This window comes from Lepidothrix coronata, unplaced genomic scaffold, assembly GCF_001604755.1.
Source record: "Lepidothrix coronata isolate B3197 unplaced genomic scaffold, Lepidothrix_coronata-1.0 Scaffold97, whole genome shotgun sequence".
Lineage (NCBI taxonomy): Eukaryota > Metazoa > Chordata > Aves > Passeriformes > Pipridae > Lepidothrix > Lepidothrix coronata.
Window position 1 is genome coordinate 3,082,011 of NW_016690277.1, and position 288,358 is coordinate 3,370,368.

Genomic DNA, 288,358 nt, shown 5'->3' on the forward strand with positions numbered 1-288,358 from the left:
GCAATTGCTTCCAATAACAGAGCCTGGACACTAAGCACAGCTCAACATCCTTTCCTAAAAAGGAAAACCACTCTTAAAGCAGAGAAAGTGAGTTGAATTTGCAAAAATGTTACCTTTTATTCCTTGCTGGACCCTCTGAAATTGCTCCCAAATCAATGCTATGCAGAACAATGGAGCCTTTGTCTCTGGGCTGGCAGCAGCATTTGCACAGCTTGCCTTGATGAATATTTTGTCAGAATGTTTTTGCATTGCCAAACTGCGCTCACCCCCACCCCCCAAGCTGGAGCTAAGTAGTAGTGCATAACAGAGGAAGTGGTTTCTTTTCTTGTCCTCTCCCTGAAAGAATAATTTGACCTGCAAACAGATAGCTTTTGGCATTATGGGAAGAACAGGCCACAAAAATATTTTCCTACAGTAAAGATGCAGCAGGAGGAATGGACTGTTTTGTAGAGGTTCTCTTGGGATTGTTTGCATGTCAAATGTCAAATATCCCATAGAAACCGGTTATTTAACTGACTGTTTATGTTTCTCAGAATTTGCCTTTTTCTCCTCTCTGGTTTTTACTGTGTTATGTCAAATTTGGATATACTTATTATAGCTCTACTTTAAAACCAGTGGTTCATAAGACCATGCTTGGTCACACCCACCATTTGTTAGTTTATTATCTTAAGTTCTTATTTGTTTTCCTTTCTTTCCCCACCCACACCCCAGCATCCCTGTGAATTCTTCTGTGGGGGCTGCTGCTGTCTGAGCCCTTCAGATGAGTTCTGAGAAAAGCATTATGAGCAGTGCAGTGGCCTCCTTCAGGCCTCTTCTGAAGATGATAAAATGTAAATTAGCTGTGTTTGTACAATCCCAGATTCATTCCTGTTTTATAGCTAAGAATGGCTCAACTAAAGATCTAATTTATAACATAGTCTGGGGGAAATGCTTAATTATACACTGAGGAGGAGAAAGTGGTTAAGGGGGAAACAACAACAAGCCTAAATAACATCAGAACAAATGTATGCTGTGAAAAGCCACAAGGACTGAAGCAGACAATATAATAATTTATTAAAAACTGTATAGGTTTTCTCTTTCCTTGAAGGAAGACACGCTGCGTTAATGCTGCTCTGAACAAAGCCATTTTGTCTTGGGGATTTTGTATTCAGTGATAGTAATCTTAATCTGAATTAAAATTATTTTATGTCTGTCTTGATATCACCTGAAGATGTGGTTGGCCCTAATTTCTGATAAATTATTCTCCACATCTTTTCATCACTGGCATTGTGTTCTGTTACAAGCTGCATCCTTTTATTCATGGGGACTCTGGCCATCATCTCAGGACAGAATAATTCATTAAGGTTGCTATTGATTTTGTCAGTAACAGTGAGATAAGTCACATTTGCTTCCTTTATTAAAAATTCCAGCTTGTACTGTTAATTACTGAGGATAATGAAATGGATATAGCAGTAAACCTGAGCAGAAACTCCTGCATTTGTTGTAGAACTTCTCATCACTGATCCTTGGCTATCTGTGTTTGTGGGCCTCTGGAATTTGGTTATGTGTGAAATATGGTGTTTGAATAGAGAAATGAATTCTGTGACCCATAGAAGACATCATAAATTGGGTGGAACTTTGATTTATAAGGGTTTTATTGTTGGTCGTGTTCTCTAGTATTTTTAATTAGTGGATTGCTGGACAAGATCTCTGTTACTGTCCAGATTTTAGCATAGTTAAAGTTGTCACAGGCACAGTTCTCATCTTCTCTTTCTGTGACTGCAAGGCTTCTATTAACTTAACTACGTTTTCAATGTAGCATGATTTACTGAGATAAAGTTTTGTAAGACACTTATGAAACAACATTTTACTGAAATAGCTGGTTGAACACAACAAAAGATGATGATGCAGCTACTCTATAAAATACTTTCCTGAAAGCAGTTTTGGGTTTGCTTTTGCAAATAAATCTCTTCTTTCTGCTCAAAGGCAGTGTCAAAATATGCTTGACTATTTCAAGTTTGATCTTGATAGGAGAATTATCAGGAAGAGTTAGAAGGTCAAAATAATCATGGAATTAAGAGAAGGGGTGAACGCTGAGAGTGACTGAGAGCATGACACTTCTATCACTGATAGAAACTAATATGGACATGAGAGATTTCTTCTAAAGAATTATGTAAGATGTATATTGCTTTGATGGCTTTCCTTAAAATCATAACCTTTTCTATGTGAAGCTTGCTGTTTGATATCTAAGAAGGTTGAATGTAAATTAGTGTGTGCTCTGAAGAGCTTGAACACTTCAGGGATCATGTTTAAGGAATTAGAAAGACTTGAAGTCTTAGTCCTGTTATCAGGACCTGAGACAACAGAAACAGGGTCACCTCTGGTCAGTAGATGGTTATCTCTGGTCTGTGGAGTTGTACTGCTGGCTCAGACACTAAGGCACTGTGTAGGATCTTGTAATTATGGTTAAAAGACTGCTGACCATACACCAAATATCTTGTCCAACCTGCAGATGATCTCCCTCCTGTAAAATATAGCAAAGAACTTATTTTCTGTCTGTTACATTTTATTCAAGGGGATCAATGTGTCTTAGGATAGTTCTGTGTGTTAATTCTCTGCTCTGCTAGCAAATGTATGTCGTGAAAGAACAAAGGGAGATAGAAATTGCATGAAGTTGTGTAAGAAAAAATAGATGAGTCAATTCTCCTGTTTTCTTTGTTTTCTTTATTTCAAAGCATGACTTTCAATTATGCTTAATATTCAAGAATTTCTCCCCAGTGAATACCCAGTCATGTGAGGCAGTGCACTTTCAGGTGAGGTTACTCAGCAACTTTATAACTAATACCAACCAATATGGGAGGTTTCTGAGCAGTTCTTCAGCAATGTGCATCATCTTACAAGACAGTACATTTATAAGGAATGTAGAAGTCTTCCAGTATTTTTCAGGCACAGTAATTAAACCACTTCCTGTTTTTTCAGCCCAAGTGTTCAACTGTGGCATTAGCACAGGGGGGGGAAGTTGACATGTCCAGTGTCAACTTCTCTGAGGAAAAGCAAGATGCAGACTTTAAGGGGCTAGTAGGAGCATAACTTATTGCAGTCCAAGGTAGAACTGATCCACGTGAAGACTCAAGGATGACTTGATGTGGCAAGGATGACACGCTGTGGTAAAGCTCCCCCTCTGAAAGCAGCCACTTTTTTGGAGCAGGGTTTTGAGCTATGGAGAACACTTGGCATCCTGGATGGGCTCGTGCAGGCCCTGATGGATAGCAGGGATCTGCAGTCTTACTGATATGGATAACAGAGCTGTCTAGCCCAAGCTAGTTTGAGTGTTTTCTTATGTACTGCAGATACATTTCTTGACTGCATTGCAGATAAACTGTATATATAACTTGATTTATGTATGTACATATTTATTCACCCTGAAACAAACACAAGGACTGTATGCAGCATTATCATTGCTGTGCAAAGTCTTCCAATGGCAATAAGCTGATTTCCAGGGAAAAGCTGTGCCTTATTTGCCTTACACCAATAACATTTTCTAACTGCTTAGGAGGGTATCTTACAATTTTAACATCAGCTTGCATCATCTTGAAGATGGGTCCGTGCTGATGCACTGCAAAAATAGTTGAGGAAGCCATCTGTGACTTGCCTTTCTGTGTCCTGTGATACCAATGTGGTGTGTGTGCCAGTTTCTCAGTGGTTAACATTGGGTGAACTAGTCACCTCAAGTAACAAGTGAAAATTGGAGAGCATAGTCTATGCCCAAAAATCAACGACCCTACAATTTTTTGGAAAGGATTCCTTTATTATGGCCTTCTTCAGCTTTTTCAGGGTGTAACTGCAATTTCTATTTATTTTCAATTAAGTGTTCAAGTATGTGAGACTAGTAATATGTGGAATGCCATAAACAATACAGTAATCTGTAACAAAAAGAACTAAGTGCAGACCCAGCAACCACAGGGGAAAAAATAACAATTTAGCCAAATGTTCAGAGCAAATAATCTTGTGCCATTTCCTGTGTTTTTGAAGTTTCTGTGAGCATATGGAAGAGCCAGACTTAAAGTTCGACATGGCTCCAATTAGTGACCGAGAAAAGAAGGTGTATTTGTGTGTGTCAGCTGGAAAAACGTGCCTTCAAGGACTTGGCTTTGTTGATCTTAGATCTGATTTCAAATTGGCTGACTTGCAAAACAGCCTTTTAAACTTAGATACTGCTTCAGAACGACTGTCAAAACAGTAGAAAAAACAAATAAGAAAGTCTTATATATCTAACCCTGTAGTGTATGCAAAAAGCAGCTCTAGGAGCAGCATGGCTGACTGTTACAAGTGATGTGCCACAGGCATCCAGCTGTGCAGATGTAAGGCTTCTTCCTCTGGAAACGCATGTGCATCCCTTTGTGCTTGCCCAGGCATTATCCAAACTCAAATATACAATATTTTCTTGGGAATGGAACTGCATTTTTAAATGCTCTAGTGGCTTCATCAAACAGTCTGGAAGAAATACAGTTGGCTGCTATGTACATTTGAAAATACAGGAACAATCACACCTCCTTCAAACAGAGTCATATGGAATAGAGATGGGAGAGGTAATGCTTGTCCCCAGGAAGTGGTGAGATATTTGTTGTGCAACCGCCCAAGCTGCCCTCTGTGACTTCATGTAGCTGTTCCAGCAATGAATCCAATGTTTTTTGGGTGCATCTGTACATTGATGAGAATTGAAGCTTGAAGAGTTTTAATCTATTGCCATTTTGAGTTTAGATTTTGCAAAACTGTATTTACCTGCTTAGGAGTTCTATGGCTGTGAAGAGCTTGTAGGGTTCAGAGTAGAATAGTTTATAGACTGATGCTAGAAAGAGCTGCTCAAAAACTGGAATTTGAGCAAAAAAGTCAAATTAAAAGGCAAACTCGAAACTGTTTAGACTAAAACTTTGTGCATGTACTTTTCAACAAAATGGGAAAAAAAGTAGATATTTATTTCAGTGGCAACTGATTCTTATTTGTTGTTTTTTTCTTTTTTAATTTAAATTGCATGAAACAAAATAGGATCTTGGATTATTTCACCACCATACCCTCCCCCTCCCCTAACAGCTTCTTAGAAATATGAGTCTAGTCTAGTTGAACGCTCACTTTGAAAATAATAGCTTGGTATTTTTCAAGAGAATAACTTAATCTGAAAATGTGAAAAATTGTGTATTTAAACCTCTTCAAGAAACCCCATCTACACCTTTTTTTTCAAACATGTTGACTGAATTTGACATGGGTTTGTGAACATTTTTGTTCCCTCAGAACTCCATGCCTGAGTTTGGTAATGGATGGAGAGCAAATCCTCTCTTAGGACTTGCCATTTGACAGTAGGCAAATCGTGCTCTTGTGTCTCCAGTGCTCATGAGGGGACATCACACGGACTTGTGTATTCTGATATTTCATGTTACAAGAGAAGCCCAGCCTTGGACAAAAGCAGACTTTGTGGATGAGCTCTGCAGGGCTTCCTGAAGCTGCACGTAGTGTTGGAAGCAGCAGAGCTGGGGAGGCAGCTCGACTGATGCTGCAAACAGAGCTGGTATTCAGAGCAGCTCTGCATCTGTAAGTTATAAGCTGCAAATTGCTGTTGCCAAGCCTGGTCTTCTCCAAGTACATACATACGTGTCAACAAATTAGAGCAGGAGAACAAGTGGCCTGGCACTCCTGGCTTGGCTTGCTGCCAAAGAAATGATCCACCCTCACAGTCTAAATTTCTCTTGACTGCGAAGAAGCAGGACATGAGTTTAATATTCTGGATAATAAACACAATGCTGAATTAAAATGAGGATGATGCACCAGAGGGAATCGTTTGTGCTGCTCTGTTTGTCTCTTTGGGCTCTTTGCCTGGCTGGCCAGCGCCCAGGGAGCACAAACTGCTGCCGTTCGCTCCAGGAGACCAGCAACTGAGGGAAACTGGTTGGGAATGAAGTCCTGCTTCCCATTCCTGATGATGAAAGGCTCTTACTGAGTGCAGCAGGGGATTTGATGGTTTGTCTAAGGAAAGAAGCTTGCCAGCACTCCAGAGGGAATGACAGCTGCTTGGGGAAGAGGAGCAAAGGATTGGGGTGCAGTGGTGCGTAAGGCCAAGCCTACAGCTGTAACAGAAAATGTTATTTTAAAAATTCTGAGCTAATTCAAATAACAGCCTGGCTGAACAACTTCAGCATGTAAAACTGCCACAGTGAAGGCACTGTGAGAGACCTGCCTGAAGCACCAGGGCAGCTGGAGGTCAGTAACCAAGGGACTGTGGCAGCACTGGGTTCCCACCTGTACCCAGAGAGAGAAACTGGGTGGGCAACAGGCAGAGGAGGTTGCTCTGTGGGAATGTGGGGACAGTGAGGCAGAGTAAGGTTGTCATAGGCACTCCTGAAGTGTGTAATGGGAAATGCATCCACAAGGAAAAGACCATAAAAGCAAAAGCAGGGGGGAAAAGTCAGGAAGGCTGCTGATGTCCACTATGATGTACCTTAAAGTGAAAGGGGAGGAATGGAGCATGGAGGGGCAAATGGAGAACTTTGAATATTGCAACATAGTGGGCAAGAGCAATCGGGAGGCTGAAAATGTCTTGGGACAAAAGAGTACACTTGTGGGAGCTACTTCTACTACAGATGACACTGAAAAAGACTGAAAAATAATTATGTTCCTCTTTGCCTTAAGTTTCTCCCCTTCCTAAAATAGGGACACTAATAATCTTCAATCTAATGTTGGGGTGTGTGCCCATTATCTGTGTGTGGGAAGGCCCAGAGATCCCAGTCAGGGTCTGAATCTTGTTATACCAAGTGTTGTAAACAGCAGAAATGCCCAGACAGCTTTAAAAATAATTGAAGTATAATTATGTATCACTGTAAGGAAGCTGTTAGAAGAATCCCAGCAATATGTTACACCTTAAAAAAGAGGACATAAGTAGGAAGTGAAGAATAACGGTAAAATGGCAGGAATCAAATAAATGAGGCTCACAGAATATTAGTTCTTGGTCATAGATAGAAAGTAAATGCTTATAGACAGAACTGAGAAGAGTCTTCCCTCTTTCCCTGACCTTTCAGTGCCGTTGAAGATTAAAACCAAATAAGACTTGGAATACTTAGGGAAGAGGGGCACAGAATTAGAATGGATTATACTGTTCCTGCTGTGAGAAAAGAGGCGATAACAAGTTCTTAGTCTGTAACTTCTGTGGCTACATAAGGTGCATATTTTTAATTTTATGATTTGGAATAATGGTGTCAAAAGGATTAGTTGGTGTCCTGTGTGTGTTTATCTGGCCCAAATGTGGTGTGTGTTTTTTGTGGTGTGGGATTTTCCCCCCCCAGATGGATGGTGTAGGCAGAGTGCATTCAATCCCAATCTGGTTAGAAGGAAGGTTGTTAAATGGGAAGTGGTTTATTGATTACTATGTTCACAAGCTGTGATAGCCTACCTTTATCATTTTAAGAGATTGTTTTGCTCTTTCACTTAGTGCAAGGTCATGGAACAATTGATTTGGCATTTGGTACAATTTGCAGTTAAAGGGATCAAAACCATGGGTGAGGAACTAAAATGGTTGCAGTGTTTTACTTCTTCCCCTTGCTCTTCTCCCCTCCCCCACATGATTACCTGCTGCATTTGCAAGGAAAATTAATAACCAGATTGTTAATGTTTCTGCAGATTTCTGCTTGATCAGATGCTCAGCTGGATCCAATAGTTCTTTCTCCAGCAGGTGCTGAAGATAAAATGAGATTCTTCTGCTCTTATCCACACTCTCTCTCTCTTCCCCCTTTACTAAGACAGCAGCAAATCCACACTGCGTGCTGTTACCCAAAGGTGTAATTCAGCATTTGGGGTGTGTGCATGGTTATTTTTTATTATCAGTTAATTTTAGTCCTATATAAGGTTCTTGTCTAATGTGACTTTTTTAAGTTGTAAGAAGTGGGATTTGACCGTTTTCTGAAGATACAATTTTGAATTTATCTAAAAAAAACACAGCACACTACAGGCCAACATCCAACAGACTATGCAGTGTTCTCACATGCAAAGATGCTCTATTGTGATGTTAGGTATTGATTTGCAGTTGACATCATCTCCCTTATAATGCAGCATCTCTTTCTCCATGGGGGATAGATAAACAGGTCCTGCTGTAATTTGAGGGTTGCCAAAGCTAGTGGGGATTTTCACACAATGTGGATGGGCAGTGGTTTGGCTTTTGGGTTGGAAGCACAGTGATAGCAACTTGGTGACAGCAGCTGTGTTTGACACTCCTGCCATGCCAAAGTTCCCCAGCAACACTGCTGGCAGGCGGGAGCGGTTCAGGGATGCTGTCCTGCCTCCAACGCTGCCCACGGCTGGGGGAGAGAATGGACTCTGTGCCCGAACAACTGGGAGGCAGCTGTCCTGTAAATGGCAGGCCCACTAAAAAACTGCTGCTGTGTGTGCCTTGGTTCTCAGAGCACTCTAGGATGAAATACATTGTGACAGATATTAGCTAGTGTTTATAATGGGTAATGTCCAGAATATATCATTGGTTAAAGATTGCTACAGGAAACACTGTTCTTGATTCTGGGGACAGGAATGAAATATAGACCGCTCAGATGTCTTTCTTTTTTTTCTTTATGGAGAGGACTTTGTGATGAGAATAATCTGTCATACAGCAGATGCAAAAAGACAACTCAACCTCTGCAGTCTGCTAAGACAATTTTAATTTAAAGAACACTGTAAGGAACAAATTGTACTTAACCCTCTTTTCACAATGAAAATGAATAAATCTAATAAAACCGAGAGAAATCTAATGAAGCCTTTTGTCATTAGTGACGATCAGGCACTTAAGACTGTCTGTTGCAAACAGTAGCCCAAACCTTTCTGTGCAGCCTCACTAGATAAGAGGTTGCTCCTTGTGCTTTCTGAGGGAACATTTTCTGTTAACAAGCCCTATTTACGGTGTGAAAAGACTTAATTATATCCTGTGCTTAATGAGTTCTTAGTTTGTGAGAATTTCTCTGGCTGAGGCTGGGAACTGTTGACATATTTCATAGGCAAACAATTTGCTGTTATCTCTGGGTTGCTGAAAGACTGCAATTGCTTTACCTTTGTAGGTGCTTGTAGTAAAACAGAGGGGTGGATGATAGGAATGGGAATTCCCCGAGAAAATTGTACTATAAAAAACATGCTGTGTAAATTCCATGAAAAGTTTCTTAATTTTTGTAACCTTGCTCTTAAAAGCCACCTAGCTTCAGGAAAAGTAGTTGTCTATAATGAGGGCTACTTGTGCCATGGAGCCATTTACAGAGGAAATGTGGGGAAGGAGGTGGCAATTCCCCTACAGCCAGAAAAAATGAAGATGCATGATGATTCCTCTTCTTTGTAATAGAACTGGGCTTCATGCTTATGATAAAAGATAAGCTTATTAGTATTGCAGTTACCATAGCTGATACAAGTATTACTTCATCTTGCAAACTGCACTTCAAGACATGGGAAAGGCTTAATCTGTTTGTCATGTCTACCTCATTTTATCTCTAATAAGAATTGGTGTTTCAGGACTATTGAGTTTCGTGCCTTAGCGCTGGGGATGCCCAGCATGGGACAGAATGAAACCTTTTGGTTGTCTTTTGCTGATATAAATCAGAAGTAAAAATCCACAGATATGGTGATGTGATTATGGTGAAAGAGAGGAGGTTGGACCCCTATGTTTTTGGTTTTTTAATACAGATGTTGTCTATTGCAGTGGAAGTCTGCATGTGTGAATGATAATGACAAATGAATCAGGAAATGAATGGAGGAGAACATGTCAGGAAATGGCAGTTAATATCAACTGAAAGGAAAATGAGATGTGTACAGCACTTAAGACATCCAGGGATGAAAAGGAGAGGAGCAATATAGTTAATATGGCTTCTTTTCTCATATTTAATTTTTTGATGGGGCTGAAAGCCTGCAAATAAGCTGGAGGCAGCAGACTTTGTCTAATCCCCAAGCACTTTCCCCTTTTCCAGTGTAACTAGGGGAACCTGGCATTAGTCATCACTTCAGGTGATTGGGGAGCAGGAGGGATTTATGGCTGAGAAGTAAAGGGTTTAGAAGTCAGTCACACTCTATCTAATCACAGCCACTGAACTGACTTTAATTAGAGAGCATTTGGTTGTGTTGTTGGCAAGCTTTCCATCTATCATAAACAAAGACACCAAACTAACAAAAATACTTGCCAACCCCCTTACCTCCTACACAAAAACATGAAAAAGGCAAGTGGCAAAGACATGTCTGATAAAGAATTATTACTGGCAGGGGTGGGAGAGCATCTATTGATCTGCTTCATGTAGGCATGTCTGTAACTCAGATGGCTGTGTTAAGATGAAATGGCAGGTAGAGAGAAGAGGTTTGCTATTGGGAGAGAAGGAATCTGCCTGTAATAATTATACACATGGGCAATGTGGCTTTTTAAAGCAAATCAGAGTGAAGTTCGGTCCAAATTCAACTTTGCTACAACTCTACTGAGGGCAGTAGAGTTATGCCAAGGATGGGTTTGTCTTTCAAACCTTCACAAAGGGGATGCTATTGAGGCTGGTGAAATGAATTGACAATATAGTGGGTCTCAGGAGGGGATATTCAGAGCAGTAAAAGCCCTGGCTTTTTTTGCCAGGTAGGTACTGCAGACAGTGCAAAGGGCTCTGTGTTCCCCTCAGTGCTACAGGGAGGGATCTTTCTTTTTGTGAAAGGGAAAGGCAGTGACATGAGAGCGAGATGGCAGCTTACCTGCCTATAGGAGTAGTCATTAACATGAGAGGAAATAATCAGCCCTTTGTCTGGGGAGGTGGAAACAACCAGCAGCCTTGCTGAACAAATGAATATGTTCGGTCAGGTTATGCACATCTCTGCTGGGGCGGGAAAGGGCAACAGTTGCAAAGACAGTGCAAAGCTCCTGTGGTAGTGCTATTCTCTGTTTTATTTACAGTTCACAGCACTTTCAACTCTGGGATCTTTGTCGACAGTTAAAGCTAAGCACTGCTAGACTTTCCCAGACAAACAACCTTCCAAGAAATGACTGAAATGATTCTGTTGATTCGGTAAATGGTAGTGTTCTCCCTGACTCAGTCCTAGAGCACTGTGAGGCCGGGGGGCACACTGCTGTCTGTCATTTAGCTCAATACCGGTCATGAGTTCTTGGTAACTTCTGAGAAAATGCCTGTCCTTCTTTCTGAAAAAATCCAAACTATTTATTCATATGGAGGGTCAGCTGCTTCACCAAGAAAAATTATTGTTCTAAATGAAATTTATATCCATTGCTTTATCCAAGCCTGTAAATGTGTAGGGGCTGAAAGTACCACTTCTCTGCTTAAATTTTCACTTTAAAGAGTGGAAGTAAAGAGAAAGAAATTCTTTGGCTTATGCTTCAGTCTGTTTTCCAGCTGAAGTGAACTTGGCTTGGGCCGTTTAAAAAAAGCAGAAAAAGTAAACTCATTTTCTGTGAGAACGTTCAAGTCTTCAAGTTCTGAAGGGTGTAAATGCCAAGAAGAAAGAGGCTTCATTTCCATAATTATAAGCAACATGCTGGGAGCAACAGACTGAAATTAAGGGAAGAAAAATTTAGGCTTTATATCATGGAACATTGTCTTTCAATGGAGCCTGTGTGCCACTGGCACACTCTGAGGAAGAGACAGACCATGCCAGCAACTGGCTCTTGTAAAGGTGGAAAAGCTGAAACATTGAGCCACTGGGTCTGGCAGTAGCTGGGATATAGCTGGTGATGGCATGAGGGTCTGACATGCACATTCAATGAGATCAAGGCTGTCATTTTGTTTCTATGCCTTGTGCTCAGTGCTGGTGTGGATGGCAGAGATTTGGGTCACTCCCAGCTCCCCAGCTGAGTGATGCTGTGCTTTCCAAGCTACCGGCACGTGTAGGCATCTGTGGCTTCAGACTGAAGAAACAACCTGAAAGACTAGTTGTGAAATAATTTATTTTTAATATGGCATATTCCCCTTTGGCACTGGAAAGCTGAAGTACCTAGAGGAGATCTGGAGTCTTGGACTGGTGATTACCTAAGTATTGGCTTGTGGCAGAATCAAGGCTACAGAGATGGGGAAAATAGTCAAAACCAGAGTTGCAACAGAAGACTCAAACTGTAATTCCCAACCTTAAACTTGGCATAGAGACTATTGAGGTCTTGGTTTCTAAGGTAGGAGCTGTCCCCTCTCAGGACTGGTAGCACAAAGCTTGATCTGTCTGAAGTGTGACTGTCTTGTTGTGTGTGGAATTTTTGCAAAAGGAGTAAGAAGCAGCCTCTGATGCAATCTGCTCCCACCAGATGGGTCAGCTTTTATTTGCAGTGTTCAACCTCAGCTCTCTGCTACTCTGAATGTAAACCCACTGCAATGCCTATTCATCTGAACACACACTGCCCACCCCTTCTGTAGCTTGTCATACAACAGGGGCAAAGCAGCAGATTTTTGTTGGAGTAAATGAGACCCTCAGTTATCTCACGGCTGCTGATTTGCACATAATTGCTTCCAGCAAACACAGTGTGTCACTTGGGTGGAATACAACGAGATGAATTCAATTTGTCAATCTCATAGTTAGTTTTTTGAGTGGGATGGGGAATAGGAGGGAATTAAAACAGCCCCACAAAACCATTGCCCCCCACTCTGGTGGCCAGGAAACAGCAGGAATGCCCTAAATGGCATGTTCTCTGTAATAATGGCTCAGGCGGCAAGAAAACATCAGTGAACAAACCCAGCCTCAGAAATGTTCTCCTTTAGCTGCTCTTACTAATGCCTCAGCTGTGTAACAGCAGTGCCTAAGTCCCTTGTCCTCCTACTCCTTGGGGTACTGACTTTGGGTTCATCTTCTGGTTCAGCAGAAAAGATGTCTCCAAAGGCTCTCTCGCAGCTTCGCTTCCCTGTCCCTCAGTGTGACTGAGTTCAGCTCAGGGCAGGCACAGCCTTCCCCATGGCTGGGTTGCTTGGCAGCACTGGCAAAGGAGGCCAGACACATGCACAGTGATATGTGGCTGGGATGCCTGTCCTGGTAAACTTTCTAAGCTACATTCCCCAAAATAAGGTGAAGAGGAGGCTCTGTTTGTGCATCTGATCCCCAAATGCAAAGGGACCTAGTGCTTTATGGTGAAAGGCAGCCAGGATATTTTTGATGGTTCAAAGATTAGCAAAACTATTTGATATTTGCCTTTTCAGCTTTTAAATTTCTGAAGTCAAAGTGATTCCCTTCCTTCAAAAAAAAACTCCTGTAAAATATAAAAATGCAAATCGAGTTTCTAGTCAGAAGGATATATTCTCTCAGAAAAACCAATAGTCTTGGCAGTGCATTAGAGAAATTTGCTGCACTGTCCAGATTTATGCTCCATTCGGCTCTTGAGATTGCTGTAAAACCTACTTAAGGTATTTGAATTCAAGCCACTGATGCACGACAGGAAAAAGCGGCACCACTGAAAGGCAAACATTTACAGGGCAATTGCCACTGCGCCTGGCAAGCCCCTTTCTTAGCACAAGAATACTGTCTGATAGGGCTAACTTCTTAGTTAGGATTAAGATTTTTTTGCACATAATGATAAACCTGCAGCTGGACTAATGCAGATATTAAGATTTCAGCAGGTAGATCTGAAATGAAGATCACACTGGGTCCCTATAACCTCCCTGAAACTAAGGGCATTTCAAGTTTCAGAACTTCCTAACTGCTCTAATTCATTTAAAAGAAAGAAAAAACCCAACAAACCAAAACCACCAGAAAAATGGGAAATTAATACTACTCAGTTACTTTTTACCTCTCAGCTTCCTTTCAAGCAATAACAAATTAGATCTTGTGGAAAAAAAAGGTGCTTATTGCACTTTTTCTTTTTTTTTTTTTTGAAACAAAATTTTTAGTTTGTCCAAGGGAAAAACTCCAAGGAAAATTAAAATGTTTTCTTCTAAGAATAGGAGTCCTGATTTTATATTAGCAAAAGTGATTTTACTGGGGAAAGGATTTATGTGTTCTTTCTTCAAAAAAGTGTTTTATTTTCCTTTTTGTATAAACTTTCTTCTTAGGTGCATCCTTTGTCCCCTGGAACTTTTCTTAAACAAAACACCAAACAAAAATAGCCCCTAAACTCCTACTTTGCAAACCTTGGGATCATGCCAAGTTTCCCCAAATGTATGATTCCTACTGTATAAGTTTCTTTTTGACTTAAAGGTATGTGATACTTAAAAATGTCTCTGTTTTCCTATAAGTGTATAAAAGGAATGTTTGCCCGATGGGCAGCTTATATGAATGACTTATCACTTTATTTTTAAAAGAAATCTGCCAGCTATGTGCAGCTGGGTGTTTAATTCATACTGAATAATTTATGCAAGAAATTTGTCTTTCATGTATTCATAAACTGGAGTTAAGCCTGAAATTAAGATTATGTTAAAAAAAGAATCTACCAGATGCTGTTGCTCATGGTCGTATTAATAGACAGTTGTCCTTCCTTTAACTAGTGTCAGTTTCCTGCCTTTGTCATCATGTTCCCATTTAAACCTCTGGGGGTTTGGAGGGCTCAGCATGGAAAAAGATTATTGCTGTGGGATGGGGCTTATTTGGGTGAAGACAACGGGGAACCAGCAAAGAGAGCGATTGAGCTGGTTTGAGAGGGCTGGAGTTCATGAGATAAATGACACTCTTTACTACCCTGTCCCTGCTGGAGCAGAGAGATACTTCTTCTTTCTTATCTGGGAAGCCCTGTGCATGTCCTGTGTCCCCAGAGGGGCTCTTGGCCATAGCAGTTGATCTCTGGGCCTGGGAGAAGCCTAAAAAGGCTGTTGGCCAAGGTTCAAGGAGACATGTTCATGTTATGATGGTTAATCCTAGGGGGGACAGAAATTCCTTGTATCTGAAATATTTCCTCCCCTTCTGAATTAGCATAAAATCCTGATATTTTTATGAGGACCTTAACCAGTATTGTTATATAACTGGAATATTTTAAGATTTACTTTCAAATCTGAGTATAGTATACAGCGTCAAATAATATCCTTCTATACTAATATTTAATGCATTAAGTAGATAAATAGGCAAAATTTTAACCAAAACAAAGAAACAATCAAAATGATTAATATCACACTTCTGTTCCATTTAGCTTTTAGTGAAATCAGCACAGTATTGTACGGTCTTTGAGTTTGATGCCAAGGTGCTTTCTTACTGCAAAACATCTGAGTGGTATTTTTGACCACTCTACAATAAGTGCTCTGCAACAAGGAGAGATAATTTAACTATGCCTGAGTCACTCTGAATTCCATAGCTTATGGACAGCACTGCAGTGGAACAGCGAAGGTATGACTGTCCAAGGGGAAATAAAATAGGGTGAAGAAAATGGAACATCAATGAATGTCAAGACCAGGGGACACTGACTTTGTCCTGGGAACTCTTGTACAGGCTTTGCCAGATGTCTGCATTGTTGAGACGGGAAAGAATATTTTATATATAAAGGGGAGGAAAAAAGGACATGACTTGAGGGCAAGAGGGTTTATGGCTCCCTTCAAAGGGGGGGGATGCTTGCTGACCTTTACCTTTGTCATATACTGCATTTTTCACAGGATTTGAGGTAAATCTGCCCCTTCTGAAGACGGCAGGCAGGAGAGCAGGCAGTGCAGGGCAGTTTGCCATCTTCAGGGAAGCATCAGCCTAACACAGACACTGGGGATAAGTGCTGGGAATGAGTGATTGGTTTCTCCAACCTTCAGGGGTGGTGCCTTCTTGTCAAACCAGTTTACCTGGGAGTAAAGTGTGGAAATACGCATCCTTGCAGGAGGAGAGTGGGAAGGGTGTATTTCTTGCCTGTCTGGAATGGCTCTTGTCCATGCGGGTGTAGGCAGGGTCTGGCCAGGCTCCTACTCCCTTGGGAGCTTGTGAAGCAGGTCATCCTTTGGAGGGGCCTTCACAGAAGCCTGCTCAGGGAAGTTCCAATCCCTCATCCCCATGGTACCCATAATGTCTGGGAAACTGGGGCAGAGTTTGCTGAGGCATGATTTGTCAAGTAGGTGGAAATGGGTTGAAAACTCAGGAATAAGGGCTGGGAGTTTCACTTTCTAGAAAGTAGATATTAATGGATTTTTGTCACTGGGCTATAGCTTGAAGCTTTAATTAATGTAGCTGTACCTTAGCTTGCTAATTATTCAGAGATATTAATTTCTAGATAAAGAAAAATCTCTTTGTAAGAACTGTGTGATGGCAGGTGATATATTAATGAAGTTGACCAGTTTAATTAGAAAATCTTTTAAGTTGTCTAAGTTTCAAACAATTCAGGTCTCCATTTAATACTGTGAAGATGCACAGTGGCAAATTCAGAGAGTGGTTTCACTGTGACACAAAATGTGAAAGCGCTAGAGTTTCAGTTTTCAATTTATGCCTGAAGGAGAAACCTCACAGATACAGTGAATGATTTTCCCTGTGTGCAGTATATCCCAGTATAAATTGCCAAGCTCATCTGTGTTTGTAGCTGCTTGTGAAGTGTATTCTCGTGTTTTCAGAATTTGAAAGAACAGATGGTGAAAGCTCTTCTAAATAAACTGAGTCCTAACCAGGCTCTAAACATGAGTAAATCCTGGATGTTAAACCCATGAAGAATCCCAGAGTTTCGGACGCTGGTTAGTGCTAACAACCACATTTCTAGCCTTGCACTGTGGTGTCCTGAAGTGATACCTTTCTGTACAGAAGTTTGAGGAAAAATCCCTGTCAACTAAGACCGTTATGAGCAAATCATACAGAAGGCATGTGCTGAAGCAGCCAAGGGAAATAAGCTGCAACACACTGGGCTTTCACACAAATTGTGGCTCCACTGTGAAGTCCTGCAGGCTGCTCCACGCTGCCTTGGCTGCGAGGCTCAACAAAAGATGAAGTCACCACTTCGTGTGCTTGCCCAGGTCCTCCCCAGGTAGCCTTCAAAAAAAAAAAAGAAAAAGGAACTGAAAAAAACCCAAATCCAACAGCAATGATCTGAAAAGGGTCAGTCCTGTTCAGGTCTCTAAATTATTCCTTGCACAGCAGCTGACTCACCCTGCAGTGAAAATTGGTTTCATTCTTGGTGTAGGGAGCTTATTGTGCCAATCTGAAAAAAGTGTGTTTTATGCTGCACTTTTGCTTTGGGGGCCCTGCTGGGAGCAGGGTGTGTTTTGGCACTTCCTAAGGGCTAATTTCAGTGTGACTTTAAGGCTGTAGCAGGTTTCAGTGTGAGTTGTTGAGTATTCATCTCTTGCAAGAAATAGATTATTTAATAAGGAGCCCATGAATTTTAGGATCTTAAGTTTACATTCACTTGTAAAAATTATTATCAGAGTTTAATATGAAGCAAATATTTGGACAACCTTAGACTTATAAAAAAATGAATTTATGGGTGAAGATGAACTGGGACTTAGTATACACTGCTCCACCCTTTCATTGATCAGGTTCCTGTAGGAAAGGAAGGGGGAAGTGGCAAAGGGGAGGCTGTGCCCTCAGACAGCATCTGTATCTTCCCCACTCCAGTTGTCAAGGCTGTACAGTTTTCCTCAGGCCTCTGATTAAGGTGGGACATAAAACAAGCTTAAAAGTAAATTATTATTATTTCATGCAACTGCACTAGAACTGTGTTTTTGACTGTGTATTAATGGTACACACTGTGTCACTACTTGTTCATTGTGGGTATTGCATGAGCATAAAGGAATCCTACAAATGGCTTTTTAGTTCTATGTACAGAAGGTGAAAATTTCTGTAAAATAGCCCGAAGAGTGTTATTTCTTGGGAAGTTTAGCTGGAATACCTGCCTTTGGTTACAAATGTGTGCCATTAGTGTTCTTTGTGTGTGTGGAGCTTCTTTTTTTTTTTTTTTTTTTTTTTAAAAGTTAGTTGTTGGTAGAGGTGGTTTGCCCTCTCAGAGCACCTGAACTACACTAATAATCAGGGAATCTGCATCCATGTCTACTGAAATCCGCTTCCACTGTTTGAAAACTTCAGGTTAGGGATAGACCATTGCAATTTTCCAGTGAAACCCTGTCAGATGATAGCATATAGGGGGCTTGTGCAGAGGAGGAGGGTGCTTGTTCTGAGCCAAATTTAGGAAGTTTTGAGGGCTAATAACACATCTCTGTTACTGGTGTTCAGGCCTGTAAATATCAGGGGCTTGGTGTTTGTAGACAGATTCTTGCAGTAAACAAAACAGTTAAGAAATAGAACAGTGTTTTCTTTTTTTTTTGCGTAGCCTGACGGTTCATGCAGCAGAAACTAGAGTACTTGTCTCAAGTGTCCACTTCACATTAGCTTTCATCAGAAAAGGTGTTCCAGTCACTTCTCTAATCAGCAGTGGCAGCAGTACTCTTGGAGTACCAGGAGGAAAACGTGCCTGGACCACAAACAGAAAGAGAGCAGCACCACCTTCCCTGCTCTACCAGCTTGGTTTGTTGCAGATAAACGTGAGCTCTTCCATCAGTGAGGGAGCTTTCTCCCCTGGATTTGCCCCAGGCTGTGGAAATATGTGCAAAGGGTAAAAAGAAATGGTTTGGATTTGGGGTGTGTATTGGTGCTCTGCAGCTACTGCCTCTGTGCCAGAGTCTCCCCAGCAGTAGGTGTCAGCCAGAGTGCCCAAGCTTTGCTATGGGAAAAAATGATGCAGATTGCTCATATGGTATTGCTCCCTGGCACTGCAACCATGTCATGTTGACCTTCCTGAGAAAGGCTGCAGAACCATTCTTAGGGTTTTTCCCTCTTGTTGGTTCCTTTGGTTAAAATTACATGAACACTTGCTCTTAACTTCTGTAGTGATCATGGCCAGGCTTTGCGAACAAAGCTCTGGGAAGGGCTCTACCCATGTTTGTTACAAGCATGTTGGTGGCTAAAAAGGCCAATACGAGATAGGCATGTCCGGTTGCAAAAGGCACAGCAGAAAGACTCCTTAGGTGGTAAATTCTGCAAGGCATGATTCTTTCTGCATTGTCTTTTCTCCTCAAGAGTGATCCTGTGGGCGTTCTCAAAGGAAACAGCAGCGTTATAGATGGTGTGTCTCCAGACCGCCTGATTGGAGGCCAAAGTAGACCAGTTATGATGATCAATATGGCCAAGGCTGAGATATTGTTTCAGGGAGTCCTTGCATCTCCTCTTCGGGGCTCCTCTCTTGCAACAACCAGTGGCAAATTCACCATAAAGCAAGATCTTAGGGAGGCGGTGGTCCTTCATCCTGGAGACCTGTCCTGCCCAGTGCAGCTGCGTTCTCAACAACATGGCTTCTATACTTGTGACTGCTGCTTGTTCTAGAACAGACGTATTGGTCACATAATCTGACCAGTGGATGTTTAGGATTGAACGGAGGCAGCGTTGATGGAAGCGTTCTAGGAGACGCAGGTGGTGACGGTAGATGACCACGATTCAGATCCATATAAGAGAGTAGACAGCACAATGGCTCTGTAAACACTGATCTTGGTACTTCAGATGTTTATTTCGCCAAACTCTTTCATGAAACTGTCCAAAAGCACTGTATGCCTTTGCTAACCTGTTGTCTATCTCTCTGTCAATCTTACCATCTGAGGAGATGAGGTTACCTAGGTAATTAAACTGCTGGACTGATTTGAGCTCTGATTTGCCAGTGGTGATGTGGGGATGATGGAAGACTTCCTGAGGTGCAGGTTGATAGAGAACTTCTGTCTTCTTTAAACTGACTTCCAGCCCAAAGAGCTCAGCAGCATCTGCAAAGCAGGACGTTAAACGCTGCAGAGCTGCTTCTGTGTGGGCAACAAGGACGGCATCATCAGCATAAAGCAGCTCCCAGACAAGATGGTTTAAGGTCTTAGTGTGGGCCTTCAGTTGCCTTAGGTTGAAAAGGCTTCCATCAGTACGATATCAAATGTAGATACCGTCCTGATCATCGAGGTCTGCTGTGACCCTTTGAAGCATCATGCTGAAAAAGACTGTGAGTAGGGTTCGTGCAAGAACGCAACCTTGTTTCACACCACTGGTTATTAGAAGGGGCTCAGAGGGTGCATTGCCATAACTGACTTGGCCGTGTTGATCCTCATGGAGTGAGATGATAATTTTAAAAAACTTGGGGGGGGCAACCTAAGCATTCCAAAATCTGCCCTAGACCTTTCCTGCTCACGGTATCGAAAGCCTTGGTGAGGTCAACAAAGGTTACATAGAGACCTCCACCGCAGGTGCGGGGCACCCCCTGCCCTCCTGAACCTCTGTAGTGATAGTGAAGTGCCTAAAGGATATTGCAATGCATTTGACACCCTGGTTTTGGGCATGATCCCCACTTGGGGAAGGAGTTATATAGTTCATGCAGTCTTGCATTGTATTAGTTGCTTTTTGAAGAACTGTTAAAACTGCGTTGGGTGTGGATATCATGCAGAGGGAGAATAGGACTTCATAAAATTTTGCTAGCCCAAGGGGGGGAAAAGTAAAGTTTTCATCTTAAAGTAAAGGTAAACCAGAAATGGTGAAAGAGACAACTTAGTGAAGAAAATGAACAGCTGGTGAACGAGGGAGAGATGAAATAAGGAAGACTGAAGAAGTTATATCTTCAGTTGTTTTTCCACACTTCTGCAAATATCAAACTTGTGTTGCTTTTATTGCTTTGCCAACAGTGCTATTGAAGGATTAGCCTTTCACCTTGGGTTCTTTTTCCTCATTTTCTTTAAATTTGGTCATCCTTCAGCTGGCAGCTACCTTTTAGGCCTGTGGAATGCCTAAGATTTTGCAGTGCAGTTGTAGTGTCAGGACTATCTACAGCTCAGCAAAGTTTTTAGGAGTGTTCTTCAAGCTAACCCTTAGTTTCTCACACTGCTGTCAAACACCTAATTTGGAGTTTAGCCTGCAATTGCAATGAATATCTTTGTCAACTTTTTCAATTTGAATATCTTTGGCACTGATTCTTCCTGCCCTTGCTCCCCCTTTCCTTCCTTCATCATTCATTTATTCATGTCCCTTTCTCTTTTATATTTTCATTTCCAGTCAGGCGTGCGTTCCAAAGGTCCTGTACCTCTGGAATAAGAAATCTCATTATGCTTATGGGATATTACCCTATTTCAACTCACTTATGTCCTAGGCTTATGTAATGCCCAATTCCACGGCATAAGGTTATTTCTTTCAGTGTTTAGATTGTTATGTATATGACTCTCTCTAGTTTCAAGTTCTTAATAAAAAAAGTACCAGTATTTTATTTGTCCATGTGCCTTTGCTGTAGCATACCAGAAACAGGCAGCATGTGGTAAACAATGATATAGAACAGTAGCTGGAAAACACTCCTGGATATTCTCTGCTGCTTCCTGCAGCAGAATTTCAAGCCCTGCTGGTTTCTCAGAAGGATGGTGTTAATTTGACATGCTCAGATTTGGGATCCTCTGAGACCTGAAACAATATTTGTTCTTCCATACCTCAGATATGATTTTTGTAGGGGAATAATGTTGACCAGTAACACTGAATTAGTTGGGGAAAATGTGGCCTCTGCTCTGACACTGGTGAAAATTATTTGTGAGCAGAATAATTCTTATTACACATGTGGTGCAGCACTCGCTGCCTCCTCTGCCCAGAGCCAGGGTGGGCTGGTGTGGGAGGAAGCCAGTGTGGTTGTTTACAGTGGGAAAGCTGAAAGGGTTGGAATTCCAATTTGCTAATTGGAAACATGAAGGCTGTGGGTTTTTGCTGTGGAATTCCATGAAAGTAATGCAGCTGCAGCGGGCCCATGCTGGTGGTACCAAGGAGCTGTTAGGAGTGGAGCCAAAGTTGGAGACCTGGTTACCTTGGGGTAACTGTAGGAAAGTCCCTGTACCTTTCACAGAGGAAAGACAAACCTGGGCCATAGGTGGGCACCACAGAGCTGACTGACATTGTTTTGCTTTTTGAGGAATTTGTCTGCATTTTTAAACACATGCCAGGATGTTCAGTTGGGAGTTTTAAAACTGGAAGTGTGACTTGCACCACAAGGCTGTTGAAGGGGATCTTGGCTTGGCTGATGCCCATGCTTGCACTAGGTTGTCTTATTCTTTTAATTGCTTGAAAGGGATGAATAAAGAGAGAAGTACTGCATTAGCAAAGTTTTCTGTTGTACTGTTTGGAACTGTGCACTTGACTATGTGATTATGGTGTAAAAAATGTGTGTGTTAACAAGAACAAAAACCCCCAAACACCAGCAAACCAGTATTCAAGAAGATATGTTCAGCTGTTTTGTCTAACTCTCCTGAACAGTAATATCTACCACAAAAACTAATTGTTGAGCTGAAGGAAGCAGGGGATTTCATGATCTGAAAATTGACTGATAGTGGGACCAAGACTGTGGGATAAACTAATACTTGCTTAGAAAATTTGGATCAACTGGAGAATTGTCAAGTTCTGAAAGACTTTATTTTATAAAGCTTTGACAAGTCATTTATAGTTCACTGACCAGAATTTGTCTGTTGGGGCTATATTGCTAGAGATGATCTTTCTTGTGTTAAGTTGTTTAAAATGCTCAGAACTGGTTTACTTTAAGATGTAGAAAAGGGTTATTTTCCATTTTGCTAGAAGGAATAGGGGGAAAACAATTTTGTCTTTAGAAGTAGTATTTTCTGACCTGTAAAGTGAATATTCAGGGTATCATTGTTCTCTGAAGTTCATGGTTAATGTTTATATCCTAAGATTTCTCAGTCTCTGAGAAGAAAGAATTTTGAAAGCACACATGTAATGTTTATGTGCATCTAAAATAGACGTCTGTGTATTGCTGCATTCGTGTTGTACCCAAATGTACACAGCACTCGGGCTGCCACCGAGCTCAGCGTTACTTGCTGGCTGATAGCAAAATACAGACCAGCTTTGAAAGGGAAACAAAGACCCACTGAACAGACTGTCCTGGGTCAGCAAGGTACTTCAATGAGTTGTAGGTGGAAAGGGTGTGACCTGCTCTAAGGGCTTCAATACAATGAGTTTAGTGGCTTAAATTATGCACAGCGTTGATTGGTTTGGAGATAACCCTGATGTGGTACTATGGACAAGTTTGAGCTTTTAATACAGCTACATAGATGTTTAGTTTCACTGGCCCCTGCTTTCAGTGGGGTTACCAAATGTTGCACTTCTCTGTGAAAGCTATCATAGTGATCTGATATTTTTAGTACAGTGTCTTTCTGGTCTGGCTGTGTTGTATGTCCAGAATTCATTCCACTGCTTTCAACCTTAGCCAATGCTGTCCACAGTTCAATATAATATTTCAGTTATTGCTTCTGAAACCTGAAAGGTTTAGTAATATTGCAGATATCCACCTTTCCTATAATTTTGGCCTCATACTCAGTATGTAGTCACTACATTTTGACAGTATATATTACATTTCATTTTCCAAGCACTGTTTTATTAGATTAACTCAGATATGAAGAGTAGCTTCACATTTATCACGAGTGACTTGCACATTCAGTCAAACACTATGTGATATTGAGTAGTTTAAATCTCCCGTGTATGAACTGTAAATTAACATTAAAGGCCTCTCTTAACATCCATTTCTGTTTAAAGTCATGCAGAATTACTAGTTGTAATTTCTTCTTGAATGCAAATATATCATCTGTTCTAATGTTGTTTTAACTCTCTTGATCTGCATGTCATGAAAAGAATACCTTAAAATTAGGAAATAGGAAGGCTGAACAGCATAATGGACAATTGAGACTCTTATTGCTATTTAGTAGAAGCTTCAGGTTTGCTTGTAGCTCGTATTAGTAGTTTTCCTAAAAGCCAGTGATACTTCAGTTGTTGAGCATGGTACCCATCCTGTTGGGACCATTGATTCAGCCTCTTGATAGTCTTAGCATAAAAATCTGACCTGTGAAGATGGGAAGTATGACTTCTCTGTCAGAAGGGATGACTTTCTTTACCAAGTAAAGTAGCCCTTTAAGGCATCTGGGTAGAACAGTGTGAAAAGTATTTGCTACAGACTTTTTTTACAAACAGAGAATTTCAGACCCCAGAGCTCTCCACTTATCACATTGCACAAATGTGAGAAATCTGGGCATAGGCACAATAAATAAATCAGTAAAAACCCCATACAATATGCTGGAGGGTGCATTTCAGAGTAGAGTATAAGAGCAGAACTGTTGGTGAAGAGCTTGTCATTTCCAGTTCGTGTAGCAATTGTGAAATACAGCTTTGCATCTTCATAATACTACAGCAGTTTATTGATTTCCACTATAATGTAAAGACTGGGATCCATGCTTCCCAAGAAGCTTAAGAAGCCGCCTGACTTGCACTCAATACTTCTGAAGATTGAAATCAGAAAGTCTGGCTGCTGAAGTCAGGCCTGTGTTAGCGCCCATCTACGAGAATACCTTCTCTCTGTGTTGCCACATATTCACCTCACTGCAGTGTGTCTCTGCCTGCCTATGCTGCCTGTGTTCTCTTTTGTCTCCCAGGGCATGCTCTGCAGTGCACAGTACTTGCCCATAAAACCTTACCTCCTTATCCATTCTCCATCCCTGCTTGCAACCTGCTGTGCATCTTTCCCCACCTCATGCAGCTAAACAAAGCAAAGCATGGAGTTGGAAATTCATTAGTTCTTCTAAGAACTTGTTATCATGCCTGAATATTATTTGTTTTAAACCACGTTGGGATTAAGATCCTTTGAAGCTCCTTGATTAGTGTTTAGGGGAAAATAAAATGCCAGTTTAAGCTTCTGATCTTTCATAACAGCACGTAGAGCTTCAGTGTTCAAATTTATGCTTAAAATGGCTGTTTAATAGTCACTTTTAACCAGAAATTAATTAGCCTGGAAAAGGATAACTAAAACTTGATTATATTTGCATTTGTATTTCAGGTTCTATCTGTGATGAAATCAAGACATATTCAGCTTTAGGACTATTAATGGAGATGGCTTGATTTTTATTCTTTTAGATCTCAAATTTCTTGCTTGCCCATTGTCTTTGTATGCTAAGAAGCATCTTACTTGACAACTCCTGATGCTTTGACTTAGTACGAATATCATCATGCATAGTTAGTTGAAACTTCTGTGGTGGGAAAAGGCACGTGCTCTAACGAAAGCCTGGCTCTATCCCTGGTTTTGCATTGCTTAGCTGATGTGTGCCAAAGCTGATCTGTACTAATGCTTGATAGCAGTATATGGCAGCTTAGCTGTATGTATGGCTGACCAGCTGTTCATCCAGTTACTGTGTTTATGCAGAATTAATACTTTGATACATAAACTCTCCTCTTGGGAATTTTTTTTAATATCTAACCACCACTCTCCTCATTGCTAGTGTGATATTGAGTGCCCAGCTTAACTAGAGAGAGACAAGTTTGTCCTTGGAGCAGACAGTCTTAAGAAATAGCTGTTTTGCAGAAATATATGATTAGAAACAACTACCTTTGAACAATAACAACAGAAACAGTTAAATCAAAACATATGTTTAGAATGATCTTTGAAAACAACAAAACTTTTCCCACCATGTAAGCTTTGTGTGTTGCCAGGCCCTAACTACAAGTGCTTTGAGGAATAACTGCTGTTTAAATAGTGGTCATGCCCATTCAGTGCTGCCCTAAAAGGGTGTTTGTTGCTGATTTTATGGACTTCAATGCCTCCTACTGTCGATATTCAGTTGGAGGCTGCATGGTGAAACCCTGTATGGACTAGGCTATATGTGCATTTAGAAGACATTTGGCTGGTTGTCAGGAAAAGTCTGTATTGTGAGCATGAGGGAGATTTATCTATCAAGGCTGAAGTACTACTGGAGTAGTAGCTAACTGTGGATCTTTTCAGGACCAGCTGTATAGAAGAGCTGTCATCATGTGAGCAGGAAGCTATTTCTCTCCATTCCAACTTGCTGAAGACTCTAAGCAACATTCAAAGGCCTGGGTACATGTGAGGGGAGAGGTACAGTCAACACATGACCGTACTGTATTTACAGCGGGCTGATACTGTCCTACATCTGCTGAAGTCAGAAAACCTGCACATTGTTGTAAATGTAAACTACATTGATGATAGTAAACTACTTTTATGGGAGGAGCAGGCATTTATTTGGTGAAATCTGAGTTGTCTTTGATTTTTGTGCTTAGTACATTTTTCTGGCCTCTTGTTCACATAATAGGATCTTTTGCTTCTTTGTTTTAGTCTTCTTTCTTGTCATTAACGTTTCCCTGTTCATGCCAGGGAATTTATCTGGGGTTGAAGCTGGAGTTTGTACCCTCCTAATCCCAGATCTCCTTCTTGAATATCTTCCTTGCCTGTAGCCTGGGTGGAGCCTGTCCTGTCCCGTGCTGGCACTGGTATGTGAGCAGACGATTCATAGTTTTCGGTCAATTCATCATTATTTATGATATAATCTGTGTCACCATCCTTGAGTGGATCCTGTATTCAAACAAAGAAAAAAATCTGTGGAAGAGAGACTCTTGAGGAGGATTTTTGTTAAAGCTTAAATGAAGAACAAGTCTAGTGCAATTTTGCTTCCATTTTGTTTCATTATTTGCTTTTTTTTTCAGGTGTTCATTTACCATCTTATTGTTGATTAAAGCAAATAGTTGCCTATCATGTTCTGCACTTGAGCAGTGTTGAGAAACATAACCTGCCCTTCAGATATTTTAGATAATTTTAATGCTTGAATATCGTTGATGGGTAGCCAATACTTTCAGCATCTGGCTGAATTATTTAGAATATATCACTCATATTTGAAACTCACAGTATTTAGTGACCAGTAATGGAAATGTAGCACTGTACCTTCCGAGACCCCTTCTTCACAACTCTGAAGAAATTGTATAATTCTTACACTAAAAGTATGAAGTTTTTAGAAAAGGGACTATACCAAAGTGTTTGATCAAAAGTGGCAGGTTTTGGATAACATCCTGAGGACAATTAACCAAGTGGGTACTTACCCCATATGCAGTGGGGCTGGTCAGAATCCTGGCAACAGGGTTGCACCATTCAGGTAATGTTGTTGTGAGGGGTGGACCAGCGTGGGTTAAGATAGGTTTTAGGTATCTGTGAGGTTTGTTAAAGAATATTTCCTGTAGGGTCACTGATATCAACATGCTGCTCTATTACATGAAGAAATTTCATTTTAAAGCACACAGAAATCATCTAACTAAATGGAAATATAGAAAAGACTCTCTCTTTACCTGCCCACTACTGCATACATTCACCTGTCACCAGTTCTTATCTAATATTCCTCAGGAATAGCAAAAAAACCCAAACCAAAAAAGAAACCCCAGAACAAACCCCAAACGATTTGATGCTCAAAACCTGTTTTGAAAGGGTACCAGAATGGCTGAAGGGAATATGTCATGGGATACACAGATGCAGCAGGAGCTGGAAGAGAGGAAGAGTGTACTAGATTGTTTCCTGTTAAAATTGCATAAGAGATCACACTTTAAACAAACAGTAGACTAGAAGAGTAAACAGGACAATTTAAGATGCCACTCTATCAGCCAATTTATGTAAGAACAGTAGGGAACATTTTCTTACATATACTCGATCTTTTGTAAAGTCAGTGCATTTCTTCAATAGACAAAGTGTATTTCATCAAATATTAAGTTTCTTTATTGCTGGGAGTGTTCATAAGCTGTTCTCTGTAATACTTTACTTTCAGCATTCAACACATTTGTTTTACACTTGATACATCAATGCTTCTTTATATAAAATTAAGTAAGAAAGAGGCTTTGTGCTATTGTCTCACACCTGTCTTTCTAGTCTTTTCATCCAGAAGTGCTTTTCTGAGATAAAAGAAAAACCCGTTCATCTCGAGCAATTACATCATCTGTGTATCTGTCAATACCAGCTCTCCCGCGAGTCCCTCAAGCCGACTTATCTTCTCTGCTACTTTTACTCGCAAAGTAATTTTCAGTGTTCTTTGGCAAGCAGATCTGTCAGCTATTTTTGCTGCTAGGAAAAATTTGCTTTATTGATTTGTTGTCCCACTTTCTCTGCCCTGCTCCTTTCTCTTGCTTCCTTGCTTGTGCCATCTTCCCCACTCTTTCTCCCTGCTTCCTTAAAGAAGAGAGGAACAAACGTAACACTGAGTAGCGATTCAAGTTCTGCTGCAATATTGTAGAAATATTGAGGGAGAAACACTGGCTCTTAGACCTAATCACACCAGTGCCTCCTTTGCTTTCAGTGTTGGTCTCACTGCTTTACATACAATGCACAAATTCTTTATCCTGAAGAAACTGTTATGTAAAATATGCTTATGATCTCAGTTACAAATTGAAAGGCCAAATAACTTGTTCTGGTCTCTGTACTGCAGCCATGGAAGTTGTTCTATAGTGTATGGAGTTTGTGTGTGTGCATTTGTATTTTTTTTTTTTTAAAGTTAAGCTGGAGCTGCTGGAAAATTGGTTGATTTCTTTATCCAAGGTCATATATTGAGTTAGTGTGAAACATTAATTGAGTCTGGTTCAAAAAAAATGGTGAGATTTCAATATTCTTATCAGAGCCATGATCAAGGTGGGAATCTCGTGAGATCAAATTGTGTGGGGAAGGTTTAGATTGTCTCATTTCTGGTGGAGTAAAATCAAGCCGAAAATCCTCTTCTGATCAATTCCCAGTCTTATTTGAAACCTCCAAACTGCCAAGCAGTTAAGAGCTATTATTAAAAAGCAAAGTATGAAAGCCATCAATTAGAGTTGTTCTGTTTTCAGCACTTCAGATAAGCCTAATTAAAAGGCCAAAAATGGAAATACAAGCCTAACTTTTGGTTTTTAATCTTTGGAAATATTTGCTTTGTTGTTACAAACAACTTGAACTGTTTGAACTGAGCTGTCAGACTGAGTGTGAAAAATACAGGCTTGTAGTGGAAGTTGCATTTGATTGTACTGAGTTCTGTCTGCTCTCTTCTTTTATTCTCTTCCAGAATAAGTAACTGAAGATGAATATTCCTCTACATTTCTTAATCTGATGGTGTCTGAGCTAGGCCTTATTTGTAAGGAGTCTTATAACTTCATAATGAGCTTTTCTACCACTCCGTAAAAGCAAGTCCTGTTTTTCCCATGCAGCAGTAGGGGCTGCATGCTGAAGCAGGCAATCTACCCAGCCACCACAGTAGCCTGCAGTCCTTTGAGCCACTACTACTTTTAACATAAAATCTCGTGTCTTGTGTATGTAACTGGTTGCTGTGTGTGTGTACAGCAATGTCCTGGATTTGAGTGATTACTTCATTTCACAACAGGTTCTCTAAATCCCCTTACTTTTGCATGTGCTCTGACACATTCATTGTGTATTATCCATGCTTCTGCTTTGAAGCCTCTTGAGATGCAGTTTAAAGTGAATGCAATTTTCTTGTGCTTGTTGTGATGATTCTGTAATAAATTATTTATCTTTGTTCCTTATTTAACTAGTTATTATTCAGCCCACTAAAGGAACTTAAACTGCACTGGCCTATTTTTCATTGTTTTAATAACCTATGCCATAAATGTTTCCTCTTTACTGTTGACACAGTTGCTTTATAGCATTACAGACATAATCACCTCGTTTAGTGCAGCATAGAAGAGGAAGAAAAATCCGTGTGCTGCACTGGCATTTCAAAAGTGTATCAGACGTGGGTCTACAGCATTTTAAGGCTGGCAAGAAGTCTTATCACACTCCAGCTGCTCTGGTTACATCTCCAGGGAGAAGTAATTTAAATAGTGCAAAACCTATCTTTTTCTATTACACCAAGTTTCTTCCAATTTTTAAAGCAGCCTAAGTGTAACCTCTTGGCATAACTCAGAAATTACAGTTGAACCAAATTCATGCTTGCCTAATCAGGGACAGGCAGAAGATAGCAGGAGAGGTTTGCACTTCACCCCTCTGTGGGCAGAGCAGCCCACCTGCATGGCTCAGACAAAACCATACAACACACTGTGTTAAACAACATCATTAATATTGTAAAGGTGGTAACTTCTAAGTTGTGAAACTGAATTCAGGATGCCAGTATTTGCACGTGCATAGAATTTTAATCCTTATACAGCACTGGCATGTTACCATGCATTGCTTTTATAATAAAATACCGATTTTCCTGTTGATCTCCAGGCTTCCACTCTTGGTTCTCATGCCAGAAATGGTTACCCTGGGTCCTCTCTTTGCTATTTGACCTTCCCTTTGCCCAAGCAGTTTGTCTTCCCTCACCACTAGCCAGGCACAGTTCCTCTCCCTTTCTGTCTCACTGATACCTGACATCTGAATCTGTTTCCCCCTTGCTGATTCAGCTTGTGTCTCTTCTGAGTTTGCCTCTGCCCTGTCCTGTGCCGTGCTGCCCAGCAATGAGCACAGAAGGCAAGTGTGTGAACCATGTGGCCCCGAGTTACACCACAGGGAGGGTGTTTGCTGGGGCTGAACAATTCAAATAAGGGCTGGGGGGGGGGGTCCTGTGTGCTCGGTAGCAGCAGGACCTTCAGAATTTAGCTCTTGACACTGAGAAGTGGTTTGGTTATTCACACTCTTGCAAAAAGGCCCAAGTTTCCAATGTGATCTAGTTTAGACTAGAGTTTCAAAGAAATGGCAAAAGCCATCTTCAAGGTGGAATGTGAGGTCTCTGCTCTAAGTGCAGTGCATTTAAAAATAATCTCCTGAGGAACCAAACCATGGAATTGTGTGATGTGCTTTTCTTTAATATTATGTCTGAAACAAACATGTATTATGGAAATCTTCCTCCTGCTTCACAAAAATACAGAAACCTGAAAGACTCTTTTCAAGTGAGAAGTCTCAGGTAAATTTGATGAGAAGCACTGCTGACACTAGCCATGTTGCAGAATGTTTAGGTTTTCATTATGCACAAAATTCTGAGATGTAAAACTAATTTTGACATTATATTAGGAGGAAAAATCAGAACCTAAAAATTTCTGTGACCGCACTTTGTTAAATTGACATGTTCCTCCGAATGTTGAGGGTGTTGGCAAAAATCACTACTTGTCTTTTTGATTAAATAGCATTAGCATGTTCAGATAGGGGAATATACTCTTGTAAAAATGTTGTGCCTGTTTTGACTTGGTTCACTTTTCTTTTGTTGGAGGAACAAAATTCTAGTACAGCTGTGACTCTGCTGTGAAAAACATCATAGTAAGAGAGAAATAACTTGTTCAAGGGGGAACTCGTGACAAAAACCAACCACAGCAACAAAAAAATCCCAAAACAAACACCCCCCCAGCCCCCAGCAAAGCAGCAGATGTAGTCACAGTTGGAAATACATAAGGCAGTTCTGTAAAGCCCTGCATTTGGCCCAAAAGATGGCATGAGTTTTGCCTCATCACATAATGGGGGCTCTGTAACTGAAGGCAGTCCCATCCTCTCTAAGGGCAAACTTGCTCACACTATATTTACTATTAAATAGCCCCAAAGCACATGAATTCTTGTGATACTAGCCAAAATTACATATGGCAAATTTTCCAGAGAATATTCTCCTGTATCAAACTGGTATAAGTACACATTTGTTACATGTATGTTATTTGATAGTCTACTGCTGGGTGCTATATTTCTGCTGTAGGCATGAGTCTCTAGAACTTAATGCCACCACTCCCCAAATCCATCTTTTGTCCAATGTTTTTAAGATTTCTTGAGATTTGCAGCTTTTGTTTTAGTGTCGCTTTTGCAAATATTTTTATTTTGTAGATTACTTTTGAGTTTAATATTACTTTTTGTTGTGCTTATGAAGAAATATACACAAGAAATGTATTGAAGTAAAGATGTCACTTCTATTCTTTAACCTATTTTCTGTGATAATGACAACTGAGGTTTTGCTCTTTGTTCGGTTTGTGTGTGCTGGTTTTTTTAAAGGCTGATTTGGTATTAGCTATGTGTTAGCCTAAAGATCAAACATTTCCATTTTGGTAGTGTTTGAGTGGGAGCAGGCAAACCATGAAACTTTTATCTGGCTGAGTTCTGCACGTGGCTGACTCCTGCTACCAGCTGACTGAGATTATTTGTGTACTTTATAGCACAGCTTGTGTGCGTGACTGAGCTGGGGAGGCTCAGAGACATCGCCGGGTCTTAAGTGCATGCACAGAGGATTAAAATGACCCAAAGGAGAGGTGTTTTACAGGGGGCTCTCCTCCTGGCTCTTGCAAGAGAGGATGCTGTTTTCTTACGTACCAGAGGATGGGGAGTTATTGGAGTTGAAAACTTGGGCAATGGTTGTGTTAGGTTTAATTGTTAGAATAAGAATTATGTTTTTGAAAAGACCATGAGATCTGCAGTGATTTAACAAGATAACCTGATCTGCACTGTGGAGAAAGTGGAGAAGGAATCACTAAATCTGGTCTAAATGATATTTAAACTTATAGTTTCTAGCAAAATCTGCTCTAGTTAGTTGTGACTTTGTAATGTTTTTATAGAGAGGTGTAAAAAAATTTGAAAATTCCTGCTCTAACTTAAAATATTAAACAACTGAAGATAAAAGGAGTCATACAGTTGCTCTGCAAAGTCAAGTAATCAGGTCTTTTTTTGATAAGATTCCTTCTCTCTTTCTCATGTCTGAGAGAAGGGAGGATGATGAAAATCAGTATTAATAAAATCTAGTCCAATGTGTCCTTACAGGAAAGTCTGTCTGACTTAGATCCTAGACCCAGATATAATGTCAGACCCTAAGAATTAACTCTGACTGTCATGCAGAATATGGCTGAAAATTTTCTGCTTTCAACTTTGAAACTGGAAGTATTGCAGAGATGTGGGAAAAATGGAGGAAGTTAATAGAACTGTTCTTAGTCAGATCTTTTTATACATGAGTAGCTGCAGACTGAGAAGTGGCTTGTTCTCTTACATGTGCTGAGTAAAATGTCTGGGATATTTGCAGACCAGTCTTTAGTTGTGAGCTCACTAAAGCAGAGAGGAAAACAGACATCTTACTCTAGATATTTGAAGCCTATTATATTTTGAATAGAACACCTCCACATAAGAAAAAAAAATCTTAAAACATAAGTAGAGACTTGCTTATATAACTGATGAATGGCACTGCAGCTACTTTTGAAAATAGAAGGATAGATTTTGCAGAGGATGGGAGAATACTCATATAAGATTCAAAAGCAATATACAAAGAGGCAATAATGTCAGACAAATTAACATTAGAAAGAGCTTTGTAAGATGCAGACTATGTGAGGCAGATAAAGAGAAGAAGTAAAAACTTCGCTGCCATCAGTTGTATAGTAACAAGGAAATGACCCTTCATCTACCAAAAAAAAACCCCCAAAACCCCAACCTCCTTAATACCCTCCTAAAACCGTCCAAACAAACAAACCAAACAAAACCAACAACAAACCCAAAACCTCAAACAAATGGAAAGCATGAACAAAAATACAACCAACTAACTTGCACCAACAGAGATGCACATGAGTCAGCTCCACACACAGGGAAGTCAGACTGTGTTGCCATCAGCATTGATGACATGCATGTGACTCTTCTGAAGTGTATGTGTGATTTTCAGTTGACATCATTGGTAGGATTTGTCACCCCTGTCCGCAGACACCCTGCAGTTGGATATCTGAAGGACATCTAACCTACCAGTCTTACTGTTTCCTCAATAAAGAGAAATGGCCAAATCCCAATGCAGTTAAATCCAGCACTGCAGGATTGGAATGAACTGAGATTAGAATGAATTTCTTTCCCTCTATCAACTATAAAAGAGTCTAAACGAATTTAGACTTAGGTGGCTAATAATTAAGGATCTAAAACCTGGTGAAATGAATCTTGCCTCAGGACATGAGAATGTAGAATTCATGAGGCAAAATATAAGAAGTCAAGCACAACATCCTCCACACCTAGGAAAAATAAGAGTGTATGAAAGGCATCTATTTTTATAATTAGGAAATATTATATTAAATGCATTTAGAATAAAAAAAAAGATAAAAAGCGTATAAATTTCTGTGTAATAACTATGGTGCCAATCCAGCAGCAGAAATGAAAACTTTAAAATCATTAAGCTTGTGAAAACGTGAGTGAACATGGGATTCATAAAAAGAAATTTCACCTTGGAAAATTTCATTAAAAATATTTCCTGGCATGTGTGAAGGTACAGAAAACTTCTCAGGACACTGCAAAACCAGTCTACCCATAGCTTGGCAATAAGGTTTCTTTTCCTGCAGAAAAGGAACTTCTGCAGATGGTACATTTAGCATGACTACAAAACTGGAGATACCTATGGCATGAGTAAGCTAAATTATTGCATTAGGAAGGATGAACACTGCTGTGACCTGGCTATGCATAGACCCTTAAAGCCTTAGAAAGTCTCAGGTGCCAGCTGCCTCAGATGAGATCACTTTGAAGCTCTTCACATGAAGCACAGTCAGTGTATAAAATGCTTGAACCCCGGTGCTGGCAGAGGGAACGAATTTAGAGGCACAGGCAACTTAGGAGGGATTTTTGCACTCTGTGTGGAAGATTGTGTTCCATGAGATTGTCCTTGGCATCGCCATCTGCCCGAGAGGTATTCCAGAGAACAGATGTGTGAAGAATGAGGACTGGCAGTGGTTACACACCTTGCTAATGACAATTTAATGGCAGTGGCACCACGAGTCGAATCATTTCAACATACAGGGAGAGTAAACCTTAAAGATGAAATGCAGCAAAGTATATGTACAAATTGGTTTTGTTCAAATGAATTACTTCAGTTGCATCACAGAGGAGGAGAGGGAAAGTCTGACTCAAAGGGAAAGTGATAAAGCTTTTAGAAACATCAATAAAATATATCAGGTACAATGAATTTGCACTTACTAAGGCAGGTCCTGAGGGTAGCAATGGTTGTAGTGTCTCTACTCTGTAACAGAAGAACTTTGGGACCAGGATGGTGGTGGAAAGAGTGGGGAACAAGACTTTCCAAACAAATGGACATCATTCTACTAAAACTAAAATACTGCAGTGAAAGCAAGGCAATAAAATGGCTGCTAGAACTTTGTAAGCAGCAGCTGGAGTAATATTTTTTGCTATGGGCCTCTGGTGATGCGGATTGAAAGCTAAAGCCAGCACACCAAAATTGTCTTCAACTAGAAAAATAATTATTTGGCGTTTTTTCAGGAAATCAAATGAGATATTTTATCACTGCGTTAGATATAACAGCGCAATAACAGTTAAAATAGTTCACAGATCTGTGGAGACTGTTTCTGACAAATCTCCAGCTTCAGCATTGCCAAGAGTCAAAGGATGCTCTCACAGTTATAAAGGTACAACTTGAAAGGGAAATATGATCCCTTAGGAGAAAATCCTATAAGGAATTTCTTGCACAATTTTGTAGAAGGATGAGATACAAACATGGAGGAAGTCTTGGAGGAGCAGCATGGCTTTTATTCTGATGCTTGCTTGTTTTTGTAAAATATTAACAAAACCAGAAACAAGAGTGATAATTCAATGTATCTTTTAGAAAAAAAAAATCTGTATAAAGATAACAGAATCTCTCTTCCCTTCTCAGAAGACTATGGCATAAAGAGTAAATAAGGAGACTGGTGTCATGCCAGAAGTGAAAGAAAATAGTAGCCCCAAGGAAAAGGAAAATTCTGAAAAAGCTTTTTGATGACTGTTTGGTATGGTAAGAGTTCAGAGCAGAGTGCTGTCTCTTGGCCCAGCATGAGTGTACAAACAGAACTGTAATCAGGGGTGGGTGTAGAACGTGAAAGCAGGATAGCAAGGTGGCCTGTGCTGGGTGAAGCCCTTGGCCACACTGACAGCAATCGGAGAACATGGAAATACATCATTGCTTATTTGATTGTGTGACTGTGAGAAACCATGCTCATTTCAGGTATGGAAGTAGATTCCAAAGCTATGTGACAAGTTCAGGACATGGTTTAGCCCTTTTGCAGAAGTGTATTTTACTCAGTAGCATGTTGTACTTCTGACTGGTTTGGTAATGAGTGTGAGGTGCTGGGACTGGCTCAAAATAAGCAATCTTTAAGTCTCGCTGTGCTGTGCCACTGAGAGCAGGACAGCCTTTATGGAGTCTTGTTAATAGAAAGCTTGTTCAGTTTAATATAGCCTCTGAAAATCTCTACTCCCGTGAGCAGATTGGTCCAGAGATTGTCTTCAGATCCTCTAGGAGCTTTTACCAATGTGTAATCCATGTTATATGCACAATTAGCTAGCTGGATGAAGTTGGAAGTCTCTAATAGGTTTGTGAAGAAAGCACATTAAGAAGTGGAGGGGGCTCGGTGTTGAAGAAGTGAAAACACATTGCCCAGGAATAGGTTTTGCTGTAATCCAAAGAAAGCAGCCTTTTGGCAAGCCAGATCTTTGCTGTTGTAAGGATATTTTAAATCAGATAAAGACCAGTTAGAAAACCAAATTCCAGTGCAAAGAACAATTGAGGATAATGAATTATGGCACATATCCAATAAATAAAAATTAGTGAACACAGAAAGAAATATGAGATATTTATCCTAATATTCAATACTCAATTCAAATTAGAGCTTAAAATTCTGAATAGGTAAACTGGATACTTTGTTTATGAAAAGTGGCAGATTAAAATAACAGAAGATACATATTAAGAGATCAAACTGCCTTTTGATCAGCAGAGAAGCTTATCAAATATAAGACAGAAATGGCAAAAGCAAATGCTAGATTTCCAGCTGGGGTGGCTCATCTCAGTGCTTGTATCACTGTCCCAGCCTGGAGCAGGATAACTGTCTGAGCACAAGAGGCTTTCCTGTGAGCTGGGAATGCTGGAGAATGGTGTGTGGAGTGAGGACAGGGAGCTGTGGTGGAGCAGGTTTGAGAAACGTGGGGAGGGTGGGAACAAGGCAGTGTGACAAGTGACTTCTATGGTGGCGTGATTCCTTCTATTTATTACTGCAATACACTGTGCACATGTACTGGTGCTGGCACGGGCACAAACACAGGCAGTGACGGAGGTGGGGAATGCACGGTGCACGAACGAGCATCAGGCTTTCTCATTCTGGGTTTTATTGCAGATAGAGAGGTCACTTATTGGGGTTTCAGTCATGAGCTGCTCATAATACAAAAGCCAGCAATACTGTGCATGAGCAGGTGTAGTTATTCTATGAATGTGACTTGGTTAAGAAGCGCATTTATTGAGATCACTGCTTTTCTTTTCCTTTCCCATCTCTGACAATCCCTGCTCTCAACTCCCAATCCAGATCTGATTTCAAAACTGTTTGCTACTCAGATTTCACTGTAATGGCTCACTTCCAAATACCTTCACATTTTAATTGATTTAGACCTACACTTATAGGTTTACACTTCTATTCAAAAGCCTAACTCTGTGTGACCTTATGCTCAGTTTACCTCCTTTTTTTTGCAGCTATTTTTTTCCCCACATAAAACTATAGTCAAATTATTGCTTGGCAGCTGCTGTTGACAGATGAATTGGATGGCAACATTTAAATAATTAATCCCATTGATCTATTTTCCCCCGTGAGAAAACATAAGAAGGAATTTGGTCACTTGGACGCCCTTGACATCTCAGAATTCTTACAGAATTTTGTTGCGTGCAGAGGGGACCCGTTTTTCAGCAGTGCAGTTAACTGCCTCTAGCACACTTACATAGCTCTGCAGTCTGCTGTGGAAGGGAAGCAAAGCATGGCCCTTTCTGCTCTGAGGTTTCAGCTTTCAGGATTTATTTTATTTATAATTTAGCAGCCTTGCTTGCTTTGGTTTCCTGGAGTGCCTTTGACTAAGACGTGTCAGATATCAAAATGACTTCTAAGCCAGTGAGGGGAGCATGGATAGCATGGTCCTGTAAAGAACTGTCTTCTGCAATGGCATGGCTGGAGCTATCTCAGTAACAACCACAGCACTCCAGGGCAGTGAACAGAACATAAAGCAAAGAACTGAAATCTTCTCAGGACCCGTGTTTCCCCAAATGGAAGAGCTTTGAGCAGCACCAGGCATGACATGCCTCCAGCTTTCCATACGAGCTAAGGCAGTGGACAAGAATCACTGTGTGTGAACTGCTAAAGTCGTGGCAGGTGTTTGGAAGTGAAAATCCAAATACAGTACATGTTATTTTGATTTGTCCTTCAAACTGAGGTGATGTCGGTTTTGTGAGGTCTAAGGGCTGAATTGTTCCTGTTGAACTGTAATAAGCTCTTGTGCAGAGCTTCACCATTAAGAGTCCCAAGGCAAGGCCTTCCTTAGCACGTCAGGCAGTGTCTGAGGTCACACAGTCCTCCAAGCCCCTGTCAACATGAGGTGTGCAGTACTGCCAGAGACACCTGACTGAGCAAGGCTTTCCAGTACTCTGGTATGGACCACTACATCTAGATTTGCCTTGTTATTTTATCCAAATAGAAGGTCACTTTTTATGTGTCAGGAGAAGGATAACCTCTAATAATTTTTTAAATCAAAATCCATGATGGCACCTTAAAAAAATAAAAAAAACCCAAACGAAACAAAACCCCCCAACAAAGCAGAAACCTGAGCCTCCCAGAAAACCTGTAGAAAGCATGGAAACTTAAAACATACTGATAAGTTCACTGGGTATCTTAGCAGTAGCAGTCATATTTTTGAGTACTTAATGAATTTTATGTAACACTGCAGTATAGAAATTGCTGGCATCAAGGTCCACCCTTAGAAGCTATAGAGCTTGCACTGCTTTCTCAGGAAATGAGCTGCCTGGAAAGTTCAAGTCAAATTCTTAAAATAAAAAAAGGAAAAGGAAGAGCAAAGGTTCAAATAAATGTCTTGGTTTTGTCAAAATTGGGAATTTTTATTGCCTTTCACTAGACATTATTTAAATTTCCAGGAAATTATTTTAAAGTAGGCTACATTTATCTTCAGCCAATTTACAGTGAAATCTGGGCAGTAAGTATCAAATAGGCTTAATATTGTAAATTGTCAAAAGTTATGCGTTTTTATTAGTGAATAATAACTAGTTTAAAACTACATAATAAAAATTGTAAAGATAGACTTATTTTCTGGTGTTTGGTATTAGTAACCTTCTCCAACCTCTTGGAGATATAGACCATTTTAGGTCTATATCTTGGAACTTTTTTCTTGTGTCTTTCAAAGAAGAAGAGAATTGTAACACAGAGACAATAACATGTATTTAACCTACATATAAGGCTGCTCAGGCTGTTTCTATAGAAAATAGATCTTGTCAGACCAATCTAATTTTATCCTGAGATGAAATTACTAATCTGATAAAAATGACCTGCATTTAATAAGCTTTGTTAAGGCATTTGAAACGGCATTATGATGAAATTATCTCTCTACAGTATCAATAAGACACACATTAAATTAGTTAAGAATTGACTGGTTGATAGACCTAAAAGAATAATTGCCCTTGGAGAACTGCCATGAGTTGATATACCTTGAATGCCTGGTAAGCTGTTCATTCAAATGTTTCCTGTAACTGCATTCCTGAAAACAAACAAGCAGGGAGGGCCAGACTTCCCTGTAGTGCTTGTGGGTCGTAGCTCCAAGACTTTTCATGAGCTCTAAGGAAAGCAACACAAGGCCAGCACTGGCCTCAGTAGTGTCTAACACGAAGGTTGGCACACTACTTTTATTCCCTGCTCACTGTTTCCTTGTGTTGCTTTCCCCCAGTGAGCAGGGAATAAAAGTAGTGTGCCAACCTTCGTGTTAGACACTACTGAGGCCAGTGCTGGAACACTGTGTCTGATGTGGTGGTCTATGTTTTGAAATGCTTATCAAAAATTTGGGAAGTATCTAGGAAAGAGCCCCCTCTTTCTTCTCTCAAAATACTAAAAATAAAGGACAAAGTGAAATAGTGACTTAAGGGACTCTTTAAGAACCTTTTCATGAAAAATACCCCAATGTGATGCTGGAATATTCATTTAAAAATAACTTAATGCAGACAATAAACTAAATCTGTGCTAAAGCACACAAGATGTTTTAACAGTGACTAACCAGTGGAACATATTCCTAAAGGAAGTAATGAACTCTCCATTGTTGGTATTTTCTGATTGGGAAGGGATAACTTTCTCATACCTGGTACCCTTTGGCACACATAAATTTCTGAAATCAATACAAGGTGAGACTTAAGTGTCCTGATGTCCAGGAGTTCAGCCTTGATAATGTAAAGGGCCCTGTGCAGCCTAAAATTTAGGCTTTATAAATTTAATTAGTTAGCACATTTAAAAGGTGTTCAGCACTAGGAAAGTCATAGAAGTACTTGTTCAAGTTAATTCCCTCTGGAAAGTTGGTTGATTTAGTACCTGAGGAAATATTTAATCTTTTGTGCCTGGTTGTCCCAGGTTATGTCTCTGTGACTACACTTGCTAAACCCTGTCTTTCTAGTTACTTAGCTCTGCTTCATTTGTCTTGCTAACATTCTGGGGGAGCACATCATCTAAGCTCCTCTTTGTCCTCCACTAGTGGAATAAGTACTTCATTGTCTTTGTGTGTGAACCTGTAGTTCTTGGATGAGTTTACAATACTGTATTGGCTCTGTACTCAATTATAATAGCTTGAAGTTTGTCAACAAAAAGCATTTAACATTTAGTATATTGAGAAAAATGCTTTGTGCAAAGTATTTAGTTTTAAAGTAATTTTTTTTTTTTAAATCCTGTCTCTAGTACATAAGAATACAATTTATAGTAATGGACTATTATCTCTTATTCTGGAAAAATATCCAAATCACATTGAAATCTCATGGAAATTGGCACCAGAGCAAAGATTTCTGTCTCTGCAGGACTGTTGTTAGGATGCTGTAGCAAGGTGCACAGGGAAAGCTCTATCCCAGCCAGAACGTGATTAGTGATGTACAGCTTTCAGATGCTCAAATGTTTATTTTACTGCAGGTGTTGCTCACAATAGGTGTCCCAGGCAATAGATACCTTCAGTACTGTCAGAGAACCTGACTTAAAGCTGAACTAGACTCAATCTTCATGAGCATCATGATGATGAAAGTTTCACTGGAGAACAGCAGTAAAGTTACCAGGTTGTGGCAGTATTTACAGTAACTAGTTTTGTAGGTGGCCCTAGATTGCCCTGGATAGCTGGGGCCATCTTATCTCTATGATGTCTTTATTCACTTCTGTGCTATCCAGTTCTCACCCTGGTGTTTAGCACAGTCTCTGATTCTCCTGGGCAAGGATTGCTTTTCCCTCCTTTCTGCCCAGCCCAGTGATGCTACTTCCTCTGCTCCCCAGTGAGTTAGAGCAAACCTGTGTGTGTGGTCAGCTGGAGGTGTCTGGACCTAGGAAAGCAGCAGTGAAGGAGAGAGCTGTTTAGGGCAGGGTGTTCCCAATTCCTCTGCCTGGCACTTTCTCTTCCAGGGACAGATGCTCAGTTTCTGGGGAGTTAGTGAGCTGTAACAGATACTAGGTATGGACTCCAGAAACCTGATAACTTTTTGTCCAGAAGGCTTAAGAGTGTGGCAGTAGCTGATATCTAGTGTGTGATGATTTGTGGGTATCAGTGTCATGAAAGACTTAAATGAAGTTTCCTTTCTTTAGTTACACTTCAGCAGTCCACAGAAGTTCCATGGAGGGCCAATTTCCTTTCATCCATTTGGATCATTGGCATTGCCATGATCTAGATGAGAGATTGGCATCTTTACTAAAAATATGTATTTTTTGACTCTATAGCTAATAATTTGCTTCCAGAGCACCACTGGAGCAGCTGTCTCTGCTATTTTTGGCATACACACCTCTAGACTGCAGACAAGAGCTCTCTGTCTGCCCCTTTTTAAATATTATTTTCTGTATATGTGCATGATGGTGGGTGTTATTGTGGATTCTGTCTAGTAGTTCTTGACTATTCCACCCCCAGAAAAGCTCTGCTCAGAGTGAGGGACTTGAACTAAATTTCTGCAAGATGCTAAAATAACATTTGTAATAGAAATATCTTTGATTTCTCAGTTGAAAATGTTTTTGGGTTTAGATGCTTGACATTTCAGTGAAAAGTCAGAATCTTTCCAAGGGCATTTTCATTCAGTTGAAAGCTGATTTTTCTGTTGAAAAACATTTGACCATCATATTTAAGGCCCAGCTATATAAAAAAATATATTGTCTGACCTAAGACAGAAGTCAAGGACAGAGATTTATAAGTAATTGGGTTGAGGATGGCTATGGATGTCTGACCTCAGAACTAAGCAAGTCTTTGAACACCTTTTGAAGGAAAAGGGTAATTCAAGGACATGGAGTTACATGGAAAATCGGATAAAATGCAATGTGTTTTTAACAAAAGCTGATTGTGTCACACTAGACCAGTATCTGTCTTTGATAAGATAACTGTTTTGCTAGACAAGGTTGAAGTAGCAAAACAAATACATATATGTAAGTTTAAGTAACACACATAAGGTCCGTTGCCTCATGGGACGTTATTATTTGAGAGAGACAAAAGGCAATAGTATGCATTAGAAGATAGATAAGAAATTAATTTCCCATTTAGACAGCTTGGGCCATCTCAGAAAGAGCATTTAGGAATGGAGAGAGGCTGTATGGGATGTGCTTCAGGCCCTAGTCTTGGGAAAAGGTAGCTTTGAATCTGGTGGTGTCTGCAGGGCTGTCCTTCTCTGGGTTTGTGAATATCAGGTACTAGAAAAATGTTATGCCCTCTCTGTGTCATTCCCTCCTTGATTTTCTTATTTCTGGTTGTTTCTCTCATAGTATCAGGTTGATTGTGACTTGCAGTAAAACACTGTGACAATGTGAGAAAGGTGCCTGAGAAGTGCCTGTTTCCTGTCCTGTCACTCTGGACGCTGAGGCATTGTCCTGTGAACCTCCCCAGGTCAGCAAACTGAAAGGAGCCTGTGACATATGAAGTAGAAGAAATTTAAGATGCAGAAAGGTTTAATAGCAGAGCAGTCTTTTGACCTCACTGTTTTGACAAAAAAACTCTTACAACATTATATTGAGAGGCAGCAGAAAGCTTTTTATCCTGAAAGAAAAGATGACAGCAGATTATCTTTTATGGCTGCAGTAACATTGTCTGAATGGGTGAATCGGGCTCCTGTGTTTGTTTAAGGATGAGATGGAACTTTGAACAGGCCCAGCATCGTTTTGAGATTGTGTGTCAGGTGGTTCTATTTGCCTGCATCTCAGTTCCATCACTGAGGAAACCAAGAGAACTCATTCAGTCTGTGGCCATTCCCTGCTGAGCTACATAAACTTCTGTCCCTAGAATCAGCAATGAACAGCAAATACTCTGCAGTCTCCTTGAGGAATTGAGGCTGGTAGGTCCCAACTCCCAGGCAGTATTTGTTCCTCTACTCTATGGTTTACTCTATATTGCACGGGCTTTACCTGCACAGTTTGGCTTTCAGTTAAGGCATAGCAGCAGGTCCTTGATGTGTGTGTGTGTGAGAGCAGTATGGGATGGCCTGACAAAGGGCAGAAAATTCAAATACGCAATACCAGTACTAATATTATTTTTTCTTATTGGTAGTGTAGTGCTACCTAAGAGCACCCCCCTCAGACTAGACAGCGTCTTGTAATCTAAATAGGATGTGTTATAAAGCACTTCATGATCAAATGAAGTATTCTCTCAAGAAAATTAAATATCTACAAACCCGTGAAACGTGAGCTCTGTAGTTGTAGTCATTACAAGTGCTGCTAAGTTTTACTTTGTGGTACTCCTGTAACAATGGGAAAGTAGCTAAATTATTTGAACTCATAAAGATTTCTGTTTTGAACATTTTTTTTCAGTAACCATTCTCCAATTCTGGACCTGCCCTAATGGTCTTTGTCTTTTAGTTGCCAAGATAAACTATTGTACATGTGCATTTGTGCTTACACTATAAAAATTAGTGTGAGCTTGGAGGGATTGGGAGGTAGCAATAAGGGATGAGGAACAGCATAATTGGATGAATTCTGCTCCTAAGTGTCTGTCAGGCAAGCTAGACAAAGGGGCTGGGAGAGGGGGCTCATCCACTAAGTTGTCACATTACACTCACTCCTGATGTTTGAATGGAGAGTCAGGAGGCTGAGCAAAGCCTGCAGTGGGAAGGTGGAGAGAAAAAGGACCAGCATGTGCACTGATCACTGAAAAATGAGTAAAATAGCTTTGAGGGGAAAAAAAGAAGGGTTTTGTGAAAAAATATTAGTTTGTATCATAATGCACAGTGCCTGCTGAATGAGAAAAGCAGAGATATTGTCTAACTTTTAAATATGAAACACTACAGCTTTAAAAAAGCAGCAAAGCATTTTGCATGCTGCTGTTATTAAGAGTGAGATCCTGCGAAGGGGTTGTTAACTTATCCCCCAGATTTCAGGCTTGGTGATGATTAGTCATGCTAAATCCCAGGGGTGTTCATGTACATAATATGTTTTCCTTTCTTTTCCCTCCTGTTCTTTTGGACTCTTTCTTGTCTGTTTCCATAGATTTTCTGATTGACATAATTTTCATGGATAAACCCCACCTCATCATTCATCTCTCTCAGGATTACTAATTGTTCCTCTACCTCTGTCAGCATCCTAGCTCATGTTACCTATTTATTAAATTTTCCAGGAAGCATGTTCTTTGTGTTGTCCCTCACACATCCAGTAAGTTTTCTTAGAAAAATACTTCAGAAAAACTTAAACTAGTTAAAGTTCCTTAAAATACTATAATATTATATAAAAAATACAGTTTCTGATAATTTCCTTGTGTACCTTTCTCTATCTGTATCTCTGTCTGATGTCTTGCAGGTTGCTGTCCTGTAGACTGTGGGGGAATTTTCTCTTAGGTTTCTGTGCAGTGCCAAGCACAGCAGAGCCTCCACTTTGTTACTGGGTATTAGGAGAACAAAGAGTATAGAAAGAACAATAAAAATATAAACAGATAATTTTCCATTTGTATTGTGGAAGAGTTTTCTATCATGGTGTTTATACACATGCTCTCCACCCCCAAATGTTAAATATAAAAAGAGATTTAAAATTAAAATTGTGCCTACTCATGATTTTGCATTGTTCAGTTAAAGATCAAAATTAAAACTAGCAAAAGTAAAAAAAACAAACCCTAAGATATAATAAACAACACGTTTTTGTTGGTTTTCATTTTGTTGTCTTTCAGTACCCTTTTACTAATGCAGGAGTGATTTCCTCAAAATGAGTTTCTCTTTGGCTTTTCGGCATTAATGCACCAATTTCCTCTCTGCTACTGAATATTATCTGATCCTGAAACTGGCTACAATTGAATTATAGACTGTTCCTGTCAATCACAGCTGCTTATCTGAGTCTTATTGGGGCTGAAATTGAAAATTCCTTAATAGAGTGATGTTGGAGCTTAGGTATTTTCTCACAGGGGCCAAACCACATTCCCTCCCCCCTCGCCTATCTGCATGTGCCACATCTGTGACCAGTTGCAGTGGTTACAACCCCATGCAAAGTCTTGGGGTGAATCTCTGTGCAATTCACCCTGTGAAATGTGAGGGCTGTAATGGTAGAAGGAGGTGTTGCTGAGAGGAGGGACATGCCAACTTCTTCCCTTCTGCACTGCAGCAGCACTGTCGATGCAGCAGTTCCTGGAAGGTGAAGCTGTCACTGCCCTATTATACATGAAGGAAGATTCTGACCCAGTCACACAGCCTCTTTTCCCAGGTTTTGCAGGATGCTGCTTGGTTTCCCCTCTACCTGCCCAGCTCCCAAGAGATGTTAGAATAACATAATGTCCAGATATCTGTCCTCAAACTAACAGCTCCTGTTAATAATTAATGATTTTATTTGCTAGCAAGGGTTGTGTTTACTGGGCGCTATAACTTTACATCATGAGCAAAATTCAATGAAAACTATACTGGGGAAGAACAAAAGAAAGCATTAAAGGGCTTTTATAAAGTCATAGTAGTGAATAAATTTGTAGAAAAGAAACTAAAACAAAGTGCAGTTTTGAAGTATGGAAGAAGAACTCAACACACTAAACTGACCGCTTTCCTTATAATCCGCATGATGTATAAAGATAGTATTAACTTTAATAACTTTAAATTTAATAATTTTAAAATGTAACCTGTGCTTGTGCATAGCATGATCTTTAATTTCTGTCCAGCTAAAGCATTGATTTCTGCTTCTTCAGAGAACTCATGAAACAAAGATGAAAGAACCTTTTTGCAATTTGTTTCATGCACCTTCTCTTCTATATTTGATATAACTAGGTTGTGTCATATACTTTGTGGAAAATTTGATTTGAATTGATGAAACATAGCGTGAGGTAAAGCAGTCACATGACTTCTAGCACAGCACAGTTTTGGTGTTTAGGAAGTCTCGGGAATGTATCAAAAAGGCAGGATTCAAAAAATGTTTCTCCCTGGTTACCAGTTTGCCTCCGACACATTTTCAGATTCCTTTCCCTTTTGACATTTCTGAGTAAACGTTCTCAGGTTTTGATTTCTAAGGACTTAATGTAACAATCTGGATGAAACAGTTCACAAAATAGGTAAAGTTGTTCTGTTTGTTTCCGAAAGAAACCTTTGGAGTCCCATTCACATCAGTTTTTGACAAAGACAAAGCGTGCATTGGGTGTTTGAGTACACTGAATCCCATTAGCCTACTCGTTTGTGTGTGCAGAGGAATCTGTTCACACCAGGAGCCAGTGCAGAACAGCTGTTACCTTTGAAAAATTGATTTTTTTTTTCCCCATAAAGTTTATTTATTCTGTTCATGCTATTAAGTTTTGGGATCTCTCCAAAGAACTGCACGAATGCTCAGACTTTTTGCTGTGTTTTGCTGCTTAATTTGTTTGCTTTGGGCACATTTATATTCAGGACTGTACCACTGAAACTTAAATCAGGTAACTCAGTCATAAATTGTTGTGTGTCTGGTGCTTAAAGGTGTCCACTCAAGGTTTTGCCCCACTTTAAGTCAGTTGTGAAATACCACCATGGAGCAGCGTGACTTTGAATAAAGTTTGGGTGTAAGTTCTCCAACCTGTTTAATGGGGTAATGCTGAGAACAGGGGAAGAGAGATTTTTCACAAGTAACACAAACAGACCAGCAGTCACATAAACCAAACTGCCAGACGAAAATAGCAAACTCATGCAACACAGAGTCCTGCAAAGATGGATTGCTTCCCTTTTCTCTTATCCTGTCTAGCCAGTGTGATTGGGCAGGACTTTGTTCTGGAACAGAAATACCCTGTGCCACTGCCTGGGCTGGAAACATCTCTTTTGAGAACAGAAGGAAGTAACTCATTTTTGTTATCAGCTGTGAACCAAGTGTGCTGGTAGTTACATAATAATTTAAAAAATGTTAATGAATGCTTACGTGTAGTTATGATAGTGTTTTGTCATAATAGGTCAAGGGATGCAGCTTTATAGTCCTTACTGACAATCCATTTTGTCACCAAGCCCCTGCCCCAGCTCATTTGTGTAGGTGTAATGTGTTGTGCACAGGAGTTACAGAACCACATCTACTGAGGTATTGTACAGTCCTTGTGAAATTTATTGCTGAAAATGATGTTTTAGGGTTATCTGGGTGCTGTAACACTCAGCATTGCACCACCTAACTCCAGGATCCCAAAGTGCCTGCTGGAATCATGAACTTTGGGCTCTATAGTAACAAGACAGGCATAAAAAGGTTTCAGAGTCCAGATGAGTGAAAATCCACTGAAGCTACAAAGAAACGAGATGCTGAAGGTGGGCGGAAAGCATAAGTACCTCTCCCTGTTTAGCTCCCTGCTCTGGCAGGCACTGCCATCAGTGGATCACTACCTTGGGATCTTGAACTGGAATCTCCTCTTAGATATTCTCTCTGGGAAGTAATGCCTCCACCCACAACTCCAGACACGTAATGGCCAGGGGACTGGAGCACATTCAGAAGTCTTTGTTCAGGTTTACTTTGCCCAACCCAGAGTTACAAGTTGAATCAGAGTCAGGACTACATGGCATTCTGTGGTACATCTCTGTGTGTCCCATCTCTAATAGCAGTAGCAGTGTTACTATTTACCCATTTGGACAAGGGCTTGAGCCTCAGTTTTCCTCACATGAGGCACAGACAGGCTTCAGAGTCCATTCTTCTCTCTGCCTAGTGGAGTCTGGGAATAGTTCACAAATGAAGAGTATCATGTCTGCCATTTAGATTGATAACAATCAGCATATGCAAAGCCTTGGTAACTTCTAACTTGTTTTGGACACTTTTTCTGGAAATCATAGAACTCTCCGTACTGCTTCTCACGCCCTTGTAGATTTAGTTGGGTATACTGAAAGTGTGTCCTTGAATCCAACGGTTTCGTTCCCTTGGGTTTATCCTATGAATCATGCTATAGCTTTAGGAAACAAGATTAGAGCCCTAAATATATCAGGAGCATAATATATACGTATTATTTTAGCTCAGCACTGCAGCCATTTGAGAAAATTATTTACATAGAGAAACAGTAATATAAGAAATATCTCATGTGAGACATGTATGCAAATCAAGTCAGTATATACTAAAAAGCAACAAGTAATTGATACCCTTGGGTGACAGACCAAAGAGGAGATAGAAAAGTGAAAAATAGCATAATAAATCTAAATATTATTAGAATTGGGAAATCTGGTTAGGATATCTGCCTGCAAAGTGGGAAAATATTTTATGGACTTTCATTTACACTAGTTAGCCAAGTAGACTATTTACTATGAAAAAGTGCCAGGCATTCTGTAACTTTGGGTTGGTCCTCTCTGTTTTCAAATGCAGCATAGTCCAGTACTGAGGTGCACTGATTTCTGCAGGCTTAGGTGTTTATCCAGAAGATTATTGTCAAGTCACGCTGAGGATTTCCTGCACTGAAAGAGCCAGATGTGTGGGCCATAGTATTTTCTAATAAAGTGGATCTTTTACCAAGGTGTCAACTGCTTTTTTTCTTTTTAGTATCCAGACAGACATATCTTCTTTGTGTTTGAAGCTGGATACTAAGAAAAGAAGCTGTTGGAGTCAGTCAGAAAAGTATTCATAGCAAATGCATACAAAAGAAAGCAGAATTAAATGAGTATTTTGAGGGGAAAAATGTAGTAGCCAAATGACTAGATTTTGCCCACATTAGGCAGTTCTGCTGTAGGACTATTTTTGTGTCATCCCAATATCACTTTAAAACATCAGGCAAAATAATGATGCCTTACTTACTACCTCATTAAAGAGGTGGAGTAGTGCTCTGCCAATTAATCAACAAAATGAGATGTATCTGCTCCTTATAAGTCTTCTTGGGTCATTCCTTTAGCAACTATAGGTCTGCCTACTCTGTTCAGAACTGTGCTCCCCAGTAGCCAGGGCATGGAAAGACAATCATCCAAAGTGGATCAAGCCACTGAGAAAAGGAGGAAAGGAGAGACAGCTGGTGGCATGGGAGACTTTCAGTGGGAACACAGAGGGAAGGGGGTGGACTGCACAACGGGCTCATTTCCTTCCCTGGTCCCTCTGTTAAACATAGATTAATCCAATATTCCTCATTTCCCTGCTGAATTGAGGTAAGGCAATCTGTGTACTGGCAGGTCACCATTTTGGTCAGTCACAGATAAAACAAACATCCTGTAATCTCTCCAGTGAATCTCCTCCCCACTAGTCTTTTGCGTTTTTATGGCTTCTGTTCCAGGTATTTTTCTCTTTCCCTGTGACTTTTTATTACACAGATAATAACTCATCTTTTTTTTTTTTTTTTTTTTTGACTTTCAGAATTATATTCAGGATTTCTCCCTTTAATATAATACATTTTAACTCAGCATCAGTAATATTTTTCTGGTTTTTTTTCACTCTTTTTTGTATCTAAACCCACAAATACTTTAAAAATAAGTATTGCAATTGACCTTTATGATTACTAAGCCTGAAATTTGATTCCAGGGTTTTGCTTTGTGCTTTTCTATGTCAACCAAACATTGAATTAGGTGTGTGGGTTACATTGCAAATTTCTTGTATTGTTATGAATACATGTTGTTTTTGTGGATTAGTTATAGTTTTTTTAGCTTTTAGAAACACAAGAACTGATGTCACTGCTTGATATCTCTCCAAAGAACTGCAGGAAACATTCAAGTTTCTGCTCTTGAATCTAAACATACTTTTTAGTTGTAACCTGAAACATGTTTGTTCGTGTCCTGCTTTGCTGAAAGCACGCTCTTTAGTGAGAAAAAATTCCTTAGTGTTGTTTGACAGTTACTACAACACAACTAAACACAAAGATCTATTTTATTTTTCATCCTAGCTTGGATTTACTACCAGGCATCAAATGTAATAGTAGGGACTTAATAGCTTGTGCATTAGGCAGTATAAAATTTTTATCTAGTATAATGCATTTATCATATAATTCAATGGTATCTGAGACACATTCTGGCTCTCCTATGAGGAACATTCAAATACTTCTGCTCAGTACAGAGCTTGTTAGTACACTAGTTTTAGATCTTAATAAAAAGTGCTTAGAATGGAAAATGATTTCTTGATACTTCATGTGCAATGTTAATACTTATTGTCCTCTGTTCTGAGGTTCATGAGATGTCTTTCACACCTATCAAAGTAACAGAAAGTAATTATTTTGTATGTGGCAGATATTACTGCAGGCACAGACACGCCATCACAGTACGGTGTGAGGGCACAGTGTCCTTAAGAAACTTAAAAGAAAAACAAGATTGTCTTCAAGAAAGTTTTCTTGATCTGGTTGGCAAAAGTTACTAGATCAACATCGATAATGGCAGGGTCACAGAATGTGCTGAGGTGGAAGGGACCCACAAGTATTATTGAGTCTAACTCCATACCCTGCACGAGACCATCCCCAGGAGTCACACCATGTGCCTCAGAGGATCATCCAAATGCCTCTTGAACTCTGTCACTTTGGTGTGTGACCACTGCCCTGGAGAGCCTGTTCAGTGCCCAACCACCCTCCGGGTGAAGAACCTCTTTCTAATATCCAGCCTAAACCTCTCCTGACACAACTTCAGGCCATTCCCTCGAGTCCTGTCACTGGTCACCAGAGAGAAGAGATCAGTGTCTGCCCTTCCTCTTCCCCTCATGAGGAAGCTGTAACTGCAGTGAGGTCTCCCCTCAGTCTTCTCTTCTCCAGGCTGAACAGACCAAGTGCCCTCAGCCACTCTCCACGAGGCTACATGTGGCTGCTTGTTTTGGATTGGCAGACAGTATGAGCTGCTTCACAGAAATATGACAAATAGAAGGGCAGATGAGGAAGATGCCACTGAAATTCTCATAATGATATTTGATGAAATTCAGAGCCCCACCAGAAACTTCAAGATAAGGGAGCTAAATCTAGCCTACAGTAAAGATACCTGAAGGTCACATAAGTATATCACCCTACTGGTAAACATATAGCTTTTGGACAAGATTCATGGATTGCAAAATAGAGAAAATTTTATAAAATGCAGACTAACAGGAGAAAAATGGTGCGAAATTTTAGAATTCCTTCTAAGTCTAGGGATGTTAGTTAAGAACCAGGGCTTGGATTTATTCAGTTAATCTATGAAGACTCTATGTGGCATTTTGGTATATGAGATAAATGATTCTCAAAGAGCAGCATTTTGCATGAGCTTCACTTTGTTTAAAAAGTTCTCAACTACTAAAGGCAAAACATAGTTAATATTTTTATTTATCTGAACAGAGCAAGAAGGTGCATTTTACTCCCATTCTTACTGCCTATGGTACTTTAAAGCTTTCCCCCAGATTAGATTACTGCAAAGGAAAGTAATATCCCCTGATAAGAGCTGAAGTGAAAGAACTGCATGGCACCTCAAGTAACCATATGTGCTCATCTGGGTTTTCCAAGACTAGCCAAGGTTGACACTCTAGCTGCAGAAACCAGTGAATCATTCCCTCAGAAAACACATATTTCTTCTCCCTTACAGGGAAAGAAGGGTGAGAAGAAAAATGTATGATAATCCATTGATTGGAGAAAAGTCTAATGTGAATTTATATTAATGATAAATGAAATCATTATGTCAATTTTTGGGACACAATATATTTTTAGTTATTTGTTTACAGAATATTAAAAAGTATTTTGTTTTGTGGCGAACAGGAAAATAAGAATATGGATCTTTTAATGTTGGCAAATGTGTGCATTTTGGAAAGGACAGATGCTATTAGATTTTTTTTCCCAGTAGGAAGTACTCTGAAGCCATCAGGCTTTCACATATAAGTAGGTCAAGGAAGACTTCTTCCAGCATTTATACTCTTTAACTGCAAACAGGAAACTATTCCTCATTTTTGTGTCCAAAAGGCCATATTAAACCTGACCTTGAGTTTATGTACAGTTTTACTTGACCTTTATTTAGAAACCCTTCTGCTAGAAAACTGCCTTTTGTTGTAACTAAAAATATACTTCACTGTCAACATGAGTCAGCATTCAAAGGAAAGAGCTTTCAATCCATTATAGAGGTGCAGTGGAATCCTGACTTCACTGATGTCAGTGGAAATGTTTCCACCTATTCTGATTGCACTGAGCTTTTCTTCCACCTACTTTACTATGTCAATTACTTTCCTGAATTTTTTTTCTCTTCTATTTTTTCCTCTGGATTACAAAAAAAGCATTCTTTCAGAGGAGCAGCATATGTGTTTGTATATATAGAAGCATTCAGTCCTGCATTGATGCAGTGGCAGTTACATTTGTGTAACTGTGGCATTTTCATCACTCTCACCTTTCTGAAAGAAATGTTTTGGTTTTGGTTTTTTTTTTTGGTTTCTCTTCAATTGCGTAACTTCTGCACAAAAGCAGAATTCTCAAAGATGCTTATTATTCTGTTATTTCTTCTAAATACCAACCTACCTTTTTGTAGCAAGAACAGTGACCCTGCCTGCAGACAGCACTGATACATAAGAAATGCTCACTAGCCAGTTTTGTGGCTTGCTTCTCTCATGACACCAAATCTGATGAAAATGTTTTGATAAGACCTGGAATGATAGCAAAATAGGGATGTATGAAGTTGCTCTTTTCTATCTTTTCACCATTTAAAAACATTCTAGTTTTTCTCTCCAGACTGTCTACCATACCACAACCATTTTTCCTATCTCTTGGCAAGTACTCATATATCCAAAACTTGTGAAAAGAAAACATCCTCTAAAAAAGTGTGAATTGTCTTTGAAAGAACAGTTACAGGAGCAATTTATTGTTGCTGCATCTGTAGAAATTGATATCTTGGTCAGCAATTGGTACCTTAATGGCTTTGTATTGAGGTTTATTCAGCTGCAGGGAATAAACAGGGAACAGTAATATTTATATCATAGATGATTTTGAAAGAATAAATATTGAGACTGTGCTGACTGAGTTTATTGATACATGCAGTACAGACCTTTGGTTTCAAAATTGGGCAAAAAAAGGGCCAAATTTGCATATATAAAAGAGATTTAAAAGCTCCCTGTGACTTCAGTGGTGCTGATTGGGGCCTGTACAACTGTTGTCAAGTTACACAGTGAAACTTTTGAGAACCTGGCACGGAAGTTGAAGGTCTTTAACTTACAAACCTCTCTCTTATGTTAAATGGGTAGTTAAGTAGAAGTTTTCCCCAAGACTCCTCTTAAAATGTCAGGGGCTTTCTGATTTATCATTTTTGAATATTTTGTATATTTTGTGAAATTTGACTCCTAAAATTAAAGCCATTTTTAAATGTAAAAAAAAAAATAGCTGTGCAGTATTCTTGGCTTTTATGTTCAAGCAGTATTAACAAATTAAGACACGTAGCAGCAGCATGAAAACAAACTTACATACTGTTTTGACATGTGCATCTCATGGAAGGATTGCTAATTGGTGAAAATGCCAATCATTACAGACAGTGATTCATTCTCAGGAGTGGATGATATCTGCTGGTGCCACATGGCATAGAATCAATGCTGTGAGAACCATTCATGACCAATATTTAAAGTATTTGGGGGAGATTTCAGCCTTCAAAAAAGGACTCCCATAGAAAGAGAAAGCACAGAAAAGGGATAGTTGCTTTTCAAGGGAAACACTGGAGTAAAGAAAAACAAGAAATCGCTGAAAGAAAAAAAAATATATGTATCCATATTTTTTAATCTTGTTAAAAATGAAAAAATGTCTCTTGCCCACTCCAGGCTCACACAGTGGTGCTGGAGAATGAATATGGACAGTTACTATGAGAGTGATGTGGTCTGAGCCTTGTAAGTGCTCAGTTGTTTCATGCCAGTGGAGTTGATGGGGGTTACTGGAGCCCAGCTCTGGGGAGCGAGGTGGTGCTGCCCCTGGGGACACACAGCCCCAGGGCACAGCTGCTGGGATTTGTGGCTGCATACGCTGTGCTGAGAGAGAGTGGAAAAGGGGCTGGGTGAACTGTGCCTCTATTCTTCCTCAAATGTTCATCTGTGCCCTCAGCAGGCAATGATCTTGCTGTGCATCTTATAAAAAAAATCGCGTAGTCCTTTGCCCATTCTTGCCTCCCAGGACCGAGGACACACCTCACCTCAGTGTCTGAAGAGCTGTCAGCTCTGTGAGCCAGGACATTGTTTTGTTTACAACATGCCAAAGTTCATTCTTCTGATTTGTCACTTATCCTCTAGATCCAATGATGTGCTTAGTGCTGCTGTCAGAGGTGCAACGGCGGCTTTCCCAGGCTGCTCCTGCTGCTGTTCCATTAGCTCGCTCCGGCTCTGGCAGCACAACAGCAGGAGCAGCACGGCTTGGGGTGCACCAGTTCTTAGGGAATGGACTCAGTTGTCAGGGCAGGCATTGCACTGCTAGAAGCAAACAGGCAGGAGTAGTCACAGTCACCAGATCTAGTAAGATACAGAACAGGCTCTTGTCTGTAAGGATTAAAGAGCAACTGAAGTTTCATTAACAGGACGCTATCAAATGCTTGTGAAAATCATAAAATAAGCTTCCATTCACTCAAGGTTAGCAACTTGCCTTCTCCAATGACTGTTAGTCACAGCCTGTTGCTGATACAGTTTACAATTTGCTAAGCAGTGGCCATGCTGGTGGTATATTGAACTGAAGAATGAGAAACCTCGAGAGACTTGCGCTTGAATTGTGAAGAACATCTTTTAAAAGTCTCTAAACAAAATATAAGCTATTAAATGTGTTGCAGCAATGAAGTGCTGAGTTGCAAATGGAGGACAGCTCAGTGCTTTTGTAGGGGGAGGAAGGACAAGGTTTTCAGCTCCTTCAGAGTTTCACAAATTACCAAGAGACAGTTTTGTTAATAGAGCAGTGGGCAGAACTTCTTTTCTTGCCATACAAAAACAGCCAGTGCAGAGAATTCTCTGCCCTGGAGATTTCTCCAGGTACTAGAGAAAATACCACAGCAGGTTTTTCTGAATCACAAGTTTGCTGGCTTGTAATTTTCATGCAATAGGAGGAGAGCTACATTTTAAATATGGATCCCATGTTTCTGCCCTTAGAGATCAGTTCAAAACACTGCGATTTGTCCTTGTGGGGAAGAGTGGGATAATTACACTGGTGGTAGACTCTGTGTGTACTTATGGAAGTTGCCTTCCACAGTAAATGGTGGGGTTTTGAATGACTCAGTTTGGGGTTTTATTATATTTTATAGGGCATAACTAATATTTATGAAAAGGGTTTTTCTTAGTTTTTACATATATCTAATTCATGTAGTTTAACATATATGAAGTTTAAAAAAAATGTGTACTGTGTATAGGTATGATAAGATCTGCATGTAGCTCTTAGAACTGGTTAGGAGGCACTTTGAAAGTCTGAAAATGCCAGCTAATACTGAGAAAATGGATGAGTCAAATAAAAACTATGAATTTATGGAAATAATACCTGTTGGTTTATGGGGATCTTTAAAAATACTAATTGTAGGTCATCAAAATATCATTCCTTCTATGCAGATGGTGTTATTAAATAATCGTTAACATGCAATAGGTTTAGATCAATCAAAAAAACCCTGTAGGATGATCAAAAGGATAGCATCTTACAGATTTTTTTTCTGAAGACTTTACACTGGTCTTACCACCCCAGTGAAATAACTGGAAGGAGTCACCAAGAAAAATTCTGCCCTCAGTTACAGCAGTGCTAATGCAGAGTAACTGAATCCATCTGTGCTGGGTTTAGCACTTGGAGCAAGAGCAAAGTTATATCAGGAGTCATATCAATTCCATTCATTCCAAAGGGCTTATTTTGGATTTACTTTTTTGTTGGGTCATTTGTTGTTTTATTGACGCTAATACAAGGTGGCAGTGAATGTGTGTGCTATTTTTGCATATAGTTCATTTGTATATTTTTCCTGTATGCTATTTTTACAACAATTTGTGTAACTCTATCCTAAAAAAACCCCAAATGGGCAGGATAAATGCAGAACAAAAAAGTCACCTCTGTGCTCAGATAACATGCATTTTACAAATGTAATTAATGTATAGTCTAAGGGGACTGGCTGAAATTCTCTGCAGAACCACTGTACCCTCTGACTTTCCAAGCTCTTTATCATTTACTTTGAAATTTGTTGCTAGAAGACTTTTCTCTCTTGTCTTTTGCTTCCACTTCCCTGAAATTTTTGTGCTCTAGCAGCAGTCATCAAAACTGCAGGTATTAAGATACAGGGTACAGAAACACAGGAATCCAATAATCTCCTGACTGTGACAGATCGTAGCTCTTGAGAATTAGTCTTGAGCATTGTTTGATAGTTCCAGTTTTGCACACAGTAGCTCTAAAAAATGTTCATTGCTGAGGAGCTTACACCCACCTCTGTAAGCAACTCGAATTCAAATTAATGATAATGAGAATTGTTCATACATCAGATGGAGAAAAGAATGCAAGGAAAGTAATTTGTCTCCTGAAGCAGCCTGTCTCCTTGACTCTGTCAGGAGAAGGAACGCATACCTTAGGAAATCAGTCTTCTCTTGTTAATTCCAGCTGAAATGGCTCAAAAGAGGTTCTTCCAAGTGTTTTGACAGAAAGTACAGAGAAGGATAAGAGACCCGTTCCTCTGGTACTTCAGCTGGAACTAACACAGGAAGGCTTTTAAAAAAGAATATAGTGAGGGGGCTCCAGAATCAAAATGGGAGCTTATGCAATAATATTCGAGTTAAAAGAAAACTTCTGTATCTGAAAAATTAAAAAAAAAAAAAAAAGCAAGAAAACCTTGCTGAGAAACAGAAGCCTCTTAATAAATCAAAAACATTTAACAAGTGGAAATAAGGACTTGTCCGGTGTCCAGAAGAAAAAGGGCTCACAAAGGCTGGTGCTGACAGCATATCTTACAAGAGGAAGTCTGGAAGGGCCCCATACACACCAAATGCAAAGCAAATAAGGATTTTAATTCAATCTGTCAAAATTAATTAGAAACAAGATTATAAAACCCCCCTCACAATCAGATGAAACATTAGCTTGTTAATGTTAATTCCCATTCTGTTATTGTGATAAACTGAATCATAGCTATTTGCTTTGTAGCTGATCAGCTGCTCTACAGAATCTGAATTTTCTTTTTATTTACCTCTGAAAGTTTGAGTAGAAAGTATCTATCTGTAGTGACAAGCATACAGCCTTTCTCCCCAGCTGTGCAGAGGGAGGTTTTGGGGGACAAGGTCTTGCTGAAGCTTCTGCTGCAGGAACTCCCCACCTTAGGGAACAGGCACACCTTTCCAGGATGGGATATGGGAGCAGATCCCAGATGTATCTTCTGAGGAACTCTTAAGAAAGCATTTGTGGTGCATTTGCTTGAGCTTCCCACCCAATCTGATCCATGGCTATTTGCTTACAGCTTCCCAGCTGTATTTCGCTCCATAACTACGTGATCTGTTCCTGACATTTGCATTGAGGAGACATTAGCAGGCTCGGCACTGCTCCCATGTGCAGTGTAGCTTCAGATTGTAGTTACCTTGCCCATGGAGGCAAAGCAAGCATACACCTGCTTGCTAGGGAGTGTGCAGCCATTTTTGCTCATTTGCATTGATTGGACCTGTCACTGTGTACATGAAATCCTACCCGAAACTTTTTTTTATGCCTCGTGTCAGATTTGATCTCACCAATTCTGTTGGGGTGTTGCTGTAAACCCCACTGTGTGAAGGGCAGGGGTGTTGTGTGCTCACAACTGCTGTGTGCTGAAGCTCAGTGCAGTAAGGTTTGGTCCAGCAAGTGTTTATTTTGATCAGACATGTCTAATATTAGGAAAATATTGTGTGTCATTACTGAAATAGGTAATAGACTATTGTTCTGTGCTGTACAAATGATGGATATGTAAATAGAGGAATACTGAAAAAGCAATCCAAGACATAATGTTCATTTTGGAGTTACACCATAATGGAAGCATCCATGCATTTATGCTTAAAAAATAAGGTCTGGCTCTTCTATGTGCAAAAGTAAAACTATCACCATAAATATCTGGCTGTGTTGTTAAATCAGTAGCAACAAAGCCTAAAGCAAAAACATAGAGAAGTAGGTGTATTTATTGCTATGTAAAAAGTTAAAATAAAAATGTAATTTTCAGCTATCTTTTATGTTCTTGGAAATATTGGTGAAGATGTATAGCCCAATAAAAAAAGCACAGTTGGCATTTTGCACTGTTAAGAATAAACCACAAATCACCTGCATTATTAGCCACTAATCTCCTTAGGTTCCTAATCATATCCATGTGAATGCTAAGAAGCAACCTGGGCTAGGAAGGGAGTTTTCAAAGTGGTAGATGCCTTGGTATCACTGTAATTTGGAGAGGGTTGTGGAAATATTTCAGTTCTGCCTTATTTCCTAGAGTGACACGGTAAGTTAGTTGTCCTTGTACCATCCCTAACTCCTTGAGTCAGCAGTGAATTCAACCAAAAAAATTCTCAGCTGCCAGGTGAGTTACTGGCCATTTCTTTACATAGTAGCCTAGGTGTTAAAGCACTGATCTGGGAAGTAAAAGATCAGGATTTTTGCTTCCTCTTAGCCCAGGAGGGTTTGGATCAACTCTTTCTATTTCCTAAAAGGATATCCTAGCAGGCAAGATAGAGACCAGCTTGAGTTGAGGCCATGCTTTCTCTCTTGAATCCTGCTGCTGAGGTTGTACTGTTGTGTGAGTAGGAAAGTGGAGGAAATGACAGCTGAAAAAATTGTATGCAATTATGGACTGCATATGTATGTATACATACATAATTTAAAAATATTTTTCTTGTATTTTAAGATTTAAGGTATTATTTAATTGAATATAAAATATAATTAAACATAAAAATAGTATTTTTATATTGCCTCTTTAAATTTGTGTAGCAATTTGTGGACCAATCAGGTCCAGAGTTGCTTTATTTGCATTTTAATGGATCATTAACAAATAGAATTTTCTGCATCACACAAAGTGTAAGTCTCCAGTTTAGCTAGAGGGACAAAGCCCTAAAGACCAATCACAACCTTTATTCACTCCAGTTCCCACTGATACTTGTCATGATACAAAATATCAATAGCAGTTTAATTATGTATAGCAGACTGTACATATGTATTTTTTACATCTGAGTTTTAATTACACGTGAATGAACCTGATATGCAGTCATTTGTGCAGCAAGTGCAATCATCTTTTATGCAGTTGAAACTTTTGGATGCCTGGAGTAAATGAAAAGCACTTTATGGGTACTTGCATTATTGCATATTACATTATAATGTAATTCTATATTAGATATTCTATTTATGCAGAATCCAAAAATAGTTCATGCTGTGTAGCAATGCAAATTTCAGTGAATAATCCACAAAGAATTTCAAGGCCTTAACTATTTGTGACATGTGTTATTCTCTACCTTTAATGAGGACTCAACCTTTGAATAAATCATACTGGTCTTTTTATGAGTAAAACCCATTTCTGTGCTTTCCCATTAAAGTACAGTCTATCACTTCTTATCTTAATGATAAGAATGGAAATATTAGGGCTTAATGTTACTGTTCAAAATTTCTCAAACAGGTTTTAGATGTTCTGTCAAGAGTTAAAGTGGAAATCAGGATTCTGTATTCTGAGGCTGTGCTCCCCCTTCCCACCTGAGGACTGATCAGAGAAGGAGAAAGCATCAGCAGTTTTCTGGCCAGGACTATGTAGGATAGTGTAGTAGCTGAGGAAAAAATCCACTTTTCCTATACTTCCTTTGCAAGGAATCCAATTTAAGTCAACATAGAATGGAGGAAATTTCCTTTCCCACTAGTCTGGGGAAACGGAAGACGTGAGTAGGGATGCTTTGTTTTACCTGAGTACCTGAGACTGAAGACACTGAAGCCAAAGACGTGTCTGAGGCGCAGGTTGTGTGCAGGGACAGCTCCCTTGCACTGTGCAAACCAAGGCTCATGGGCTGTGCTGAAGTTACTGATGTTACATCCCCGTAACAACTGCCAAGTTTAGACCAGGGGTACAAACAACAAAATGATACAAGAAAGGAACCTCCCCTTGAACTACTTAAGAGATTTTGCAAAGCTGGGGCTTTCTGTTCTTTAAAATAGATACTACCAAGCAGAAGTTTTTCTAATAGGGATAACAAATAAATAACAATTTACTGAATCAGTTCAGAAAATCACCAGGTTGCTTTTGGCAGATTGAATAAAACACACCCTGTAAATTTCTGATGAACAGAGAGCAAAACACTCCAAGTCCATCAACACTGGCTAGGAACTTAGAATTTGAGAGAGATTTTACCATTCATAGCACAACTGTCCTCAGTACATAATTACACAGAAGAACAAAATAAAAAAATCTGTAAAAAGCATCTGCATAAATAAGGCATCTTTTGCAATACTTTTAAAATGAATATTTAAGAGATTAAAAGTGTTTTTCATTGGTTATAATAGCACAAGTTAAAAAAATTGACAAAAATAATCAGATCAAAATACTCATTCTATTCCTTCATGTAATTAAGTATGCATTTCAATAAGCTTGTGTGATAGAGTAAGATGAAAGGCAGCCTTTGTCTTGGGACTTTTACATCCTCTGACAATAGTTAAAGTGAGCTCATAAGATGTGATGATCTGCTGCAATACCTCATGCAAACTTGTAGTCAGCCCTACATCAGTGTATTTATTCATTCCTCTGATCTGTCCTCTCCCCCTTTCCTTAGAAGCCCCTTGAGAAGAAGGGCTGGATTAAGAACTGGTACCAAGATTGGTTGATTTACAGTCTATTTGAATGCATGATGCTGCACATGTTCTAGTGAATCAGGCTTCTATTTCAATATCAGAAAATAGAAAATGGCTCTTGAGTTTCTGTGCTGCCAAAAATGGCATTATTTTGAATTGCTGATTTCCAGAGTGTTCTTAAAATTGGAGGCAAAAAAATTTTTTCTTCCTCTCACATTTGCACATTTGCCTCAGCCTTATTGGTGGTGCTGTGTTAGGGTGCTAAAGTAGTTTAACTAAACTGGAAACTATCATAGCCAACACAAACTAGAGATACCAACAGTGCTTTTTCCAGAGCAGCCACCTAAAATGGGAAGGATATCGGTAATACAGAGTAAGCTTCCACATAAGACCTCCACTGAGGGTCCCATCCACCCCTACTTGAAGGCACTGGAACACTCTTGGGGATGGTCCTGTGCGAGGCCAGGAGCTGGACTCTGATCCTTGTGGGTCCCTTCCAACTCAGCACATTCTGTGATCTCACTGATTGTTATGGCGTTTGCATCCACATATTAGCTCTCTGTAAAAGTGTTCAATTCAACAATATTTTGATGGAAAATCATTAATGTGCTCTTTGCCATTCCTGGTGTTACATTAATCGTATTGAATTCCTTTAGTCTCACAGCTTTTACCGGAATACCACTGTAATTTAACATTAATAACAGACCCTTACTAGGAAGTGTTACCAATTTCTTGCCTAGGTGATGTTATAATTAGTAATATCTTGCTGTGACAATTGCTGCTGTAAAAGCAGTGCCATTTATAGGTGGTGTTACATATGCAGCATGTGCTGTGTGCACGTCCAAGCATTCCAATATATGCTGAGTGACTGGAGAGGCAACAGTGGAACATGCAGAAGAACATTTTAAAACACTTTAGATGTAATGCAGAATAACTTTTTGCACATACAAGGCTGTAAAGGAAATAATAAGAGAGTTGAAAGAAGGTTTTAAGCTATGCTCGATTAAATCTGCGCTACAAGTTTCCGGCACTCTTATATCATCCTTAGGTCTCCTGGGTGCTTTTAAGTATTGTCAGCCAACAAACTATAATTTCATGCTTGGGTGGACTAATACAAGCCTAGGCTTCTGCTTCTTTGTACAGTCAGCTTACAGTATGCTGGAATAATAAAGTGAGAACGGGAGGGAAAAATAAAGTAAAATAAACTATTGTCATACAGAATGATAATACTTATCAGTAAAATCAGATACTAGGATGGTTTCACCTATAATTTGTTCAGGCAATAAACTGTGAGTCCATTTACTTCACTAGGTTTTAGATCAACTCCTTCAAGTTCTGTATTTTGATTTGACAGGTACTGTAACAGGCAGCTATGCAGGTAGAAGTAAGCTGCACAACTGGAGAGTGGGTTATTTATTTGTTTGTTTGCTTGTTTTTGTTGGGGTTTTTGTTTGTTTTTTTTAATGTAGCAATGTAGAGAATGTAGAGAAAGAGGCTTCTTTAATGCCAGCCACTAAAACATAGACATATTAGTCATAGCCAGTCAAAATTTTTCGGACATGTTATCTCTGTATCTAAAGTGCAAATCTGCTGAAATAAAAGTCACTTTCAGCAGTGTTTAGACAGAAACTTTACCTGTATCCTGCCCCCTTCCCCTTTGCTCCTCTAGTTGTGGTAAAACCATGTGGAGCAAACCGTAACAGCCTCTGCCCAGAGCCCTGCCAAAGCCATATTTCTTAGGGCCTCAGAGGCTCCAGTTCCACTTCTCTACATTTTTGTTCAACTTTCTCCCCTCCTTTGTGGGCTGCCCCACTCCTGTGCAGTTTATGACCCTCACAAACATTTTGGAAATATATCAAATTATATATTTTCCTTTTAAAACAAGCTTTGGAGTGGTTTTGTACTGGAAAGACTAAAATGTGTTTTCCTAGAATCCCATATGGGATGATGTTTGTAGTTTCTATCTATTGCAGATTTTAATATATTACCTGAAAGAAAGTGATATAGTTGCATAAAGACCCATGCATTTATACTGGGACAACCAGAGTCTGTGAAAAGTCTCTGTGTTCAGTTGAGGTCCATGTTACCAGAAGAATTGAGAGAATCCCTTGAACAGCATACACAAAAGGTATAATATGTCAAATGTGCCAGGAAGTTAAATAAAAAAGCTGGTATTTCTAGGCCAGGCTCTGCCTTAGATGCTGTGCAAAATTCTTATAAAAATCAACGACCATTTGATGCAAAGAACAGAAACCTAAGCCCAGCACGTCTCCCATGGATGACAACAAGGATCCGATAACAGCTCACAGAAAAGCACTTCCCTGCTTCTCACACTGCAACAATAATGACATGCTCTCCTTCTCCACTTGTCACATGCCTCCATTGTTTAACCATTATTTTGAACATTGATTTTTTTTTTTTAAATCCCACGAAGTTTCTCCCATGTGACTCTTTATTTCTTCCTTTAAAGGCAAAAGCACTGCATACTACTGTGAAGGCTTTAAAGAAATAAAGAAATTTGATATAATGGCTTTGTTACCAGTGAAGTAAAACCTTTGCGAAAAAAGTCCTATTCCAGAAAGCCTTAGCTTTTGTATCATTTTATGTATCTATAAGAGCTAAAATTAGATTATAAAAAAGAATCTGATCTTTGTTTCTTTCCCTTGTCAGTTCTTTTTCTTCCTAACTTCATTTTTTCCCTTTATTTTTTTTTTTAAACCTGTAAACAGTCCTTTCTGCAATGTACTGAATTTTAGTGTCAGAGTCAAAGATCTAAACAGTAAAAATTTTATTTCCTTTTGATTATGTTTTGTGGAAACAAAATTCCTGAAGCTCCCTTCTTTCAGGATCATGGTGGGAAAAGAGTGGGTTTAAATTTATATTTTGTGATAAATATATCAAGAAATGATCATGAATAATCATTATGTGCATCTCCATGCAATGTAAGGGTGAAAAGGATCACATATCAAGTATTGTAAAAGAACGAGAGATTTTTCATTTAACACTTTAACTTTTCATTTATACTTGCATTTAAGTCAAGTTTGGTAATTTTCCGTTGTAAAAAAACCACCTGGATATGAATGAGATTTTCATAGTATTTACATGAGAGAAACTTTGCAAATGACAATGATTATACTTGCATATTCAGTGTGGAATTATTTGAGAATTATTTATCCAGGTTTCTTTCTGTGAATGAAGGATAAACTGAGGTCACTTATTATTCTGGTTTGTGATTAGCCATGTTTATTTATTAGGTTAATTTGCAGAGTTTCAACAATCCCGTGTCCTTGGAAAGGGTCATGAAATGGCACCAAATCAGCTATACTGATTATCTGTGCTGTGAAAAGTACAATGAGTTTTTCTAGATCGTGTACTTGAAAATGTGTTGTTGAAATGAGCTTTGAACCAAGTTCAGGCAATTGTTGCCAATGATAAAATACCTTCAGGGGACCTGCCCTGTGCTGCTCGAGTTTGCAGTATTTGAGAAAGCCTTATGATACAGTCAGCTGCTTTTGTCATCTTCATGTTATGATATCCACTATAATTCATTTACTGAGATTCGTGCTTTCCTCTCAGCTTTTAATATGATCTGCTTTTAACACCTGCAGAACTGATTCTTGGGCTTTATTGGCATATCTGTGCTATGATGGCTACCTGTCCTGCCAGCCAGTTCTGCATTAGTGCTTGAGTGGGACCTGAATCGTAGTGTTATCTAATGCTTCTTTGATTTATGGTTAGACTGAAGTCTCTCTGAGATAAGATTCTTTTCTCTGTTTAAAAATTGTCTAGCAAAATCAGCTTCTGGTCTAAAATCAGGACACTGTGTGCTATCTTGCTGTTTTCACTGAAGTGATAAAAGAATAACAAATCAGAATATTGGTAGTTAAGAAACTTTTAATTCTCCAGCTGGTAAATGAAAATAGTGTGCACATACATGCTTAAAGTCTCTTTCTTGTCTTTCCCTTCTAAAGATGTCTGTCTCTGATACCAGAGTGACAAGTCAGCCCAGAAGGAAAATTCAGCTGAAGACCACAAAATGCTGAGGTTTTATTTTGATTGTCAGTTCACCCTAGAATGCACTTTTGCTTTTAGTGGCTTTTCCATTTTCTCACAGGCATGGAATAGTACTTATCTTGCTCCATAGGCAGCCATTATGTCTGTTTTATCCACGTACAAGGCACAGGAGAAATAAAATGATAGGTGCCCTGATAAGGCAGATAAACTTTTGAAGTCTACAAATAACGCAATTCCTTTTGGCTGATTGATTTCAGGTAAGTGCAAAGGACATAAACAGCCTCTCTAAAAAAAACAACCCTGAAAGGTATGCATCTGAATGATGGATAACTGCAGTTCAAGTAGAAACACTTTCAGTAGTTGTTTTATGGAGAATTGTCTCACTCCGTCCCAGACGCTGCTTCTATTCAGTGTAACTGAATGTTAGTTCCCGGGGTTGAAATGAAATCTGTAGAGAAGGAGAAAGGTCTCCTCCTACTACTCTACTGGTGGCAGTGTGTGTGTGAGCCACTCAGAAAGCAAAGCCCTGTGCAAGCTGGACAGCCTACATTGCTATTTGGTAGCTTGGAGCAGTATCAGGGATGCAGTAGGCCTGTCACTGCAATACTTACAGCACCCATACCAGCCAACAAACAGCAACCCTCGTGCCTCTCTGGCCCCTCACATATATGCTGGAGGTAGGCAGTGTTAGTGCTCTGGTCATGCTGTTTAATTTGGAAGGTTACACTACATGCAATGTCATCCTCACCTCAGTCCAGAAAAAAAAACATCAGACTTAGCTGTAGGTGGGTCTAAGACCCGTGTCTTGCAATTTAGTACTTACAGAGTATTCAAAGAGACTTACCATGCATTTGAAGCCTCTGTCCCTCTTCCTCCCCTTCTTGCTTTCTTCCATTGTATTCTTGCACATGTTTTCCTGTTATGCAGTAACTATTTTTTTTCTCAGTGCAAGTTTCAGCATGTACTATTAAAGTACTTATCCTGCAACACAGTGTAGGCTTCTCCTTATGAAGATGGTGAACATTTATGGATAGAAACATCTTAGTGCATATATTATGCTCTGCTTTTCTCATCTTCATTTTCAATTATTTTTTCACTTTTGTGTTTTAGTGCAGCAATCCCACATCCTTCCTTCTCCTCTCACTACACAACATGAGAAGCTGGGAGAACAGTTTAGTTGTCTTCCTGACTGATGCTACAGAACAGTCAGCAAGAGCAAGAATTATATGAATTATGAGAGAGAAAGAAGCCTCAGTGGACAAAGAAGAGCCTTGTATAAGATCATATTAAGCTGGAAATGATTGCAGGAGTTTAGTCTAGAGTAGCTGGTAAAATAGGTGAAGGTAGTTTGGAAGACATTCTTCTTACATGAATTGTCCTTAATTTTTAGCAGTAGATTGTAACTTGGAACACAGGCTTCTATAAGGGAGGAATTCTAACTCCCATCAGATATACAGCATTTTAGGACTAGGCAGGCAAAATCAAATAATATTCGTTAGACTAAGCAAGTAGAGAGGTTTGGGACTGAGCAGAGTTAACAGCAAATTGCTACTACCTGGAAGTAAAGTTATAATTTTGTGATGCTCTGGAATGGGACACCTTTGCTCATCATTTGTCTGAGCTCTGCTCATATGTACACAGGTTCTTGCCCTTGCAGGATGAAATTTCCACCTACTTATTCATTTGTTAACTAAAATTGTCTACATCTGCCTTGAGAAAACACAACAGCATGAAGACATGTATATAGTGCTGGATTATTAATCTGTGCGGTCTTTTTTCCTAATAAATTCTTGAAATACCTTTGTTTATTCCCTTGTTTTCCTCCTAGCCTTAAGTAGGATATTATGGCTTCAAATGGTGTAATGCATTGTAAGCTGTAAAAACAAAGAAGCTGAAATGCATTCACTGGAATTTGCCCACTGTCAGATACAAGTATTTTATTTTGCATTTTCCTTGTTTAAATTACTGAGATGAAAATCCAAGAGGATAACTCTAAGTAATTAAATGATCTGTTCTTCATTTTTGTTATTCCAATATTAACATTTCTTAGCTTAGATTTTAGAGAACAATATGTTTTTCCTAGGTGTCAATACCGGATTCAAAGATACTTACTTAGAGAAAACAACCCTCATTGAACCCATTTGGCTCTGAATCAGGCTCCTGCTGTTTCTTTCAGAATAAAAATAAAATTTGACTCAGACAGAATTGCAGGTTTTTTTGTATAGTTCTACCCTAGCATGGCGTGTTGCCATTGCCCAAGACCACTGAACTAATTGGAAATCATTCATAAGAACAGCGAGGAACAGCACAACTTTTTGATTTCCTTAGTGGTATTTCTTCCCTCTTGCTTTCCTTTGGTGAAATAAGTAGGCACAAGAGATGTTATTGCCAGAAGAGTGGGTAGATTTGTGTTAATGCCTAAGAGCAAATGTCAAACTATAGAAATGTCAGTCTTGTATGCTTTCGATGTATATAACCACATAGATTATTGGTTTGCTGTATCTTTTCTTTGAAAACTTCATCATAATGCTCTCTGCAATCTTGTATTGGGCATAAATACTGTGCTACATGACAACTTCTCTAAATTTAGCAACTCAGCTTTGTAACATTAAGCAGGGAAAGGCAGAAGAAAGTTTGGGTGGATAATTTCTCTCTCTCTGAAAAGAATGTCTTTCAGAAATAGTCATACCAAAGAAATGCTTAGAGCTGTGAGTCACAGCATTAGTGGGTTGAACCATCATTCCATGCAGGAATATGGGCATACATTTTCAGGATTAGTAAAATGTTGAAGTATTATTTTTAATAAAAATATATTTTAGGATAATGGCACAGCTATAATCTCTGAGCATCTGAATTCTAAAGAAAGATTATGACTTAAGTGGAAGAGAGATTGACATGAATAAATTTGTTCTCTTTAAGAATATTGTTTTTTAAAATCACTTAAAATATTTACTTGAAATGCAAAAGACATGGAAACCAGAGTTTCTAGAATAAAGCATCAGTCACTTATATTCAAGATCTCTACCATACAGATAATCTCTGAGAAGTAGTGCTTCTGGTGCCTTCTACAGGCTTCATTTTACATGTACTGTTGCCTGTCTTTTTCATATTTATTTCTGTTTCTCTCTTCTGCCTCTGTCCCTTGTTTTCTAGCTCTACCCTTGTTCTCTTTCATGTCTTTTTTTTTTTAACTCATGCTTCTGTCCTGTTCCTCCTGTTCCTGCTTTCCACATTTTTCCTTTCTCTGACTTCTCTCTTTTTCTCTTCTGTTCTTTCTGACTTATATTTCCAAGGATAAATCATAACCACAGGCTATTCCTTGTGAAAAAGGGATGGTTAAAGCCAGTTATGGTGGTACTCAGCATTAACATTTAAAAGTATTTTCCCCCTTCATACAACATTCACCTACTATTTCTATGTATTTTTGAAGAATTATCCTAGGGAAACATTTTAATGCTAAGTGCTTTTTGGCCTTTAAAACTGCTTGGCTAGATGAATTAGAGCAATATATTCATTTTTAACCAAAAAGATGTTTTTTCCATAAAAAGTCTCTTTGAAGGATAACTTCACTTGAACTCTCTAAGGAAGCTGTATTCCCAAAGAGTTACATTTTATCAGCTGAAATGTGTCATCCTGGTTTGCTGCAGCTGGTATCAGAAAAATATATATGCAGCCTGAACGTTAATCTCTGCTCAGCAGTGCAGGGTGAGGGACCAATAGATGTGCTATTGGATAATGGAGGCAGTACTGGTAGGGCTTTGCCTGTTCAGCTCCTGAGCCAGGATGTGTGGAAATTAGCAGGCAGGCTTCTCTTATATTCCCTGAATATCTCTGTTAAAGGCTTAGGGCATGATTGTTACTGGGGGATCTCACTGACAGGTATGTAAAGCTTTGGTAATTTAAAATGACAATAGTAGCTGTTGCTGGTTTTGCACGGGCATTAGTGGCAGACTAATGCCTTGGCTTAGGGAGGATGTTCTTTTATCACTTAAAATATTTTCATGAAAAGCAAAAGACATGGAAACCAGACTTTCTGGAATAAAGCATCAGACACTCATATTCAAGATCTCCACCATACACACCTCAGTAGGAATGTGAGTAAAAGCACAAAGGCTCAGGAATCCAGGGAATAGGAAGTATAAGTTTTAGGGAAGTCCTATGAACCTTTCACAATGGATGCCTCTTTCTCTGTAAGAGGTGTGGATAAAACAATGTTGTCTTTTTTCTGGGGTACTCACTGCTTTGTGAGTATGCAGGCAGGCAGCAGCCATTTGGAGGCTTCTGTCTCTAACCTGGTTCCCCAAACAGAGTATCTACACCCTATCTAAATAATAATTGGATTAGCTTTATCCAGGAATTTAAAAAGGTTAATTTATTTAAACCTATTGTAGGTCAGAGCTTCTTAACTTGTTCTCACTCCCGTAGCCTAAGTCAGGAATGTACAACCACCACATTGCCCGGCTTCTCTAGACCTTCTGTTGCTTTGGACTCTCACAATTTCTTCTCCTTAGTAAACCCATTAAAATAGATTATGCTTTTGTTTTTCAAAGTATAATAATTTTTGATTCCTAAATATTTTGAAGGTGACATTTGTAATGCAACTATAATGCATGTCTTATAACAGCAAAGGATACTTATGGTCAAAGCCATACCATATTCTGAACAGCCACGCACTCTCAGCTTTGGTTGTATTTTTATCCAAGTTAGATGCACTCTGCAAAACAAACAAATGAATGAAGTGAAAAGCATTTTTATAAAATAAATAAAACATAGAGTTCCCATATTAAAAATGCATGTCAAACCAAATTAAAATTAACTGCACTTTTTTTTTTAATTTAAAAAGCTTTGCTGGTGCACAGATGTCATCTCTGTGAATCAGTTCAGGAGCAAATTGGTTCATATAGCACATTTTTCATTGCTGCACTCATTTACTTTTATTAACGGTTCCAATTTTATTAAGCAGCCGAGAAGCACTATATTTCTGAGATCAATAAAATGATATTTAGATTTAATTGCCATTGTGGGATTACTTCGGTTTACTCCTACAAGATCAGATGCTATTCATGTATGTCTAACAAAACGTCATTCCCAAAGGGATTGAGATATTCTAATAATTATGAAACTCCTTTCTATATTTCTTTCCAAGGGGAGAGGAACATTACTTGAATCAAGAAGACTCAGAATGCCACTTTCTGCTCTGCATGCTCATTTTGGGGTGTGCTGTACAGGTAGAGAGGTGGACTGTCCTTTACTCAGGGTCATAACTGGGAATAGTACAAGGAACAGTTATCTGTACGGACAGCCAGTTTGGTCTTACTCTGGGCATCACATCAGTACTAAGAAGTCTTAGTGGCAGGATGGAATTAGGAATGGGAGGGCCAGTTTTCTAAGGATACTCAATTATTGTCTTGTTTGTGTTTTGTGGCAAGTGCAGTTATTTTTAATGGAAATATTTTTTCTTATGCAATTTTAAAGAGATTTATCTGTTAATTTTCATGTTTTAATCTAATAATATATTAAGATATGATTTCTTATTAAACACTAGCATACACATAAATTCTAGCAACTCTCCCTAGTAATTGGGGAAGCTGGAGGGGGAAAGAAGATGGTACTCATCCCTAATCTAGCAGCAGAACACTATTCTAAGCTCTTAATATCTAATAATGCATTTTGGAAAGATAAAAAATTGGGAAAAGAGTTGAAACATTTAAGCAGGAAGTGTGATTACAGGAAAGGTCTATGTTAGGTCAGAACCACAGGAACACTGAATAAAAGAGTGAAGAACTAGAGTGCACAGGGGTAGAGATGAGAAAGAGAAGGTCAGGCGTGGAAATAAACATATCATGGAGTGGGCTTCTTGTGTGCAGTGCAGAGGAGGGCTTCTTAAAAGCACAGGGAGCTCTGAAAATGGCCTGTATGTCCTTGGTTTGACTACTAATGCTTTCAGAAGCCACAGTGTTGTTGGTTAATTCCTCTTTCCAAACTCATTGTATATCCAGCTTCCTCCTATGGGAACAAGTTTCCTTATACAGGATCATGAATTGTTCCTGTTTGAAAACAGTGGACAAAGAAGTCTACACAAGGGTAAAACTCCCCAGGGGTTTTCTGGGCCTGACCTGGACCTCCTTTTATTTCTAGTTTGACATGTGTTGCACCTTCCTCCTTTTGTCTGTGAAACCTGTGTCGTGTTACCAGCTTTTGCAGGAATGGGAATTGGGTGGTTACCTGTAGTGCAGCTCCTGCATAAACAGTGCAGTCAAGGGGTGGTGGGAGATGTTGGTGTGAATGCTCTTGGGCTGTTGTAGATCCTGTGATCTTAAAAAGTAACTTTTCATTTTCCCTACGGTTCAGAGAGGTAAAAGTGGGGGGGACAGTTCTCCACCTCTTCCACACAATGATTTTCTCTCTGGAAAGTGAGGATGACAGTGTTTCTCATTTCTTCCATATGGGAATTGCTCATATGGAGATTATTCTCATTAGTAACTTGCAATAAATTCACCAACCAGCTGGCAGATGGAACTGATGAGAAAAATATAACTAAATTCCATGTTATACTTATAAAAATACAGGGATGGTTAAATCAACTGTGAATATTAATTTGACAGAGATGATACTGATAGGTGTTTTTCAGGCTATTTAGTTTTCTCCTGAGATCAATAGTACATCTACAAAGTACTTTTTTTCCAAAGTGCTTGTAGAAAATATATTCTTACACTGTCTCAGTTGAGATTAATGCAGCACAGTTTGGGATACGTAAGCCACCTGAATAAAATATGCTATTGGTTGTCCTTGTTTATGGAAAGTTAGTTAAAAAGCTCACTGCCATAAAAGCTTTTGCCTTTTTTCAACAGATCAGCTTTGTAACTCTGCTTGGTGACTGTGTATTCTGCATTGTGCTTTTCAGTTACCTTTTGGTGTTTGGATGTATGTGATGTGCAGCAAACTGCTTTTGCTTGTTTTTTTATATATTATTTTCTCTACAGTAATATGTATTATTTGTAGCATGTATTATGGAATTTCTTTTGAAACTAAGTTATGGGAGTCCATCAGTAAATAAGTGGATATGAATATGGGGCTATTATTTTTTCTGTTTATGGTGCTTATGCTGGGATAATGATTTAATGATAAACAAATTTAAGGAAAGGCAGGGGAGAACTGACACAAAGAAACTGAGATATGCTTTTGCTGGATGAGATCATGGTTAATTATACATTAAAAGCCTCTATGCCTTTGCTAGGGAAGGAGCCCTGGGCTCCAGGTCTTACAGTTTGAACTGGAATCTGCTGCCAGCTGGCTGCCAAAATTATTGGTTGAGGGAGCCCAGAATAGAGCATAACCAGAAGTCCAGAAACCACTGTGTATGTGGAATTCTTGAATAAATCCATCAAATCTCTTCAAAGAAATTGAATTTGTGGGAGGCAAAGGAAGGAAAGAAGGAATGTAAAGATGAAGAGGTAGGGAAGGAAAAATGTTATGCAGTCATATAGCTGGTATTGCATCTGACAGTGCCCATGAGGTAGAAGGTGTTTAAAGCTTATTCTGCCCCTAAAAAGGTCTTGGTCTTGTTAGAGATATAGATTGAGATCTATACAGTAAGGTACCCTGAATCCTGGTAGTTAGAGTGGTCCCAGAGGAGCTAAATTCAAATCTCAGTAGCAGATATTGTGGCTTTCCCATTCTGGATGATCAGGGAGGAGCCTAGAGGCTTATTTTCCATTAACTTTTGCTCTCTTTTAAACATTTTATTTTTTAACATATTTAGTTCTTATTTCTGGTGCAATCTCCCATGAAGCTTCAATTAACAACAGAGGGAGTTGGCACATGGTTTGAACTTCATCTGGGTGAGAGCTTTAACTGGCAGTGGGAGTTACTGGCACTTGGCACGTTATTTGTCCAGGGATATATGCAGGAAAATCATTGCTTTCGCTGTGAAGACATAGAAACATAGAAACAAAATGAAAAGTAATGAAAGGCAAACTAAATAAAAACATCATGTTAGAAATGAAGGGAAAGAAAAAAAAAGAGAAGAAGAGAAATGAGACATGAGATGAAAGAGAAAATTAAAAGAAACAACCTGATTTAAATTGAATAACTATGGTAGGTACTGAGTTAAACCAGAGAGTGCTACATGGCATGCAGCAAAGGTCTGAATTACTAAAAGATTGATATATAAAATACAGAAAAATATAGACAAATAAAAATAGAGTACCATGGGGTGAGATGGGGTGGGAGAATTAATCAGAGCAGCAAAATTATTTTCCAAGGTATAATTTACTACTATAAGGAATGCTGAATTGGATATGATAGGGCATGAAAGGTGTTATATTTTTTTACACCTTCCATGTTGTATTGCTGAGTTTTGTCAGCAGAGATAGGTGTTAATTCACAGGGCAGAGCTGGGACACTGAAAGTGTTATTGTTATGAATAAACATTACTATTTTCATTTTTAATAGAATATTGAGAAAATCAGATGCCTATCGGCTTCTGAAGAAATCAGGTTTTTGCAAAACACACATTCAGGCAATTTTATGCTTTATTCTGCATTCCCCGGTCTTTGATAATTCACGAGTGCTGCAGAGTAGAAAATTTCTGAAATTATGTATCTCTAAACTCTGTTCAAGAATAGACTATGGTTTTGTGTCCTACCCTTTTTCAGAATTTGGACAGAGGCATTGTAGGAATTCCTACCAAGATGCTTAGGAAAGTGAATTTAGTCACAAGTCTCCTCAGACAGAATAAATCAGTATCTTGGCATGGTGCAATGAAGTGTTATTCCAGCCTTTTTAATAGTGACTGGGTTGTAAAACTGAGGATGTGGTCAGTATGAATAATATTGGTTTTTCTTCTTTTCAAAAAAACATCAGGACACTTAGGCATCAGAATTCCTTTCCATTTCAGTGAAAGCTGAGACCCACCCTATGTGCCTTCAGATATGGGCAAATGTGTAAAGGTTAGGAATACTCAGTATGTAAGGTATACTAAAATTCTGCCTAATGATATCTCTGATGTATTTTCAAGTGAATAAAGTATCTTATTCTTATCTTCCCCAACTTATTTTCTACATTTGTATAATTGCTGAATTCCAGTTCCATTTGCATAGTCTGAAAGTGTGTGTGGGATGGTATTCCTAGAAACAGGAACGTGGCATTAGGCACTTGTTTGCTTTTTGCTTTAGCAACTTGTCAGCTCTAGTGTGGCTTCTCCCCAGTGGTTCTGCTGTTCCCCTTGCCATGCTGAAGCACACGTTGTGTCCTGTACATCGACTCTCTACAGATCTCTCCTGCTGCTGCAGGCAGCCCTGCATTTGGAACAATGCCTTACATGTGTGACAAAAAAGGGAAGGAGGCAGATGAATAGCTGCAGCTTGTTCAAGAGCTCCCTTCAAAGTTTTCAACTTCACAATGTACTTAGTCTTCCATGTGAAAACTAACTGAAAAATATTTTTAGAAACCTGAGCTATTAGTATTGAACATTACGCATTCTCCTTTTTAATTCCAGACGTGATTTGTCAACAGCTGAACACTTTAAAAAAAAATAAATTAGCATGTATGTCTAAAATCCTGACATACCTGGCTTGCAGCTTCAGCTTTAAGATCTTCATCTGGATCTACACCAACTCTGTAAAAAAAAAAATAGAACACCAAACCTGAAGACATATGGTAATGATCTGATCCATATTAGAGAGCTTTGAGGGTAGAAATATTTCTTGTGTCACTCATTTCCTACTAGGTGAGAAGTGAGGAGAAGAGCTGGCAAAACATTAAGAACACTTTTTTAATCAAGGAAGTTCTTGCCACTCCTAACACCTGAGATTAGATCTTTACCTTGGCTCTGATCCATACCTGGGGAGAGAGACAATCAAGCTGTTAACCTGTGCTAGGAAATCCTTGGTTGCTGGCAGAAGAGCAGTGCTGAGGGACCGGAGTTAGAGAGGAATGTGGAGGATAGGATTACAGGACTCAGGTGTTTCCTGGCTCTGCTGCATTATGGATTGCTTGGGTAGTATTTGGAGAGGGCTCTACTTGGCATACCAGGTACAGGGAAGCAAACCAGAGGGAAGGGGAGATTACAGTGGGTGATGTGCAAGATGATGATGACCTGGGTGGCTTTTTACTAATATGGATGGGAAAAAATAAAATTGGCTGTTAAAAGGGATGTGGTGGAAGAATTGACATATTTTGAGTATGGCTGATCCTCAGAGCTGAGGGGAAATGCAACTGAGAAATATCACAAGTTGTTCACACCAAGAAAGTACAGAAAGCATCAAGAGAGGATGAACAATGCACCTTTTTATCACCCAAATCTGAAGCCCACAGCTAAGGCGTGTGGGCCCCTTGTATTCCTCACGAGCTCCCACATAGTATCAGGTCCACCAAGCTAAAACAGAATTTACTGATGCAAAGAAAATGTACTCTCTAACTAGATATTAATTGAAGGCCACTTTACTGGTTTTCTGACAGTCTTCCTTCTGGAGTATAGTTTTACTTCTGGTAATAACACATTGAAGTATACTTTAAAATAATATTTAATATTAGCAGTTACATACCTCAGCATTCTTTCCTGTAAATATTATGCATAGATTCTTATTGAGTTGGAGACAATGACAGGTACTATATGCAAAGTAGATGCTTTTTATATGTAAATACTGAATGGAAGGAAAAAACCCCCAACATTTCTTTCTATCATAGCTCTTGAGCTTCAACAAATCTTAGTCCTTCAGGCATAAATATTTCTATCTTTTTATTAAAAATAACCATCCTGGTGCTGACTCAACAAGGAGACTGAATGAATAGCTGGTTCTCTTTCTTTTCTTTTATTGTCTTCTTGGTCCCTAAATTGCAAGAAGAAGCTTCTGATGGCACTAACTCGATTCATTAGTTTGGAGTAAAGCAAGTCAGGTATTTCCATTCCATTAAACTGTGAACATTTACATGTGAAAAGAAAAAGAATAATTACAGAGAGGTTTAACAGTGGATTTCTTACTGCCATGTACAGAAGTGTCCAGGGCCTTGTCTGTGCTTGGCACTGTAAAACTGAGCAGTGTGAGCCAGCCCTGCCCCGCAGCGCGTGCAGTGGAAGCGCAGTGGGCTGTGAAGGCTGGAGCAATGGCACAGTGCAGGTGTGATGGTCCCAGACTCATCAAAGGGTCAGAATCAGAAAGGGAATCTCAGTCTCCCAAGCACAGTCAGGTGCCCTGTTTATGAGGCCATGCTGATTTGCTGGATGTGTTCACCAGCAGCACGACTTGGGCAATGTGAAAACCACCAGCAGGACATTATAGTGATGGGTCTGCACAGCTGTGGAAATACAAAAATCCAAAGTGTTTACGCGTGACAGGTGCAGCTGAAAGGCAAGGCTACAGCACAGACTTCCCAAAACTCTTGTCTCCTTAATGAGCTTAACTTGATCTCAAGGAAGGTGAGTTCTGGAACAGAAGTAATTTAGTCTTCATGGAGTTCTGAACTTACTGGAGCTGAGAAACTGCCACTTCTGACTGTGTGTGCTGGAGCTGTGATGTGTTATTACAGAATGAGTGAAGACAACAGAGAATGTTTCACCCAGGACTAAAAGGACTGTAATAGCAAATGGAAAAGGGTGGGCAGTGGAGCCAACAGGAACCAGGGTTTCTGGCTGTGATATTGTTTTGAGTAACACTGATATAACCACTAGCTAATCACACTGACAACAGGAATCAACTGGCATTGTAAATTCAGACTTTTTTTTCCAAGTTTTGCAGAAGTTGTGGTATACTTTAGCTTATATACTTATATGCTGCATGTATAATTTATTTTGCAGACAACAGATTATTATAACATGGCACATATGAAGCTACTCACATGAAATCTTAATGGAAGTATTACATTTAAAGCCAGAAAAAAAAAACCTAAGGAAATCAAACTTCTGTCTTAGATTTTTCACGTATGAGAAAGAAAAGAAGGCTTGTATGCCAATGAATGTCACAGAGAGAGAGCTGATGCTTTTCTTTTTTCTTATCTCTAATCTCATTTAAAAGACATGGTCAGACACATTTTCTGTTTTTCTCATGGAATGCTATGTCACTACTGGGAATTAGTGTGGATAGCACAATCTTACCAACTGATTTAAAGTCCCTTGGGAAAAGAACCAAAAAATTCTCTGCATTCTATGGGAGAGTTTTTTGATGCGTTAAAATAGCAATACATTTTTGTAATAATTTCACCATTGGGAATTTTATGAAGTATAGACGAAGCAGACTCAGTCCAGTTCGTTCTGAAATTGAGGCAAATTATTTCATATCCAAAAATAGGCTTGGCAGCCTAACATGAGGCACGTAGCATTGCAAATCATGGTCTGCTATAATTAACTCTGATATACTTGACATGAACTAGGATGCTACTTTATAGTTTTTAAATATTGAAAAAATAAAGCATAAAAAAATATATGAGACAGTCAAGGCAACTGAAATTCATCACAAATATGCACTTCAAGTTAGCATCCTTGACTTCTTCAAAAGACCTGCTAGATCTAATGCTATTGCCAGTAGAACTTTCAAACTTAAAATTTGTATAAATTACTACAAAGACCTTTAAGAAATACCCTGTTGTTAATATTTGTACAAACATATTTCCTCTTTTAACATTCTTGTGAGAAGATCTAATAGATGCTCAGGAAAATATTTTCTTAGTATTTTTTTCTCCTTTCTTTGTTATCAGCTTTTGTCTCCTTTCTCCTGTTATCTTGCTGTACTTCTTGCAGTCTCTCTTTTCCATCTTTGTCTCACTTTCCTTGGTTGCTCTGTTACTTGTTTGTGTCTTCTAAATATTGCATGCTTTTATTTCTGCTTTTCTTTTTTTGCATCTTTTTATTCTATACATTAAATATTAGGATGATTTCTTTCCCATAAAGACAATTTATTCTATACATTAAATATTAGGACGACTTCTTTCCCATAAAGGCAGATGCAAAGACTTTTTAATCAGTTCTATACTGCAATGAAATTTATATATTTAGGTAGGCTTTAGTAATGTCTTAGGTCCAAATGCGCTAGATAAGAAGGAAATCAAAATTCAAAAGCTTCTCTGTATTGTCTTTTTTGCTTTGGGTCTTTCTTTTTTCTTTTTCATTTTTTTTTAATTTTTTTAAATTGTGGGGTAGGATGTGTAGTCTGGTGTTTGTTTTTTAGTTTTTGTTTGTTCTGTTTTTAAATGACGCTTGGATCAAAACCTGAATTCAGAGAATGTTTCAAGTTGCTATACTCAAAATCTGGAAGCTTGTGACTTCAGCCAGTCTGTAGCAATTAGGCCTAGGAATTGCTGGGAACTGTGCATTAGTCTGCACAAGTACCCTTTCAGTGGACAGTATTTAAATCCCCATGTGCTATCAAGTGCATCATCTTTTTAGCAAGAGCCAGGACGGTTTGTTAATAAGAGGAGGAATTTGTCACTGAATACAAAGCAGTCGATAACATCTCTTCTTATGTGGTTTGAAATGAAAATGGATCGAAAGATAAATCCTAAATTGTCAGGGGAACCAGTAGTAAGAAATACAAACCCAATCCATATGAATATCAAGTAGTAAATCACTATTCAGGCATTGTAAACTTTTAATTCCCTCAGTTGAAATCACCACAAAGTCAACACTATAGGATAAAATATCTGCTTTCTACAGTGAAGTCACAGAAAAGCATAAAGACCCACATCTTCTTGAGGACCTAGGCATGCAGAGCCCAACTTTTGGTGTCTATACTTACAACTGTGATTCTCAGCCCTCCTTCACTTAAGGTGCCAATAAATCTGTAAATAGAGTTGTTTCTCTGAAATCTGAGTTCTAATTACTGAAATTCTCCTTCTGGGCCTGTATAGGCTTTCTGTATTTGCAGAACCAAAGCCTGGTTCTTGCAAGTTGAATCTTGCTTGCAGTTCTACCTAGTCTAGTTTGCACCTACGTGTGCACGTGGGTTAGTTGTGCTCCAGGTGAGGCAGCCGGGACTGCTTTTGTTTGAAAACCTGTTCTGAGAGCATATAATTGATCTCATCCCCTTTTTATTTAATGACTGATCAACTCAAGTGTCCTGCAAAGAACAGGGAAGCCTGGTTTCATTAGTCACTTCAAACTGAGGTGATTCCACACCACACCTCTCAGAAGTGCCTAAAATACTGGCCTGTGTGGTGCCATGAGTGGTGGCACTATCCACTCTCCTGCTGTACCAAACACTGTTCACTGTTCACCAGTGAAGCCTTTAGAAACGATTGTTTATAAGTGTATTATTTAATGCAGCTAATGATTTAATGAACAAAGCTTGTGAAAGTTTAGAAGAGAAATATCTCCTAATGTGAGCAAGTCTTCCCTGATCTAAGAGTGTGATGGTAAATGTGTACCTGGTGGAATATATCACAGAGCTGTCTCATAAGGGCCAGAATTAGCCATGTCTCCTCTATTTCCTTTTCTGGATCAGTGGGAAAACAAAGGCACTTCAAAAGGTGAAAAGTCTGGCATCTCTTTCTCTTTCTGACCTCATACTGTGAAATAGGGACAACAATACTCCTTTCACCCTATTGCTCATCTGTTTTGCGTATTTAGCTTGTAAGTACATATTCTTCATTATGTTTGTACAAAATGTAGTATAGCAGAGCTATGATCTTGTTTAGAGATCATAAGAGTGCTGCTGTAAAATAATTAATAACAATATTGGCTTCTTTACTTGTCAAAGGTTTTACTGGAGGAACTCACCTTATCAGTGCAATCCCCTCAGCCTTCCACTGTCTCATTGTACCTAAACCAGTCTTTAAGCCTCAGCTTACATCTCAAAAACTACACATCCCAGGAAGGGTTTTCTGAGTAAGTGATTTATAACCCAATTTTCAAAGATGGCCATTAAACAGCATTTGCAACAGGAGTCTTGAATATTTTTGCATGAATAAATCTGGAGCTTGTAGCTATCCATCAGCAGCATATTGCATTCAGTACAGAATTATTAACTGTAAAGACTAGAAACATGAGCAAAATCCAAAAAAGATTGTTTCATGATCTCTAATAAATCATTGCAATTGAAATTAAAAAACCTTCAGGATAAATAATGATTTCTTAGGACATTATTCTTGTCAGTGTGGCAGTAAGTGTGATGTGTATTCCTAACAAACTGATACCTCAAATCTGCTTTTGCTTCTAGATTGCTATATTACTGCTACATGCTGCTTTTACTGTGGACTGATGCTGCCAAAAACATCTGCTTTGTTATAGCACAATATTTGATTGACATAAACCCCATGGAGAACTTCATGAGTATAGATCTTCAAAGTTCAGCTCAAACTGATTTTGTTAATAAATGAAAACACTTTAGTTTAAGTTTAAGGCAAGAGTAATCACTTGTGTCTCACAGCAGAAAGAGCAAATCAGTTTAATCTCATGCTGATGAGGATTAAAATAAATTATCAGGTAAATGATGCTTCCTAAACGGAGGATGCTTCCTAAAGACAGCTGTTTGTCTTGTGGCTAATGCTTTCTATACACAAAATACTCAAGTGGAACAAAAAGTGTGATTTTAAACCTGTAGAATCATGTGAGTAAGAGATAAATGTGCCATAGTCTGACTTTTGAACTGGCAATTTCATAAAACTGGTAAGATAATCTTTTTGGAAATTCAAAATATTAGTTCTGTGCTCAAAGTCTACGCACTGCTTTTGGTGGACATGTGGAGAACTACCTGGTTGCAGAAGTGACAGTTAAATTAATATACCTGTAAAAGCAGTCCAAGTAAAGGAGGGCTGTGATGACTTGAGATAATGTATAAATGCAACTAGAAGAAGAGGTTGAAGAAAGAACTGTAGTGCTCTGTCAGAGATCCACAAGTTACAGTTTCTAGATGTGACCTTAAGTATCAAAAAGATTGTAAAATTGTGGGTAGTATCACTGAATAAAATTTTAGCAATCACTTCCCCACAGGTGTGCAGCCATGTGAAGAAAATGCTAAAATGCGTTTACATTTACATTGTGCACTTATGTGCATAGTAACTAGGACAATGAACTGGATTCATACATAGCTGGGATCTGGTTCTCTATTCTGTTAATCCTATTTTATCCTAGTATTGAGATGCTCAAATAGTGTGGTCAATCTGAAGTAGCAAAGTACATCTGCATGGCACAGTGCAGTGCCAGATGTCTCACAGTCATGGCACTCCAGTGCAGGGGCTCTGAGCAGCACAGATTTACATCACTATAATTCTGGCATATGTAGGAGATTATGAATGTCATTGTGCCATGTGAATATACCTGTAGTGAGGAATCAGGCCTCTTGTTTAAAAATATGAAACTAAGTTAACTGACTAATTTAGCTTTTGTGGAAATTTTAGAAATCATCATTTGTAGTAACATCAGTGCATGTGAATAGAATTGGAAAAAAATCAGCATGAAGGTTGGCAGCAACCAAAATAATGTGAACTTCTGGTGACTGTTTGACCTGGGACTAGTTTTCAGGTTTAAGGAAAGATTATTGTAGTAGATTCTATGACAGAATAAGAAGTATTACTGTTTATTGGGACACTCAGGCTTGTTATGCCAAAGGTCACCAAATTTAGTTAAATGGGAAATGTAAGTTGTATGTTTATGTCAACAGACACTAATTGCATGAATTATATTGAATTCCATGTCAAATTGGACAACTAGCAGCTACTGACTCTGCCAAACCCACTCTGCCCCAATATCTTACTTCCGGCTTCCAGCTAACTAAAGAGGCTGAACTCACAGCAGGTGGCTGCAGGTCAGTTCAGGAGTTTTTGTGCAGGCAGTGAGCTGCTTGGGGTTCCTACTTTAAACCTGCATTCTGAAAAACACAGGGCAAGGCCAGTTTACATTCCTGTGTCTATACGTACGTGTGTGCAGTCTTTAGGGATCCAGACTCACAGTTGCTTCCTGATACAAAGGGAATGTGTGAGAAATTTGATTTCTGTGCTTTCTCTAAAAATTTTTTCTTGGATTTCACAGGAATTATCCTATCAAATATATTCAATACGTGGCCCATAGACAACTAGTGAAGCCCATTGACCCTTGGCAGCAATGTTTAACATACTCTAGGGACATCAGCTGATCAATACTGTTTTACTTCTTTTGTTGTCTCTCCTGTGAGACTCTTCTTCACTTCCCCTTTCTTTTTTTTGTTTCCCCTTTATTTTTTGTTCTCCTATTTATATATGCTTATAGTCACATGTTGTTGATGTACCTTTCATTGCACTGTGGTAGGTGATCCAGCTATCACCTTCTACTTTGGTGTTTATAGCTCTTTGCTGAGTAACAATACACTTGCATATTTTTTACTCCTGCCTCAGGGAGAAGAAAAATCTTTCGTAAGATGGTATTTTTAGTAGTCCATATTTAAATTAATAAACTTTCTGTTCTAAAATATATGGCAAACTCTACCCCTTTCCCCCCTTTTAATATCCTTATTTGGTAAACATGTATCTCAGATGCAATTGTTTTTCTAGGAACCTGGCAATGTTCAGATCCCTCTGACAGTTCAGTAAAACTTTGTTGTGTTCCCCACTCCTCAGGAAGGACCGGTCTGTATGTCACGTACTTGTATGTGAGGCTTTCCATTCTCCCTTCCCCAAAAGAGCAGGTTTTTTTCATCCATTCTTTTTCTAAAATGCCCCCTCTGTGTTTTGAGCAGGCTCTGAGTTGCAGTGTGTGAGGGGAGGTTTCCCCAAGGCTCTCAGTCAAGCAGCATCACTGCTCTCACTGACTCCAGGGGAGCAAAGTTACACTGGCACTGGGTGTTTCCAAAGAGTCTTTCCTTAATATCTTTGCCATCTCTCAGCATTTCTGAGTTATACAGGGATGTGATGGTCATTTTAACTTTCCACTTATGATTGTACTGGCATCACTCATCTAGTGTGGTTTTCATCAGCAGACTGACTGGAGACTGGCACTTACTGCTATTGCTGTCATCTGCTATTTTCTCAGGGAAGGAAATAGATAGTTTTATGCAGCTCATTTATGTAAAAAGTGAGATCTATAGAACAAGGTAAGCACTTTACTGCCTGCTTTTCAAGCATTTAAATTCCGTCTGTAATCTCCCTCTTGTTTTGAAGTGCAAGAAGAGCAGAAAGACCCGAGCAGGGTCATGCAGTTGCACAGCCATAGTTGATAGTCACTGCCCTTTGCAGTTGCACTCTACTTACTGAACAGGTAAATGATTGCTTGTAGGAATCAGATATAGATTAATGGGGAAGGCTGGGAAAGCTTGAAAGGATTGTAATCCTCTTGAATTTTTATTTTTAATCTCCACTACAGAAAAAACCCAAACCCCAAACCCTCAGTAAATCTAAAATTCAGGATAATTGCTACCAGAATTCTAAAATGAAATTCTTATGCTAACAGTAGATTATTTGATATTTAAATGTTAAAAAATTATTAAAAATTTGGTTTGTTTTGCATTGGAAAAAAAAAATCCACTTCAAACTCATCTGAGATGCAGAGACCTCTAGAAAAAAATGTTGTTACAAGGGTCACATCACTCAGAAATGCTGCATTGCAATTAGAGAAACTGAAAAATAACAATATGTGAAAAATGATGTGACTTGAATGATTTTATAAAACTGCAGGAGAAGCTCAGATATCAGGAATGTGCATGGTAGTAGGTGGGATATACAATGCAATCATCTTTTTCTTAGTAAGGCTGCATTTGCTGTTTAGTTTTCACCTGAACTTTAAGTCTCAGATGAAAACTGGGACTCAGAATAAGAAGATCACTTGATATTGTATTATACTGTTGACTTAGGAGAAAGGATGGGATTGGGTGTCCCTTTTGGTAGTAATGGTGATGTTTGTTTTGAGTGCCAACCCAGTTAATCCCAACCAAGTTGAGCTTTTGAAATATTGAATCACAACACAGTGTGGTGATGTCCTCATGAAGTGACTGTGATGCCTCTCATCCAAACTCTACCCTGTGTTTTGGGGGAACAGAAAAAAAAAAAAAGGGATGTGTGTGTATGCTTTGATTTCCCTTGTTTAAGTCAATGATCTTGTATTTTCAATAGCACCTACTGGGACTGATATCAGCCTACATGTCTTAGGGAGCTACTGATGATGGCAGGTGCTTTTCTTTGCTTTAACTTAAGATGTTGCAAATGGAGATGTATAGGCATACAAAGACATCTCTATATTGTCTCTTCAATAAGAGACAGTACACAAAACACAATATTGATCAAACTCCATGTGCGTTAAGATTTTCATTATTATTAAAGTGCCTCTCCCCCGCTGCAAGGAAGTCTATAGATCAAGTGCTCTGTACACAATATTGAAAATGTATAAATAAAAAAGTGCCTGGAGCATTATTAAAAATGCATTTCCAGTTAATGCAAAAAGACAGAAACACTGATGCATTATAAAAAGTATCATTTTCACACATAGCAAATATCCTAATTGCTACTTTTATGAACTCTGTGGAGATGAATACAGCTTTCAAAAAAAAAAAAAAAGTCAGGAATTAGGCCATTTTGTTGGCTTCTTACTTAGACTACTAATAAGCTTTGCCAGCCAGGAAAAATTAGAACTGATTTTACTAAAGATCTGTATGAGGAAAAGCAACTGTGCTCAGATGTATTTTGACAATTTCCTACAGATGAGTCTGGTTAATTCCTGGCTCAGAAATAACAGTTCCCTCCAGTGAATTATGTCAGTGATTTTTAGAGCAGTAAAATGTTTGTTCTCTGAATCACTTTAGGTGTCTCTTCCTTTTTTTCCTTGAACATAAACAGCACGGCTTTGGAAAGAAGCCCAGGCCATTGTAGATGCATTATATTATTGCTAATGTGATTAACCCAAAGTAAAACATTAAATCCTCCTGAGGCATTAGTCTAAATAATGAGATGACCGGCTCTAAGTTCCTTGGGCTCACAGCACAGGGAGAAACATCTCATGCACTTCATCTCTTGCCTTGACATTTGAAATTTATCATATGAAGCTGGTGCTGGGAGCAATTCTGTGCAGAGCCATCAGAAGGGAAGACTAATGCTGGTCAGGCTAAATGTATGGGATGACCAAAACACACTGAGTAAATGCTTCTGGCTTTGCTGCTGAGAACTGGTGGCATGAAAGCTGTCACTGATATGTCCATTTAGGCTGTTTTTTTCACAAGCAGCTTGTAAATCAGCTGCATTGCTTAAGTCCATATCTAATTCCTGCTTTGAAATATGTTCACCTAAGCTCTGTCTGAAATGTTCAGAACATCAGGGAATTATAGGAAGGACTTGTATGAATTGATTCACCCAAGGGTGTATAAAGCAGATATACGGTATATAGCAGAATGTGCTTTCAAAGATACCCTGTATAATCTTTTAATCAAAATGTAAATCAAAATGGCATTTCTGAATTCTTAAAATGAGAATGCAGCACACGGGCCTCTAGAGCTGAGGTCATGACGTTCGTAGGCAGATACACTGCAGGGTGTAGTCTGAATAAGCATTGATGGGATCTTTCCACAGTTCCTCATCTAGGAAAAAGTCTCAGAGTGACTAAAATGTCATGTACTAAAATGGAAGAATTTTGCCTAAATTTTCATTGTCTGATGTGTGCAGTGTCAACAATTATTACCCTTTCAGTTTTAATGGCAGGAAAACACCTGTGCACATTTGTGTCAAAACACTCTTTGAAGCCACTTTAAATAGAGCAGGATAAACAGTACTGTCTTCTCTGGAGGCAATGTTCTAAAACACTGCTTAATGCAAAATTTATCTTTTAATTTTTTTTACACCACTTTGCTTCTCAGCAACAAGGAATAAAATAATGACTCAAAGACACCAATTTTATTTAATTTTTCACTCTGTCATTTAAAAAACCAAACCTACGTACATTATATGGTGCTGATATAGCAAATATCAATTACAGTGTAATAGTCTTTTTGACAGAGTGGCTATAGAAGTGCTGGAAAAGTATGCTTCCTTTCATCTAGGGTTTATGTCATCCCATGTTGTTTTTAGTTCATGAATTGTTTTATTCCATTATAACCTTGTTCTGACAATTGCACTGTTTAGTTTAGACAGTGCAGATTTCTGTTCATTTTGAATTGTTTTTGCAGTGTAATCTTTGCTTAAGAAACTTGGCCACCCTTACCAGTTGCAGGTGATACACTTAGATCGTCTGGCTGTTTAAAATACTATTTAGGGAATTCATACAAAAACTTATTAAAATAGTAAGTATCTAAAATAGATACTGATCTATTTACAATCTACATATTTGCACTGTTTGCAATGTGAGGCAATGCAAAACTATTACTGATGTCTGGCTTTGATACAATGTTGTTCAGTGGGGTGGGTTTTCCTTTTGGTTTGCAGTCAACTTTTACTTGTACACCACCACCACCAAAGATAGACACTTTAAAGTTAGTTGCTGTGTTTATCCAGACCTACAGGAACCGTCCTTATTTCACAGTGTGCAAAGTCCTATTCTAGAATTCAGAAAGTGCACTAAATACAAATGTTAGGCTTGAGGTTTTTTTTACACTTGAATTTACTAGTCTCACATTTCTAAATATGCATGACTTGGGAATCGATTCATTCATTTGGAGAGAATAAGAGCTTAAATGGAATGTAAATGATCCAGACGCTCAGGCCCAGTGCCCTAACATTGTTGAAATTCAACTTATATACATGTATTTGCATTGTGATGTATTGTATTTCAGAGAATTTAGGTAATGTCAGGCACTTACTTTGCATTTGAGCACACTTATTCTGGCAAGGCAAAGATTTCAGATGCCAATAGTAGCTTTTTCCTTTTGTGTCGGCAACTCAACTGTGGCTAAAAACCTCTTGATTCTGGTCATTCTGTTGATCTCAAAAATGTCCTGATTTTCTTTTGGTAATGAACCGAATCAGCATTCCTGTCTGGTTTGCTGGGCACTCTCTCCTAAAAATGTGCTGTCTTGAGATTTTTGTAATGCCTGCACCAGGCCTTGCAAGCTTTTTATGAGCACCCAGGAGGAGGGCTAGTCACCCCCTTGTTGTATAGTACTTATTAATTGTGACACTGTAGTTAAGATTGATAAAACACTTTCATTTTAATTAATTGAAGTCTTTATCTTTTCACAAGAGCATTTGAAGATGCTCTTCAAAGCTTCTAGTTGATTGTGGGTTTGGTTTTATTTTTTTTAATTTTTTTTTCTTCTCCTTATAACCATATACAGCTTGAGCAAAAACTCTGAAACACCCAGTTGAAGTTGAAAATTAGTTCAGGGGAAAAGGAGTGCTGCGAGGATGAGATAGGGAGCATGCTATAAAGTTTTATAGTTTTACTTAAGCTTCTTGTGTCGCTTTGCAGTGTGCTAGAAGGTGTTTGCTGCATCATGGTTAAGAAAGGGACTCCATTCTCATTGCCTTCTTGCAAAAATGAAAATAAACTGCTGTATGGAGTAACTATGAACCAACATTTGAATTCTAGCAGTGATGACAATGGAAGCAATAGCTTGCAAGAGATTATGAAAAGATGAAGGGAAAAAGTAGAGTGAGAAATTGCCTCGATCAGGGATTCTTAAAGCACAGTGTGCTTCTGCCAAGAAAATAAATGAATGTCGTTATAACAGCCTGCACCAGCTGAGGATCTGTCCCCATTTATCCACTTCCACCCAGCTTCCCTGGGGCTCTAAGTACTTCTCACTGGCCTGTGACTTCAGGCCTATGTGATATTTCTGTTGGTGTATTCACAAATACGTGATACTTTGGCATTGGCTTCAGGTTCCTACCTTGCTGTACAGAGCCAGTAAACTTGATAGCTGAAAGGCAAGTCTAATGCTTAAAATTCCCCATAGAATCACAGAGCCATTTCGGATGGAAAAAAATCTTTAAGATCACCTAGTCCAACTGTTAACCCAGCACCGCCAAGTTCACCACTAAAGAATGGGCCACATCTACATCTGGGAAGGCTGTGAAATAAAGAGAACATTAATTAATTTTACTTTTTAAAATGTATCACTGCTCTTCTCTCAGACATGCATCTTATGTAAGGTAGTGCAGCTTGAGATATATGCAATAAATTGTACTGAAAGCTGGGACATTTGCTTAATCTAAATTTGTGAGCTTGTCACTTATTTATAATTCTGATTTTGAATGTAAGTGATAGAAAAGTGGCACACAGCCATTATGACTTAGATTTCAAAGTGATAGGACAATGCAAAGAACTCTGACAGAGAATCCAATACAATGTTTTTTCCCCCCAATATTGCACTGAGCATAAATAAGAAAGTACATAGGCTGCAGACTGTCTTTTGGAATTCAGTTGAGCAAATAGATGATTTTATCACTTATCAATATGGAAGCATTACAGTAGTATTTCTCAAAATGTGAAAGAAGTAAATAATGCAACTGTTTTGGTCAGTGAACTAAGACATGGCAATTGAACCAGATTTGGCAATTCATTTTATAGGCTGAGAAGTTTTCTTAAGACTTTCAGAATCAGTGAAATATAAAACTGTGCCCAAGCAGCAGTTTCAAAAGGAGCAGAAGCACTGAGGAGCCCAAGTGGTGCCCGTTTAAAATGGGAGCTGTCATACAAAGCCAAATAAAGGACAGTCAGATCAGTGGGAGATTATGCAGTGCCACTGATTTCAGGAGGAAAAAATAATGATCCTTAGGCTTTTAAAAAAGGTTGGTCTTAAGTAAATTTAAATATATGTATATGTAAGGGTTACTAGATCAGAAAGCATGTGAGCAATCATTCTTCTGTAGACTACTGAACAGGGTACTGGAAGACCTGGATTCTCATCTTTAATACACAGAGATGACTGTATTTTAGTTGATGACTCATTTTAAATGGAACAGAAACACTTTTTTGGACAGAAGCTGACACCTTCCTAGTGAACACCTTAACTGTCAGTCTACAGAATATTTTTGCCTCGTTTTCTGGTTAATTAAAATTATTTTCTGACTTCTCTGTTTTCTTTACCTCGTGAATACATCTGCACACACACACAAAATTGGTGAGGTTTGGGCTGGAATTCTTCCATAAAGGTGGAAGAAATGCACATGGATTGAATGAGGCAGAGGAAGGGAACCATCGTGTCCATGCCACCGGCGGATGCAGCAGGAAAGGGAGAGCAGAGCCCCCCATGCTGTGTCTAAATGGAAAACAGTGGCTGTCATGGCATTTGTAGGAATCCCTTTGGGTGGAGATCAGAAAAGCTCAGGGACTGATTAAGACTCAGATCAAGATTCAGGCAGATTCCCTGAACCTACACTGTGATTCCTGACCAGGCTTAATGCACATGGATAAGTGAATAGCAAATGCAACTGGGTAGTTTCAAGGTCACTGTGTACAACACCTTGTCTACTTGTAAGATTAGATTAGCAAAACATGGTTTTTTTAGGATTGCTGTTTAGGATATTTTACATAAACAGCACTTACATATAAACTTTTTTATAAACATCAGTTCTATACATTTATTTGCATAGGAAATGTTTTGGAATTATAAACCCAGATTTTTTAGTACACTTTCAAGATTCCTTTATATATTATTTGTCATTATGTAATTAAATGGTGTATCTTTTAGAAGAAGTAAAAAATGCAGAAGCAGAAATATACATTTAAGGGCATTGAAATCAAGTACCTCTTACTGAGATAGGGGGTAATTTTCTCATTTAAAGCTCATCGATGTACTGACTAGCCAGTCACTGTTGGACTGTTTCTGCACTGATAATTCACTATAAAAAAGTCTGTATTTCCCTGTAATCTGTATCTGTTTATTAAAAGCTAAAAGCCCATACCACTATACAGAGCCTAGATTATTTAATATCTGCTTTAATTAACTTTTCACACTCAACTAATTCTGGAACAATTTGATAGGCTTGTTATCAAGGGTGCCAGACCTTTTCTTCCACTCTACATTTCAAAAAAGGACAGGAATTTGAGAATTTCCAGAGGAATGTTTCACAAGGGTTGCAAGTTTCATGAAATTTGAAGTCACAGTTCTCTTCTGTCACTAAGTTCCTTTGCAAACCGAGATAGACCCAGTGATGCCTTTTTGTTTCGATTTACAAGAATATTTATACCATACTCCATATGCTGTATAAGACCCTTAAGGAGGCCTGTAAGACCCCAGCTCTTCCCAGTTACCACCTTTATTCTTGTTGGAAGAAAAAACTATATTCGGGTTTTTTTTTCTACATTTAATGTAGAGTTTAAAAATGGAATTATATGTTCTTGCATTTGTGAAATATTTGATAGCAAGAAAGAAAACCACAGGAAAGCTTAAAAAAACTTGAGAAAGTTTGAAAAACATTGGAGGTTTTTTCATACTGAAATGATATTTTAAGTCACGATGAAAACTTTCATCTCTTCAAAATGAAACATTCATTTCATATTTTCTTGCTGAAGAAATTCTAATATTCTTAGTCAAGCTAAATGGGAAAAGAATGAATATACGCACTTTGGAAATTATGCAAACTAACAACTGTGAAGAGCATTAATTCTGTACCCCTCTATTTTTCAGTCCATCACACCATTCTTAAAATATGAAAGTTCAGTGAATTTCCAGAGCAATTATTTTGCAGAAATAGTTTCTAACCAATAATAGAAAGAATTAAGAGGTATCTTGATCAGTACTTACAGAGTAGGAATATAAGATTCATCTTAATAAATGTGATCCTTATTTTTTCTAGAGCCAGGTTTCATACCACATATTTATCTCATAATTTTTAAAGGCTCAGCTATTTTTCTGTGCTTTCTGTTTACCCTCACAGTTTTGGCATATGCATGAAGTAAACTGGGTTTATTCTTGCACCAATTTAATTCTGACAGACTAGTTAGAGCTCCAAATTAATCTGGGATATTTTGGTAGAGAGTAATAAATCATCAGCTTCGTTCCAAAGTCCCAGATAATTAAGATGTTCCTTAGCAGCATTTCCAAATAGGTTTTTAAGATTCTTTATTTGTAATTAGAAGAACTTCATCATGTTGACTGCTGCATAGCAGCTACCTTTTGTATGACAAGGAGAAAAGTTTTCATGGAAGAATAAAATTATTGCATTAAATGGAAGAATCGGTTTTTTCATACTCAGACATATCAAAGCAACAGTACTTTAAGATATAACAAACTATATAGTTAATTGACTCTAATCCAGCTGGATGGATTATATTCCAAGCTATTGGTTTATTTATAATTTTCTGGAAATACCTATAAACTATTCAGAGTTTTTGGCCTGTGGAAAATTCATCTTACCATTTGTTGTTAGACATGAATCTTTTATTGCTGTGTAATTTTTCCTCTCTCCTGTACCAAATATTCTAGCAATAAAAGTGTATGTTTCATTTCTTCTTTCTTTTTCTGGTTTCAGTAGCTATGTGGATCAAGAAATAAAAGATATGTGAGGTGGGATTTAACTGTCTGCTGTGTTAGGAGACTATGCTAAAAATTAGACCCCTCTGGCCAATAAAGACCAACAAGCTGACAGGTGGAGTCATGTAGGAGTTGTGCACGAGTCACAATTGCAATCCAAAATCTCCCATTCAACATCTGCTCAGGACTGCCTTCACAGTTGCAGTCAGAAAGCCCAAGTCCTCTGTATTTTGGTCTTTTATTTTCTTATGAAGCACAATTGTTTATAAATCTTGTTTAGTATCATTCAGGCAAAATGCTATGGTGAATAATTCCGAGGGATCAAATGCACACCTTATCTTAGCAGAACTGTACCTTGCAAATAAATGATAGGCATTTCAGAAGATCACTGAGATTCATTACCTGGACGATTTCTCATTTTCAGATAGAAATGAAAGGAAATTATCCAATTTATTTTTCTTTTTTTATAACATCCAATACATTTGATGTCCAATTTCATACTGCTCCTTGATTTATAGCATTTCCCAGGCTAATGGTGCTCTAGCTACTATTACAAAAGCAGCTATTATATTAACCCTTTCAATGTGGGTGTGCCCCAAGAAGTGTTTTCTTTCCTCACAGATAATTTCACGTGTGATGTTGAACACCTCTGGATTTGAACCAGAATGCAATTCTCTAAAATGACTTCAGTCAGGAACACCAGACCATTTCCTGTCCCTTGTAGATACCACATACACACTGAGGGTTTACATATCCACGAATCCAGAACTGGTGGCAAAGACGACCAAGCAAAGAGAAAGTACCACATCAAGCAATGGTTTTGTATTAAAAAAGGATCTGCAGCTAGGATGTAAGCCAATATTTTAGTCTGGGCTACTACAGGAGATCAAACCGAATGAAGTGATAAACTAGAATCTGATCTTATGCTCTCTGTGACCTCTGTCACAAGTAATCAATAGATTACCATGCAAATTATTCCAGTGCTTAATCACAATGATATCTGATGTGCTTGGCTACACTTGGAATTGCTGATAGTTACTTATAGTGGCTAAATGTCTTATAGCTGAAGTCAAAACTCTGCTTTTTCCAGTCTCTTTCTGGATTACTTGTTCCCCATCATACTGAGGAGGTTACTGGGTGAACAGAGAGGGATTGACAGCCCTGCAGTTTCCTATGTTAACCCTAAACTACTATTTTTTGTTGTATCTGGAGTAATGTGTGTGAACAGTGCTGGAGCTCATTAGCAAAATGGTGTCTTGAAGGTAACACTCCTTCAATAACTGTGGGACAGGGCCTTCTCTGAGCCGTTGTTTCGGACTGTCCATGAACTCACACAAAAGCTTCCTTGTTAGGTTAGTTTTATTTGAATAGTTTTAAAGATCTTCTTCACAATTGTGAAACTCAGCCTTTAAACAGCAAAGTAGATTTTGTGACCTAAGAATCTTCCCATAAATGAGTAATGTCCTAATGCTGAGGAGAGCCCAGGGAGTCAGCAGAATGTTTTCTCATGTGTATGCAATTACTGTTAATGCAGGAATATTCAAACTGTCATGTATAAAAGATGCCAGACAAAAGGCTCTCCTGTAGATGTTCAGGAGGAGATAGTTGGCCAACTAAGGACAGTAGTAATTTAAAAATAGCTGCAGCATTAATGATTAGACTTGTTACATTAAATTACAGCAGTTTCTGGATTTCAGAGGGTTGTTCGGATTATAAGCCTTTCCAGGCAAAGATGGTGTGATCTCTGTTGAAAGTGTGTCTGGGTGAAAAGAAACTCGATGGGCTGAAGAGACTTGACTGAAACTGGGCTCTCCACAGGAGTGTTCATTGCAGTGTGATTTTAAATATATATTGTACTCTGGCTAAAGATGAATATGACACTGTCGCGGTCCGAAAGGAGGGGGGGACAGGACACCAGGAAGGGTGCAAGCAGAATTCTTTATTCAGGCGTGTGTGTCCGATTCTTAACCGTCCCGCCAGGGAAAAAGGGGCAGAACATAGGGTGGGCTATCAGACAGAGCAAATCAGAACGGCGCAGGCAAAAGGGGGAGGAGGAAGCCTGGGCATGTGCAGTTGTGCACTGTGTAGATGAAAGTCCTGCTAATTGCTGTGTGCTTTTAACTGTTCCCATCATGAATCTTGCTTCTCTACATGACACTGGAAACAAGAGCAAGCTTTGTTTATTGGAGCTATATTTGTTACTGAGAGGGAACACCAGTTAGGCTGATTATGACTATTCTGAGCACAAAACAAAATAATAAACAGTACAAAAAATATAACTGCACTTAAAAACATAGTGCCTTTAATTGCACTGTTTGTCTCTATGTTGTGGTCACTCACAAATTACAGTTGAAGATACTTAAGCTGACATTCCATTTTCAATAGTAAAGCAACAGATGCTTCACTTCAGCTAAACTTTTCCAGGAATCTAGAGGAAATATGACCCAAAGGAATATGGTTATAGTAGAGAGAACATGTCAAGGCCAGGAGAAAACATTTAACTAAATCTATTCTTCTAAACTGACTTCCTCTGGGCGTACAGTGACAGGAAAATGTGCTCATAGGAATACAAATAAAACAATTAAGAAGGTTCATTATAATTTATAACTATTAAATTATGGATCATCTGAAGATATGAACACGTGCCCTTGGCTGGTACATTCAGAGTAGCTCAAGGACTAGCTATGTTTCAGGAAGGATAATCCTTGTGCACCTATGTGAGGGTGAAAAAGGAAAGCCAAGATGTGTTTACTTAATATAGGAATAAATGAGGAACAGCAGAGATCAAACTCTAGTTTGAATCTAGTTCATAACAAATGACTGTAAGGAGATGTACTATCTCATGCTCTTCTCCATGAGCAGAGCAGAATTCAGCAGTGGAGCACAGTATTCTGAGGAGGCTCTTTTTAATGAGGCAAAAGGACCATTCCTCCTTGCCCCAGCCTCTTTGCCTGGATCACCTGTCAGGACACCGTCCTTTCCAGTGCCATAGTCGTGTAAGATTAGAGAAGGCATTGCTCCACTTATCACTGAGAAAAACTACCTAAAACAAACTCCTGAAAGTCACTTAGGAGCTTCACCTCCATTGAATTGCAATGGACTTAAGTTTCTAAGCCACTTTTGACTATAGGGCTTTGTAATAGAACATAGCACATATGCTTAGCCTTCTATTATCTGTTTTAAAGCTTGGGAATTTACAGACATAGTTATTGTATCTCTCTGAAAGTTTTAATACAGTTAGAAGAGTCTCAAGATTCTCAGTACCTGCATTTACAATAAGAGACGGGGTCTCAGGAGCTGAGAGGGCTCAGTCACCTACTTGAAAGCACCAGAAAGGGTCCAGTGCAGTTTGCTCGTAAAGCTCCAGGGCAGGAGGGTGTCAAGCACATGCAAACACTTTCAGGTCAGTTGAAGTATCAGCCCTATGTGACCTGAGTTTGCCCACAAACCAGCAAATGCTGCAAATAGAAGCTGATATGAAAACCACGAGTTTTAATATTGCTTATGTCCTTTTAAATCAGTTTGTTATTGTCTAAAGACTTCTGTTTAGCAAACACTGTGAGATTAAGCATCCTAATTTAAAAGTCCAGTTTATCTCACCATCTCTCCCACAGGTCCCATTCATACAAATTTCTACAAATGGGATCTGGAGGATTATTTTCTCTTAAGACTGATTTGAGACAGGAGATTGAATAAAACTATCCAGATGCTACAACCATATGATGGTAAATAGGATCTTAACTCTGAGAAAACTCAGAAATATATAGATTTTTAATAAGAAAGACGTGCATGTCATTATAAAAAAAGGATGTATCAATCTTTCTGTGTAACTGGGAAAGTATAGTAGTGTAGGCAGCACCATCTACCTTGTCTAAACCAATCTGTTAATCCTTTGATCTAAAGTACATCCTCCTTTGATCTTAGGCTGTGGAAAAGGAAGTTTCCTGCTCAGTGCTCCTGTTCTGGAGCCCCGAAGCTCAGTCATATTTTTACCACCATTTCAGCCCTTGAGATTTCTTACTGCAACTGTTGCCTTTCTAGATAAGGCAGAAGTGTTTCCAAAGACCATGATATTGATTTGTGTAGGTTTTTTTTTTTTTTTTTTCAGTTTGAAGGGCCTCTTTTGGGAAGCAGAAAGAACAACTTTGGAAGCATAAAACAGACCAAATCTGTTCAAAGCTTCCCACGTGGCAGTACTAAGCACTACCACTGTTGCACTGTGTTATTCTGCAGTATCTCTTTGAACACAGCTGAACACAGGGAATGCTACTGTAGAGTTGGGAATAATGAAAAAAATATTTTTGAAACAGGAGTGCTATAATCCTGGCCAAGGTCATGTTGTTAGTGTGATTGCTGGGTCATAAAGTTCTGTCCTTCAGCAGTCTATAACTAGTCGTTAAAGGGCTGAGATGAGCACAGAATCATAGACTACCAACTAGGTTTTTGTTTGGTTTGGTTTGGTTTGTTTTTGTTGTGGTAGACAGCTGTAGTCACACACAGTCAAGGCACAGCATTTAGCCCCACTGCCCATCTGCATCCCTAGTGTGACATCCTGGTAAACATGCACACTGCCCTGGCCTTTGATACTGAACAATGGATTAAAGTGTTGGATACTGAAGGAACCAAAGTCTTGACTACTTCTGCTGAGAACGTGAGTTTGGTCAGCCTAGGTCATCCCCCAGAAATGGGATATGCCAGGCCTCTGGCATTAGTATTTAGAGAAAGTTGAAGGTTTGGAACTGAAGTTTTAGGTGAACTAGAGATGGCATGATTTTAAGGGCACACGCTTTTCTAAAGCATGTACCAAAGGCAATGGCCTGATGGGCACAGTATTAAAAGTTACTATTCAATGCTGCTTAGTATTTATTTAGAATATGAAATAAAAATATCCTTATTAACTGAAGAACTGCTGCAAAGAGATGCAACAAAGAGTCTGGAAATCTCTTGACAAACATTTACACAGAAAGTGATGATAAACAAACAAGACCTAATACTTAGCACAGTGCTTTTATGGGACATATTTTATTAACAGCTTTGTATTTTTGCTCTGCCTGTCAGGAGAATCCTTTATCCTCAAACCTCTCATTTCAGATTTACTGTAAAATGTAGCTCTCTATTTTTAATCAGAGTATGGGGAACGAAGGGAGACATATATCCAAAAGCATTAGCAAGTAATACTCAGCATCTCTGAAGGCACATTTATTGAATACTTCAATTTGACTGGGAACCCACATGGCTATCTTTGTCTTGGTGTTGATGTATCATGAAATTATTCTCACACACTGATGCAGGTTTATTCATTGTCTGCCAGGGACAGAATATTGTAGTCCTTTCACATGGGGAGTAAAAGCAATTTTTTTCCCCTGAGTTATAACTCTCAGATAAGCCAAAAGACAATGTATTATTTAGGAATGTGGTGCAACCACTTCTGCTCTCTGAATGCCAGCTGATAATGCTGTAATGGACTGTGCATGTGCCTCTTGCTCAGAAATGTAAAGTTAATGCACCAGACAACTGGGAACATTTAAATAGGACCCGATTTTCAGTAAGAGAACATTAAACACTTCCTAAAACACAGTGTTTCAGGTATCTAAAAATGAGACAGTTAAAATAAATAAGACATTTCCAGAAGTGTATGTTTCATTTTTTTTTGAACAAAGTTAAAAAATATTTAGTCTTTGCCCAGAATTTCAAGACTCATTTTAAAGGCTGCTCTGTATGAGTAAATGCGGTAGTAAAATAATGAGAATTATTCATATGGGTTTCTTTTAAAACTGTGTTTTGACATATAGAGACATGTAGACATAAATTTTGCCATTAGCAGGTCAGATTTCCAAGGCTTTAAGAACTTTTCTTAAATTCAAGCTACAGTTTAAGTAGGAATAAATGTTTCAATATAATTTATTTGTTAAATAAAGGGAACTAGAACTCTGAACTTTAATAAACTTGGTAAACTCCTGGGATCTATTTAAGCTTGTTTTTACAAAAGCTCTTAGCACAGCTGGCTTCTGCAACCTTGTGGGATAGTTGAGTGATATTGCTGCATTAAATGGGGGTGGAAGTTGAGCCTTTTTCAGTAGCACATGGTTAGTTTTGATAATATATCTTACTACATGTTTTGGCAACAATTTGCAAGTGTTGTATAAGCCATACATATTCCTGGAATAAATCAAGTGGTAGTTATCTCTGAGGACACATCTTCATCTTTTCTCTAAAAATAGAGTGACAGATTATATTTACATTGTGTTAAATTTTAACTGAGGAAAAAAAAAGAAAAGCAGATCTGATGCTATTGCTGTGAGGAGAGATGGAAGATTATGGAAATTCCAGTTATTATGGAAACAAAGATTGATTTTTCAGAAGACGATTAATTCCTGCTATAATTTTTAAATTGTCATTGTTATATTTCCTTATACCCTAAGAGTCCTGGTCATTGTTATGAGAACTTCACAAATTATGGAGAGTGCAATACATAAGTGAAACATTGTACAATATGTCGACAATAATGTACAGTAAGACAGATCTTGGATACCTTCTTTCACCTTGACTCTATAATGGATTATGGTAGAGCAAATGGTAAAGATATTGGTGTGAGTTGTTTCTGATTTGTGTTATTTTTATATATATTCAACATAGTGGATGCTAGATTTATTTATGTTTTAAAACCAAACAGTTGGTCTGTACCGTATAAATTCAAGCATTTAACTCTAGGATAAGACTGAGTTGATCAACCTTGAGGAGCTGAGTTGCATCTCTGGAACTACTTGGGAACTGTAGCCTATTCCACATAGGGAGGGTGAGCACAAAACTCTGTGTGGATAAGATTCAATTCATCCAAATAGACTGAAATCACATGCTCCTCTCTACTAGTCTCTGAAAGCCTCCTGTTCAATTAAATACATTATCTGCTGGATAACCATTTTATAATGAAAGAATTAACTGGCAAAAAACCATATTCAACTTGGAACTGTTATTTGCTAAATGATGGTATTTCTGATCATTACTGCCCTCTGAGAAGGTTTACCAGTACAGCAACTTACAGATTATGTAGAGAAATCCAGTGTAGTTACGGTGACCATTCATTTATTTTTCATTTATTTTGATAATGTGCATAACTTTATTTCCAGTTGTTTAGATTAACTGATCTAGCACTGTGCTTTGGATTTGACCAGTAGTGGTAGGTCTGCTTCCCCAAAACACTGGGGAATCCCACAGGAGAGGTTTCAAACTGCCCTGGGGTGGAGCCTGATGTAAGTTCATAACAGTTGAACACTGAAGGCTACTGTGAGAAGAGTCTCCCTCTTGTGTGCTTAGAGACGTCATTGCAGCACTTCACCCCTTTTTTATGTAATTGATGACACCCAACCCAGTCCAATAAATATCTTCAGAGACAATCATATAATTTTTGTGTAGTTGTAATACAGTTTCCCTTGGCTTTGTGAGCTGAACCCTCCAAACTAGTTTGAAAAATACAATCTCTTTCTTCTAAATTTATAAAAAGAAATGTGGGGATAGATGCAGCTCAGAACTGCTGTTTAGGCACAGCTGCAAACATACTGGGGGAGTGCACCAAGCAAGGTGGTGTAATTTGCAGCAGGCCCATGACTTTCTCAGCAAACTCAAGTCTGCTAGAATCCATACAAGTATCATCTGTCATGAATTACCACCACCACCTTTAGATACAATTACTTAGCAAAATTACTTAAGATTAAAAAGACAAATGGTAGCTAAGGACAAAATTCCATATTGAGGTGTAATAAATTATACAGACAGTGAAATATATTCACTGGAGAGAGAAATCAGAGCCTCAAGATACATTTGCCTATTTAAAATTTTATCTCAGTTTGACCACCTTATAATTTGTGAAGCTGTATGCTCCGATGTCAAGAAATTAGCTGGAAATTGTGAACCTAATAGCTTTATAGTAAGAAAATCTATATCCCAATTACAAAAGCAATTTATTTGATTGGGAAAAATGCCTGGAAGATCTGCTGGGATTCAGAGTAGATCCTCAAAGAGATGACCATTTCAAATCAATAATGACTGTCTGCTTTCAGTGTCTTTTGTTAAATCTGTTGTACAGGTGGGTGAAGAAAGAAGCACATGATTGCACTGAACAGTATAAACAATTCATGAGAGCCCCTTGCTTGTGGTGTTGTGGGACTCTGCACCTCTGGGCAGCACTAAGTAGCAGAAGAAATTACATCCAATTAAATTGCTTGGCTTAGTGAAAGCACTTGACAATGTTCATTTAAAAATTACCCAGAAAGCTAAACCAGGACAGGCATCTAGTGATAAGTCCTTAGACTAGACATGTGACTACTGCTCACTGCCTTTTTCCCTTGCTGTAGTCTCAAAATTATTCCTTATTCTCCTTTTGTAGAAATCCAAACTGATATGGCCCCCAAGACCTAATGAAAGCACTCCTCCTCATCCATGTTTCTGTTGCCATGTAAACTCTGTTGCTGACTGACAGTGAAAAAGTGGCAAATCTCAGAAAGGCAGCTGACACTGCCAGAGTGTATCCAAACTGTGATGAACTTGACTGACATTATGGGACATGAGACATGTCATGTAAAAGAATCAAACTGTCACAGAAATAGAAAGACCCTACACACATATGGATGCCTGCATTTTATGTTTATACAGTAAATTTGCACACTAGTCCTTATTTTGTCTGTGAGTTTTATCTATGCTCTTTGTTAAAGCTCCAATTTGGCTACCTTCGGTTGGTATTTTACAGCAAGAGGCTGACATAAAGGCTTGTAATCAGACATCATTTTGTAAACAAGGAAAATATATGCTATATATAGAATAAATTACAAGCAATTGTGAATTGCAAGCCTATCTTGATACTGTGGTTTTCTTTGGTAATCTTACGAATCATGGCAGTGAGTTCTAAATGGATTATGAAGTGACCAGAACTCAGCAATAGCATTACAATCATTATTAAAAGTTGGGTTTCAAAAAAGCACACTTGGAAGGACACTGCATTTAAATTAGTTACTTTTTATTCCAGCTTCTTATTTCACTCTCTCTTGTCATTTAACCTCCTTTGTCATTCATCCTTGTCTGTGAATACAAGTCACTATGAAGTAATTTTAAAAATGCCATAGCAAAAAAGCATATATAAAACAATTAGTAATAAATTAGTTACTGAATGATGTACCAACAGAGGCTGAATGATAAACCAGTGCAGGTAGATTTTTCTAGCATATTCACATTATAATCAGAAATATGTGATTTATTATAAGTTTGTGTAATAAATACACATTTTAAGATGAGGGCAAAATCTACTTTTATAGCTCTTTCTTCAACAGTGAGGAGGACACTACTAACATTTATTCACAGTGTTTCAAAGGAACAGTAGTGAAACAAACTCTTAGGAAATAAGGATGGGTCTGACCTAGGTGTAAACCCAATACAAACCTGGGGAGAACCTGTTCCTTGTGGTCTGGAGCCTCTACCAGGTAGACAAATACTTCCTTTTTGCTTGTTAAAACTCTTAAAAAGTGCATATGTAAGCATTAGAACGTTGTGAGAAGGTAGTGATTGATGTTGTAAAGAGAGTACTAACCTGATCTGAAGCCAGGTGAGCATTGGTGTCGTGCCCCCACCAAACACCCAGACTGTGAAAAACACAATTAGCAGTGCTGTGGTAAACATCATTTGTTTGGGCTGGGAGTTTGCGTCTCGAATTGCCAATGCAAATGCTATTGCACCACGTAAACCTGCAAAAAGAAAAAAGACAAGGAGGATGAACTTAATGTGATGGAGAAACAGAATTTTACTCTTTTCAGTCCAAACCCAGTTCCAAGGGCAGAGGAAATTTTCAGATCATAATCCTCCTTATAAAATACTGAATTGTGCTGATTGAAAGGATGGGTTTGAATGCAATGTAAACAACTTTGAAAAGTGGACAATGAAAGTACTCTCATATTCACATAATAATCACACAGTTGCTTTACATCCACTGAATTCTTTGTCTTGAATAATTGCAAATGAAATAGTAATCTGAACTTTCTGCATGTTGAAAAAGAAATCTATATCCTGTGTTTAGTGGGACTACTCCTGAAGTCAGGTGTGAGAAAGAGGATTGGCATTAAAACCTGTACCCAAACACGCGAATTGTTTCTTGCTTGAAAAAAGAACGTTTCTTTAAAATAATTCAATGTGCTAAGACCAGTCAGAAAAAATATGGCTTAAGTACAATGAATAGGTTTTAAAAGATGATTCTAAGTATCTAAAAGGGGATGCAAAATAAATTAGTGTACTTGAAATATTATAATAGTTGTAAAATTATACACCTACGGAGACTGAAAAAAACAATAACTTACAAAGGTGGTGATAACAGCTAAATGAGTTTAAAAAAAGCCCCATAGGTAGTAATAAGCTGACTAAATAGGTCTTCTCAGAGTTCCATGTTTAAAAATTGAGGGGGAAAGTTCCTGCTGGTGCCTCCAACCCTCAGGATGCATAATACAAATAACGCTCTGTATTTTCCGATGCTTTTCATTTATCTATTTAAATTTACTTTATTGTTTTCTAAAAAAGAATTCCACAAAATAAGAGTAGAGAAGAAAGCTATTACATGTATACAATACACACTGAATCCAAAAAGTACTTTGGAGGAATTGAGAGATTAAATCTAGTAATTAAACCTCTTGTAAGGCACTGATGGCATATGCAGAATCATTTAATTAACTGCTAAATGCAGCTATTTTTGGCCTAGAACTCTAAAGCTCAAAGATTACATAGCCAGAATGCGAATTATTTGCAATAGAAGCTGGGCAGTTTATCCAGGGAACAGCACAAAGCCATTTCTGCAAGGAAGAACCAGCTTGTAGTTACCCAGTCAGTGCAGCAGGTTCCAAACACTGCAGTCAGCAACAGGGCTTGTCCTTGGATGTGCTTTTGTGTAGAAGATGTGTCTGAGATGGCAGATGCTTTACTATTTTCTTACAGGGAAAAAAATATCAACTCATTTTAAACATGTGTCTGAGAAGGGAATGAACAGGGAATGAAAAGGTATTTTTCAGTGGTTATAGTGGTAATCTGGATGACTAGCCCAGCTACATTTCAGTGGAAAACAATGCTGCTTTCCACAACTGCAATATTAAATACAGAATATCTGTTTTGATAAGAGAGGATATAGGAAAAAAAAAAGTTAATTAATATATCTCTGTTTCTTGAGCACTGGACTGGCTGTTTCTTCAGTTTAGAAAAGTAGTGAGTGCCTTCACTGCATTTTTCATTTATACAGGACTCAACATGGTCCATAAGAGCTAGTTCAGTTTCAACTAAAAAATGTTTAAAGTGAAATAAATGATGAAAGCCTTTGCTTCCAACTAAAGCAGGGGAAGCAGATGAATACACCTCAAATGTAAAGACTCAATGAGAAGCAAGGAACACTACTCCCCTTCTCTCTGTATATCAAAATATATTCTGGGTAATAACACAAATGAAGGAATGGAATTTTAACAACCTCAGAAAATGTTAAGATTCTGAAATAGAAAGATAAGGAGGATTAGATTTTCTGTAACACCTCAGGGAAAAATGCCAACACAGCAGAGTGGAATGACTGGCTCCAGTGGACACTGGTACCTCAGCTCCACCTGGAGAGAGTGGCACTGCAGAAGGAAAACACTTGATGAACCGTGAATAGAGGTTCTCTCCCCTCATCTTTCAGAGATGCTGCACTGACAGCAGCTCCACATCTGTGCTGTGATCCATTCATCCTTGGGCTCTATCACAGATTTCCTATCAGATTTTTCTGCTGGCTGTGCCAGCCATTATGGATTCATTTTTAACTGATATTCTTCAATGTGTCAGAGCCTTCAAAGAAAACAACCCCAGGGTTAAGTGTCAGAGGCCCATGGAATAACCCAGTTGGGCTGTTAGCCATCCTTTGCTCAGACTCCACACAGACACATCTCTCCCAGCCCAGCACTCTGAGGAGCTTTGAGGGATGTAGTGTTTGTTGTTGGTGTGAAGAGAATCTGCCAGGAAGGGAGACTTTCTGTAGGTAAATCTGGTGTTTTGGTTTCAACTGTAGTTCTCTGCTCTTTTCTTCCTTGCTTTCTCTTCTATTTAGCTGATTTCTTTATGTATCTATGTCTCTTGGAAAAGTTCACGTTGACACTTCCCGCCTCCATGTCTGTATGAGTGTGCAGCTGTAAATGCCTGCACAACAGCTGCCTGTATACTGGCATTATTTTTTGTTGTATTTTGGCATTTGTGTTCCTCCCTTTCAGACTCCACTGCTGCTGTAATGCCTTACATTAACAGCAACAATCCCTGTAGCACTGTGTCCCACAAGCCTCTCTGTTGCTGATTTATATGCTGTAGAGAAGAGGGCACAGTAAAAAGTAAATAAGGATATTGGAAGAAGAGTGGAAGTTCATCTGTATCCATTAATTTTCCTTTCCTTTTAATTTTATTAGCTATTAAATGCATCATAGTAGGGTCTGAAGTGAAATGAGGCATTTTTCATGGAACGTAGACCACTGGTGTGTGGTGATATCTCCCTTACAATTTAAGACTTTAAAGCATTTCTTTTTCACATGAGCAGAGACTGCTGGACTGTTTACTTTAGGTGATGTTCAACTTAATTTGAGAAGCTCAGACTTAATTTACAAGGACTAATCAAGTTTTCATTTACAATGGAATGTTATCAGGAATCGTGATTAAACATAGTTGTAGAAATGAATCCACCCTCTGCAATGTGTTGTTAGAGGAGTGGCAGAAGCAGATGAAGAATGTGATAAATCAAAATACTACTTAATCCACTTCCAAGCCTAACACTTCTGCTTTTTCTCAAATTTATTAACACTCCTCAAAAAGCAGAATTTGATGATTTCAGTAGAATTCTTTGCAGGATAAGTTATAATCAAATACTAATTGAAAATGTAGTTGCCTGACCTTAGTTGCAATCACTTTGGTGATTGTGGCTCTAAAACTCAGTTAAAAAACCAGTAAATATTTGGTGTATTTGGTAATGATAAGATAGAAAACAAAACTATCCCCAAATTCATTCTTTTCTACACCTGAATGTCTGATGCTGTGGTGAGTGAAGCCCATTTTCCCCTGTGATTGACTAGAACCTGATGCTACACCAGAATAATGAAGGTGGTAAATACTGGCAGGTTGCCCAGGGATGTGGTGGATCCCCCTATCCCTGGAGACACTCAAGGTCAGGTTGGATGGGGCTCTGAGCCCTGAGCTAGTTGAAGATGTCCCTGCTTATTGCAGAGGGTTGGATTAGACCTTTGAAGATCCCCTCCAACCAAACTATTTATGACTGTTGCTACTGACCTTTGGTAGATGATGTTTTCCTTCAAACTAAAATTCAGTGTCTTGTTTACTTATGTCAGAAATGTGTCTCTCTTCTGGCAGTCATTGTTCTCTGTTTATCACAATATACAGCATGATCAGTTTATAGCATATAAGAATGTTATTGGTAGCTAAGCACAAATCTTGGTGCATCTTAAAAAGTACAATTACACAGATAATCTGTGTATCCTAAGCGTTCTGTGAAGTGTGCAGCTGCTGGCAGTGTGAGAGACAGTCAGTCTTTATTCTACTTGCAGATGATGCCATTTACTTTACTCTAATGTTGTAAAGACATTTTTCTCTACAAAATACACTTTTTTTTCTTCAAGAATAGTTAAAAATTACTTTTCTGAGAATTTTAACATTTACAGTTTAGAAGTTTGCAATACTGCTGTTTCAGTTCTCTGCTGCCAGATTGCCCTGAAAAGCTAATGTGTGAGTGTGAGTTCTCACGTTCACTTGTTGGCTGCAGGCTACTTTCTGCTCCTGCTCTGTGGAGAATGAAATTCAACTGCAGAAAATGAGGAGAGAAAAGTTAAAGAATGAGATACACTTCAGAAGATTTTTAATTCTCTGCTTTAGCTGATGAAAAACAAAGGCCAAAATGAAGCCCCAAAACTAGATAACAAACGATATGGAGCTGTTTTTCATGCTATTGTCCAGTTGGCCACCTGCTGTCTTTCCTAGAGTGATCTACATACACAAGTTACCCGTTGGACAGTCCAGGTGAGCAGGTGGTTTGAAAGGCAGTTCCCACTGGATGTGTCATCATCTCTCACTACAGTCTAGCTGGTATTAACTGACATTTTCAGTGGCAGCTTTTAGCAGAAGGATTGAATAGATATAGAAATGAACTACTGTGTTGCTCTCCAGAGAGCTGGAATTACGTCGGCATAAATGAGGCCCCCTGAGGTGGAGCACTCCTGATGAGGAGGCTCGAAATGTGGCTCATTGTATTTCACTTGTTATCTGGCTAAATGGATTGGTGTGCATCAAGGCTGTCAATCAAGGACTTTTATCCATAAGAATCTGGAATAGATTTTTATATAAAAAGCAGGAAAATGAAGGGGAAAAAAGTGCTAAGTTTCTAATTTTAGAAAATTGTATCATAAATGGCATTGAGGGGGTCTGCATTTCTATCTTTTACTGAACAAATGTTCTTAGCTTATAAGTTAGTTTTTCCTAACTAGCGTCAGAAAGTCACGTGGAGTTATTTCTAGCTTGTACAAATCAAAAAATAGAGAATCCAGTTCAGATTTTGGCAGTTCCAGGGCTGAGTACAAATCATAGCAGAACACGGCTCCCTCTTCTGGATTTTTAAATTCTTTTTCGATTATTTTACAATGCTAACAAAAATCAATAAATATCAAGCTGGAACACATATGAAAAGGTCTGTAGAATTAAAGTCTTCTAGTCTCATGTTTCAAAGTAAAACTGTTCCTGTAGTTAAAGGAATGCCAAAGACCATGTCTGATGTGAGTATCAGTACTAACAGTGTCCAAGCTGTGTATTTATTTGCTGGTATGTAAGCATACTGTCAGATATACTACAGGTGCCTTTAAAATGACACAGCACACAAACATGGTATTCCCAAATTGCCATGGAAGTGTAGACAAATGGGGCACAATGGTTGGAAAGACAATGGCTTCCTGGGTGGTGAGTTTCCAAAAAGTTAATTGAAATATGTCTAGAGCATAGGGAAGTTGATGAGAATGCATCCATTTGCTTCAGTAGCTTTGAAGAGATGACCTTGACTTTGAGAATAATGAATTCTTTGTGATAGATATGGGTTTTTCTAGTGATAGATGACTATCTTTGTCAGTCATTAATGTGGAGAGGAAAAATACCAAAAATACCAAAATAGCTCTTACCTGAAAACATCATCATGTGCTGAAAGTTCCTGGGAATCTTTTGTTTTCGACCCAAATTCAAAAGGAAAGAAAGTGGGTATATGTTGCATGCTCTTGCTACAAAAACTGCCACCTGAAATGTAAGATGTTGAGGAAAATAGTGGAGGAACTACTGACAAAACCAGAGTTAACCAAATATTTCTCTAAAGTTATTTTAAAGTGTAATTAAAATGAATATGTTTTTATCTTCCATCATATTTTACATGTCATATCCTTCTGCTTCCAATAAAACTGTGCAGTGGCAAAGATTAGCCTTCCCCAGACATCCTGGTTTTATATTCATCATTATATATCCCACTTCAATCACTCTACTTCTACTCATCACATTTGTGTCACATGTGACTTCATCCCTTCAGTAAAATGCCCATCATCAATTGCAGAGATGGCATTATCTCCTTGAGCAGCAATTTGCAAAGAATAAATGTGCTTTTGGACCCGATTATTACTTTCTTATTTCCTGACGATTCCTTGCACGTTTTGCTTTTTCTTCCCCTTTTCTGTGTAGATTCTTTGAATGTTCTTTATTACTTCTCCATGAAACTTTCACAAAAGTTACCTTAGTTAGAAACATGGGGCTGCCTTCCCATGCCAGGAGTGCAGGACACGGGACTGTACTGCCTTGTTGGGGGGGTCCTCTCTGCCATCCAACCAACCTGTAGCCAAGGGAGCTCTGAGGGGTTGTTGTTATTCATTTAGAAATTACATATAAAAATTACTGTAAGTAAACACTGTGATCCCAACTTTCAAAGCTATTACAGTTCATCTTAAAGTGATAAGCAAAGGGCTGCTGCTCTGAGCCAAACAAATCATTGTATAAATTGTCAGTGTGAAAAAAAATCTATAGTACTGTACAAGTAAACCACAGATTTGTTGAGAAACCATGGCAGAATTAAAGACACAGACTCTTTTTCTTACCAGTAAGGCACATGATGGTATAAATAAATCTATGTACTCTAGAGATATCAAATATAAAGAAGGAAAGCAGAACTGCTTGCTTTTAAGGATTTAATATCATTTAAGTAGTTTTGGGGAAGTCCTGCTTATGGCACACATCTATCTGGAGGCAGCTCTACAGTTTGTGGATCTGCACTGGCTCTGGACAGGCAAAAAGATTTTGTGTGCCAGCACCTGTCCCCAGAGATGTGCCCCAATACTCGTCCCAATTTCCCACTCCACTTGTAAACCAGTGGCAAAAGTTCCCCAGATGGTTTAATGCCATTTACCTGGTAGCAGGTGAGCAAAACAGCAACTGTCCAAAGAACATATGCTTATGTGCCCTGGGGCAGTTATTAAGATACAGGTAATACAGATCATTGCCCTTGGACTTGACAAAAATTGATTTTTAGTATTCAAGGAACTGACTGGTTTGCTTGTTGGCTTTTATTTTTTTTCCTCATGGAACATACATTTTTATATATATATATACACATGCACTTAGATACATACTTCTTTAAAGAAAAGGATACAAATGCGCCAAATATAAAAAGAGGACTGAAGATGTGATTTTGAAATGTAAATAGTGCGAGTCCCATGTAACAGAAGATGACGTTCTCAGCCAAAAAATTCATGAACTCGAACAACTTAAACGAGAGAGAGAAAGAACATAATTATGACTCATGTCTGTAACAAACTACTGATTATTCCAGATTCCCTTGGAATACAGAACTGTTTAGATGAAAGGAACAGAAATTGCTGCTATTGCAAGGGTGGATTTTAAAACCACCTAATTTGCTATACAGTATACCGAGTGTCCTTTAGCTTTAAACATCATAGTTGCTTGCATGTTTTTCTCTGATTCGTGTATGAAAGCTTGACATAGAAAATGGTAGAATATGTAAACAGCAAGTAAGTTATACAAGCTTCAGTGCAAATGCAAGGAAGCTGAGGGAATTTAGCTTCACTCGTGTTTATGGAGGTGAGCCTGGGAAATGGCTCCTGGCTACAAAAGTGGCTGGGTGTGGGTGCACTAATGCCAAGAGAGAAAAAAAGATTTCCTAAATGGACTCCCAAGAACCTGTGCCTTTGAAATATAGCACAGTCTTTCTTACTACCATGAATAGTATCCTAGAGGTGGAAACTTTTATTGCTCTGTATGGACATCAATATCAATACTCATTTCAAACCAAGCTATTTAAGATATCATTTAAAGGTGTTATAAAATAAGATTAAAATACATGATTAGGGTAGAATTTCTTCTGTGAACAAAAAAGCAAAGCCAAAATATTCATTTGTCTTGAGGGGATGTTCTTGATTGCATTTGCAGCTGATTATATAAAAACTAATAAAATAAGTTTATCCACATTTGGAAAAAAATGCTGTCAAATAACCACAGAGAAGAGGAGGGCTTTTCTCTTCTGAAGTCACTTTTGAGCTCAGGATTCTATGCTAACAAATCCTGTTGCAGAGTTAGGACTGAAGTTTGTCAGTCTGTCTACAACAGCCATACATCACTATTTGGAATGTTACTATGGAGATTTTTTTATTTGTCCTCAGTGAGCTTATGTGTTTTTTGTAATACATTTGCGCTTCTAAAAAAAAATATCCAATAACAGTCACTAAGATTTAACAAAGGAAAAATGAGAGCTGTCACAATCATTAAAACAAATTTGTGAGGCAAAATGGCATAAACCCCATTAGCATGTGGGAAGATATTTTGGACCCCATGGCAGCACCATCAATTATCCCAAGCACATATTCCATAGGCCCCATTTTTTGCTGCAATACTGAACGACATGAAAACAAACACATAAAATATTTGCAGGTTAGCAGTTTTAAATTATTTTCATTAAATTTCAATGAGAGAAACCAGTTGTCAAAAAACCTCAAAGTATGGGATCTTGTAACCCATAGAAATGATGGTAAATCCTTGCATTTCCATTTGGGAGCAACCATGAGCCCATGTCTTTGTGGGAATGTCATCTGATACATTATTTAAATCATTAGAAAAATGTATCAGTGGTGTTATGACAGGATCTACATATATATAAAATAGCTATTTGTGTATACATGAAAATCCTTTTAGGGAAGGATACTATGGCTATGAAGAGCCACAACTGCATATTTTGGTTGTTGGGATAAGATAAAGGTGCCCCAGAGGTTTTAAAGCTGAATGATATTTCATTCTTAATTTACAAAATCTCATTCAAGACTAAAAAAAAGGCAAAGTAGATCCACTATTGATGCATTTTAGAAATACAATTTCTGAAACTAAATTTTATTTCTTGTATCTTCCGATCTTCTGTTACCATACTTTTTTTTTTTTGAGGAAAACAGATTTTTGCTGTATCATTGCTTTCACTCTATACTCTTTCTCAATAATCTTTACCAGTAAATTCAAGCTTTTACTCTTGCCTGAAGTGCTTTCATGACATAGCTGATTTTAAACTCCTCACCGCTTGTCTCCAGCAGTTTGATCAAGATGAAATCTTCATGGATTTCTTGTGAATCCACTTCAGTGCATCTTTTATATTTCCCAATAACTTTACCTCCTTCTACTGACTATGTGCATCCTGTTTCTTGCTAATTCAAACCTTTGTGTGTGTGTGTGTGTATCTGTGTGTTTGCTGAACTGTGCTGTTTTTTTTTTCCCTCTCTTATCTCTAGTTTCTCCGTATTTTGATCTTCCACTATCAGACCACTGCCTGCCTGCTATAAGATTAAATCCAGACTACTTTCCATCCTTTGTGTAGCAAATATCCAGGTGCTATTTCAATAGATCATTTAAAGCAGGCCCAGCTCCTTCCTATTCCAGTCACAGCCATGATATGATCTCTTATGAAAGATTCATCTCCTTAGAATGGTAGAACTATCTTGTTACCTTCCATCAGAATCTTCTGTGTTCCCCACATATTTTACTCTCTCTTTCAAAAAGTATATCACTCACTCATATGACACTTTATTCACGGAGTGCAACTTATTCAAATTTCTCACCATGAGAAAAAACCCAAAAACAAACAAAAAAGCCAACTGCTTCAGAAGTAGTTATTGTCATCAAAGAAGTGATATCTGAATGCCTTTTGCTGGAACAAGGACACTTGCAGATATGACACAAAACCCACCGTCCTCTTGACTTCACTTTTATTCCTGTATTTAAGCATAGTGTTTTATTTAGTGTTCAACTTTTGTGTTTTGTTCAGCAGTAATACAGACCCATTGAGATATTCCATTTACCACTTAACTGTCAGTGCCGTGCAGCACAAATCCCTTCAGTGCAAAACAATTCATTCTTAAGAGATCTTCTGAAAGCCATGTTAAGAAACAGCTTCCATAGGAGCATTTCCCCAAATCGTCATGCCCTTCACTCAAATGTTTCTATCACTATTTTAAAGGTGAGGTGTCAAGACCTTTTGATGAGAAGCAGAAAAACAGGAGGAATATGCCTTCAACTGGAATTTAAAATTTCCTGGGTCATCCAGGGAGTTGTACCATACACAGTAGTCCTTTTTTATTTGAATGGCCATGGGCCGGGTCTGTGCTATGATGCATGGTCTGCTTAAATGCTATTAAAAAATGTTCTTTATTTTGAATATACATCCTTGCAAGTGGGATTACTTTAATAGGAAGAAAAAGTTAGGATTAAAGACCTAGAAACTGAGTCTTTAGAAGTGGTTTGTCTGTAACCATAAATTCCCTTCCCTTGCCACCCACACAGACAACTAACCTCTTTCTACTTTAAATGAAATCAGCATTAAAGTGCTCATATCCCACCATTAGTTTCCCAAGGCTAACAGAAAATTATATTAGAAACCATTTTAATACACACACAGTAGTAAGAAAATTTTTCAACTAACCCCCCTCATTTTTAATGTGACATTTCTACCTCACCTCAAAGTCTATAAATCTGCTTATACTTTTAAAGTAAGAGCTGCAATAAATCACCAATGTCAACACATTGCAGAGTAAAGTATTAATTACAAACCCACCATTTCAGAACCAATCCAGGCACTTGGTTTAGGTGTTTAGCTCAGTGAGTTACCGAAACTGGTATTTGCTTTGCTTTAGTAATTTTCTCTGTAAATAGTGCTTATTGCAAAAGATTTATGGTAAAATTTATATAATACTTATGTATTTTAAACCACATCATTCACTAAATATGGTTAGTTTTTCTATTACTCTCAGCCATTGTAAGTGCTAAGAGGGATGTGCAAAAAATGTGTGTTTTAAGTTGGAACCTTCTTCTGGAAAGTGCCACTTGCAGTTCAGTTCTCACTGGCAGAGGAAGGAATAAATCCAGGCTGTTTGCACCTTAAGCCTTGCTGTAACCACTGAGTTTATCTTATACTGATGCATTATTTTAACTCAAGTGAAAAATTTTATATGATATAGAAGTTTTTTAGCTTTATCTTTCAAGCAAGACAAGGAAAGCACCATGTTTTTCTTCTCCTTCCTTCCCTCAACCCCCACAGTTAACTTCAAGCCAATTAGAGCAACAAGATACGCCAGAATGGCTTTTGTGACTCTATTCATTTTATAGAACTACTTATATTTTCACTGAGTGTTAGAAAGATTATCTAGGTAAGTAATTAGTGCACCTGGAAGATGGGACACACTAAGTACCAATCTCAGCTGCAATAAAAATAGAATTCTTTAAAGGATCATCAAAAGGAGAAAATGATCACAATCTATGCCACAGCCCGTTGTGGCTGGGGAGGTGGAAAATAAGATTTTTCAAATCCTAATATTTTAAAGAGCGTTTTTCATCTCAAGGGAATAAAGTTAGCGCAATGGGACTGGGTAAAAGCAGAACTGCAAACAGCATTCTTTTCTCTGAAGGGAATAACATTAGTATGGGGGTATTGGATGAAAGCTGAATCACATCCACAGCTTCCTCCCAGCAAAATGTAGGGAATTTTACTCACTGATGGCAATATTGCATTTGTTCACTTGATTTAATACCTGCTGAAGGAATGTCATCCCCCACTTGCAGGTACCTGCAAGCCTTCTCTGGTTGTACTGATTTTGGTCACAACACAAAGAAATGCCACCTGTCTCGGGGGTACATCCTGCACTGATGTATTCTTGCATCAAAACACAGAGAGTTTCCCTAGTCCAACAGCAGCCAGGAAGCGAGCATGTAAAATTGATTATACTTTTTAAGAGACATCTGAAGGTGACAGAGAGCTATTAAAAACCCAAGCAGTCAATGTTAAGTGATGGTTATAAAATTTATTATATTTGAATAATGCTATTTAATTAGAACACTGCTATTAAAAATGTTCCATGAAATCAAGGATATTGATAAATCAATAATTGATGAAAATTGCTTTTCCCTAACTGTTTTAAATTAAAATGCAGTTAGAATTTGAACTACCATATTTTTTCTGAGATTGTAGAAGACTTTTTTATAGCCTAATTGCTTTATTTAATTTTATTTTGATTAGGGGTTTCAAAATCAGAAAAAGGAGGTTTGAATTTGAACCTTTTGCTTGAAGTCTTATACAGCTATAATGAATCTTCACATCACAGTGATAAAATGCTCATTTCTGAATAACATGCTTAGTTGAAAGAATCAGCAAAAGTGACTCAAATTCATGATAGAATATAAACTTGTTTATGGTGTTAATTTTGATATCCAAGCATATCTGACTCTAGACTTGCACACACAGTAGCAGAGAGAGATTCATACAAGATCTTTAATGTCCTGGGGAAAAATTCTGGCCTTTCTTATCAGTAGGCTTTGCTACTGAATTAAATGAATTTCACCCCAACAGATTTGTTGAAGGCTCACAATACCTTTCCATTTCCCTATGGAGCTGGGAGGTTTAAAGGACTGAGAAGGCCTGAGGGAGAACCGAGAAAGGAAAAGGAAAAAGAAATAAAGAAACAGTAGCACCAAGGGAAAGGAAAGAGCAGCAATATTTTGCATTTCCGTGGTATGGTTACTCTTTCTGGCATAATCTACGCACCATCACAAAATTTCAGCTTGGGAGAAGCTGGATAAAACTGCTGGCACAGAATACACTTCTGACTAGCAATAGCAAAGAAAAAGATCTTGGCCTCAGATATAAAGGCAAATCCTATTGTTAAAAATATCATTGGTCTTGAATGGCTTTGCTTGACAAAAGAAGTTTAAATTGCAAATGTTGAAAGTTAGGCAGCTAAATTAGAATTTAGCATTTAAATTCAATGTTGCCTTTGGTAGATTGGATCTAGCTCTAGAATGTTAGTCTTGCTAAGTTGCCTAGGAATGGGAATTTCTGCAAAGTAGGTTTTTTTCAAACATGGCTCAATTTGTAAGAAAGGGAAACTTTTTAGATCCCTCCCTTTCCTGCAGCACAACTGACTTTTGCTGTTATATGTCAGGCCTTAAGTTGTACCTAAAAATATGCTCCAATACTAATTCTTGAACTGTGTTCATAAAAACAGTTTGTTTCCTTGCTAAATTTTGGGTGTTGGAAAGTTAGTCTTTGATGTACTAGGAACTAGAAACAAATATGAGGGCTTTTAACCTATCAGGAATTAATAAAAAGAGGTTCTTATAAAGTCTGTGGTGTCTTTTCTTCATATCTGTAAGGTCCTCATTTCACTCCAAATCTGACTATTACAGGATAAATACTTGCCCTCTTTGCATCTCTTTTATAGATAATATAGTGCAGCTTCTAGCTACCAATATTGATGTTTCCCTTTACAGTCTGTAAAACTAATTCTGTGGAAAAAAAGCGCTGCAGAACTGCAAAATAAGAATAAATCTGTTTTACCTTAACCCAGAAAGCAGTAGCAGTATTTGCATGCATTTTTTTTCTGATGACATGTTGTTTTGTTTTTATTCAGTGCCTAATCTAAGATAAAAGAGCGTTTATTAAATAACATCTCTACTTTCTGTGCCACAGTTATTTGTTCAAGGTTTTCCATATAAATACTGCTTTGTTATAAGTCTGTTTATAGAGGCTGGAGGGGAATGGAACCAAGACCTTACCTCTTCCTAACATATGCAGAGCATCCTCACTCTGAGAATTGCTCTTGCTCTAAACAGTGTTGAATAGTTTGAGATTCTGATGATATTAAGCTCTCTTTATTATTCTTGAAGACCTATTACTGATGAGTCAACTTTGGAGAATGCTGCCCCGTGGTGGTATTACCCTTGGGCAGTATTGTTTGCAATTACTCTGCAGTTCAGTATCTGAAGCAGGATACTGAATTAGTATGTCCACTGATCTGTTCTTATATGTTTAGGGTGGGGATTTGGGGAATTCTTTGTTTCATTTCTACAGTCATCTTTAAACAGCTTCTCTGCCTCCTGATGTAGGCTGCTATTCAAAAACTGATGATCCATTTGGACAAAAAGACTAGAAGTGTGAAAAGCACATCTGTTTTCGTGTGTCACGTTTTTTTCTGAAGTATTAGAGTACATGACTTTTCTCATCTGACACTTCTTAAAGCTGTAATCTAGAGTGCAGGCTCTGTGGAGATGAGATAAATGAGACATAATGTGACTCCAGCTGAAACCAACAGAATAGAAGCTGTTGAGCTGTTGGAGAAAGTATTGCAAGGATTTCCAGGGTTTTCAGGTCTACTAAATTACTTGTGGTCTCCTTGGTGATGTTTTACTAAACCCATGACTGATATCACAAAAAACCCCACAAACCAGGCACACAGTCAAACAAACAGAATCTGGAAATCCTAAACTAAGATACACCTTCAACTGTACTTGAATCTGGGAGATCAGGAGACTATTTTAAATAAAATTAGGTCTCTGTAGTGAAAATAATACTAATGCAACTTAAAAATACCTTCTGTAAGAATCTGTAGGAAAGCAGAAGGTGCGTGAACCCCCTTGATTGGTGTGACTGGAGCAGAATTAAAAGTCAAAAGCCTGAAATAGATGCTCAAACTTGTATGCTATTTCATTATTGTAGGTTAATGGAAGTGGATAGGTACCAAAATATGTGCAAAGACAGAGCACTTATTTGAATCCCAGTCATGATTTAGACATTCAGTCTGAAAAATTTTGACAAAAGAGCTTTTTAGCCCTTAATTATGTGCACAGACGGTACCATGAGAAAGAGATGAGCTATAGTCAGCTGTTTAGTATTTCTTGCACTGTGCCACCATTTGGTACAAATGTCTCTTTTGAAGGTAGCAAATCCATTAATCGTGTAATGGAAACACAGCTGTGCAGTCAGTAAAAAGACAGGATGCTGGCAAGGGCTTTAGACTATTATAATGCCTTATTTACATGTATTTTCTTCTGGTAGCTTATTGTGTGAGAATTTTAGTGTTAGCTACATACTTCTAAAAAGTGTTGACCAAAACTTTTGTGCAGTTTTTTTAGCTGATAGGGAATTTTTCAGATGATAACCCTTGAAAGAGAACTGTGAGGAATCAGCAGTCATGCAAAAAGAAGAAACATATAAAACATATTTCAGACTGCAAGAATGGATCTTTGTCAATAGCAGTTTGATAATATGAGCTCGGATTCCTTAAGGCCTCCCATTGCCCCAAGGCTCTCTGGGTAGGGCAAAAGTATCACCGTTTAAAAAAATATAAAGTAAAAAAGTAGCAAAGCTCCCAAACCACGCCGGCTTCTTTGGGTGAGGCCAGTCCACATTTACAACAAAAAACTCTTGATGCTCTGCAAAGATCCCAGTGCAGCCTCTCCAACCACGCCAGAAATAGCTCTCTTAATTGCGTTTCCAAACACAGTGTCCTCACAGGAAAGCAATTATGAGCACGGTGACACGTACTCATGCAAGTGTAAGGCAACACAGGGCTATAATTAAGGAGTCTATTACTGATACCCTCAACATTAAAAACTATGTAAACCTATTGGCTGAATAATTTTACTGCACTCCAATTTAGCAGTATAATGTACTATGCATAGAAATACAAAACAGATAATATTTTCTGGAGATTCATTCCCTAATTGGAAAATTTATTGATAAATCCTGTAGTAAAATCACATAATAATGTGAAGTGTCAGTGTTTTCTAGTTAGAGAAAATCACTGCCATTACATAACTGTATTTTAAGTAAGAGACTGTGTTGACTTCTGTTATCATTATATTTAGAACCTGTTCATTTATAGCATAAGCCAAATCTCATTAACGTCAATGGGCTTTGGTTCATTATCTAAAACTCTGCTAAATTACTTTACCTGTATGAAAAATTAAGAAAAACTTAAACAAAGAATCCTACCTTTATTTTTTTATCCTTGTCACAGATTCTCAGACGAGAGCATAGGGACTGACTACATGTTTAAGGGAATTGTAATTGTCAACTTTTACAAAACACGAGATTGTGTAAGATATACTTCAAACTAAAGGTACCCATACACATTCTCAGTACGGGACACTGACCTGCACCCTGCTCTGTTTCAGCACTACATGTTGATGATGTGAGAATATGTTCATACCCCAGCACTAGACTGATTTTTGTTTGTTCTTCCTCTGTACACTCCACAGTTGCAGTGATGAGGAGGGAGGCAGTAATTAGGAAAGGCCTTGATTTGACAGGCTGCACGCTTAGAGGGAATTCTCTTCACAAAACCAGATGTGCTTTACAGAAGTGGGGTACAAGGCTGGATATTTGCATGGATGCAGACTTAAAAACTAGGGATGAGTGCTAACTACCCACAGTAGGGAGAAAAGTTTCAGAGATCACTCTTCAAACATCTTGTGAGAAGATCAAGAAAGACACAGTAACATGATCTGCATAGTTACATAAAGCAGTTTTGGGCTCTGCAGTAGCTTACATAGCCCCATGCAGTTTGACTCCACCGCACAGATGAAGATATATGAGAGTCTCATTTGTGATTCAGGGCACCTTTCAAAGAAACTACAGCATGTGTCTCAGTTTGGAAGTTCATTACACATTTCTCCATATGCCAATGAGATTTTGGCCTATAGGTTATAATTCCAATTGGTATATGTTAGCTAACTGCTGGCATCTGCTACTGTGCTGTAAAGAGTAAACTATAACCTTAACAATCTAAGATCTTTATTAATATTTAAAGAAAATGTTTAATGTTTAAACAGATTGTAAAAACTTTAATGAAGCCATTTGGAAACTAGTTTGCATATGGCATTATGTTCCTTAGCCTACCAGCATCAAAAATGACATCATTTTTCAACAAGATGAGCTTCTCTCTAGAAATACTGCTTCACTGCAGTTCTGGGTTACTTCAGGGTATGAATTACATTTGAGCATGTTGTATTTTCCAGTTACTGTGCTTAAGCAAAATGAAGGAAAATGGTTTTTGGTTTGTTTTTCAAGAGACTTTCTCTTCTTCATAGGTCCAAAGTACCTTTTTTATTCAGGGGGCTGTGTGTTTAAGATACTAGAACATGATTTTCCTTATAAAATATGGGGACACTTTGGTTGATGGGAACTAATGAGGCCAGAGCACATGTGCACATTTGCAGTTAAAGAGTCACTAATGCAGGTGTGCAAAAACAGGAAAAATGAAAACTGCAGAATGAAGTATAAGACTGAATATTCTAACAAGATTTCTGTATGTGCATACCCGGTATTTTCAGTATTATGGATAGGATAGCAGCTAATTTATGATATAAACCATAAATTATGCAGGTAATTACTGATACACCATAAAGTCTACTGTTATCGCTTCACTCGTAGCAATGTTTCCAAGCTGTTTACCATCCATCATGTAGCTAACAGCTGAAAGAGAGGAAACAATTACAGCATTTCCACATAAATTTAAGGGGACTCATATGTAAAGAGACTGCAGATTAACATTCTTTTAGCATGGTTAAGTAATCAGGAACATCAGTCAGATAATGAGGGATTTTGTTAAGAAATTCAGATTGAAAGACATGATTTTCTTTTTCAGAAATCAAGATTTTCTTGTGTTGTTACGATTCTTGTTAAACTCATACAGTAAGCAGCTTTAGCTTTCTTTATAGCATTATACTATTCTGCAGGGTTCCATAAGATCTTATGATACATCTGGTCAAACAATGCACCTGGCGTGTTTCCAGACTTCAGCCTTTTCTGCTAACCACAGAAAATAGCTGTGAGGAGATCTGGAATTCATTGTACACGTCCTGTCAGTTGCAATCCATTTTAAAGGTAATAATTATTACAAGCACCACGTGCTTGGTGCATTTTCACTTAGAGAAAAGAAGGCAATTTATGAAGGAGAGCAGCGTGTTTGTAACACCCCGGTGGCTCTGCAGGGATGCACTGAGCTCCCAAGCTATGGCACTGCAGCTCGGGAACACAGGGCTCAGCCAGCATGTCCAGGACACCACTGCAGCTCAGCAGTGCCTCAGGAGGGAAAAGTGGAGGTTGTAAGAGAAAGCACAGGACAAGAATGAGGGGCTGTTCTCTCCAGGGTACTTAGGCTGGAGCTGTAATGAGAGCTAATGTCTAGAGATGCCAGTTTTTGGACTCTTAGAAGGGTAGAAGGCTGTGACTTGTGTTGTTTCTAGTATAAGTTACTTATCTCAAACTTAGCAGGAATTTCTATACAGTTTCAGGTGTCTACTCCTAATAGCCATATGCTAAATGCAACATAAACCATTCTTCTTTTTTAACTGTGCTTACAAGTTTTTTATGTTTGTATCATTTTCTTCTCTCAGAAAGAAAAACAACAGGGGCATTTCTCTGTTCTCCCTGATTGTTTTGAACAGCTGCAAAATGAAGGTTTTGCTACAGGCCTCATCCAAAATAAAAATAAAAATCTGTATGCACTATAAGAAAACAAGAGCAAGGTTTTTCCCTAATGTTACTCATTTCCAAAGTATTTACTTTAAGCAAAACTAGTTAAAACAGGGGCAAAACTCTACTAATGCTATTCCAATACAAATAAATCTTTCCAAATGCTATTTTATTTTCATATTTTTGTTATCAGAATGAGCTTTTTCTCCAGACCTTTCTGTTGACCTCTGTAAGTTCGTCACCTGTGCTCTTTTCTGAGCAGCATTGTCTGAAGCCCCAGTTTCTCTAACTTTTGAATGCCCTTGCAGGAGTTCAAGGGCATTGGAAATTCAGGATTTTTTTGTTCAGCTGCAGAAAGGGAACCATGAAACAGCTGGAGACAGTGCCCATCAGAGCTAAATTTTATGCTCAGTCTCCACTTAAATGGAAAAAAGTACTTCATGCATGCAACCTGTTTGATGCTAACCAGGAATTTGGAATTTACTGGATCCTTTAGGCAAAGACCTCTTGTATACTTTTTGAAGACCTGAGTCTTTTTTTCCCAGACCTCAGTGCCATGAATTAGTTAAGAAGAATTTTCTGTTTACCCTCAGAGTACTAGCCATCAAATGTGTTATCTCATATCCAACAGCCAGTGATGCTGTACACCTTGGAAGACAATAAAAAAAAAATTCTATTATGAAATTTTCCTGTAGGCACTGAGACTGTGCTGGGAAAACAGATTCCTCCTGCACAGCACATATGCAAAGACTGATTAGAATCTAGTACTGGTGGTAACCTTGTTTGAAAGATAACTTTCTTAGTCTTTCTCTCTGCTAATCGCGTATTTGGAAACACCTGACCTCTTGCAGTGCCTTAAAGGTCATTTTTCCCTAAGTAGAGTTTCTGAACAAATCACAACAGCTGTCAGTTAGGCTGCTCATTTCAAAAGGATGGGAATTACCTTTTGTGGTAGTTGCTGCCTGGCTAATTATCGAGGATATTTTGCTGTAAGTAGGGTTTTTCTCGGTCTTGAAATACTCTCAAAATTTTTATAAGTCAAGAGATTGAATTGTAAGAGACATTATAACGTGACATTTGTGTGTGTACTTTTCTTCCCAGAAGTGTAAACACGTTATCTATGAACAATCCAGTGTCTGATAACAGAAAATAGTAGGCATTAGCCAGAGATATATTAGTATAGGCTGTGTGCTATAGAAGTAAGCCCAGCTCCAATGTTTAGTCTCTTAGATGCTCACACAAATAGCAGAACCAAAGCCACAGGGCACACACATGTCCTGTGGACTGTGGAGGATTTAAGATAAGGGTACTCAACCTATTTCGTTTTGTGGCTGCTTCTCCCTGTGAATTTAGAGTGAATTTAGAGGGCTACTTCTCTCAGGTGCAAAATATCCTGGGTGGGACCCTTTGTAAAACAGATCGATGCAGTCTGGGCATTAGTAACACATGGCCAGCTCTGCTCAGCTGCTTCCTTCTCTCACAGAAAGATAACAACAGCAGCTGCAGCTCCTGGCACATGTTTTTAACAACAGATTCAGGAGAAATCACTCTGTAACTGGAGCAGAATCTGCAGTGCCTTATTAATTTTCTTGTGAAAAGACAGCTCATGGAAGAATCCTAAAAGTCAGTCGCTGTATCCTATGTCTGGAGAAAGGAGATCTGTTGTTTCAAAGGTGGCTGTAGGTCTGCTTGTAACTTGTTTACAAGACACATAGGCCAGCAGAAAAGCAGCAGAATGACCAATCACAGTGATGGTGTGTCGTTTGGATATTGTGAGCCAAAACCTGACTTCAGCCACCTCTTTGCCTTTAGTCCTACAAGGCTCTTTTTAGTAAAAATTTTCTGCTGGAGTTCAGATAATACTCTTTTGATTAATTGATTACTTTTTCCCTTTCAGTCGATTTTACACCTCCATTGCCGTACTTTACTTTTACTATACTGTTTCAATTTGCTTCTGATTTGAGTCTATAATCATGGATGGAACAGCATCAACCTAAGCATTGGAATAAGCTCCCCAGGGAAGTAGTGGAGTCACCATCTCCAAAAGTTCTCAAAGAATGAATAGATGTGACACTTTGCAGTATAGTTCAGTGGCCATAGTGGTATTCAGTCAATAGTTGGATTTCATGATCTTGGAGATCTTTTCCAACCTTAGTGATTGTGTTATCCTAAGTCTGAAGTCTATATTGAAACTATATGATAACATACTAGGGTCAAGAGACTATAATGATTTGATTTACAGTTTTTGAGAAATTAAAAAATACATGTTTTATGACTGTTTTGTCAACCTATTTTGATGAATATGATTAATTATAATTAACTTAATATACTTATAAACACAGTCCTTTTGCACCAAAGTTTCTTTGGAATGCAGCTTAATCTATGATCCAGCAATGAGTTGGATTGATCCCTAGCCTGTGTCCTTGTTGGAAAACATACAGTTATGTCATCAACAATAGGAAAGCTTTTAAAATTCCAGGTATTTTCAAGGGATTTCCAGGAAATATTAGCTGCTCCTCTGCAAAATGATGACTTTTAATAGTCAGAGATAATCACGTCTCTGTGGAGACATCATTTATAGTGTGGAGAGTCATCATCATGGCGAGGCTTCGCGAACGAAGATTTGGGAAGGCTCTATCCACATTTGCTACAGAACCAATCAGTACTGTGTCCATCAATGAGAAAAGCCCCAAGACCAGTCTGAACTTTCAGTCCTCCAGTCTAAACTAATTTGCTCAAACATCTTAGTGAGAGTACATGCTTTGGTAAAGTTACTCAGAGGTTAACCAGCACTGAGCTCTCTTGTTTTTCCTTTACCTCATTGTCCCACCCATGTAAAACCTTGGAGTTGAAAGGCCACTGAAATCTTAATGTGGCATCTTGTGCACACTGCACGCCCAGTGCAGCTGAACAATCAGGCCACAAGCTTTTATCTCTAAGACAGGTGTTCCATAATGGGTTTGCTCTCAGGGTCAGGAAAACAGGTCCCTGTTTAACTCTAAGGTGGTTAGAAAGGCTAGGACATTTAATTTGAGATAGCAACCTTCACTAGCTTGTTAGACAAACTATTTCATAGGTGACTTTGTGAACAAGGGTTAGACTGGTGGAATGAATGGAGACAGGCAGGGCAGTGTGTGACACGCTCCCTTGTTGGCTGGACATGCTTTCTGGTGTCTTCTTGTAATTCCCTGGGTCTACTCCCATAGGAGATGCCTTTCAGAATTCCCTTTCCAGAATTTGTTGCTGACACTCTATGCTGTCTGTGAACAGAATTCTCCATATCCTTGCAAACTTAACCAAAGAAAGGTATTGCCCTGTACCATTCTCATCACTGTGGTTGTTCCCCAGAGCTAAAGGAATATAACCAGAAAATGATACAACTCCTAAGTATGATGGGTAACATTTATAAGCATTAGTCAGTACTCCCCCACCAGGAAAATGGACTATCTTAGCTTGGCATTTGAGTGAAAGTGAGTGAGGGCAGAGAGAAAAAGATAGTGAGGTGTATCTTATCTTCCCATAGAGAACACAGTATTGTGCATGCATCCCTTTCTACAGGTGACCTGTGGGGATTTATACTGCCCACTTTCAACAAACTGGGGATTTCCATTTATCTCACAACACCCTGCCCAGCTACTGACTTACTTGTAGCAGAGCAAATCAACCCAGCCCAACTGTACATCTGAAGCCTAATGTAAAATCTGAGCTATAATGTCCCAAGATTTAGAAGCAACTGTTGTTTGGCTGCAGCATAACGTGAGGTGATATAGCAGCTGTAAATAATTCCAGAGAAAGCTGCTCAGAATCAAATAGCTTTCGATCTGATCCCAGCAGTTTCATCTTCTCCTTCGTGAAAGATATATTGGATAAATTAAACTTTAAGTGTCTGAGACTCAGGAGCACTCTGTTTGACCTAACCTTGTTGCCACGGAGGGCATGGTCGATTGCAATGTTAAAACCACTATGACCATAGTCAGGTCAATGAGGATGACTTAAAAATACTGCCATAAAACATCTTCCATGTTAAAAAAGTCAGTAAAAACACACAGAGAGGATGTTTATAAACACTTAATGAGAATTGGGATAAGTGAATTGAATGAAAACTATCTAAAGCCTCCATTTTCACTAAATCTTTGTTATCTTACTTTTCTTGTGACAGTGTTCCAATAATCAATTTTTTCTGACAAGATTAGTGTTACTTTATACTTCCAGATGCAGATGCTTGAAATCCAGTATTTCTCTTTCATGGAATGTTAAACAGGGATTGACAGGATAATAAAGGATACATGGGGACTAATAATTGCATGGCATCTTTTAACAGGCATTTTTAATTGAGGTTCTTAAATTCTCATTTAAGAACTGTAGGTAAGTTTTCATTTTATATCAATAACTGAAGAAAAACATACTTGTCTTTTTTTCTCCCTTACCTATTTTTTTAGAAAAAATGATGAGGTATTATGAGATATGCAGAACTCGGCATCGTAGTCAGAAATACCTTCTCTATCATTGTATGCTGGATTTTACCATCGAGGTATGAAATGTTAAAATTCAGTAAAAAATTTAAAGAAAATTATGCAAAGCAGTAAAGAAAATGCATTTATTTAAAAACAGCTAACACAATTTCACAATCAGATTTAGAGTTTTAAATCTAATTTCCATGGTTTTTGTTAGCTTTAGCCTGAGCCTTAACTCACTGTTTTGTAGTGTGCATTACAGTTCAGCACTCCTTATTGAAACTTCTGTCATATTGTAACAAAAGATAGAGACTGCTTTGGAATAGTTCTATAAATGAACTGAAAAGCCCTTGATTTTGGCCAGTAATGAGTAATAAAAAAGACTCAGATTGGGAGCAAAGCCAACTATCTGAGCAACAATATTAATTTGAAATGCATTGAAGTCATATATGATTATGAGAATGCCAAGTGTATGGCTTATTAAATTTGCTTGATGAGAATTCTTGGGAGAAGAGAAAGAAAGAGGCAGTGCAGGTCTCACTGAAACAGCTGCATGTGAAAGGGTAATATTTGGATTAGAAAATAAATTAGAAGAATTCAAAGGAATTTAACAACAATTTTTGAACTACATCATAAAGGAGGCTGAGGATTAAGAGCTTATGGGGGAAGAGAAAAACAGAATAGAAAAGGGTGCATAAAACTCATAACTCCGTAGAGAAACACATAATCCCTTTTCTGCGTGTTCAAGGGTAAATCGAGTTTATTTTCACTATTTTTTTTGCACTTCTTGAATAGAAGGGAATAACAAAGTAAACATGAATAAAACCAGTATGCATTTAAACAAAATGTTAGTTAATTCTGTAGTTGAAAAAGCTTCATATGTAATTAAAAATATCACCATTTTTCCTTTTCTCTGTCTGAGGCTATGCATCACCAAAGCATGCAGATGAATCCCTGAAAAAACCTTGTATTCAGATTTGAAGTTATATGCAAGGGTAGCAATGGCAAATTTAATTCAGTATTTCTGCAAAAGAGAAACAATTCTATAGTAGATATAAATGTCCTTCCCTTACAATACAGTAATCAGAGAAAGGTTACTTCTCTGCTGGAATACTTTTTGAAAGCATCAGTCTCTGCTGGTATGAAGAAATGCAATTGAGAAGTCTTACCCTGTTCAATAGCTAACACTTTATTATGGAAGTACTGACCAGAAAGTTTTTTCTGATTTAAAATCTGTAAGACTCTAACAGTTGAGCTGGGACTATGGCCAGTATTTTTTTCTATCAAGCTGTTTTTGATTGAAAATTGGATTTTTGATTAAATTGAGATGTGCAAGAAACGATGAAATTTTCTACGTAAAATTTCCAATGCTTAGAAGAGAGGAGCTGCTGAAAAGGGTACCAGATCACATCATGAAAATTATAGTATTGGACTGTGTGTTTCCATTTTGTTCTAGGAGATAGATTTTCTACAACCTGGTGTTCATGGGACATATGAGTCAACATTAAAGGGGAAGAAAACTGCATTTAAATGACTTTTTATAGGATCTTGGTAGTGGCAGGGTAGTCTAAAATTACTTCTTGTGCTGAAAAGTGTTTTGAACGTTGCAATGCCATAGATCTGAGAACACCTCCAAGTTTTAAAAAATAATTACAATTGCACTAGTCACTTGTTCAAACAAAAAGCAGATGACCAAATTTCTCATCTCTAAAGCCCTAAAAAAAAAAAAAAAATCACTATCCTTCTAATTATGTTACTTTTTAATGAAGTCTGTGGGCCAGACTGTAGTTTAGACAGTCCTTTTCCAAAAATCTACATGGATCCAGCCTCTCTGAGCACTTCTGCCTTACCAGAGCTCTTTGATTTCCTTAACTTTGAAGCATTTTTGTATGGAGGCTGGTGTAAACCGTTGTCTGCACACCTGACTGGCATTTCAGGTCTCCTGGGAAGGACAGATTCTTATATTCTTATATTTTTTTCTTATCCAGAGAATAGTTAACTGTTTCTCTAGTCTTTCCTCTAGTGAAGACATAAGCCTCTTGCCTTGCATCAATGAAATGCCATCCAGCTATATTCCAGTAGCTGTTATTCCTTACACCAGTTGAAGACACAAAGTCAATTATTTCCATACCTGTTTAGTTCTCATTTTGGAATCTGGTGACAGATTGTTGTAGGTGTAATGGGCCTGTGTAACTCCACAGAAAAGGACTGCAACAATACCTGAAATTCAAAGAAAAAACAGGGTTAGCTGTTTCTGTTTTCTTACTTAGGTTTGCAAAAGATTGCATAAAAGAGAAAATTAGTCTGTTATCACCTTTTTATAACAGAAGAAATTTGAGATATATTTTATAAGAGCATCTTTCAAATAAACTAGATTTTTTTTTTCCTTTGCTAAAAATCCTGTAGATCTTGAATCTTCTACCTGGACAATCATGCATTCATAGCACTTCTACTGTTGTGTATTTGGCCTGAGGCTGTAGAAAATTTGTTTCAACTAATACATGGTATGATCTGACCGTAATCTATCTGACAGGAATTGTAAAAGTAAGACTAACATAATTGTAGTATGTAGGACTTCAGACCTTTTGAAAAAACTTGTCAGAGACTGAATAGGAAAGGAAAAAAATAATTTTATTACATTTAAGTGGTTTGAGTTCGCTTGGTACTGAATGACTGCAGCAGGGAAAAGTCAATTCAGTCTGTGCCTGACTGCAGCCTTTTCATAATCATGTGCAAGGAGAACAACAACACATTGCTTAGAAGTGATGCTCTGGCTGGTGCAAACTGCACTGCCCAGAACAACCAGGTCAATGACACATGGCAGCAGTTATATTCCCAGCTTGTGGAAGTCTTGAGGAGCAGGGCAGCAGGTATTTCAGGAATAATAATAAAAAATTATTTTTTTTTAGTGCTATTTTTTAATACTTCTTCCCTGACCCTGGTTCTAACTCGCTAGAATCATACAGTAACATCACTGTAATGCAGTATTATAATTAAAGTAGCTGACAAGATTGTAACTATAGTTTCCTGTCAGCTCTGGACACAGATAATGAAGAAGGAGCCCATACAGGGAGAAAATGGAAAACCAAAATAAAATGTCCACCAGTAGCCATATGTAAGTGCCCACGTGGGAAGAAAGCCCTGGTCTTTTCTTAAACTCCAGGCGTGCCTACATAGATAATTATTTACACAACAGCTCAGGGCTTTATGGTGTCCATTCTGATCATCATTCCCCTGAAAACCTTCACACACTTTTCCTGAAGCACGTGGAGTGTGCAAGTTCTGCTTGGTTTTGAGCTGCACATCATGTGAGCAACAGCTGGCTTAGCCCAGAGCCAGCCTACGGAGGCAGCTCTGTGTGCCAGGGATCTCCGGGGTCACACAGGCACTTTTCCACAGTGCCTTAGTCCTTGTGCCTTTCAGCCCTTCTACTCCCTGCCTCCTGTGTAGGAGCCACAACATGCCCTGATTAGCCTTTCAGTTCGGCTTCCTTATGGGCTGCTCTGCACGTTGTTAGGTAATTTTTGGCTCATAGGCTGCTCACATTTACTGAAATTATATTGATGAGTCTGAGGCAACAAAGCAAGCGGAAAGATATCTGTCCAGATTTAGGCACTATCCAGCCTTGCAATGTGATTGTGCTGCAGCTTTCTGAGCATTTATTGTGTTAAACTAGCATGAACTGAAACATATAAACTAGTTGTATTGGAAGCAAAAGCATGAAGTGGAATGTAAAAATAATCCCAGTGTCTTCCTTCACTCCTGGACTTGAAACTGGGTAAAGCTTCCTCCATCTTCTCCAGGACGGGGACTATCCTGACTTAATGAAGGCCAGCAAGAAGGGGCTCAGTAAGGGGACGGAATTTGGAGTGCTGCACCTATAGCACAGCAAGCCAATATAAACAATCTGCTACTTCAAAAGGGTTAATAGAAGCAGGCTGGGCTTCAGACTCACAGGAAAAATGGGCGGCACTGTACTGAACAAGTGTGAGGTGCTTCAAGCACTGGTGCCTCAACATGTTCTTTAACAGGCTTATCCAAATCTCTAAATGTTTGAATTTTAGCAGCAGGAGGGTCTTTGAGGTAGGTGAAATATCCTTCTGCCCTGAACCATGGCACAGATAAGGGAACAAATCCAAGTAATAATTTAGACAATGCTGAAATTAATCCATTTGAGGGAGATGGTGTGTGTGGGATCTGTGCGGTGTCACATACCAGTTACATTAATTATTACCTTACTACATCTTTCTCTAGATTCTCCTTGGATTGCTACCCATGCAAATATTGGCCAACAAAATCCAATTTTCTTTACTTGCAAGACTCTCTTGTTTCTGGGAAGAACTGAGGCCTGGCATTAATATGCCTTTAAAGGAAGAATGGAGTAAATAATTCTGAGATGAATTTGGCACAAGGGATAACTGCCATCAGAAAGAAAATGATTATTTCTTTAGTAATAATAATAATAATAATATATTATAAAAATAATATTTTTTTCCCCCCACAAACCACTGTAGACATTTTCTTTGCTTCTGGGTTATCTTTATATTGTAAATTTACCTGTACTGCTTCTGCAGAACTGTCTCTGTAGCCAAGAGAAATTCCACCAAGCTTTAAGTAATGTCTTCTTTTTTTAATATTTATTTTCTTAAGTTGGCTTTGATATTTATTTTTTTCTAGCTACACTAAGACTTTTCTTCACAGTAAATAACTTGAGGAGCGGTGAGGTTGTCACTGCCTAAATACATTTCAGGGAGTTCATATTTTCGTGAGGTCTAATTGCTCTCATAAATGTGTCTAAATCTTTTTTCTCAGTAATTGTATTTGATTGTGCAGAAATGATCTGGTGAGTTTAAAAATTCTCAAGGCATTGATAATATGCAGTGGGATGCTCAAACAATGACATTTCAGCTAAAAATGTAGCCAGTCAGTAATGTTGCTAAGTATCACTAGCTCCAGGCTCAGTAACAGAAATGGAGATAAGAGCTTCTGATTCACTTTCTTCTCTATTAATCATCATAGTGTCATCTTGCATTTTTAAAATTGACTATTAAATATGATTATGAACTGTTCTTGACTGCTGAGAAACTGTTAATTATGTGTGTGAGAGAACTGAGTGACGTGAGGAAAAAAATGGCCTAAATCTGATTTTACAATAAGAATAAATGAACTGAACCATGCAATTATGCAAGTGTAGAAACCAGATACCCTGTTTCCAGGGAAGACTGGGGGAATGCAGAGGAATATTTCAATTGCTACAATAGAAAGCTTAATATGTACCAGCCATGCCTCTTGCAATGAATGGTTCATTAAGAGTCTTGGAGAAAATTGTTTGTAATGCATTTACATAAAAATGATTACTTAAGAGTAAGGACCAATTACATTTTAATGCAACTACAAATGAAAGAGAAGTACCTAAAGAGGCAAACACAGAACTCTTTAGTTAGAAGAAAAAAGCAATCTGGATTTCTTTGTAAGACTATTAAAGCTAGATCTTGAAGTTAGCTGGGTAGCAAAATACTGTATGAACAGAGTATGGCACATAAATGAGGTTGTTAAGCTTTTGCAGGCTTGCTTTCACAGAGAAACAGGTAAGAGTAAATATGGCAATACTGGAATTGTAAACAGAAAGTATCTATTAGATGTAGGGAGGCAAATTAAAACGACAGTCTTTTTAGCAGTACTTAGTGCTCAGTGAGTAATTTCAGACTTGGAGACTCAGCTCTCTGGTTTCATTTTTAAGTGGCAAAAGTAGCAACTACTGAGACACTTAGTACTACAATTGCCGAACAAAGTGCTAACTTAACCAGGTAATGTTTTGATTTGAAATGAGTGATCAGTTGCTAAGTGCAATACAGCTCCTTGTGTTTATTAACAGATTATTGAAATTTTTCTCTTAATATAAAAGATGAGACACTTCACAGTAAAATGCTTATAGTCACTAGTAAACTTTCAGCTGCAGCTCATCCTCTTTGAACAGGTTTTATTAGAAATAAAAATCTTACAATTTTATTTGATTTTTTTTCCCACCTTATATAACAGAGAAATAGACAGCTTGCTAGCTGTTAATACAGTTAGAGAACTTATTCTTACATTAGTTTTTATCAATACTTGTAGCTGATTGTTAGGACAAAAGTGAGTAATATGAAAAGATAATACAGAATAAATGAATAACTTGTATTTTAAAAAGTATTTTGTTGATGGTGTGAACATTAACCTGACAGTGTGGGAATTAATTTACAAGAGTTAATCTAAAAACATCTTCTATATTTTCACTAAAAGACAATTTTTTTTTGGATCATTTCACAAATGCATAAAAAGAAACATTTAGAAAGGGCAGCATGTGCAATGTGCTTTTAATGTAAACCTGGAAGTGAGTGGCCACAATCAAAACTTGAGAATTTGCTAATTTGAGAGAATAAAACTGACATGATGTCTCTAGCTGTCAGGCCTTTAGTGGTAAAAAAGGGATAGAAAAAGAAAACTCCCAAACCTCTACCTTCTGGGGAAGCAAGGGAATGGATAAAAAGTTCATCTCTAAAGATGCACAACATACTGCAAATCCCCCAGTAAAGCAAAACCAACAGGAACTGGTCTTCATCAAAGGTGGTGAAATGTGTGGAAAGGAGAACAATGAGGATTGGGTAAAAGAGAAATTATTTAAATCAGATAAAATGTACTTTGGAGTCATATTTATGTCAGAATGTCCCTAGCACCTACTGGGATGCAGAGTGACTGTGTGAGTGGCAGGAAATGAGGCACTGTCGTCTGCCTCAAATTGCTGTGGTAATAAGGCCATACACCCAGTGGCAACAATATCCCTATTCACTCTGTTTTCACTGAGGGTATGAAGTGTGACTAATCATTTTCCTGATACTAAAGAAAAGATTTAAAGCTTCTTTCACCAGACCTGCAGCAATGCAGAACTAAAGCTCGTACTTTGTTCACAAAGCTTTTATCTCTGGAGTTGTATGAGGTTTATTTTATGTTGAAGTGACAGAAAGTAACAAAAGATAGAGCTGAGGGGATTTTTTAGGCCCTTATCTGGGGTTGGTACACTGGTATTGCACCTGGCTGCTTCGAGACCTGAGCTGCAGTGTTGTACTTTTGTAACCTCAAATGAATTACTGAATTCAATTTAGATTGGAACCCCTACGGTGACACATAACAGCTTTTATCCTAGACATGCTAAGAGTGCTTACCCTGTTTATCCTGAATCTATGCAATAGCAATAAGACTCCACTATCCTCATTTTATGCAACTGTTCATTGGTCTCAGCCTAATGCCATGCTAGAATATGTACTTTTCCCTAAAATCATATACCTTTCTCTTTTTCCCTTTCTGTCTTAAAAGGCTGTACCTAGACCCTAAATTAGCCAGACCCAAGAATTGACTCCAAATTTGTAGCAATCTGGCTCACTTGTTATCCGTCTCTGCACAGCACTGCAAGGGCCATCTTCTTACCTCAGAAGAACCTGCTTTTCTCATTGGGCTCAGATTTCACTCTGTGCTCCTGGGAGTGGCAGATCTACAGCTTAGGAGAATTGAGTTTTACTCTAGAAGCCAAGGTATCTCTTCTTCCTTACTGGGAGGAGTCTGCCTATTTCTCTGTGTGACACAACATGGCACACTACTTATGAATAAAGTAAAGAAAACCACAAAATTTAGAATTTAAAGCCCAGAATAACTTCCTTTTATAGAATAATGTCAGCTCAGTGAACTAAAGCCCATGTGGTCCCAACCTGACTTGGGCTTGCAGTGCTCAGAACTGCAGACAGAAATGTTCTGGTAGATCCCTTCTGAGAGTGTCACAAGAAGAACTGGTCACAACATTTTAAAAAGCGATGAGGTAGATGGTGGATCCAAGACAAATTACAGCGAACAGACAGGAGCAGTGAACAGCAGAATAAATGCACTTTGTCAGCAGCACTAAAGGAAATGGAAGCTGGTGACATTTGTTCTTGCTATGTCCTAAACACAAAGGTAGCACAAAATTGCCCCAGTGAGAGACCAGATTTCTGGACTCATCCTGGGTACATCATCCATAATAAACTGCTTATTTATTTTTGGAGGAAAAGCTTTCCTACTAGGTAGACTGTGCTCTCCTCTGAGTCCTTGAATAAGAAGACAGGTGTCAGACACATCACAAAATGTTCAGATGAGAATTGCTGAAGGTGAGGAAACAACAGTAATTTATTATCACAAACTTTTCCCTTTATAATGTTCAGAAAACAAAGGGCTCTGAAAACCAGTAAATGAACAAAGAAGATGCTCTTCAACATTTTTTCCTTCAAGACCTATTTCTTTCTTGCCTTCATAGTGCAGATCTTTACCATGTAAAAATCAGAGGTGGTTGGCTGCAATTTTGATGCCTTTACGCTGATAAATTCTATATGACTTTGCAGTATGCATTCACTGAATACATATATGCAAGTAAATTCACATATACATTTGAGTGCATTTCTGCAGGTATATTAATCTCTTTTTATTTGAATATCTACTCACTTCAAACAGCTGTAGATAGAGAGAGTCTAAGTGAGGTGAACATTAAATGCTCGTGTACATCATGGAATCTTTCACAGACTAATGACTGAGTGATCATTTAAAATTTAGCAAATTTTGTTAATTACAAAACAAGAGAACAAGCAATTAATACATGCAAGATGTACTTTCCTCATTTATTTTGACAAGTGTTTAATTTAAATTATTTATGATTTTTTATAGCCTACTAGTAAATACTCTGTAATGAAGTTTGAACATGAAAACAACTCTATTAACACTGACCTTACTCTAGTACTCTGTTATTACAGCTTTTTTCAGCAGTCAGGAATTATATACTTCAGGGCAAATGAGAAAATGCACAAATTAGTTTCTACTGTATAAGAATCAATTTATCATGCATATATCACAGCTTGATGATATAGCTATAAGATTAATAACCATAACATTAATTTATAATTTTACAGTTATCAGTATGACAGTAATTGTGTAGTCATCCAGGATTTTTATGTTGATTTGCTGGTTCGATCACATCTATTTTTCAACCAGGGTCAGGCCCATATACTGTGTGTTATATATCACGGGATATCTTGAGGCAAAGGAATAAAATATTTTCTAAAATATTGGCCTGTACTACTCTCCATTTACAATTTATTTAAAAAATCTGCTAGTGGGCTCTACCACCTACTATACCCACACAAAAACGGTATAGGCCATTATTTCTAAATTATGAAATACTTCAATATTAGACTTCAAAAGACTCAGAGTGATTGAGGAACTGGTATGGAAAGCATTATAAGAATGAAATTATTTTGCAATTACATTACTTAATAGCTACAGGGAAATACTGATGTCTAGTGTTAATCCTTTGAAGTTCATTAAGAAGGAAGGAACAGAAAAAAACACAATATCCAAGGAAAATGAAGTTCAGATGCCCCTCTTTTTATTCATTGGCCTGAAGATTTTGGCAGTAAGCAGGATGCAAAATTGTTTAATTAATAAGGCAAGGATGCCAGAAGATGCAGATGTTGATACCCATTCAGACATATTGCGATTCTGTGGCTGATATTAAAAAAGTAATATGCTGGTTCCAGACAACTCAGTAAAAATATAAAAATATAACTGTTGACTCCAAAAGGCTTTGAAGAGTTTTGCAAACAAACAAGCATGGGCTGCATCATCACTCCATTAAGCAGTTTTCTTCCCCTGACTTTCCCTGACATGAGTTAGAGCACTAGATTTCAGGGGTGACGGCCTCAAAAACATTAAAACAATCAGGGCCATGCAAACTGTGTTCCCTTGAATTACACTATACAGTAGGCTGCTGTGTAGGTAAACAATTTTTGCCTAAACTTCTGTATACTCTTTAATGGAGGCCCTGGGTATGTAACTGACTGTGATTGTATAATTTCTTTCCTGACATTAACGAAAAAATAACCAGATCACACATCTCTACCTGTCACTGGGACATGGCTGTGCCTCTCCCATTGCTAAAGGTGTTCATGGAGGGGCACTGAACAGGATGACTTCTTTTTTTTCTTTTTTTTCTAAGTACAGAGGTAGATGCCACTGGCAATGTTGAGGATGGCCCTGTCCTCTGTTTAGTCATTGATATTTGGGAAGAACAAGAAGGGACCAGGACATGCAGTGTGTGCAGAGGAACAAACAGTCTCACAGTCACATGCCACTGCATATTCGCTTCCTTGTACTTACTGTCGTCTTTGGTCCTATAGCTGGGCAGAAAATAGTTGGATTAGTAGTGAGACTAATAGGGATGGGATAATCTAGGGAAGAAAGACTGAGAACTTGAGTCTGATCTAATATGTCTTTGTCTGGAAGAACTATTCAATGTCTCTTAATGTTCTTAAAGAAGAAACAATCTTCAGTATAGCAATGGGCCTTTAGAAAATTTTTATGTGATGTCATGCCTAAAATAAACATGCATTTTACCCACACTAGAGGCATATTATAAAACTGCTTTTATTCAGTAAAATTCAACACTTACCTGTAAGCCCAGCGGCTTCTGCTGATAAGAAGGCACTCCAGGATAGCAGGAAAAACAGACCTGTCTCCAACATAGGAAACTCACACAGCTTTGTAAATTTTGTCAAGTGCTAAAAGATTACTAAGGAAAAATAAAAACCTGACAGTTTTGTAAACTAAAACTGCTCCTGACCTGATAAAGGATAGAAGAAAGAAAGCTCCCCCACCATACTCATCTATACTAGTTGAATTCGGGAACAACTGCACAGCTTCTAAGTTATCTCAAAGAGGAAAATCTAGAACAGGTTTTGAAGTCAGCTATTTTAAGTGCTTTTGTGGAGTTTGAATTAATGCCTAGTTGTTTGCATTTGATATTCTTTTTCCCAGAAAAAAGAAGTAATTTTGTCCAGTTTTATAAGCTTGCTGGCATTTGTTTACACTTGCATCCATGCAAGAAAGATGAAAATCACTTGTCTTACTACAGTAGCATTTTACACGAAGAACTGTAAAACCCAAATAAAAATGCAGGGCAACAGATAGACCTTTAATTTTTATCTTAGGTAAACTGATGAAGTTGTCAGTCACACTGACATGGTGTAGTGTTTCCTTTGTATTTTTGTATAATTGCTGCTAGCTTGTAGTTCATAAATAAGTTACTGTATTTAATAAATTCATGTTTTGACTTCAAAACATTTTCTTTAAAATGCAACCATTTCCAAATAGTAAGATAAAGACCAGAGTCTTGCCTAATGTTCAAAAGAAATTTGAGTATAAAGTTCTTTGTGGATTCTGACAAATAACATTTTCTGTCAATTTATGATTTGTCTGTCGGTTTGCAAAGACTTGAATCTAGAGTGAAAAGGTTCAGGCTTAAACTAAAAATGGTCAGTCTCAGATATCAGGTGTTTAATATCAGGCGTTTTTTCCAACATATATAAATTTTCTCTCTGAAAACAAACCATAAAGGATATTAAAGCTGTGACAACAGCATAAGAGGATCCCATGGCAAATGATCCAGCAAAGATCCCCAGGAAATTTCCCATTGACTGGAAGAAAGCAGCAGCATCAAAAGCATTAGGATTCTCCTTTGGACTGTAAATGGATATAGAGCTGAAAAGAAAACAAAGGGATGGGGGAGAGGGAAAGAAAAAGGAATAACTCAGTCACATTGTTACAATTTTAGAATCAATAACTGAAAATTAATATTTTTAGGGACTCAAAATGCAAACCAAAGCTTCTCTGGGCTAATAGCAGATGAGAACAAAGCAGATGGAGACTGGGGACAACCAATTTATTTTCAAGGTGTCACACTGTAAATCAATAGTCTACTGCAAGTCAGTAACATTTGTATACTAGAAGTGCCATAAACAAGGCCAACTAAACATTAAAAGGTGATAGGTGTATAAGAAAGCTGCAGGGAAGATAGATAACTTTGAATTATTTATTGTCCATGTGTCTTCAGAGCAGTTACATATTCACAAATACTCGATAAAAAGTGCAGGTTTGTGGCTGAGGCTCAAATGGGGGACACAAATCACAGCAGGTACCAAACCTGCAGCAGCAATTTTGTCATAAAGTAGTTCCCTTTTTGGTATAACCCTTCATAACTAGAGCTGAAGCCACATCAAGAGCTCAGCAATAGGAGACCTTGTGGGCAGGATGAATGTTGTCCCACAGAAAGAAAGTGCTGCAGTTGTCAAAGGTCACCTCCTGTATCCCACCCCCGAGTGGAGCCCTCATGAGTATTTTTGAAAAGGAAATGATGCCACTAAAGCAAATGGGCTGTGCATTAAATAATTTTTGAGAGTTTCAAGGTTGTTATTTGCCACCAGTCAATTATTACCCAGAACACCAGTAACTCCTTGTATGAATATCTTTTTTTCTTGTTGAAATGTTGTATTTAACAGATGAAAAATTGCTCTAAGCCTCCTAAACTAATTAAGCAACACTTCAGATCTTTGTGTTCTGTTGCTTTGAGTACTGTAGGTCTTTTATGTTAGTTGTCAAAGAAAATGTACTGAACTTGGCATTGGATTCCAGAATGCAGCTTGGATTGCTGGAAAATGGTAAGTATTTTAAGCGTTAAAAATTTAGAAATTTAAAAAGTTGTAAGTATTTTAAGCTTTTGCATATTAAAAATGTGATTTTTGCAGTCTTTCACTTTGAAATAAGGCTTAGAGTTGAAGTTCTGCTTGAAGGATTTTTTAAATAGTTGCATTCAAATCACATGGAGATATGTGAAAACAGTTCTCATGCTTTCAGTCTGCAAAAAATGGCACAAGGTTTCTCAAGGCATATGGTGGAGCACCAATAATTATGAGGAGTGAATACTTATCTACTACAACAGAAGTAACTAAGCCCTAAAATCTGCTCTCTCCAATTATGCTGATTAGCACCACTACAAAACTAGTGAGATTATTTGTAGTGGAAAGTACTATTGATAGAAGGATACAAAATATTATTAGCAGAGGAAATGCTAATCAGCAACATGTTGCTACCCACATTTTCAGTCCTTTTTCAACTGTGACTCTCTCAGACCAAGGGTCAGTTACAGTTCTTTGTTTCTCTTGCCTTCAGATTATTCCTGAAATGTTTTTCACCTCTGGCCTACTCAAAATGTATTGGTTTAGACCCCACATGAAATAAAGAACTATATTAAGCCACAGATGCATTCCCTAAACTGGCAGAATCCTATCAGCTGTGATACAGTATGGTTATAGTGTGATTTAGTAAGTGTATTTTGTGTTGTTAGGGAGGGCTTTGCTTTAGCTAATTATATAAAATTGGAACTATTTGGTAGTGTAACCAGAACTGTTAGATCTAAAGCTTGTAGGTCTGTCTTGACAGCAAAGCAGCCACTTTGATGTTTGCCCCAAACAAGTATACAGAGACTTCAGCTGCTGTTCTGCTTGGCTTAGTGAATTATAAATCAGGAAATTATCTTTTTTGCAATTGGTACTGCTGACAGCACTGAGTGGTGAATTTAGAGAGGTCAGCCTAAAATCGAGGAAAATGGTTCTGTGACATTGATGGGCTTTGCCCATGGTAGGGATGCTCAGTAATAAGAAGTAAAACAAAAAAATCTTGACACGGAGTGAAAGTTTAATAGTCTAATGTAAACTATAGTCATTAAATGACTTTTTATTAAGTATGTTAACATTAAAGGAAGAAAAGTTGACTTTATTAAGACCAATTAGGGTTCCAGTTTGCCCTCCAACTTAGCAATAGCTTTCAGGTATGAAGCAAACTAGAAGACAGCATCCTATTCTTAATATAGTTATTTCAGGAATGAATATGAAGTGACTCATTCTCACTGGGAAATTTTTCTACTCAATATGCCCTGAAACCCCAGGATTTTTTAAAAGCACCATAACACAGCACATGCTCATTGTCCTAACTGTGGTTCCTGGACTAAATCTTTCTAGAACTTGTGTTTCCCTGCAGCTCAAAGAGTATTTACTTCAGATTTTCACTTTGCATTATTCTGTATTAGACCCATTATTTATTTTTCTGAATATATTTTGTCTTTAACATTAACTTTTAACCCTTTCAACCATCCAAAATACACACTAATTTACCTGGAAGTTTTTCTATATAAGCTGTAATTTAGCAGAACAGGATTTTATCCTGTTTATTCCAGTACTTCCTGTCAAACCAATTATTTGACCTAAAAACAAAATTGCAAAGTTTAACACTGGAGAGAGCCATAATTAAAATTGTGGTTCCTCTACTCTTCTTCCTTTTCCTCAGAGAGCACTTCAAGAGGCATGCTGGCATGACTTGCCATTTCTGCTCTCTGCTCTCTGTGCCTGCTACAAAAGGGGTTGATTGCAGTTCATTAATAAGCAGTGCGGGAGAGTTTGATACAAAATTTCAAACTGTGTTTAGTTTTTATAGGCTCTCTAATTGCTGAACTTGTTTAAGAAAAAAGGGTTTATTTATCTAAGTTTGTATCAGAGGTGGATTAAGGGAATGCATAAAATAAATGCAGTAGAAAACCTTTTTCAGAGACTGATAAATGAACAGAATTAATGACAAAGACATGCTTTATCTGCCACCCACAATGAGATAGAATGGAAGGATAGTAATAAAAGATTTTTGTTGGATCCTCACTGAATGCCCTATATATGTATCTCACAAACACCTGCCCCAGTCTCTACTCTCTGTCTATATGTAAGTTTGGTAACCTCTGCCTCTCCTTCAGGTTGGAGTTAGAAATAATACTTAGCTTCCTAGATGGTTCTTATAAGGATTAGCCAGTATTTTCTATATTAGAAAGTTATTTAGCAGATGCCTTTTTATTTCCAGTTCTTCTGTGCTTCCTACACCAAACAACATTGGACAGGGTCAAGTGTTTTCACAGCTTTCAAAAAGGAAATCTAGGCAATATGTATTCATACAATAAATTGCAAGTTAGGGTGGTTGCTCTTGCCTGAAGCAGATAGAAGGACTGGCAGTTTGTGTCACTTGTACCACGCTAATTATTGCACTTCTTTCTTCCCCTCATCTGTTAAGATCACGTTAGGATGAAAACTCAGCACAACAAGCATTTTCATTCTATGGACTTGTGCAGGGATCTCACAAAAAAGGTCTGCATGAGAGGAGTGCTATTACAGTAGAAAGCATAGTTACATTTCCAGTTACATCTTAATTGATTCCTTTTTTACATCTTCAATTATTCTTAAGGATTTTCCTTTAACTAGTGGAAAAGATTCCTTTTCTTGATATAAGCCAAAGTGATGCAACATCTGTAACAGATGACTCTTAGAAAAAGGCAATATGCTGAAGAAAATACACTCAAGCATCAGAAGGAGAATGTTTGTAAACAGCAGAAATTTTTGAGTAGAATGATGTGGAATCAATTATTAGAAATAACCAGTAAACAGACTGTTTTATTCCTTTCTTCCTCCTTCTGTCTATTTGAACAACATGAAAACAAACAGCTAATTATCTTTGGACAGAAAGATTTCTTTCCACTTGCTAAATCAAAGGGCTTCCTTTAACCCAGTGGCCTTCTTCCTATGTACCACTTTGTCATGTAGTACTGCACAGAAGAAAATCGGGAATAATGTGAAGAAAAAATACATGAAAATATAGAAAGGTCAGATGTTCCTTAAAATACCTTCATTGAATGAAGTGAGATCTCCCTCAGGTGATAAATAATTATAGAATTAAATGGCAATTTCATCAGCTGCTAATTAAGAAAAATAAAACAGGCCAGAAAAAAAGGCTTCTAGAGTTCAAGGTTATTTTTAAGAAGGAAAAAAGGTTGTTTTTCCTGACATTATAATTATATAGAGAAAGGTAGGTTACTATACTGTGTTAGAAAACTTGGATCTTTAAGAGAAGTGGATTGAACTGAACGATTTCTGTTCCCACACAACTTTTTAACTATACAGTTTTCTTAAAAGTGTTAGAAGAAAGCTGAAAAGACAGAATTGTAATTTGCCCATAGTATAAGTGTTTGAACTACAAGCTGGAAGTGAAAGCCCATGCAGACACCTACATCTTCTCTTGGCAAGTTTTAGGTTGGTAAAGCTTTCCAGACTTCCTCACAAAAGAGCTCCTCACACAGCAAGAGCAAGTAGATGAACTATAAAAATAAAAACAAATGAGGAGGTTTGGGACGTGAGCGTGCCAAGCCAACAAAAGCACGTATGAAGCAGGGAAGGTTTGAAGACAATTAAGGCAAAGCAGAGACACATCAGTGTGGGAAGACTTTAGGTAGCCAATTGTAACAGTAGTTTGAGGCAAATGCATGGAGATCCCCTAGATGAAAATTTCCAACAACAAACACTGTATTTTTCAGATGTGTTTAAAACAGTGATCAATAAGTAAAGCAAATGCACAGAAGGTGCACTAAAAGAACACAGATGAATCTTTCGAACATCCTTCTGTATAAGGAAATCTATCTTTCTGGAATATATGCCTGATAATACTTGCATGTTTTTAGATATTTAAGGCTCCTGAAACATGGATTTCACAGAAATACACATATTAAGCTTTCTATTGATATGTGTGTAAGAGCTGCAAAAGATAAAGAAAAAGGTACTGGTGGTTGAATTGCTGCTGGAATGGCCAGTATTTGAACCTTCATTTTTCTGGATATCCAAAACTTTATTCTCCTTGGCAACACAGTACATCATGGGTTTTATTCTATTGACAACCTGGTTTCAGCACACTGCTACGAGTACTATTGCTTTTAATTCTAGAAGAAGATCTAGCAGTTGTTTTAGGAACTATTTTCTATCTTGGATTACACTGTTCCTTTTTCTCTGTGTCATGGTTTATTTGCTTCTTCTCTTTTCTGACCTTACTTTTGTTCCTTTGTAGGCTTTTCCAGACTCTATAAACTATTTACGGAACATTTCATTTTGATGACTTTAAACCACACTAGCACTTACTGTTGTTGTATATGAGATTTTAGTGTTTATGGAAACCTTTCTCCAAAGGGATTTGCTATCAGTTCAAAGGGACTAGCTGATGACATATGTCCAAGCATCCATGCTGGAAAGGTAAAGCTATCACAGACCCTATGGAAAACCCGTTTTCCCATTTATCTGCATGAAAATAGGAAATCAGACTCTCTGCTAAATTTCCACTTAACATAAAAAAATCATAGGTTTATTCTACTGACAGACTCAGGCTCCTTTTTAGGTGACACAAAGCATTTTCAGAGCTGAAATAACTGTAGCTTACTACAGTTGTCAGCAGCATTACACAGCAGTTGCAGAATTTGAGTGACTCTGTGCCATCACTTGGGCAATCAGAAATCAGTTTAGCTCATCAGGAGTCATTTTTGGCAGCTGATGATAAATATTTTTTACACTGGTAACTATTTGCAGTTTTCTTCTGTGTTCAGGCCTGAACTGACACATGGCAGCAGTTTGTCAGAGATAAGGACAAGTAGTTTGTGTCGTTCCAGGTAGATTTTCCCTAATGCAGATCTTAGTTCTCATCGACCCCCAAAATCGGGGACTGTAGAAAATCTATCATCCTCCCCCCTCCTTCTCTGCCTCCCTATCCATTACCTTTAGGAAGCTTGCTCTACCTCCTTAGGGACCCTTGGAAACCATCTATTGTGGTGATCCCATTCTTGCCCTGAAAATTCCACCACCACTGCCTTAAAAGTACCTGGTAACTCACCCACCTCGATGGAGTTGAACCCAAATACTCTGGTGCCCAGGGAAAACCTCTGCAAGTCCCTCCTGACAGAAGTGCTGGACACCCCCCCTCCTTCTGATCCTGATCAGAACTAGTCACTACAGACCTGTAGTCACTAAAGACACACAGACAGGAGGTGAGAGACCATAGTTTTGACAATGAGTAACGAGCTAACAGGGCTGCAGGCTGAGAGATTTCAAATCTAAAGTCGTCTCTGATCTGGGATGGAGCTTCTCTACCCCCGTGCATCTGAGAAATGGTATGTGCTGTCATCTGTACAAGTATCTTAACTCCTCATTACTTTGTTCTAGGCAAACACTATCCTGTTTTTATCTTTGACAGAAAGAAAGCCTGGGTTTAAAATCTATGTAAAAGAAAACTAAGGCTTTAATAGTCAAACGTGTTTGCATTTATCTGTGGCTTGGTGTTGTCATTCTCAAATGACTGCTATTGCTTCTAAATGTCTAATTTTCATAAATCTATTTGATCATACCCACTTCCCAGTGACAACTCTTTTTCTGTCCCATATCTTTGAGAGGAATGAAGCACATGAGCAGAAAGCAGATGGATGATAGTGGGTCCCTATGACAGCACGTGCTGCATTCTGTTCTGTGCCTGACTGTCCTTACTTATGAGCTGATGATATCAAAAGGCATATAAATTACACAGTTCTGTGCCTGAAAAAATGATCCTTTCCCATTTGGATATCACAACTGTAATCCAGCTCGCTGTTTAATTTCCATTCTTTTCAAACCTTGCATAGAGAGAAAAGGCCTGTGTATCTAGAGCAGCTTGAAGTCTATCCTCCCAGTTAGGGAGCTCTTAGTGGCTTCATCAACTGTGAAGATGTACATAGTGCTGAGAAAGTAGAAACAAAGAATCAATCACCAAGGAACAGATAAAGATAAAAGTAAATTAATTTTGTATTAATATGAAGAGCTGGATTTCTCCTCTTCCTTGCAGATCTCTCTGCAATCACTGATGCTTTTGCAAAATGGAACTTACGAATTAGAACAGTACTGTAAAAAATACACTTTTTTTTTTCTGCATAACAAACATGACTGTTAAAGGTGCAAACAACCAACCTTCTGAGTTAACAAGAAACAATAAACAAGGAAAAATTTCTCCAGTCAGTATCTGGAGGAAAAAACAAATAGATTTCTATGCTATTTGAACCAAAACTGCTGCATCATGATAATCGTGCCACTAAGGGAATTAGATGTGTTGTATGTGTTAACACTACTGCTGATGCTTGTCTGTGAGTCTAAGCAATCTTTTTGCCTCCCTAACTCCAACATCTGAGTTGAGAGCGATCGTCCACTCCCAGCTCTCGCACTTCTAGACCCGACCATCTGAACTGGTAACATGATCTAAAGATTTGTATCTCTCTAATAATAGTGTGCAGCATTTACTTTCTTCATATACAGCTAGATTTTTATCTCCTATCAGCTTTACATTATTCTCCCTTATTATAGCATTCTTCACCTTTGTGTTGTCTTTCAATTCCTTGACTTGTGAGCCACTAGCCTTCAAAGTTACTTAGAACAGAGCTAATAAATATTTATCAGAAACCTTTACAGAACCTTCCCTTTACGTGACAGTTCTTATCATTAGTGCAGGGTGATGAGACCCTGGAGTAAGGATTTGCAGTGAAAATGATATATCACTCTTGAAAGACAAAAATCGAACCAGTGTGTAATTTCAACTGTTCTGTCATCATAGGCAAGTTTAGTGTGCTCTTGGAGGCCTAATTTGATCCACACCTCAGCTTTATTTGTGCAAAAGTGGCAAAACATGATACTATGGGACTTAATTTACTCTACACACACAGAGTGCAAAGAATAGAACATCAGAGCACGCTAATGAGACACTGACTGATGTGTCCATAGAGGTAGGGAAGGTGATTACTGGAAGGATGGGTGGTCTTAATTAACCCTCCCCCTTTGTACTAAAATTTCTGGGATAACTCAAGGATGAGAAAATGAAGCCTTTCAACTATCCTTGTCTTTCGCAGTGACTGTACTATTGCAAACAAATATGACATTTGTCTACGTCAATTGGACTCTACCTCCCTGTTGATAAAATGATGTAGCCCGGTGGTTGCCTGCATGGAGTGTTAGGATGCTGCAGCATCAAAATTACTATGATTTGCTGTCATTCTGCTGCAGCTCTCTAGATGAGAAACTGCCTCAAATTACTGTCACAATGATGAGCATCTGAAGCAACTCCACTGATTCAACACAGTTGTTCTAAATTTACACTGGTGTTACAAGAAAGTAGAATATGACCCCAACACTTTAAGGGAGGTTTTAAGGAGCTTGGTTAGCCATGAAAAAATCCTTTGCCCTTGTGGATAACTAGCAGAGATTAAGCTAAAACAGTTTGCGCTAAACCTTTATTGAGTAGTAATTTTCTCAGAATTATACAACCCATGATTTTTCTCAGGAGCATCTTAACATTGAAATAACAGAAAATGATGTATATTTTATGCCAGACAGTACTCCCTTCATTTAGGGTTTGAGTCATCATCACAACACTGCAGAACTCACTACACCTGTGTGCGGTGTGAAATACCAGGGTTGAACAGCAGCCTTCCATTTGGAATAATAGCTGGTTCTCATCCTTCGCAAATTCACAGCCCTGCTCACCTCACCCTCCTCCAGGGTTTAAATCAACTTGTCCCTGAGATTTAGCTGGTTAAACAGCACTACAGTACACTATAATTTTCCTTGAAATTCCCTTTAATGAATCTGAACAAATGGGTGGAGGGTCAATATCAGATTGCTTAGCTGATCAATGGAAGAACATTTACGGCAGGTTCTTATTTAATATTCCAAAAACTTTATTCTTCTGTGGCCTCTGCTTAGGAAGATCCTGAGGCTTGTGTGCAGAGCAGTACACTGGGAGACCTGATGCTGAGTGTAATTGATGAAGATAAGGTACAGTGAATCCCACAGAAATTAGAGTGAAAGGAATAAGAAAGTCTGTTTAAAGTTTTTTCTGTTTCAGTGTTCTCCCTCACTCCTGCTGAAGAATCTCTAATGTGTAATAAATAGGAAGAAATGTGATCCTCAGTATGTGTCCACAACATGGTGTGTCATCCCTGTATAACCTGTTCATGCAAACCAGATTTTATCATAGCCAGAAGGGACATAAATAGGAAAAATCTACATTTCATGTAGCTTTTCAATATCTGGAGTACAGTTTGTCTATCTTGTACCCAGACCCTTGTGGAGATTTTTTTAAACAATATTAATGCTCTGAGAAATATTGTAAACAGATGCAAACAAAATGGGCCATGTGGTTTCTAATGTACCCAGACCATGCCTTAGATGACCCTTCCTCAATCCTGATTTGAAGCAATGTAACCTCGAGGTTGGTGCCAAATGTCCCTCTTTAGCCACATTTTACGAGGGGAACACTTATCTCAGGTAACACAGTCCATTGCAGCTGACATGGAGGAAAGGAGAGTTCTCCTTGAACTGTTTTGTGCTAGCATTGCAAGCTGCTTATGAAATTTTCCTTTGCATTGGACATTAGCACTTCTCAAGGATGGGTCACATCATTTTTTCCCCCAGTGAAGACACACCCTGTGTACTCAGTCTACTGGTCCTGTGCTTCAGTTGGGAACATAGCTGGTATGGGAATGGGATTTTCAAAGCTCGATATCCTTATTGATTTTTTTTCATGTGCCCACCAGACAGATGATAATTTTTGCCTCTTGCTAATCTGGATTTGAGATGAGCCAGTAATCTAAAGAAGAAAATCTTTTTAATCTCCTGATCTGTTCAATCCCACCTACATTTCATTATTGGAAATATTTTCTATATTTTAGAAAAAAATGAAACAGCTAGGAAAAATGACTTGGGCATTGTCTGAATGAAATAGTATCCTGATAACAAAGCTTCTCTCACAAATATTAGTTCCACTTCTATTGCTTTATAATAAATGGTTGCAGCTGTTGCCATGGCAATTTTCATTTTTAAAAATGTATCCAAGTGAAGACAAGAAATGCAGCTGTTGTTATGAGAAAGTCTAAAATAAATCCAGATGTGAATTGTATGCTCTAGTGTTGGCAGTAATAATGTCAGAAACAAAACATGTTACATGTTTTGTTTTCTTGGTATACTGGAGCTGAGGGTGGGGATTTAGGGATATTCTGAATTGTAGGTCTCTGTTCCTGACCCAAATATTGCAAATGAACAGAATGAAATTTCACCTTAGGGAAAGGCACTTCTCTTGCCAGAAAAGCTGGTCAGCCTTGCATAGAGAATGTCAGTAATATTCCTGTAGGAGAAAAGTGGGCCTGAGGCTCTCCTCATTTATCCAAGCTCTGGCTGAAGTTTTAAAAATTCATATTACCTATTGCTTGCTGCCTTACCACTCTGTAGCCTGAAGTTCTTTAACATCTCTGCTATACCTTTAAAGTTAGAACATTAAAACAAAATTACTGGGCAGTGCTCTGCAAAGAAAGTGTAATCCAACAAGTCCCAACATGTACTAATAACAAGCCACTGGAAAAATCCATTGTGCTTGGAAAGTATAGTATGTTTAAGTCTCTTTAGAGAAAAAGCTATTTAAAGATAGATTTTTTGAGAAGGTGATAGAGGAATAGATCCAGTCTTATTTCAAAGTGAAAAAAAAGAGTTTGGAGTTATCTCTCTAGTAAATGCTGACTGGAAAGCAATTGCACAAAGCATGAGCAAGAGAGGTGTTTGGAGGCAGACTGTGTAGTCTGTCAGAGGATGGGACTTGGGCAGGATGGCAGATGGGCCGAAAGGTGGCTTTGCATCTGTCTTGTACCTTTTCTCCTTGCCTGGGAGCTGTAAAAGGCTGCTCTGGCTGAAGCCATTCTGAACTGTCATGAGCTACCCACAGCCTCAGGGGTTCATTTCAGCAGCTTGGGGCTGCTGAGAGCAGAGATGTGGCAGCTCAACCTTGTGGAAGTTGCTTTCCTCAAGCCTTAAGTCAGTGGTGATTATGACATCTGCCAATACCCTTTACTCTGGGGAATTACTCATGGTAAAATAAAGAGAAGGAATCACCACTTAGCCAGTGAAGTTGATGTGGATAGAATTTCAACCCCAAATTCTAAGGCAATCAAAATACTAAAACATTCTCTTTATCTTTGAAGATCATAGCAAGAAGAGATAACCAGAAAACACACACACATTCACACACTCATTCTATAGCTCTGACTTCCATCTTTGGGGATTTTATACTCAAAACACCTGGAAGTCTGTATTTCTTTATCCTTGGTGCAGAAGTTTCAAATGATAAGTCAACTTTAAGCCTTGCTGCATAAACACATGCCACTTAAAGAATAATTTAAAAGCTAATGAAAAATCTTGAAAATAATCTGGATAACAAAATCCTAACCCTAACCCTGCAATTTTCTAAATATAAATCACCTAATCAAAGTGACCTTATACAAATATACTGGATGGGAGTTCTTACTTTGATAAGAATGCATTATTCATAAGTGCATATGCTAAGGTTTTGAACACACAACTGTTCATGAACTGATCATGAACTACTTATCAATGATAAGATTAAAAGAGTTAAGGAACACCTTCCTTTGTTTAAAATTAAGGTATATGCTATTGGCCTATCCAATGCACTGTGGAAAATCTCACAAAAATGATAGGCAGTCAAACAGACAATTTTTCCTTCTGACTTTTTAAAGACTCCATTGACTTTTGGATAAACATTTAGTATAACACATTAATTTCCACCACTTAGTTTAAAAATAAATACTTTCCCTAGACAGGCAGTTCTATGAGGCTTAAACACAGCTATTAATAAAATGAAAATAATTCTGCCTAGCTTCATTACCCTCATAATTACTAGAATGTAGGAGTCTTGGCTCAGAAACTTTTGCATTCACCTCACTCTATCATTGCAGTGAAAACACTCTCCTAGCTATGGGCTGAGTCCTGCTAACGCTACAAATAGAATGTAAAACTGAACACCCTAAACCGAGAGTTTAGAAATACCTTTAACATTACTCTCTAGAAATAAAAATGCTGTAATAAAGAAGATATACATTGTTAAATGGTTCAGGAGGCTGACACATTTTCTTTAGGAATATTTTCATCTAGCTGTAACCCTCTCCCAGTGTGTCTGAGGCAGGGCACAGCAGCCTGCTTGGCATTGTATTATTCTCATTTCTCTCGCTCTCTTTTCTGGCTGTGCTTGCTACAGATCAGTAGAACAATGTAGAAAGAAAGAACTCTTTGATTTCTTTTAAATGAAAATAAAATAAACATTAAATGAACGGGGATACAAATTGAAAATGCTTTAATTTTCAAAATGATTTCATTTTTGTGAGACTTTGTAATGGAGAAATTACTAAGGGGAAAGATATGAATATCAGTTTATCCAGTGTATTGTTGGGATGCTACTTTGTTCAAAGTTTTAATTATGTTTAAACCTTGCTTTTCAAAATCCAAATTCTCATGTCACTAGGTCTCCCCAGAAATGTGGTGGGTGTTCATTAGGAATTCAATAACATACATATATGCATATTACGTTCAACATATGTAGATCATTATAATTAGCAATTAGTTAGGGAAAATCAAAGTACCTAATGCATTAAGAGCAATCTGATAAAAGGCCTGGATTTCTTTCTTTGGTACAGTGGTCTTTACAGGAAATGTTCGTAAGTCCCATTGCCCTCAACACAATAGAAATGAAGAAACATTGTCAGATTGTCCTCTCTCAGGGCCACTTGCACAACTGCTGCCCTGAGTGTTTCCTCTCTTTCAGTTATAGCTTGTGACTTTGCCAAAATGCCACCATTGAGGCTACATTTCCTTGTTGCATTTGCAATTTCCATGAAGACCGAAGACCTTTTTTTTTTTTTTGCATTTTGCAGATCCAGTATAGAGAGAACACATTTGTGCTTATCTTGGACAGAAACCTCACAGCCACATAATTACAAAGCTTTCTCACTGTACCACTTTGAAATTCAGACTTGTCATTTCTAAGGGGAGGAAAGAGGAAATTACCCATCTGTTACTTACGCGTCTTTCAAAATGTGAAAATGTGGCAAAATTGTGCAAATCTCTAAGGTTTCTGAAATGTTTAGGTGACAAATCTCAGTGGAGATCTGATAAACTTCATCAACTAAAACAATCTGATAAGATCTCATCTGTATTAGGCATGTGCCATCTAAAACATATGTTTTTTTCCTGCAATTGCTGCTCCCCAAACTCTGCCAGCTGCTGTGTCCCCAGACTTCAGAACCATCACATCTCTCTCTCTTGTCCTCATCACCTCCTCTGTTTGTCCCAACATAGTCATAAGGGTAGCAGAAATGAAGTCAGGGTATCTCTTGGCTTTAGGGAATGCAGGAGATTGGTTTAAGAGTTTCCAGTCTTAGCTTATTTCTAGAAATAATTTCTTTCCATCTCAGATGGGAGAGCTGAGGACTGGTGACTGCAGCAGAAGTGCAGGAGGTCGTGCAATTCAGGGAAATAGGTAGAGCAAGATAGAGATTGTGAACAGACAAAGGAGAGAGAAAGAATGAGATTGTGACCAATATAAAAGGCCCATAACCATTGAAATAAATTCTAAGAAAAGATATCTGCTGAGTCTTGTTATTTAAGTAGCTGTGAAATGCAGTAGCTAGAGGTATGCAGTCTCTTCTGCTGTGCCTGCCACTGAGGGAAGGCAGCTCTATGCTACTGTTATCAATTATTCTCTTTGCTCAAGTGACAAAAGTGTATCCTGAAAAACATTAAAGTTCCTAATCCAAAAGGTGAAACATGCGCACTGAAAATAATGTCTTGGGTATGGAGAGAGGGGGGTTTCTGTGCATGAAAAAAATAAACTTAAAAATTACATTTGATTAAAATGTTTACAAAAGGTGCCTCTAAACTCCTATTCAGTAAGATATGAAAATCTTGGGGCATTATGTAAATTTTGAGTACTTGATAACATTTGATTATCTTGACGTGCTTTATGGATAATTCCCCATATATCCAGAAGTATATATACACATATATGCACATACACACATGCTAAAGAATTTTGTGGAGAATTTTGTCCGTTCTAACAGAATCAGTAGCTTAAGGATTTGAGTCTTAAAAGATCAAGGCTTGCAGTACGAAGCAGTTTTGTTTTTTAGTAAAACCAAAAAAGGCTTAGAGCAGGTCAGAATGATGAAATTCCAATTGAACTGTAGCACACAGCTTCTGGAGGAGTTCACAGAGGGATCATGAGAGATTTCAGTCTTTCCTTGTGTTCCTGGGTAGCCACTGAAATCATGCAGTCCATTCTAGGAACAGGTTCCTTTCATTTAATCACAACCTGATCTCCAAAGAATAACAGAATTTTTACAGAGTTTATCCTGTTGTCACAAATCCTCTGCCTCTTTGAGATAACTGTGCTCTTCAATACTGTGTTTCTGGAAAGGATTTGGGCAATGAATAGGTATTGGTGGGTACCCAGCAAATGAAATGGCAGGCTCTCCCCACCTTTCCAATACACACTCCTCCTCTCTCTTCCCTGCCAGGAGACTTGAAAAATATGTTGATCTACTGCAAGAACCAGACAGACTCTTATGTACAGTATCTCATCCAGAGAGGATGAAATGAGCTTTCTTTTGGAACCTTTCAAGGGAAATAGTATCATATTATCATTTTAAACTAAAAGGGAGTTGTCTCTGTAAGTAGAATTAGATTCTGTATGAAATTATCTTGGTCTCAGAAAAATCTGTCTTATTCACTAGAGAAAGGTTATTTGGACAAGCAAAAACATCTGGAAGAGCTCACAAAACAGGCTGACTCATCCCAGGCTGTACTTCAGTTCTGAAGAGTTCCCAATAGGTCTTTGAAATGAAGAAACTTTGATGCCAATTCGGTCATTTGTACAGAAAATGTGGCTAAATAATTGCCCCTTAGATGTGATTTGCAAGGACTGCAAGCAGTGTTCTTAATTCTGATCTTAAATCTTATCAGTCTGATTATGTATCAGTGGACAGAGATACCTGTAGCTAGTCTGATTTGATTGGGTGTGACAAGTACAGACATTCCCAGCTGATTTGAGCTAAGCTACATTTCTATACATCCCTGAGGGCACTCTCTATAACATTACTCACTGAAATATATTCTAGTTTAGCAGAATGCGACTGAAGGCTGCCTATTCAAATAAATTGCACAGACAATCCAGACCCAATTAGGTAACTGTGGTGGGCCCACCCTGGATGGATGACGGGTGCCCAGCCAGCCACTCTAACTCTCCCCTCCTCAGCAGGATGGGGTGGGGGGAACAAAATAACATGGAAAAAACCTCATGGGTTGAGATAAAGGCAGATTAATAAAGCAAAAGCTGTGTGTGGAAGCAAAAGAAAACAAAATATTTATTCTCTACTTCCCATCAGTACGGGATGTGCAGCCACTTTCCGGGAAGCAGAGCATGTGTATCTGTAGCAAGTACGTGTAGCAGTTGCTCTGGAAGATAAACACAGTAACAAAAGCCTCCCCTGCCCCTTCCTCCTTTCTCTGGGCTGTTCCTGCCGAGCTCGTCATGCGTATGGAATATCCCTTTGGTCAGTTGGGGTCAGCTGTCCTGGCTGTGTGCTCTCCCAAGACTTTGCCCACTTCCAGCAGAGGGGTAGGATGCTGGGGAGGCAGCTCTGGCACTGTGCCAGCTCTGCTCAGCTGCAGCCAAAACACTGCTGTGCTATCAACACCTCCCTGGTACCAACACAAAGCCCAGCACTGGGAGGGTTCTGTAGGGAGAATGAACTGCAGCTCAGGCAGAGCCAATACAGCAGCGAGTAAGACCTTTAGTGTGTATTAAGTACATACAAAGTAAAATTTTGATGTGGCGCTAATATTGGAAAGAGGGATATGAAATATGAAATGTGAAAAATATAATAAGGAGAATTACCTCCTGAAAACATTCTGAGTTTCCATTTTCATGCTGAAATTCCAGCTTTAACAAGCATTACAGAAATTCAATAGCATTCCCCCCCCGATTTAAGCATAACTCTGGCCTTTACTGTAAGGCTTATGGAGAAAAAAGAAAGGAAGATTTATTAAAAAATGACACAAACATTTTATGTGGGATTTCCTCTATTCTGGGAAAGAAGCTCTTTTAAAGTTCCTGCTAATAGCAAGTTTGGTTAGTTTCCCAGTGCTCACATCTCCTGTTCCAGATGGTCAGTGACGTGAAACTCTAATTATCATCAACAAAATAAGCTGGGACTAAACCCTTCCTCAAAGGTAAAAAGAGCAGATGGACAACCATAATTTCATTATTATAGAAATAATAGAGGGAAAGGATTCCTCATCCACCTTTTGAAATCACTCACTAGCTCATTGCACAATTAACTCCTTGCTCTATTAATTTATAAATTACTCTGTTATTTGACTGGTTGAATGGCTGCTCGGTATATAAGCCTTTCCAACAATATGGGGAATAGTAGCCAAATTCATCTTGTCTAAGGGGAACGAGTAACTGAAATGTTTGGGCTGAGCTTCCATCCTTGCCTGCTTTCAGGTTTTCAGGTGGTTCTATTTTATTCTCTTCCACAGTGTTACAGGCATCCTTCCTTAGGAATCTTAGTGGGAATAAAATTACAAATAGTATTTATCTGGAATGAGGCGAGGCCTTTATCCAGAGATCCAGCCAGTCATTCATGTAGAATTGTAGCTCACAGGCATTGAAATCCCTAAATCTTTGGCAAAGATTCAAGGTCATGCGAGTCAATACCATGGAACAACTCTCCCTATGCCTGGTTGGGTTCCAGCGCTGGTCTCACTTTGAGCTGTGATTTCTAGGTTGGATTTTGCAAAGGCAACCCCTATCTAAGCTTGCCACTGCTCAAACTGAGCTCATACAGGCCTCAGTTCCTGCAGGTCTGCCAAACTAGTTAACATAAAGACAGCTACAAAGAATGGGTCTGGGGGCAACTCCTTGTATTTCTGGCAGAATCTCATTCCTTTTCTAAATTCAGACCCACTACTTGATTGCAGCCTATCACTCTTTAGAACTGGCTGTCCTAATTCCTATTCTGTTGCCAGTTTCTTTACAGTTCAGGAGCAGATTTTGATGTTCTGCTTAAGGATTTCAACATAGATATTTACAAGAAATCAAGATTAAACCGCAAAATTGCATCAGAGAAAAATAATCAGGTTTTTCTCTGCATCCCTATGAGTAAACAAGTTTTTCTTCCCTCCAAGGAGTCCTAGCTACAGGTTTATGTATCACTGTCATGATCTGTAGTTACACAGTGTGCCTTATCTTTGTTTCTCACCATGTCTTGTCTTTTCTCACTCTTGCATCTTTTTCCTAGCTGTGCTTTCACAATGTCCATTTGTTGCTTTTTCCTACTTGCTCTTTCATCTCCATTTCACCACCTCTTCCAACACTTAGAAATCTATTTTCTTGAAGCAGAAAAATGCTGCATGTGTTGATACTTTTTACCTTTTTGTCATGTGTTTAATGGCACAGGTGCTTCTATTTTCCTCTTTCCTTCCTTGGCTACAAGTGTTGCTCTGTGCAGCTTTGTACAGTAGTTGGCAAGGAATGAGGCTTTTATACTTTTGAAAACCAGTTACCTAGACTGAAAAGCTTTATGTGTAGGTACACTAAAACTTTAAACTGTGGGCACATAAGGGCCCACTTAGAAGTGTTTTTTTACACTATTTCTTACGTACTGATATGCCCAGGGTGTGTGAATAATGTCTACGCTCAGATATACGTTGGAACTAAATAGAACTTAAATGAGTTTCTTTTTCACTCCAGTGGCTGAGATAAAACATTAAAAGACACTAAGAAATTGCATGAATGCAGGGTTTAAAAAAAATGGTTAAAAATACAAGGGCAACAGAGAAACAAAAATTCTTTTTTTAATATGTGATTGCTCCGTACTGATGCAGTCATATTTTTCTGCTATTTGCTAACAGTGCCTCAGCACGAGGTTTGGGATTCAGGCTGACAGAATTCACCGTGTTCTTAGACTGAACAAACTCCCACTTACCCACAGGTGGGGAGGAAGCTGAAACAAAGTCTTTGTTTCTCAATTGGTACACATGATAAAAAAGGTTTTGAGATATACATACGGAAGCACACAATGTCACTTTTAAAGGCCACTTTCTGACTATAACAGCAATTTGAGGGAAAAATATGATATGAGAACATTCAGCTATCTTTCCTCTGCAATATTTCTTATTCAATGTGCTCAGGGATCAAAGTGTAGCAAAGTCTATACAGAACAATGCTCCAAAAATGAAAGGGTAAAGGATCCAAATTAGAGACAGTCCATGACAAAAGAAAAAAGCATAATATAATCATAAAGGGAGCTTCACATCTACTGAGATAAGCATCAAGGAGACACCCATCATAGCTTTCAAAGCCAATATTATTTCCCTCAAGTCCCAGCTCCCAACTTAATTATTCAACAGCATAGTTGTAGTATCTTTTCTTGTCCTTTATAGAACTACTGATTCTAATATATAATACACAAAGAATAACAATTAGAAATTGTGAAAACTAGGAAAGTAACACTTGCAGATAATGGACAGTCACCTCACTGGGCCAATGACAACATGAAACATAGACTGAATATTTGCAATTATATTTGATGTTTGTCAAATATCTGTTTCTTCAATTTCTGATTACATTTGCCTCCCGTGTAAAGTACCTTCAAGTTCAATGGCATAGTAACAGCACTAAACCCACTGAAGTAATAACAATACACATAAACAGAGACCTAAACTCAGAAAGGTTTAAAGGTTCTTATTAATTTTTTATTTGAGGTCCATTACATCAAGAGTTTCTTATATTTTGAAGACATCTAAACTGTACTGAAATTAGTAATATGATGACTGTGCCTACCAGTAAGAATCACCAGTGTGTCAGAAGGAATTCTCCTGTCTTCCTAAGATAATTATAAGGATCACTGTCTGACAAGATATAACCTTAGAGGGTGCTCAGCACACACTGAGCTGAACTCTGGTTTCTAAGTTATTTCCCTTGGAAGTGAATATTGTTTTTCAATAAATTTGTCTCAGTTACCTTTGCCGTGTTATTTTAGAAAGCCCCATACAAGCTTCCAGGAGACTTTCTGCCAGGAAAGGATGGTTTGAACACAATATTAACTTGCATGAGGTACTACTAGACTAGAATGAAAGTATTTTTTTAAGCAAAGAAGAGGTATGCTATGACCTGAGTTGGAATATGTTCATCCTGGAAATATTCAAGAAGGGGCCATGAAACTACTTTTACAAGACTTTTCCTCACTGGGTATAGGAAAGCCAACCATCACCTTTTTTGATTTGCCCTGCCCCTTTTGCCCTCAGTGCTATGCCCTGTTATCATAAACACATTGAATAATTAGAGTTCCTCCTTTATATTTTATTCTACAATAGTGGATAAGTTCTGTTTATGCTAAAGAAGAAAGGCAAAAGCAAAATGAAAGGGGCAATTTCCCAACTATAAACTATTTAAAAGTGATCTGGATTCTATGGAGAGTTAATTTATCAAGTACAGATATGGTTTCATCTGCTGTAGCTAGATCATGAAAAATGGATTTGAAATATAACTATTGTTAGAGAAAAATTATATTCCAAGAACTTTGGAAAATGAAATTTTGTCATCGTGCTAAACTGCTTGGTAAAGCTTTGAACAAATCCATAGAGGCTTATTATGTAGAAGGGGGTTGCAGTACCCTTTTACTGGTACAGATTTTTTGAGGAATAAAAAAGAAAAAAAAAGGAACATTATGTTTTTACTTCAGACTGTCTTATCTGGCCAATAGAGGCTCAGTGATTTCCTGAAACAATATTGCTCCTGAGAGCATCATTGGAAATATGCATTTCACCAATAATTACTGGGCCTTATGTCACCTAAATTTTGCTAATAGGCATTAATGAAATTTGTCGAATCTATACAACCAATGGATACTTTACAAAAGAGGCAGAATATCCATTTCAAAACAATCCAGGTTTTTTTCGTTTATTTTCTTCTTCAAGGTTACCATCTCTTCCTTTACATACTATTTAAGGTAATTTCCTCAAAAATTACAAGCCAAACTTCACAAGGAAACTGTGCTTTCCTCTCTGTCCAGAAATATCTATGCTTCTAGGGCAATTAGCATTTTGACACGGGAGGTCTTGGTTTCATACATCAGGTAGTTTCTGTGTTCTCTGGCTTCCTTGCCGTGGGATCCTCAACCATGCTTTTTATCTACAAGATTTCCATTTCATTCATGTATCAAACAGTTCTTGCCTGCATATAACGGAGCAAATGAATCCACTGCTTGCCACGTGTCACACATGTCACAGTGACTCACGTCCTGTGTCCTCTGGCTGCCACTCACCTGTTTTGATTACAGTGGCATGTGTTGATGTCCCTGATGCCCATGTGACTTCCACACTATCTCCTCCTCTGGGAAGGGCTGAGGCTCGTCAGGCCCACAGAGCAATGGTACCGAGCCAGCAGAGAAATGAAGTTGTGACTGTCACATAATAATGATACAGAGGCACCTGACATTGGCCACAATGGAAACATCTCTTGTGCAACGTTCCCTCAGATAATTTGTTAGCAGGAACACATATCACTATTCATTACTGCTTTCCACATCCTGCACTCACAGAGCACTCAGCACGAGAAAGATGAAATAGCTCTGCTAAATATACTGTCTCAATGCTAATGACATCTTGAGCTGCTTTTCAGTCACATCTCAAGATATTCAATGCTTTTTCTGCAACTTCTACACTTTCTTCATCAAATTTCTCTGAAAATGTGCAAAAACTGTGCCAAGTTCAAACCTACAGCAAGTGCACTCGAAATATATGCAGATGTTTTCTTCAACAAGTGATATAGTATATGAAGACAGAACAATGGAAAAGGAATGAAAGTGAAGCAGAAGGTTCATATGTTTTGATCAAAAATAACTGTAGATTATTAATTTTTAGCCAGATTCCACAGTCTTCATACACACAACTCCAACTGAAATTACTGAGATCCTTCTCTGTTTTGATCTTTAGAATGAAGTCCACAGCTCATAAGTGCCTAAGTACACAGCCAACCCACTGTATTTGTATCTAAGGCTCTATCTACAAACCTAAGCAATGACAAACATTCCTGGGGCTGGAATCTGTGGATGAAATAGATCACCTCGAGGGGCACATCCTATGGAATAAATGCCTATGCATATCCAAAGCAAAACAGGCTGCTGCTTTATGATGTTCAGGGAACTGGGTGGCAGGTTAAATGGCACAGAGCTTTATCTGTGCTGGAACATTTGTAAGCTAAATTTGGTTATTAATATTTTTGCTAAAAAGCTGAAGAAGTTGAAAACCCAGGAGTTACAGGATACAAAGAGTGGTAGAAAAGATATAATCTAGAATATATTATGAAAATATTCACAACACCATAGACCAATCCCCAAGAAAGCAAAATAAGTCATTCTATGCAGCATATATCATGATACACTGATATAAGAAACATAATCCTAAATGACATTCTTTCATTCTGAAGCTACAGAATAAACTCAGGTAAAGTTCTTGGTGTATATCTGAAGAACTGAGAATGATTTCTTTAAAATTGTAATAAAGATATGGTAAAATATAATAAATATATAAAGATATGATCAACCTTTTCATAAAAGATTCCCATAATCTGTTGTCTAAAATGAAATTCTAAATAGTGAAACAATCTGTAATCATAAAGATTATGTTTTATTTATTTGTTTTAACGTTAGTATGTATAAAATACTTCTACATATAAAGTTTCTACTGTGAATAGACATAGAAAGTGGACACAGGTGACAAGTTAATTTTCTGGAAAACAAAGGATGTGGGAAATATTTGTGGCATAATTTATCATACAGGTTTTTCTGCCTAAAAGCAGACATGTTTAGTAATCTAGTAAGTGTTGTCTTGCAAGGTTCTGTTATTATTTTTCTTAAATATCTTGAATCCTTGCTCTAAACCAGGCTCATAAATTACTAATTTTTAATAATTTAAATACTTGTTTTCTTCCAAAATATTTATTTTCTGTGAGAATTGTCAAAAAACTTTTTATTAAAATGAGACTTTTATCCTAATAATGAAAAGTTGTAAGCAACTCTGCAAGTTACTTTTATAGGAGAAAATCCTTGTCACATCTACAATGCCCTTGCTCCCAGAGGCCCTTGTGTGTGTGAGCTCTCCCAGATGCACAACAGCTTGCCAGCCTTCCTGCAGCCACTGCTGTCTATTCGAGTCACAGTGATCCCTCCTGCATGGATTATCTTAAAATAGCACAGTATAAATGAAATCTTGCAATTATCACAAACACCCAGGTGTTTGGTGTGGCAGGATGGCCAGAGGAGAGTCGCTAAACTGGCCTGGAAGATTTGTGTCCTTGATCAGTATTTTCTGAGGGCAATTGGCCACAGTGTCCGTACATACTGCTGCAGCAACACAGAGCTCCTGTGACTTACTAAATCCAGAAGAAAAATGTAGGAGTAGCTGGTCCTGCTGCTGTCCTTCTTAAACTAAATGATAAACAGCGCAGGAAGAATAGTGGTTGGAGGGAGGGGCTGAAGGAAAGGAGAGAGATCAATCTAAACCCTTGTTGGCAATCAGCCACACCAGCTTCACCTTGTCCAATTGCCACAGCCAGCCAGAAGGGCCTTCCCTCTTTTCTCTCTCTGCCTTTCCTGCAGTGAGTCACTCCTGCAGACATTATCTTGTCTATTCTGTTAGATAATGAAAGACACTGTGTATTTTCTTGTTCTATTTTCTGTTTACCATTATGTAGTGTACTAAGCCACTCATTATTGCTTTTGCAGATTTGTAAACATTATTCTCACACCTTTTTAAATAGACCTCTATTACTGTAATTATGAACATGTTGTGTTTGCACACAAGAATGGTATGGGTTACAGGGAAAAAAAAATAGCTGATCTTTCACAGTCATAGAAAAATAATATTCTTCATTTAAACTCAGGTTGGCTTAGTGGGGTGTTAATGACCTGAAGCTGACATTATTAACAGTATATCTTTACTTAAATGGCAACAGGAAGATCATATTAGGTTTCAGAAACATTGTATTTCTGCAGAAGCTGATTATTTAAGCCAGAGAGTCATGAATTGTGAAACTGATGATGCCATATATTCTCTTCAGTTGCTAAAAATGTCTCTAGAAATCAAACTATCAGTCACACTGAATATAAAAAAACCCCAAAACATTAGTTTTCCAGTGACAAGAGATTGTATAGTAAAGATTTGTAATCTCCCATGTACAGCAAAGAAAACACGAGAAGGATTTAGGCTGAGATTCAAAACCTAGACTTGAGTACTGTGAAGAGCAGAGTTTAGAAACTCATGGATCATGTTCTATCTGATAGTTCTTGTCTTTCTAGATTTGTTTTGCAGTTGAGTTGTGCCTTTGAAGGGATCTGTGTGCTTTGGCATCACAGTGACTGAAAAATAGAGATACTTAAAACATTCTGGGTGCCCTTGAGTTGCTTGTAGCCTTACAGTTCCTCAGCCCAGGAATCTTGCAGTAACAGGTGAAGAGTCTAAATGAGCTGTAAATGTCTAGGCCTCTATTAAACAACACCAAGGGAGAGGAAAAAGATCCCAGACTTACTGTCACCTACATGTTTCTTTCTGATTCTAATAGCTGCTTTAATGCTTTTCTGTCTGCTCTCTCTACTGAGTTGTCTTGTCTTTGATTAGTTTTCCTTCTGAGCATTTTATTTGCTGATGTACCAGATGCTCTTCTAAGTGACACATTCCAGCCCCAGTCACTGGATGTGACAGCCATGCTGTATCTAATCATGAAATGCTGTGCTCAGACACTTGACAGTGTTTGAAAATACTACTCTTGCTCTGAAAACAATATGAGGAATTTAGTGTGGGTGAATGTAACTAAACTGATAACTGGAGAATGATAAATTAAATAAGAATACTATTTTTTTGTGTTTTGAAACGAGTTTGGGGGTTTTTTTTGCAATTCAACTATTATAAGTGAAACTGCATGGAGTTTCAGACAAAAATATAAATCTCAGTTTTTTAACGACTGTAAAATCTGTAAAAGTCTTTTTTTTCTGAAGGATAGAATAAATCCTAGTTCAAGAAACCCTGTTGTAAGGAGAAAGGTGGCACTGAATTGAGGCTTACTGTGAAGCATCTTCAAGCATCCTGGAGAACTGAACTTGATTTTGCAATTCTGTTACTCTTATATCTGAGAGGATTATTTGTTTTTCTAGCAAAGCTTCAGGAAGCATATAATACATGTAGAGTGGAGTTGAGATTCTGTTAATCATGTACTTAGCATCTGTGTTTTTAGGACAGCACATACTTGTGTGATTTTGGCCCATCATTTGTGATCTGTTTGAGGATGCCTGAGAATAAAAAAGCTATATATAAATTCAAGATAATATTATCAGCTGAAGCTCTGTCAGATTCAATAGGCAAGAGTAGATAAACTGAGCTACTGTGTACCACTTTTTGGTTTTAATCTTAGAAAATAAAAGATTGCAAAAACCAAAAAGAACCTGTCTCCAATTTTACAGTTGCCCTATATCCCAGGTGCTCATTCTGCATTATTTTTCAAGATACCTTGTTTAGATGAGAAAAGAAATAATATTGAATTAATTTTACAAATTTTACAGAATAGACTGCTTTCTAGGTTGAAGAATATGAAGTAAAAACTGCATTCTGGATACGAAGTTACCATTAACAATATTGAAATTCTAGTGTTTAACAAACAAAGAACAATTCCAAAACTACTTCTCTGTAACAAAATCTTCAAATGCTCTATCTATACTTGCACAAACTATATCAATGAGAATTACATCAGCTATTAAAGCCTGTAATTATCTCGCCAAGTAAAGAATGGAGGTGGGTGTACTTACTATGTCAGCACTATGGCCACAGCATCATTTAGGACACTCTCTCCAAACAGGAGCGTGTATAAATCTGTATCCACATGCAGCTCATGGAAAATAGCAAGAACTGTCACTGTATGGAAATAAAGCAAAGTGAGTTCTTATTTTCATGTTGCTCTGGCAGTTCAAGAAATAAAGCAATGTTAGAATATGAGTTTTGAGAAGTCTAGTCCTATTTATTGCCTAAGTGGTTAATAATAAGTTAAAAGGGATCAGCTAAAGTATACAAGATCCTTAAATTCATTAGGTTTATGAGTTTTGGTGTTTCAGCTGAGTTAGGAAGACACTTTCCCTCTCACACAGAGAATCATCCATATATGAAAACGTCACAGCATGTTTCACTGTGCATAAGGGACTGTGATCTTGTGACTACAGAAAAAACAAGGGTGATGAAAAGATGGGCTTTTCCATGGACTTTGTGTGTAATGCGTAGTGGTTTACCTGTTTTAAGAAGGATTTAATAACACTTATCCATCTATTATGCTTGTTCACTGAAGAATATGCATAATAACTTACCCTGTCCTGAACCACTTTCCCCTTGGATTAGCATATCTGTGGTCATGCAGCCTTCTGGTCCAGATCAGGATATCTGACACCTGTAACCCTTTGCCTTCAGAATAGCATTAACTAACGTTCCTTCCTCCTTCATGAGTTATACCCTCTATTTGATTTTTAGTTTACCGGTGTAGTAGAAAAAGAATAGAGTGTGTTGAATTTAAATTAAGTTGGGCAAAACATTTAGACAAACATCCTCAGGGGCATTTGGACACTTGGCTCATATTCAGGAAATAAGGTCCTACGTTATTAACTTATGCCTTATCTGTTTTATGCCTCAGTTTTCTTACCTGCAAACAGGGTATCACAGTCCTTCCCAAGATCTACCTTGCACTTCATAATGATAAAACCGATTCTTTATTTCTCACAGTAATCTCCAACTGAAGAAGACTGTTTATGTTCTGTGTTGGTATTATTTTATCTTTGCATGGGTGAAGCAGAGCTTTCTCTTTTCAAACAGAATTTAATGTAAAGGCCCCCAGTTACTTGTATGGTTAAAAATTACATGATAACTCACTGCTTCACTGGCACTCATTCTAGTACATAATTGTGCAAATGACTCAGTCCTCAAGTTCCAGGAATCCCAGAGTTTAGGAGTGCCTCTGGGATGCCATGTTCACCTCTGACATTTTAGATAAGACAATTATATACTTTTACATTCACATGACTGCTGATAAATCACAGAAAAACATGAACAGCTAATGACGTTTTGTCTTAATAATATTTCTTGGAACTTTGAAATCATTACTCCTTAGATTTTCTAAATGACATTTAAATATCTGTGTAATCTAAAAATCTGTTTATAAACCCAAAATAGATTCTCAGTTCTCCTGTGAGATTTTATGTCAAAGTGATCTCTGTTGATGTGTTATCTTTGAAGAATTTTGGAAGTGTTATCCTACAGAAGACAATTTAGGGGATGTGTGTAGCTGAACATTTGCTGATATAGCTATATTTAAATTAGCTAGTTATATTTAACCATCCTGGTAACCTCACCCATCTACTCCCACTGCAGCTATAATTTAAACTAGGAAAAGAGTTCTTTCCCCAGAATAGCTCAAAGGTGTAGGAAGGAGTTTTATTGACAAACGATATTTTCTTGGTTCACCAACATCTATATTCAGGTTTTTTCCTGATTAGCAATGCTGACTTAATGTGCTAAATGTGGACCCAGTTTAGTGCCCTGTTCTTTGATGTCATTGCCATAACAACAGACTTGTTTTCTAAAACTATTTGCCACTTCTAGCTTTTGTTTATTGGCTAATTAGTTTGGACTCTCATTAATAGTCCCTGTGGTAATGATAGAAGGAAAAGAAAGCAGTAAAGTCCAAAGTCCTGTTGGTGTGTACATGTAGCAGGCCAACCAGATGCCTACACATTCCTCTCCTTCTTCTTTCCTCCTAAGTAAACAGATTTCTTTTGCTTTCTTTCTCAACCCTACCCCAAAAATATGACTTCAAATCTTTTCAAATGAAAGCAAAATAATAAAGCAAGAGACACAATAATGCATTGATTGTCCAGTTCACCGAGTTTTCAGAAAGTATCTTCTATTTCAAATGTTTTCTCGTTTCCAGTGGAGGTTATAGGATCTTGTTTACAGAACTACCTGTCCCTGACCCAAGGATTCTGGTCTCTGCTCTGTCCCTATGTTTGTCTGGCCCAAGACACAGCAAGCTTCAGCCATATCACTGCTGACAGATATTTTTCTGATCTGTTTTTAAGGAACTGAAGTGATGCTGGTTCCACAAATCCCAAGGGAGAGTAACTTACTCTTTAGTATTCATATTTATAAATGCAGTTATTTCTGAATGATGTCTAACCTAAATCTCCCCTCCTGCTCTTCAAGTCTGTAATTTCCATTCCCAGCCTCATGAGACACAGATAATTTGTCACATTTATTCAGTTTTTCTTTCCAGCAGCATTTTGCCTATTCAAAGACTCATTTCAGACATCTCCTCCCTAAACTGACTCACTTTCAATCTCCTCCGTTTAGTAAGGTTTTCTTGCCTTCTAATCAGTGCATATCTTTCCTGAAATACAGTGCCTAAAACCAGACACCAGTATTGTAGTTGACATTTACTGTCAAGAAATAAAATGAAAAGATGCTGTAGAACATGTTAATAAATCCTATTTTCCTTTTTTTTTGCTATGTATTGGTACTTATGACTCATTTTCAGGTTGTAAACCTCAAATCCTTCTCATAAGTGAATGCTCACTTCTTGTCTGCTATCTATAAGGTTGATTTTTTCTAAGTGTAGCATTTATTCTTCTTGATTTTAAATCATTACAGGAATCATATTGAGTTCTAATCACAGTTTTCAAAGTGTTTGCAATCTCCTTTATACATAATATTATACATTGAAGAAACCCCCTCTGTTGCATTAGCCAACTCATTAATGAACATTGTAAATAGTATCTGCATAACAACAGAGAACTGCAGAATCTTTGGCACACCCACCCTGTTTAAGAGCTCAAGAAAACATTTGCACCTTGTTTTGACAACCAGCATGTAGTCACTTCCCCCAGATCACATTTGCCTTCATTAATTATGAGAATCCATGGGTATAGGTCAGAACAAACACGATAAAAGGGACATGACATTCTGCTACGGAAGAAAGTTAATTTAAATTGCTCTCTGGATAGAATCACACCCTAGGAATAGTCATCGTGTCCAAAGTAGACACATCATGTTTTGTTTGATGATTGACTTTAAACTCAAGGGAATTAATTTTAAAATAATCATATATCACAATATGTCTAATCTGTGAGAACTTTAAGGAAAGACCATAGACACTGCATTGCAGTTAGCACAGCCTCCCTGGCTTTCTGAAGGCACTTTGAGGAACAGTAAGTACGGCTTGGGTTTTGTGTGGAAACTACTCAAAGACTTGCACAATTTAATAGATACAATATGTATTATAAAGACACCAAACTACTTTTCATTAAAGTACACAATACCTCTTCATCTCTTATTTCAGTGTAAGTATATGAGGACAGGGATAAAGACAGGTAAAGAACTTGATGGCTAAAGGGACAGGTAATTGGGGGAGCACAAACACCTTTTGTGGCAGTAGAAAACTGACGCCAGTGGAAATAATGTGTATGAGAGCTGCTGACTCAGAAAGAGTTGTGACCTTCACTTAAAAATTCAGAGATGGGAAGCAGGAAATAGTGAAGCATTTAAGATTTTCACAGTACTTGTGCCAGCAGAAATCTGATTCACTTCTTCCTTAACTTCATGGCCTTAGGGAACATCTGCTAGATGATAAGCTTAGCATGCTTTCAGTTGTACCCAAGTCATAACAAGTGTCTGTGGAGCTGGTTTGTGAAAGGTAACTTTTGACATATGTAGAAACAAATGGGCTTGTTATTGGTCCCTGTAAAAAGTATTTGTGACTGAAATATCAGCAAACTACAACAATCCCTAAACTAACTGTATCCAATGCTACTTTGCTGTTATGTTTAAAAAGAATAAGGAAACCCAGAAAATAAATGAGACCATTATATAAAGTACTGGTATTATTGTACCTCAATCCTCTGACTAGAACTATTAATATCTTTCTCATGGGCATAAATTCTTTTAGGAGGGCAGTGTCAAACAGGAAGAAAATAAGATGAGAGAAATTTAACTTATATTTCCTATTGACTTGGTCTAAAAATAAAGATTTCAATTTAAGTTATAGTCTTCTTTCCCTATTAAGCAGTCACACCACTCACAGAGTAGTTCAGTGGTGAAAAAGAAGAAAGCATACAAATATTTTAATTAAAACCACATTTATAAAGTCTTACATAACCAGTATATGAAATGTATTATGTTGTTGTATTTGTACATTATGCTTCTTAATATGAAATCCTTTGATTTTATGAGAAACGGAAACTGCTCTTTCTGATAAATATCCAATTTTATCAATAACAAGAGCAGTGCAACCCACAGCTCCAGTTCAGCTGTAACCATAGTAACTCCAAATAGGGAAGAGCCTTGTGATTATCAATGTGACCAAAGGTAAGGGAGTTCATATAGCTCAGAAATAGCCGTGCTCCGGCAAACCCTTGTAAGGTAAAGCTGTTTTCTACACTTGAAATGTCAGAAGTGAAAAAGAAAAAGGAAGTGCTAAAGACACATGAGATGTGTCTGGATGGGAAGGTCATTGCACAGAACGTGTTAATGGCAGCAGCCAAGACAATGTGCCAGTCGCACTGTTGGGTTATTTTTGGTGGCTGAGGCAGAGCTCAGATCTTTCCATTCACGTGCCCGTTTTGTTCTGTCCGTTCATTTGCTACAACCACTGGCGCCCTGGAGCAGCCGATTGCTGGGGCTCGTTGCTGACCCGCCTTCCCAGCACAGCACAGCTGCTGTCAGAACACCCGGGCTGTGCCCGCCCAGCAGAGGGTTTCATTTGCCAGGTCTCTGTTGCTCAGGGGCCAAGCGCTGGGGGCTCCACGCCCACGGCAGCACCTTTGCCACACTCTCACTGCTGCTTTTGACGAGTGACATATGCAAGAGGATGTAGGAAGGAACTGCTCCACCCCCTTTGAGGGGATCACAGCAAAACACTCCCAGAGTCAGGTTCCATTAGAAATCAAAATGCAATACTAACACGAGGAAACCCTTTCTACAGTGAAAGAGAGAAATCTGTGCTGTTTGACACAGATGAAAGAACAAGATTGATCAGAATAAAGAAAAATGTAAATACTGGTCATGTTTAAATCAAAGATTGAGGAAGTGATAATTTGGGAATTTTAGAATTCTGTTTCTTTAAATTAATTCTCCCACCTGAAGTCTTAAAATAACAACCTTTTCCTGCTGAAAATAATAAATTATTGAAAGGAGATATTCTCTGTAAAACGAATTATTTAGTTGAAAGTAACTTTCTTTTGTCCGTGAAGTTTCTAACTTTCCTGTCTAGAGACATGAAAGTTCTTTTGAGGCATCCCAAAGCATCACTGATGTTTAGGGATCACAGTCTATAATGCAAAACACAGTCCCAAGTATATCCAGTCTCAAATTAATTTCTTAATCTTAGTTCAAGAGCTAGTTTTCTATATAAAGGAACACACAGCATGTAAGAGCAACTCTTCTGAATTATTTTTATGCAAAAATGTCTAGATTAATAATCTTCAGATAACTTTCAAAACTAAAACCTACAGAGTGCTATGATATTTTTTGTTCTTCTTAACAGTATTGGTAACTTTAACTGGCAGACATTTGTTCACTGCCCTGCTAGTAAAAGTCTTTATTTATCACATAAACATCTACCAGTCATCTTTACAATTACAAATACAGAACTCAATCAAACCAACTTCTGTCAACTGATCAGTTTTAGCATATTTTGAGACTTAATTGCTTCCAACAGCCAAGGGAAATTAAATCTCTTTTTAAAATGAGTTTATAATCCTACACAGTGAAAAATTAAATGAAAATCATGTAGGAAATCTGACAGGAATTTATTATTTCATCTTAAGACACTAAGTTATTGTTCTAGCCTACTTCTATAATGCTGACATTTTACCAAAGATTTCTTTAAGAAAACAAAATCAAAACCTAGTTATCACATATAAAATCATTAGACTGATTATTTTATGCTCTAATACATATCAGTTCTCCATGGCACAAAATTTTAGCTTTAACTTTTGGAATGTCAGTGAGCTCTTTACATGGCTTGAGATTATAATTCATTAGCAGATCCTGCAACACAATGAAATATTTTCAGCAGTCTCCACCATTTAATTAATGACAAACTTAATTCAAAATTCTCAAAGTCTTTGAGTGGTTGAAATTTATGGATAAGGTTAGTGAACACATGGAACAACTTAGACTATTGTGAGTAGATAACAGAGGGAGCAAGACTGAACATTAAAAAACCTCTTGGACATGAGCAGACACTATATAAGTAAGGAGTAATTGCAAACAATATTAATCAATGACAGTTTGTCACACTAAAAGCAGTTTTCTCAACTGCAGCATTAGATTTTTAAGCCTATTTAAAAATCTAGGAAAAGAAACCCTTTTCACTTCTTATTCCTTACAGTCTAAGAGGAGCTTCTGTTTTGTTTTCTTTTTTTATTTCGTGGTTGTTTCAGATTAATCAGTGGTGATTTAGTACCATTCTAATCAAAATCAGTGCATTTGTCTTATACATTACTCCTCATAAGTCAACATGTTAATTTTGTGAAACTAAATAGTATTGGACTGGAAAATGGGAAAAGAAACCAAGTCAGCTGCAAAACCCTATTCATGGCACCATCAAGAAACATACTTAGAAATTGTAAGCACCCTTTTTATTCCATAAGCAGTTTATTTTCCAAGGTTTCCCTTGTGCTTTCAGTTTCTGTGTTTTTCTCTTGCTCTGAGGATAGGCTCCAATCTGAGCTGAATCTTAATAATGTAGCTGGGTGATAAGTGGCAGCATATTGGATGCTTGGATTAATTTGAGAATAACAACTTGATGCAGCTTTTACAGCAATCTTGCAACAACTGCTTTTGTGGAAATAAATTGTTTTAGACCATATTTTTAAGCCATCAGAACGATAAATCACAAGCCAAAAGTATCTTGTTAAATATTGAGAGATCATATAGAGAATGGAAAAAAATTGTAGAACAAATGGCTTTTTCTCATTTCTTTTCAAAGCCAGGGATTTGAAAGCTTTATTCCTAAGTTTCTCAGAGAAGTTTCTCAAGGGTAGTTAACACTAATGTGCATGACAAAATGTTTTCTGTTACATTGCCTGGAACAGCTCAGCTGAACATTTTGAAAAATTCCAACATACCCTTGCAAAATTTGTATTTTGTCTCAGCAGACAACGTATTAAAAAATCCTTTTTTCACCTTGCCCTTCACTGTTACAGATGCAAATAGCGATACCTTCCTTTTAATATTAGAGTACTCTTATTAACATTTTCAACATAACAAAACCTGGAAAAATCTACAAAACCTAGGCTTACTTTGAGATAAGCCCTGTTTTGATTAGAAGGATGGACTAGAAGACCCCCAGACATCCCTTCAAATGTAAGGAATTCTGTACTTCTGGGATTCCGAAACTCACTGAGTCTGCTTCCGAGTCTGCTTCCCAGACTTTGCTATTTACTGCAACTTCAGGCTTTAAATCTCATGTCTACAAATTCAAGTAAATCTGTTGGTGTGGGATTTTTTAGAATTGTATTTATATGAGCACTGCATTCAAGCCGTAACTGATGCCTTATAAACAGTATTCATGTGGCCAAATCTGAAAGCTTCGTTCCCGTATCTTTAAGCTGGGTTAGATCACACATGGGTGTGATGTGGAGATTTTTAACTGTGAGGCCCCAGGTTACAGCAGTTGCCACAGCAATCAGCAGGGAGGTGTCCTGGAGATCGGAGGACATTTTTCCAGTCTTTCCAGCAACTCCAATTATGAAGTTTGTGAGCTAAACCTAGGTAAACTAGTCACTGAAACAAACACAAGGGATCTCTGGAGCTGATTTGACTTGTGATTATCAGAATATCAGACATTTAACAGCTATTGGAAGAAAAGATTTCTATGGGACTTACAATTGTGATGTTCTTATTTACTCTTCTGACTTTTGAAAAAGCAATTTATTTAAATGGTTACCTGGATCTGTGGCAGACATCAGTGATCCAAAAAATAAACAGTCAGTGAAGTGGAATTCCCATTGCTTTAACTGGCCCATGTGTACCATGGCCTTCACAAAGCCATACATTATCAACCTGTCAGAGGAAAGATAAGACAGGCATTCAGACAGAGCATTTAACAATTATGCTCAATTTACAGTATTAAACAGGTTCTTATTCTCTTTAGCTTCTTTTCAGTAAACTTATCACACGAATACTGAACATAAGCAGTTATGTAAAAATTTTATTTCCTGTTCAACTGTCAAATATTGTATTGAAACACCAGAGACAATTCCAAAGCAAAGGTTTTTCTGAATAATTGTCATCTGCTGGTAGCAGAGGACAATGGTTTGAGCTGTTTATTTTTCAAAAGGAAAGATAATGTAAATGTAAGAAGACATTATTAAGACTAATTTGTCTAATATTGAAGAACATTTAAACAAAGGCAGTTCCACTATCAGCTCTGTGGCTTGCTCTAATATTTCTAAATGAATAGTTTTATTCTATGAGCTTTTAAATGTTAGCTGTACTCAAAGTTCCAGATAAGGTCTCCAAATGAGACATATTTAACAACTCACAGTGACAGTGAGGCAACAAAGTCACACTTCAAAATGCACTGCTACATCCTCACCAGTTTCACAGGAAATGTTATCACTGGTTTATATAACCAGGCAATGCTATCTGAGATGTGAAGTCTAGTAAGAATCTTGAAATACCTCGAAAAAAAGAGATTCAGTTGTTGTTAGAACCTGTTGTAGATTTTCACAATTTTTTATGTTTCCAATCTAGTTAATAATAAATCTAATTGCATTCCATCCCTTTTCCATAAATACAACACATAAATTGACAACTGGGCTCTTCTAACTATGGACTTTAAACCAACCATTTAAGCAGGGCTCCATGCATGCACATACTGAGCTATGTTTTGCCCTCAGCTACACTCCTAAGGTGTTACCAAAGCTGCAAAAATGCAGAAGATCTGAGGGACATAGGAAGTGTTACTTACCCAACAGTCTGAGAGTTGATTACAAATTGCTTTCAAATACTTTACCAGTCTTACTGTATTCCACTAGGAGGGCAGCAGATAAGTCTCCACAGCATTCCCCAGTGGTCCTGAGTATCTGTATTTACAGGAGCTGCCTAGCAAACAGTTCACCACCAATTGCCCTAAAACTGTTTATCCAGCTATGGTTCTCCTTGATTGATGAGTTCACTTTCTCTCCATTGCCAAAGAACAAAGACTCAGGACCCTGCAGTGAACTTAGTCTTTTTATCCCCAGGACAAATTTGTCAGCTTTCAGGAACGAATCCTTCAAAACCTGACTGTGGTGCTGCTATCCCAATTTGCAATTGTCTCAAAAGCCACAGCAATGAGAGTGAGCATGGGGATGCCTTTTAGAAATAATTGCCTAGACCTGCTTGCAGTTTTGACCAGACATACTCTTCTTCCTCATTTAAAAAAAAATTAAAATAATAAATAAAAATAAATCTTGACTATTTGTAAAATTTAGTAATGATATTGAAAAGTTTGATCTCAGCTGGATACCTGAGCTCCAAATGGTGGTGCTATTACACATCATCCAGTACCACACAACATAACTGTTCTGAAAACTTCTCAGTTGGACTTAAGGTTAGTTCAGTGTTGCAAATTATATTTGTGAATAATGGATTTGGTCATGGATTTGGAACATTATGAGGCAATACAACAGAAGAATAAAACTCAGATGAGCTTTGCTGCAGGAGACCTGACATTTTCTACACCCAAACAAATTTCTTTTAAATGTGGGAAGGAGCTCATCAAGCTAGAGCAAGTATTTTGCTACTTCAACAGGAAAAGAGAGAGGCAGTAATGTAATGAAACACAGGAGAATTCAGAATTTTCCAGATTATGCAAGTCTGGAACTTACAAAGTGTCTCATCTCTAAAAAATTCTACATAGAATGCTGTCATTACACAGTAGAGGAGACATCATATAAATATTTGACTTGCTGAAGTAAGAATCTTCTTCTGGGAAACTGAACTTTAACTACCATAATTTCCAGTACAAATCGGCAAGAAAACCACGAGTCCTCAGCACAAAGGCACAAACTAAACTGCAGACTGACAAAAGCTGAAGTAAATAACAGACACTGAACAACCAGAACAAAAACTCTGCAAGGCTTTAATTATTCTGAGCACTGGGTTGTCCTTACAGTTTTGAAGCTGGACTGAATTTTGAAGCTTGCTGGTGTGAAAAAGGGAGGATGAATCTCCATTTGTAAAGGGTCCAGTTTTTTTACTACTACAGTTCTGCTGCTAATAACCTTCTATTGTCGTGCACTGAGGAAAGGAGTTTGGAAAGCACCTTGGCTTTCTGGGAACTGCTGGATTTTTCCAGTGAATTTGTTTATAAAGCTGCTCTCTAGGAAGGTTACTCTGAGACTGGGACATTCTTGAAACAGCTGCTGTTTACTTGTAGAGGGGAAAAAGAGAGAGCCCTCTCCTAAGGCCTTTACAAACTGATTGCTACACACAAAACCATGGCAGGTTGGTTTATAGAATGCTGATTCTTTGATAAGTAGCTGAATCCTCACATGCAAGCTAAAATGGGAAAACCTACCAGTTCTAAAAGAATCTACTCTTAATTTAAAGCTGCAGGGGACATAATTAGAATGTAAGAAAACCTGCTAAGTGAAGATGTACAACACACCCTGTATCCTCAGTACAGACAGCCCCATCTGCCTGAGGATTTTATCAGCAGTTGTATTTCTTCAGTTTTGCTGTTCATTGCATCATCACTGCTGAATCTCACTAAGGGTCTTTATTGTGTTAAAGGTTTTAAAAGCGTAATTTCTGATTTAAAGTGTTTGTGCAGTTATGTTGTGTAGCATGAAAGAGAGTTGTAATTTAAATCTTTTCTGCAAAATGTTTTCTAGTCTGCAGAGAATTTTTCATCTCATAGTCCAACTCCCTAAAGAATCCTACTTTATCTAGACGTGATTATCTTGTAGCTGGAAGCCAGTTGAACATAGTTACAGATTGTAATCGTGCAAGCAAAAGATGAAAAAATATTTCTTCCTTCACATTTCTTCCTTTTCTCAAGGAATAGCAACATTAATAAGCCAAGAATATATTTGAAGTAACATAGTGATTGATGGATACCATAATAGAAACAAAAAGTCACTTATCCAAATTTAAAATACATGATGAAAAATATAAATAGTAGAGATAAAAATTAAATACCCACTCCTTTATTTTGATCTTTCTCTTTCTACTATATCAATATATTTTTATAACCTTTTCCTATACAATGAAATGCTTCACATGAAATGTCCTGGCTGCAGTGATCCATTATTTCAGAGTGTTCTATGTAGTATTACATCCTTCTTTTAGTCATCTTTTAAATCAGTTTTGTCACTAGGAAGGGTAATATCATGGGTTTTTCTTCAAAAACTCATTTGCCAACTAATCAAAGCAGGAGAAAACCTCAGTGAAGTTTGTCAGGTAAGAATAAAGTGATAGTGAAGTTACCTTAAGTTATTCTATATAAATCACAGAAGAAGAAAACCCCTCTGGCCATAGAAATAACTGAGAGATCAGAAAAGAACCTGGCTTTAAAAACCCACTGCTTACCCAGTCACCTGGGGTACAGTGACTGCCCAAGAGCTGAGCATTAGAACTACACACAAAGCTTGAGCATCAGTGGATCTGACAAACAGCTCCAGGGAGCACAGCTGGGCTCCTGGGAGAGCACGGGCTGAGGTGCAAAGTGCTTTTGCTTGGCATTTCCCACTGAGCAATGGAAAAGATCTGCCACCAACGTTTTGTTAGTAGTCACAGATTATCTTTTTGCTTCTTCAATCAGAAGCTGTGATGGGAAGGGTAAATGGAGAGAAACACGTTTTACACCTCAGAGATATGATGTATGTGGGTGTGAGTAAGAAAGGCTGTGTTCTGGTAACCATGGGTCTATAGGTAGCTTGGCTTGTTAGATAGTCCTGTGGTATTGGAGTTTTGGGAAAGTGATGGCTGTTCAGTTATTCAGTCAAGAAAACAGGTACTGAATGTAAATAAAAAAAATCCAGCCCAGGTTTCTGTATCAGTTAATTTGGGGGCCACTGGTAACAGAAACAGTGAAGAGATCTGAAATAGGCTTCAAAATATTTATCTTAAGTTCTATAACCCATCTTCATTGGTACAGAACCACAGTGAGTGCCTGTCCTTACTGAAACACATGCACACGTGTCCAGTGCTGACTTCAGCACAGTGCATGTCTGCAAGATGCTGCTCTGTCAGCCCCGTGTCAGCCAAGCAAGTGCAGAGGTTACAGCACTCACTGGATCCTCATCCCTTGCTGTATCTCTGCCCCAGCTCAAGGCTGCCATGCCCAAGTAACCCACGTCATTTCACTTTAGGAAAGACCAACCATATTTGTGCTTGGTGTATTAGGACATGCTTGAATGAAACTATGCAGAATGCCCCAGTGTCTGAGCCTTTGCTTAATTAAAACCAACTTCCTATGGATTTGTACTCATGAAAGTAAAGAATTGCTACATGTTGGTATAAATTTTATTTTGGTTAGTCTTCTGTAGTACCTTCAACCATGGGAAATATCTATTAAAATATAGAGGTGAAAAACGCTTTATCCAGCTTCAAAATTTCAAAATGCAATTGTAGATTTTGCTGATAAATGCTAACAGTGTAGCTAAACTAAGTGAAGAGTGAAAAAAAGGGAGTCAGGTGTGAACATACATGAGCTGAAAAGTTAGTTGAGATCACCAATCATTGCTGGAAACTGCCAGTAAATGGTATTTCATGGGGTTTTTTGGGGTTTCAAAAAAGTCTCAAATGATATTTCATGTTTGTTTTAATTTGTTTTTAAAATTTCAAATCTCTTTTTTTCAGACTGACTTTCAGATAGCCTTTACTGTACTGTAGTTTTACAACATTTTGCACTGAAGACATACAAACCAATTTAACACCTCTCACAACTGCACAGTATTATTTAATGTGTTTTTAATATTTCTCTAATTAGTACAACACAGCTTTGGGATCCCTGTGTTCCTGATCTCCATTTAAATTAGAGCCATTAAGCATTATATATGTACAAACCTGAACCTCTGCAATGAAAAAGCCGTACTTGGTGTGTGAGTTGTGAGTAAAATCTAATAATTACTTGGGCAAATGAGCCATGAAACACTGTCAACTGTACTGTGTCCAAATCATAGTACCACTTAATATTTTATTGCACTGCAAGATTCAAACATTACCTCAAGATTTACTTTACTCACTCTTTACTTTACTTTACTCGAGAGAATCTCGAAGAGATAATGAATTACTGACAGTCTTACACATATATTTTGAGACAGGTATTCTCCTGATGGTAAAAATAGAATTTAAAATAATCAGACATAAGATTTTCCAGTTACAATACTGATGATTGTTTTAGAAATTCCTAAGCCACTGTTGTACAGAAGGTAGTGGAATTCTAAGAAAAATATTAGTGACACCAAGAGGCTTTCATTATGAAAAAGGAAGGACTGAACATACCCAGTTTGCAGAAGGAAAATAACACAGTGTCTGTATTATCTACAGGAGTTAAAAACATTGTAATTAAATGTCAATAACTGAGTTCTCAGATTACACAGCTGTTGTCACATACAGGGATTAAAACACAAAGTCAGAGTGTTGGGTAAATTGGCTTCACTAGTTAATTGTCTCATTCAGCCACCAGTGAATTCACTTCACCAATGAGGTATTTCAGTGATTATCATAATTCTAGCAATCATAATGTGCAAGGTTCTTTCTTTACCTAAAAGAAGTCAATATCCTGAAGAATTTAATCTGGTCTAAATATTAAAAGGTTTTTTAAGTTCAAGAAAACCTGTTGCAGCCCATTATAAAATTGCCTTCAATAAGAGAATTTTATCTAGTTCTCAGCTGAGCGGGTACTTTGTATCCTGAAGTGTGAAGACCCCTAATCCCATCTCATTATCCATATAAATGTCTGACTTTATGAAAGACTTTGCTAAACCCATGGCTTTAACCACATCTGATAGCATTGTCACAGATTAGCTATGGACTAAGAACAAAACTTTGTTTTCTTCACCTTTGAAGCTTCAAAAGCGCCAGCCTTTAATATCACTGAGTATCACCTCATTATTATATGGACAGAAGGATATATGAGGATCATTTTGTCTTTTCAACCTCAAGAACATTCCAGGTGTCATAAAAACTTCTATATGAGTTTTCTTCAGAATTCCATGAAGCAGCAAAATCCTACTTTCAGAAATAGTGTTCAGGACAGTTGAGCATGTTAGGATAAAAGACCTGTCTATGGAAAGACTTCAAACCTCACAGATCTGAGGGATTAAAAGGAAAAAAAGTCTGATTCAGCAGAAATTCAGAAGAGAACTATTTTGAGTCAAGAAAGCAAGAACCAATAATGTTTTGAACTCCCTCTCCAAATATAGAAACATTGCTGGATAGTAACCTGCCATCAATCTTTGTGGAAGACACACTCATGCTTCTGTTGAACTAACTCATGAAGAATTCAGCTAGTATCTAAATTTCAGAACAACCCCCCCGTGAGATTCTGAAACAGCAATATTTTTGCTCCTCATTTGAAAATGCAGTGTAAATATTGAATTTAACATATTTTCTTTTACTATTTCATATCAAAATACATAAACCCCATGATCTTATTTGCAAGGAACTGCTACAGTAGGTCTTCACTGGAGCACCTGATGTTCCCTTTAAATGAGTTTGTATTACCTTTAATTACCATTAAAAGGTAATTATGATCAGTTTGTGATTTCAGAATAATGTAAATTAGATTAGAGAATAACCTGCTGTAAAATAGGGCATGAAATGAAATACAGAGAAACATGTTTGAAACTGTTTTAGAATTTTTATTGGCTTAGCTCAGTCAAATAGTGATGCAAGTGTTCAAGAACAAAGAAAAGAGGAATTCATACCTGTACCGTGAATGGAGATTGCCAGGTACCCTCGATGGACATTTAATTTATAGTGGAGTTTTCAAACATAAAATGTATTGGTTGATGAAAGAGTTGAATGTGTTTAGGACAGAGGGGGCCCTTACTGTGTCTTGAGAGTTTCCAGGAGCCTGCCTGGGCTTGGTTCAATCTCCCCTAGAAATAAGGGACACTTCAGAATATCAATCCTGAGTTTCACATTTCTAAACTAGGGTGTGGTACCTCTTGGGACATGGGACATGCCTTAGTAATTGAAATCCAAAAATTAGACCTCTGAAAGTGTGAGGATCTCTGTAAGTGTGTAGACAGGAAAAGAAACCCATCCAACCTTTAAAAACATATTAAGTTTGGGTTTTTTTTAAACAGCATCCTTGCTATGGCAAACGGGGATGAAGAAGAAGAATGATAAAATTCCTTGTGTCCAGGTTAGCTCCTGTTACTGGGGATATAAGAGTATTATTGTGTAATGATGCTCATTGGTCAAGTGAAAATTGAAGTTTTTTTGTTGGAAAAAAATAATTAACAGAAGGACAGGTATGCAGATAGGTCTAAAGTGACATGAAAATACTGTGATAAACTTTCAGAAATAGGAACCTTCTAGGCCAATAAATAACTTCTCAGGGTGAAAGTATTTGTGGTGATATGATTCAGAATGAATCAGCAGGACATGAGCTTCAAAACAACCTGTGGCAAGCAGGTTATCTCTTTCTTATACAGTTATCCTTAATTGATGTGCTAAATAGAAATGATTTTTAATACATTAAATATAGCAGCGGGGTCCCAGAGAAGCCCACTATTGTGCTTCTTTATTTTTATTTTAAAACCCTCTTATTTAAAAGGTTTGTGGCTTCTGAAGTTATAATAATGTTTGACAAGTATCAGTGTGCTGTAGAGGAGTCTGCAGTTACCAGTCTGCCCTCTTGTGAGAGTTGCATCTTCCCCACCAGACTATGTTACTGTATCACACGATTGCGGAGTCAGTAGGAACAGAAATACTTAATTCAGCTTTTTCACACAGCGGTGTTGGTTCTGCTCCATTGAACATAGCTATTTCTTCATTGTAGCTTTCTTATTTTTTTATACAATATGCATCAAATGCGTATCTGTTAAAAGAGTTCTTTACTTATGGCTAATTGTGATGATGAGAATGTTGTGCAGATTTTACTTTTGTTGTGCAGATTTGACTTTTCTATTTCTGATGCCTCAAAACACCTAGGGCAAAGACAGCACAGTTGGTAACTATACCTGAGCAACACTGGGAATGGGGAAAGAGTGAATTTGGGCACAAGATACAAGTGAGACGACTTGTGTTTCTTTATTCCCTCTCTATTCCAGTCCCTGTTCCTCAGGAAGCCTCAGGGTGTGGTTTATGCCAGTGACTGGCCCAAAAGGTCAATGAAAATCTCCTGTCCCCACTACCAAGAAGGAACTAGATATTCTGAGTACATCATGCTGCTTTCTGTCAGATCTGGACATACCAGTGAGATCCTCACAGGCTTTAACCCTGTAAAAAGCCCTACGTAGAATTCTTCTTTTTTTCTTCTTTTGTTCCAGTTCTCACTGCAGGAAGCCCAAGCACACAGCAGTATGGATATATTCTGTGGCTCTATCCTAAACCCATGCTCCTCACTGACAACAGCCAAGGAGAGGTCCCATTTAAGCTTAGGAAGTGCCTGGAAATTTGGTTAGTTATTGCTGGTAGAAGGCAGAGTGTAGCAGCTATTTGTTACTCCTTCTGGGGTTTAGGCCATAAACCTATAGAATCCTGTAGGATATATGATTGAACCTCCAGCATAAATCTATGGATATATCAAGATCTTCTTCAGTCCCTGCCCAGATTTTCATTTCCTTTCCCCTGAGGGCAGAACAACCTTCTAAACAAACGTATTTTATTTTTCTAGCACTAGGATCTGATGAAGAAGACTTACATAGGCACAAGTTGGGTGTATAAAAGAGAGTTCTACCACAGCATTTCTGAACAGTTTGTGGAAGTAGGACCCCTAGGACAGATTCAGTGCATCTCATGAAGGGCACTTCTCTAAAGGTTAAGGATTGCACATGCCCAGTTACAGGACATGCTGTTCTCATTACAGGGTCTTTCATAATTGTTGTGTCTTGTTTAACAAATAAAATTTCTTATTCTACAGGATGAGGTTTTGCAATCTTTAAAATCTAAAGCTAGTACTGTAGACTTAGTTGAAATGATTAAGTGGAAAATGGCCTTAAATGTTTCCTGGGTGAGTTGAATGAATTGATGAAATGGAAATGCCGTTGTGAGATTTTGGCTGCTTTCTCAGGGAAAATTTACTTTGTAAATACATGAAATATGAATGATTTTGGTGAGAAAAGATTGAGATATTTGTGTGAAAGATTTCAACTTTGGAACAGCTCTAACATAGTGAGAGGATTACAGGGAATATAATTCTTAAATGTGTATGTAAAAACAGCAAACCACGAGACAAATAATTTTTGTCTAACTCACGTGCATTACATATCAAATTAAATAGAAGCGTGAATAAGGCAAGCATGTGGGATCTGGCTGAAAATAGCAGTAAAAACTGTTATGTCTCCTTTTCTTCACTTGCTCAGCTTGAATATCACTCCCAGCACTGACTCCTCTCAATAGGGTGTAAATGCAGAATAACTGCACAAGTAACTTTGGTCTTACATTGTTACTCACTGGCCATGACTGTCAGTCCCTTGTCACGTTTTGTAGTCTTATTGATCTTTCAGTATTTGAAGAGCTTGGAGAAAGAGTGGCTTTTTCTTTTCTAGGCATGAACAATTCTGTCAGATGAATCATATAAATATTTGCTTTTTGATAAACCAAATCCATGAGATGCAAGGCTTTGTAAGACGCAGTATTTACTAACATAAATTAACTGATAATAAAAAAGAAGAATGTAAACTTCTTCTGTGAGAACAAGCTGATTATTTCATTGCAAGTAACGCTTTTTGTTCATTTTTTCTTCCTCCAAAGTCTGTGACAGCTGATTGAATGACACTTTTCCTTTGCATGGTACATTAGGGCTCCTGCAGCTGAACCACGGGATATCAAGGTGTGAGCAGGGGTGAAACTGAGGAGTAGTGAGCGATCTGTCCTCACCACTTGCATGTCTATTGCTCACACAAACAGTTTGACAGTTGCCAGCTCTGTGCTGTTCCAGCCACCTCCTTTTCCTGCAGGGATCTTTAACCTGGCCAGGTTACAACACTTCTGTGCCTGGTGATGGAAACAAAGCGGCTATATCATACCTGGGAACTGTGCACTAAGCTTAAACTGACCTTAAATTTACAGGGTTTGTGAAGGCAGATTAGTAGAAGGTTGATTAGTAGAAAAGCAGGTGCAAGTCCTCCAGATTCAGGGTAAATTTACAAATGCATGTCACCTGCGCAGTTACGTTTGCATCACAATGTAGCAGTCACTCGATAGTGCTTATCACTGTGATAAAGCATGTACAGCAGGGAATGAGAAACACAGCCTGCAGGCACCACTGCTGGGGAAGGATGGGGGAGAGAAACACAGTGTGATAGTTATGGCTAAAGCCAGTACAGACATTGGGCAAATGTCACTATTCCTGTAAAAGTGTGCAATGGGATCTTTATACACCCATTATTCAGAGTTTTACAGTTCTAGAAACACAGACACCATTGCATGTTATGCTAGGCAGGATTCTACCCGAGGTGAAAGATCATTTACTGAACCACTGACAGACACTGCTATATTGTTTCTTACACACCAGTGTTGGCTTCAAAAATTTTCACCACAGCCCTCTAGTGATGTGGGCCAGGACATGGATGGAGTAAAGTGCCTTTGCAGTAATGCACTGCAATCAGACAGAAATTTGACAAGAGGCTGGAAAATATTTTTCCAGCAATAGGACTGATTAGGCATTCACAGCTAGAGCTGAAGCACTGTAGAAATGCAAATAGATTTGTTCTCTATAATGGCAGCAATTACTGCTTTGCTTCATCCTATAGCTGGATCAAAACAGAGAGAAAAGGACTGACATTTCTGTGCAGTAGTATTTCTCCTTCATTCTTTCCATACTCCTAGATTTTTAGGTATACTGGACAAAGTACCCAAGAATGCACTGCAGAGTAGCCTTTTAGGGATGGAATAATGAGCTCTACAGTCTAATAGCTCTTTTATTGCTCTAATTTCTGTGCCTCTCTGATTGACTCCTTCATTTCATCACTTCAAAGATCAGAGAAAGATTATATTCCAAAATGAGCAAGGCTGAAGAACATTCCCTTCTTGGGAGGACACTGATTCAAATTAACTGATTCTACATCACTGAGCATTGCTCACTATGAACTCTGGTAACTTTTGAGTTTGATTTTATGCAACAGCTGTAGCCAAATTTGTTTAACACTGTATTGGGTTTGCACGGCAGAGTTTTGGTAGTGGGGGAGGCTAGAGGGGTGGCTTCTCTGAGAAGCTGCCAGAAGCTTCCCCTGTGTCTGATGGAGCCAATGCCAGCTGGTCCCCAGATGGACCAGCCACTGGCCAAGGCTGAACTCATGCAATGGTGGCAGCGACTCTAGGATAAAGTACTTCAGAGGCAGAAAAAAACCTCTGCAGATGGAGACAGGAGGGAGGATATGTGAGACAAACAGCCCTGCAGACACCAGGGTCAATGGAAGAGGGGGATGAGGTGCTCCAGGTGCCAGAGCAGAGATTCCCCTGCAGCCCATGGTCAGACCATGATGAGGCAGCTGTGCCCCTGCAGCCCATACAGGTCCATGTTGGAGCAGAGATCCACCTGCAGCCCCTGGAGGACCTCATGTCAGAGCAGGTGGATGCCCAAAGGATGCTGTGACCCCTTGGGAAGTGCGTGCTGAAGCAGGGCAAGCGTGTGGGGAGTCCTCCCCCTGAGGAGGAAGGAGCAGCAGAGATTAGGTGTGATGGACTGACCACAATCCCCATTCCCCACCCCGCTGTGCAGCCAAGGGATGGAGGGAGAGAACTCATGAGTAGTTAAGCCAGGGAAGAAGAGAAGGGTTTCATTTCTCATTATCCTACTCTGATTTGATTGATAATAAATTAAGCTAATTTCCTCAAGTTGTGTCTGTTTTGCTCATGACAGCAATTGGTGAGTGATCTCTCCTTACCCTTATCTTGACCTGAGAGCCTTTCATTGTATTTTCTCTCCCCTGTCCAGCTGAGCAGGGCAGAGACAGAGTGGCTTTGGTGGGCACCTGGCACTCAGCCAGGGTCAATCCACCATAGAAGCATTTTCACACAGTGTCTATTCAGGCCTCACTGTAATCTGTAAATTGCAGAAATATTTTTTCCCCTTTAATCTCATACGGAAAACTGATTACTCAAAATGTTTGCCAGCAGCAGTTTGTTCAATAGGTTGAACCACAGGTCATCAGATACTGTGCATGTCACATTACAGAAGCCTTTCTCCTTTCTTAATTCAGCCTGGGCCTCCACATACGGAAAAAAATTTCAAGACTATTCACAAAAGTAACAAGTGCTTCAGAAATAAGTTAACATTATTGTTTTAGGCTGCCTGTTGGTATACCTCCAAATAATTAAGTTAATAAGTATTTCTAGAATTTCTTGACAAAATTTTAAAAACTGGCCTTAAGATCTCTATTTCCTTCAGTTTGGGGTTCTTGCTGTGTTAACTTTATATTATACTTTCTATATTACATTTCAGGGTTTTTTTACATACGCATATTTCTTTTTCTCACTGCAATCTCTCATGTACAATAATCATGGGTCTATGGGAGCACTGAAAGAGGTGTTACAGAATTGCTCGCACTTCCCAAACTGAAAGCACCAGTTGCTTGGGCTGTACAGGGAGACAACGATGCCAATGTTTTCTCTAGTAACTGAATGTACAGGGAAAGCCAAATGGAATACGAGAGACAAGACAGAGGAGTGCAGCAGAGCAGCTAAGCAATAGCACGAGCAACAGGGGGTCAGGGAATACAACTCGATCCCACAGCCAGTGTGGGGCAGCCCCAGCGTGGGCAGTGCCTGTGGGATCCAGGTCTGGCCACAGACCTTGGGGGAGCCCCTGGCACCCCGACCCCATGTGGCTGTGCTTTGACAGCCCTGCAGCTGGGATGAGACAGGATCTCCAAAGGAGGGGCAGCATCCTGAACAAAAGCTTCTGGTCTGTCACTACCATGCAGCAGCATATGACTTGAGCCAGCATATGGAGTCCCCTAGGATGGATTCTTCCCAATTTTCCCTCTCTTCCCTCTCTTCCCTATCTTGTTGCAACTTGAGCCTGAAGAATACCTGTGCCTTGTTTGTCCTAGAAAGACTGTTTGTACCTGCTTTTGCTGATTGAAAATATTCAATCTGAAATTAATTTTAGAGTGTTAGAACTTCTAAAGGATAAAAAAACTGATCCCGGAGCTCCATTTACATTCACCAAAGCCTGAGTCTATTCGGTAGCATAGAAAGCAGAACTGCCTGCAACACCTCGCCAGGAGAAAAAGCACAGATGAAAGGAGGAATCACAGCACTAAGGATTTTACATTTCCATTGCACTTTGATGTTCAGCTCTTGCTCCCCTCCCTCCCTGAAGCAAGCTAACACCATGGTGTGTGACTACTTGCTTCTAAGTGGTTGAATCTGCCTCCAGGCACTCTCCTCCTAGTCTTCCTTGCTACATTTGAAAGATCATCTGCCTCCCCAGCATCTGCTCATGACTGATGACGATCAATGCTAAAGGGAGAGAAAGGGCATCCCAATGGCAATTTTATCCACTGGAAATCGTACACAAGGCTTTCAAAATGGGCCAGCAAGAGGAAATTAAGAATAGGTTAGACTGTAATGATCAAACAGATCAAAGAAGTGAGAGAAACAGGGGAAAGCAACTCAGACATCTTTTTAGAGGCAGAAAGCCCTGCAGGAAAGGAAGTATGAAGGCACAAATATCTCAGCACAGCATCTTGGCACTGCACTGTTACAATTCCCTTGAGACAGCACAGCTTATATAGTATCACTATGGAAAGAAGAAAGTATTCCAGTAGGGATATTTGCTGAATAATACAGCAGTGTTTCCATCCCCAACATGTTAAAAACCCACTAAGAGATATATAATCATTTCTTAAACAAGATTTTTATTAAATGACGTAGTTTGTATTCTTTCGATTGTTCAGCTTTTAGTTTGCATCTGGATCATGTTTTCCGTTTTTTTGTCATTATGAGACACTAAAAAATTAATTGAAGATGATGTTTTTGTACAACAAGAATATCCTCAAGAGTAGCACTGTAATTAAATTATCAAAGATAACAAGGTTTGCAAATAAACCCAGGTTTGATAACACAGAGGTGTGGCACTCCACTGAAAAGTGTTGCCAGGCTTCATCCATCTGTCCTGGCTGTTATGGAAGGTTTTTGTCCTTGTAACACAATGGGGGTAGTTCTTGCTGAAAAGAGATACGTAGGCAGCTTGAATAATTAATTCTTTCAAAGCAGAAGCCACACAGGGGCCAGTACCTAATGAATAGAGGAAGAACACGGAGGGGAAAGAGTTTTGAACAGTGTGGCTAAGGACACCTTGTTTACAGCCCATGACAAACTCTCCTCAAGGTGTGACATTTCTTTCTCCTTGGCAGAAAAGCCCTTCCTGAGGCTCTGTAATCAGGTGGAATATTGTCTGAGAAGCTTCGTGGAACTGTCTGTCCCTCGTAAAGCATTTGTGGGCAATTATTGGGAAACATGTTAAACTCCTACCAATGTGCTCTACTGATGTGGAAGCAGTCTGCCTGGATGCTCCACAGCTTTCCCAGGTCAACTTAATGGAAAAACAGCCTGCTTTAAACAACCTATGGGAAAAATTGAGACACAGTTGAGAAGTAATGTTGCTCCTTTGCTACATGCATCACACATGCTACTGGCCAGACTGTGGTGAGAGGGACACTGTGTCACTTGGGGACACTTGTGTCAGACCAATTCCTAATTATATAAATTTCTTGTCATAGTGGAGTACCTGAACAGGACCACCTACTGCCTGTCTGAGAACAACTGCTATTGCCCTATAGTACTGTGAGTACATTGCAAGTCACTATGTCATTGATTAATGGTTTTCAATTTTATCTATCTATATCTATCTATATCTATATATATCTCATCCTTGCCATACAGAAAAACTATACAGAGCATCCACACCCCTGAAGAGACAATTTTGGGGAGAGGAAGTTAATTTATGTTACTTTATGTGTCTTGGCTCACTGGGAAAACACAGCAAAATTTATGTGCTTACAATTATCATTAGATCTTCATTTTTGGCAGGTTTAGCTACTACTTTCACTTCCCATTTATTTTTAAGTGAGTTGTGTGTTTGTGAATGCACGAGTTTGATGGCTCCAAAGACAGAGAGCATCTGTTTGCCTGTAAAGGAAATATATTTACAACATTCACTTCCACAAACTGCTCCCAAAAGAGCGCTTCAGTTGCACACTTGAGGGCTAACAAGGGGATCAGTAATGTAAAACCCCCGTCATCTTGCCAAGATTACTAATGAGGCTGCAATTTGCCAGTGAGAGGTTGCAACTGTAATGGGGTTTGAAGTCTTTTCCTTTTACTAGGAGGGCATTTTAACAACTAGTTCAGGCTCCTGAGTCACTTCCAGTCTTGCAAGTGTTCCCACAACTGTGCAATTTTGTTAGCAATAACCTCAAATCGTTGTGTCACAACTCCAGTGACTAAGTCCATACTTAGAAAACTAGGTAAAAACAAGACTCGGACATTTAGACAGATTGCACAACAATTTTAGCTAAAAGACTCCCTCTTATCCCCCAAGACACCCCTAGTTTTCATCAGAATTGTTTCATTTACTGTGTTATTCAGAATCCCTGGGTAGATCAGTGTTTGAAGAGTGATGTATAAAGGGTGATGCTTGTTTAGTAACTTGTAGTATTCCCAGTAAAACCCGTGCTCAGCGTTTGAGAAAAGAGAAGTGAGTGTCCTGGCTGCTGCAGACTTTGGAAGCTGCTCTGTCACCGGATCAACAACAGAGCTGACACTGGCCCTTCCCGATTTGGAACTGGAGCGTTGCCTGACCCGTTATCCTGAATCTGGATGCCCCAGACCAGACCCCCCATGCGGACTGGTGCCCCCAGGACTCGCCTAGAGGAGCTCTAAATAGAAACGAGGCACTTGAAAGAAAGTTTTGTTGGAGACAAACCGCAATGTTTCCTTCCCTCATTCAGGTTTTCCCGTAATCCCCATAACCCGGTGCCGGGCCCGCCGTTGCGGGCGGAGCGCGGGTGCCACCCGGTGGCCGCTCCGGGCGCTGCCGGCGCTGGCGGGGCCGTTCCGGGGCCCGCGGCCCCGCCGTGAGGGACCGTGTGCGCCACTCGAGCTGCTCCTCACCGCGGTGCTGGGCGCTGCTGTTAAACACTCACTCCTGGTTGCTGTTTCTCTCGTGGTTTATTTGTATTTTAAAAGTAGTCAGGATGCGGTTTTCCCCCCCTTCTGACGCGTGGGAAGCAAAGCCGGTGGCTCGTGTCTAACAGCTAAAGGAGAACAGCCACGCGAGCTGCCGGTCAAACTGCGTCCAACAGCAAAAGGGACCATTCAATCTGAATGAAACCAGAAGTGAGGCTCTTGCACCGGTCTGCTGGGGGGGAAAATCAGGCATAAATGGTCCTTTGGCCTCAGCTGAGGGCTGCTTTGGAAAGATGCCAAAATGGGATTGGGATTTGGACAGGAAACCAGATCCTGAGTATCTCAATTACACTGGTAAGGCCTGTGGCTCTGGCAGTGCTCATTGGCGCCAGCCTCACCAAGGCTGTTCTGCCCTCCATGATACATGAATTTTTGAGCCATCTGAATGATGATGGCAAAAAAGTGCTTTTTGGTTACTCATGGTTGTACAGGAAATGGTGAAGGACAGCCCAGAGACGGGCAGGGGAGGGGGCTTTGGAGTTGTCTCCCAACTCTGTCACATCTGTAACCTGTCAGCAAGTGCATTTTTCCACATCTAAAGTGAGGTCAATACTCTGCTTCCTAGAAATCAAGCGGAACTTAAAAGGTACTTTAACATCTTTGCAAGAGAAGGTCTATGTAGCAGGTAGCTTAGACAGGTAATATGTTATGCTTAAGCACAAACTGTGGATTCCTGTGTGGGCTAGATAAGACAACATTCATAGGAAGATTACTGAAAGCTGGTTAAATCAAGTCACCCACTTTGGAAGGACTTGGAAGGTGGCAAACCCACCTTCTTGCTGGGCTCAGAGAGTAATAAACATTGGTTTGAAATCCAGCTGGCACTTGGATACTAATGCTGTTCCTTAGAGACGGACACTAAGGTGTATTCAAAACATGACCAGCAGGCTCCAAGTAACCTGCTCTAACTTGTTTTCGTCAGGGGATTGGATCTGAAGGTCAATTCCACCCCAAATTATTTGATGACAAAAGAGTGGTGAAGAGCAATCTCACTCAGAATACTATCCTAAGGGAGAGAAGCTGAAACCAGTTCATCACATCCCAATGAACAATGGAGGGCAACTGCATAAACCAGATGACATGATTTGCAAGAGAACTGAAAGCATCAGATCAGTTCCGCTGCTTTCCTAATTTCATTTTATGATACTTATGTTCCATAGAGATTGCATAAACATGCACTCTTTCTCCTCCCAAAATAAATTAGGATTATTCTCAGGGAATACATCTAACGGTTTCATGTGCAGTCTCACTTGGGTTAAATAAAACAGGTAAACAGAACTCTGAAAATAATCTCTACTCCTCAGCAAAATGAGTTTTGTTTTCATCACTGAGTGGGTAGTAAGGATGGGTGAAAGAAAGGTGAGCAATTAAAAAAAGAAAAATTTGTTTTTCCTTTTCAGTCTGAGGAATAGCAATCTTCTCATACAGCAGCAGGCTATGGAAAGGCAATGCTGACACAGCCTCTGGGTCAGTCAGTGTACCTACACGTGACCTTAAAATTCTTATTGCAGAAGTTTCACTATTAGTCATTGTCTTTTTACAGATCAAGTGGGTTTTTTTACCAGTGAAATCATACTGCTCAAAATTTGCTACGTGCACATAAATACCCCACAAAAGATAAAAGCACCCATGCTCCCAATAACAGAGAGGTCAAAAAGGGGTAGAAATTGTGGTCTTTTAATTTCAATTTTGGTTGCTGCTAAGCTTCAGGGGGAGAGTGGTTAACTGGGGAGAGGTGGTGTTGCACAGAGGAAGGAAGTGCCCAATCAGTTTATTACAGAAATGAAAGTGATATTTCCTTTTATTGCAGATTCCATATTTCAACAAAAGGTGATGACAAAGAAAAACCTCCTGGAAGCTAACTGTTGGATATGGGATGATGGAGACCAAGATAATTGAATCAACAGAAAAAGTGGTAGAAAAGTTGAAAGTAGAAAATGGCTGAAAGGGATGGGCTGGGGGCAGCACATGTTCTGCTGTAAGATATGTTATTTATAGCACATGTTCTGCTGTAAGATATGTTATTTATAGCAACACAGAATTGTAGACTAATTTATGTTAGAAGGGACCACAGGTTGTCTCTAGTCCAAATTCCTCCTCAAGGCAGAGTCTGCTATGAGACCAAACCAGAGTGCTCAGAGCTTTAGCCGTTTAGGTCTTGAAAACCTCCAAGGATTGAGATTGTATACCCAGCATCTCTGGACAATCTGTTCCAATGCTTGGCTGTCCTCATCATGAAAAAGTTTTTGCTTATATCAAGTCATAGTTTTTTTAAGTTACAATTTATGTCTCTCAGTTTTGTCCTCTCACCATGCACTACTGTGCAAAGCCTGGCTTTGCTTTCTTGATAATCTCCCCTGGAAGCCCCTCTTACTTAGGCTAAATGAGCTCAGTTTCTTCAGTTTCTTCTTTATAGGGCAAATGTCCCAGCCCTTATCCATCTTGGTGGCCACCCACTGAACTTGCTGCAATTTATCATCACAGTCAAGTGTATGGAATATGGAATCAAATGTAATGGACTTCTCAGACAATGAGTATTCAGAAGAGAGCCAAGACTGGAGAAACATTTAGATGATTCATTGTCATCTTAATACTCAGGAACAACCAGGAGCTGAAGAAAAGCTTTGTATACTATTTAAATGTCATCTATCTGCTCTATTCTGTGGAGAATCTGGTTACTTGATCAGACCAGCTTTTGTAGGTTTTGTCCCCACTGAGTGTAGGATCTGTCCCAGGGCCATCATGAAAACCTGTGTTTTTACAGAACATTTCAGCCTAATAGCAGTTGTGCTCTGTAAAAGATTTGTCAGATGCAAGTGCACTATTTGATCAACTGGCTCAGAAGAGGGATATGCAAAACGGTGGTGGGTGGGAGAAAAAAGCATCTTTTGAGTTGACATATTATGAAATATTCAAGGTAACAGGTAGGAGAGCTGCATCACCCACTCTATTCCTGCTCCAACGAGCTACTGCCTGTACACTTCCAAATCTTGCTCAGCATTTTATCTAACAGTAATCCCCCCAGTTTGAAGAGACTAAAGGCAGCTCCATGCTACTGAAGTAGAATAGGTTTTTCCTCCTCTGTTTTAAATTTCTCTTACACCTTCCACAGTGAAACAGCTCAAAGGACTTTTCAACCAATCCACAAGTTCCCGTGCTCATGACAGAGGTCACATTGTTGCCCATTTTGATTCAGAAGGAAAGGTGGCCTGGCTCACTACCTGGCAAAGCCATACAGGTGTGTAGGGCCTGGAGCAATGCACAGCATGGGCTGAAGGGGACATACCCTCCTCAGTCATAGGCTTGGTGTGCAGGTTTCTCATGCAGTGTGGAAAAATATCTGTATGAGATGGAAAATGAACTAATCACAGTCAATGTACCTCCTTCTCCTTCTGTTTTCATCTCCTCTGTAGCCTGGAATTTTTCTGGGAAGATCGTATGTACTGAGAAAGGCAGTGGATGTCAGGATAAGGGGCCATAAGGGATGCATATTTTCCATTTCACCTGCTCTGTAAAGATGTTTTCCCTGAAAGTCAATATAGAGACTGTGAAAGCAGTCTTGCAAACTTGAGACTTCCAAATGATGCTGCAGCCAAGGAAGCTGTTGTACAGGTGTAGGAGTGATCTATAGCCAGAGAAATAAGTGATGGCAGTCTTTGGAGACCACACTGGGTGTCAATTCTTAAAGGATCCATGAATATCAGGGAGAAGACATTAGGAGATCTATCCAAAAGTATTAATTCCTGCAGTAAAAGCTTTGGCTTTCAAGGCAGCTGGGAAGACAGTTTGCAAAAAAACCCCACAAAACCAAACAAAAACCCCACAAAAAAACTCGTCCCTCCAGGGTGGGTTTCTTCTTGGGAAATATCTGGACTTGAGGGTTTTGGCTGTTTTGCAACAAATGCTGTTCTCATGTTTTTCAGAAGAGTGCATAATTTAAATTTTTTGATGGGTTCCTGGAGAACCTACTGAGTATCAAATACCAAATTAAGCAGCCTTTTTATTTTAGATGAATCTCCTGCTGTTCCAGGTTCTGCTTGTCTCTGCAGCCCCACACCTTTGGTGTTCCCTGTAATATATTTCTTTCAAAATCCATAGTATGCTGAGGAGTTCTTCTGGACGATACAAATAATTACACCCTGCTGCTCACCACATCTGTTTATGAGAAGAAAAACTGTTTTCTGCTTGATCAGCTTTGCTGCAGTAAACAATGTCAGATGTTTATTGCGAAATAGCTACAAATTCTGACTGAACTTTCAGCAACACATACTTGAAGGCATCAAAGTACTCTTGGAAGAACTTTTCACTCTGTGTGGGTGTTAGTGGTCTGGGAAACACTATTTTATATCAGTCTTGATTTAACCCAGCTTCTTATCCACAATTTCACAAGTCATACAAATAGAAGGCTTTTTTTTTTTTAATACTTTATAACTTCTAGAACTGCTAGAACTCTCTGAGAGTTATGGCTATGAGGAAGCCTTTTCCCTCTTTACTCCCTGTGCAGAATCCCCCAAACGAGGTATCACAGTGGGTGCATATTTTCAAGCTTCTCTAAACTCATACTTTACTAACCCATTTTGGATTCACTACACACCTTTAAACACAAGTGATAAATAGGAATTACCCCTTGCAACTGCAGCTATGAGTTGCAGGTGGCAACTCCACAGACTGCAACAGAATGATCTTAGATTTGGACTGACCAAAGAATCAAAGCTACTGAGTTGGGAAACTGAGCTGCACATGGATAACTAAACACCAGCTCTTTTCCTGCTGGAAAACTCATTGTTAGGCTGCCTTCTTTGGAGGACCCTGGAGAGACTTAGCTTGGTTTTTCAGCTAAATCATCTCCGTTGAGTTTCCTCAAGTCAATGCAAAACTGGGGCAATACTGACTGACAGAAAATGCCTGCATTCACTCCAGGATGGGACACGAAAGCAGCCCAACCCCCCAAAAAGGGTACCAACACAGGCCCTCTACCCTTACAAACACAGGCACTGTACTCTTCAAATCAATGTCTGCTTACTAGTTTTGTCTTTATTTCCACTCTTAGGCTGAATATCAGCTTCAAAAGAGCATTAGAAATTATTGAAGCCAGACATCTGATGTTCCAAGGGTTTTACTATGGAGGAGGGAAAATGGTCTATATATAATTTTTCCCTATTTCTCCCTCAGTTAATTTCTACAGCACCAAGATACATTAACACTCCCCCTCACCAGTTTGTATTTGTACCAAGAATAAAGCTTTTATTCTTGCCTATGGGGAGGTTAAGCATTTGCTATTTACGGGTGGTGTGTGGAGGAAAGATGGACCTAGGTTTTTTTTATCATTTGATGGGAACATGCAGTAGAAAACAGTATTTTAATCAGAAAAAAAATACTACTTTCTTTGAACATGAACTGAGTCTATATTATTACAGAAGTTATCATCTGGAAAGGCAAGAGCTGAGCTGGTGTAGCAACAGACGATCCTTGTAAAGGTATTTGCTTAGTTTAAGGAGAGCTCTGTAACTGAGAGATTTTTTTTCCTGTTACCCTTAACCTGGCCCCATTTTCCCTTGCAGAAACAGTTCCAAAATCCAGAAGAATCCCACAGCACTACACAGTAAATTCAAGCCAAACAACATTTGGCTTTGCTCTGCTGAAGCACACAGCTACAAGTGTTTTGTTTCCAAGTTGTAAAGTCTATCCCTAGCCCTCCAGTGAGAAAGAACAGTCAGATTATAAACTCAGGACTGTTCCACATCAGCAGATCCCATTTGTATATTCCATTGAGCTCCCAACAGAAAGTAATAAACACACTGATAACCTAACTAAACCTCCATCTAGCCTTTGCCAAACTATCAAAGGATCTATGAAAATAAAAAGGAATCCCCAGCCGTGCTCAGTAACCACAACTATTGCCTGCTGAACCTCTCAGGTGTGCACTGCCTGCTCCATGCTCAGGGAGAGGTAGAACCTGTGTCAACACTATAGCTGTACATCCCCAGCCCCACCCCATGTTCCTAGGAGGCCACAGCAAGCGACTTGTAGGTGAGAAGGTGGCTGTAAAACAAGCTGACATTTCTAGGAAGAAATGAATACACCACGCACACATACAAAATGTTACACTTTTGTTTGATTGTTTGTTTTGAAAGACTGTTTTCTACTAAAAATTTTTAATTGTAAATAGTCTTTTTTTAGTGGTATGCCAGTGGAAGGAATTTGTCTCCTAACTTTTAGAATTGTATTTGTATAAGTATAATGATGAGAGAACTAAATCTCTGACTGTACAGTTATGTCAGAATGCATCTTACCCATGTAAACCGTGTAAAGAAAAGTTGAACATTTCTTGCCCTTGCTGCATTTGAGCAACAGTGTTATTAACTCAGCCCAACCCTTTCTCCTTTAGAAGGCACAAAGAGGGGCTGTTAAAACAGTGCAGTTAAGAGTGAAGAAAAATAATTACATCATGTGATGATGGAATCTTGATACCACAGACATTTGAATGGAAAATTTCTACTTTCATAGCAAGGTTATGACGGAACACCCAATTTCATGTCCTTTTTTCCCCCTACAAAAATATCTGGATTCATATTTGATATTCCTTAATATTTCTTTTTCTCTTTTATAAATTTTTACTTATATATGTTCATGTCTGTGTATAGAAACAAAAAACTGTTCTGGTTTTCAAATAAAACCACTTAAGATTCAGTTTTAAAAAGAAGGAATTTAGAAAATATTTATTATACTGTATTACATCCTATTATTATAATCTCACCCTTTAGTGATCATATGCAGAAAGCATTTGAATATTCATTTGTAGAATGGTGAGGAATGGCAAAGGAAAGAATTCTTGAACTGCTTGGGAGAATCAAGTATGATGATGACTTACTCTTTACACTTGAATTTAAATGTCAAAAGAGACTTCTTTCTCCAAAATGTTAGTCACTGCAGTTAAACACAGATGCACAAAGAAATAGTTTGATTCTATGTGGGTTTTTTAATAGGAAGTTCAATTTAAAGCACTGATTACCATGAAACAATCTGATATGCTTATTGTAAAGCAAGTACTCATGTACTCACAGACATACTGGAATTAATCAGGTCAAACTAACTAACTGTTGAAATATGGAGAAGTCTCTCCAGCCAGGGAAGGTTATGCAATCTGAGTAGCTGATATAAACACCAACATCTTTCCCCTTAAAACAGTGATCATCTTGGAATGACTCTCCTTAATACCATTATTATCAGTGGTGTGAATTTCATAACTTCACCTTCTCAAAACTGCAATTACTCTACTTTTTCTGATCCAAACCCCAAAGCTTTTTTCAAGTAAAATTCTCACTGCAGCCACAAAGATAGATCAAACTTAGCCTAAGTTGTCTGCAAATACATTTGTTATTTGAGTTGCACACTTAGAAAGCTTCAAATTCCAGAAAAATCAGGCCTTGCCAAAAGTAGTAGACAGGCTGGAAAAATATGAGTAAGTGACTGCAAACATGCTGCATTCTGAATATCAAAAATGTGGTTTTGCCATTGCAATTCGAGAAAACCCAAGTGAAACCAAATCAAAAATCACAGATAAGGCCAACTTAATGATGCCAGTGCTCCTGTACATAGCCATCTTGGCTCTGGCTGCCACTGAGAATGCTGAAAATCAAGTCAAGATGATTTAAGGGGGGGGAAATGCAAATCTTTCTACGCCCCCTGCCACTCAGTATGTTGCTCTAATAGGCTGTTACCATAGTGTCAAGATTCTTCCAAATACTTGAACACTCTTCCATGATCAAAATTCAAAATATCTGTGATGGATATCAATTCTGGAAGATGCATCCCAGCACAGTTTATTAAAAATAGAATCTAAGGGAAGGGAACACTATTCCTTGCAAAAGTTGAAATTAGGTCCTTCTCCCTGCCTCTGCCTAATATGTAAAAAATAAATTAAGAAAAGGCAAGAGGGGGCAGATGTTAATTTAATTTTTCAGCTGCACAGTTTTCATGTGCTCACTGAGTAGCTTCAGCTCAGTGCTGCTTCAACTTACAATCAGTCATAATGCAGAGCTAATATTAAGGTACATATGGAAAAGATGGAATAACCCTGTGCAACAGTCCCACAGGAGCATGGCTGGCTACATAGGTGTGTGCAGAAAGCCCCTGGAGCCCAGGAGGATATCAAATTGAGCATGAGTCAGAAGTGGATTTCACAACAGCAACTGTGAAGCATAACTGCAAACCACATTGTGTTCATGGAAGCACAGTGAGCAAGACAAGGGAAGCCATTAAGTCTTTGCTGGCACTTGTGAGGTGGCATCTGGAATAGTGTATTTAGTTTTGGACCTCTGATACAGGGAAGACAGATAGGAGACAGTCCAACAGAGAACCACTGAGATAATTTAGGGGCTATAACATATGAGAAGAGGCAGCAGGTGAGCTTTCTCTTGTAACTAGGAGGGGACCTGTCTTCAGGTGGTTATAGACGACCCACCTTCTGAGGGGTGCATAGGGAAAGGATGAGAGGTAAAGGTTACAAGGTGAAGCAAAGGAAATTCCAGTTGGATATACAGAAAAACAGTTGTTGTAGTGAGGGTGGTTAAGACTGGAACATATTTCCCAGAAAGCCAGTGGAAATCACATTCTTGGAGATACTCAGAAGTTGACTGGACAGGGTCCTGAGCACCTGGATTTAAATTTGAAGCCAGTCATGCATTTGTTAGGGGGTTGGACTGCAGACATCCAGACATTGCTTCCAACCTAAATTATTCTCTGAGTCTATGAAACTTGAGTACTCTGCTACAGCAAGACTGCCTGCCCTGTATCAGAGAAAGCCTAAGAGGGTCTTGACCTGTATGGTTTCAGGAATAAAGAGCTGTCTCAGTGATCATCCCACACCATTCTTCAGGAGGCAGGAGGCTGGAACCACTGGCAGAGAAAAGGTCTGTTGAGAGACTGGATCTTATATGATCTTATGTCATACAGACCCAGAGTCAGCTGACTCTTTTTGCTGTGAAGGGAACAATTTCAGCAATTCTGCAAAGGCTTGGAGTGGGGAATTTTTCCTTTTCCTCATGGGATCTCTCTGCATGGATCCTTGCTAGCCAGACTTGGTGCAAAGGGCATAATTTTGCTTTGCTGGGAGAGCTTAGAAATTAGTATAACTTGCCTGTGTGTTAAGTGGCCAAGGACAGTGTTACAGCTAACATGGGGAGCCATTCCTTAGAGCAGTATTTAGCAGAAAGCAATTACATTTCGTCACTGCTTTCACTAAAATAAAGCAATCCCTCTAACTCCTCCTTCCCCTGCCCTCAGTGGGAATATCTGATTATAGCCTTTTCACTCAAATTCTACACAGCTCCTCTTTCTTGAGGCCTTTCACACAAAAGCAAAGACTCGCAAAGAGGAGACAGGCACCATTGTATCAGTGTGTTCCATGGCAACGTTTTAGCACTCTAAGAGTTTGCAGCAATCCAAAGGATGTTTCTGTCCTTTATTAATGATATTTCCCAGCTGTTTCTGGTTGAGAAAGAGAGGTCTGGTCCTTCTTTGTTACAGCCTCCAGGGTTCACACAGGGAGCTCTGTAACTCCCTCAGGCAGGAGGAGCACAGTCCCAGTGCAAGGCTGCAGATACACAGACCCTGAGCCTATGGATATTGAGGTACTGTACTTGTATGTGTTGCACATATATAATAAAAACTAAGCACGTTTAATCATATCTATGCACAAAATATTTGTCCACAGCAATGCAACCTGGAAGTACCTTGGGGTTCTGTCCTTTCTTTTGTAGCAGCAACTGTAGTTCTTCACCCCTTCTCTCTTAGGACATGTTTTTTTTTTAGGACTAATTTTTCATTTCCTTCAGTAAAGTTTTTATATAACCTTTCTTCTTTGTGCACTCAGTATCCCCTTCTTATCCTGACATGTACATTATGCAAACATGCTTCACATTCACATAAGCCCTGCTCTGAATATATTAGTGCCTTCCCTGCAGTGATTCCAGTGGGGTTGTGGGTTTGTACAGAACACTGTGTAAGGCCCAGTTCTTACTCCTCTTTAACTTAAGGTTTCATTTGGATCTTCATCCTTGACTTTGGGCTTGAACTTTGAAGTGCTAGTAGGAACTGTTCCTAACAGGAACTTTCTGTAGTAGATTCTATCTGCATTCATTCTGTTTTAGATAAAATAGCATGGATACAGGAATGAAAGTATTTGGAATATAGGCTAAACTCAATATATTATGTTTCTTTTAACAATTTCATCAAAGCTGGTCTGGCATTTTTCATTTGCAAAGGGCAATGACACATGTCAGAGTCATAAACCAAATGCATGTTTAAAAGGATCACTGGGCTGGACAGTCCTACTGCTTTCCTGCAGTCTCACAGAGCTATTGGTTTACAGGAGAAATGTTCAATAGCTGAGACAAGTGAGAGGAAGCACAGGAAGGGTCCTACTGTGGTCCAGAATCACTGTTACCTCAGTAATGTGCTACCATTCAGCTCAACCCATTGTCAGGATACAGATTTTTTTACTGAATTTATAATTCCAACCTTAGGGGTGATATTTGCCATATAAATGGATATAAAAAGAAACAACTCCATGAGCAGAGGTCGTAGAGAGGTGTGTATTATTGCAAATAAAGACGGGGGAAAATATGAGTGGTGCAGCTGTCCAAGTTGTGATCTTCGAGTTGTGATGAGATGCCATTTCTCAAGGAAAGAAAGATTTCAGAAAGAAAAGTGAGATTAAGCTTTTTCTCTCCAATAGATAGGACACATAGTACAATTCCTCCTGTAGGTACAGATTTGTGTCTGGAATTGAAGGCCTCCTTTCTGCTCAGCCCACAGATGTGCCGTCCCTTTCTTTACGAAAGGGAAGCAGCCACACACAGAGCTTGCACCCCTTAGTTCAGCACAGAAGGTGATCATACTTTGAATGTCGTTTTTCATTGCAGAGGCTAAAGTTTCCTGACATTTGGAGTGAACACAGCTTGCAGAACATTTAATACCACAATGCCTCCGGTGCATTATGCTTACTAAGCTACTTGATTATTACGAATCCAGGCTATCGAGATAGATATGATGGCATACTCATAAAAGAATGGTTTTAAAATCATTGAACTCTAAGTTATAGGTCATTCATGTATTTTACTATCATTAAAATGGCATTAAAGGAGAAAGTTCCATCTCATAATAATGCCAGCGAGGACCTTACACCTTGACGCAGCACATACATCTTTAATATAAAGGAAGGGAAAGACTGACATTAAAAGAATTAACTGCTTCTATAACTTGAAACTGCTATTTTTATGTACAGAATCTGGACCAGTTTTAAATTCAAGCACCCTTACAATACCTGAAATGTTTCCACATATCTTTCCATATCATGCAGAGATATAAATGGCATATTTTAGAGTTCTACAGCCCAGGCCCTCAAATAAGGCCTACAAGATAGGATGTGCTTCCTAGTCTAAAGTCTGAACACCAGAGAGTTCTGTGACTTTTTTCCATTATAATTCTGCACAGTACCAGCAAGATCAAGGCCTTTCAGCAAGACTCACTTACATGCAGCACTGGTGCATCACCTCCCCAGACCATACAGACTGAGCTAGCTCAGCTGTCTCCATAGCACAGAAATGCCAGGTGATGCTCAGGTTAAACTGTGAACAGTGACCTGCTTCCCTCAGTAAGGCTCTGTGCAGGCACAGAGACCCTCTCACTGCAGAATGCAACTCTGGTCATTTATTTTCACCTGCATTAGGAATTTTCCCAGAACATGAGAGCAGAAGTGTCTGTGTGATATTCATAAATATTGTCAAAGACTCAATTTTTTAAGATCCAAAAGGATTTTTAAACGTTTTGTATAAATTTGATTGAGCTATTCAAACTGATAAACAGAATTTTCACATCATGCCAGCTGGAAATATATAATAATCCATTTCTGACTAGCAAATACTTCTTTTAGTTAGGCAAATTTTGAAACAAAATTAGAAATTTTTCATTAAGGAGATATGAAAATAAAACAGGATGTTTTGTCCCTCTGCTTTTCCCCCTTCCTCTTTTTCTGCAGGAGCCATTTATTCACATCCAGGCTAAATTCACACATCGTTCCAGACTGAGGCTTTTCCTGTGATCTTCAACTAAAAAGTTTCACTTAGTCTGTGAAATGACTCCACGGTTTTTAATTACATATATGCTAACCAGGTATCTGTTCCTACTCCCTCTGAGATTTAAAGTCCTTTCTTTTCTGTTGGAGATCTGCTCTTTTCTAGAAGGAATTCTAGTAGCATGGAATTTCACCTGAGATAATGGTTCTGTTTCTCAGGACAGATGGTTACACCTATGGAGTGTGGAAGGCAGCTCATGCTTGCAGCAGTCATAGACCAGAAATGAAGGACACAATTTTCTGAATGCCTGGGACAGTTCTTGGCTATCCAAGAGTTTTGCCTTTTTCCTGATAAGGAATTACTTTATCTGTTACACAAACTGGTAACTATATTGACCGTGCAAGGTCTGCAATTCTTTTTACAGTTTAGCTTTTAATTGAAAAAGATATCAAGCATGCAATAATAGCAGAAGGCATTCACTTACCCTATGACAATGCAGGAGATGGCAGTTCCCAAGAAGGCATAGGTTAAAATCGATCCTAAGTTGCGAAAAAAATGTCTCTGGAGAGAAAAGTTTGAAAAAAAGTCCTTTGTAATACAGTAAATAAAAGAGCTTTCAGTCCAAGATGAAACACTGCATTTAGAAGTGCCATTTGTTACCACACATATCTCAAATATAAGATGGAACAATACAGGCTTGAGTTATTTTGGAAAATACAATTTAAGAAGTTTAATTTTTTTCAATGGGGAATGCCATCAAAGTTCCCTCATTCACGGGTCTGGACAAATGCTTCATGATCATAACTGATGTTCACACTGAAAGTATCTGATCCAAAAGGTATCATGACCCCATCCCTTGAACACACAAAGCCCTGATCAGGCAGTGTATGAAACACAGACAGGCTGCTGCCTGCAGTTCACCACATTCAAAGTGGTTTCTTCTGAAAACAGGAAGGCCCAAGTGTTATAACCCACACAGTCAGATCTTTGCACAGCGGCAGAAAGGGAGCAGAATGAGGCCATGCATCTCTCTTTTTTTTGCCATTCCTGTCAAGTTCTTCCTGTGCAATGTAGTTGTTAACTGGCCCTTTCCTCTGTAAGGCCTGTTGGACTTACAGAGAAGCAGCCACATTCAGTCCCTTTTGTCATATAAAAAAGAGACACATACCTTCTTTAAACTATATCCAGCATGGAATATAATGGGTGGCAGCAGAATATTGAAGAAGATGGAAGGATCAAAGGTCATCTGCCAGAAAGGACAAAAGAGAGGGTAAGGACAAATAAACCAGCATTTAATTTGATAGGATAGGTTCTAATTGTAACTTCTTATCAGAACTGATCTGAGGATCACCTTCAATGTCTGCAGAATTATTCTGAGTTGTTTTCTTGCAAGTATAAATGTGTAGTTCCTTACAGCTTCATGAAGCAGATTATTACTTGAAAAGTATTCCTTCAAGAAGGAAATCAGTCATGTACTACGTTCCAGGGAACACATACAAGCAGTGTTAGCTGTGATAGCAGCTGCACTACCAGGCAACTTGACTGTCCCATGGCTGAATTCCTGCTTCAGACACGGACCTTCCTGCTCAGTTTCAGGACAGACGCATTGGCAGCGTTGTGCCTCAATTCCCCATGTGCAGAAGGGTGATATAAGAAAAGGCCTACACTGGCAAACCCGATGCAATGTTTCCTTTGAAGGAAACCTTTTATAAAATACCCATTAAAATTTTTAAAGTAATGCTAGAATGAGGAAACCAAAAAGTTCCTATTCCAGCTGTTGTCAGTACACTCTTCATATTGGCCTTCAACTTCTGGCACAGAGAAAGGCCAAGGACAACGTTCAGTCATTGCAATTCATTACAAGTAGCTTTCAATAAAATAGAATCTGCTTTAAAACCACAGCATTGCTGGAGAAAAAAATACCTTAATGGACCTGCGTGCTGCTTACTGTTCTGTCATGGGCTGTATTATATCAATACTTTTAAAAGAGGCAGGAGGTAATTAACACAAAGGCTTGCAGCTACTTGTTCAGATGAAGTGATATTTTAAGGCTACAGTATTCTAGAATAATTATTTAGTTTCAAAAGAGTAAGAGTAATTACTTCTGTCTTATTAACAGACAACCTGATTTGATAAACAGGAAGTGAGAGTTGAGACTTTTGTCCATCCTACTTACTTTGAATTAGAAAGCTGAAAAAAGTGAGCTGGCAAATAACCTCCTAAGAACTGTATCTGTGCTGGTACCTTCAGTGAAAACATGACAGAAAAAGATTTGCTTCACTTATTAACTAACAGCCTCAAATGTTTGTTTTGGAATTAATTTAGCAAATATGTAAAAATATCTTTTCCACAGACATCCGAAATCCTGACTGCATGTTTTATTATTCAAAACCCTGTTCTAAAGTATACATGTTTATAAGGCATGGCACAATCTATTCTCTGTGATAAATGCAATACATAAATGCTTTTACTGCACTCAAAAGGGAATTGAAGTTGTACAAAACTGAGGGAATGGTGTGATCATGCTTTCTGCTTTTTACAGTAGTGCTTTTGCCAGTCAGGAAGGCTGCCAGCAATTGCTATTGTCTCCTAAATATGGCTGAATTTCTCCCCTTTTCCTTTTTTCTTTATTTTCTTTTCAAGAGGGCATTTGCCAGATAATTTTAAAGGGAAAAGAAGTGAAAATCCAGGCAGACTAAGGCCTCTTCAGTAATATAGAGAAACCAGCAATTCACAGTTGAGACTTTTGAGAACCTTCCAGCAAAGTGAGACTATGGAAAGAAAACTGGGCAATCCCCTGTAAGGGCAACAGAATCTTCTGTGTAAGTTAGTGCTCCTCCCTTTTCATAATACAAGTCAGCTCCAGTGTACCAGGTTTGATGAAGATGTTCAAATGGAATGGACGTATGCCCTGGAAACTAAACACACACTTTGGCTCAGATAAAGCTCTTGCAGCCAACTAGCAGGAAAATGGATGAAGATTCAGCAAAACCTGATTAGTCTGACTGCCACAGTGTTTTCCTGTCTCCACCCACCACAGCTCTAACAGTCCTTGACAGTCTAGTTCTTTCTGAGAAGGGCAAGTCCAGCAGTCACAGCAGACAGACACACAGTAGTGCTGCATCAGCAAGAAATTTGAGCAGATGGTTATGTCCTAATTCTGCTGATCTTCCCAGTGTACATTCTAAGCATAACTTAAAAGTTGTTATAACGATAACCACTGTAGTATATAGGAACACACATTACTGTGCTAGATAAACAATAGCACTTGGAAAAAAGCAAAATACTACATTGCAATATTGTAAAAAGCTACTGGTAAGGGCTTAGAAGCTTCATGTAAATATGCAATGTCTCTGAGCACAAAAGCTAGGTTTTAAAAAGTGCCTGTGCAATCAAGAGTTCTTCAAATTGCTGCCATTTTTGAAGGAAGTAAACATTATAACAAGTAAATATTACATGGGTGGGGAAAAACTATACTAACAAAGTAAAATATTTTAATTGTTATGCACTGGAAAACAGAAAAAGCCATGACATTGTGAAAGACTGCAAACTTTTCCCCACAGTTCCCTTTTCCATCCAGCCGAAATTGCCACAATGCCATCTCCCCAAGCTCGGGGACAGCCAGCGAAATCCCTGCTGAGGACCACTGCAGGAGTGAAAGAATGTACAAGAATGTTGTGATGAATTTAAGAATTATAAAACCCTCCACTTATCTCTGGGAGTTTACATATTTACAAGTTTGTGTTTTGAAGAATGTGTAGAGTTTGTAGTTACTTGTGCTGTACACAGGAGACAACCTCCCCTGCATTAGCCTGCCAGAGCAAGTCCTTTTTAAGACAGAGGACAAATAACGATATCAGTGGGGTTTATAAAGGTTTGGTGGCAATGAATATCCAAGTTAACAGCTGTGTCTGCAATGAACTCAGTGTCTGCAGGATCTGGGGCTGCTTTCTAAAAGAGTCCAGGCAACTCTTCCACAAGCATACAGTCAGCTGTGAGTGAAAGCATGGTCAGGTTTCTACTGCACCTTATTTCCTTTCCTGTTCTCCTTCCTTGCTTACCTTTCTCACCCTAAATTCAAAATATCCTCTGTCACATTTTAACTTGAAACTTGTTTTCCTCTCTCAACAGTGAAAATAAAATAAATATCCTGCACAGTTAAGAACAAAAATAAGTTTTACCTTTTGAAGCATTGCATTGCCCTGGTGTCCATTGACATTGTGATGGCTGATCTCTCTTTTGTATTGATATTCATAGACCTGATTTGTTATATTAATAAGCAGAGTGGATGGCCCAGATTTCAGCTTTTCACATTCATAAACTGTTCCACTTTCTACATCTGATGCTTTTGTCACATATCGTATAATTAATCCCATTACGAGGCCTGGAGAGTAAAGAAAAAAAGAAAAATGAGAAAGATTCAAGTACTTTTAAGTATTTGATGCTACACAATTACTGATTTAGAGAAAAAATAACTCAAAGTTAGGACCCCTTTGCAGTGTTTCTACCTTCACAGAGATACACCTCTCTCAACACGCCATGGATGACCATAAAATAGTTTTCCAAAGTGGTCATTTCATTAGAATGCAGATGTTGGTTTGACATATGTGCAGTTGTATTCTTATTTTTGTGATGCACTTGCTGGAATAATTATTAACTGAGTTTCTCATGCACCAAATTTTCAATAGATATTCAGAGCAGGGAGATGCCTGCATAACTAATATGCTGTACTGAGCATAAAAACATCAGCTGTGCTGTTGGTGATTTTACACACTTCATCTGTGGGGACAAAACTCTGACACATCCTCAGGCACATTTTGCCTTCTGTAGGAGACTATTTTTAAGACTGTATAAACATAGGACAATAAAAGCAGGGGGAAGGGAAGGAAGATTAGGACTGGAACTAATTAATTTGACTATCTACAATTTAGGACTCTTATCTGAGACAGATATTTTGTCTCCCTTTACATTTACGAAAAAGGAAAATGTACTTCTGCAACCATCCTGTGGAAAGTACGCTTCTTTCTGTTGGCTCTAGTGGGAGCTTGCATGTTTACTTCAGGAGAGGTGACTAATATTTAGCTGATAATATTACTGAGATTATTTCCACCCTCAGAGACTTGGATTTGGTTTCAAATTCAATTTCCATGCTTCTTTTATGTCCTATGTGCTTTAAGTACCATGTATAGGATGAACAGCTTTAAAGTTACTAATTATGAACATATGGTAAAATGCTAAGAATACTTAAATTAAATATTGATGGAAGACATCTAAACATCTAGATAGATATACTTACTAACGAAAGATAAGAAAGAAAATAAATTACAGGAAGTGGCTGAGAAGCATCTGTAAAATATGATATTACAGTTTCAGTTTTGTCCTGTAATCAGATGCCAAGTGATCACAAACACCTAGAGAGATAAATAGGATGTCTTTGTTATTGTCAAGTTTTCTGATAACAGAGATTCTCTGAACTGCAGATTCCTGGCATACATGTAAGGCAGGTTTGTAGGCTCTTGTACTGTTGCTAGAACTGAGTAACAGCTGTATTGCCTGTTCAGTCTGTGTATGCATTTGTGCTTGTTTAATATCTATTGTTTACTATGGTTGCTTTCTGTAAATGATAGAGGATTTCAGTAAGCTGTAGAAAATCCCAAGGCCACTTTCTTAAGTTACACAGCATTTGTGCAATAAATCTCATTATAAATCTACTTGTGGTAAAAGAGAGAATTCCTCAAAGTTTTAAGGGAAAGCATGTGTGTGTAGAGGGAAGCAAACACTGCATGTGCTCTGAAATATGATTTCTACAGTGGTCAGCCTAGATGTCCAAAATCATGAGTCAGAAACCAAGAAACCAGTCATTAGTTAAAACAGTCAGGCTTTTCAGCTTATTTTTATCAGATTTCCTCTAGGAGAACCACAGTTTTCAAATTCAATTTCAAATTCCACAATAACTTTGAGAATGGCAACATGGAACTGCTCAAGGGAGACCAGTGGAGACTGACTGACATTGCATGTAATGTCTCTGTTGTAGAGTCAGGTCCTGTGTCCTACAATATTTCAAGATTCCTGGTAGGTGTGTTATATTGGCTAACAGAGCATTTCCTTTGAACCAAATTCCATTTGGTTGTTTTAAAAATTAAAACGAATGTTCTCAGTTATAGTCATGCAATTGCACTGAATGGTTCAAGGGCAAATTATTTAAACCTGTTGTATCACGTTTAGACTAGTAGTAGAGGACTGTTCTTTTATTCTGTATTCTGAGAGGAAATGTTATCTTCAGCTGTCATTTCAAACTGCCTCTGTAGGAATTTTCTGGAGTGAAAACAAATGCAAATATCCAGATCCTAGTCCTGCAAGACAGCTCTTGAGTATAAATAAATCCATTTGCAGAAAATGAATATTTTAAATATATGATCACAGTAGCTTTAGAGAAAGAAAGATCGACACTGACTGAGTTTTACAACTGGAATTCAAGTTTGTCTTTTGGGTTTTCTTCTGACAGCTTTGGATCTGATCCTCTGATGGAGTCCAGATGGGAGGAACGTACAGAGCCACACAAATTATGAAATGATAATGAGAGAACAAAGAAATTATAGAGTATCCAGCAGCATAAACATACTGGAGAAAATACATTAGAGAAGATTCTAATAATTGATATTCTCAGGGTTTCAGCGGGGCTTTAAGGTCCTTGCAACTCCCAAGGAAATTCTAAAATATATTAATTTGAACAAAATATGGACAGGATCCATAACGATGGGCTGATTCAGAATATTCTCAAATGCTCGAGAGAAGGTTCAGATGAAGACAATTGCCATCAACACACTATATGGCAAAAGCCAATGTAAGTAATGGGATTGTATTCTTCCTTCAATAATAAATGTGCCAAAGACGCTATATAAAATCCCCAGGGAATTAAAAATCAGGGAAGAGGGTATTTAATATTTTAGTAGGTGTATCATTTATGGAATGCACTTTCTACTTTAAATCATTATATAGCATTTATTTCATAAGAGCATTCAGGAGTCCAGATCATATTCTAATAGAAATAATTAATTTTTAAATAAGCATATAATGTACTCTCCTTTCCACTACTCCCCCTTCCAGACTGAAGTCATGCTTTTGTGATGTATTTTCTGAAGCGTGCTGTATAGTTCATTTAAAGGAAAAAAATTGGGAAATACCATATGGATGCATTTACCAGGAAAAAAAGACCAATAACTTGTAAGTCTTTTGCAATCAATGTTTCATGGCAGAAAAAATTTAACATGAAGTTTTTCTCACAAAGCTCTATGACTTTGGTATGTAAAAACAGACCTTCTCTACAAATAGTTCTGATTTCCCAGTGGGACACACAGAAAGCTTGGCTTTACCATGTAAATCTAGGAATTCAGCAGGTAAAACTCCCTGGAGATGAGTCAGGAATGATGTTGCACTTGTTACCTGACATCACAAGTAGGTATTGCACTGAGGTATGAGTTGTCATGAATGAAAGTTTCAAATAGTTAAGTTTCAATGAGTTAAGGATGTAGATAATTGTAAATGCAAAGTCTTATGCAAGGTAAAACTTGAGTGTACTAGCATAAAGTACCTATCTTATATTCTAGATGTCCAAATCTACTTATAAATGTTTTCAGCTCAGCTGCCCATTATTTAAGATATTTTCCTACCAAGGCCTCATTTAATTCCTGTTTTAAGCACATTTATTTAAATGCAGCAGTGAAACAGGAATGGCTGTAACTAGTGTTACAGATTTCTTTAAAAAGGCTCAACTATCTTTTGAAGGAAGATCTTGCAGGAAAACCTCACTAACTACGGCTCAGTCATGTTTCAACTGAAGGCAGTTCAGGTTTTCCAGCTTGTTCAGTGGAAGTAGGATAAAATCCTTAATCATAGATGAGACCATTGGAAGGGTTTTCTTAAGTCACTCATGCTAAACTCCTGAGCTAAGCAGGGCTGTTCTTTCCCCAGGATTCTATCTAGTCAGCTATTAAGCACCTTCCTTAATAATGACACTCAGGGATGCAGGTTTTTCCAAATATTTTAGATTTTCTCCCAAATGTAATGATTTTCCCATACTGTTTTCTGAATCCTGGCAATCTTTCTTCATTATCAATTTTGTAAGCAGGAAGACAATGTAGTACTCTTCTTTATTGAGGTCTCTTTTTCTGAGGCTTGTTACATCCATTGCTGCCTTTGAGAATTAGGGCTACTCAGAACACACTCACCATCAGAAGGCAACTACAATCATTTCCACTAGATTTAGAAAGTGCAAGAATCATATTGCTTAATCATTAGACACCTCTACCAAAGCTGAATCAAGATCTGACTGTGCCTTATTTCCAAACACGCTGAATGGGATCCTCAGAAGAGGCTGGGGAAGGGCTGCTGTGAGTCAGCTTTCCCATTGCCCACCTGTCACATACATCCCCTCAAAACCTGGGGAAGCCCCTCTAAGCACTGCAACACAAAGCCGTTTTTGTGTGAGCACTCCAGTGACTCTTCTGTCATTCAGCCTTTTCACGTTTTCCTTCCAGTCTGTTCAACACAGAGCACAACTTTGAAAGCTGGTACATCTCCAATCAGGCTCACCTCCACCTAAAAGGTATCACACACTCCCTAGGGGTGATAATTAGCTGAAAACAATTTCAACAAAGTTGCTAATTAACCTTGCAGATAAAAGGCACAGATGGGAATGGTGGTGGTTTTTTTTGTTTATGTTCAATTCTGGCTGCTGACCTGCAGGAGCGTTTTAGCCTCTTCATCAGAGGTGAGTGGTGGCCTCTCTGTGTGGGTCTAATACCTAAATTCTGGGGAGGATGAGGCACTGGGATATGTGTGCCCAGTTTTTCATTGTGTAGCTCTAGACTATTTCCCCACTAATGTGAAGTGCCATGACTTACATATCATATGGGGAATTTGGCATCTTATGTTTTTTTGGCTGAGGTATCTAAAGACACCAGGCCCTGCAGGAGGTGGCTACAGGCACTTCAGTGTTTTATTGGCTGGTTGTCTCTTGACTGGTACTAAGAGGCATCTCCTGGGGTGTGGTGCTATGAGAGGGGTCACCTACTCTGATCTGAGAGAAGTGACAATTCTGGTTTTGTTTGTGTCTATAATCTACCACACTATTTCTCACTATGCTCTTGTACAGTAACTGTGCTGATAATGCACAGAAAGGATGTTCATCCCCTTCTGGGTGGCACAAAGTTCTTGTTTGATAACCACCTGCCTCCTTGGTATACAGATATCAGGAAGTGAGTTGAATTTGTTATTTGAGGTCTGTTTATCAAACCAAACTGCAACGTGCAGAGAAACTTGCTCTCTGAGATACAGGAAAATAAAGGAATCAATGAATAAACAGGTGAATCTGTATTCTTTATTGTTTGTGAGTGATTTTTCAGTTTGGTCTCAAAACAAAATAATTTGAGTCTTTAAATACTTTCAAGCTGAATGCCTTGCAATGTATATGCAAACACACATATGTGCACATAATTTTTTGTGAAATAATGTTGAATTCATGGTGAATTATTTGTTGTGAATTAATACTGGGTTATGTTAAATGCTTTGTTTTTTTTTCTTTGTAACTGCTGAAAGACTTTGAAATTAAATATAGCTATACTTAGTGTTGAACCATGTCTTTTATAAAAAAGTAGAGCTGAAACACCTCAGTTATGAAAGTTTCCAAATAGACAGTTTTCCACTATGGGCTTATGTTCTTTTTTTAATGAGCTGGAACTATTCAATCTAAAACTGAATTTTCCTACAAAGCTGATGCAAAAAAGAAAAAAAAAAGCCAACCCCCTCTTTTATTTGTTCTGCTCTTTAAATAGAACTTTCTATCAGGCTATGTTCAATTTGTGGCTGTTCAGCACTTTGCAGTAACTGTAAAACTTCCTGGTTTTGTATTTCTGTGGGTTTTTTCCCCTGATCTTCCTCACACTTCACTTTCTCTATCCTCTCCACTGCTGCACCCCTAATGGCACACTTGATGAGAAATACAGACCCATCTGTCATGCTGTGGGGCACAGTCTGCAATAAGTGGCCATATTCTTCTGTCACTCAAAGCCAAATTATCAGTTTCTTTTGTTGCTATTCACATATCTAATGAATAGCTGAATGGGTATGAGCAAAGCAAACTGTAGGACTGTGACTTTGAGTTTGTATTGAACAGGTATAAATCAGAATTGTTTGGATAGGGAAGGCAAAAATTATGTGAGGGCAGGATTTGACTCACTGTCAGTGCTTGGTGCCATGAAGATTTACTCCTGAAGCTGTTGCTGTTGATCTGACACTTCTCTCATGACCTCTGAAATTTCAATTTCTTTTCATTATTGCTACTCCACAATGCTAAAGATAACTAAACCCACATCCATACTTTTGAAGGATAAAAGGGACATCATCAACTTTTTGAATGCTACAAATAAGCTTTTTTCCCTGTTTGAAGATTGCCATAAATAATGAAAGACTAAACAGGTAGTTTATTTAAAATAATGAGGAATGCTTCCTTTGTTTGTGACTGTTTTAATAATTCAAAAGCTCTGTCCTGCTGGAGAACTAATCTCTGAACTGATCAAAAGAATATGAGTGTGTTGTCCTCATGATGTGCAGAGTATGTCCTGGGTAGGCAGCAAAATAGAACCAAAGGACAGATAAAACTCTAATTAAATACTGGTTTGTGTTATGTTGTATTTCTCCATATTTCATTTCTGTTTTGACAGGCTTTTGTCTAAATCTTCAACAAATGTTATCAGCTGTACATGGGAAACAGCCCAATAGTATACTATAGCTACTACAGAAGAGGCACCCATGTATTTAGGAAAACATTGCAATTTACAAGTGGATCATAATGAATATATTGCCCACTGTCTCATGATTTTCCTTTTGAGACATGTTAACAGAAATGCAATAAGCAAATGTATTCTCAGTGTTTTGTACCTCATAAAATTGTTAAACAACAATCCAGGTGATGTCTGACAACAAAAAGTATCCCAAATAAGTGTCATGTGATGTGTATTTCAGTCTCAACTGATTCAGCTGAAGTGTGTTTTCTATGTGTAACAGATTTAAAGATTAGAAAAACAGTATATTATTGAAGAAATATTTTCCCACAACTTTAAAATACAGGCAAGGCAGATGAGAATGAAGAATCCCACAGACTCAAGTGTTAGGGGCTCAGTGACTGGATTAATACAAGAGTTTCTTTTTTACTTGCTTTCCTTTAAAGTTTCAAGTTACTTGTGAAGACAGTGAGCCACGAAGATGAAACAGCCTGTGTTCTTGAAAATTCGTACAGTTAATGTCTCACACAAAACAGCTTTAAGGGATACAAGGAAGACTGAGCTTCAGCTTCAGTCCTCCGAAGATGCTGAGATCACCTGAAAATGCTTGATATAGCAAATGAAACATTTACCTCAAAATGTAGGGCTCAGTTGCCTTTGCTGTTGCAGGGTTTCAGATGAAACTTTTTGCATGTGGTGTCCCATGATAAACAAATTTTCTTCAGAATATGGAATCTTAACAAAGTCGGGTTTGGATATTACACTGCTAGAGTATATTATGTGCACAGAATGTGCCTGAACAGGCTGGCATTTAGATGGGTAATGATTGAGCTCTTGATCTCTGTCTTCCATTCTGGCAGCATTACCTTCCTATATGTGTTTTATGGTAGGAGAAATGGCAGCCACATCTCTCAAAGTGAAACAACAGTGAGAGAATGACAAGAAAAATCATTATACACGTAAGTGTATACCATTAAACCAGTGAGTACTTGGGGACAATGCAGGAAGTTCTACAGGAAAGCGATATGTAACATGACAAAACTTCATGAAAGATTAGAACTAGACAGGCAAACTGAAATTACAGCACAATGACAGCATTCAGAGAAGACTGACAGAGGCATTCGTCATATTGTGTTTTTCAAAGGCATAGAGCAAAACCAAAAGAAAACTCTAAAGATCATTTAAACTTTATTAGACAACATGTCTGTACCCACAAGGCTCCTTAATCTAATATCTTTGAGTGTTATAAAAGCCACTGAGGACATTTCATTTTTTGGTAAACAGCAAACTCCCCAACTCCCAAGGTGTCATACAGTGGCTGTTGGACCACAGAGGAACAGAACATGCACATCCTGAGGATAACCAGCTCATGACAATTGCTCTCTCCTCAAGGCAGCCTCCAGCTACTTCAGGAGAGATGCTGCTACATTATTATTTTGCCATACAGTTAAGGAGCTGATGACATTTAATTCACACATTTTCTGAGCTTTGTCAGCACTTGATCTCAAGTGCCTGATCAAAAATATGCAACTAGCCCCATGTTATGCTGGCACTTGAATTTTTACTCACCATAAAGCATAGCTCCTCCAGTTTCATGCAGAAAGCGGAATCGATGGTTTTTAAACAACCAAATTGTTAATATTGTAAGAATGAGCAAAAAGTTAAAGACTAGCAGCTCCACAGCTCCCTGATGATAAAACTGATCTTCATCTTTCACTGGTACGTATTTCTTCAACTTCTCCATTTCATTCCCTTTATGGAAAAATATGTGAAAAATAAAAGAAGAAAAAAAAATCACAGGAACAGAAGTGTTATCACCTTTGGTACAAAAAGTCCAGACACTACAGAAATTCACAGCAAGCACATCTGTTCCATTTGCAGCCTCATAGTAAAGTGCCCCAGCTCAGAATTCAGCTGGATTCTAGTTACAGCTTCCTGTTTCTCTCTTAAAGCTGCCCTGTCTCATTTTTAATGTTACAGTTGTGTCGCTGGACTGCGCTTGCTCAAGCTGTGGATGCACAAAGTGCCTCTGAGCCTCAGACTCTCTTAATTTCTAAAATTCTGTTGTAAAACTCAGTGCATGTTCATAATGTTTGACCCTGCAGTTAATAGCACAATCTGAATCCTAAAAATAATATTTTGCCTTGACAGCTCAAGACAGAAAAAATTATGTTAAAAGAATGACATAGAAACCTTTACTACATTTTGGAAGTTTAAAAATCTTTCCTGTTTCCCAGTTGCCCATGTTTAAGTGCAGGTGAGGTAGAATGCAGGTGACACTTTACTGTGGTGCAAAGACAGAAGAAAAAAACAAATCAATGAATAAGTATTTCAAGATTTAGGCATTGCACATGTATTGAACCTGCCAGAAGACAGAGTGATCTCTGTAAAAGCAAGGGTCTAATTACCTAGAATTAAAAGTAATTAAAAACCTCTATCAAATGGAACAAAATGCAGTGGAATTTACTCCCCATCGTTTCTGGTGTTTGCTTGTTTTCATTTACTCAATTAAGCCAGGAAAACAGTAGAAATACTCTAACTATGTACAGCAAATCCTCCTGGAAGCTCTTCTATCTGAGCTCAAGGATGCAATGCATGTGTATATGGAAGAATTCCAAATAAACTCTCATCTTCATCAGAAAAAAACATCAATTCTGCTTCTCATTACGAAAAGACAATCTTCTCATTATTTGATGTTAAAGTCTGCTAAAATTTATTTTTTAAAACATTTTGGGGCAAACTAATCTGGACACAGTCTATTCCAAGTCAGATATGTGTCACAGGTGAATAAACCAGAAATACCCAGCTGTCCATACTCTCAGTACTTTCAGGGCTGAGTGTTCTTGGGGAGGCACTGTTGCTTCAATCAATCTATCATGTTTTAAAATAATTTTAGCTTGATAATCAATCAGCTCTGTCCTCTGCATAAACTAATTTCATCCCATTTTACAGGTTTTCAGTTTTTTTCTTTCACCTTGTAAGAAAAGTTGATTCCTTCTAGTTCTTTTTCAGTTAATGCTTTCTCCTTGCTTACCAGATATTTTTTCCATCTCTATCTGAGAGTGGTTTCACTCTGTTCTCTCCACTCTTTCACTATCTTCTCTCCTTTGTGCTTCCCTCATTTTCTCTTTCTTTTTGTAATTTTACCTGATAATTTGCAAACACAGTTAGCATTGGTTAAGGCAAAACTGTATTTCTGAAATGATTTTCAAGGGAGTCTCTGTGAGATGAAAAGTTGGCAAAGCCCAGATGACACTTCCCAAACTAATGAACTGGGCAAGTCAATTTTAAGCAAGGATAATGGTGGTAACCTGTACTTTTTGAGAAGTATTCAATAATGTATTTTGAATTTAAAAATAATGTGTAAGGGAATTAGGTGCAGCAATTTCATTATACAACAGATGCAACTGTCTAAAAAGTGTTAGTCAAATAGCTAAGGCTTCTACCCTTTATAAAGGAGAAAAAATAAAAATGAAGACTTGATCTGGGTGTCATATTCACAGTTTAGAATGATAATGACCTCAATTTTGTGAGTCTGATCATCCATCTCCAATGTGGAGGTATCAAAAGCAAGCAAAAAAGATCAATTGAAAATAATCACATTCAGTATCTTTTGCAATGAAAACCAAAGGTTTGTTTACTATGAAAGCCAGAGTTCTTTTCTACCCTGTCAAATAGGTAATTTGCAAGCACTTATAATAAAATCAATGGAGAAGAAGCATGAAACAGTGAAAGGAGGTCACTTATACGAAGAATCTCAGTGATTAGATTGTTTACCTCAGATTTGGGAGACCAAGTTCAGTTTTTTATTTGCATTTACCCAAACCCATATTTTTCATCAAATAAAAAGGGGTTCCTTAATCTTACTGCTCGAGTAGGTGCAGTATGAAATATTTGAAACACATAAGTGTTAATTTTCTGAAGCAAAATTGGGTTATGACTCTGCCCTATCTCACAAGATAATCTGATGCCTGTTTATGAAACAATTGCACATTACAGTGATTTGCACCACGCCAGAGCTTAAATGAAAACAGAATGTCAGATTTAGTTACCAGGCTTGCAGGTGTTGGACGTGGGGCTTAAATTCTGACAAAGCTCCTTATATAACTCCAGGGAGGTCTGGTTCTAGGGAGCGCTCATCAGGTTACAGGACTGGGATTTCAGGTGTTGCTCTGCTCTCAGAGATGTCAGGGGACTTCAAACCAGCTTTCCAGCCACAGCCACCCATCACAGCTGCCACTTACGAGCAATCCAGAAATGACATCCAAAACTGTTGTTTCTCTTTGCATCCTCAAACATTGTATTAATTAATTATTACAGTACACCATCTGTAATACGCAAAAGATATGATGATTAAGGCAAGCTAACTATCTGTTGCAGCATGTTTGCAAGTGAGAATTATACATATGTGTTATTGGGGAAATATATTGGAACTATATGGTGCAGGACCTTAAGAATGCTTTTTGCTTTTAGTAATCTGAGGATATTTTGGCACTTATAGGCTACTCAGAGGGATGTCCCAAATGTTCAGGCTCATACATGGAGAAGAGCTAATGTGAAACTTGTAAGTAATAGAAGAGGCTATATTATAAGTTTCAATCCAGTTAGTTTTGTTACACTTTGTGCTGAATGGTATGGCTGTATTATTGTTCTCTGTATGCCATATTATTTTATCAGAAATATAGATACACGGAGCCAGATACCTCTTGAGCTAAATTAAACCAAATCACCTCTCCAGTTTTTCTTCAGGAAAGTTCTGCTACATACAGTTTTGTAAAGAAAAATGAGTTTGGGTAGATGAGAAGCAGCTCTACTGAGAAAGTAGAGCTACCCATGAAGAATACACAGGAAAACAGTATAGCCTCAGAAAACCTAATTAGGTTTTGCAATAGGATCTCATTTGAAAAAACATTGGTAATATTACCAGGTAATCTGTTTGATTCTTTCTGTGCTCAGGTCTTTCCACATTCTTACACGTAACCAGATTTTCAGTGGTATCCAAACCCCTCACCAGTTTCGCCTCCTAACTGGAATAACTTCTCTCCAAGTTTTGGTTGGTTTGCATGTCAGATAGGACAACAGCATATTGCAGCAGTTGCATCATATTTGCAATTTTAATAACAGATGGTAATTCAAGAAGAAAGGAACTTGATAAAATAGAAAGTTACATTTTGACTTTCAGAATAGACTACCAGGTAAATGAAGAGTTTTCACAGGGAGGGTGTTTTGAATATTATTTAACAGGCCAAATACAAAGCCAAACAAAGTTTCTGGAAGGCAGTGCATCAAGTAATTCTCATAATACCACGCTTTATCTCCCTTTGCATGTAATTTTGATGAACAAGAGGTAGTTCTTACTAATTTTCTATGTTCACCTTATCAACTCTATGCATTTCACAGAAAAATAATCCTTTCCTCCCTTAGCTTGGCAGATGTAGAAGTCTGCTCTTATAGAAACTATCAAGATGGAAGAGAAAGCAAGAAGAATCTTGTAAATCAGTAGAGGGATTCTCACTTTGGAAAATATAAAGTCAGAAAAGGAGCACAATGTAAAAATTGTAATTAATTATAGTTAGTGAGAATTCCAAGCAAAGATGCAAAGCTTTAGCAGCACTGGCAATTCTGCAAGCATAGGAAAAGTAGAGCCAAAAGTAAAAGCAAACACTGAAAACAAGTGTATCTATATATGTAATTAAAAAACCGAGCAAAGCCAACTCTGAAACTGAGAAATCAACCACGTTGTGAGTGCACAGATAACAAATGTTCTGTCACAGCTCGCTTGCCTAAAATCCCCAGACAGACTGGAACAGGATTAGTGGGATCACAAGTGGTTATCCTTCTCTAATCCATTCCAGCCAAGAAGATCTGCCCTGCTAGCTCCTGTTCTGATACACAACTGCCTAGGAAATACTGTGGGCTAAGGCCACTTAAGGCCACTAAGCCCACAGTGCTAGGCTAAGGGTCAGTTTATAACTGCCAGGCTTCAGTGTATTTTGAAATCTATTCTTCTACTGCTTGGAATAGGCTTCCTATAACATCAGTTTATTTGCAGGTTGTTATTGATCTTGTTCTCTTTTTCTTTCTGAGGTCAGACTCTGGTTTTACTATTGCTTATTCGACATTGCTGGTATTCCATCTACATTGGTCACAGAGTCTCTAGTGACAGACATAAATCCACATAATCTATATATCTATTATATTACAGCTATTACCCTTAGCTCAAAAATAGCTTTAAAAATAATTTCTGCTTACTGGAATACATCTTTCTATCCAGAAAGTAAAGTCTGGGTTGGTTTTTTTTTCTCCCTTCTTGATTTGGAGCCTGTTTTAGTGACTGATCACAATACAGTACTAATTATGATGAATATACATTAAGTTGAGTGGAACTGGACTTTTAATCTCCCAAGAGTTGTGATGCTTCTGCTCATATGTCACTGTCTCCAGGCATTGTATCAACACAGGAAAATATATCCTCCTTTTTGAGCATGAATGAATTCAATGCACCATGTGATGTAACAACCAGCTCAGCACACTGTAATCAGCATGCTGGGATATCCTTTAGAGACCAAATTCAGTTCTGAGAGAGTAGAAATGCTTGTGTGCATTTTTCTCACTGAGAAGACAGAAATGCCAGCACACCTGAAGAAATTAAAGCTCTGAAAGAGAGAGAGGAGTTTGGTTCTATGAGTTGTTATTGTACGGTTAATCTGTTCCAGTTTAGACAATTTTAACCAATAGGTTCAGAACTAAGATGAGTTCTTACAAAATTCTGGGAAACTGATATCACCTGTTTATACAGTTTAAATTAATCCACATCATTAAATGTCAGGATTATGAAGGAGGTATTTCCAAGTTTACTTTTGTGGGTTTAATGTTCATTTTCAGCTTGAACTGCTGTCCTGTGGTATTTTCTTTCACATTTTAATAAACTCAAAAAGAATCTAGATGGCAAGATTTAACTTAAAAATGTAAAGATAATGAAGTTAGTGTTTCCTGGTGCAAGACTACTTTGGGGAGCTGACTTCTATTCAACTTTTTGAACCATGGGCTAGTTCATATCAACTGGTTTAAGTTTAGTTTCCTATAAAGCAGGCAATGCATCAGTCCCACAAACTCTGCTACAGGTTGTGTGAAGTAAAAACTGAGGCAAAAAGGTCATTGAATTCCTCTGGCTTTTCCATGTCCTTTGTCACTAGTTTCTCTGCCACACTGATGCCTGGGTCTACATTTCCAAGAGCTACTTTTGCTGCCAGTGTAGTCACAGAAGCGCTTTTCCTTATATCCCTAGGGAGTTTCAACTCTAATTGCCTCAACATTTCTCGGTATGCTCAAGCAACATCTCTATATTCCTCCTGTGTTACCTCTTCCTGCTTCCACCTTCTGTGCTTCCTTTTCCAATTTGAGTTCAGCCAAGTGTTCCTTTTTCATCTACACCAGCCTTCTGCTCTGCTTGCTGGACCTTCTGCATGTTGGGAGGTCTTTGTGATTTGAAGAAGCCACATTTGGAGATCAACCTGCTCTCCTGGGCTGGTGACATTAATACCCCAGGCTTCCATATCAACAGTGATATGGCAGCACTGATTCAATTGTCTTGGGTAAACAGCAACTACAGAAATGCAGACAAATCCAGGACTGCCATATCTCAGCAGCAAACACCCTGACTGTCACTGCCATTTAAAGCTTAACCTCCTGCCACCCCTCATGAAACCCCACCAAACTCAAACAAAAAAACCCCCAAACAAACAAAGCTCCCTGATAAAGTATATCAGTATAGTGCTTTTCGTTTTTCTCAGGTTCATTGTTCATCAGTGTGTCGTGTGGTGACTTCTGTTTTGGATACAAACTGTACTGTGTTGTAACAAAATTCTAGTAAGGAAAGTGGGGAAAATACCTGATTTAACTGACTTACTTAACAAGGACTGCTCTTTTCCGTGAGTCGAATCTGAAAGTTCATCCCACTAGAGGGCTCTCCTTACACGTGAAATGGAAATCTGACTTTAGAACTACTGGATTTTTTATCAATTTTTCAGGTTAAAGATGGGTTTTGGTTTACTTAAGAAATGCATTGTAGTGCATAAGTATACTGGATAGGATCCCATTTGGAATATATAATTAGTGTTGTGACTTTACTTTCAGAGGAAGCACACCGATCCAATTAAATTATTTTTAGTCTGTGAACAGGAATATTTTAGATAATTCCTGCTTAAATTAAACACATCACCCAAATTCATATTTCCCTGATATCGGTAGGAATCACATTAGTCCAAAATTTTTATTTTATGGGTTCTGTCAATACCACTAAAGTATTGTTTTGTGGGGTCTGATATTTACATATGCTGGTCTTACGTGTAACCCTGCTATCTTCCGACCTTGGAGATTAAAAGCATATTTTACTGAATAGATCTATGATGAACGATGCTGTTTTCATCTCTATCAGTATCCAAACAGCAGCTATTCCTTTTTTCACTTCAACACTGCTTAAAAATTTGTGAATAAGAACATTTAACCATCATTTCTAGTTGCACTGTGCTAATAGCAGCTCAGTAGGACAAGTTGTGTTCTTCCATTCTGAAGAGAAACAGGGCTGTGCTTGTAAAGGAATGTAGGCACAAGAAGTGCAGGCAGGTGCTTTTGAAAACCCCAGTGGACTGTAACTCCTATTACAGACAAGGTTTAGCCCTGCTTCTCTCACATAGTAACTAATCTTTCTTTAACAGAATTATGTCTGATGTATAACTAATTTAGATCTGGGAATATCTCTTTGAAGTGCCATATTGCTTTCCTCACCCAAGGGAAAGCTGTGTCTCATCTCCAGTCGAGCTCTTGGCCTGTGCTCTCTCTTCCTTTGCCATTGTCTGTGTATGTTCAGGACAATCATTTCTCTTTACTCTGAGCCATGTTTTACCCTTACGTTGCTTTTGGTTCCAACCTCCTTATTCACAGACCTCTTTTCTTTCAACTGACAGTTTTCAAATATTTTTCTCTTGTTCTCTGGAAACTCTAGTTGCTATAGAGACACCTGATGATTACAGAGACAGTGACTACCTTTGTTAGAACCTCAGTTGCTATAGCAATGACTGTTGGCTGTGGGTTCAATGAAATCTGCTACGTGGTTCATGCCCTTTTACACAGCAATACAGCTTGTAAAAGCTTCTTTTAATTGTTATGCTCAGTAATGAGACTGTGAGCCAAATTCTGTTCTAATTGAAGTCAGTGGGAGTTTTGCCATTAACTTCAGTGAGACCACAGTTTGATCCTAAACTCCCCAGTCCATAAATAACAAAAGGAATCTACTTTCAGCTCAGTGGCAGAGTATGGCTTCATTCAGTCAGTAATAGCTGAACCTGGTAACAAAGCTCTGATGTCTGTGACTGTATTTTAGTAAAGTCTGACTTAAATGATAGTCTTTTTCTCCTGAATAATATAGAAATTTTGTGATTCTAAATAGTCAGTTCTCAGAGCAAACATGTCATGGTCCTTGTGGGGATGGTGTGTGTATGCTTTTAAATAGAGGAATTGTAAAACAAAAATCTTTAAAATACTTTGATCATTTTGTTTTTCTTCCAGGAGAAATGTTTCCCTTTTGTTGCTTTGTGGAAAGAGTGACAAGAGAGTAAAGGTTTTCAAGAAGACATCATCACTTCACAGAAGTGGTATCCCTGCTGAAAAGGTAGATATTATTTCTTGGCAGTCTCCCTGAATCTTTTTTGACACTGTGGGAATGACCTCTGAAGAATGCCTTAAAGTCAACTTTGCCTTTGAGCTATTTCTGTTCTATTTAAGGTATCGTGGAGATACTTTTAAAGTCATGGGAATCCAATTCAAGGAGAAACTGAGACTGGAAAGCACTGTATTTGATGTGTGCATCCACATATGTTTGTTTTGTTAGGTTATACCCAAATTATCACATATGTCAGTTGTAGTGGCTTGTGCCTTCATTTGGTGGCCTTTTTAGGAACTGAATACTGTTCTCCTGTTTATCCACTGTTTTTGTGAATCTGTGGGAAAATACACTGTGAGCTTGTGTCAGAAGAACAGAAGTTCTTCCCCTTGATCCCCTCAGTAAGGGCTAAGTTACAGGCAAGATTACAAAATGTCTGATTTTTGGTATGCTCAGAATAACATCTCTGACATGCCCACTTCAACAGCTGCTGCAAAATTTGAAACCTCAGAAATCTATAAGAAGACTTCTACCATGCATATTTTGTATGAAAATCTGCTCATTTGAAGCAGTCATGACTAGATGAAAGAAAATTGTGAGAGTACATGAAATAACTGCCATTGATCCTTTCTAAAGTGCTAGGCCAGAATAAACAGTGTTTCGTTTGCTATGGGAGAAGTATGAAATGGAGAAATGTTGCCATTACAACTTAGGAACTAAAGTGACTTGTATCAGCACGTTTTGTATAAATTCCTACTACAGTCACTCCCCAGGTACTGTCAAATACCTGCAGAACACCAGAACTCTGGGTGTACTCCGATGCTTTTGGTGTCTTTACTGCTCTGTAGCATTGTTTTGGACCCAGACCAAGACTCAGAAGGAATCCAGGCTTACTTATCTCTCCTTTCCCTTCATATAGTTTCCTCAAAACTTGGCATGTCTTCTTGCTGCAGCAGTCATTATCTCTTTCTTCTACTCTCCAGAGATAAGCTGTGGAAGACTCCTAAAATGAATCATGAAAAAAATGCTCTCATGGATTCTGCTCTCCTCTGGTGATCAGTCTCATCTGCTGATCAAAGTCCATTTAGACATTTCTTTGCTCTGACACGAGCCTGTTGGCCAAAGTGGTTGTTCTTACTGTTTATGAATGCTGGGTTTTCTGTCAGAAGAGGCTCATGAATTGTAAACAACAGTCTATTATGCATCCTATGCAATTATCTTTTCAAATTTCTAATCAATTTAGCACCACAAAATCAGAATGAAAAAATAATTCAGATGTGAAGGGACTTCCAGGGGTCACCTGGTCCAAAGTCTGAGCCGGCTTAGATCAGGCTCCAAATTGCAAACAAGCAAACAAGTACTGCACTCAAATAATGAGAGCATTTTGAGTTATATACATAAAAACCTCAAAAAATGTCGAGCTGAAATTCAGAAGTTTTACATAAACTCCATCATACTCAAAGCATCTTGTGTTCATTCCTGTCAGTTTGGACGTGGCATAACATTAGAACTATTGTTTTTCTTGATGTATTTTCACGTTCTTAGGCTTTACATGAACATCTTCCATCAGTCTGTTATAGAAGACACAGGAGACAGAAATACTGAAAATTCTTTGGGACCATTAATTTTGGTGAGATTTTCTGCTTTGCAGGAAAGAACTCTATGAATTTTGTACTGAGTAATCTGTTCTATTTCTGAGGCATCTGAAGAATTTTGTCCTGTCTTCTAACATGCATACACAATGTATTTTGGATTATTCACATAGTCTGCTTGGATGTCTAGTGCATTTTTTGTATGACTTATGGACAAAATATGTTCTGATATTTGAAAGGGAGATATTATTTTCCATATCCTTCTAGTAAGAATACACCATCTGAAATTAGAAACAAGTAAACTCAAAGCTATGTTTGTTGCTGTCTGAGGAGAACAGGTGCTAATTCCCTGTTTGAGAATGTTCTTTCCATCCATGCCTCATGTTAAAACTTACAGCAGTTCTCTGGCCCAGGGAGAGAAACTGCAGAGACCCACCATCCCAGTGTACTAAAGGCTTGGTACAAAGCTAGATTTGTGTGTCTTCAAATCACACATGTTTTCTGACAAGTGCTCAATTGATTAACCAGTACACTTCCAGCATGCTGAGACTTCCGTGGATGTTCACGTCTCTCACAGCTTAGATGCTTTTTAGGAATAGCGTATCTGCTCAACATCCTTAAAAGTAAAGAAAATAATTTTAGGGTAAATCAGCTGAGTATCCCAGATAGAAAATGGTAGAAAGCTATTCAAGCTGAGCCAGCACTTGTGGCATTCCTGCTTTGTTCTCAGATTTGCTGTTAACAGTGTTCTTTATCCTCTTTGATGTCCCTTCTCTTGCCAGTCTTCTGCCTCCATTGCAGGTCAGGAGAAACGGTTGTTCCTCAAGGAGCAGCTCTAGCAAGATGAAAGAAAAAGGGTGTTGAGTTTAGATTTACATACTGTTGTTGTTTGACATCTCTCCTCTGGAGCACAGCTTGAATTCTTCTTCGAGGAATGTTCTCTGCTCCATGTCTGACAGTCTAAACCTGGCAACACTCTACCTGCAGAGCACACCCTACATGTGTACAGAGGACAGCAGGATAGGTCCTCACCAAACAGAAATAAGATTCTCTACACTGAGAAGAGCCATAAATAAGGGCATATTAGATCACTGTCTCACAGCAGCCCTTTTTGGTTTGTTTTAGTAGCAGCAAATCCCACAACTTTTGTGCATCCACATATTCTGTCACTCCAAAGAGGAATGAATTGAACTGGCCTTGGAAAAGTGGAAAAGTCAGAACTTCCTGACCAGTTGGCTTTTCCTGGATGTAGAGACAGAACAGTCACAAAGATTTAGCACTCCACTTGTTGTTGCTTTCCTATTCTTCCCATCTTCTAAATGTATAGAGAAATAGTATTTGCATGTAGTTCTTAATATATTTCACGATATTCCCCACGGAAAAAAAACCCAGGGTATTTTTGGGGTGTTAAATGGGGTGTATTACATCATAAAACATGTTTACCACATTCCTGTGCAGGCTTAAAGGTTCTCTTTGTGACTCTGGAAGACTCTTCCAGCAGAGCACAGACTATTTTGTTAATCTGTTGTCTGGTTTTGAATATGGCCTTTCGATGAAAGACACACTGTGGGTGAGCAAAAAGTCAGATATTGGCTCTGAAGAAAGTAATTCCTTGAGTTCCATTTACATCTTGCATACTGACATAGTTTTAGGGGTTTTAAAGGAAGTAAAATTGCAAATACCATTATCAGGCTTTGCAAGTTGCTCCTCTATCTAGGAATTATGAATCTCAAAATATAATATTAATGATAACACTTGGAATGCAGATATAGTAATATTTTATAACGATAGGTATTTTTCATGTCTTAAAATAGTAGAAGAAAGTGAGAGTATGTTAGTATTCTGATAATACAATGGGTTGCATTTTCCCAATGAAAATTCAGATTTAAAAATCTCCTCCTAAATCCCTCATAGAATTTGGTACTGTGAAATTTAATAATTCACATCTAACATAAGAGCTAGAATTTTTAGGAAAAAAGTCAGCAAAAATGTTTTAATATATTATTTAAAGTTACTGGCTAATATGTCATTTAGCATATCCCCAAAATGAAATATGGTTAGCTGAGAAATACCTTTTACTACACTGTTTGTTTTTTTTTTAAAGTGGGTCACGTAATTTTCCACGTGATATTTCAAAAGATATATAGCATTTTAAAAGGTAGGCTAAAATGTGATCTTAAACTGAATTGCAGTCATAGTAGGCAAATAGAGGAATATTTGCATTCCAAATGGGAATTATCAAATTTACATGTCCTTCCTTAACATTATTAGAATTTATATTAAAATTATAATTTTTTAAGGGGAAATAATACAATTTTTGATATTGCAAGAACCCCTTGGGACAATCCTCAAATTTATCACTCATTTGCAATGAATGGGAGGGGGCCATAAAACAGCCAGATTAACAATGTATTTTAAACAGAATTTTTGCTCTGGAATCAAATCCAGAGTTATCCTGAGTTGCCATCTGCTCAGCCATAAATTATTGTTCTGTTTCAGCTTGGCTTTTTCTTTCTGTGCAATCTAAATCTAATGCAGACACATTTGTTTTGCAATTCATAAAGGTGATATTGCCATAAAAACAAGCAATTCACTACTTGTTTCTTGTGTTCTGTCATTCTACCTGGATTCATTATAAAAATAAATCCCATTTGATATTTTTAGATATGAATTTAGGTTTTTTTTTTTTTATTATTACTAGCTAATATGGTAAAATAGAGTATGTGCTTTGTCCTAAGAAAGCGGTAAAATTACTTTAAATAGTCCAAACATCTTCCTGTAAGTGAGATAACATTTTCAAAAGTACTGTAAATAATGGATTTTGTTTCCAGCATTCATATCTGTAAGCAAAAGTTACTCCTTTGAGCTTCTGTTGCAAAGCAAATAGAAGTCAATATCGTTTTATTAATGGGGAAAAATATATTTATTTCTTAAATAATAGTAAATATTTTGGGGGTTATAAATAGGATTTTCCCCCCCACTCCTTTTCATATGATATGGTTTTCTTACAAAAACCCAACTAAACAAAATCAACAAAAAAACCAGCCAGTGATCAAGAAATCTTGAAGTAAAATGTAAAAGGGCTTCTAAAATGAAATTACTTTTGAACAAGTCACCACGTATTTTTTCATCTTGCTCTTAAGGCATTGAACAACTGTTGCAGATGGTAGTATATCTACAAGGAAACTGGAATTGGCCCCATCCCTCTCTCATGAAGAGGCAGAAACTATTTCTTCTGGGACAGTCATTTTGTCTTGTAGGAAAACAAGGAAGGACAGGCAAATTCAGTCAATATGTAGAGTTGAGGAAAAACTCTGAGCCTCAATACTGAGACCAGTGTTGAGCTGGCACTGGAAGAAGGCAGCATTATCCAAATAGATGGATCCTGTAAACTGAGAGAAAATACTGTCCCAAAGCACTAAGGTGTTAGGACACCACTTCTCAAAAACTGGGGCTTTTTGTTACCTCTTGGGGGCTCTGATGCTTTCTTTTTCAGCAGTCGATCACTCAGAGTGAAAATTTCTTATAAAAAAATGTAGAATTTATGAAGTCTAGTTCTTCTAAAGCCCAGTTCTGGGAGATGGGACATGTGAATTCCTTGCCTGACTTTGCCACATACTTCCCATAGGGAATTTATGACTTGTGAGATACAATTTACTCATGTTTATGAACAATTTTTGGATTTCTGAGCAGTTACTATACAAGTGTTCAGTATTGTTACTGAAGAATTGCCAAGTAATTCAGCATTTTCCTAAAGGAACACATCCAGCTATGTAGGGGCTTAATATTTTGATGCTACCATGCCCAACCCTCTATTTGGATATGCCATTGAAGAAATGCTGCCAATAACTCTACAGAAGACACATCTTTTCTTTCAATTGCTCTGTGTTTTGGTCCCATTTACAGAAAACTAATGTGTCTGTGTTTAAGCACTAAATTGTGCTTTACATTATGTACCCTATGGACTGTAGCTCATGGGCCTCCAATTTTAAGTTACCACAGTGAACAGAGATTTCCATGGGAAAATGGCATTCCTAAAACTGCAGAACCACAAAAAGCTGGAATCTTACCTGTAGGAGTACAAAATTATGGTGGTTAAATGCAAGTGTACCCAATTTCTTTGCGTACCTCCACAGTCTGAGGTGTATACTGGCTCCAGTAAACAATATTATATCAGAAATGGTTGAAGGAGCGCCTTCTGTTCACTTGAACACTGAATTTTGTCCTGAGGAAGATGAAATCAACACCAGTTAGTGCCATACATAGATAAGTATGGAAAAAATAGGATGAGATCTTTGTATTAAAAGGTATCTTTTAGAACAGCAGATCTAGCTATTCAGCATATCAGAATACATGATGCTTTTACTGTAAACTATGCAGGTCTTTTTTTCCTTGTAACATTAATATTTAGGAACTAAGATTTCATCAGCAACAGCAGCATCAAGCAGATATTTTAAAAATTTCATTGAAAGAAAAAAACCTGTTGCTGTGAGTTGGTTTTCTCTCCTGTCCCTGCTGAAGACCTAAGGTTGGATTCTGAGTTGAATCACAAATGAAAGAGGAATTTTATGACAGTGCCCATCTGTGCAGCATCCCAGCATTACCACACACTGTAGCATCATTCTGAATGCTATGAAATCCAAGTTAGACAGACACGCATTCCTGCCTCAGCACTGAGATGTACTGACAGTGCTGCTGGGGAACACTTCAGCATGAGACTGCAGGATGGTTCATTCTGTTACTGCTTCACTTATTAAAAGCAGATTCTCATCTCTCTTGCATCTGAGGAAATAAGATCACAATCTGGGCCCATAACAGTGAAATAACTCATTTGCTACCTAATGCATTATTCCATTAAGCATCAATTTACCAACCAGTCCCAGATATAATCCCTACTTTTTGTTTTAATCCTGCTACAGTTTCAAAGGTGCTTCCAATGTTGGAGATTTATTTTCTGCCTGGAAATATAGTTACATCTTTAACTTTGGACCATGAAACATTTGCATCTGGCAAGTGACTTTGATACCTACAGATAGATTGCATTAAGCTGACTTTGCTGCTGAAAACTGCCAGGGCTTACAATTATCCCGTCACTAGATCTGCAGAAGCAGAGCGGGGAAGCAGCATTTGTGAGACTGCTCTGTGCCAGATGGTACAGCATGGCAGGAAAATCTATTTGAGCCCTTGTGTTCTTGCATTATAACCAGCAGATTGTCAGCTGGAGTAAAGTACAGAAAGTATGTAATTTAACTGACCTTGTCTCTGTAGGAGTTTTCAGAATCAGAGGGTGAATCTATTGATATTTTGGCTTGGTGAGGCCATTTCCTTTTTTCTTCTGTCCCTCATATGAGATGTATCAGTGATTAGTATGGACTGCTGCAAAACTTGCTCTGAAATGTGAATTATTTGTGAACTTGAAAGACATGCCAGTATTACAGACAGCACTCTGTAATACTGCTGCTCAATCCTATGACCTCAGATACCTAAAAGTAAGCTTCTTTGGATTGCTAAATAAAAACCCAGCTCTACTCATTTTCATGGTTACTTGCTAGAAATCATGTATTTCCAGATTGTGATCTTTAGGTCAAACTTCAGACCAAAAGCACACTGTCTCCTAATACAGAGTAGCCAGTAAACACCAACCTTTCAGCTGAATTTGCTGTGGCTGTGATCTACCTACATCCAGTTGTGTGGAAATAATCAACTTTCCTGAAGGTCTGAGGCATGATTAACCATGACACTCCTTACACTAGTCATCCTTATTAGGAGGTCTGCAAACATTTGGCCTTGTTATCATGTCCATCTGCAAAGCAGAATAAGCACTGTATGGTTTTCCATGTGTGAAACTGTTGACTGAAGCAAAAACTAGCTAGAACTGGCTTTTAAGTTACGCCAACTTGACAGCAATTTGTTATTTATTTCTCAACAAAGCCTCAGTAGAGTGTTGAGCAGATGACTGTATATATTGAATCCATTTTTCTACTTCTGGTATATCTACTATTGTAATATTAAAAGATGGGTTGCATTTTCCTGAGCTTCGTAGTTTCCTAGACCAGAAAGGAGTACTGAATCATACAGCTTGGGGTCTTACTGCATACAGTTGAATTTCAGACAGTTACCCTTTCATTAAGCTAAATCCACTGCTTAATCAAACAGCAGTTTATTCTGCAATTGTGAATTGGAAAAAACCCCACAGAATTGCAGATTATTTTGGGTTTCAAAGGAAGTCAGATCACCTAGTCCTTTTCCCTGATGAAAGCACGTCCAGCATGAGGTGCTTTCAGCTACTTTCAAGTGGCCCCAGTCCTGCCCTTCTAGACTCATTACCAACTTGTTATTAAGACCTTGGGACAGCAGTGGAGTGGCTCTGCGGGGTTTTACAGGTAGATGGGAACAAACTGTGCCTTCCTCCTCAGACATGGTGTCAGCTGTGAACCAACAGTCATTGGCTACACTTTGTAGGTGCTGACTGACACAGGATATTCCACCTCTCAGCAAAACTTTTTTCTGAACTTGTAAAACAACATGCAATATTGAAATAGAATTCTGCTTCCAACACATTTTGGTTGTTCTATTGAATTTTTAAAAATCCCCAGTGGTTGCTTGACTAAGAAAAAAGAAAAATCTGCCTGTATAAGACAAAGTAAAATTGTTCTAGAGAATTATTTCCTTGCCAGTGATAAGTTTCTATTTTGTTAGACAAATACTTTGGAGACATTTGTCCCTAGGCTAAACTAATCCATCTCACTGGACAATGTGGAACTTTTCATAGCTCCTGTATAGTAATAGTTCTGATTCTGGACTAAATAACATATTTAATAGTTAAGAAAAAGATTACATTCTTCTTTGAATTGTATTTTTTGGGAAAGAGGTGGGCTAAATTCTTATGTGGTCAGACTTTTCTTTGAAAGCATGGCCCTTACAATTTTTTTTAAATCACTGTATCCTGGTGTGGTTTATTATTCTCCAGGTTGTGTCTCTATGTGTACTCTTTCATAAAAGAGTAATGAAAGTAGTTTGGTTTTATCCACTATTGTAAGATGTAAAAGCCTCATTTTGCCTTTTGTGGATTTCCTCCATTCCACAGAAATCAAAGCTTTATCCCACACTTAGTGTTAAAGCAGAAGAAAAATACCTCAATTCCCTTTAGTAGTCCTGTTCTCAGAGACTCAGAGAGCCTTTTAAAAAACCCTCTACTGTTTGTTGCTTTAACCCATACTTCCTTGATGCTCTCACTTACCAGATATAATTGTGTTTAAAGTGAGTGGTTCATTTATCATTTACACTGGAACCTGTAAGGGATTCATACTGGTGTGTCCAGAGCACTGGGGCAGTTCTGACAGCTGAGGTGTCTGCGACTTCAGTTGTCATCTAAGCAGAGAAAACAAGGTGGGAAGAGTCCCCACAGAAAAAGGTATCCTTTGTTAGTGAAGGGCATGTAGGCTACTAGTGGATCATGGTAACACTTCCAATGGTTAATCCTTTACTCTGAATATCTAATCTTGACTGCAGCATTTTCTAATTAGATGCCAATTTCAGAACTTCCCTTCCTAAGCAAATATTCTTAAAATGGCGAGGTCCTTTGATTATAATTATTCATGCAGTCCCTTGACTATAATTATTTACAATAGTTTGCAGTGTATTACAGAACCTCTACTTAAAGACACAGTTATATTGGCAGNGGAGCACAGCTTGAATTCTTCTTCGAGGAATGTTCTCTGCTCCATGTCTGACAGTCTAAACCTGGCAACACTCTACCTGCAGAGCACACCCTACAAGAGGACAGCAGGATAGGTCCTCACCAAACAGAAATAAGATTCTCTACACTGAGAAGAGCCATAAATAAGGGCATATTAGATCACTGTCTCACAGCAGCCCTTTTTGGTTTGTTTTAGTAGCAGCAAATCCCACAACTTTTGTGCATCCACATATTCTGTCACTCCAAAGAGGAATGAATTGAACTGGCCTTGGAAAAGTGGAAAAGTCAGAACTTCCTGACCAGTTGGCTTTTCCTGGATGTAGAGACAGAACAGTCACAAAGATTTAGCACTCCACTTGTTGTTGCTTTCCTATTCTTCCCATCTTCTAAATGTATAGAGAAATAGTATTTGCATGTAGTTCTTAATATATTTCACAATATTCCCCATGGAAAAAACCCCCAGGGTATTTTTGGGGTGTTAAATGGGGTGTATTACATCATAAAACATGTTTACCACATTCCTGTGCAGGCTTAAAGGTTCTCTTTGTGACTCTGGAAGACTCTTCCAGCAGAGCACAGACTATTTTGTTAATCTGTTGTCTGGTTTTGAATATGGCCTTTCGATGAAAGACACACTGTGGGTGAGCAAAAAGTCAGATATTGGCTCTGAAGAAAGTAATTCCTTGAGTTCCATTTACATCTTGCATACTGACATAGTTTTAGGGGTTTTAAAGGAAGTAAAATTGCAAATACCATTATCAGGCTTTGCAAGTTGCTCCTCTATCTAGGAATTATGAATCTCAAAATATAATATTAATGATAACACTTGGAATGCAGATATAGTAATATTTTATAACGATAGGTATTTTTCATGTCTTAAAATAGTAGAAGAAAGTGAGAGTATGTTAGTATTCTGATAATACAATGGGTTGCATTTTCCCAATGAAAATTCGGATTTAAAAATCTCCTCCAAAATCCCTCATAGAATTTGGTACTGTGAAATTTAATAATTCACATCTAACATAAGAGCTAGAATTTTTAGGAAAAAAGTCAGCAAAAATGTTTTAATATATTATTTAAAGTTACTGGCTAATATGTCATTTAGCATATCCCCAAAATGAAATATGGTTAGCTGAGAAATACCTTTTACTACACTGTTTGTTTTTTTTTTAAAGTGGGTCACGTAATTTTCCACGTGATATTTCAAAAGATATATAGCATTTTAAAAGGTAGGCTAAAATGTGATCTTAAACTGAATTGCAGTCATAGTAGGCAAATAGAGGAATATTTGCATTCCAAATGGGAATTATCAAATTTACATGTCCTTCCTTAACATTATTAGAATTTATATTAAAATTATAATTTTTTAAGGGGAAATAATACAATTTTTGATATTGCAAGAACCCCTTGGGACAATCCTCAAATTTATCACTCATTTGCAATGAATGGGAGGGGGCCATAAAACAGCCAGATTAACAATGTATTTTAAACAGAATTTTTGCTCTGGAATCAAATCCAGAGTTATCCTGAGTTGCCATCTGCTCAGCCATAAATTATTGTTCTGTTTCAGCTTGGCTTTTTCTTTCTGTGCAATCTAAATCTAATGCAGACACATTTGTTTTGCAATTCATAAAGGTGATATTGCCATAAAAACAAGCAATTCACTACTTGTTTCTTGTGTTCTGTCATTCTACCTGGATTCATTATAAAAATAAATCCCATTTGATATTTTTAGATATGAATTTAGGTTTTTTTTTTTTTATTATTACTAGCTAATATGGTAAAATAGAGTATGTGCTTTGTCCTAAGAAAGCGGTAAAATTACTTTAAATAGTCCAAACATCTTCCTGTAAGTGAGATAACATTTTCAAAAGTACTGTAAATAATGGATTTTGTTTCCAGCATTCATATCTGTAAGCAAAAGTTACTCCTTTGAGCTTCTGTTGCAAAGCAAATAGAAGTCAATATCGTTTTATTAATGGGGAAAAATATATTTATTTCTTAAATAATAGTAAATATTTTGGGGGTTATAAATAGGATTTTCCCCCCCACTCCTTTTCATATGATATGGTTTTCTTACAAAAACCCAACTAAACAAAATCAACAAAAAAAACAGCCAGTGATTAAGAAATCTTGAAGTAAAATGTAAAAGGGCTTCTAAAATGAAATTACTTTTGAACAAGTCACCACGTATTTTTTCATCTTGCTCTTAAGGCATTGAACAACTGTTGCAGATGGTAGTATATCTACAAGGAAACTGGAATTGGCCCCATCCCTCTCTCATGAAGAGGCAGAAACTATTTCTTCTGGGACAGTCATTTTGTCTTGTAGGAAAACAAGGAAGGACAGGCAAATTCAGTCAATATGTAGAGTTGAGGAAAAACTCTGAGCCTCAATACTGAGACCAGTGTTGAGCTGGCACTGGAAGAAGGCAGCATTATCCAAATAGATGGATCCTGTAAACTGAGAGAAAATACTGTCCCAAAGCACTAAGGTGTTAGGACACCACTTCTCAAAAACTGGGGCTTTTTGTTACCTCTTGGGGGCTCTGATGCTTTCTTTTTCAGCAGTCGATCACTCAGAGTGAAAATTTCTTATAAAAAAATGTAGAATTTATGAAGTCTAGTTCTTCTAAAGCCCAGTTCTGGGAGATGGGACATGTGAATTCCTTGCCTGACTTTGCCACATACTTCCCATAGGGAATTTATGACTTGTGAGATACAATTTACTCATGTTTATGAACAATTTTTGGATTTCTGAGCAGTTACTATACAAGTGTTCAGTATTGTTACTGAAGAATTGCCAAGTAATTCAGCATTTTCCTAAAGGAACACATCCAGCTATGTAGGGGCTTAATATTTTGATGCTACCATGCCCAACCCTCTATTTGGATATGCCATTGAAGAAATGCTGCCAATAACTCTACAGAAGACACATCTTTTCTTTCAATTGCTCTGTGTTTTGGTCCCATTTACAGAAAACTAATGTGTCTGTGTTTAAGCACTAAATTGTGCTTTACATTATGTACCCTATGGACTGTAGCTCATGGGCCTCCAATTTTAAGTTACCACAGTGAACAGAGATTTCCATGGGAAAATGGCATTCCTAAAACTGCAGAACCACAAAAAGCTGGAATCTTACCTGTAGGAGTACAAAATTATGGTGGTTAAATGCAAGTGTACCCAATTTCTTTGCGTACCTCCACAGTCTGAGGTGTATACTGGCTCCAGTAAACAATATTATATCAGAAATGGTTGAAGGAGCGCCTTCTGTTCACTTGAACACTGAATTTTGTCCTGAGGAAGATGAAATCAACACCAGTTAGTGCCATACATAGATAAGTATGGAAAAAATAGGATGAGATCTTTGTATTAAAAGGTATCTTTTAGAACAGCAGATCTAGCTATTCAGCATATCAGAATACATGATGCTTTTACTGTAAACTATGCAGGTCTTTTTTTCCTTGTAACATTAATATTTAGGAACTAAGATTTCATCAGCAACAGCAGCATCAAGCAGATATTTTAAAAATTTCATTGAAAGAAAAAAACCTGTTGCTGTGAGTTGGTTTTCTCTCCTGTCCCTGCTGAAGACCTAAGGTTGGATTCTGAGTTGAATCACAAATGAAAGAGGAATTTTATGACAGTGCCCATCTGTGCAGCATCCCAGCATTACCACACACTGTAGCATCATTCTGAATGCTATGAAATCCAAGTTAGACAGACACGCATTCCTGCCTCAGCACTGAGATGTACTGACAGTGCTGCTGGGGAACACTTCAGCATGAGACTGCAGGATGGTTCATTCTGTTACTGCTTCACTTATTAAAAGCAGATTCTCATCTCTCTTGCATCTGAGGAAATAAGATCACAATCTGGGCCCATAACAGTGAAATAACTCATTTGCTACCTAATGCATTATTCCATTAAGCATCAATTTACCAACCAGTCCCAGATATAATCCCTACTTTTTGTTTTAATCCTGCTACAGTTTCAAAGGTGCTTCCAATGTTGGAGATTTATTTTCTGCCTGGAAATATAGTTACATCTTTAACTTTGGACCATGAAACATTTGCATCTGGCAAGTGACTTTGATACCTACAGATAGATTGCATTAAGCTGACTTTGCTGCTGAAAACTGCCAGGGCTTACAATTATCCCGTCACTAGATCTGCAGAAGCAGAGCGGGGAAGCAGCATTTGTGAGACTGCTCTGTGCCAGATGGTACAGCATGGCAGGAAAATCTATTTGAGCCCTTGTGTTCTTGCATTATAACCAGCAGATTGTCAGCTGGAGTAAAGTACAGAAAGTATGTAATTTAACTGACCTTGTCTCTGTAGGAGTTTTCAGAATCAGAGGGTGAATCTATTGATATTTTGGCTTGGTGAGGCCATTTCCTTTTTTCTTCTGTCCCTCATATGAGATGTATCAGTGATTAGTATGGACTGCTGCAAAACTTGCTCTGAAATGTGAATTATTTGTGAACTTGAAAGACATGCCAGTATTACAGACAGCACTCTGTAATACTGCTGCTCAATCCTATGACCTCAGATACCTAAAAGTAAGCTTCTTTGGATTGCTAAATAAAAACCCAGCTCTACTCATTTTCATGGTTACTTGCTAGAAATCATGTATTTCCAGATTGTGATCTTTAGGTCAAACTTCAGACCAAAAGCACACTGTCTCCTAATACAGAGTAGCCAGTAAACACCAACCTTTCAGCTGAATTTGCTGTGGCTGTGATCTACCTACATCCAGTTGTGTGGAAATAATCAACTTTCCTGAAGGTCTGAGGCATGATTAACCATGACACTCCTTACACTAGTCATCCTTATTAGGAGGTCTGCAAACATTTGGCCTTGTTATCATGTCCATCTGCAAAGCAGAATAAGCACTGTATGGTTTTCCATGTGTGAAACTGTTGACTGAAGCAAAAACTAGCTAGAACTGGCTTTTAAGTTACGCCAACTTGACAGCAATTTGTTATTTATTTCTCAACAAAGCCTCAGTAGAGTGTTGAGCAGATGACTGTATATATTGAATCCATTTTTCTACTTCTGGTATATCTACTATTGTAATATTAAAAGATGGGTTGCATTTTCCTGAGCTTCGTAGTTTCCTAGACCAGAAAGGAGTACTGAATCATACAGCTTGGGGTCTTACTGCATACAGTTAAATTTCAGACAGTTACCCTTTCATTAAGCTAAATCCACTGCTTAATCAAACAGCAGTTTATTCTGCAATTGTGAATTGGAAAAAACCCCACAGAATTGCAGATTATTTTGGGTTTCAAAGGAAGTCAGATCACCTAGTCCTTTTCCCTGATGAAAGCACGTCCAGCATGAGGTGCTTTCAGCTACTTTCAAGTGGCCCCAGTCCTGCCCTTCTAGACTCATTACCAACTTGTTATTAAGACCTTGGGACAGCAGTGGAGTGGCTCTGCGGGGTTTTACAGGTAGATGGGAACAAACTGTGCCTTCCTCCTCAGACATGGTGTCAGCTGTGAACCAACAGTCATTGGCTACACTTTGTAGGTGCTGACTGACACAGGATATTCCACCTCTCAGCAAAACTTTTTTCTGAACTTGTAAAACAACATGCAATATTGAAATAGAATTCTGCTTCCAACACATTTTGGTTGTTCTATTGAATTTTTAAAAATCCCCAGTGGTTGCTTGACTAAGAAAAAAGAAAAATCTGCCTGTATAAGACAAAGTAAAATTGTTCTAGAGAATTATTTCCTTGCCAGTGATAAGTTTCTATTTTGTTAGACAAATACTTTGGAGACATTTGTCCCTAGGCTAAACTAATCCATCTCACTGGACAATGTGGAACTTTTCATAGCTCCTGTATAGTAATAGTTCTGATTCTGGACTAAATAACATATTTAATAGTTAAGAAAAAGATTACATTCTTCTTTGAATTGTATTTTTTGGGAAAGAGGTGGGCTAAATTCTTATGTGGTCAGACTTTTCTTTGAAAGCATGGCCCTTACAATTTTTTTTAAATCACTGTATCCTGGTGTGGTTTATTATTCTCCAGGTTGTGTCTCTATGTGTACTCTTTCATAAAAGAGTAATGAAAGTAGTTTGGTTTTATCCACTATTGTAAGATGTAAAAGCCTCATTTTGCCTTTTGTGGATTTCCTCCATTCCACAGAAATCAAAGCTTTATCCCACACTTAGTGTTAAAGCAGAAGAAAAATACCTCAATTCCCTTTAGTAGTCCTGTTCTCAGAGACTCAGAGAGCCTTTTAAAAAACCCTCTACTGTTTGTTGCTTTAACCCATACTTCCTTGATGCTCTCACTTACCAGATATAATTGTGTTTAAAGTGAGTGGTTCATTTATCATTTACACTGGAACCTGTAAGGGATTCATACTGGTGTGTCCAGAGCACTGGGGCAGTTCTGACAGCTGAGGTGTCCACGACTTCAGTTGTCATCTAAGCAGAGAAAACAAGGTGGGAAGAGTCCCCACAGAAAAAGGTATCCTTTGTTAGTGAAGGGCATGTAGGCTACTAGTGGATCATGGTAACACTTCCAATGGTTAATCCTTTACTCTGAATATCTAATCTTGACTGCAGCATTTTCTAATTAGATGCCAATTTCAGAACTTCCCTTCCTAAGCAAATATTCTTAAAATGGCGAGGTCCTTTGATTATAATTATTCATGCAGTCCCTTGACTATAATTATTTACAATAGTTTGCAGTGTATTACAGAACCTCTACTTAAAGACACAGTTATATTGGCAGGCCTATGATAAGGCTTGAACTTATCTACCAATTCCTACATGTGTCCTATTTTTTCTATATCAAATCTTAATTTTTAAACACATTTATTGCCAAACAGTATGTTCTGTTGTTATTCTTCGCATTTTACTCTCCTTGCAAAAACTTAATTCCTGTTACTGTAGTTTAAAATTTAGTTTTATATTTCTCATTACTACTATTTCATTAGCTGTCATAAATGGTTCTAGCACATACTTTGAATGACAGTAAAATTTATTTAATTTCTCTTTTAATTAGTTATTTATCTGCCAGGTGAAGCTTTAAGATTGTTTGGCAAGTATAGCATAGTCAAAATATTTAGTTTCCTCGAAGATTTCTATATTGGGTTTATGTGGCAAGGTTTTGCTAGCAGGGATATGGGGTGTGTGTGCTGCAGGGGTGGTATGAATGCACCATAAGTGGTATACATAAAGGAATAGAAAAGAAATCATATTAAAAATGTAATGTCTTTTGTGGAAGCCAATTCTGCATCTTATTACTGTGGTAAGGACTTTTAGAGTCACCAAATGTTTGTTTCTTCCAGTATTACCTAATTTTAATAAGTTCAGTAATTTCACATTATGCTTCCTACTCTTGAAAGTTATCAAAATGCAGTTAAGAGAACTTCTGCATCCTTTAAAAGTTTCATCCCAGTGGCAGCACACTTTCAATTAGGTTTTAAAAAATATGTCAATGAATGGACGTGAAAGAAAGTGTTTAAGCCCTTCAGTTTACACTGAAGTTGAAGCGTTTGAAGATGCAACGTTTTATAAACAGAATAATAATGGACCTACTGTCAAACAGTTGATCTGCCAACAATGTTCAAATATTTGCATTTGTTTCATGTGTGAAAACCAAATATAGTAAGACTAAATACCTTATAGTTGTTTTATACTTTGAAAGGAGATGCTGTTTACGGGGTATGGACACTGAAGGACAAGCCTACTGGCCCAAACTAAATATCCAAGTAGACCAATACCCTGTCATTAAATGTATCCATGGAAAGGATGCCTAGGAAGCAGTAGGAATAGGATGCACACATACTTTCACCTAATACTGATTGAGACCTTTTGGCCCTGAGCAATCCTTTTCAGCTCTGGGAATTTCAAACTCAGATACACTTTCTGTGTCCTCAGTCCCAATGTGCTTCTCTGTTGTGAACCTGCCCAGTGCTCCTTAGAACCAATGGAAACTCTGCTCATTTGCAGTGCCCTTTCACAAGGAGTTCCACAGCTCAATTACCCATTGCAGCTCTCGTTGCTCTGAAAGAGGATCCTACCACCTTAATTTGTAGGGGGTTTAATCCCTCCATAATATCTTTTTCTCAAACTGAACAATCCTATTTTACTTAATGGCTCCTAGTAAGGAAGTTATATTTTTGATCACCCTTCTGCTCTTTTCTGAGTCTTTTCCACTCCTAGCGTATCGTTTGTTTGGTTTTTTGATAACAGGACCAGCATGGCAAACCGTAAGGCAAGATTTTAATTCTTTTGACCCTTTTCTATGACAAGCAAAACTCTACTTCTACAAGTAATAATAGAGTTTTCAATCTGACTTTTAATCTCTCTGTGTTCTATTTTCCTCATCTTTGAAGGAGGGATAACATCAAACACTTCTCTGATAAGATTTTTTAGACGATTAATGTGATTATTTTACTCTTACTGACATGAGGGACACACTTTGTATTTCCTCTGCTCGCTGGCCCAAGAAACACATTTTTTACGAAGTATCTCCATGGCACAGCAGAACAGCATAGCTTAGAGCTAAAGACATCTCTGAAATGTAAAATAGAATACAGTGTAGAACTGGAGGACAACTACCAGATTTTCGTTCTTAGAATATGGGACATTAAAAACTGGAACAGAACCCCCAGTTACAGATTGCTCCTGGAAAGGCTGGCAAGGGAGGAAAATGTCTTCATAACTATTGAATATAATTACTATAAAAACTGATAAATATTGATAACAAAGACATTTTCTGGAACTGAATTAGTGGAAAATATTCTAATGTTTTGAATTTGACAAAACAGTATCGAAGAACCTTTGTTGTTTTACCCCTTCTCATGGCACAAAATCATATTAAAGCTAAGGTTTTAGATAGTTTTCAACAACTCTAAGACGGAAACCAAAAGACTAAATAAACCTAACTCATAGATTGGCTTCATTTGACATAAGATGTGTAGCTTTTGGAATGCTGATGTCTTTTTTTCAGGTTACACATGTTAAAATTGAATGAAGAGGCATTGTCAGCTTTAATGTATATATGCAACAGCAATGAAAAGCAAGCAGCTGCTGTTGTGGATCACAGTTACCATAGCAATGCGTTCCCACAGTCACTTTCAGATTCATTTATAATAACAGCAGCTTTAGTAAACAAGAATGCAAAAGTTGCCAATGGCATTCAGGTGGTTTCATATATTACAGATTGGCACTGCTTACAGTAAACTAACTCCATCAACAGATGGACAGTCAGCACTGAAGGGGCGCGATGAAGTAAATTACAGAGTTGGTTTTCAGTTCCTTTCTTCCAATCTAAATAATTACTTGCAAATTATCATTTGAATCAGTAACATCAGACACAGGACAACTCAATAAAAGTCCAAGCCAATTTCCAAACAATGATATATTTGGTGGAGTCTTATCAGATTCATACTTATATAAAATAATACAAAAAGAAGAATAACTTTGAGGGGCCCACAATTTCCATGTCATGAAAATTCGGATTAGTATAATATGAAACTTGCAAACTGATCACTGCATGGTAAATAGGAAGAAAGGAAAAAAAACCCAACAACCTAAACCCTCCCAGTAGACAAACCTGAAAATCCACATTAAGCAATGATACATTTAAATAAAGAGATGTCAGATGCTATATTATACTTACACACAACTAATTGAACAAAATCAAGCTACACATAAAAGTAGAAAAATTCTGCACTGAAGAAAAAGATACTATGTGTTTATGGTAAAACTATTGCTCAAAGATGGAAACAAATTATTGTTTTCATCGAGAGATCTCAATATTTCCATCAGAAACAAATTAATTAAACAAATTAATTAGACTTCACACAAGGACATAGGCACTGTCACCTTATTCTTACACCAACATACTGCATGAAATCAGGATAAAAAGAGTTGTTGACTTTAAAGGACAAAAATAATGACCATCCTTAATCTATACTTGCAGATGTGAGGAAAGAGAAAGGAGAACTTGAAAATACTTCTGCAGCTTTTAATATTTAAGTTCAGTGCAATAATCAGCAAATGTCCGTATCATGATGATAAAGCATATTTTCTAGGACGTTGATTCAGCAAAATAATCTGTAGTGCTGTTCAGCTGTTCAAAGGCTGTAATACCCAGGCAGCAATTAAAAGGAAGGAGAAATTGAGGAAAAATGCCAGATTACTAAAGGCAAAAATTCTACAGAGCCAGTATTTCTGTGTTATGCTGTAGCACATACAGCATGTTACGTGCATGAAATTCAACCCAATTAAAAATTTTATGATTATTTATAAAAAAGGGAATCTTGTTGGTTTTTTACCATTTTTGCTTGCACTCTAAACAGGAATTATATCGTACATAGACAATTAGAACACCAATTTACTGCAGTTTTTTATTGGTTAAAGGACACTCCCTCCTGCTTCAAACATGACGTATTAACCCAACCCACATTTTAGGTGTTATTTTTCCAGAACCATGCTAATTTCATTTTGCCATCAGTAAGCAGTACAACAGAGCAAAATAGGTTTTAAGTCTGCAGAAGGCAGAGCACAGAACAGAGGTTGTATTATATGCCCTCAAACAACTGCAGTGTCCCTCTCCCTCTTGGTCTCTTAAGATGAGTGGATGGATGGTTGGCCGGATAGATCATTTACACAGCCCAGCCATATATTCATGTTTCTTCAGATACGTTCTCCTTGCTGCCAAAAGATCAAATTTGAAAGAAGTCAGAGGATATTGAATGTTTGTCCCATCCTGTGGATACCCCCCAAACATAAAAAGCCAATATATTCAGAAATCTCAGGCATGCCCACTGCAGCCATTGGGACACAGACTTCTGAACTATGTATGTGCAGTCAGTCTGATGCATGTGAACATAAATATTTAAACTCTGTATTATAGAGGTGCAGAACTTAAAATTATTCTTCACAGCACATCTTTTAGACCTGCCTGGTTAAAGTGACAAAGATCCCTATTTTGAAGGTGACAAGGTGAGTCAGTGACTGAATGTGGGAATGAGTGTCTAGACAGTAAAAAAAAAAGAAAAGAAAAGATACTCCAGACTATTTTGCAGTATCTGCAAGTACTTTGAGATAGCTGTCATTTTGAACAGCTGCTTACTCTGTAGTTTGAAATAAAAGAGTTCTGAGTGAAGTGCCCTAGTAAGCCAGACCTTTCAATGGAGTTGCTGGATTATCTTTTCATTCTAAACTGTTTAAATTCTGGGTGGTTGTTTGCTTTCTCATTATGGAGAGAAAAGGCCTGGATCTATTCAAGCCTTCCTTCAAATCAATACACTAGATAATTTAATGTTGTGTAAGACATCGCTGCAGCTGTAGAGCCTGTGATCATCATGAAGCTTCTTGATGTCTCTGAAAACAGTGGGAATACATTATGTCCACTCATATAAAAGGTCTGTGCATAACTCCAACACACCATTGTTATGGGAGATGTAAAAAATCCCTAGATGGAGGGCAGCAATAATAGGTAATTGTTGGAATGGCACTTCACACCACACAGCAAACTGAGAGCCTGGTGCTGTGCTACTGCCCAGGAGCCTCTGTAACGAACCTGCTGCACATCGGGATGTCGTGCACTGGCACTCCTCTGAGGCGCTGTGTTTTCATCCCAGGCAATAGAATCTTTGATGAATTACACTGTCATATATAATGAAGTCTTCACAGGAAAATTACTGTAGTTTATTTTGAAGCTTAGTCAGAAGGTAGCAACTCTGGAAAGACAGGAAATGCATGTACTGTAACACATCATCTAGTATATTTTGCATTCCCCTGCACCTTGAAATGGATTATTCACAACTCATGCTTTTTAAAAGCTACAAGATATATCTGTCATTCTTGTAGAATTAACCATTTTTTATTCAGTTGCTTTTCCTCCCTGGCTTTTACTTACCAATTATCCCTCAACTTTTTTTTCCACAGATTTTGGTCTTCCAAATGGAATCAGTTGCATTTTCCTTCCAGTTTCCTTTGTTTTTTTAACCAAAGTTTGTAAATCTGTGAAACCAAATTACAGCCACATTGTATAAAAAGGCACCTCAACCTTCATTTATCCCTCACAAACAACCCTCAAAGTTTCCAATGAATACCAGTTAAAACAGAAATTGCAACTTGTATGTAACTCAGAACAAGTTTTCTGATCCATTTATAAACAGTAAAATTATATGTTTATGAATTTACAATGTCAAATGCACTACACTGTTGTTGAAAGAGAGTATTAAACTATTTAAATGCTTCTTTGTGCTTTAAAATTGTTTTCATCTAGTAAAGATTAAAAAATTCTGTTCACGTTCAGAAGGATCATGCTGTTTTCCTATAAATTAGCAAAGGAGAAGTCTTGAGAAATAAGCAATGCAGAAAATAAACACTAATTCAGTATATTTGTTTATATTTGGATTTGTTAGTGACTTAATAACTTACACACTAAATATTGTTAGATGAAAAAAACCACTACCAACATGTAAAGACCAAACAGGTTTGGCTAGTGAGTTTGGAGTTTACATCCAGAAAAAAAAAAAATCAGTTCATCTCCCAGGATCAATTATGATTATTTGAAATATGGCATCAAGCAGTACATCCCCAAATGAAGGGGAGGTATGGAAGGTATGGAAGTCTATATATATGTATTTGTTATGTATACACTTATTTTCTAATAAAACCAGAGGTTTGTAGACTCGAATTTGGTGATGGGATGATTTGACCCTACCAGCAGCATTTAGCAAGGCATGTTAAATCAGATATGGTCTGAGGGACAAAATCTCAGTATGATAAATAGTTTACACTAGTTTAATACATATAAATGTCAAAACACCATATATAGGGAGATAAGTACATGCTAATATAAAAAAAATGTGTTTCCAATATTCTAGAGACTAAGCACTTAGATTTATGTATCATGCCAATGAAATAACTAGAAATGTCGCAGTCTGCTATACTTCTTCCCCCAAGGACAATATCCCTACTGTACTTTTGGGACTGAACAGATAACACGAAGGTTGTCTTTTAACTTGTGAGAGCACAGTCTCCGTGGAAGGAAAGCAGCGTTGGAAGAGGTTAAGACTTTCACCCTTTTTGTTTTTCTTCTTAATCCCTTACTCTATTCTGTGTTAGAACGGTTCTCAGCCTGTGGCAGTGACAGGGTCAGCACTGGCAGGCACCCTGCGGGGGCAGCCTGCACAGCGCACTACATTCCTCAGCACGGTGACTGGACTGTTCTTCCCTCCGGAGCGGGCATGGGATGAATTCATTTGGAAGGCTCAGGTGTAGTGTTCCCACGATAAAACGAGACACGTGAACTGTCCCTTTCCAGCACTGGAAAAGAGAAAACCTGTCCCGTGGTAGCAGCAAACCAAACTGGGATCCGGCGACGCCGCCGGGACCCGTGAGGGCGGGCGGCGCGCGCCCGCAGCGCTGTGAGGGCTGCGGCGGCCGCCGGGGACTGGAGGGGCGACGGGAACTGCTCGGGCAGCGCCCCTGGTCCGGACCGGCCTCGGGCGGCCGGTTCCCAGCGGCAGCCAGCGAGCGCTGCTGCCCCAGGCGACGGGGCGGGGGCCGGACCCGGCAGACACAGGGACACACTGACACAACATGGCGGCAGCGCAGCCACCCCGCGCCCCCTCCCCGGGCGGCGCGAGGGTCCGACGGGGCCGGAGCTGACGGGGCGGGAAGGGCGCCCCCTCCCGCCCCCCTTCGCGCGTGCCGGCCCCCAGCCCCGCCCCTCCCCGCGCGCGTGGCGGCTCCGCCCTCCAGCTCCCAGAATGGGGGGGCTGGAGTGGGCGGGGCCGCACGCGACCGCGCGCGTCACGCGCAGCCAACTGGCGGCGCCCGGCGGCGCTCGAGCGGGGCCGCGCCCCCAGAGGGCGTGGCCGGCGGCGGGAGGGGGCGGGGCCGGTGCCCCCGCGGGGCCGGGGGGGCTCTGCGAGTGCGAGCGGCGGCAGCAGCGCCCGGGCCCCTCCCCGGGGGCGGGTCCGGCCGGGCCCGCGCGCTGCAGGCACCGCCCCCCCTCCCCTGCCCTCCCCCTCCCCGCCGGCCCCTCAGTAACTTGGCCGCCTTTTATCGGGCGGGCGGCGAGGCGGGGAGTTTATTGGAGCCGGAGCCGCGGCGCGGCCGGGGCGGGCAGCGAGCGCGGCGGAGGGCGGGGGGCCCGGCGCGGCCCGGGACGATGCTGCGGCTGGTGTCGCTGAAGTTGGGGCGGCTGTACCGCTACGTGAAGCTGGCGGTGCTGGGCAGCCTGGCGGCGGCGCTGGTGCTGAACACGCACTCGCTGCTGGCCTCGCTGCAGCGCAACGAGCTGTCGGAGCGGCGCTTCCTGCAGCTCAATAAGTGCCCGGCCTGCTGGGGCACCAGCTGGTGCCGCAAGTTCCTGAACGGGCAGCTGCGGCTGGAGAGCTGGGGCCGCCTGCGCCTGCTGGACTTCTTCAACGTGAAGAACGTGTACTTCGCGCGGTACGGGGAGCCCCGCGAGGGCTCCCGCCGCGTCGTGCTGAAGCGCCTGGGCTCGGCGCAGGAGCTCGCCGACATCGACACCAAGATCTGCCGCCGCGCCACCGGCAGGGGCCGCTGCGACCTGCTGCAGGCACTGCCCGCCACCGAGTTCGCCAGCCTGAACGGCGACGTGCGGCTGCTCACCCCCGGCGCCGTGGAGGGCTGGTCCGACCTGGTGCACTGCCCCTCGCAGCGCCTGCTCGACCGCCTGGTGCGCCGCTACGCCGAGACCAAGGACTCGGGCAGCTTCCTGCTGCGCAACCTGAAGGACTCGGAGCGCATGCAGCTCCTCATCACCCTCGCCTTCAACCCCGAGCCGCTGGTGCTGCAGGTAAGCGCGGCGGGCAGGGCCCGGGTGGGCGCTCCCCGGGTCGGCGGGACCCTCGCCGGGAACTCCGGTCTAGCCGCGGCCCCTCCTGCCGTGTCTGCGGGCGAGGGGCCGAACACGCCGGAGCGCGGGGTCCCCGCTGGGGCTTCGCGAAGGTACCGGCGGGGCGGGCTGAGCGGAGGGGCTGCCGTTCCACCCTCCGGGCAGGAGGCCTTTCTCTGGCTCATTCAGCCCTATCGGCTCTCTCCCTTTCTTTCTCCCTCAAAGAGAAAGTGTCTTCCCGGTGTACCTTCCTCCTCAGGGCAGTAACTCTGTCCCCATCTTTTGTGCCTGCCCGTGCCGTCGGGTACCAGCGGCAGCCGCGGTCCCGCAGGAACACGGCTGGGCAGAGCCGTGGGCTGATGCTCTGCTGCACTTGTGCGTTTCCTACAGCTCAGTGTCAGCGTCTCTCACGATAAATATATTCCTACGCAGCTATAGGTGCCCGTCATTAATGTCTTAGTTTGATAGATAGCGGGTAGAGTCTTTACTGTGATGCTGTTGTGGTATACTTGTTAGGAACTGAGTCATTTGCTACATCGTGTTCTTAATAGGAAATTAATATAGTTACTCCCGGTAAAAATTAGAAATAGGTATTTGTAGCCTGAAAATAGGGCGACAAATAAATGAACAGTGTTCCCTTTTCAGCAGTTACGTATTTTGTGCTCTTTAATTAGGAGGACTGGTTATGTGCACAGACTTGAAATTTGTGCTTAAAGCAAAATTTTTATGTAAAAAATTCGTAGGGAACTTTGTGGCACCACCGAGTTGCTGCTATTGCATATCTATTTATATTGGGGGGTTGCATTTTGACTCTAAATGCTATCGATAGAACTCCCAAGTGTGCCTTCAGTATGTAGGTTTGGACTTGGAATTGTTTTGTCTAACTGCTGAACTGTCCTTGCCTTTGTCCAATGTATAATTAAAAATATTTGCAAGTACGTTTGAAAACATGACTTCATGATTACTGTTATTAACATCTGTTTCTCTAGTGAGAGGCCAAGAAATGCTTAAAAAGCAGTGCTGCAGGCTTTACCCTCCAGCAAGTTCACGTACTAATTTCTAGAAGATGCATTTATGAACCTAAGTAGAAATATGGTTTTGGGTAGTATGCCTTCTGCCCTTCAGTCTCTCCAGGTACAGCTCTTCAGTTTTGTTTTCAGAGCAAGTTTGCAGTTTGCTTCTCGGCAGACTTTAGGGTACAGTGTGTCTATTCCATTTTGCCGAGAAGTTGCTCCTGAGCACAGTTAGAAAAGAAGCTTCACTTAAGTAAGAAAATAAAAACTGCTTTGCTTTGCTTTGCTGAGTTATATTTGGAAATTCTTTGAGAATTCATTTGTTTTGGCTGCATTTCATACAACTTAAATTTCTGGTTTTGAACACTGGTTCCAACAAACTGAGCCCAGACCTGCAGGGCCAGAAAACAGCTCTGTATTTCTTCATAATTCACAGGGGCAACGTGTTGTTTACAGACAAAGGGTATGGCACACTTGCAGCATTTACTGTTATGGGCTGGATCAAGGGCAGTGGGCAGCACTGGTTAAGAGCCTTGATTCTTGTCAGCTTTTTGATGAGCTGTAGATGAGTCCTGATACTGTCAAACAGATCTGTTGAAGAGAAGAAAATCTTTGGTCACGAACTTAACCAGCGCTTTGCTTGCCATTTAGCAAAGGTGCTGCTGAGAGCAGAGCAGGTCGAGTTGGTGGGAAGAGAGGCAGCCTTTACCAGTGCAGAGTGTGGTAGGGTTGTCTGCCACCTCTTAACAGATCAAAAGTGTTCTGCAGAATCTAGTAAATTTTGATGAATAGGCATATCTTGGAAAATATTTCTGGCCACCTTTGTGTGCTGAAACACTCTCAGTGTGTTCTCCAAAAGAGTTGTAATTCAGTTGGCAGTGGGTACTCGAGGTTGGAATACCTTCCCTGAGTTGAGAATGAAATATCTTAAATATATGAATCTGAATGAATGAACTCTTCCTGTTCCATAGCACTCCAGGCTCAGCCTCTACCTGAGAAACATGTAAGAAATGGGTAATTCTGTGTTACGCATCTCTTGCAACAACGTGATGCAAGGCACTCCCAGAGGTGAAGTTACTTTCTAGAACTGATAAACTGACTACCAAGAAGGTTGTTTGTGTTTATACATAACATATATAAATGTTTTCTGGTGTAGTTTCTGCAGTATTGATGAAGGCAGTTATTGCTGTGGGAATGAGGCTTGTAGGCTTGTTCTAAAAATCAGCTGCTTCCAAGAAAGGAAACCTGCATGATGTCATGTGAAGAATCAGATTTTAATTTAAAATAAATAAATCATTAATAAATTGAGGCATTTAACTGATGCTGTCCTTTTGTCACTGGAAGGCACAAGGGAAAATATTGCTTGTTTTTGCCCTGAGCTTTTTATGGAACACTACAGTGACTGCTTGAACACTGTTATTTGTAACAGTTTTGGTTTAGAAGTGGAGATAATGTCAAAACTCTCCATGTTCAGTCCATTCATGTTCTGTGTTGTTTAACTGTGTTATAGGAGCAGCCAAATGTAAATAGACACTGAATTTAAAGCTTGATCTTTCATTTATAATAGAAAATCCACTGTAGTCATCTACTAGAGATAGTAATTTGTGGATTATAAAACTTTTCATCAGAGATTGGAGTTTTAGTTTGAAGCCTGTTTGGAGTATGGATTGTTCCTAAACTGGTGTTGCTTATGAGCTGTTGTCACAACTGACTTATGACTTCTGCTGTAGGAATTTTTCAGGTGGGGCTTTACCCCATAGCATGATACTACTGTTCAGGGATCCATATCAAAAGTATAAAACTCACAGTAATCCTAACTCAGTATTTGTTTTTTTTATAACTTTCTTGTTAACATTCTTTGTCCACATTTGTTAAACGGTTGTGTAGATGTACTCAGGGAAGAATTCAGCCCCTTTTTCCATTTTACTTCATTAAGCAAATGGAAAGACAGTTGCAGTATTGCTCAGTACAGTTTATGTATTATTTGGGGTATTAAAATATTAATTTTACTTTTGTAGAATCTTCTAAACTAGTCACTATTTAAATCCTCTCACATTTTTCATCTGAATTCGAGTTCGAATGCAAGAACATATATGCTTAAGGTTTGATTTCTGATAGGTTTGAGTTTTTTCCTGTGTCTTTCCAATAGTTATTTTCTGCAATAAAGGTGAATACTTTTTAATAAAATAAGGTCAGATATGTAATCAAAATCTGCTACACCTACACCAGTATTTCGTATAAGCGTTAACACCTTATTCAGACAAAAGCAACAACAAAACTTGCTGCTGTTTCCTTCAACTCATTCAGTGGAAAGCAGTATTTTAAATAGGAATCACCTGGAGAACAGGATCTGTACGTGGTATCTGATTTGAAACTGAATATGATGACCGTGTGTATCAAACACTTGCAAAGACAGGTTGGCGAAAGTTGCCTTGGGAAGAAGTAACAAAATTTAAAAAATGGATTGGATTAGACTGAGTGCAGTGTGACTGTTGACTCTTTGAAGAATTCATAGAGCCAGTGTGGGTGTAAGTAGATTGATCTTCGTCGTGCGATTTGTTATAAACCACCCATCTTCTAATTTGTCTTGTCAAATAGCTGTAGTGGAGAAACTTTCTTCATTGTTTTAAATGGTGATATCTGTTTAAATAGTGGATGTTATTCAGCTTTATGAAGTAACATTGTTAATTTTTATCTTCATGGACAAGTAGGAACATAAACTTCCTGTTAATAGAAAGAATCAAAACGTGTGTTGCCTATTGCTAATTTCTGTAGAAGCTAAGATTGTTGTGCAGTCTTTGACTCTTACAGAAATTGTTCTCTAGACATACCTCTTATTTGTCATAGAGCTCCTGCACTGATCTCTGTCAGCCTCCAGATGTCCTGTTTAGAGCCACAGTGGCTGTTTGTTACAATTTTTGAGCTGCTGTTGCTGTGCCGCAGTAGCTGCCGTGCAGTGAGCCGTGGTGTGCAACCACGCATTGTCCAACACATTTTGCCAGTGGCAGAGTTTTAAGCTTTGTACTTAAACACAAAAAACCGGCAATGCCCTAAATCCAGGGTAAAGCAGAGAATTCCTTGTTCTGGGAGTTGAGGGAACTACAGTGTAACTCACGACTGCTGAAGTAAGAAATTGGTTCTGTGGTTTTCAGTGAAGTGGCTGTATTTCTCCTAAAAACTCATGGTTAGCTGAAAAGAGAGGTTACATCTGTCTTGGCAAAACTGAAACATAGGTTCTATAAATTGTTGTGGCAAAAGTGCACCTAGAGCTGGTCTTGCAACACTCAGTCTTGCCTTTGTGCTGGCCATGGTGTTGGTGTACAAGATTGCCAGGTGCCCTATGGAAATGTTGGTGTGTTTGCTTTGCTTTCAGAGTGTTGTGGTTTAGCCCCATCCAGCAGCTCAGCCACTTGCTCCTTCCCCTCACAGTGGGATGGGGAGAGAACTGGAAGAGCGAAAGTGAGAACCTGTGGGTTGAGATGAAGACAGTTTTTAATAAGTAAAGCAAAGGCTGTGAGCACAAGCAAAGCCAAACGGGATTCATTCACCACTTGCCATGGGCAGGCAGGTGCTCAGCCATCCCCAGGCTCCCTCACACTCAGTGGTGACTTGGGAAGACAAACACCATCACTCTGGATGTCCACCCTTCCTCCTCCTTCCCCCAGCTTCATATGCTGAGCATGACACCATATGGAATGGAATATCTCCGGGGTCACGTGGGGTCACCTGTCCTGGCTGTGCCCCCTCCCAGCTTCTCATGCACCCCCATGCCCTTCCCTGGTGGGATGAGGAGAGAAAAGACCTTGGCTCTGTGTAATCACTGCTCAGAGATAACAGAAGCATCCCTGAATTACCAATGTTGTTTTCAGCACAAATCCAAAACACAGCCCTATACCAGTTACTGTGGAAAAAGTTAACTTGATCTCTGTCAAAACCAGCACAAAAAGCAAACTTAAAATTGGCACAAATACTTTGCTATTAAAATAAAATACTTGCACGTACTGAAGATTTTTTCAGACTGTAAAAGGTATCTGTCAATTAAATCCAGAGTGCATTAAGGCAACTTTGTCTAGAGCTGTAGCTTTTAACAACCTCTTTAAATGGAGATTCTTCAAAGAACGATGGTGAACATTTGTATCTTGTATGTAAATTACAAGTCTCAAGGACTTTTATTTTTTTGACTCTAAGAAAAATGCCGAAAGCTATGTGCCAAACAGCAGTATTTCTGTGTTTTTAATAGATTGTATAAATCATGGCCCCTCCTTCAGATATGATTTTAGCTTTCTGAATGCTTAAGCTTAATGACTTTATTCTTCTCACGACTTCTGATCATTCTTGTTCCTTGTCGGGGGAAAAAGCAAAACAAAACAAATGAAGCCAAACAGCTGTATCTCTATTCCCAGTATAATTACTCTGCATGAACAGTCTGTTGCCACATAACCTAAAATTCTTCTGGTTTCTCTTCATGTCATCAGTGGGCTTTCTGTTTGGGTTTGTGACAGGAAGAACAATAATTGACATCTGGTAAACATATATTAAAACATGAACTGTGATCAGTTTGAAACAATTTCTTGCAGTGAATTCACTCAAAGTAGCAATTTAGCCAAATGTTCCACAGAATCTTTTTGCTGATCCATACATAACTCAGTAAGAAGTAAACGGGCAAATGTTCTTGCTTGGGATTTCTCTTTTCTGTTTTTTATCATACACACTGTTCTAGTCATAGGTTATTTTCTGTAGTTCTATTCCAAATACATTGGTACAACGTAGAATGTCAATCCAGTTTTAATACTTGGTACCTTTTAAACTTTCTTCACTACTCAGTTTAGTGTTTCTGATCCATAATTCTGTTGCCAGATACCAAGAAGTGGATTAAAGGCAGCTATTTGCACTTCCTGACATGTCCTTGAGTGGACTTATATTACTGGCTCATATAGATACTGGTGTTTTGATATACTGAATTTCCATTGTTCAGGTTTTTAAAAGAAACACATTTTTTTTTCTTGGTTGAGTTAAAATTGAGTGGCCTTGTGTTACAAGAATATTCCACTAATTTGGTTGTATTGAAAACTGAAGAATCATTTTTTACAGTGACATGACTACATATATTAGGCCAGAACTGGCTCATACTTGTCATGTTTACTATGTTGTATTTAATGATGGTCCTTAAATTATCAAAACTATTTTCATCCTTCTTTCTGGTGAAACTTTCCTAGAGTGAAGACATGAAAGTGAAGTATAAGGGATATTTAAAATGGTCTAGATGTGTTATGATGAATGCCTGTCTGAATTTAGAGGCTTCTGGGAAATCACTATACAGACTTAAATAAAATTCTCCTGAGAAGTTGCAACTTGTGCAGTTTTCAGTAGCACAAAAAAAGATTTTTACCCCACGTTTGAAACCTTGTAAAAACAGTGTTTTTCTGGTGTCTGATGTATAGAGGGACTTGTGTTTTACTTCCCTGAATTAAGTAATTGAAGCTTCATTTTAGTCTCAAATTCTGCAAAGTAATTTTCAAAAATAAGAGTAGGTCATCTTGGCTGGGAGTCCTTTATAGTGATATATTCCAGTCTCATAACTCAGAAATAAATACACAGTGATAATTTTCATCTCTTGCAAATTTAATCTGAACAAAGTTTTATGAACTACAAACTAATTTGAACAGATAACAACCAGTAATGACATTAAATTTGCTTTGCTATGGTTCTCAAGTTTAATCACTATCTATTAATTTGTTTGGAAAAATGGCATACTTCTACTGACATTGTGAATTGTAACTTTTACAGTTCAAGTGCTCACTTTAATAATCGAACAGCTTCTAATTCTGAGTATTTAGAGTTTGTTGCAAATTTTTTTCCTATACTGTGTCAATTAAGCCTGGTATGTACCTCTTGTTGGCATGAATTGTATGTAGTAACTGGTTGAAATGTAATCAAAGTGAACAAAAGTCAATTGAATGAGAGAAGCATCATTTCAATGGGAACACTAATGTTTGGAGTACCGATGAAATCACCTCTTCACTCTGTGTGTGTAGGCTATGTATGTATAACTTCTGTGGGAGTTCTAGGTAGATGTCAAATGGTTTGGCATATAGTTGAGGTTTTCATTATGTTCACTAGCATTCAGAAATACATTTGAATGCACATCTTCCAGAATGTGGATCATCTCCAGACAAAAGGCGGTGTCTTCGTTTAGGCTGTGCTTTTTAACCTTCTTTGCTCTGAAAAGCATCATTGTAAAATCTGCTTCCAGCTCTTTGTGGTTCTAGAGCGTTACCTGTTAGCCTTGGTGACTCATACAAGTGCTCCTTTTGTTTACACTGCACTACTCAACAGTACTCTGAGAGAAACTAACTTTCCTTTTAAGGAAGAGCATGTTATTTAAATTCTCCTTGCCAAGCCAGTTTGTACCTGGGCAAACACAGTTTAGTAGGATGATTTTCGTGAAGGTGTCACGAAGAGTATAATTTTGCCGTGAAGTTCTTCAGGGTCATAAGGAGCGAAGTCCCCACTCTGTTTTGCATGTGTTTTTTAAATTTCATTATGTGTGAGGTGTAACTCTTTGTTTGGGTGGGGTTTGTGTTGTTTTTTTTCCTTCTGAGCTGGAACTTTATGCAGGCATTGCAAGTGACATGTGGCATCCTCTGGAATAGCTTCAAAAATAAAAGAATATTTTTTAATGGTACAGTGGAACAATAGCTCAAAGATGTCAGTTGTTGCTTCAATTGCTTTGGCTTTTTTTGGTCTTGATTATTAGAATGAATTATATCTGATTATGATAAACTAATATTCTTTTAAGTGTTTAATTCAAGGGGGATTTGTGTTATTGCAGATTACAATAGGCCTTATCAGCTTCAAGCTGGTGAGTATTCACTGCCTGATCTAACTCACAGCTCTGAACAAGAACCACTGGCAGATTTGTGTATCTTCTCAGGTTTAGACAGATGGGAGTGAGGAAGACAAATGCACTGACAGTGTGTTTTATGCTTCAGTGAAGTGATAAATTTGCTCTATTAATTCTTAATATTTATTCTGAGACTACACTGTGTTTGTTTTAAAAACATAAATGCAGTATTATTCTTTCAGGAACAACATGCCCTTTGTCCGTCTGACAGGGTTTATTTAGGATTTTAAGTCTAGCTTAGAGAGATATCTTGAAGCTACACTAATTAGGGCAACTAAAATGTTTTGTGGATGTGTCACTGGGAATGGAGGTAACAGTTTTTTTGTCATCTTTAATGTTTTCCATCTTTCTGTTAGATTATACATATTTCTCTGAATAGAGAAAGATAATTTTAATGAGGGGAAACTTACTAACCTACCTGTTTGTAGTTTTTTATATGCATTATTTTATTTTAAAACACTTTTAAAAGTTTGTCTGCGATTTTCATGACATTTGTGTGTGTTCACAGATAAAATGTGAGTGGGTGTATCAGAATCATATTCTTTTGTCAGACAGCTGTTTCTGCTTTTGAACAAGAGCTTAGTTTTTATCTTAATTCTCAAATGCACATTTTTAAGTCTTCCAATAGCATATTAAAGTACAAAATGATCTAATTAAAAATTTATACTACTAGTAATTTGAGAATTAAAACCTAAAATAATGTTATGCATTGCTCCACAGAAATCACATTTTTGGCAGTACTGTACTAAGCTTTTTTTTTTTTAATAAGTGCAGATTGTTCATGGAAAACATGTTTATTAACCATAAAAATTAGTGTCATATCTTACTGGTCTTCAAAGTTTTAATACATGAAGAAAAAAATCTTCATGTTAGCGGCAGTTCCCTCTTAAAAAGCTGCTTTCAAAATAGAATAGTATACAAAGTTACAAATCGCTGCTTGCAAAGACAAGAGATCTGCACTTCAATTAATATTCTTGTCAAATTCACCAAGTGAATATAAAAACTGCTGAATGAAGCACTTGCACATATTTTTATCCCCTTCTTCGGCTACTGACTCGGGTAATGAAGTGTAGATGTGGCTGTTACATGCCAGTTGGAAGGGGGCCAAAGCAGAGATGTTGTTTGTACATGTGCAGATGTTGGCAGGATTCCCTACACTCCTGTTGTCAAAAGATCTTTTTATTGCCACCGTGTTATAAATATATCTGTGTTACAGCGTGGCATGCAGATATTGTGCTGGTAGTAGGAAGGGTGTTCACTTCTGAATAAACCTAACTGCTCCTAGCATTTCTTGTGTGAAATGAATTTCAATGCACACAGAGCAGGGAGCATAATAGATGTGTTTTGAAGATCAGTGACTAACACTGTACTTTGAAAACCACTTTGAACCATTACATAAATCCCTGCTGCTGCTGGAAAGGAAAACTCTTAGCTCCTTCCTTCTTCTGCACCTGTCTGTTCAGGCCTTCTCCCTTCCTTTTACCAGTACAGTCCTAGCATGATGTGGTGATGTGATGAGATGGATCAGGCTACTGATCCAAGGGAACACCAGCCCAGCCAGTACCAGCTACCTTGCTTTCCAAATGACATGAAGGAAGGGATGGAAGTGAGTGTGCTTGGCTTGGGAGAGATGGGCACCTCTGCTTCCAGTGGTAGCATGTCCTTTGCCAGCTTCAACTGTTTGGGGTTGAATTTGTGGGTGGAAATGGAGGCAAAGTCATAGGCAGGGCAGGATTGGTGTATAGAAAAGGAGAAGGGTGGAAAAGAAAAGGAGTGGGGTGGTCCAAAGTCAAACAAAAATATTTAGGCATCTTTGAATTGAATGCTGATAAAATGGAGCAATATGAAAATGTTATGCACAGTTGGTGAAATCAGCTAAACCTGTATCAGAAAATGTAATCAGGTAAATTTTCTCCAGTATAAGATATGAGTTTATATGATGTGGGTAAAGTAGTTGGAGTTTGTTCCTTTGAAAATAATTAATTTCATTTGATGGACAATGGCCATTTCCTTCTTGTTTCATTTTGGTCCAGAACTGAATACAGTGGGGATATGTGTACTTGAAATATCACTTTTGTAATGTTTATTGATGCCACAGCCAAATAAGGAACACTGAGTTAGCACATACTTCAGTTGTTGGAAGGTTATTTTGCTAAGCACAAAACAAGCAAAAAAAACCCCCAAAGCTCCCTCCATCAAATCCAGCTTCATAAATTACCCTGAAGCTTGCAGGTAAACAGGCCTGGAGATGGGATAATGTTGTCCCTATTGCATAGTAGATTCAGTTGGTGGAGAGAGATTTAGTTCTGCTCAGTTATGTGGGATCACAGCTTGAAAATGTCGTGCTGGTGTCAAACTTGTCAAATTAGTTGTGTATTATCAGGACTTACCATGACCTGATTTGCTTATATAGGTAGATCAGGTGACAAAAATAGAGTTGAAGTTCAGACATGTAGGGACCCCAAAAATTTTGAACCTATTCTGTTATTAATATGGCTCTGATGTCCTTTTGACCAACCAAGAAAGGTTCTTCTTTGCAATGGTAAACATGGCTACTTACCCAGAAATTGTCTTTGATGTTTTTCCACCTGAGAGCAGCTTAATGGCTTTTGCCATAAAAATGTCAACTATATATGTTAATCGTGATTTTAATTTAACGTGTACAAGACAAGGTTTGTTATTTTAGGCACTTCTTCCCTGACTGGTCTTGTGGTTCAGATCTGTTCTCCAAGTGTCTCTTTTCCCAGTAAACCATAAATGTTTTCTGCCACTGTGGGTTTCAGGAGGTTCTGTTCATCCTGAAACCCACCATGCTGTTCAACCCAAGTGTGGTAAAACCTTTGCTACATCATTGTTGAAGAACTGATGTGAGTTGTCAGGTGACACCATAGCAAGGTAGGGCATGTGCACAGACATATCTCCTGTTAGTTAGAATTGGGGTATGTCATATTCTTAGAGTGCTAACTTCTATGAATTTGGGGCTTCTTATTAGTATTTTTGTGGTTTCTTCCTGATGCAGTTTCCTACTCACTATTCCTCCACAGCTGGGAGGGTACCTTTTCAATGCTTGTCTGTTCCTATTGAAGTCTTAGGGCACATTCAGCACAACTGAAGTAGGAAAAATGTGCTGGTATGTTGTGGGTTGTTTTGTAATTGTTTGGAGTATGTTATTACTCTTCAGTCCTTGTGTTAACTTCCAAGAAAGCTACTCTTGAAGACAGATTTTACTTTTGATAAAAATATTATGTGTCTGTGTGTGATAAGCACACAGAGTATGTATGTGACAATTAATCAAGAGGTAGACTGTTAAGGTATACTAGAAACCTAAGATACAAAAGCAAACTTAGGGTATCTTAATCCTTCTGTAATCCTTTCTGTGAGAGATCTTAAGTGAGAAGATCCTTAAAGGAGTCCAGTTAACTGGGAAAAATGGGAGGGGCGATGTTGGAGAGAAGGAGGTGGCACTTTGTAAAGTTTTTTTCCTTTAGGTTATTAAAAGAATTAGTTTTAATTAAAAATATCAAATGCAAAGTTACCTTGGTGGGAAGCATACTTGCATTACTACAACGAATGTGTAATAAAACACCAAGAGATAAAGATGGTTGGTGGAATTGTGTATGTGAATATATATGTGTGTGTGTGTATAGTATATGGAAAGCTAGATGTGGGTCGTATGTTGTTTCAGGTCCTCCAACTCTTTTCGTTTACTAGTCCAGCAGGGCCTCTTGCTCACAGAAATATATTTTGTGTTGTTTTGGTTTTCCCTTCAAAACTTAGAAGCATATGGAAATATAGTGTGGATGGATATTTACAGGTTTCTGATCTAAATTTTATTGAAAAGCCTTTAAAAGTGTCTAAGCTGTTTTGTATTAATTGAATCTTTAAAATATTTTTGAAATACAGAGTTTTCCATCTGATGAGGGCTGGCCATTCGCAAAGTACTTGGGAGCATGTGGAAGGATGGTGGCTGTCAATTACGTTGGAGAAGAGCTCTGGAGTTACTTCAATGCACCGTGGGAGAAACGAGTGGATCTGGCCTGGCAATTGATGGAAATAGCTGAGCAGCTGACAAATAATGACTTTGAATTTGCACTCTACCTCCTTGATGTCAGCTTTGACAACTTTGCAGTTGGACCAAGAGATGGGAAAGTTATCATTGTAGATGCAGAAAACGTTCTGGTAGCAGACAAAAGGTTAATCAGACAAAGTAAGTGTCTTCTTTCACTGCCCTCAGCCCACGTGTCTCACTTCTGCCTCTGCGAGTGCAATATTTAATGTTTGCGTAGTTGCTGAATGCCTATTTTGTTGGCTTTACAACTAGACTACTAATTAACAGATTAATTAGCTTTCTTCTGGAAAGCTGTTTTCTTTTGCTTCTTTTTCTGCTTTCTTTTTCAATTAGACTACTAATTAACTTGACCAATGTGTCACTCTCATGAGGTGTTGAGCATACCTGGACATGATTTACATATACTTTTAAGCTCTGTAAAGCTGCATAAATGGAGAGTTGGGGGTGGGAGGAGAGAGTTATGGGCATTGGATGTGTTTGTACAGATGGATGGACAGACAGACAGGTAAGCTGCCTGGCTGTCTTATCTACCTTAGTTAAGGTAGACAGTTCCTTCTGTCTTTTCCGGACATCTGTGTAAGGATAAAAGGCTTGGCATTCTATTGTCTGTGAATGACAAGGCAGTGTTAGTGCCTTAGTTCCACAGCCTGCCTTGGGTTCAGCTGTTCCAGTTGGTGCTCTGTAATAATGGAACTGAAGGAATGGGTAATTTTAGTGCTGTTTCCAAATGGGAATAGAGAAAATTCATTCATCTTTCTGTCAACTGTAAAAGCTCAAAGCAGTGGCAGCGGGAGAGATGTTTGACAAAGTGGCATTACATAGGTTTATATTACTTTTGAGCTTATAAGGAAAATGTGACAGACATGAGGGTTGGAGACACTGAGCATGAAACCCTGGGTTCTGCAGGAGACACTGAGCATGAAACCCTGGGTTCTGCAGAGGTTCATGGCAACAGGCCAAATGATTCCAGTCTGCCTTGGGTGAATGGATTTTTTTTTTAAGCTTTGTGTATAAACTTCATATGCTGTGCTGCAGAATTAACTTTAAGACTGTTTTTCTATCCACATGCTTTTCCACAAGGAAGTGTGATTTGGTTGTTTTTTTTAATTAGATTTATTATATATCCTCAAGGACCTTAGATTAAAACTACCTGAGCCTACCAAGAAAACCTTTTAATGTATTGGATATTCAGTACATTTGCTTTAGAACTTTCTTCTCTTTTCTTTTTTTTTCCGTTTTCCACCCTCTTAAAATAGTACTACTGACGACTTTGATTTTTGAAGCATGTTGGAATTGCTTAGTCACAAATATGACCGAATGAACTCTGAAGAAGCTGATGTGCATGTGGAATAGGAACAAGTAGCTTCTTGCAGAAGCTGAATGCTGGAAGTGTCACACTTACATCTGTTGTCTGTAGTCTCAGACTAATTTGACTCTAACTAGGATTTTACTGCGTGATTTGTGATCTAACAATCAAGAACAGAGAAAACAAATGAGGACATGAGAAAGATCTTAGTCTTTGTATAAACTTGACATTTAATACTGATTTCATTAATCTTTCGGAAAGATTCATGGAACAGTCTCTGTCCACAGTGATTAATATGCCTGTTTAGATATTTGAATATGTACATTCTGTCCAGTTGCACTGTACAGTAATACTTAATAAACTCTGTGTGGGATGTCATATTTGAGTTTGCTGAAGTCCTTTTTCCCATTTTTCCTGTGGCTTTTTTTTCCACTTGGAATTTTTAGTTCATTTTACAAATTTTACATCATGTTTTAATAGCTTTAGCAGTCATCTTTCAGTCTGCTTTTTGGTTTTGGCTTTAGTGTGCTACGAGTGAGAAGAGCAACGGTCAGCTCAGAGACTACCAACACAGATTAATTTTATTTTGTACCTCACACTGCTAAGAGAGATCTGCAAAACTGTGATACTCCATGATAAGGACCTCTTCTCAAAGCTGGCAGCAGCCTAGAAACTTAAGATGAAAGTTTTCTAAGAAAATAGGGAGAGCTCAGGAGATCTCACACTTAGTAACCTTTTATATATTATTATTGTATAAGGTACCGTACGTAAATCAGGTTTTAAGTTAAAGAAAGCTGTGACAAGGACACCAAATTTTGCTAACTTTTAATTATTTATTAAAGAACATGTATGTAAATGCCATTTGCTTTGCTGATTTTTTTTTCTTTCTTCAAAGATTCTAAATAATGCATCTACTTTTTTTGAGATGGACTTCTTGCTTACTACTATGTCTAAAGTAAATAGAAGATAAAGTTTCAGAAGTTTATGGCAATTACTTTGCAATGTTTTTTTTAGTCTTTGTTAGACCACTTGCCAGCATTAGTTTCCAGGGCAACTGGAGAAACCAAATCTATGTTGCTAAAATAAATTATGTTGCTTGTTTGTTTTTCTCTCAACTTTGGTTGTGGATTGCTCTCTTGTACTTGCTTATGCAACATTTTTTCCTCTGGGTATGTGTGAGTGTAGGTTTCATGTGTTTTACTGTGCTGCTTTTTTTGCTTCTCTCTCTTTGCTATCTATTTTACTCTCTTTCTTTCTTCCCCTAATTTTTTGTATCGCCAGGACCATTTCAGCAAAAGGGTGTATCAAACTGTCAGATGCAGTTTTAGACTGGAACATTAAAGAGTTTGTCTAAACAAAGTTAGTTTATAGTTTAAATATTAGCAGTTCGCTCTGTGTTGAGCTTCTGATAGTATTCAGATACACATATGCTCTTTCCTCCTCTCATTTTTTTTTTACTATCTCCTTATATTTCACAGATAAACCTGAAAACTGGGACGTGTGGTATGAAAGCAAGTTTGATGACTGTGATAAAGAAGCTTGTCTGTCCTTCTCGAAGGAGATTCTTTGTGCTCGTGTCACTGTGGACCACAATTACTATGCTGTTTGTCAGAACCTTTTATCCAGACACGCCACGTGGCGTGGCACTTCGGGGGGGCTCCTGCACGACCCCCCAGCTGAAATTGCCAAAGAGGGGCGCCTGGAGGCCCTGCTGGACGAGTGTGCCAACCCAAAGAAGCGCTACGGCCGATTCCAGGCCGCCAAGGAACTGCGGGAATACCTTGCACAGCTCAGCAACAACGTCAGGTAGTCCATAGTGAAACTTTTTTGCAGCACTGGCTAAAACACTATTGCGAAGACACACAGAAAATGAAGTTTTGGACTTGCGTGTTCAAAAGAGAGAATAAAAGAACCCCTAGTTTATCGGTTTTCTAAATACCGTAAAAATAGAATTTTATGGTGTTACAATGTTCCTTTGCAAACAGACAAGGTACTTACTGAATTAAAACTTGAGCTACTATTGACTGGTCTCCCTAACTGTTTAAAAGGGAGTAGGTCACAAAAGACTGTGATAGCTTAATTGACAGCTTGTGTGTCAAAGGGTACTTTACATAAAACTGCATTAGTGTCACAGTTTTGTGAAGCTGATGTTCTTACTTGGAAAGTCAAGTTAGACTGGTGGCCTGTTTTAAAGGCCTTTTTCCTGAAATCATTGTCTCATTTTTGTGTTTGTTTAAACACCTTGAAGTGGCATTTACATCCAGGTAAATCTAGCTTCTGCATTCTTTCAAATTGAACAGGCTTTCATGTTAATGCTGTGCAGAACATTCCTACTGTGAGTGCAGAATTCCCAAGTTTACTGTCTAATTTTAGGGGGTTTTACACTGTATTTTACTATACTTAGACATTGTGGTTTATTTCTTTAAAATCATCATAAACTCAAATGTCACTTGAACTAATATTCATTTAATGTCTTTTGTAGTTCTGCCATTGGAAGTATCACTTAATGTAACTGTTGTACAAAACTTTCCCTTCATGCCAGGATATACACAACTGTTTAGCAGGAAATCATGGTATGAGCAAACTCTTGTTTTTAACAGAGATAATTTGAGAGTGGGAGAAACACTACAATAAAAAGATCTGTATTAATTTAAATTGGGATAGAAGCTGACTAAAAATAAAAATTCACTAGTCTGGTGTAGTTAAGCATAAACCAAAGAAAATGGTTTTATTAGTTTCTAAACAAATAGTAAAGAAAAAATGCTATATTGTAGTGAAGTTAATAATTTTTCAAAATTCAGATTTTGGAGGTCCTTGGTTACTCTCTGAAGAACTTCTAAAACTGTGCACTTACACTAGAAGAAAACTCTAATTTTAATAATAATGTCAAGAAAGTTAGCAGTTTGTTCTACATCATTTCCAATTCTGTTGAATACAGATGTAATGGAGTTTACTGAATATTCATCTTTTGGTTTACCAATAAGCTGTACTCACTCTAGGTACCTTTTCTTGAACTAAGTTTGACTATTCCCAGTGCAGTTAAAACTGACTTGTTGAGGTTTGTGTAAATATGGAGTTGTTCTCATAAATTACAGTTTTTATAAAAACCTCAGTTACTGCTACAAGAACTCACTTCAAAGCTTGCTCCTCAGTTTTTGGTTTTGCCTTTTTTTTTTTTTTTTCTTCAACTACTATGCTTCATTTTCCTGAAGTCTTATTCATACAAAGATACTCTTAGGAAATGTATGCATATTACTTCTTGTAACAGTAATGAAGGAAACTTATATTTCTTAAATGTGTGTATCAAACAATATTTTGTACAAGCTAAACTGAATTCGGAGCAAGGTAGTGTGTGCTACTTTCAAGAGCAGAGTTAGGATGCCTCCTGTCCTGCATCAAAAAACTGATGGAACCTGTTGCTGCAAGTACAAGGTGAGGAAAATAGCAAACTCACTGACTAACCCTTCTTCCTCAAAGCTCAAAGTGGAGCCATACAGAGATGCAGAGTGCTTTTTCATTTCTTAAGTCACTGTATTTTCAGGCCATAGTATAATGGTGAACATGGTGATGGTGCTGAGTTGATGGTTGGACTTGATGATCTTAAAGGTCTTTTCCAACTTTAACGATTCTGTGATTAAGGATATTTTATAATTGGAGATTCTCACTCTAAGTCATCATTACCTCTGTAGTCCTGATTTGCTCCCAATCCGTTGTCTTGTTTTCTGAAGCTGGAATGTCCAGTGCAGCTTTTAGTCTTAATTTTTCCCCTCATTTGAATAGTTTTATGTGCTTGTTCTGGCACAAGCTGTCAGAGGAGGTTCATGTTACTTTTCATCATAAAATCCTCTTAATTGAGGAAAATAGACTCACCCTCAGACTAGGTACTACTACCCTACCATAGAAGCCTTGACTTACCACTAAAGTTGATTTTTAAACATCTACCACGTTTCCCAAGGAGCGAGTGGAGTACGATTGTTGGAGTTGTGAAAGGAACAAACACTGCCAGTTGTGGTCACTACTTAAGACAGTTATGTAACTGTAAGAATGTTCTGTTACATTTTGTTTGGGGTTTAGCTCCTCCAGAAATAAGTCACTAAAGCTGATTATAAAAGGAATTTGAAACTTTAAGAAACCAAACCAAACCAAAAAAATAAAGAAAAAAACCCCAACAAAAAACCCACTACAACAAAAACACTACAGGGAAAACATTGTGGAGAGCAATAAATCTTGTTCCATTTGCACCTGTCAGATATTTATTGTACAATAACAGTTTATATTTTTAATCATTGCCCATTATTATTGATGAACATGGTGAAATATTTTTGAATGAGATGTTTGGGGTTTGTATGTGCATTAAAATTGTCCTTTTGTACTGTAAGTTACTGTTTGTTTGGAATATTTTATCAAAGCTGTCTCCCTGTGCCTTTATATTACAAGAAAGTTGTTTCTGCAACTTCTAATGATATTAATAAAGAATACTTTAAGAACCTCATCTCAGATATTTATTTTCATATCAGTAAGTCTTTTAGGGTTGACTCAAGTCTGGGATGTGTTAAGATATACATGGAACTGGTTTTTGTAGTGTTCCGGAATTGCACCATTGTCAAAAGTGACAGATAGCAACCTTTTCTCCCCCTCCTCTTTTCTAGCAGACTTTTTGATCCAAAGTATGAATGATCTGTCAGGAATCATGTACTGTACACTGCACTGGTGAGCTTTTGCTGGATGCAGAAGGGTCCTGTGGCTGCTGGATGTCTTTGCAGAGTGGGCAAGCGATGTCAGGGCAATGAAGGGTCTGTCTTTTCTGCAGCAGAGAAGTCTGTTGTTGCCACTCTGGAAGTATGAGAAAGTACCTGTTTTGTGTGGTTGGAAATCTAGACAAATTTTAGGGGCATTAGTAATGAACATTGGTGGGGAATAGTGACTTGCATGTTCAGATCAGAGCAAGAAAGTTCTGACTTTGAAAGGAAAAATATCTAAGGCTGTTTTTTATATTTGGTGAGTTAACTCCAGTCTCTTGAGAACAGCACTGTGAAGGCAGAAACAGGCTGTTGAATACACAGCTTCTGTTCAGGGAGGAAGAGCTCTCTTTTAGGGGTGAGTATAAGTCAAACAACTTTAATACACATCTTTCTATTCTGAACGTGATAATTTTGTATATGCTTAACTCTTACTACATATTCTATCCTTTGATATTATCAATGGAGGCTTAGTATATACATTTAATGTGTCCTTGATATAATGTCCTGTGTCACTTTAAAGAAATGGCATTTATATTTTGAAAATATACTGCTTTTTTTTTTTCCCTCCAAAAGTAGTTCTGAAACCCCTCAAAATAGTTGAGCAGCTGATTTCATTGCTGGCAACCATTAATACAGTTTAATTTTGACTTGAAAGTTCTCAGGTTCTTTGGTTTTCAGGCCAAGGTAGAAATGTGTGGCTTTCTGTAAAATGTAGCAGTTCTTAGTGGGCAGCTATGTCACCTGGACCTTAATAGATACGTTTCCCTCACAAGAAAACTTAGTTTTCTTATATTGTGGGGATTTTTGGCAGTTTCACATATTAAAAAATTTGCTTACTGTGACAAATTAACATGCATTGTCCCTGTGGGAAGAAGGACCTACAGAAAGATAATGACCAAAATTCTGCGGGGAAAAAAAATCGGAGGAATACTGCTGGGGAATGGAATGTAGGGAATGAAGGGAAACTTGCTGGCTTCAGTGCCTCACAGTAGAAAGTTAGTATACCAATAATGGGCTTAATTTCAATTCTTGTGTAATATAAGGAGCAGTTCTAATTGTTGATTTAGATACACTTATTTAAGAAACTATATGTTGAGGTGGTTGAGCTTAGCACACTTGTGCTTGCTCTCCTGAGGGTAAATTCAGAGCTCTGGCAGAAAGCAGATGTGGTTGTCAACAACTTTTAAGAGTTGCTCTCTGTTATTGACACCCAGCACACGCTTAGTGAGTGAGTGGGGGATGTTTGTACAGTGAGTGCACAAAGTTACAGGAATATGGCAAAGCATACTTTGGGTCTTATTTTCTTGAAACTCATTTCCTGCTTATGTAGTTCTATTATGAATCAATATACTTCAAAAAAATCTCATTTAATTTGCTCACTGTTTTATAAAAGCAACATGTGAACACCTGGCAACTGTCAATTTGTTTTACAGGAAGATGAGACTTGACAAAGGATGGGAAAACATGTTCCTTTCTCAGAACACCTCCTTACATTCTTTGCTTTAGATGCTCTTGATTGTGTTTATTTTTGTTGTTGGGGATGTTTTGTTTAAAAACTTCCTAGTTTACAGAGGAGCAGAACTTGACAGGGAGGATAAAACCAGTTTAACAGCTGTCCCTTCAGGTGTTTGCCTTCCCATCCTTCTCAGCTGTACATACTGATACAGTTCTCTTCTGCAGATGCTGTCAGCTACAATACTTTCCTAATTATTGTTCTAATTACTCTGAATCCTGTACTTTTTTCCCCCCAAAGATATTATAAAAATTTTTGTATTAGAATTTTGTTAACAACTTTCTCAGAAGAGGTGGTATTTTGTCTCTGCCAAATAGTAAAATTATGAATACATATGTTATTAAATTATGCTTCTCTTTGATCTTTATATATCCTGTTTATTTTCAGTATAATTCAGCACTATTATAGTATAAATAGACTGAATTTGCTTTCTGCTAACATTGCCTTTTTTTTCTTAATAATTAATTGGCTATTGAAATAGAAGTATTAGGGTCATCTCATTCACTGTTACTTTCAGGAAGGTGGGATTTGGGAAAAAAAGAAACTGGCTAATGGAAGTGTGGTGGTGTTCACTGTTTGGAATGTGAAAACTGTGGAAATTCAGACCAGTACCTAGGGTTACATGGCATATACTTGCTATGATGTGCACCTGCCCCAGAACCAAATATGTTACCAGAAACCTTTTTTATCACTTTTGTAGCAATTCTGTGCTTGTGAACACAGCTGTCTGAATTTATAAAGGTTTATCATGTATATGACTGCATTATCCAGATGCTTCAGCAGCACATACAGTGGGAAGGAAGCAAAACCTGAGGAAGTGGCTGTCCCCTGGGCACGGCCTCTCTTTCCCTGGCACTGCCATCTGCTCTTTCGGGGCTGTGGCTGTCCTGCAGAGCTGTTCAGTGCAGGAGGAGCAGCTTAGAACTGGAGTATCAGTGCCAAAGCCTCTACATCTTCACTGTGTCCATGTCTGAGATCTGCTGCAGCCTAAGCTGGGACTTGACTCCTCGGCTGAACACCTTCAGTATGTTTGTGCTCAATTACCAGTTCAAATTTGCATGTATCTGATAGGCCTTGGAAGACACTCAGTGTGCAACATGGGTAAGAGCTTCTGGCTTAGTTTTCTCTGCAAAGAACCTGGTTCACGTACATCAACACTGCTCTGCAACCAAATCAACATCTGGAAGTGGGGATAGGATTGAGAGATTAATTTCAAATCTGCCTTACTCCTCCCAATCATGGTTAATGTACACCCAGACTCTGATAGCTAAAGCTGTTCTTCACTAGGCAGAATGAGGATCCTGCATGGACTGAGCTTCCCCTGAGTTAATTTTATATATCATTTATCTATTAGTTTTTCCTGATGTCATAATCAAATTTTATCTATATATGTATTTTATCAAATGTATATGCATGTATATACCTTATATGTGTATTTGGCATAAGCTGCTATTGCAGAACTTGGATTGGACTTCAGGTTCTCATCTGCTGGTGTTTTACTCAGTGGAAGTGATTTACTTGTGGGAAGTCTGACAACTTCATTTCCCTGCCTTCCCTGCGTGACTTTGTTCATCAGACCTGATGTCTTAAGGACCTAAAAACCGATCTTATAGTGGTGTTAGTCTGTAACGTTATTTAGAACAAACTAATGAGCCTCCTGTTCTTACTTTATGTTATTCTTAGGTAAGTTTTTTGTTTTCCGTTGTGATCACTGAGCTTACATGTCACCACTGTATTTATATTTTGGTGCCTTACTGACAAGGAACTGTGGTTTCCGATTGTTCTGGTATCTGCAACGGTGTTTGTGTTGTCTTGATTTGGAATACTAGAGACTTTTGGATGTTTTGTCAGTAATGTCAGAGAGGGATTGCAGCTCTGGCTTTTAGGTATCCAGTGATGCTCAACAGAGCCCATTGTAGGAATTCTGAAACACTCCCACAAGGACCACATCTCTTGTCGTTCACTACATGCAGAATTGAGGCAGCCTGTTTCTTTTGATGCCTGGATTTTTGAGGCATTAGAAGCTGCAACCCATCTCCCTTAAGGCAAAAGCATTGGAAAAAGGAGAATGTATATTCTTATAGGTGATTTTATATTATACCTTTTTATTTGTTCTGCATTATTCCATACTTGTCTGGAATTTATCTGATTACATTTTGTGAGATATATCTAATTATGCTGCCATTATAGTGTTAAAATCTTGCAGAAGTGACTTTTTAACCATTTGTATTAGTGCCTTTTAAGTAGAATTTTTTAATTTTAATGTGATATATTTCCATAAAGAAGCAGTAATTGCAAGCATTTTTGCCAGGTGTAACCACATTTTTATATTATGATTGTTCCTAGATGCTTTTTTCTGTACTTGGGCTAACAACTGAAACACTGTACACTGAACTTTGGCTGCCCACCACAACCATCACTAGTATCACACTTGGATTTGTCCAGAAGGCACTTCTTTTTCTGTCCGTTACCGCTAAAATTGATGTGTGGTATGGATACAAGTGCAGTTACACTTCGAGTAGTGTATGTTCTTGGTCTCTAGCACTGGTCTTTAGTAGTAGATTGGCAGAACTTCTCTATTATACAAAAAAATAAACAAAATGCTGCATTGCTTAGGTACCAATACCTTAGCCACAGTATGAGGTATATTTGTGAATTGAATTTGTGAATTGAAAGTCCGTGGGCCTGCCAGCAATATCCGCATTACAAGTTTCCGTAGACACGTGGCCATCAATCTCACTTTTAGCAAATCTTAAAATATCAGACATTCATATGCTGGCTCATTCGGGGAGATATCAGTTCACCAGCCTTAGACTGCAACCCAGCAGACATCCAGAAATTAGAAATAGTGGTTTGAGGGACAAAGCAAAGAATGGTGTCACTGCATGGAAGGATCAAGCACAACTTGGGTAAGTACAGTATCATAAATTATTTTGAAATTCACCCAGTACTCATTCTTTTCCCACTGAAAGAGAGAAATGCTGTGATTGGGATTTCTGTGTCTCAGCAGAACAGGGGCATTGCAGGGGTTCAGGCACTGACCAGCAGTGGGGCCTTGGCTCAGCAGCAGCAAGGCCTTCACCACCCGCCCGTGCTCCTGGCGGCTTCCTCGCTACTGTGGATTTACTGTATTCCTGTGAGATGCCAAAACTCCAACCATACTGGAGATGGTCTCTAAGCACTGAGCCATTCTGCTGATTAATCTGCTGTTGCTGTTCAGGCAATCCCTGGGGTGTGTTTTAGCTGTGACGGGTGTCAGTCGGTGCTCACACAGCTCACCTGTCACACACCCTGGCAGCTGCCGTGTCCTGTCACACTGGCATGGTGATCATGACAAGCAAACAGGTCAAGCATCAGAGTAAGGAAAGAAAAGAAATATGTGCACTGTACAAATGGAAAATATTTTCTTTTTTTTCCTCTTGTGATTGAGAAAACAGCAGATCTTTTAAAAAATATGCAGAATTAAATAATTTTTAAAAATGACAACTGCTAAGAGGGGGACATAGTTTGCATCCTGAAGATTTTTGCTGGGTACCTAAAAATTAATTACAAATTCTTAAAACTTTATATTTTTTCTGATTAAGCCTAAATTAGACACAGAATAGTGGTCAGTGAATTGCAGGTAACAAACTTTTCATGGCTCAGACACATTAATCCAGATTGGTTCTTTTAGTACTGTTTGAATAATGTATATTGTATTGTGTACTGCTGTACACTGCAGGGAATGTATGGCCTTAGAATTTTCTGCAGTATTTGTGTAAAAACCCTGAAACCAATTAACCAAACACCAGAAGGGCTGTTAGTTGGGATCCCTTTTAGCCTAGACCTGAGCACCTGAGCAATAACATGTGTGTGCAAGCACCCAAGAAAGTCACCAAGGTAAAGCACAGCGGTTCGTTAGTGATTCCACACTTCCACATGTGTCTGTCCTGAGACTAGAGAACTCTTTCCTAGTCACCCTGTTATGGGATCCTGCTTCAGGAGACTTGTATGACCTATGTCATCTTATATTGCTCTGTCTTACTTTTTTTTTTTTTTTTTGGCCTTAGTGTTCTTTGAAAATGGGATCTACAGACCAAGGTGTCAATCTATATTAAAAAGATACTTGAATTCTAATTTGCATCTCCAACTACATAAGCTACTACAGGTGTGAAAGTGCCCTTCAGATTCAGTGATCTCTAACCTGAACTGTTTGGATAACAGATCAGTCACAGAGTGGGCAGGAAGACTCGAGCTGCATAAAAACAGCAATTAAATCAATTACCTATGACAATGTGTTCATCATCTTATTCAGACATATTCATAATTCATAGTCTTTGGGGTAGAGAGTTTTTTCCACTATGTAAATGTTGTTAAAAATATTAAAATTTAATGTTCTTTGGCCAGTTCTAACTTGAATGAAATGTCAAGGCATGTGGGAAACTGTACTCTGTGGGCCAAGTGAAGTGCCTGGAAGATGTGTGAAAAGGTAGAACTTTACTGACTGCAGAAGATATCTGTGAGACTGGCAAATCTACAAAAGACCTTTTGATAACTTATAATCACCATGCTATGGTTGTATTAAGAGTCTTTTGATGTAACACAGAAGTGTGTTACAGTAATTGTCGATTAAAAAGTCATTTCTAATGTAGTTTTAAATTAGTACTGAAAACATTTCTCAAGTAACTTCTTTTACAGCTTTGTGGTGGATTCCCTACAGGCGGTGTATGTGGGGAAGAAGGTGCTGCGCAGTCCTAACATGGTACCTTAAATCCATCTGTTTCTGTGATGTGCTCTGTCTCTATAAAAATGCTTGGGATAAATTGAAAGTGGCATTAGTAGTGTGGTAGACGGGTGATAAATGGTTTCTAAGTGCATACAGTGATTTAGGAAGTATTGCAATAAGCTGAAGATAGCTGGTTACGTTAGAGAAAGTGGGTTAATTAACAATATAGAAAAGCAATGGGTTTTAAGTTAAACTCTCACATCACATGCACTGCAGGAAGAGCAAACCATGTTTAAAATAACCCACATATTGGAAAGTCATCCAGAGAGAAGAGCTTTTGTTCCCATGAGCTACATGTAGTAATTTGCATGTGGTATACAATGGTATCAACACACTGAATTGCAGGAAGAGCAGGTACTGGGGGGGTCAGGATCTGTTTTAAAGATTTATTTGTGCTTAATATGTAGCAAAAAGAAAAGGAGTATAATTAGAAGACCATGAACCAGGATAAGAGTTTTTTTCTTCCAAAGAAGAGACAATGAGAGGAGGATGTTTGCCAAAATAGCACCTCAGTCCAGGCACCTGACAGATGTCCACAGAAGGAAGTCTGTTCAGCAGCCCATAATCATCGTGTTGTCCACATAAATGTTGATCTTTTGTTCTACTGATTTCCTTTTGGTAACTGTTTTCTGCTTTGCATTCAAGTGCCAGAATAAATTTGACTTATGCTTTTCTTTACCTAGTAACAAAAGAGCCTAAGGCCAAGTGTAAGGTGAGCACTGGTTGCTCTTGGTGCAGAAGCCTGAAGTGTAGGGGCAGAGTGCTTCACCTCCACAGCCTTCCAGAGTGCAGAGGGTACAGCATTTCCTTGTTCAGGTTGATGCTAAGTGGTATCTTGCTAAAGGAACCCTACGGGACAGCTGATAACCAGTGTGCATTGTCCGGGACCAGTTAAAAAGAAAACAGTGTTCAACTCTGGGACTACATGTGTCTGGGAGGTTCTTTTGCAATTCCTGTGACTGGACTGAGCCCAGTTTCCAGGGAACGTTTCTTTCACCAATATCTTACTGTCTGTCAGGGACTGTAATTCACAATGGCTGAAAGGTATGGGCAGATGATTCCCCTACAGAAAAACCACTTAACAGAGCATTCAGACTGTATCTTTGCAATTCAAATATCTGTGTTACTTAATGTTATATTTATTGAGGCCCGCTCTTTTCTAGGCTTTTTTTAAGGCCTCTACGTTCTTACTTACAGATAACTAAGTAGCCCTTGATATTTGTAGCACTTTGAGAGACCACAGTGGAAAACAAGCATAGCAGCCTTACCAATGCCTTATGACTTCTGTAATTTTAATAGGTGTCTGAGGTGTCAGAAGTGCTTTGAAGTTACATGGTCTCTTAAGAAAAATGTTGCATACATTCAAGGGCATCAAAATCAAGCAGTGTTTATAAAATTTATCTATTTTATATATTGAGTACAATTTGGGGTCAAAGTGTTCACAGATAGCCTTTGTATTCATCCTGGTTGTACATCTGCAGGTATTTTTCCCAGTATGTTTGGGAATGTTTTAATACTTACAGACCACATGTCAAAGCTAAATGGAATCTGGTAGCATTTATCTTACTTGCTGAATATGCTAAAATCCAGTACTATTTAACTGCTTTGATAGTGCAAATTCTAGACTATGTCTTCTTAACTGGCAACTTGTTTTCCTAGTGAAAAAAGAGAGAATAAAAGAATATGTGTATTAATTGCTGGTTAAAACAGTACAGCGGGCTGTGATAAACCTGTCACTTCTCCCATTTGTTGTGCATAAGGTCTCTTTTAATAATACTGTGGGATAGAGGATCTTTTCATTCCAGTTAACCCATGTACAACAGTAAGATTTCTGTAAAAAAAGAGATTTTGATTCCACCTTGTTTTTCAGTGGAACAAAACAATGCCTGGAGATATTAAAAAGGAAAAAAGATAAAGAAAGAAAAGAATCTGCTCAAGTTGAGCATTGGTATGGCCATGGATCCTTGAAAATTCCTGCAGAGATCTCTCAAAGTAAGTATTGAATTCACTTACTTTCTGACCAGCTATTCCACCCTGTCCTTCCTCCAAAAGTCCTTGGAAGACAATGCTGTGTTTTGAAGACAGATAGTCCAGAAAAGCAGGGGAAGGGTTCTGTGACTCTTCTACCAAAAATACCATAAATATATTTAATTCCTGACTCCTTTCCCTTAGGCAGCACTTTCCTTTAGTGCTAACACAAACCATGATGTGCAGTGCAGGTCACCATGGCTTACCCAGACACAGACAAGTCTGTCACCCAGTTATTCTGCCTGAAAAGACATGTACATCTGGGTTTTCCATGGATTGATGTTTGAATGCTAAAACACTGTGAAGGCATACAGTGTGTCAAGATTTGTGTGAAGTTTTATAAACCAAAGGCTAAATTTCCCTTGCTGTTTTGCTGCCAGTGGGTGCAGTATGTTCCCAGAGACTTGACCAGTTTGTGAAGAATGGTGTGTATAGAGGGCTGTTTCAGAGAGGGGATTATTGATTGAGCCTCCACAGAGATCATACGTGGGGGATGTGTGTAATGTTTAAGAGCTAAAGTTGTATTTTTGTATTGTTACTAAGGAAGAGGCTTGCATACATCAAAGCAAAGCCTGGACTTGTTTATGGTGCTGTTAGAATTCTTTTTTGGCATGACATACGTAGTAACATTAATAATTATATTATTAGTAGAAGAAATTTGTTTTGTAGCAGTGTCTTGGGCACTGCAGGGCCCAAGCCTCTCCATGAAAGATCTCTGTGAAATAGCAGGGAGACAACCTCGATCCAGAGAATAACAATTTAGGCACAGTCTACCTGTGGATGGATCAGCAAATGGTTTGGGGGGAGGTGACAGTAAAACAAACCTGGTCAGTGCTGGAAGCTGGTGTTATAGTTCACCAGCTGAACTCTTACCATGTTGTCTTGTCCATAGGCATCATGGCAGCAAGGAACTAGGGAATCTTTCACCACTTTACAATTCAGCGAGGAAAGAGTGAGGTTCCAGCAGTGAAGGACACAAAAGAAATCACTCCAGTTGTTGTATAACATGGGGATTTTAAGTAGACTGTTCTAGGCCAAATCTTTCCCTGAAGGGAACTCTTGGGAGTTGCTGAAACTGTTTAAGCCTGCTAAGCAATCCTTTTGGATAAGTAAAATGCTACATTTGGAGCTCTAAATTGTGGCTCAACAGTGAAAAATCTCTCCCACAGTGGAGTGAATGTTTAAGGTTTGTGCTGCAACATCTATATAATTCTTTATTTGTAAATAATGAAGCAGGAAGCATTTCCAAGCCTGGTAGGAGAGGCATAATAATCTTCCAGCTTTTTGCATGCTGGATTTCATAGGAGGAAAATACAGGTGCATGAGCTCAGAGGAGTCCAGGGAAGTCCTCTGAAAAGAGGGCTTGAAAATACCTTGTGTTTTGTTGTAGCAAGTAAGTTGAAGTGCAGAAGAGGGGCTGAGAGGTGACAAAGAATTGGTTAGTCCTGAAATGGAAAGTACATGAAAAATCTGGGCTACAGTTCTGGTTTTCAGATAATATGTATTGCTGGGCCAAATCTCTAGGATACATTGAAAAGTTTTATTCCTTCCCCACCACCTTTCTCCCAGGTTATGTGTACAAATTTTTCTTCAGTTTTTTCTTCAGCTTTTAGATCCAGATGTTCAATATGTGAGGTGAATGCATTTACATACCATGCCATAATATGACAATATTTGCTTGCACAGAGTTTCATAATGCAAACCTCCATGGAAAAGAGTAACTCAAGAGTTCCAGGAGTAATTTTTCCTTGCTCTGTTTTGGGAAAAAGGTAAACATGTGTTTTCTCAATTCTGTTTACTCCAGTGCTTTCCTGTCAGCTTGAAAGAATCAGAACAGGTCTGCCTTACTAGAACTAGTTTTGAAAGATTAACATTTAAACACTGTAATCTTCCCTGTACCACAATGCTGACTGGATTCAGCAAAGCACTTAAACACCCACTTTAAATTGAGGTTAAAATGAAATTGCACAGAATCCAGTTTACATTTGTTAATTTAAAATGCATTTGAGGACCATTAGCACATGTATCCTTGCAGGAAACCTTTATTAGACACCAGAGAAACTGATTACGTCGAGATTTGATGGAACCTTAACATGCACTGGGATTGCTGTCCATTAGTTTTTGGGTTTAATGATCAGAATAGAAAATTAAAAACAAGTGAAATATTTAGAAGGCAATTATTATGACTACATCAAACTAATTATGAAAGTAAAAGGTGTTAATAATAGTGAAAAGAATATGCTCTGTATATTTTAGGATGTTACATTTTCAGCTGTTGGATATCTAGTGTGGGAGCTGGTGGTACCATTCAGTTTTGCTTCTCTGCTAACTGAAGTCTGTAATCAAACAAACATTTCAAGAAAGATGGAATAGTTACAGTTGGAGTAATATTTGATTGAAGAGGGCAGTGAATTGATTAGACTGATTTAATAAATGCATCATCCTTTTTGTCTGTTTCTAGCACCTTCTCAGTTAGGAAAGAGCTTATGTATGTATGAAAAATACTTGCAGAGGAGTAAAACATCTCCTTAGTAGGCAGTGTAGTGCTGTTTTTCCTTGGCTTACAAAAAGGACATAGTTTTATTGATTCAGTTTTTTGAAACTGTCTTTTGAGTAGCTATATTAAAATGTTAATCTTAGTGAAACTAAAACTTTTTTTAACTCGGCATGATAACAGGGTTTTTTTAAAAGTATTGGCTTCATTGGGAAGGAGTCTGAATATCACCTCTTAAGTGTCTAAGTCCTTGTAAAGTGGTCCTTCCATAATAATGGAGAGGCTCTTTCAGACAGTGATTTAAAACCTAATCTTCTAGAAATAAGAATTTTACAATATTATTAAAAAAATAAAAAAGGAAAATACAATATTCAGGAAATTAAGCTCAAGAAACTGACAAAGCAAAATGCTGGTGCACGGATATCAGATTTATTGGCATGGATTGTCTGACATAAGAGGCATAGATGAATGTGGAACTGTCATTTAATATTTCCCAAATGAGATTGAAAAGGTAAAAGTTAAGTGATTGTTCTAGTAGTGTGTGCATAGGAGAGCTGGTTAAAATTGAAAAAGGTTCTTCTTCAGTATTTTGAATTTCGAAGATGAATGTTTTCTGAAATGTCACACTTCCATTACATATGGCTCATAACCTTTAAATGTGGTTACAGTAAAACAAAATGTATTTCAGATTCAACACATTAATCCTCGATGAAAGATGTGCAGAGCAGTGATTTTCTCCAAGCATTCATATATGGTCTCTGGGGTTTCCACAGGTCTGTTCCACAGAGACACTTTGCCTTTTAGCAGATAAACACAGATTTTTTTTTTTTCCCCCCTAAGGAAACTGAGAAAAATCTGTCCTCAAAGAAAAGCAGCTCCATACAATCTGCAGTGCTACCCTCTTGTTTCTGTTAAACTTTCAAGAGCTAAGAAACCCATTTTCACCATGCTGCCGTAGCACTTGCCTTTATTTGCTTTCTTTTTCTTAAAAAAACTTCTTCAGTAAACATTATCAGTGAAGCTGCATGTTATCACCCCAGTGCCATCTGGAATGGTCGGTCTTTCTACCTGACTATTTAAAAATGAGGAGATTAGGCCAAGAAAGCTGGATAATATATGGTTCCTGTATTTTCTGGTTTGATTTGCGAATTCCTGCATACTAAGTGCCAGCCTGTGTACCCCCAACCACATTTAGTCTTTTGGAAGAGTGGCTTTTCTGATTAGTTTATTATTTATTTGCCAAACATTCTCTGTGCATATATAGGTCATTGCATAATGTGGCACTGAAGCTGTATTGCTTTGGGGGGATAAAAGCATTTCAAGAACTATTTTTAAAAGAACAAAGACAAATTGTTCGGAGGCGGAAAGTTAACAGCAGTTGGATCCCTTGGCCCCCATGACTCTTATTCCATAAATTGTGGTAGTAATTTCCGAGGGAGGAAGGAAGTTGAATGTAGGAACATCTGTGCTAAATGTCCAGTGGCTCTGCCACCTGAGCAGTGAAGTCTCCTAATATGAATAGCCCCAGGCTGGTGGCTGGTGAGGAGAGAGCAGGGAGAGCAAAAGCAAGAAAACTCCTGCCTTAACATAAAGACATTTTAATAGGTGCAGGAAAAACCTCAGTGACGTGAAGGTTATCGCCCAACAGCTCCCACTGGCCTGTCCCTGAGCAGCCACCTCATCAAGGCAAACTCAGCTTCTTCCTCCACTGCAACAGCACTGGGGGTGTGGGGTGTCCCCTGACTGTCCCCTCCCAGCCTCCCACCCACCCCCAACCTGTTCCCAGGGGGACAGAGGGGGGAATAGAGAAAGCCTTTACAAGCTACCAGAAGTGTTCAGCAACAGCCAGAACACTGGTGTGTTATCAGGGCTGGTTTAGTCCCAACCCAAACCTCAGCAGGATACAGGCTGCCATGAAACATTAACCAAGTCCTGGCCAAAGCCAGTACAAAATGAATCCAGGTGAAACTGTGGACTCACAAAGGTGGCTGTTATAAGGGAAAATATGAAGGGATATTATTTATTTTCAACTGTTTATTTCAACAATTTATGCTTGGTTTGCCTCTTGGATTTTAGGGGTAATATTGACCTGTTAGGAGAGCTGATCTCAAATGCCAGGTGATTTATTGAACATGACCTAATTATAATGAGGGGAATGGGAAATATTTTCTGACAGGCTGAGAAAAGCTCTGTGGGAAAGAGCTATGCAAGACTGTCTTAGCGTGGCAGGAGGGGATGAATGGGAAGTTAACTCTTGAGAGACTGGTCCAGGCACTTGGATAACTGGATGATAGGTGCTACACTGGAACCCAGATAGATTAGTTCAGGTGTGTTTGAAGTCACTGAAAGGACTAAACCCACTTCAGAGCAGCAGCGTGATTTTGAGTAGTTTCTTTGCAGTGCCCTGCAGTGAGTGAGTTTATGTCTTTCAAAGACAGAGAGATAAATTAGTACCCACAGGAGTTTTCTCAACTGGAGTTGGGTTTGTAGCAGCTGAAATTCTCCCCACAGAAATTAACAACTACCCATTACCTCAGCAACCCCACAAGACTGTCCTGGTTTTTTGAACATGAGGTTCCATGGGCTGCACAGTTTAGTATTTATTTCAACTACTCTGAAATATGCCAGTGATCAGTGGTGGAGAATTTAATTTTTCACGTTGAGTCCCACAGATGATACACATTTCCTACCGGTTGCATGATGCTAAAAATGGTGGCAAATGGCCCAAAGCTGTGGAAGCTGGACTGAGACAAGAGTGAAAAGCGGTGGCTGTGCTGGGGTGCTGCCAGGTCTGTGGGCTGATCCAGGGTGTAACACAGCCCAGGAACTGAAGGAACGGGGCATAAGAGGTTTTCATAAAAGTGTTGCTTGATTTTTTTCTGGCCTCTATTGTTTATCAGCTAAAGCTGAAAAACCTATAATCGCCCAAAGGAATTACGGTCTTAGTCTTAAGCTCTCAAGATCTCTCAGTTTAGAAGCTTTTCAACTGATTTCAAGAATGTTACTGGAAAAAATATTACGATACATAAGGGACAGCATCATTTTGAAGTCTTTTGGAGGAGAGAATACAGAGAAATTAGTTGCAAAGGCCCTTTATTTTTTTTAGAATACAGAGTTCATAATACCTTGACTTTTAACCTGTAGAATTGCTATTACTGTAAACATCACTAACATGGCAAACAAATACAATTTATTCTTTTTGTTCTGATTTTATAATCATGGTATAACTATAACGAAAACAATTGCACCGAATAGTTGCATATTCTGAAAAGAGTTTTCATTGGTGTTAATATTTTGGAAAGCAAAAGCTGAAATTGCTGGACAGCTGCATTGTAAATTCTCACAAAAGGGTGTTCAGTGTATCAATTATGGACATTTTAAAGCACCTATAGACCCATATAAGAATGAACTTGTAGAAGCTATTGTATTATCAATATTATAATTTTATTGTGATGATTTGATTTCTGTGTCGTGAAACTTTGGTTTCAATTGTTGCACGTGTAAGGTCATATTAAATGGTAATTTAAAAATCGATTCTGATAATTTTAAATATGGATTCAGGAAAAGTAGAGCTGGAAGAAGTGCTAAATGGAGAATTTTGAAAGCATTCTCATTATGGATTACAATATTTTATCTTTCTAAATTTTTTCTTTATATTCACAGCCAGGAAAATGTATTTTCTTTAGGTAAGAGAAACAAGTTGTTTCTTAAGGTCTTAAGTGAATTTAACTTGTTTGCTCTGGACATTTTTGTTCCCTCAGCTCCCAGATGTAGAAGTAGTTGGCTTCCCTTGTCCCACCACAGGACAAGAATGTCAGTGCTGGGGTTTGGAGAGAAGGGTGCTGACCCTTAAATGGTTGCTGACATGGAAAAATCTTTAGTTTATGAATTCTGCTAATCTTCCCTCTTGAACTTTACTAATTTGGGTCTCTCTTCTCTACAAACCCAAGTTGATAAGAAACCTTGAGAAGTACAATTAAGTTTGAAGCCACGGCTCCTTTACAAAATAGAAATCACTGTTCTCCCACAAAGTGTGGATAGGATGGCTCAGTACTATATCTGGTTGGCAGTTTACATTTTGCCTGAGCTCTAGGTGTCTTATGGCATCCAGGGAACCAAATGAGGAGATGAAAGCTCAGTGTGTTTTAGTTCTACTCAAACAATATGAAAACTTTAATGTTTTAGTTAGCATTTGAAGTAATATTTTTGTCTTATCTTGCTTTGCTTTGACTTTTTTCTCACCATAGATCTGTAAATATTTTTTTTTCTCTGAACAAGAAAGTAGTTTCTGGCAAAACATTGGAATAGATTTGTCTCCCCTAGTGTCTGAAATGAGTTCTTCATGATCCTGTATTAGAAGTGTTACACCCTCTTCTCTGCAAAAAGCATATTCTGTAAGAAATTAATAACAGTAGGAAATTAAGCTAAGAAGCAGGTGCCAAATAACCCAATGGTACTTTTCACAGTTATGAGTAATCTGTTCTTCTCTTTCCTAATGCCTTGACTAAAAAGGCTTATTTAGTGTGTATGCTTCACACTGTAATATAGTGCTTCATTTCCCTCATAATTTCTGGAGCTGGGAGCTAAAGTAATGGTTTTCTGGGCCTTAGCACATTGCTTGATCTTGCAAAGTCTATTTCATGGTCTGCTAGGTCCTAATGGAGATTGTTGGTAATGAGATAACATTTATTTATATAAAAGTAAATTTACTGCCAACTGCCTAAAACTTACAAGCAATTGAAGTAATGGGTTATTTTAAGTTTTTTAGTTTATTTTATCAGTATGCAAGAAAATATACAGAGGTCACAGTTTCAACTCCCTAAAAAACCCCCAAATACTATATGTTTATATGTCATGGTACCAAGACGTAGTGTCTTTGCAAACTTTTAAATGAGGCTGGATATTAATGGTTCTGTTGGAGATGCATTTATGTTTGGAGCTTCTGCTTCCCGAGCCATTAAATAATTTGGCAATAAATGTTACACCTCGTTTGGTAAAATCAGATCTTATGTGCATCTGTTAATGTAATCAATCTTAGAGCTTAAGCATATGCAAAAAGATGGGGAACTGGTATAGATGCTCTTGACAGGCTTTGAGGATGACCTTGACATCTGCTGTGCTAATGGCATTTCTAGCAGAGACTCTGATGTAGCTTTTTGCCCAGAACACACTGTAAGTTGTTGCTGCATTGTAGATCATGTAGTTGTTCAAGGGAAGTGGGGAAAAATTACCATTCTAAATTCCCAAGCGGGTCTACAGTACACCAGTGAAGGCCAGACTGGTAAGTCTAGTATGGCAGTATAGATGCTGTGCAAACCAAGGAAAATCAAAAGATTGTTTTTCCCCCGAAGAGCTCATGTGCAGGGCAACCATCTCATCTTTAACTTCTGGGATGTGTCCTTCTAGTGCACACATGGAGCTTTATTTTCAAATGGTGGTGATGTGGGTGCCCACTTCAGATGTTTTGAGGCGGTTTTGTTTAGTTGTTGCCCATTTTCGGGTGGTTAGTGGTTTCTAATCAGAGAGATTTCTGATTCTGGAATCATCAAAATCACATTCCTTTTGCAAACATGAAACAAGTTATAAACAACTAAACATCCAAAAACCTTTCTATCAGCCCATGTGCGCATTTACAGTAGGAGGGGAGAGAATATTGAGAAAGATCTCCCTCTTGCTCAGAAGGTTAGCAACTGGATTATATATTGATTTTAAGTTCAATTCCGCATCTGTAGAACAGAGTGAGAATGTAATGAGTTCAGGGGTTTCATGAGTTCAAGTTTGAAATAGTGAAGCCATGTCTTAATTTTGTAGGTCATGTCAAATCTGTGCCAGTAATTCTTTAGGCGATGGCACATTGTGTGCACCTCCTACTTTCTAAAGGGTAGAGGCTCTTAAAAATGTCTATTAGCTCTGTTTTAATAAAACCTTCATATCCAAAGTGTTGCAGACACTGATAATTAAGATTTCAAGTGTAGTGGCCTCGAGCATTGTACCTAACTTTCAGAAACCTTTCCAAGTTATCTAAAATAATAACTTTACTTTTTATTTTTCTTTTTAAAGATTCAGGATCTTAGGGCTTTCTGAGGCTGTGAAGTTGGCAGACTTTACTGCACAGGAAGATTTATTGAGTAATTTAAGTTTTACAATCCAAGCTTATTAGATGGTTTAAAATATGTGTTACCTTTTCATTTGAGTTTATATAATGCAAAAGCAATATGGAAAATATTTTTTAAAAGGTTGCAATAGAAAGCTTATAACAGTAAGATAATGGAGCAAGAAATGGCAAGCTTTGCCAATGTTGTGGGACATGAGATTTTAGGTTTTGCAATGATATACTTCATCTCATTCTTTGTAAACGGTGTTAGGTTGAGGCTATACAGTTTTGTTTTATTTGGTTCTTCCTGAAGAGAGCATTTGTTTGGGTTGTTTTGGGGGTTTTTCTCTGCTTGTTTAGCTAAGAGAGAGAGAAATTGCACTTTCATTTATACTGATGTGAATCTGGAATAACTAAACTGCATTAGGTGGTTAGCTGCACTGGTGGTTAGCTAGGAGTTATAATTAGATGTCTTCTGGCCAGTTAGTTTAGTAGTATCTCTCATGGAGGAGATGCTAGTGATTCCTAAAATAAGTAGCAGTGTGTGCCTCTGTCCAGAATGGGTGAACTGGCATGGCAGGGTGGGTCTTGAAACAACATGAGGTTGGCACTCTGGCCTTCCACCAGAATGGCTTCTCCCACTGAGGATAGGATTTTACCCTGCATCAGGAAAAGCACAATTAAAACTGCACATCAGCTAAGTAGTTCACTTTTTTTGAATGTAGGTTAATGCCAGAGCCAATTTATTTTGTGTTATCTTGTGTTTTTCTTCTGGATTTATAAAAGGACCAGAACTATCTGTTCTCTGGGCACATCAATCAACCAAATTAAAGCACAGAAAACTGGTGAATAAACACTATAATCAGTGTAGGAAGAAAACAACTAGCAATCACTCAATAGCTCGTTCAGTAACTGTGAAGAGCCAATGATTAACAGTAATACCCTGTCCCTGTGGCATAGTTGCCCTTCAGCACTTTTAAAACACAATACCCAAATCCCTCACAGGGGTCAAACAACAGGTTATTTCAAGTCAATAAGGCAGAGGCATAGTAAGCAGCTGCTTATTTTTACAGTGTAGGGCTGGCCTTAGGGTATTAGCTGCTTTCAGCTGCCACAGTGCACTTGGGGGCCGGAGGCCAGTCCCTCCGCAAGGCCAGTGGCACATCTGACAGGGCTTAGGTCCAAAATTGCACCTTGGAAAGCTGCAGGTCACTCCTGTGTGCTGTGAAACACCCATTGAATGTGTTCATGGTCGCTTGCTCTACTCAGACTTTACATAAATTCCCATGAGTTGCTGTCTTGTCCTATTCATCTGAAGATGAATATGTGCCGGTCTTGAGGCTTGTAGAAGTTGACCAGCCACTGACTGCAGAAGGTGATGTGGAGAGAAGTTAATAATTCATATGAAGAATAGATGTCACTGTGCTTACCAAAAACATGCATGACATTCTAAGCATATGGGGTCACCAGGAGAGGAAACACCATGTGTGCTGCCTGTGTAGTGCCACCAACATCATGAAATCATTTGGGCTGTAGCATTTCCTGAGTTAAAACCCAGACTACCATTGTAGCAACCAAAACTCTCATCCTTGCTTGTGGCTTTGGGAACAATAAATGACATTTCGGATTTCGAGTTGGCTTTTCAGTAGAGCCATTGTCACCATGATAGGCAGCCCCAAAAAGCAGCACAAACCTTTCCTGTCGGTGGAGAATGGACAGGCACAATTCTGGATGCCTAAAGGGGAGTGCTTCCCAAGGGGGGGTTGCAAGGCATTCTCCACTCTGGTATCAACCAATGCCCCAGTGTGGATCTAGGGTACTACACTGACATTAAATTATTGAATTTCCAGCTTCAGCTGGATAAATAACTATTTACTTTCTGGGGAAGGTTGCTATCATTAAATGGTCCCTGTATTCAACATCTGAAGTGCTGCTTTGCAGAAATAGTGCTTCAGAGTAACAGACAACTGACTTCTGTACAATCCATAAAACTATTTGCAGTTTTCTTTGATGAAGGGTGGTATAAAATGTAAATGATTAATCGTTTCTCAACATATATCTGGATTTTTTTTTAAGCAAGTGGCTTAAATAGAGTGTAAAATCAATAGGTCAGTTCATATTGAAATGCTAAACTAACAGTTCCAGCAACAAAGAAGGTGTTGCATTGTTTAAAATGTGAAACATTTTGTATACATTTTGTATTTGAAATAGGTGCTTTTCAAAGTAACAGAAGTTCCTGTTTTAATTGGAATGGGAAAAAATAACTTTATGTGAAAAAAGCATGTTCTAGGAACTATACTACTTTACTCTGACCGTTATGCCTTTTACTAAAATACTGCATAATACAAGTTTCTTTAATAAAAATGACAAGATTTTTAAAATAATCAGTTTGCGTTGTGTTTGTTTGTTGTTTTTTTTTTTTTAGCTCGAAAAAACACATCGGTCCTGAGAAGCAGATGGAGTTACAGAGCTGTATTGGACTAGAGCTAGTATAGTAAAATATTAATAAGAATTATTTTAATCTACCATGCACTGCCAAGAACCAATAGCTCGAGAGAAAGTTATCACAAAGATGTGGTGTAGCACAAGTGGTAGCTGGAACTGAGACTGCTAAACAAAACTCTATCCAAACCAGTATTGAAATGACAATTCTACAATGCTATCTATGTGTGTGAAACCCAAATTGAAGGTTATGGATGAAATTCAAAACCACCGATCTGGGACTGCTATAATTGTTGTGCTGAGCTATTATTGTAAACTCCTCATTCAGTTGAGCCTTCCAGGGTACCACATGTAATGAAGTTTAGAGGCTCTTACTTAATTTAAAGCTGAATGCTCATATAGGTTGATTCCTCTTGGCAATGCTGCCAAGTCTTATAGAATCTTAAAAGGGAGCAGCAGCTTTAGTAGGATGAAGTGTTAGAGGTGGGTAACTGCAGTAGATTCTGATGGCTTTAGAGGTGGTTTTGAAGTGTAGAAGGAAGGTAGAATGATAGTGTCCCATGATGCCTGAGGGTGTGAGCAGATGAGGCCCTCAGCTGTGCAGAGAAATTTGAATGTTTGTGTATCTGAGGACAGGACCTGACCAAGATGGAGCTGGTAAATGTCCCTCCATTGCTGCTTGGATTCAGTGCTTCACTGTAGTTCCCTGAGGTACCTGACAGGACTTTGACGCATTTGATAAATTGGGAATATTTGGGCCTTTTATGATTCTTGTACTATTAAACCTTGACAGACATTGGGTTAAATTTCACTCTGTTCCGTTCTACTGTCTTCACTACCACCTTATACATTCACCTTGTGATAATTCCTAAATTTGTCAACTGACTTTAAGGTCTTCCCACTCAGGAGACTGAACTTCTGTCCACATTACTGTGTAGCTTGCAGAGTTGTGTTGTGTTTTAATGATATAATAAATCTCAATTTAGTATTCCTCTTAGTATGGAAGAACTGCTATGGGCACGTGGCAAAAATGCTGACTCTGTAAAACCCTGTGTGTGTTCTGGTAAATTTTTAAATTATTGACAAGTTAATGTTGTACCAGTCCATTTATGCTGAACACGTATTATTTGTCTTTTGTAGCCAGAGTAATGTTCCATAAAAGCGTAAGACAGCCTGAATTTCAGAATTTCTGCTTTGGCTAACTTGGAAAATGCAGTTGTATGGATCCAGGTTCAGGTCCACACGCTTTGGCATAATGACAGTGACTATGAGAGAACACTTCCAGCACCATGTATGGCAAGGACTGTGAACAGCAGGTGAAACAGCAAAATAGTGTTTCTATGGAGGGTGGGAGGGGGAAAGCATATTTTGGAATGGTTTGAAAAGCAGAGATGACTTTGGTTTAACTTGCTCTTTCTGAGCACAAGGAGGAGTGGAGTTGAGACTAGTGTTTACATAAGATCTCAGTTTACTTTGAAAATTGTATTGCAGCAGCTGGCTGGAAATAGGCTCGCTTTGTGTTTCCATGTGTTTTTAAATGATAGACAGGAAAACAATTTGGACTGTTCATTTTTAAGCCACTGTGAAATACTGATGCTTACGGTAGACTAATTTCTAGAGGCATTGTATGTTCCTCATTACTAATGGACTTATGTAAACCTTACACCTTGAAGATGGTCATACTCTAGTTGCTCTTGTCAGGCTTTCTTCCCAGGTACAATTGAACTGTGTAGCGTAGCTGCAGTACTAGGGCTTCTGTTTTAATTCTATTTCAAGGAGAAAATGTCAATGTCCTCCAAAAATATGACTAAATGGGACTCCCTTGCAAAAAAGAGAAGAGGCCTGGTTACATCCATTTAGTTTGGAGGAAGAAGTAGTCTGGGAAAACAAAGTAAGTCTTCCTAAAGTAAGATTTTGGAAAACAAGACACAGCAAGTTGTTAGTCTTTGTGTTTGGCTGTGGTAATGTAAGAGAACTCTACAGGGCAGAGGAAGTTCAGATACTGCTGCCTTTGGCTCTTCCTAATTGCTAAATTTCCTTATGTTCTTCAGAATTCACTGCTGGTGAGAGGCTGCCAGTCTTGACAGAAATAACGAGAAACCTGAAGTGAGGGGGGAGAAGACTGTGACTCACAGTTGTTATGGTGACTAATGAAATCAGAACGAAGGCTGAGTGACATTGACATCTCTATGATAAACACTAGTGGGTCAAAATCTGAGCACTACTCTACCCTAGGAAAATGCAGTTATATTTAGGAGAAAGAAGGAAAAAAAAAGCCTGAAACTTCCCTGTCAAGTCACATTTCTCTCACTTATGTTTACTCTTTCACTGTTGTCTCTCCAGCTTTTCCTTTTCTATGCCTTTCCTTCTAAGCCTTGACAAGATAGGCAATATTGTTACATTGACACATTACAATAGAATAAGAAATTTAGGGAAGTATTATGTGAGAATGGTTGTCAACACAAGTTTCCTGGTGTTCTTCTATACTTTTAGTTAAAATGTTAGGTACTGTAAGCTCAGTTCTATCTCTTACCTCAGAATGTAATCTACCAATTTACCCTCTGGGCCACATCACCCGTATTCTGTAGCTGTGCCCTTTCTCATTTCCTGACTTCTCTTTCCCACTTGGACTCTTTTATGAAAGAAAAATCAGGAGTTCTCCTTTAGGGGGTTGTTCTGGATTGTCCTGCACATGTCTGGTTTTGATGACATGTCGGTCTTTTGGTGGTGGTGATACCTATTGTTTCCTCAGTTTGGTCCTAAATAAAATACTTGGATAAAATTCTTGGAAATAAAGACCAAAATGCTGATGCAAGAGGGGATATAATATGGGGCTGCCAAATGAATAAGTGGGTTTTATACAAGTTAATTCTTCATACCATTGCCTGCTCATGTGCCCAGTTAAGTTTTAGGAAAAGCCATCTATTCACAGTGACATTCAAACACATATTTCAGTGCTTTACTGAGTCAGAGTTTCTGTGATCTGTTTTTTTAAATTAAACCAAATTATATAAATTACTCACACATGGCTTTGGAACATAAGTCACCTTTTTGAGATGTTAGCCTTGAAAAATAAACAAGATTAAATCCCAGAAGGAAGAAACCCCACATTCCTTTTCTATATTTTAAGAACAGGATTCTACTGCAGCCAAACCTTCCTCTTCTAATAAAAAACCCTGTGGTGAGTTCAAGTATATATATATTTCATTTTTCCCTAACATCATCTCAATGGTTTGGAGAGCTTGGAAATCGCACTCCTCATCTCATTGGAAAACTTTTAAAGCTGTTACTTGTGGTGGAATGGCACAGGTCTGCAGGCCAGGAGACCTGAACACATCTCTTCTGCTTCTTGTAGGCCAAAGAAATGTACTTTCACATCAAGCTTTTTATCCAGGATGGAAGTGGATTTGAAGTTAAAATGACATTCTTGGAAATGTCTTTCCTGGAAGCAGGCTCCAGGGCTGTCTGCTTGTCTGATAATGAACCATGAGCTGCTCTGCAGTCATGAGCACAACCCTCAGTGTGTCACTGAACAGGTTTGGGGTTAAGCACACACCTAAAATTGAACAGTGCTTAGTTGCTTTGCTGTGTTGCCAATCAAGGATCATCCCATCCCAATACTTGCCTTTTATGCTAAAAAGTTACTACAAAACAGTTTTGCTTCTCTTACTCTGACTTTTCCTTGTTAACCAAAATTAATACTTCAAAATCCTTATCAATATAATGAATCTCATTCTCATATAAAGCAGGCTTTTATTAGAAAACTGTAGTCATATGTCTTTTCTTACTCAAGGCTGATGGTTCTGCAAGTACAGACAAGATGAATGTGTTTCATTCTCCCTGGGATTCTGTGTGTTCCTTATTTCTCACAGCTCTTTGGCTTTCGGGATGGACATTGGTTTAATCAGAGCAGTCCTGCCAGTCATGCTTAGTTATTCTTGGAGACATAAGCTTGGCTAGTAACTAATTATGCTCTGAATTTGTTACCAAATTCAGGTTTAAGACATATTAATTTATATTCTTATGTTATATCACAGACTCTACCTGTACTTTAAGTCAGACATACATGGTTGTCTTTAATAGACTGATATTCATGGCAGGCTTGAAAAGATGTTGGAATTCTTTGAAGTGTTAAGATCAGGATCCTGTCAGCTCCTGGACTAATGGCAATTTATCTAATAGAACTTCTTTGCAGCTTATAACATCAATGTGCTTTTAATCAACAAATCCCTACATATTGCATAAGGTAGATATTTGTCTCTTCATTTTTTGGAAGTGCAAACTGAAGAACAGCAGCAATATCATTTGCAAGAGTAGTACTTTCCCGGCTGTCTCAAGCCAGGAAGTCCCACTTCAGTCCTCTTTCACCCTTGATTTGGTGGAGGAATTCATTGTGTGAAACTAGTGCATTGCTGCCAAAGAAGCAGCACTAAAACTGTCCCTGTCTTCTCCCCACCATGTAGTCAGGGAGTTACCAGTCTGGCAGGAGCTGTTTTCCTTCTAGCTGCAAGCAGACTGCAGCCTTCACAGGAGAGTTAATGCCTTTTTATTCTTCTATGGGAGTTTATCTCAGTTACCAACCTATGAATATAAACACTAGGTGGGAAAATGAAAGATTTTTTTATTGATAAGCCATGAAATTAAATTCTCCTTTGATCTTTGCTGGAAACCATCATATACATAGGTTTCTCTGTTCAGGGAAAATAGAGGATTAGTTGCATTAAACATCTAGAAAATAAAACAAAAGCCATGATCGTTTTTCTAGGAAATAATGGTGTTACATTATGCTTTATCAGTATAATTTAGCTATGCATTGTGTAGAAAATAAATCCTTTTAAAGGCTATTGTGAGGAATAATTAAATAGATGAAAAGTAGCATTATTAAAAGCAATCATCAGAGTTTTTTGTCAGTTGTGGCCAGATTCAAAAGCTCTTGAGGTCAATAAAGGCCTTACAGTGATTTGAAACTTTCACATCACTCCTTAGAATCACAAGTTTGCTGCATGGAGGCTGCTGCATTGTTTCCCTCTACAATGTCATATAGTAGGGAAAATATTTGTAAGTTCATGAAAGAATCAAAGAAGCTTATAAACCAAATCTCATTCTCAGTTATGACTTAAAGCCAGATTTTAAATGTATTTAGATGCCTAAAGATCAGCTAAAGAACCTGCTGGGGTTATCCAAATCATGCCAATGCTGCCCTGCATGATCCAATGGACTGCAGGTCTGTGCATTGAGCGTTGGCTGTACATTAAAAATTGGGCTCCTGTGTAAGTGCCAACTTGATTTTATAACGGATATTTAGTCCTTAAAGTCACTGAGATCCTGTTGCAAATACTACTCAAGAAAACAACTTTGAATTCTAGAATATCTTTTAGATTATCAGAACTGCAATATGGAAACAGCAGTCAAACTAGAACCCTGTCTCAGCTGTGAGTGGTCAGCAGTGTTTCTGGAATATATGACCATAAAGTAATATGACTTATAAATCATCCTAATCAGAAACTGTCTTCTATTTTGTTAAATTCAATTATCATACTGAATGACTTATGCTTTAAGAAAAAGATAAAATATTATTAAAAGTTTTGGAAAAAGACTGCAAAAACATATTAACAAGAAAGGTGCTAGTGCTGTGAAATAGTAGAAAACTTGCTACTTGCTACTTGAAGCAGAAAAAATTTCTTTTCTTCACCATAGTTTTGAGTCAGGATACTGATGATAATGGAAATATACTTCAAAAGTCAGTGCAACTTAGAAGTTGTGTAAATTCAAATTTTAACTTGTCTTGGAAAATGTCCTGGGAAAACTCTAAATCAGCTTAAAGAAGGAAGCAAAAATGATAATATTTCTTGTACATCTAGGGGTGGCATTTGGAGGTTTTGAGAAGTGCTTTTTTGGCTGAGAGCTGAAAATTTGGAATTTGTGAACCCAGTGTGTAATACAATGCTACTATTTGTGGGAACTCTGTTTCTATGTTATCAGATATTCTCAGAAGTCTTCTGAGTATAAAGTTAAATAGTGAGTCAATGTAAAAGCAATTTAATGTTTAAAACTGTGGAATGAAGAACAAAAGCTGTCAAATGGCCAAGTCAGACACAGCACCCTTTTCATAGTAATTTTCAGGCATATTCTAAGACTTTTGGATACTGTCTTCAACCCATAATTTATGACATGCAGTCTCATTGTCTTTATCTTTCATTGTGGACCTGTGCAACAAGAAGACCTTTGCTTCCAGGCCGTGTGTGGAATTTACTAGTCAAATTAATGACTCAGGGAACATTAAAGATTCTGTAGCATTAAAATGCTTTGTGTATCAAGAACACTCTATTATTAGTAAGCAAGGGTTGTGTTTAAGCTTTCTGAAATTACTTAATTCTCAAGAGGAACTGCTTTACAATGGAAGCCTCATTTTCCAGTAACATGACATACCTGTGTGTACTTAGCAAGTCCAGCATAATTAATACAGTGTAGCTTACAAAGATGGTGCAGTATTAGGCATATGGTGAAGGTATGAAGTTATACACTCATTTTTCTCAGATGTTGCTGGAAGTACATTCACACTCTGAAAAAACTGATCAATGAAGCAGTGGCTCGCTTGCCACCATCTCAAATGTATAATCTTAAAAATAAAAAGCAGTAGGAACAGCACTGCAACCCCCAGCTACCCATAAGTGGCAGCTTGCGTGCTTTAAGGGCTAGTTAAGAGAGTTGATTTCTGTACAGAGTCTTAATGTTACCTCTTAGCATTCATCAGCAATAACTGTGTCTAAACACAGCACAGTGACAGGGAGAGTGAGTACAAATCACCTCAGCTAGTGAAAACTAGTCTTTGGAGCTCAGAGGGAAGGAATGGAACAACTTTTATGCTGATTTCTCTTTTATCTTTTTTCTTGCCTTCGAGGAAGGGAAAATGAAAGAAGACCATGTTCAGTAAATGTGGAACTAAATAAGCAGTGACTGTTTAGCTGTAAAAAAAAGCAACCAGCCCTAGTCCCATGCTGTGTACACTGTGTACAAGATGTTTTACTGTTGTCAGTATAAACAACTACCTGGTCAAGTTCATTAAAAATAGCTTTAAAGCCTCACATAAACGCTCTGTTTCTCTCATGCAGAATCTTAAAATAATCTTAAAGGATCCTAATGAAATCTCGACCATTTTTTTCTTAGCTGCTGAATAGCCATTGACAGCTGCTGGAAGCTCTGTGATGAACACTAAATGGCTTGGATTAAGAACTGGCCAAAAAATTACAAGGTATGAGGAAACATAAACATACAAGTCTTTATTAACATCAAAGGAAACAGTGTAGAGTGCCCAGACATAGCTGTGGAGGTTGCCAGAGCCTCATGTAGGTACCAGTAACCTCTGTGAGCTTTCTGCTTGAGGGATGGCAAAGTGGCGGGAAGTTACCTGTAGTTTGAGAGTATTTTGGCTGTAAAAATTGAAAGGTTTTACTCACACAGAATCTAAGCACGAAATCTGTAATTTAATCTGACATGTTTCTGATTTACATCTGCAGTAGAAATGCATGTGGCTTTTGTCTTTTCTGTATCCATTACCCATGAGGACACTGAGGAGGGACAGTCTGACAGAATATTATCTTGCAAGCTATGGAGACACACTTGTAATTAAAGCACAGTAATCTCCACAGTCTCTCATTCAGCCCAGGCCAAAGGATACAGCTCCTCTAATGCACCGCTTTCCTATCTAGGGCACAAGAACAAACACACTATTTATGTTTAGCAGCAGCAGTGCAGTTATCTTTAGACTTTGTAACAGAAATGACCTACCTAATATCCCAGACATCATTTCCTTAAGGGTAGGGTAGACCTGGATGTCTCTGAAATAAGATAATCACATGTATTATCTAATTCTGCAGGCAGCTGAAGGGAGTAAATTTGTACTTTCTAAAATGTTCTTCTCTATGTAGACTGAATTATGTTGACAGGAATTACTAAAAGCTACAACGTGATGCAGTTATTGCTTAGCTGTGTGAAGTAACATCATAAATTGCTTTAGAACAGCAAGTGAAATACTTAGTTAAGATTTTACAAGAAATGCTTACTCCAAATATAATGTACTTAGAGACTTAGCTAAACTTTGCTTTCTCGTTGTAAAAAATGCTCTAAAATCTTTAATAACTTCAAAGGTTGAGGGCTTCAGTTTTACAGTAGCAAAGTGCTGACTGAGTCTTTCCTCAGAACAAGTTCAAAAGCAAGAGCACAACTTGCTTTGATCAGAGACATCTCCTTAATTATATTATGGTTCTAGTGAAGTCTGCATTGCCTTGATAACCGCAACAGGCAAGTTTTACCCTTCCTTTCCTCCATCATACTACACACTTTCCACATATAACTCATGAGTTAATGAATTATCTCCTATATTGCATGGCCTTGCCTCTGATTTCTGATCAAAAGATCAAGGTTTTCAGTATACTGTCAGAAAGCCTTCCATTCCTACACATTCTAGCAGAGAACAGGAAAGGAAAACAGCCTTGCTTAGGTGGTATGTACCTGGGTCAACCACTTCAAATATCTGAAAACTGTAAATTATAGAACATATTGTTGTTTCATTGAATAAATAACAATTATGCTCAAGTCTAGCAGGTCATGGCCATATTCACCAACAGATGAAGAATTACTTTGACAGAAGAAGTGAGCAACTGAACCCTGCTGTGAAAAAGAGAACAGAAGACTGCTATTATGCAATTTAATGCCCCTTACTGGGACTAAATGCCTGTCAAGGGGCTGCCTGCTTCTATAATCCTTAAAACATCCACAAAATACTCCTTTTATGATTGTGGTTAGGCAAAAGGAGATGATGATGACCTATAGATCTCTTCTGTACTGCAGGTTTTTGCCAGGTGAGACTGAACACAGTGAAAGGCTTTAGAGAAACCTGATTGGGCCCAAATCCTGCCAGCTGTGCCAGAGGAGGAAGGACCAAAAGCATCACAGATCCTCACATAAACAACAAAGGTCCAATAATTTGCATGTGCTAGCACTTGTCTGGGATGTCATCTGCTCTGAGACAATTCCTGGACTGTCCACAGGGACCTCATCCCCACCTTCACTGCCCTGTCCTGTTACTGCATTTCAACCTATTCTGTCTTCACACTGTTCCTCACTTGTTTTCATTCCTTCCCTTCTAGATTGTATTCCAGTTTTCTATTTTCTTCAGTCTTTTGTTACTAAACATTTTTTTCTTCTCCCTGTCAAGTCTTTCTAACTTGCCATCTTGCCAAAATTGTTTCAGCTCTTTTCTACTGAATTACACAGCTTGCTCTTGTCTTCAGTGCCAAAGCTACAAAAACATAGGAGTTTCTCATTTCTTGTTTCTCAAGCATGGTGTTAAATTACTCATGGCAATTGTGCAACTACAGAAAAAAAATGTCTTTAACTCAGGCTACAAATTGCATATTCAAAGCATTTTACTGTCAGGCTCTACCAAAAGTCTCAGCTGTTCACGTGGGAACCGAAATTTTGGAAGCTTATATTTTAAACAAATGGGGAAGCGTTTTCACACCATGACACTGCAGTGATATTTTTCCTCTGCCAAATTTCAATTTCTTAGTCTCTAGCTTGAAGATGTTAAAAGTTTTAAATGAAATGTTCTTTCCTTTTTTTTTTCTTTTTTGAATGGTAAATCATTATTCACTTGCATCTTTTTTGAAATTGCCTCATTTGTTTAAGCTGACACTTTCCAAAATCTTTCAGCTTGAGGCAAGCACCCAGCAGCACAGGAAATTCCTCAGGATGGTCAGCACTGGCAAAGTTATAAACATCTAAAAATAGGTCTTATCATGGAAGACTTTGGATATGCTGACTGTAAGAGGTACTGTCAGCTCCACATGCAAGAGCCAGAACAGGTCTTGGCTTTCTTTAGGTCCTTGGCAAAGACCTGCTCATCTCCTGAGGCAGTTCACATACACTGTTTCTGGGCATGTGTCCAAACAGAAAGTGGAGTAAATGCT

General features: G+C 38.5%; 2 protein-coding genes and 2 long non-coding RNA genes across 12 annotated transcripts; 2 read left to right on the top strand and 2 right to left on the bottom strand.

The window, feature by feature from the left end:
* Nucleotides 1-22,755: 22,755 nt before the first annotated feature.
* On the bottom strand, nt 22,756-209,118 carry SLC9A9 (solute carrier family 9 member A9). The gene is made up of 16 exons (XM_017822413.1): nt 208,777-209,118; nt 200,608-200,810; nt 197,595-197,672; nt 196,911-196,987; nt 167,932-168,047; nt 159,755-159,860; nt 134,697-134,835; nt 133,748-133,853; nt 125,378-125,466; nt 107,642-107,755; nt 106,137-106,248; nt 100,511-100,664; nt 74,207-74,255; nt 69,271-69,350; nt 26,767-26,872; nt 22,756-26,245 (listed from the first exon to the last, which is right to left on the bottom strand). The coding sequence occupies exons 1-16, from the start codon at nt 208,949-208,951 to the stop codon at nt 26,039-26,041; spliced, it is 1,911 nt and encodes a 636-aa protein (XP_017677902.1). The 5' UTR covers nt 208,952-209,118; the 3' UTR covers nt 22,756-26,038.
* Nucleotides 184,233-196,976, top strand: LOC108500968. 6 transcript variants are annotated; one of them, XR_001876098.1, is made up of 7 exons: nt 184,233-184,499; nt 186,160-186,264; nt 187,462-187,587; nt 189,767-189,826; nt 193,878-193,981; nt 196,390-196,523; nt 196,645-196,976. It is a non-coding gene; the product is annotated as an uncharacterized LOC108500968 (long non-coding RNA). The 6 variants fall into 6 exon arrangements; XR_001876096.1 differs by lacking the exon at nt 189,767-189,826 and adding an exon at nt 193,185-193,261; XR_001876099.1 differs by lacking the exon at nt 189,767-189,826 and adding an exon at nt 193,185-193,261 and having other exon boundaries at nt 186,160-186,261.
* Nucleotides 209,119-232,442: 23,324 nt separating the features above from the next.
* Nucleotides 232,443-239,532, bottom strand: LOC108500915. 2 transcript variants are annotated; one of them, XR_001876056.1, is made up of 4 exons: nt 239,259-239,532; nt 238,057-238,160; nt 237,718-237,877; nt 232,443-232,601 (listed from the first exon to the last, which is right to left on the bottom strand). It is a non-coding gene; the product is annotated as an uncharacterized LOC108500915 (long non-coding RNA). The 2 variants fall into 2 exon arrangements; XR_001876055.1 differs by lacking the exon at nt 232,443-232,601 and having other exon boundaries at nt 235,536-237,877.
* A 792-nt stretch (nt 239,533-240,324) lies between these two features.
* Nucleotides 240,325-265,556, top strand: CUNH3orf58 (chromosome unknown C3orf58 homolog). Of its 3 annotated transcripts, none has more exons than XR_001876102.1 (5): nt 240,325-240,978; nt 252,838-253,141; nt 255,788-257,654; nt 263,824-263,826; nt 265,546-265,556. XR_001876102.1 is itself a non-coding variant. In XM_017822425.1 (3 exons), exons 1-3 carry the CDS (start codon nt 240,325-240,327, stop codon nt 256,117-256,119), a joined length of 1,290 nt encoding a protein of 429 aa, XP_017677914.1. In that variant the 3' UTR covers nt 256,120-258,801. The 3 variants fall into 3 exon arrangements, 1 of the variants encoding a protein (XP_017677914.1); XR_001876103.1 differs by lacking the exon at nt 263,824-263,826 and adding an exon at nt 264,455-264,456 and having other exon boundaries at nt 255,788-257,520; XM_017822425.1 differs by lacking the exons at nt 263,824-263,826; nt 265,546-265,556 and having other exon boundaries at nt 255,788-258,801.
* The last annotated feature ends 22,802 nt before the right edge of the window (nt 265,557-288,358 follow it).

Bases quoted from the DNA above. Each gene is read 5' to 3' on its own strand.
- SLC9A9 (XM_017822413.1), bottom strand. From the start codon at position 208,951: ATGGAGAAGTTGAAGAAATACGTACCAGTGAAAGATGAAGATCAGTTT. The intron at 196,988-197,594 runs GTATGTGTCTCT...TTTTCTCTCCAG, and splicing joins CTGGATATAGTTTAAAGAAG to AGACATTTTTTTCGCAACTT. The intron at 106,249-107,641 runs GTATCCTTTTCT...CTTACATTTCAG, and splicing joins TTTTTATATTTGGCGCATTT to GTGGCAGTTTTTGTAGCAAG.
- CUNH3orf58 (XM_017822425.1), top strand. From the start codon at position 240,325: ATGCTGCGGCTGGTGTCGCTGAAGTTGGGGCGGCTGTACCGCTACGTG. The intron at 240,979-252,837 runs GTAAGCGCGGCG...TTTGAAATACAG, and splicing joins CCGAGCCGCTGGTGCTGCAG to AGTTTTCCATCTGATGAGGG. The intron at 253,142-255,787 runs GTAAGTGTCTTC...TATATTTCACAG, and splicing joins CAAAAGGTTAATCAGACAAA to ATAAACCTGAAAACTGGGAC.